The 223,781-nt window shown below is 42.9% G+C and overlaps 4 protein-coding genes and 1 pseudogene across 29 annotated transcripts; 3 read left to right on the top strand and 2 right to left on the bottom strand.

The window, feature by feature from the left end:
- The first annotated feature begins 34,609 nt into the window (after nt 1-34,609).
- On the top strand, nt 34,610-104,648 carry USP28 (ubiquitin specific peptidase 28). 25 transcript variants are annotated; one of them, XM_060399292.1, is made up of 27 exons: nt 34,610-34,694; nt 52,570-52,624; nt 55,282-55,359; nt 56,283-56,412; nt 68,705-68,810; nt 69,712-69,871; nt 74,795-74,881; nt 75,579-75,716; nt 76,620-76,693; nt 77,614-77,690; nt 78,845-78,993; nt 80,730-80,857; nt 83,620-83,715; nt 87,992-88,171; nt 90,501-90,721; nt 91,551-91,621; nt 93,060-93,288; nt 95,269-95,460; nt 96,237-96,376; nt 96,536-96,721; nt 97,686-97,781; nt 98,473-98,651; nt 98,748-98,826; nt 99,957-100,036; nt 100,572-100,695; nt 102,125-102,320; nt 103,424-104,648. In XM_060399292.1, exons 2-27 carry the CDS (start codon nt 52,613-52,615, stop codon nt 103,597-103,599), a joined length of 3,384 nt encoding a protein of 1,127 aa, XP_060255275.1. In that variant the 5' UTR covers nt 34,610-34,694; nt 52,570-52,612; the 3' UTR covers nt 103,600-104,648. The 25 variants fall into 25 exon arrangements, with proteins under 25 accessions (XP_060255275.1, XP_060255274.1, XP_060255279.1 ...); XM_060399291.1 differs by having other exon boundaries at nt 77,611-77,690; XM_060399301.1 differs by having other exon boundaries at nt 34,644-34,694; nt 77,611-77,690; nt 96,536-96,649.
- Nucleotides 104,649-111,188: 6,540 nt separating this feature from the next.
- CLDN25 (claudin 25) lies at nt 111,189-112,034 on the bottom strand. The gene has a single exon (XM_027979119.3). It carries the CDS (start codon nt 112,032-112,034, stop codon nt 111,342-111,344), a length of 693 nt encoding a protein of 230 aa, XP_027834920.1. The 3' UTR covers nt 111,189-111,341.
- Nucleotides 112,035-120,563: 8,529 nt separating this feature from the next.
- Nucleotides 120,564-156,539, top strand: ZW10 (zw10 kinetochore protein). Of its 2 annotated transcripts, none has more exons than XM_004016034.6 (16): nt 120,564-120,736; nt 123,636-123,770; nt 128,357-128,458; nt 128,661-128,738; nt 128,893-129,052; nt 130,484-130,636; nt 131,060-131,251; nt 139,445-139,608; nt 140,498-140,680; nt 144,625-144,863; nt 147,540-147,611; nt 150,309-150,478; nt 151,321-151,451; nt 152,087-152,218; nt 152,982-153,184; nt 155,988-156,539. In XM_004016034.6, the coding sequence occupies exons 1-16, from the start codon at nt 120,632-120,634 to the stop codon at nt 156,106-156,108; spliced, it is 2,340 nt and encodes a 779-aa protein (XP_004016083.3). In that variant the 5' UTR covers nt 120,564-120,631; the 3' UTR covers nt 156,109-156,539. The 2 variants fall into 2 exon arrangements, with proteins under 2 accessions (XP_004016083.3, XP_011950856.3); XM_012095466.4 differs by having other exon boundaries at nt 120,607-120,800.
- Nucleotides 156,540-173,960: 17,421 nt separating this feature from the next.
- Nucleotides 173,961-184,793, bottom strand: LOC101109998 (lysosomal-associated transmembrane protein 4A-like; annotated as a pseudogene).
- Nucleotides 184,794-184,921: 128 nt separating this feature from the next.
- On the top strand, nt 184,922-201,187 carry TMPRSS5 (transmembrane serine protease 5). Its single transcript, XM_042232817.2, is given in 12 exon segments — nt 184,922-185,046; nt 185,714-185,811; nt 186,308-186,427; nt 187,779-187,917; nt 188,264-188,377; nt 189,630-189,705; nt 189,923-190,011; nt 191,888-192,084; nt 193,895-193,993; nt 194,420-194,477; nt 194,479-194,548; nt 194,820-201,187. Coding segments are annotated over 12 exon segments (1,464 nt in total). The 3' UTR covers nt 195,099-201,187.
- Nucleotides 201,188-223,781: the final 22,594 nt, after the last annotated feature.

Here is a 223,781-nt window from a genome sequence, read left to right as displayed (position 1 = left end):
TAATATATCTAAGAATTTGTGAACTCATTTATTATAGAAGCACTCACAATAGAAATAACTAAGGAGAAACAATGGCTTTAGCTTGACATGGCAGTGAAAACGATATGAAAAGACTGTTCATTAGGAAGGGAGCCTGGCTGGCATACCTCACCTATCAGCGGTGGCTTTGAATGGGGGTGGGGGGGAGTAGGGGTGGGGGGGTAGACAGGGGTGAACTCCCAGGCATTTCCTGCTCTTTTCTTGGGCAGACAAATGTCAATCGTCCAAGGGAAGTTCTATGAAAGTTCTGACTGACTGCCCTGCCTGCTCAGTTGTGTCTGACTCCTTGCGACCCCATGGACTGTAGCCTGCAGGCTCCTCTGTCCTTGGGATTTCCCATGCAAGAATACTGGAGTGGGTTGCCATTGCCTCCTCCAGGGGATCTTCCTGACCCAGGGACGGAAGCCCAGTCTTTGCGGCTCCTGCATTGGCAGGCAGATTCTTTACCACTGCGTCAGCTGGGAAGCCCCCCTTAATTAAATGTTTACGTGTGTGTGTGTGTGTGTGTGTATGCTCAGTCCCATATGACTCTTTGTGACCCATGGACTGTAGCCCACCAGACTCCTCTATTCATGGGATTTCCCAGGCAAGAAGACAGGAGTAGGTTGCCATTTCCTACTCCCAGGGGTCTTCTCGACCAGGGATCGAACCCACGTTTCTAGTGTCTCCTGCATTGGCAGGTGGATTCTTTGCCACCAGCGCCACTTTGGTAAGCCTATAAAAGTTCCAGGTATTGGCATTTGGAAGCAATAGCACACAGAAGTTGAGAGAAGGGAGCACAGAAACAGTGAAGAGAAATCTGAGATCTGGGAAGGCTGCTGGAGGTTTCCACTGCAGAGTCCGTGAAGATTTGTGGGAGGCACTAATTTTATTATTTCTCCAGAAGACTATTACATTCCAAAGAAACTGATAATCAACTTTTCCAGAACCTAAGCCTGGTAGGCTACAGTCTATGGGGTCACAAAGAGTCAGACACAACTTAGCAATTAAAAAACAACAACAAATCATATTGAAATATAAAAAGTTACCTTCAAATTAATACTGGAGGTGGTTTAGTTGCTAAGTTGTGTCCAACTCTTGCGACCCCATGGACTGTAGCCCACCAGGCTCCTCTGTTCATGGGATTCTCCAGGCAAGAATAGTGCAGTGGGTTGCCATTTCCTTCTCCAGGGAATCTTCCTGACCAAGGAATTGAACCCAGGTCTCCTGCATTGCAGGCAGATTCTTTAACTGAGCTACTAGCCCCTGCCAAAGAAAGTTCTTCTTGCCCCAAAATACTCAATGATGATTTTGCCATTAATTTTAGCAGTTGTTGTTGTTCAGTCGCTCAGTTGTGTCTGACTCTTTGTGACCCCATGGACTGCAGCATGCCAGACTTATGTGCCCTTCACTATCTCCCAGAACTTGCTCAAACTCATGTCCATTGAGTCAGTGATGCCATCCAACCATCTCGTCCTCTGCCGTCCCCTTCTCCTCCTGCCCTCAGTCTTTCCCAGTATCAGGGTCTTTTCCATTGAGTTGGCACTTTGCATCAGGTGGCCAAAGTATTGGAGCTTCAGCTTCAGCATCAGTCCTTCCAATGAATATTCAGGATTGATTTCCTTTAGGATTGACTGGTTTGATCTCCTTGCAGTTCAAGGGACTCTCAAGAGTCTTCTCCAACACCATAGTTCACAAGCATCAGTTCTTCGGCGTTCATCTTTCTTTATGGTCCAATTCTGACATCCATACATGACTAGTGGAAAGACCATGGCTTTGACTAGATGGACCTTTGTTGGCAGAGTAACAACATCTCTGCTTTTTAATATGCTGTCTAGGTTTGTCATAGCTTCTCTTCCAAGGAGCAAGTGTCTTTTAATTTCATGGCTGCAGTCACTGCCCACTGTGATTGATTTTAGAGCCCAAGAAAATAAAGTCTCTGACTGTTTCCATTATTTCCCCATCTATATGCCATGAAGTGATGGGACTGGATGCCATGATCTTAGTTTTTTGAATGTTGAGTTTTAAGCCAGCTTTTTCAGTCTCCTCTTTCACTTTCATCAAGAGGCTCTTTAGCTTCTCTTTGCTTTCTGCCATAAGGGTGGTGTCATCTGCATATCTGATGAAATTTTAGCAGAGGTACATGATTTCTAACTTGATCACATCATTTAAGAATAAGACATGAAATCCAAAATCTGAAGTCTAAACCATAAATGGCATGAAGCCTAAACAATCCTGGAAGCATGTCGGGAATTACTGGAGTATTTAAAAACTTAAAAAACATAAAATTACATGGGCCCCACCTTCACAGATTCTGATATTATGGTAAAAGGTGGAACCAAGCACTGGCATGTTTTTGAAACTCCACAGGTGACATGTGCAATCAGGTCTGAAAATCACACGTTTAAATCAAAGCAAATAGATTCACTTACAGATGGGCGGAATGAATTACCCTTTATTCAATATTATTGAATTCTACTCTGATTCTTGTAAACAGAAACTGTCGAGATGTTTGCCCTGTCTCACTTCCCTTCGAGGATGGCCTTCTTCTCCAGTTCCAACGGCCATGCGTGGACTGTTCTCCCACCCACTCTGATCCGAGCCAATAGGACAAGAGATGGTCCAAGTGGACCACTAGACTCTCTCCCAGAACTTGGGCAATAAGTTACCAGCCAATTGGTTAGTGGTGCTGGGACTGGAAAAGGTCATGGACCCAGGGCTGGGTTAGCGGGGGTGGGGGGTGGATGTCCATTTCCACGGAGAAGCAAGGGATGATGACCAACTGACACTGATAAGAAAACAGAGCTGTAGAGAGGTCAAGGGTGAGAAGCCAGCGTGCAGCAAGTAGAGGAATGACCTTGATTGCCAACATGTCTCCAAGAACTGGCTTCAGTGCCCTCCCTGCTCCTTTTCAGTGGGAGCTGTTTTGTGCTGGTTTCTCTTGCTTGCAACTAAAAAGTGAAAATGAAGTCGCTCAGTCGTATCCGACAGATTTTCCAGGCAAGAATACTGGAGTGGGTTGCCATTTCCTTCTCCAGGGGATCTTCCTGAGCCAGGGATCGAACCCAGGTCTCCCACATTGTAGGCAGACGCTTTACCATCCGAGCCACCAGGGAAGTCAAAAGCCTTTGTTAAAACTATGGTAGGGACTTCCTTGGCAGTCCAGTAGCTAAGACTCCGCACTCGCACTGCAGGGGGCTGAGGTTTGATCCTTGGTTGGGAACTAGATCCCACATGCCGCAACTAAAGGTCTGGCACAGAAAATAGAAAAAAAAACAAAAACAAAAACAAACCCATGTTAGTTTGGCAAGGTGCTAAGTTTATGCCCCAAATATCTTTCAGTTAGGTAAAGGATGTGAGCTGATGGTGCATATACATTTCTGAGCCTGTGTGAAATTATTCTTCACCACCATGATTATCTGCCTCACTGAACTAGAGGCCCCTTAAGGGAAAGAGTCCGTGCCTTCATCAGCCAGCCAGCACCGGGCATAGTCAAATGGTACAGTGGATATTCAATAAATGACTGTTGGATTCAACTCTGAGGCTTGTCAAATAATATATGTATAGTCTGCAAGGGCTATCATAACACAATAGCACAGACTGGGTAAGGGCAGCGCTTAAACAATAGAAATTTATTTTCTCAGAGTTCTAGAGGTTGGAAGTCCAAGGTCAAGGTGTCAGTAGCATTGGTTTCCTCCGAGTCCTCGCTCCGTGGCTTGCGGGGAGCTACATTCTCACTGTGTCTTCACATTGCTGCCCCTTGGCCTTTTCCTTCTGCATCCTGATCTTCTCTTTTTATAAGGATTCCAGTCGTATTGGACTAACAGCCACCCTAATGACCCTATTTTAACTTAATTACCTCTTGAAAGGCCCTGGCTCCACATATCCTCCATGTAGAAGCATTCTGAGGTACTGGGGGTTAGGGCCTCTACATGCAAATTTGGTGGGGATGGGGGATGTACACAAGTCAGCTCAGAACAATGTCTGCTCCTTCATTTATGTACCCAACTTGCTTTTATTGATTGTAATGAAACAAGCCTAGTATGATCCTTCAAACTAGAATTCTTGGGTGCTCCATCACTGCTAAATATGCCAGCCTTCATATCCTTAGTCTGTAACTCTAAAAGGCTCTTAGTTAGAGATTGAATTTGCTCCAGATTATATAATTAGCCCTCAGAGGAAATCGAAAGCTGCAAACTTCAGAAAAATTGGTAAGTTCCTAGCAAAAAATCTTTTTTAGTATGGATTCAGGTTGGGTTTTTTTGTTTGTTTTATAAACAATTTTTTAAAGATTTTTTTTATGTAGACCACTTTTAAAGTCTTTATTGAATTTGTTGCAGTATTGCTTCTGTTTTTTACGTTTTGTTTTTTTTTTTTTTTTTTTGGTCGCAAGGCATGTGGAATCTTAGCTTCCCAACCAGGGATCCAACCCATTCTCCCTGCATTGGAGCTAAGCATAATATTCTACAGGTCCCTCCATGTTGTTGCAGATGGCAAATTTTCCCTCTTTTTTTGTGGCTGAGTAGTATTCAATGGCACCCCACTCCAGTACTCTTGCCTGGAAAATCCCATGGACGGAGGAGCCTGGTGGGCTGCAGTCCATGGGATCGCTAAGAGTCGGATATGACTGAGCGACTTCACTTTCACTTTTCACTTTTATGCATTGGAGAAGGAAATGGCAACCCACTCCAGTGTTCTTGCCTGGAGAATCCCAGGGCTGCCGTCTATGGGGTCACACAGAGTCGGACATGACTGAAGTGACTTAGCAGCAGCAGCAGTATTCCATTCTACGTGTCTTTATCTATTCATATGTTGAGGGGCATTTACGTGGTTTCCATATCTTGGCTATTGTAATAATGCTGTTATGAACACAGGGATGCATGTATCTTTTTGAATTAGTTTTCTTTCTTTTGGGTATACACCCAGGAGTGAAACTGCTGGATCATATGGTAGTTCTATTTTTAGGTTTTAGAGGAACGACCATACTGTTTTTCAAAAGACTGCATCAATTTATATTCCCACCAATGGTTTATGAGAGCTCCCTTTTCTCCACATCCTCACCAACATTTGTTATTTGTGGTCTTTTTGATAATAGTCATTCTGACAGATGTGAAGTGATATCTCATTGTAATTTTGATTTGCATTTACCTGGTAACTGGTAACACTGAGCAATTTTTCTTTTGCTTGTTGGCCATATGTATGACTTCTTTGGAAAAATACCTATTCAGGTCTTCTATTTTCTGATTATGTTCTTAGTTTTTTATTATTGAATTATATAAGCTATTTATATATTTTGGATATTTACCCCTTATCAGACATATCATTTGAAAATATTTCTCCCATTCAGTAGGTTGTCTTTTAATTTTGCTGATGATATCCTTTGCTGTGCAACAGCTTTTAAGTTTAATTAAGTCTTATTTTATTTTTGCTTTTTTCTCCCTTTGCCTGAGGAGCCAGATCCAAAAAAAATTGTTATGAATTTTGATTTGCATTTGCATTGAAATTTGCTATGAAATTTGATTTGCATTATCCTATCAAAAATGTTTGCCTATGTTTTCTTCTAGGAGTTTCTTCTAGACTCATGTCCATTGAGAGGATGATGCCATCCAAGCATCTCATCCTCTGTTGCCCCCTTCCCTTTGTGCCTTCAGTCTTTCCCAGCATATCATGAATATCCCCGGAGAAGGCAATGGCAGCCCACTCCAGTACTCTTGCCTGGAGAATCCCATGGACGGAGGAGCCTGGTAGGCTGCAGTCCATGGGGTCGCTAAGAGTCAGACACGACTGAGCAACTTCACTTTCACTTTTCACTTTCATGCATTGGAGAAGGAAATGGCAACCCACTCCAGTGTTCTTGCCTGGAGAATCCCAGGGACAGGGGAGCCTGGTGGGCTGCCGTCTATGGGGTCGCACAGAGTCGGACATGACTGAAGCGACTTAGCAGCAGCAACCAATATCCCAATCAAGCACATTTCCAGAATTTTTCTTCATGTTCTCTTTCTACTCTGTTTAACACATCTTTGCCTTCTGAATTTTATATAATTAGAATGATATACAGTGTATTATTTCATGCCAATCTTCTTTTTCACAATTAAATGTTTTTGAAATTCAATTACATTGTTTTTGTTTTTGAAATTCAAATATATTGTTTTATATTTATAAATGTTGTTATATATAACAATAATTCTTTGATTTTTATTGCTGAGCAATATTTTATTACCTGGATATTACACAATTTGTTTATCTAATCTCCTATTGATAAACATTTCAGTTATTTCCAATTTGAGACTATTATGAATAAAGATACTATGGACATTCTTATTCAAGTTTTTCATGGATGCCCACTTTTTTTTTCTCCTAGGTAAAAACCTGGGAATGGATTGCTAGTTATTTAGAATATGTGTATGTTTAAAACAGAAGAAACTCTCAGTTTTCCAATGTGATTTTACCACCTTTTACTTCCACCAGTAATGTATATGAGTTTGAGCTTCATATCTTTTCCAAAACTTAATAAAGTCTTTTAAATTTTAGTCATTCTAGTGAGTGGGTAGCAATATCACATTGTAGTTTTAATTTGTATTTCCCTGGTGACTAGTGATATATTGGTCATTCATATATCTTACTTTGTAAAGTATGCGTTCAAGTATCTTGCCCATTTTAAAATTGAGCTGTCTTTTTCTTAATAATCTGTAGGCATTCCTTATATATCAGGCTATAAATAATTTTATAAGATACATGTATTGTAAATATGTTCTCCAACTTTGTAGCTTAATAGTTTTTTGAGGAACAGAAAATTTTCATTTTGACGAAGCCAATAGATAAATTTCTTCTTTTATGTTAAATGTACTTTCAGTTCAGTTCAGTCGCTCAGTCGTGTCTGACTTTTTGTGACCCCATGAATCGCAGCACGCCAGGCCTCCCTGTCCATCACCAACTCCCGGAGTTTACCCAGACTCATGTCCATCGAGTCGGTGATGCCATCCAGCCATCCATCCTCTGTCGTCCCCTTCTCCTCCTGTCCCCAATTCCTCCTAGCATCAGGGTCTTTTCCAATGAGTCAACTCTTCGCATGAGGTGGCCAATGTATTGGAGTTTCAGCTTCAGCATCAGTCCTTCCAATGAATATTCAGGACTGATCTCCTTTAGAATGGACTGGTTGGATCTCCTTGCAGTCCAAGGGACTCTCAAGAGTCTTCTCCAACACCACAGTTCAAAAGCATCAATTCTTCGGTGCTCAGCTTTCTTCACAGTCCAACTCTCACATCCATACATGACCACTGGAAAAACCATAGCCTTGACTAGACAGACCTTAGTCGGAAAAGTAATGTCTGCTTTTGAATATACTATCTAGGTTGGTCATAACTTTTCTTCCAAGGAGTAAGCGTCTTTTAATTTCATGGCTGCAATCACCATCTGCAGTGATTTTGGAGCCCCCCCCCCAAATAAAGTCTGACACTGTTTCCACTGTTTCCCCATCTATTTGCCATGAAGTGACGGGACCAGATGCCATGATCTTCATTTCCTGAATGTTGAGCTTTAAGCCAACTTTTTCACTCTCCTCTTGCACTTTCTTCAAGAGGCTTTTTAGTTTCTCTTCACTTTCTGCCATAAGGGTGGTGTCATCTCTTTATCTGAGGTTATTGATATTTCTCCTGGCAATCTTGATTCCAGCTTGTGCTTCTTCCAGCCCAGCGTTTCTCATGATGTACTCTGCATATAAGTTAAATAAGCAGGGTGACAATATACAGGCTTGACATACTCCTTTTCCTATTTGGAATCAGTCTGTTGTTCCATGTCCATGTTGCTTCCTGACCTGTGTATAGGTTTCTCAAGAGGCAGGTCAGGTGGTCTGGTATTCCCATCTCTTTCAGAATTTTCCACAGTTTATTGTGATCCACATGGTGAAAGGCTTTGGCATAATCAATAAAGCAGAAACAGATGTTTCTCTGGAACTCTCTTTCTTTTTCAATGATCCAGTGGATGTTTGCAATTTGATCTCCAGTTCCTCTGCCTTTTCTAAAACCAGCTTGAATATTGGAAGTTCACGGTTCATGTATTGCTGAAGCCTGGCTTGGAGAATTTTGAGCATTACTTTACTAGCATGTGAGATGCGTGCAATTGTGCGGTAGTTTGAGCATTCTTTATGTTCTGTCAAACAAATAGTTGCCTGTGTCTAGGTAGAAAAGATACTCTCTTATGTCGTCTTGTCTGTAGAAGCACTGAAATTTTAGTTTTACATCAAAAATAATTTTATGTATTTATTTTTGGCTGTGCTGAGTCTTCACTGCTGTGCAAGCCTCTCACGGCAATGGCTTCTCATGTTGTGGAGCACAGACTTCAGTAGTTATGCACATGGGCTCAGCAGTTGCAGTTTCCCAGCTCTAGAGCATAGATTTAACAGTTGTGGCGCACAGGCTAAGTTACTCCACAGCATGTGGGACCTTCCTGGACCAAGGATCAAACCCGTGTCTCCTGCATTGGCAAGCAGATTCTTTACCACTGAGCCACCACAGTGGTTTTACATTTAGATCTTTGACCAATATGGAATTGGTTGTTGTATATAATACTATAATATTTGTATATAATATTCATTGTTTTTATACAAATATCCATTTTTAATCATCATTTATTGAAAATGCTTTTTCAGTGAATTGGATCAGCGCTTTTCTGAAAATCAACTGACTGTGTAAATTTATTTCTGGACTCTCTTGTGCTGTTGCATTTTATATTTGTCTATCCCAAGGTTTCTCAATTTCACAAGCTTTCTCAATTTCAGCACTGTCAACGTCTTGAGCCAAATAATTCTTTCTTGTGGAGAGGTTTCTTGTCCTCTGCATTATGCTTGCGTGCTATGTCACTTCTGCTGTGTCTAACTCTCTGCGACCCCATGGACCTGCCAGATTTCTCTGTCCATGGAATTTTCCGGGCAAGAATACTGGAGTGGGTTGCCATTTCCTACTCCAGAGGATTTTCCCAACCCAGGGATCAAACCCACATCTCTTGTATCTCTTGCATTGGCAGGCAGATTTTTTACCCCTGCACCACCCACCTGACTCCCTCTCTAACCACTCCTCCACAGTGCCAGGTCTCAAGAAGCCACAGCTCAGAGAGCCTGGCTCTCACTATGAGGGCCAACGTTTTATAAAGTAATCCACCCCACACAACAGGGACTTGTAGTTTTTGCCCAACTTACGTGCCAGTGTTTTCCTACTCCTTGCCCACCCATTCAGCTCTCTGCATAGACTTGCACTATCCCATATGGCAGCCCCTAACTAACATGGCTATTTAAATTTAAATTCACTAAGATGAAATAAGGGATTTGATTTAGGTGATACCTGAATGGTCTAGTGGTTTTCCCTGCTTTCTTCAATTTCAGTCTGAATTTGGCAATAAGGAGTTCATGATCTGATCCACAGTCAGTTCCCAGTCTTGTTTTTGCTGACTGTATAGAGCTTCTCCATCTTTGGCTGCAAAGAATATAATCCATCTGATTTTGGTGTCAACCATCTGGTGATGTCCATGTGTAGAGTCTTCTCTTGTGTTGTTGGAAGAGGGTGTTTGCTATGACCAGAGCGTTCTCGTGGCAAAACTCTATTAGCCTTTGCCCTGCTTCATTCAGTATTCCAAGGCCAAATTTGCCTGTTACTCCAGGTGTTTCTTGACTTCCTACTTTTGCATTCCAGTCCCCTATAATGAAAAGGACATCTTTTTTGAATGTTAGTTCTAAAAGGTCTTGTAGGTCTTCATAGAACCGTTCAACTTCACCTTCTTCTGTGTTACTGGTTGGGGGATAGGCTTGGATTACTGTGATATTGAATGGTTTGCCTTGGAAACGAACAGAGATCATTCTGTCATTTTGAGATTGCATCCAAGTACTGCATTTCGGACTCTTTTGTTGACCATGATGGCTACTCCATTTCTTCTAAGGGATTCCTGCCCACAGTAGGAGATATAATGGTCATCTGAGTTAAATTCACCCATTCCAGTCCATTTTAGCCTCTGATTCCTAGAATGTCGACATTCACTCTTGCCATCTCCTGTTTGAGCACTTCCAATTTGCCTTGATTCATGGACCTGACATTCCAGGTTCCTATGCAATATTGCTCTTTATAGCATCAGACCTTGCTTCTATCACCAGTCCCATCCACCACTAGGTATTGTTTTTACTTTGGCTCCATCCCTTCATTCTTTCTGGAGTTATTTCTCCACTGATCTCCAGTAGCATACTGGGCACCTACTGACCTGGGGAGTTCCTCTTTCAGTGTTCTTTCTTTTTGCCTTTTCATACTGTTCATGGGGTTCTCAAGGCAAGAATACTGAAGTAGTTTGCCATTCCCTTCTCCAGTGGACCACATTCTGTCAGACCTCTCCACCATGACCTGTCCATCTTGGGTGGCCCCACGTGGCATGGCTTAGTTTCATTGAGTTAGACAAGGCTGTGGTCTGAGTGATCAGATTGGCTAGTTTTCTGTGATTATGGTTTCAGTGTGTCTACCCTCTGATGCCCTCTCGCAACACCTACCGTCTTACTTGGGTTTCTCTTACCTTGGGCGTGGGGTATCTCTTCACAGCTGCTCCAGCAAAGTGCAGCCACTGATCCTTACCTTGGACGAGAGGTATCTTCTCACGGCAGCCCCTCCTGACCTTGAACGTGGAGTAGCTCCTCTCAGCCCTCCTGCACCCCTGCAGCCACTGCTCCTTGGACGTGGGATTGCTCCTCTCGGCCGCTGCCCCTGACCTTGGATGTGGGGTAGCTCCTCTCAGCTGCCACCCCTGACCTCAGACGTGGGGTAGCTCCTCTTGGCCACTCCTGCGCCATCGCAGCCTGGCGCTCTCGGTCGCTGCCCCTGACCTTGGGTGAGGGGTAGCTCCTCTTGGCCACACTTCTGCATGGTCTGTCACAGCCAGCGCGCTTCTGCAGGGTGCCAAGGGAATATTTCATGCAAAAATGGGCTCAATAAAGGACAGAAATGGTATGGACCTAACAGAAGCAGAACATATTAACAAGAGGTGGCAAGAATACACAGAACTGTACAAAAAAGACCATCACGACCCAGATAATCATGATGGTATGATCACTCACCTAGAGCCAGACATCCTGGAATGTGAAGTCAAGTGGGCCTTAGAAAGCATCACTACGAACAAAGCTAGTGGAAGTGATGGAATTCCAGCTGAGCTATTTCAAATCCTGAAAGATGATGCTGTGAAAGTGCTGCACTCAATATGCCAGCAAATTTTGAAAACTCATCAGTGGCCACAGGACTGGAAAGGTCAGTTTTCATTCCAATCCCAAAGAAAGGCAATGCCAAAGAATGCTCAAACTAGCGCACAATTGCACTCATCTCACATGCTAGTAAAGTAATGCTCAAAATTCGCCAAGCCAGGCTTCAGCAATACCTGAACCATGAACTTCCAGATGTTCAAGCTGGTTTTAGAAAAAGCAGAGGAACCAGAGATCAAATTGCCAACATCCGCTGGATCATGGAAAAAGCAAGAGAGTTCCAGAAAAACATCTATTTTTGCTTTATTGATTATGCCAAAGCCTTTGACTGTGTGCATCACAATAAACTGTGGAAAATTCTGAAAGAGATGGGAATACCAAACGACCTGACCTGCCTCTTGAGAAACCTATATGCAGGTCAGGAAGCAACAGTTAGAACTGGACATGAAACAACAGACTGGTTCCAAATAGGAAAAGGACTATGCCAAGGCTGTATATTGTCACCCTGCTTATTTAACTTATATGCAGAGTACATCATGAGAAACGCTGGGCTGGAGGAAGCACAAGCTGGAATCAAGATTGCCAGGAGAAATATCAACAACCTCAGATATGCAGATGACACCACCCTTATGGCAGAAAGTGAAGAGGAACTAAAAAGCCTCTTGATGAAAGTGCAAGAAGACAGAGGAAAAAGTTGGCTTAAAGCTCAACATTCAGAAAACAAAAATCATGGCATCTGGTCCCATCACTTCATGGCAAATAGATGGGGAAACAGTGTCAGACTTTATTCTGGGGGGCTCCAAAATCACTGCAGATGGTGACTGCAGCCATGAAATTAAAAGACACTTGCTCCTTGGAAGGAAAGTTATGACCAACCTAGATAGCATATTGAAAGGCAGAGACATTACTTTGCCAACAAAGGTCCGTCTGGTCAAGGCTATGTTTTTTCCAGTCGTCATGTATGGATGTGAGAGTTGGACTGTGAAGAAAGCTGAGCACTGAAGAATTGATGCTTTTGAACTGTGGTGTTGGAGAAGGCTCTTGAGAGTCCCTTGGACTGCAAGGAGATCCAACCAGTTCAATCTAAAGGAGCCCAGTCCTGGGTGTTCAATGGAAGGACTGATGCTAAAGCTGAAACTGCAGTACTTTGGCCACCTCATGCGAAGAGTTGACTCATTGGAAAAGACTCTGATGCTGGGAGGGATTGGGGGCAGGAGGAGAAGGGGATGACAGAGGATGAGATGGCTGGATGGTATCACCGACTCGATGGACATGAGTTTGAGTAAACTCTGGGAGTTGGTGATGGACAGGGAGGCCTGGCGTGCTGCGATTCATGGGGTCACAAAGAGTCAGACACGACTGAGTGACTGAACTGAACTGAACTGAAGATGAAATAAAATTTAAAAGTCAGGTCCCTGTACTAGTCACACTTCAAGTGTGACAGGTAGCTACTGTGTGTGTGCATGTGCACAGTTGTGGCCAACTCTTTGCAACCCCATGGACTACAGCTAGCCAGGCTCCTCTGTCCGAGTGGGATTTTCCAGGCAAGAATACTAAAGTGGTTTGCCATGCCTTCCTCCAGGGGATCTTCCAAACCCATGGATCAAACCTGTATCTTTTGCATCTCCTGCATTGGCAGGCGGGTTCTTTACCACTAACACCATCTGGGAAGCCCCTTATGCATTATATAATAGGATATTTAGCAGTGTCTCTGACATCTCTGCTCATTAGATGACAAATACCCATTCCCTAATTGTGACAAATAAAAATGTCTCCACGTATTGTCAAATGTCTCCTGGGGGACAAAATTGTCCCTGGGGAGAGTCACTGGCATATCCTTTTGCCAACACCACATGACTTGAAATTATATAGTATAAGGTCTCCAATTTGTTCTTTTTCAAGATTGTATTAGTTATTCTATTGCCTCCACATTTCTATATAGGCATAACTCAGAGATGTGTGGCTTCAGTTCCAGACCACTGCAACAAAGTGGCCATCATAATAAAGAAAGTCACATGAATTTTTTGGTTTTGCAGGGCACATGCAAGCTATGTCTTCCCTATACTATAGACCGTTACGTGTGCAGTAGCATTATTTCTAAAAAGAAGTATACATATTAATTTTAAAATTCTTAATTGCTAAAAAAAATTGGTAACCATCATATCAATTTTCAGTTAGTAGTATTCTTTTTGCAATAGTAACATCAGAGATCACATAACAAAAATAATAATAATGAAAAGCTTTGGATTATTGTGAGAATTACCCAAATGTGACACAGGGACATGAAGGGAGCCAATGCTGTTGGGAAAATGGCATCAATAGATTTGCTGGATGCAGGGTTGCCAAGGCTTCCCTAGTGGCTCAGAGGTTAAAGCATCTGCCTCCAGTGCGGGAGACCCAGGTTCAATCCCTGGGTCAGGAAGATCCCCTGAAGAAGGAAATGGTAACCCACTCCAGTATTCTTGCCTGGAGAATCCCATGGACGTAGAAGCCTGGTAGGCTATAGTCCATGGGGTCGCAAAGAGTCGGACACGATTGAGCGACTTCACCCTTTGACTTCGCCAACTTATATAAAACCACAGTATTTGCAAAGCACAATAAAGGTAAGTGCAACAAAATAAGGTATGCTTGTGTAAGTTTTAGAATCAGCTTATCAATTTCTACCAAAAACTACCTGCAGAGATTTTGATGAAATTATGTTGAATCCATAGATGAATTTGGAAAGAATTAATATAACAATTACTCAATCTTCCTATCTGTCTTAGCTTAGGCTGACTTTATTATTTCACGATATAATAAAAATATTATGGGCTTGTTGACTTAAACAGAGGTTTAGTTCTCATAACTCTAGAGGCTGCAAAATCCAAAATAAAAATGATTTATACCTGGCACTCACTTCCTGGATTGCATATAACCACTATCTCACATCATTATATAGCCCTTATTATAGACCGTGTGGTTTAAACAACAGAAATTCATTTTCTTATATTTTTGTAATCTGTAAGTCCAGTATCAAGGTATGCCTAGTTTGTTTCTCCTAAGGCCTCACTCCTTGGTTTGTAGATTGCCTCCTTCTTACTCTGTTTTCACATGACCTTTTCTCTGTACACACATGCCATTGGTATCTCTTCCTCTTCTTAGGAGGATACCAGTCATAGGATTAGGGCTACAGTCTTATGACCTCATTTATCTTATTTCCTTCAATGCCCTATCTTCAAATTCAGTCACATTACAGATTAGAGCCTCAATGTGTAAATTTGAGAGGAACACAATTCATGAGGGTTATCAAATTTCCAAAGTATGCTTCCTTTTTTTTTTTTTCAAAAAAAAATTAATCAATTGATTTTAATTGGAGGCTAATTACTTTACAAAATTGTGTTGGTTTTTGCCATACATTGACATGAATCAGCCACAGGTATACACGTATTACCCCATCCGGAACCCCCCTCTTACCTCCCTCCCCATCCCTACCCTCTGGGTTGTCCCAGAGCACCGGCTTTGAGCGCCCTGCTTCATGTATCAAACTTGCACTGGTTATCTATTTACCTATGGTGATATACATGTTTCAATGCTAATCTCTCATAACGTCCCACCCTCGTCTTCTCCCACATAGTCCAAAAGTCTGTTCTTTACATCTGTGCCTCTCTTGCTGTCTTGCATATAGGGTTGTCATTACCATCTTTCTAAATTCCATATATATGCATTAACCCACTGTATTGGTGTTTCTCTCTCTGACTTATTTCTCTCTGTGTAATAGGCTCCAGTTTCATCCACCTCATTAGAACTGACTCAAACATGTTATTTTTTATAGCTGAGTAATATTCCATTGTGTATATGTACCACAACTTCCGTATCCATTCGTCTGCCAATGTACATCTAGGTTGCTTCCATGTCTTAGCCATTGTAAACAGTGCTGCAGTGAACATTGGGGTACATCTGTCTCTTTCAGTTCTGGTTTCCTTGGTGTGTATGCCCAGCAGTGGAATTGCTGGGTCATATGGCAGTTCAAAATTGATGCTTTTGAACCATGGTGTTAGAGAAGACTCTTGAGAGTTCCTTGGACTGCAAGGAGATCAAACCAGTCGATCATAAAGGAAATCAGTCCTGAATATTCATTGGAAGGAGTGATGCTGAAGCTGAAACTCCAATACTTTGGCCACCTGATGTGGAGAACTGACTCATTGGGAAAGACCCTGATGCTGGGAAAGATTGAGGACAGGAGAAGAGGGTGTCAGAGGATGAGATGGTTGGATGACATTACCAACTCAATGGACATGAGTTTGAGCAAGCTTTGGGAGTTGCTGATGGACAGGGAAGCCTGGTGTGCTGCAATCCATGGGATCACAAAGAGTCAGACACGACTGAGCAATGGAACTGAACTGAACTGATGGCAGTTCTAGATCCAGTTTTTTAAGGAATCTCCACACTTTTCTCCATTGTGGCTATACTCGTTTGCATTCCCACCAACAGTGTAAGAGGATTCCCTTTTCCCCACAACCTCTCCAGCATTTATTGTTTGTAGACTTTTGATGGCAGCCATTCTAACCAGCCTGAGATAGTACCTCATTGTGGTTTTGATTTGCATTTCTCTGATAATGAGTGATGTTGAGAGTCTTTTCAAGTGTTTGTTAGCCATCTGTATGTCTTCTTTGGAGAAATGTTTGTTTGGTTTTTTGGCCCATTTTTTGATTTGGTCATTTATTTTTCTGGTATTGAGCTGCATGAGCTACTTGTATAAACTGGAGAGTAATTCATTGGAGCTGCTTGGAGATTAATTCTTTGTCAGTTGTTTCATTTGCTATTATTTTCTCACATTCTCATGACTGCCTTTTCACCTTGCTTATAGTTTCCTTCATTGTGCAAAAGCTTAAGTTTAATTACATCCCATTTATTTATTTTTGTCTTTATTTCCATTACCCTAGGAGGTGGGTCAGAGAGGATCTTGCTGTGATTTTTGTCAAAGAGTGTTCTGCCTATATTTTCCTCTAAGAGTTTCTTGTCTTACATTTAGATCTTTAATCCATTTTGAGTTTATTTTTGTGTATGGTATTAGAAAGTGTTCTAGTTTCATTCTTTTACAGGTGGTTGACCAGTTTTCTCCATTGTATATTTTTGCCTCTTTGTCAAAGATAAAGTGTCTTTAGGTTTGTGGATTTATCTCTGGACTTTCTATTGTGTTCCATTGATCTATATTTCTGTCTTTGTGCCAGTACCATACTGTCTTGATGAGTGTAGCTTTGTAGTATAGTCTGTAGTCAGGTGGGTTGATTCCCCCAGTTCCATTCTTTTTTCTCAAGATTGCTTTGGCTATTCGAAGTTTTTTGTGTTTCCATACAAACTGTGAAGTTAGTAGTTCTAGTTCTGTGAAAAATACCATTGGTAGCTTGATAGGGATTGCACTGAATCTATAGATTGCTTTGGGCGGTATATTTATTTTCACTGTATTGATTCTTCCAATTCACAAACATGGTATATTTCTCCATATAACTGTATCATCTTTGATTTCTTTCATCAGTGTTTTATAGTTTTCTATATATAGGTCTTTTGTTTCTTTAGGTAAATTTATTCCTAAGTATTTTATTCTTTCCATTGCAATGGTGAGTTGGATTGTTTCCTTAATTTCTCTGTTTTCTCATTGCTAGTGTATAGGAATGTAAGGGATTTCTGTGTGTCAATTTTATATCCTGCAACTTTACTATATCATTGATTAGCTCTAGTTATTTTCTGGTGGTGTCTTTGGGGTTTTACTTCTAGATGAAGATCATGTCATCTGAAAACAGTGAGAGTTTTACTTCTTCTTTTCCAATCTGAATTCCTTTTATTTTTTTCTTCTCTGATTTCTGTGGCTAGGACTTCCAAAACTATATTTAATAGTAGTAGTGAGCATGGGCACCCTTGTCTTGTTCCTGATTTTAGTGGAAATGCTTTCAATTTTTCACCATCGAGGATAATGTTTGCTGTGGGTTTGTCATTAATGGCTTTTATTATGTTGAGGTACGTTCCTTCTATGCCTGGTTTCAATGAGCCAGAGTTTTGGCTTTGCTATTTTCTTTGTCTGTTTTCTATTTCATTGTCTTATCCTCTTTTCTTTATTATTTCCTTCCTTACACTTACTTTGAGTTTATTTTGCTCTTCTGTTTTGACTGTCTCACAGTCTTTTAGTGGAACATTGGGTCATTGATTTAAGACCTTTTTCCTTTTTCTAACACAAGCATTTCATTTCATATGATTTCATAAAATCATACATTTCCTCTTGGCACAGTAAACATGGCATCGTACAAATTTTGATATACTGTGGGTTTACTATTTTTAAATATTTTCTAATTTCTCTTGTGATTTATTTATTGAGCCATGTATCATTTAAAATGAGTTGTTGATTTAAAATTTTTGGATGTTTTCTAAATTTTTTACTGCTTTTGATTTCTAGTTCTGTTTTGGTCAAAGAACACATCTTATATGATTATAATAATCTCACTTTGAGAGTTTTTTTAATGCATAGCCTATGATTTATTGTTGTGAAAACACCTCTAGAAAGGAATGTGTGTTCTCTGGTTGGATGTAGCATTCTATGAACATCAATTAGATCAAGGTGGGTGACAGCATGTTCAGATTATATTTTTGCTGATTTTTTGGGAGGAGTCTCCTGTTCTACCTCTTCCTACAAGATGTTAAAATCTCCTACCACTATTGTAGAATTGTATGTTCCTCCACCATTTTGTTCTTTCCATTTTTGTTTCATGTATTTCTGAAGCTCTGTTATTAGGCACACACCCATTTATGATTATTATATGTTTCCCTGATAACTCAGATGGTAAAGAATCTGCCTGTAATGCAGGAAACCTGGGTTCAGTCCCTGAGTTGGGAAGATCCTCTGGAGAAGGGAACGGCTACCCAACCTGGTATTCTTGCCTGGAGAATTCCATGGACAGAGGAGGCTGGCAGGTTACAGTCCAGGGGTGGCAAAGAGTCAGATACGACTGAGCAACTCACACTTTCATAGCTTCCTGATTAGTTGATGCTTTCACCAGTATAAAATGACCCTCTGTGTTATAAGATCTATTTTGTCCTATATTAATACCCACTCTAGCCTTCCTATGGTTATGTTGCAGGATGTCTTTCATCATTTTGGGCAGCTATAATAGAATACCATAGCCTAGGTGGCTTATAAACAACAGAAACCTATTTCTCAGTTTTAAAGGATCAATGTCCAGATCAGGGTGCCAACATGGTCAAGCTCTGGTGAAGGCCCTCTTCTGGATGGCAGACTGCTTGTATACTTATATAGTTGAAAGACGACGAGAAAGCACTCTACAGCCTCTTTTATAAGGGCACTAATTTCATTCATGGAAAATAGATGGGGAAACAGTGGAAACAGTGTCAGACTTTATCTTTTTTGGCTCCAAAATCACTGCAGATGGTGAGTGCAGCCATGAAATTAAAGATGCTTACTCCTTCGAAGAAATGTTATCACCAACCTAGATAGTATATTCAAAAGCAGAGACATTACTTTGCCAACAAAGGTCTGTCTAGCCAAGGCTATGGTTTTCCTGTGGTCATGTATGGATGTGAGAGTTGGACTGTGAAGAAGGCTGAGCGCCGAAGAATGGATGCTTTTGAACTGTGGTGTTGGAGAAGACTCTTGAGAGTCCCTTGGACTGCAGGGAGATCCAACCAGTCCATTCTGAAGGAGATCAGCCCTGGGATTTCTTTGGAAGGACTGATGCTGAAGCTGAAACTCCAGTACTTTGGCCACCTCATGCGTAGAGTTGACTCATTGGAAAAGACTCTGATGCTGGGAGGGATTGGGGACAGGAGGAGAACGGGATGACAGAGGATAAGATGGCTGGATGGCATCACTGACTTGATGGACGTGAGTCTGAGCAAACTCCGGGAGTTGGTGTTGGACAGGGAGGCCTGGCATGCTGCGATTCATGGGGTCGCAAAGAATCGGACACGAATGAGCGACTGAACTAAAGTGAATTTCATTCATGACAGTGCTACTCTCATGACTTAATTACTTTTCTAGAGGTCGCATTTCCAAATACCATTACACTGGGGGTTAAAATTTCAGAATATGAGTTTTAAAGGAGGCAAAAACATTTAGTCCATTGCACATGGTATATTGGTATATCTCTTCTTTTTCCATCCATTTACATATGTTTTTATAGTTAAAGTACATCTCTTGTGTAAAGCTTAGTTGGGTCTTGCTTTTAATTACATTTTGTTAATTTATGTCTTTGATTGTTATGTTTGCTCCATTAATATTTTAAGTAATTATTGATATGGTTGGATTTAGGTCTCCCATTTTATGATTTGCTTTCTACATTTGTTTCATTTATTGTTCCTCCTTTTCTGCCTTCTTTTTCAGGTTTTACTTTTAAAACTCCTGTTTAAGATTACCTGTTGACTTTTTGAGCTACCAGGAAAGCATAAGAATGTTCAAACCTTCAGACAATTGCACTCATCTCCCATGCTAGTAAGGTCATGCTTCAGTTCAGTTCAGTTGCTCAGTCGTGTCTGACTCTTTGCGACCCCATGAATCGCAGCATGCCAGGCCTCCCTGTCCATCACCAACTCTCGGAGTTCACCCAAACTCATGTCCATCGAGTTGGTGATGCCATCCAGCCATCTCATCCTCTGTCATCCCCTTCTCCTCCTGCCCCCAATCCCTCCCAGCATTACACTTTTCCAATGAGTCAACTCTTCGCATGTGGTGGCCAAAGTATTGGAGTTTCAGCTTTGGCATCAGTCCTTTCAAAGAACACCCAGGACTGATCTGCTTTAGAATGGACTGGTTGGATCTCCCTGCAGTCCAAGGGACTCTCAAGAGTCTTCTCCAACACCACAGTTCAAAAGCATCAATTCTTCGGCGCTCAGCTTTCTTCACAATCCAACTCTCACATCCATACATGACCACTGGAAAAACCATAGCCTTGACCAGACGGACCTTTGTTGGCAAAGTAATGTCTCCGCTTTTCAATATGCTATCTAGGTTGGTCATTACTTTCCTTCCAAGGAGCAAGCGTCTTTTAATTTCATGGCTGCAATCACCATCTGCAGTGATTTTCGAGCCCCTCAAAAGAAAGTCAGCCACTGTTTCCACTGTTTCCCCATCTGTTTGCCATGAAGTGATGGGACCAGATGCCATGATCTTCGTTTTCTGAATGTTGAGCTTTAAGCCAACTTTTTCACTCTCTTCCTGCACTTTCATCAAGAGGTTTTTTAGTTCCTCTTCACTTTCTGCCATAAGGGTGGTGTCATCTGCATATCTGAGGTTATTGATATTTCTTGCGGCAATCTTGATTCCAGCTTGTGCTTCTTCCAGCCCAGCGTTTCTCATGATGTACTCTGCATAGAAGTTAAAGAAGCAGGTTGACAGTATACAGCCTTGACGTACTCCTTTTGCTATTTGGAACCAGTCTGTTGTCCATGTCCAGTTCTAACTGTTGCTTCCTGACCTGCACATAGCTTTCTCAAGAGGCAGGTCAGGTGGTCTGGTATTCCCATCTTATTCAGAATTTTCCACAGTTTATTGTGATCCACACAGTCAAAGGCTTTGGCATAGTCAATAAAGCAGAAATAGATGTTTTTCTGGAACTCTCTTGCTTTTTCAATGATCCTAACCTTTACACATATAAACATTGTTAAGCAGGATTACCGGGGCTGGGTAACTGACAAGGGTGAGTGAGGTAAGGTTCAGCTCCTAGTATTGTTGTAAGTTTGTTTTCCCCAAAACTATGTAACTTACATGCCTTTGCAAGGAGTTAGCTGAGTGGCAGAAGCAGAAGGAGCATGAGGTTATTTCTAGTGGGGTGCAAGTTTTTAAATATTCCTCCCCACCACTGCTGCTAAGTTGCTTCAGTCATGTCCGACTCTGTGCAATCCATAGACGGCAGCCCATCTGGCTCCCTCATCCCTGGGATTCTCCAGGCAAGAACATTGGAGTGGGTTGCCACTTCCTTCTCCAACTACTTCATGGCAAATAGAAGGGGAAAAAGTGGAAGCAGTGACAGAATTCCTCTTCTTGGGTTCTGAAATCACTGTGTATGGTGACTGCAGCCATAAAATCAGAAGATGATTGCTTCTTGTCAGGAAAGCTGTGACAAACCTAGACAGTGTGTTGAAAAGCAGAGATATCACTCTGCCGACAAAGGTCCATATAGTCAAGGCTATGGTCTTCCCAGTGGTCACGTACGGTTGTGAGAGCTGGACCATAAACATGGCAGAGCACCAAAGAATTGATGCCTTTGAAATGTGGTGCTGGAGAAGACTCCTAAAAGTCCCTTGGACAACAAGGAGATCAAACCAGTCCATCTTAAAGGAAATCTTCCTTGAATACTCATTGGAAGGACTGATGCTGAAGCTGAAGCTCCGGTCTCCTGATTCGAACAGCCAATTCATTGGAAAAGTCCCTGATGCTGGGAAAGACTGAGGGCAGAAGAGGGAGTCAGAGGATGAGATGGCTGGATGGTATCAGCAATGCAGTGGACATGATCTTGGGCAAACTCTGGGAGATGGTGAGGCCTGGCATGCTGCAGTCCATGGGGTCACAGAGTGGGACATGACTGAGCAACTGAATAACAATTGACATTTTAGCTATGCCTTTTACTTAATTTTCTTAGTGATTGCACTAGGGATTAAAATATCCATTCTTAACTTTCCACAGTCCACTTTTAGAGTTAGGACTGTTTCTTCCCATGAAATGTAGTAACTTTGTAATCACTTAGTTCAATTTATTAGCTCCTGTTATTGTCATATGTATTCTATCTACATGTATTATATACGCTATAAAGTGAAGTGAAGTTGCTCAGTCGTGTCCGACTCTTTGCGACCCCATGGACTGTAGCCCACCAGGCTCCTCTGTCCATGGGATTCTCCAGGCAAGAATACTGGAGTGGGTTGCCATTTCCTTCTCCAGGGGATCTTCCCGACCCAGGGATCGAATCCAGGTCTCCCGCATTGCAGGCAGACACTTTAACCTCTGAGCCACCAGGGAAGCCCCTATATACACTATAATAAAATATTATACTTTTTCCTTTACATAAATATGTAGCATGTTATACAGCCAATTCAATTACTCTTTTATTTTTAATACTGAATGTTTTAAATTCTAAATTTTTCATTTTGGTCTTGTTTATATTTTGTTATCTGTTGGGGTTTTCTAGTTTTTAATTTTTTACGTTTGTTTTCCTTTACTTCATTGAACATTTATCTGATAATTCTAATATCTTGATCTGAACTGACTTTCTTTTGATAATGGGTCACATTTTCCTGGTTCTTTATATATCGAGTACTTTTTTATTGTATGCTGCACATTGTCATTTTGTTCAGACTGCTGCTGCTGCGGCTAAGTTGCTTCAGTTGCGTCTGACTCTGTGCGACCCCAGAGACCGCAGCCCACCAGGCTCTCCCATCCCTGGGATTCTCCAGGCAAGAACACTGGAGTGGGTTGCCATTTCCTTCTCCAATGCATGAAAGTGAAAAGTCAAAGTGAAGTCGCTCAGTCATGTCTGACTCTTAGCGACCCCATGGACTGCAGCCTACCAGGCTCCTCCGTCCATGGGATTTTCCAGGCAAGAGTACTGGAGTGGGTTGCCATTGCCTTGGAAGAAAAGATGTGTATGTATGTGTGTTAACGTTTTTGTTTCAGCAGTGAAATTAATTTGGTTATATTCAAACTTTAAACTATTTCTTCTAGGGTGGGTAACAGCTCAAAGCTCAGCTGATTTTTTTTTTTTTTTTGTCCTTTTTGAGGTGCTTTGTGTCTATGGTAGAAGAGTCAGCCAGAGACTTGGGCAGAGTCTACACAAGAACCCAAGAATACTCTACTCTACTTTTCTCCTTCTCAAAATTCCCTGTCTCACTTTTGAGTGGCTGTATTTAAATATCCCAAGCTCTAGTTTATGGTTCATCAGTCCAGAAATCTGATTGGTTTTCTATAGTGCTTCAACCACTCTGTCCTGCTGAAATTACAGCCTGTTGTTAGGATAATGCTACCTAATGGGGCACACACCCTTTCTCAGAACTTTCTTTCACATTTTGATTCCCTTTTAAGACCTATATTTAATGCTCAGGTCCTTCAAGTGGTTGTTGTTTGTCCAGAGTTTATAGTTTTTATCTGTTGGAGGGTAGGTTTCTTAAGATTTTATTCCTCTGTGTCAAAAGCAGTACTCTTGATTGCTACACTTTTATTTACATTTATTTTAAAAGTCAAGGACTTCCCTAGTAGTTCAGTGGTTAAGAATCCATCTGCCAATGCAAGAGGCACAGGTTGGCTCTCTGGTCCAGGAAGATCCCATATGCCATAGGGCAATTAAGTTGTGCGGCACAACTCCAGAGACTGTGTTCCTAAAGCCTAGAGTCTGTGCTCCCTAACAACAGAAGCGACCACAATGAGAAGCTGATGCACTGCAACTGCAGAGTGGCCCCAGCTCACTGCAACTAGAGAAAGCCTGCAGGCAGCAATGAAGGTCCAGTGCAGCCAAAAAAAAAAAAAAAAAAAAAGTCAACACTGTATCAGTAATACAGAAGTATCACTTGCAGTGAACTGAATATAATAATAAAATAATGATTCATTATTATTAATTTTTCAAATCTGAAAGTAAAAATAGATAAGAACTATAATAATAAATAAAAATTTAAAATATAAATTCTTTGGTGAGAAAAATAAAACTACTTTTAATGTCATTTGTAAAAGAGACAATAGCTCTAGTAGGTTAGTTAAAGATAAAGATATCTTATCCTTGAATGGTTCATTTTTTTAGATTTTACCAATAGAGATTCCCAACTAATATGTGAATGAGAATGGAAAAGCAAAAGATGTACCATAGTTTTTCTAGCATGACTAAATACAGCTAACCAAGAAAGGAAACACAAATGTCACTCTAACACACTTCTGCTTCAAGAAATCCCTAGAATCTGCAGACTTACTCAGTAATGTCTGCAGGCTAATGGAGTAGGGGCTCTTGACCCTATCTAGTTTGAACAATGCATATTTAGCATTTATAAAAATAAAAACTTTTTCAAGTGTCAGTTCATGTCACAGTATTTTCATGTTCATCAGATGAGCTCAGAACCAGCTCATTCAGAAACAAATCACAGGGTTGGTTTGCCCTCTGCCCATTCTCCTTGACTTGCCATCAAAATAATAATTTAGCATAAAATAAGTTACTAGGATCATTGCTCATCTTTTCATGAAGTTGAGGGAACAAAAATTGAGAATCCTCTTCTTCAAATAACAAGACTGACAATTTTATCTTTAATTTTGCCTGCATGGGTGGGCTCTCTACTTCTGGCACATTAGCCTAGTTACCCCCTGGCATGTGGGATCTTAGTTCTCCAACGAGGAACTGAACTTGCTTCTCCTGCAATGGAAGGCAGATTCTTAACCTGAGGACCACTGAAGTCCCAACATGACTAACAATTTTAAGTGGAAATACTTTCCCAAAGCTTTTTACTCCTTGGTACAAGAGCTCCTTGATTTGCAGAGACCATCTCTCTAATCTGGTGGCTCCAGGAAGATAATATGTGAACTCCCTGAAGCCTCTGACACCCATTCTATAGTGCTGCAGTTACTCACAAAAATGGCTGGGTTTCAATCTATTCAGCACCCTGTTCCTTTGGTTTTAAGCTGCTTGCTAGGGGTTACTCTCGGAGAAGGCAATGGCACCCCACTCCAGTACTCTTGCCTGGAAAATCCCATGGACGGAGGAGCCTGGTAGGCTGCAGTCCATGGGGTCGCTAAGAGTCGGACAAGACTGACGACTTCACTTTGACTTTTCACTTTCATGCATTGGAGAAGGAAATGGCAACCCACTCCGGTGTTTCTGCCTGGAGAATCCTAGGGACAGGGGAGCCTGGTGGGCTGCGGTCTCTGGGGTCGCACAGAGTAGGACACGACTGAAGCGACTTAGCAGCAGCAGCAGCAGCAGCAGCAGCAGCAGAGATTACTCTGGAGAAGTGTTAAAGACAATAAGTACAACAAATAATTGTTTCAGAGCTTCCAGTGTTCTCACCTTTGCCTCCTCAGGTCTGAAATTCTAAACTTTCCTCTCCAATGGGAGCTGAAACGCGTTAGTTGCTCACTTGTGTCGGACTCTTTGCGACCCTATGAACTGTAGCCCTCCAGCCTCCTCAGTCCATGGGATTCTCCAGGCAAGAATACTGGAATGGGTTGTTATGCCCTCCTCCAGGGGATTTTCCTGACCCAGGGATCAAACCCAGGTCTTCTGCATTGCAGGCAGATTCCTTACTGTCTGAGCCACCAGTGAACCCCTGGGGCTGAAAGCCCCATTTAATTTCTGCCCTTAGCTTTTACCCCTGAGGCAGAGATCATTTATTTATCCACCCTCCCCCCAACTCCAATTCTCCATCTCTTCAGTGCTGGCCTTGAGGCCATCTAAGCCTTGCCAATAAAGGTTAGCTTACAAAAGTGAAAGACTTACAGCCCCTTAAGGGCATGAGACTCCAGGCAGGGAATTCATTCACTCTAGGCTACCCTCTATTCCTTCCAGCTGTGAATGATACCTGCTCAGAAATACTTCGGGAAATACTATGGTTAAGATTCTCTAGGATCACTGCTTAAATTCAGGTTAAAATGCTCCATAAGTAGACAGAATACATAATTTAACACCCAAACCTATACATTTGAGAAAGGTAGAGCTACTAACAATCATGCTTGGAAAATAGGGTTAAACTAGAATTGCACCAGCAATCTGGGACCTGTGGTTACCCCAACAGTAACTGGTCTTCTGCGAGCCAAGATCCCCATTGTCTTTCTCAACTCAAATAGCACCTCCTCAGAGAAGTCGTTGAAGGCTTTTTGTTCTCTTATTTGTTCATCTTTTGCAGCTAGGGTTTCTCTAAACCAGAATCCTCTTCTATCTCACCTCAGGCTATAGAGAGAGAGACAGATTGCTTAGCTTAGAATCCTGTCTCTACCCTTATTAGTAGAGTCTTTGGCAAATAAACATTTCTGTGGTGGTTTACTCACTTGTGAAGCAGGTATTAAAAAAAAACAATCGAACTTACTTGGGAGGATGAAATGAGTAACACATGCAAAGCACTCAGAACATCACCTAGTCCATAGTGCTCGGCAAAGTTAGCTATCATTTCCTCTGAAAACGGCCCCCACTTCAAGAGTCAAGTATCTGATCATTTAAAAAATACAAGTAAAATTGTATATGTCAATTCTGCCTCATCCATTCTTTCCAATCTGATATTTTGAGGAGGAATATATTTTACTTTAATAGTGATCCTGAGTGAAAAAAAAATTAAGTTGCCTGGAGCCCAAATTTATGTCACAGTACTTGCTGCATTATAGAAGTTTCTATTTGCTTTTCTTCGGTGGTAGCTTTCTGGTTTTTATCTCGTCATGTTTTTGTTTTTGTAGCAAGGCCCCAACTCTGACACATGTGGACAAAGTAGGTCCTGCCTGCCATTTCAGTAAACAAAGTATGTAGCAGCCATAAAGCCACCTGTTGTGCCCTGAGGGGAATTTGGGGCAGAGAAAAGATTCTGACCCTCGACAGCACATACGTTGTTGTTCAGTCGCTAAGTGGTGTCCAACTTGTGCCCCATGGGCCGTAGCACACCAGGCTCCTCACTCCTCCACTATTTCCAGAGTTTGCTCAAATTCATGTCCACTGAGTGAGTCGGTGATACTATCTAACCATCTCAATCTCTGCCGCACCCTTCTCTTTCTGCCTTCAATCTTTCCTAGCATCATTTCCTGGGGTCTTTTCCAATGAGTCGGCTCTTCGCATCAGGTGGCCAAAGTATTGGTGCTTCAGCTCTAGCACCAGTCCTTCCAAAGAATATTCAAGGCTGATTTCCTTTAGGATTGACTGGTTTGATCTCCTTATAGTCCAAGGGACTCTAAAAGATTCTTCTACTCTAAAAGAGTCTTCTACAGCACCACAATTGGAAAGCATCAGTTTTTTGGTGCTCAATCGTCATGGTCCAACTCTCACATCTGTACATGACTACTGGAAAAACCACAGCTTTGACTATATGGAAATTTGTCAGCAAAGGGATGTCTCTGCTTTTATAATACAGTCTAGGCTTGTCATAGCTTTCCTTCCAAGGAGCAAGTGTCTTAATTTCATGGCTGTAGTCATTATCCACAATGATTTTGGAGCCCAAGAAAATAAAATGTCACTGCTTCCACTTTTTCCTCTTCTATTTGCCATGAAGTGATGGGACTGGGTGCCATGATCTTAATTTTTTGAATGTTGACTTTCAAGCCAGCTTTTTCACTTTCCTCTTTCACCCTCATCAAGAGGCAATTTAGTACTTCACTTTCTGCCATTAGAGCGGTATCATCTGCATATTTGAGGTTGTTGATAAGATGTATATCAAAGGAATAATTTCAGTAAGCCCAGACTCTTACATCTTTCCTACATAGAAAAATACTAAAATCATCTTGAGATGTCTTTTTTTGTGATTAGCAGTAATCTTTTAATGCTTGACTACTTTTTCCTTTTCACAAAAACTCCTATATATCCTTTTCCCTTAGGTCCTTGGAACAATTCCTCAGAACATGGCTGTATCCTAGGCTATAGCCCTCATTAAAGCTACAGAATTAAACACAATTCTCAACTGCACCTGTGTGTTTTGTTTTCAGTCAACCCACAGAAGTCTTTTGCAAAGAGCTGGGAGCTAAAAGGGAAAATATTTTACAATGCAGACTTGCTAAAATCTATAATCTGGATTTCTGGCACATCCTACATAAAATGGAATGGTAATTTTTGTGTATCTTGAAGATAGTCAACTTCCAATTTCTACTTATTAGGAAAGACTGCCTTATCAATCACATAATAGTTTTATTTTCTATAAATTTGAGACTTTTGTCAGTTTTGTGAGGACCACAGAAATGCTATTAGAGAATGAGGATGGTATGCTTTTGAGCTTTATTTTTTGATTAGTGTACTTCTGATCTTTTGTTCTTATAGAACACATATAAAATGATTTAATGAATACTCATGTATCTACCACCTGACTTATGAAAATAGAACATCATCAGTATCTTTGAAGGCGCTTATATGACTCTTCCCCATCCCATCTCTTCCGTCACAGCTTCTATTCTGAATTTTGGGTTTATAGTGTTCTTGCTTTTATTTGTAGTTTAATCGTTTATCTCCATAGACAAAATATTAATATTTTAAAAATTTGTATAAATGGAGTCATATTGTATGCCATCATCTGTGCTTTGCTTTTCATCCCACAAGACTATGATCCTGAGCTTCATGCTTGTTATTGCATGGCTATCATTCATTCCTTTTTGATGTTGTATGATGTTCCGCTGAATGTCTATACAAGATTTGAGCAATTTATATACTTATATACTGTTGATTTATTTAGGTTATTTCCTGTTTTGTCTGCTGTTCAAAGTGTTATGAATATTTTTGTACATACTTTGGTAAAAATGTTCAAGAATCTTTCTAGGATACTTACTTAGGGGAGGAATTGTTGGCCATGAGCTATGCATGACTTTAAAGTTTAGTTATTATTTAATTGCTAAGTTGTGTCCAACTCTCTGCCACCCCATGGACTGTAGCTTGCCAGGCTCCTCTGTCCATGGGATTTCCCAGGCAAGAATACTGGAGTGGGATGACGTTTTCTTCCCCAAGGGATCTTTCTGACCCAGAAATCAAACCTGTGACTCCTGCATTGGCAGATGGATTCTTTACCGCTGAGCCACTAGCGAAGTCCAATTTTAGTAGCTAATGTCAAAGTGTTTTCCAAAGTGGTTGTGCTATTTTACACTATCGAACAGTGTAAAGTGTTCTTCCATTGCTCTGCATTCTCACCAACACTTGTTAATGTGGACTTAAAGTATTTTGTCAGTTGAATCCATGAAATGGTGTATTTATGGTTTTAATTCATGTGCTCCTGATTACCAGTGAGTTTAGCACCTTTAAAAATTTATTTTTGGTCACGCCCTGCACGGCATGCAGAATCTTACTTACTCAACCAGAGATGGAATTTGCACCTCCTGCAGTAGAAGCAACCCACTCCAGTGTTCTTGCCTGGAGAATCTCAGGGACGGAGGAGCCTGGTGGGCTGCCGTCTATGGGGTCGCACAGAGTCAGACACGACTGAAGCGACTTAGCAGCAGCAGCAGTAGAAGCACCCACCAGGGAAGTCCTCAGCTTTTTTTTGTATGCTTGTATTTCCTTTTCTGCGAAATGCCTTGCTTAGGCCTTTAGCATTTTTTTTCTATTGCATTGTCTTTTAATTTGTAAGAGTATTTCACTTACTTATCTTTAATTAAAATATAGTTGATTTACAATATTATATAAGTTTCATGTTTACAGCATAGTAATTCAATATTTTAATAGACTTCACTCTATTTAAAGTTATTACAACAAAGGACTAATCTCCAAAATATACAAGCAGCTCATCCAATCAAAAGGTGGGCAGAAGACCTGAACAGACATTTCTCCAAAGACATACAAATGGCTAACAAATACATGGAAAGATGCTCAATATCACTCATTATTAGAGAAACGCAAATCTAAACTATAGTGGTATTGACACAGCCATTATAGAGAACACTATGGAGATTCCTTAAGAAACCAGGAGAAAACTACCAGATGATCCAACAATCCCACTAGGCATATACCCTGCTGCTGCTGCTGCTGCTGCTGCTGCTAAGTCGCTTCAGTTGTGTCCTACTCTGTGTGACCTCAGAGACCGCAGCCCACGAGGCTCCCCAATCCCTGGGATTCTCCAGCCAAGGACACTGGAGTGGGTTGCCATTTCCTTCTCCAATGCATGAAAGTGAAAAGTGAAAGTGAAGATGCTCAGTCGTATCCGACTCTTAGCGACCCCATGGACTGCAGCCCACCAGGCTCCTCCATCCATGGGATTTTCCAGGCAAGACTACTGGAGTGGGGTGCCATTGCCTTCTCCGAGGAAACCATAAATGAAAAAGACGTATGTACCCCAATGTTCACTGCAGCACTATTTACAATAGCTAGGACATGGAAGCAACCTAGATGTCCATCAACAGATGAATGAATAAAGAAGTTGTGATGCTTATATACAATGGAATATCACTTAGCCATAAAAACGAACATGTTTGAGTCAGTTCTAATAAGGTAGATGAACCTATTATACAGTGTGAATTAATTCAGAGAAACAAATGTCTATAAAGGCATATATATGGAATCTAGAAAGATGATACTGATGAACCTATTTGCAGGGCAGCAAGGGAGACGCAGACATAGAGAACAGACTTGTGGACACTGGGGGAATGAGCAGGGAAGGATGAATTGACAGAGTAACAGTGAAACAAATACATTACCACATGCAAAATAGCCATGGGAATTTCCATATGATGCAGGGATCTCATACCTGGTGTTCTGTGACAACCTAGAGGGATGGGATGGGATGGGATGAGAGGTGGAAAGGAGGTTCGAGATGGAGGAGACATATGCACACCTATGACTGATTCATGTTGATGTATGGCAGAAACACAATATTGTAATTATCCTCCAATTAAAAATATAATTAAAAAACTGTAAAAAGTCATTACAAAATAATGGCTATATTTCCCTGTTGTATAATATATCCTTGTTGCTTATTTATTTTATACACAGTGTTCTTTATCTCTTAATCCCCTACCCCTATCTTGCCCCTCTTTTCTTCCCTCTCTCCACTGACAACACTAGATTTGTTATCTATATCTGAATATTTGTTTTGTCATATTCATTCATTTATTTTTTAGATTTCACAGTATGTAGAATATTTGTCTTTGTCTGACATATCATTTTTCATGTAGTTTAAATATGTGATTCTCAAATGGAGGAGAAATTGCCCCTTAGGAAACATTTGGCAATGCCTGGAGACATTTTTAATGGTCGCACAACTTGACAGGGAAAGCATGTAACAGGTTGAGATCAGAGATGATGCTAAATCATCCTATAAAGCACAGCCTCCACAGTAAAGAATTATCGGGCCCAGTATGTTAATCATGTCAAATGAATACTAGAGATTTGTCCTAGACACCAATATGTTATCAACTGTATGTGCTGTAAATATTTTTCCCAGTTTTTTGGTATCTTCATTTTTCCTGTGGTACTTTTTGATGATAGGAAATTCTTAATTTTAATATATTTAAGCTATCAATCTTTTCTTTTATGGACTATGCTTTTGTCTCTGATTTAAGAAAGTTCCCCATGCCTTAAGGATAGAGATTTTCCAATGAAGTGTTTCATAAGTTTAAATTTTGCTTTTTTATATTTAAGCCTTTGATTATATTTGTTTATAACCTAAGAGTCCAAAACTAACTTTTATATGAAGAAATGAGGACTATTTATTTAAAATCCAGCTTATCCCCACTGGGTTACAATGCTGTCAAAACTGAAGTTTGCAAAAATGGGCTTATTTCTAGTTGTCTACTTTTACCTTTTTATCTGGAGGCTAAAGTTGTTTTTATTATCTTATAAAAGAAAAACTGAATCCCAAGAGTTTAAGGTTTTCATAAATTTCATGAAAATAGATTTTAGAAGCTTTTTTCAAGTGTTTCTCTGTCTTTTCTAGAGATATAAAAGAAGGGAATTTGATGTTATTTTGAATACCAAGATGAAATACTTCTCAAATCATTATAAAATGAACTTATTAATTTCACTGACAGTTGTTTCACTTCTCCACAAACTACACTGCCTACAGTATACATTTCACAAAGGTTGGAAACCCATTTACTGACTGGCAAAATGAGAGCCTTTCCTCAAATATTTTTTAACATCTATATTTAACCTTATACATCATCCAACTCTTTTATCTAGGGGTTGTAACAGAAATACCCATATTCTTTCCTCAATAGTAAGAAAGACCATTTCCTAACTGCTGAGAAGCTGGCTCTTAAGGACATTCCCAACCAGATCATTCCTGGAAAGGAATCCATAGTTCAAAACACATTCACACCTGTCAATCAGCCTCAGCCATCAGCTTTCAAATCCAGTTGCTCTGAAGAAAGAAAGTGAAATCACTCAGTCGTTTCTGACTCTTTGCGACCCCGTGGACTGTAGCCCACCAGGCTCCTCTGTCCATGGGATTCTGAAGCCAGTGGCAAAACTATTTACAGGGTGAAGCAGAGACGGAATATATGTAAACATCTTTGTTTCCTTTTCTTTTTCTAACATTTCCCCTCCATTCTCATTTAGCCCACACAAGCTCCAAACTAGTATTCAATAACACTGAAGTGGGATCATTTTATTAAAAGAAACTATATACTTTGGAATTGAGGTAAATCAGAAGCAGAAGTATAAATCCACTGATTCAGAAAATAATTCAGAATTGGGACAAAAACTTTTCCAGGAAAAGAACTTTTTTTTTTCAATTTTTTCCTTTGGGAAAATACTCTGGAAATGATTCCCTTTTTAAACGTATTTGCTATTGCTTGTTATTATTTTTTTTTCCTGAATATTCTTGAAATGATTATCAACTAATGATGCAATTAATCTGGAGCTTCAAGTATGGGTTTAAGGGAAAATGAGAAGGGGTTTTCTGTAGTAACAGTACTTTCCATGATACCTACTTTTGATATCTGATCACCATAAAGATTGACAACTCATGGCAAAGCAATGATGTACAGTGGTCATTAAATACTCTGGTTGGACAGGGTGTCTCTAGCTGATTAGCATGTCTGGGATAAGGTGGTAGTTAAACCCAAGGGGGCTAAGAGGATTTACCACATATACAGCTCTCAGATTCTATCAAATTTATTACATCTGGAGCACTGTTTAGAACCATATAGCAGAAAGACATTTACTCAAAACTCAAGAGACCTCTATTTACCAAATGGCTGTACATACATCTTTCAGATATAGGAGTATAGATCTCTGGCAGTCTTTTAAGGAAATTTTCATAAACAAGATTTGTAAGTTTCCAGCTCATTTAAACACATTAAATAAGCAATTTCCTAAAAATTGCAAAGGCACATAGGAGCTGCTCCAGGAGCAATGTAGAAGTACGCAATGCTGCAAATAAACTGGACTGAGAAATCAGTCCTCCTTCCCTCCTCTCCAAGTTGAGGCCAGGAACACAGGATTACACAAGAGGGAAAAAAAAAAAAAGACAAAGCCACAAGCATAAAAAGTCCTACAACCATCAGACATAAACACACACTCGTTTTATGTGGAAGATTACGATTACGCTGCAAGTTTTTACCTGCCAGGCAAGGGGACCCCCTGAATCTCCAGGTGAAGGAAGTAGCAGCAGTCCTTCCTTCCTGGCCCAGGCTCCTGAGAATAATCAGGTCTCCCATGGGAGACGCACCTGATCTGTACCTGTTTCCTTTTGCCTCAAACTGCTCACATGCAGACTAGGAAGGCCTACAGGTGAAACATCACAATCACATGGACAACAATGCCAGGAGCACAGGAAAGGCCACCATCCACATAAAATTCACACTGAAGGTGCTGCCCAAGGGCTTAGACCAGGGCAACGATACCAGCTGTACGCCCTAAAAGAGATCCTTCCCTACCCGGCCTCCACACAGATTTGGAACAGCCAAGTGGCACATGTGAACGTTAAGTAGGGTTTAGCAGTTACCATTTCCACCAAATTGTTGAAAATAAATTGAGGGCACCTTAGCTCTTTATATGCCATCATATGTATCCGGCTCAAGCTTAACAAAATACTATGAAATTTTAGTTTGAACGTCAGAAAATCTAATATGCGACAATGTGGCGATTCTTGCTCCCCACGCCCAGGTCGGTGTCAGGGTACCTCCCCAATCATCAGTGAACACAAGTTCTGGTCCGTTCGGTTAACTTTAGACGTCTGCCCACTCCATCGAGTCTCAGTCTTCCCTTTTCTTGAGGATGAAAGACTGTTCGCGTCACTGGACTTGGAAACGACTCCACCGTGAGGTGGGACACCCTCTATTACCCGTTCCCTAAGACAGGTTCCCAAAATAGGGAGTAACTTTAACTCGTCTGTAAGGAGTCTTGAGCCGGCGGTGAGTCCGAAAAATGGGGAGGTTTTAAGGGCCGACGTCGGAGAAACAGACTTGGGAAAACAGGGTCCCGGCTCGGCAACACCACTTCCGGGCCGCAGACCGCCCGATCGACGTACAAGCTGACCGTTAGGCGCGGGCGGGGCCGGGGTCACGTGGCCTGCGCGGGGTCAGAGCCCGGCGTACGCGGGCGCACGCAGAGCGGCTCGGCCCGCGGCCGCGCGCCTTGCGTGCGCGCGCAGGCCGGGGGCGGAGCGTGTGGGCTGAGCCTCTGGCGCGCGGCGGGGCGGAGGTGGGGCTCGAGCGGGGTGGAGGGCGGAGGCGGGGCCTCCTCCTTCACCTCCTCCTCCTCCTCCTCCTCCTCCTCCTCCAGCGAGGCTGGGCCGGCGGCGGCGGCGGGAGGCGGGTGACCCGCGGAGGGGCGTCTCGGCCATGACTGCGGAGCTGCAGCAGGACGACGCGGCCGGAGCGACCGACCGCCACGGCTCGGTGGGCCTCGCGAAGGCGAGCGCGAACCGGGGGGCGGGCTCCGGGTCCCACGGGGTAGGGGTGCGGGGCCCAGGCGGGTGCCGCGCGGGGCGCGGGCGGGCGGACGGGCGGGCCTGCGGAGATGGGGCGCGGGGCTGCGGAGGGCGCCCGGGCCCGGCGGGGGCGAGGGCAGCGCTCCGGCTGGGGTGAGCACCGGGGCTCCGGGAGGAAGCTGAAGTCTCTGTAAGGCTCGCTCACAGAGATTGAGGACACTTCTTGGCGTCCGGAGATGGGCTGAAGTTCGAGGGAGATAGCTAATTTGGGATATCAAAAATAAAGGGCTGGACGTGGGCTGCTGTCTGCATCAGGGATCTCTAAAGAGAGCGCTCCTGGCCCCCGACCAGGGGTGAGAAACTTCGAAAAGGGGCAGCTTTGCTGGATTTTTTTTTTTTAATCCGTTTTAGGGCAGTGCTGTTTTAAGAGTCTAAAGCAGACCGAAGTTATCTTAAGTTAAAGCGAGGATTTTATCTACACCGTGTGAAAGACCAAGGGTCCTTGTTACCACTTCCTACCTTCTACATTTCCCTCCCCGCCTCCCCATATTTTGAAGCAGAAAGCAGCCTCCCCAGTTACTGCGTTCATCACTGTAGATTTTTAGAAAGGGGGGAGGAACACCGTGATGAATAGAAGGTATGCTGATAATGCTTTCCTAGTCCCAGTATCTAAGAAGATTGAAATCAATACAGGGATTTCTGGGCTAAAAAGGTGAGAGGAAAAGAACACTGGTTTGAGAGAAAAAAGGCTAATGTCTGTGCAAAAAAAAAAAACCTTGGGAAGTGGGCAATTTGAGAATGTCTTCTAATGTTACTTTGGAATGTTCTAACTTAACACTACCCGGTCACCCCTCAAGTGGTGCACTTTTTCAAGACAGAATGGGGAACCTGTACCAAGTATTTAAATGCGAGTTTGGAAGTGAGGAATTTCATAAACTATTTACAGTACAGAGCTGTCAGATACCTCCATGTGAGAAACCTTTTACGCCCCCCTTTTCCCCCCTCTTCGGACACTCAAGGGACCAATAGAGTATAAAGTGACCGCACTTCCTTTTTAAATTCCTGCAGTAAAAGATACCTCTAGGTCCTGGGCTCCAAAATGAAAGTAGGCAAATGGTGTTTCATGTGCTGATTTATAATAGAAATATTGTTAGGTGTTTACAAATGACCCTTGGAATGTGAGTCAGGATTTTCTCTCCTTTCACAGCTGAGTTCTGTTTGTTTAAAGGACAGTGACTTAAAAGCAGGTGGGAAAATCTTAGTTTTGAGATCGTCCTGTTGATTTAGGGAAGAGACTATTTTAAGGGAGGGCAAGTCATATTTAAATTTGTTGGTTGAGACCATGTGCCTTTTGGTCAGCAGCAACTGCGTTTGCCTCTGCTGCAGTTTGAGAGATGACCACTGTCTCAGCCTTCTCGGTTTAAGTGTTCATGTGTGAGGTGTTTGATGAACACTTGTATATAAGTCATAGCTATTTTTGGAAACCTTTGGAACTCCAGTGGCTGTGGCTGGCTGGAGGACCTGATTCCTGGCAACCTGCAGAGTGATGACATTTACTGTTCTTCCCAGCGATTCGCCCCATACAGACAAATGATAAGCTTGGAATGCTTGATAATGTTTGCCCTTTTGGTTTTTTCTAATGTAAAATTCCTGAAGTTCGCAGGCTAGAATGAAGGATCCTTATATGAGAAGTACCTTTCCCATCTCAGAGGAAAGACTGGTATTTTCTTCTTCATCTTGAGTTTCATGTTAGAATGAACTCTATTTTAAATTCTCTGAAGCAATTCTTCATTGCCCTGAAAGGATCTGGAATTATTCTAATTGAGGGGAGCTCTCTTCCCCTGACACTCAGCAGCTATTTAAAACTTAGAGTGATTCCTTTCCCTTATTGGTCAGCGTACATGGTACAGGCAGAATCTGTTATAGCTCCAAAGAACTTGAGTGGGACAAAAACGCAGTACTCTTGAAATCTGTTCTCAGTCTGCACATTTAAATCGCAGCTTCCCAGGTGCTGCTAGTGGTAAAGAATCCACCTGCTAATGCAGGAGACATGAGAGATGCAGGTTCAATCCCTGGGTTGGGAAAATTCCCTGGAGGAGGGCATGGCAGCCCACTCCAGTATTCTTGCCTAGAGAATCTCGTGGACAGAGGAGCCTGGCGGGCTACAGTCCATGGGATCGCAAAGAGTTGGATGAGACTGAAGCGACTTAGCATGCACCATTTAAATCAGTTCTTGACTTAGATGAAAACCAGCAGCAGTGTTTACTGTTATTGTAGTGCTCTTGGAGGGAGAGCATTGAGCAGTCCTGAAAGAGATCTTAGTTCTCTGCTTAGGAATTTAACCTGGGTGACATCTATTTCTGCTTTATTGACTATGCCAAATCCTTTCACTGTGTGGATCACAATAAACTGGAAAATTCTGTAAGAGATGGGAATACCAAACCACCTGACCTGCCTCTTGAGAAACCTGTATGCAGGTCAGGAAGCAACAGTTAGAACTGGACATGGAACAACAGACTGGTTCCATTAAAGGAGTACGTCAAGGCTGTGTATTGTCACCCTGCTTATTTAACTTATATGCAGAGTACATCATGAGAAATGCTGGGCTGGAAGAAGCACAAGCTGGAATCAAGATTGCCGGGAGAAATATCAATAACCTCAGATATGCAGATGACACCACTCTTATGGCTGAAAGTGAAGAGGAACTAAAAAGCCTCTTGATGAAAGTGCAGGAAGAGAGTGAAAAAGTTGGCTTAAAGCTCAACATTCAGAAAACGAAGATCATGGCATCCGGTTCCATCACTTCATGGGAAATAGATGGGGAAACAGTGGAAACAGTGTCAGACTTTATTTTGGGGGGCTCCAAAATCGCTGCAGATGGTGAATGCAGCCATGAAATTAAAAGATGCTTACTCCTTGGAAGGAAAGTTATGACCAACCTAGATAGCATGTTGAAAAGCAGAGACATTACTTTGCCAACAAAGGTCTGTCTAGTGAAGGCTATGGTTTTTCCAGTGGTGATGTATGGATGTGAGAGTTGGACTGTGAAGAAAGCTGAGCACCGAAGAATTGATGATTTTGGACTGTGGTGTTGGAGAAGACTCTTGAGAGTCCCTTGGACTGCAAGGAGATCCAACCAGTCCATTCTGAAGGAGATCAGCCCTGGGATTTCTTTGGAAGGAATGATGCTGAAGCTGAAACTCCAGTACTTTGGCCACCTGATGCGAAGAGTTGACTCATTGGAAAAGACTGTGATGCTGGGAGGGATTGGGGGCAGGAGGAGAAGGGGACAACAGGGGATGAGATGGCTGGATGGCATCACTGACTCGATGGTGAGTCTGAGTGAACTCCGGGAGGTGGTGATGGACAGGGAGGCGTGGTGTGCTGTGATTCATGGGGTCGCAAAGAGTCGGACACGACTGAGTGACTAAACTGAACTGAACCTGGATGAAAACCAAGAGTCCTAGCCACTGGACCACCAAGGGCTAGAGGCAAAGTGGCCCTGGCTGTTGCCCCTGTTTGAAGCAAGAATATTTCAAGGAGGCAAACAGTATAAAAACAGATACAAAGTTTATTATTAGAGACACAGCACAATATATGGGAGAGCACACAGGAAAAGAGTTTGTTTATCCAGCTCAGAATCCGGGCTGAGATACACACTGGGATAACGCTGGGATAGCGTGTGGGCATCCTCTCTAATGAGGAGCGGTGCCGTAAGTCAGAAGTCAGGCAGTGACGCACACCTGGAGAGGAGCACAGGTGTTCAGAGACACACCCAGGGAGATGTGCGGCCACCCTGGATGAGGAGGAGCAGTGAGGAGATGATGTAAATCATTTATGTAGGTCTGTCCTTCCAGGTCTTTGTTTACCTCTGACGGATTATCTTGTTTCTGTCTTCATGCCTGACTGGCCCATGGATCCTCCCCAAGATACGTGTGCAGCTTTATGCCGAGACGGTTCCCACTGTAGAGGCCTGTGGGTGCATGTCCACACTTACTATGGAGTGGGGTCCCCTCCCTTTTCAACCCCCAAAAGCATTCCTTTGCATGTGCAGACAGGGAAGTCTTCCTTGACCTCAGGAGTCGGCACCTTATCTCTTTGCTTCAGCAGCGCACAGCTTTTACCACTAGCTTTGTCCTGGTTGAGAACAAAGGCTTAGTTTTACTCCACTTGACAACCACCAGGTGTCAGGCCCAGAGACCCAGGACAAGCAATTTGAAGGCAGATTGGCTCTTACAAACCTGTCAACCTTGGCAGCTATACTAAGGCTCATCACAAATCCTGCTAACGGAAGCCCTATGAAAACCTGTTTCTGAGAAAATTTAGTGCCTTCTTTTGATTTTAGTGCCTTCTTTTGATTTATTGGTTTTACACTCTTTTATCTTGTCTCATTACTTGTAATTTTTGGAACATCAGTGAGTGAGTGCTTGGTTGGCATCCACAGCTCTCATGCCTCCAGCTACAAACTGTTCCTAGTCATACAGTACTTTTAGTAGATTTATAAAACACATTGACAAGTAACACCTCACCAGGCAAGATCTTGCCATATGTTTTCTTTCATCAAGGAAATTTAAAGTAATAGCCAAGTAAAACATATTTTTCAATGAGAATAATGATGCTGATAATACTAGTAGATAACCTTGATTGATCATGTACTATATGCCAGACTGTGCTCACAACTTAACATATTATCTCAGTACTTATGACAGCTTCAGGAAGTTTTCTTATTTCTTGTTAAGTAATTTGCACGTTACTTACCTAGTAAAGGGTACAGCCAGGGTTGAACCCAGGGACTTCTGACTCCCGAGAGCTCAAGAAATCTCTGATCCTACTTCTAAGTTGATGGACCCATAGTCTTGCATCAGAACCTATTACTCTGTAGAACTGTCTTCCTGATGTTTTAAATTTTCAATCCTCACTGCACTCTTTCTCAATAGATTATCTTCCTTCCTACTTGAATGAGCTGATACCTAAAGAGCTCTCTGTCTTACGCTTGGGGTCCTCCCCCCTTCAGAATCTTTTTCTCTTAGTGGAAGACGTACTCTTCCCTTCTCCCCTCTTTTAGAGATGAATCTAAATCACTGGTGTCTAGAAACCTTTTTGATTGTGACTCCTAGGGAAGAAGACTCCTGTCATCTAGTGGGTGGAAGCCAAGAATGCTGCTAAATATCCTGCAGTGTACAGAGAGCTTCCCCTTCCACAAAACAAAAAGTTGTCTGGCCCAAAATGTCAATGGAGCTTAAGAAACCTGGTTTAGACGATGTTTCCTCTCATTCGCCTAAGTTTTCTTTCATCTTCTTTATGCCAGCCTAATTCCCAGGTACCTTTACTGCCTTCTGGTCCCTTGAGACTCAGGATGTGGTTCATGGACCAGTAGCATCCATATCACCTAAGAGTTGGTTAGAAATGTAGAAATGTGGATGTGCTGGAACCAGCTTGTACTTGTACTGCCTCTCCAGGTGACTGTATACATTTCTTCCCAACTCTCTGTTCAGTGACCTCATGTTAGTAGCTTGAAATCTCAGTCGAAATATTTCTACTAAGGCAATTAGTAGGCTGGACAAATCAACATACCACTGTCTGGGCCTCCACCCTCGACCTGCAGAATCAGAATCGCCTTTGACAAGATCCCTGGGTGATAAACTTTGTGAAAGTGATCTACTTTCTGCTCCAAAGGATTCCCATTTTCCCTTCAGCTGTGCATACTTCTCCTCAGTCCTCAAACAAAATAGCAACAATAGCAAAATCGTCTCTGCCTTGTTCTTTAATTTTGTTTACTGTCTTTCATTTTGTTTACTTTCTTGTAAGTCTACCTGTTTCTTCTCTAAAACAATTTTCCAGTTACAATGTAATTCCAGCTCATTGTGGAACATTTGAAAAATACAGACCCAGGCAAAGTTTAGCTCTTGGCTGGTAAGAGGCCCCCCTCCCCAGGCCGAAGTGAGTTGGTTCCCAGATTTTACTTGAGGTGCAGCAGCAACTTTGCAAAAGCCCAGTTAGGAGGTGACTCTGCGGATCACTTAGGCTCCAGGAAGATGAGGGCTGATTGCCCACAGGCCTACAGAGAGGCTGACCAGGCAACAGAAGATTAGACTGTAGGGCAGTGAGTGGTTTTATGTGATCAGCATCTCTGAGGGCACCCAACGAGAGCCTTGCCAGCAGTAGGCTTTTAGTATTTGTAGCAAGTGAAATGGATCTGTTGGAGGTGACCAGTGACTAATCACCTTCTGGTCAGGTCAGTGACCTTTCAGTACTAGTTCTTTCTGCATCCTTGCTTGTTCAAATTCTTTCTCAAGTCCCATTTTCGTGTTTTGATTTGTGATGATTTTTCATGGCCACTTTTTGGTTGATACTTATTTTGGCTTTTGATTTTGTTGCTAGTTATTATCAACTGTTCTGCTCTTTACAAAAAAATTGCAGCGTGTTTTCTTGAATCATTCACCGTGGTCTCATCACAGATGTACTGCCGTAAGCCCTCACTTCTGAACTGATGACATCATTTTACAACTTTCTTATGAAAACTAGCCCTGGAAAAGATGTTTGAATTTATGTACTACAGCTTTCTTTCTTTTTTTTTTTTTTTGCGTGGAGGGATGGAGTCATGCTGCACAACTTTATAGGATCTTAGTTCCCAACCAAGGATTGAATCTGTGCCCTTAACAGTGAAAGTGCCAAGTCCTCACCATTGGACCACCAAGGAATTCTACACTGCACCTTTGCCCTAGAGTGCGAGGGCTTCGGTAGTTGTGGCACTGAGGCTTAGCTACTCTGTGGCATGTGGGATCTTGCTGAGCCAGGGATCAGACCTCTGTCCCCTGCCTTGGCAGGTGATTCTTCTCCACTGTGTCACCAGGGAAATCCCCTACTACAGCTTTCTTGGTCTTGCAAATATAGTAACTGGTTTAGGGAGTTGATTTACTCGTGATCACAGGCTGTGGCAGAACCCTGGCCTCAGACTTTGGTTCCGTGTCCTGTTAGTGTGCCCAGTGTTGCTGCGACTGTACCTCTTGAGCCCTCTCCCCTGGGACCTTTGGGCCCTGTGCTGTATGTGTGTTTGTTTGTGTGTATGTCTTTGGCTGCACCGGGTCTTAGCCGCATGCAGGGTCTTTAGTTATGACATGCAAACTCTTAGTTGCAGCATTTGGGATCTAGTTCTCTGACCAAGGGTGGAACCTGGGCCACTTGCGTTGGGAAGCTCAGAGTCCCAGCCATTGCACCACCGAGGAAGGCCCTGAGGCCTTTATTTTTCTGGCTTTTCTACATTTCTTCTCTGCTAGGGATGAACCTTTGCTTTCTTTGTTGTCACTGCCCTTTTATTAACTGCTTCCAGATCTGCATGTTTGATCCCAAATTGCAGATGACTTTAACTCCTCTTTTTCCAAATGCTTTTTGAGCATTTCTACTTGAGATAAACATTTGTTGCCTCACTCCTTTTCCCAAAATTACTATACCAGCCCTGCAGATACATACTTGTAATCATAGCATCTGCCATATGCCAGTTTTTGGTACATTTTTAATCTTTATAAAAACCCTACGAGGTATGAATTATTATTAATGTCTTACTACTGTGGGAAACCTCAGCCTCAGATATTAATACAGCTTCAGTTCAGTTCAGTTCAGTCGTGTCCGACTCTCTGCGACCCCATGAATCTCAGCACGCCAGGCCTCCCTGTCCATCACCAACTCCCAGAGTTTACCCAGACTCATGTCCATCGAGTCCATGATGCCATCCAGCCATCTCATCTTCTGTCGTCCCCTTCTCCTCCTGCCCCCAATCCCTCCCAGCATCAGAGTCTTTTCCAGTGAGTCAGCTCTTCGCGTCAGGTGGCCAAAGTACTAGAGTTTCAGCTTTAGCATCATTCCTTCCAAAGAAATCCCAGGGCTGATCTCCTTTAGAATGGACTGGTTGGATCTCCTTGCAGTCCAAGGGACTCTCAAGAGTCTTCTCCAACACCACAGTTCAAAAGCATCAATTCTTTGGCGCTCAGCTTTCTTTATAGTCCAACTCTCACATCCATACATGACCATAGGAAAAACCATAGCCTTGACTAGACGGACCTTAGTTGGCAAAGTAACGTCTCTGCTTTTGAGTATACTATCTAGGTTGGTCATAACTTTCCTTCCAAGGAGTAAGCATCTTTTAATTTCATGGCTGCAATCACCATCTGCAGTGATTTTGGAGCCCCCCAAAATAAAGTCTGACACTGTTTCCACTGTTTCCCCATCTATTTGCCATGAAGTGATGGGACCAGATACCATGATCTTCGTTTTCTGAATGTTGAGCTTTAAGCCAACTTTTTCACTCTCCACTTTCACTTTCATCAAGAGGCTTTTTAGTTCCTCTTCACTTTCTGCCATCAGGGTGGTGTCATCTGCATATCTGAGGTTATTGATATTTCTCCCAGCAATCTTGATTCCAGCTTGTGTTTCTTCCAGTCCAGTGTTTCTCATGATGTACTTTGCATATAAGTTAAATAAGCAGGGTGACAATATACAGCCTTGGCGTACTCCTTTTCCTATTTGGAACCAGTCTGTTGTTCCATGTCCAGTTCTAACTGCTGCTTCTTGACCTGCATACAGATTTACAAGGTCCTAATAAATTTTTAAACCAACGTCTGTCTCGCATTTGAAAAAATGACTTACTCAAGAATAAATTCTAAGTAGCACAGTTGAGGGGCTTCCCAGGTGGCTCAAATGGTAAAGAATCCACCTGCGAATGCAGGCGATGAAGGCAGAAGAAGCAGGGTTCCTGCCCTGGGTTGGGAAGATCCCCTGAAGAAGGTAATGTCTACCCACCCCAGTATTCTTGCCAGAAAAGTCCCGCAGACAGAGGAGCCTGGCAGGACTATAGGCTACAGTCCATAGGGTGGCAGAGAGTCAGATGTCTTAGCAACTGAGCACCTTCACAGCATAGCACAGTTGAGACTTCATGCCATTCTGACTTTGCCTGCTGCAGTACATGCCTTTCTAGAACCAAACTTTTTGACTACCTTGACAATTTATGGAGCACTTTAACATATATTTCTCATTGAGCCCATATAGCAACCCTATGAAATAAAATTTAGTGTGAAGCAGAATTTGCAAAGTGGCCCAACTAGTAAGTAGTAAAACTAAAACCCTGGCAAAGGCAATTATTCTTCTAGGATATCAGTATTTTAACTACAATCTGTAGATGAATTTTGTTAGATGGACAGGTCGCAGTATTTACATTTTAAAAATAATCGTTTCATTTTAATAACAATTCCTGTATGCATTACTTCATTTCATAGTCACACCTGTGCTGTCAAAGCTTATGGTATACTCTCTTTTCCAGCTGCAGAAATTGATGCTCAAGAAAGTTGAAATTTGCCCAGAGGCTAATGTGTGGTGCAGTCGGGGCTACCTGGTGCTATTTCCACCATCTAAGGCTTTCTAATAAAAACAGAGGTCAAAATGCCAGACATTCATAGCCAGATAAAGATCTGTGTGAGTAGATGCTAGCAGCTGCTACATGATGGTTAGTAGGTTAAATTTAAGATATCCTAAGAAAATATTTCCTTTTTCCAATATTCCTGCCCAATTTCCTGGTGTCTTTTTTTCTTTTTTGTTGTGTGTATGCGTGTACATATGCAAAGCTCAATTTTTATTCAGTTGAGGTGAAATTCATATAATATAAATTACCTATTTTAAAGTATACATTTAGTATATTCACAACATTGCACAACCGCCACTTCAGTCTGGGTCCAAAATATTTTTATCACCCCAAAAGAAAACCAAATTCTACTAAGCAGTCCCTCCCCATTTCCCCTCCACTCTCCCCGCTGGCCACACTGATCTGCTTTCTGTCTCTGCGTTTTACCTGTTCTGGATAGTTCATGTAAACGGAATCGTATAATATGTGACCTTTTGTGTTTTGTGTCTTTCACTTAGTTTATTGAAGTTTATCCAAGTTATAGCATGTATCAGTACTTTATTCCTTTCAATAATGGCTGATATTCAGCTCTAGAACCAAACATGGAACAATGGACTGGTTCCAAATTGGGAAAGGAGTACAGCAAAGCTGTATATTGTTACCCTGCTTATTTAACTTATATGAAGAGTACATCATGTGAAATGCTGGGCTGGATGAAGCACAAACTGGAATCAAGAGTGCCAGAAGTAATATCAGTAACCTCAGATATATCTGCAGATGACACCACCCTAATGGAAGAAAGGGAAGAGGAACTAAAGAGCCTTTTGATGAAGGTGAAAGAGGAGAGTAAAAAAGCTGGCTTAAAACTCAACATTCTAAAAACTAAGATCATAGCATCTGGTCCTGTCACTTCATGGCAGATAGAAAGGGAAATGAAAACAGTGACAGACTATTTTCTTGGGTTCCAAAAATCACTGTGGATGGTGACTGCAGCCATGAAATTAAAAGATGCCTACTCCTTGGAAGAAAAGCTATGACAGTTCTAGACAGTGTATTAAAAAAGTGAGAGATCACTTTGCTGACAAAGGTCCATATAGTCAAAGCGGTGGTTTTTCAGTAGTCATGTACAGATGTGAGAGCTGGACCATAAAAAAGACTGAAGGGTCGATGCTTTAACACCGTGGTGCCAGAGAAGACTCGAGAGTCTCTTGGATAGAATTGATGCTTTTGAACTGTGTTGCTGGAGACGATCTTGAGAGTCCCTCAAATAGCATAGAGATCAAACCAGTCAGTCCTAAAGGAAATCAACCCTGAATATTCATTGGAAGGACTGATGCTGAAGCTCTAATACTTTGTCCACCTGATGCAAATAGCTGACTTACTGGAAAAGACTACGATGCTAGGAAAGATTGAAAGCAGGAGAAGGGGTCGGCAGAGAACAAGATGGGATGGATAGCATCACCTACTCAACAGACATGAGTTTGAGTGAATTCCAGGAGATAGTGAAGGACAGGGGAGCCTGGCATGCTGCAGTCCATGGGGTTGCAAAGAACTGGACATGACTGACTGACTGAATAACATATGTCTATTACATCTTGCCTCATGTAAGATGTAATTTTTCCATTGGTGTACATTTGAGTTTTTCCCACCTTTTGTCTTTTGCGAATAGTACTTCTGTGAACATTCATGTCCAAATATTTGAGTGTGTGCTAAGTCACTTCAGTCATGTCTGACTCTCTGCGACTCTGTGGTCTGTAGCCACCAGGCTCCTCTGTCCTTGGGATTCTCCAGCCAGGAATACTGGAGTAGATTGCCATGCTCTCCTGCAGGGCATCTCCCTGACCCAGGGATCAAACCTGTGTCTCCTGCATTGTAGGGGAATTTTTTACCACTGAGCCACATGTAAAGCCCTAAACCTTCTTCCAGTTATTTTGGGTATATACCTAAGTGTAGAATTGCTGGATCATAGGGTAATTTTATATATAACATTTTGAAGAACTGTCAGACTTTTCCACAGCATCTTTACTGTTTAACATTCTCACCAGCAGCGCACGAAGATTCCAGTTTCTCATATCCTCCCCAAACTTGTAATTTTCCATTTTTGCTTTATTTCATTTTATAGGAGTCATCTTTGCCTATGAAGTGATATCTCATTTAGTTTTGATTTGCATTTTCCTAATGGCAGTTGTTGTTAAGCATCTTTTCTTATGCTTATTGATCATTTGTATCTCTTCTCTGGGGAAATGTCTGTTTCAGTCCTTTGCCCGGGTTTATTTGTCTTTGGTTTTTGAATTGTAAGAATTTTAATATAATCTGAAATACTAGACCCTTATCAGATTTATGTTTTGAAAATATTTGCTCCCATCCTGTAGGTTGTCATTTCACTTTTTTGATAATGTCCTTTGTTGCATAAAAGTTTTTAATTTTGATGAAGTGCCACTTACCTATTGTTTTCTTCTGTCACTTGTGCTTTTGGGGATAATATAAAAAGAATCCATTGTCAAATTCAAGATACTGAAGATTTACCTCTCACTTTCTTGTTAGAGTTTTATAATTTTAGTTCTTATACTTTAGATGTTGATCCATTTTGAGTGAATTTTGAGTATTGTGTGAAGTAGGGGTAAAACTTTATTCTTTTGCAAGTGTATGTCTAGTTGTTCTACCACCATTTTTGTTTGTGGAGTGTGTAAATTTAAAGTGTACATCATGTTACTTTGGTAAGTGTTATATTACAATGTGTTTGCTCTTCTGATATTGCATTATTATTATGGTCAGTAAACCTTCCATTAAATCTCTATGGCTGTTTTAGTACTTGTTGCAAATTTTGCTCTTAAATACTGTCAATCTTATACCATCCTGAATACCATTTTTTGAAGAGGCTTTTTTTCCCCCATCAAATAGTCTTGCCATCCTTATCAAAAGTCAGTTGACCAGGACTTACCTGGTTGTCCAGTTGTTAGCAGTCTGCCTGCCAGTGCAGGGGACACATGGCCCATCTGTGGTCCTGGAAGACCCCGTATATCACAGGGCAGCTGAGCCCACGCGCCGCAACTGCCGAGGCCCCGCGCCTAGAGCCCATGCTCCGCAGCAGGAGAAGCCGCTAGAGTGAGAAACCTGCGCACTGCAGGGAAGAGGAGCCCCCGCTTGCCGCAGCGAGAGAAAGCTGTGTGCAGCAGTGAAGACCCAGCACAGCCAACAGTTAGATAGATAGATAATAAAAACTAAAAAAAAATTTAAACATCAGTTGGCCAGAGATTGTGACTCTTTCCTGGACTCCCAATTCCAATTCATTTGCCTATCTGCTTATGCTTATGCCAGTACTATACTGTCGTGATTACTCTAGTTTCACAGTACCTTTTGAAATCTTAGAGTGTGAGTGCTCTTTGTTCAATATTGTTTTGGCTATTCAGGGTCTTGTGAAATTCCATATGGATTCGAGGGTCAGCGGTTTCATTTCTGTAAAAATGATCATTGGAATTGATCTTTATTACGTTGCATTGAATCTGTAGATCACTTTGGGTAGTATTGACATATTAATATTAAGTCTTTGTGTTGGTTCATTTTATGTGTCAGGTTGACTAGACCAGGAGGTGTCTAGACGTTTTGTCAAACATTCTGGTTACGTCTGTGAGGGTGCTTCTGGATGAGATTAGCATTTGAATCGGTAGGGTGAATAAAGCTGATTGCTCTCTCTGATATCTTTGGACCTCATCCTAGCTACAGAAAGCCTAAATGGAAAAGGCTGATAAAGAGGAAACTTTACCTACCTAATTGGGTGCAGGTCTTCTCTTGCCCTCAGACTGAAAGTTATGTCATCAGCTTTCCTGGTTCTCAGGCTTCCAACTCAGGTTAAAATGACCCCATTGGCTGGTTCTCCAGCCAGTGTAGATCTTGGAACTTCTCAGCTTCCAAAATCCCAAGAGCCAATTTGTAATAATAAATTTCTTAATTCACATATACTGGAAACTATGAATACAGGATTTCTTCACACACACACATGTACGCCCTGTTGGTTCTGTTTTTCTGGAGAAACTTAATATGGTCTTCCAGTCCATGAACTTGGGTGTTTTTCCATTTATGAAAGTTTCCTTTATGTTTTTTCTGAGTGTTATATAGTTTTTAGTATACAGATCTTTCACCTTCTTGGTTAAATTTATTCCTTAGTATTTTATTCTTTTGGATACTATTATGAATGGAATTGTTAATTTCCTGTTTAGATTGTACACTGTTACTGTATAGAAACACAGCTGATTTTTTTCTATTGATCCTATGCTCTTCAACTTTGCTGAATTTATTTATTAGGTCTAGTGACTTTTTTGTGGACTTTTTTGGTGTTTTATATATCATATCATCTATAAATAGGGATAGTTTTGCTTTTTCCTTTCCAATGTAGGTGCCTTTTATTTATTTTTCTTTCCTAATTGTTCTGTCTAGAACTTCTAATATAATGTTGAATAATATTGGTGAAAATGGGCTTCTTTGTATTAATACTGATTTTAAGGGGGACTCTTCCAGTCTTGTACTACTGTGTATGATGTTAACTGTGAGTTTTTTCCTAAATACAGGCCCTTCATCACGTTGAGGAAATGCCGTTCTTTTCCTAGTTTCCCAATTATTTATATCATCAAATGTGTTGTATTTTTTCTGCATTGATCAAGATGATCCCCCCCCCCCCCCCCGCCCAACTTCATTCTGTTAGTATGGTGTACTGCTTTTTTCTTTTTATGTCTTTGTCAGTCACATTCTCTTAGGCATCCATTTTCAAATGCTTGACTAAGCTCCATCTCTTCATTCTTTGAGATGTGCAGAGTATACTCTTAGTGCTTAGTCGCTCAGTTGTGTCTAGCCCTGTGACCCCATGGCCTGTAGCTTGCCAGGCCTGTCTGTCCATTGGGTTTGTTCAGCAAGAATACTGGAGTGGGTTGCCATTTCCTCCTCCAGGGGATCTTCCTGACTCAGGGATCGAGCCTGCCTCGCCTGTGTCTCCAGCACTGCAGGTGTATCCTTTACTCACTGAGCCATTGGAAAAACCCATAGACTGTACCCTACCATTCCACTTTTCCTACCAGCTTCCTGCCGCTTTCATCATCTTTGGTTTATTCAGTAGCTCTATAACTCACGGTTAAGCTTTCTTTTCCTAGTTTTAACCACTTTTAAACTAGCTGTTAACGTGTGCTAGATTAATCCCTTTAAAGTGCCTTTTTTGCCCCTCACATTTCTTCCCTGCTGAAGAGCCTGTAATGGTTTTATGTTGTTCATTAGTACCCCACTCCAGTACTCTTGCCTGGAAAATCCCAGGGATGGAGGAGCCTGGTGGGCTGCAGTCCATGGGGTCGCAAAGTGTCGGACACAATTGAGCGACTTCACTTTCACTTTTCACTTTCCTGCACTGGAGAAGGAAATGGTAACCCATTCCAGTGTTTCTGCCTGGAGAATCCCAGGGACGGGGGAGCCTGGTGGGCTGCCGTCTGTGGGGTCGCACAGAGTCAGACATGACTGAAGCAACTTAGCAGCAGCAGCAGCAGCAGATCAAGTCTAAACTCATCCTGACATTTAGAACTGTTCATAATCCCATCCCACGTCACCTCTCTGGTCCCAGTTATTTATAAAAAGATGGAAACTACACACTGAGGCCCATCTAATAATAACATAGAATTTTGTTTCTAAAACTATAAGCATGTAAACTTGGTTTCTATATCTTTTCCTCTATTTTCTTAGTTTCTCATTTAGCAAATAGATTGCTAAATGACATTTTCTTAAACTTTTGAAGATGCATTTCATAAGACCTTGTCATATTAGTTTCCTGGACCTGTTTCTTGTATTTGGTTGAGGCATATATGTATTTAAAGAAATAAAAAAATATTGTCTTAGTGTATTCTAAAATAAGGAAAAACAAGGTGCAGGACTTTGTGTTTAGTATGAAAGAAGACGTTCATGTGCATAGACCATTTCTGAAAGATGTCAGAAGCTATTAATAGTGATTACTCCTGGGACACAGAACTGGATGGAAGGAACAGGGAAATTTCCTTTCGTTTTATATCGTTTTGTGCTGTTAGAATTTTCTACTCAGTGAATGTGGACAAAAGAGATGAAAAAGTTTGAGTAAATAATGATTAGTTCTTTTTCCTTGCTTTTAATATTAGTTCAGACCCCTCTACACCATTTAGGATTGACTAACTTTTAAAAGCTTTTAATGCTTTTTAAAAACATTAAGCCAGTTGATGAACTGAAACAGTGATTTTCATCATGTACCTAATTTTTGCACCATTAAAATAAGTTATCGATTTCAGGGGATTCAGTTTTATCCAAAAAAAATGGCTATTTGTCATTTGTGGAGTCATAAGACACTTTAGATTTCCATATTATGAGTAAATTGTACCAACATAGAGTTATTACTGGAATAAAAACTGAAAAACTAGCAGGGCTTTTGCGGACTTTTTCCGTGGAAGTTGGAAAGGTTAGCAGCAGTCTCAGACTGTGTTAAGACTCTGTTATATAGCCTGGGTTTCTGGAGTTGCTGCTGTGTATTTTCTTTGACTCCTAGAGTTACCCTTTGCTTTCCTTGGATATTTAAGGTTTATTTTAAAATTAGAAAACCAGATCTTTGACTTTGGAGAGAATTTTATTAGGCACACCTTGGTATTTCTTTGGAGTAAAGTAGCATTTATCAATTACTTAGTTTTAAATTTAGAAATGTCCTTGTAAAAATAGACAGTCGAGATCAGTAAATGTGCATCAGAATGGTGAAAATAGCATTCCTGTTAGAAGAAATGGAATCATCTAGAAAGCACCCTTGTCACAGTGCCAAACTGGGTATTTTGAAGATTAGTAATCGCAGTAGTTTGCTCATCAGGAGTTTTAATTTAGTTGCAGTAGGATTAGGCCAGTTGTTTATTATAAAAACTTGATAACTTAATGTTTTTACCATGCAGATAATCCTGTTTATTGTTTATGATGAGGTGAGTTGCCTTCTTTGCTGTAAGAGAACCTGAGTACAGAGAAGCTTTGCACCAAAACCATGGAGTAGCTGAGCTCTTTCTAGAGATTTGTGTGTGCCTGTCTGTCTTTACTGCCTCTGGGCAAGAAAAGAGAGTGCTCTTTGTTTTATGAAAATAATGTGTATTTAGTTAGGAAATGCAAACCTGTTGGCTCTTGCCAGTTATTTGACTTCATTATGACTAGAGCACAGGCTTTGTCTTGTCTCTTGTTGGGTGTGTACTTTATTTGTAGCATCATAGTTACGGTGAAGTTAATATTTAAATCAATTTCGTGTGAAGTTGAGGAGAAACTGTGAGTTAGCGATGCACTGAGAGCCTAATGAGCTTAGCTTGTCTGTTGTTGTAAAATTAACATGTCAGATATACCCACCAGGCTCCTCTGTCCATGGAATTCTACAGGTAAGAATACTGGAGTGGGTTGCCTTTTCCTACTCCAGGGGATCTTCCTGACCCAGGGATCGAACCTGAGTCTCCTGCATTGCAGATGGATTCCTTACTATCTGTACCTGGGAAGCCCTGATCAGGATTTGGGTTGTGGGTACTACTGAGAATTTAGGTTTAGCTAAATATTTATAGGACTGAGTCATGTAATAGCAGTTGTTCATGTGTGCCAATAGCCTAGTTTATTCCTTGTGAAATGTGTTGTTCAGACTATTAATAGTTATTTTTGAGTAATCATTTAATTCAAGATATTTGATGACAAAACTGGTTTTGTAAACCTTAGTTTTCTAATTTGCACAATGAAGATGATCCTTGACTATTTTAGGGTTGTTCCAGGGATTGCATGATGTATGAGGCATCCAGAGTTCCTGACAGAAAGGTGTTCAATAACTGTTAGTTACAATTGTGAACAGCACTGTCCTGTGGATAATTCACATTAGGTACTGTGTTGTGTGATTCTTATCTCGATGGAGGCAGGAATTTCACATTTAAACAGAGATCCACATGGTGAGAAATATCAGGTAAAGATAGTAAGTCCCATTCCTTTACAGGCTTGTTTGTTCCGTCAGCATGGGAGGTTAGAAAGGGCAGAGAATAGTAAGAGGCTGGAGTCCTTGAATAGTATGGGGCTTCCCAGGTGGCCCTAGTGGTCAAGAACCTGCCTGCCAGTGCAGGAGACGTGGGAGATGCATGTTGATCCCTGGGTCAGGAAGATCCCCTGGTGCAGGCAGAGCAACCCACTCCGATATTCTTGCCTGGAGAATCCCCAAGGACAGAGGAGCCTGGCAGGCTACAGTCCATTGGGTCACACAGAGTCAGACTGAAGTGACTTAGCACACACACAGAGCTCTTGAGGGAGATGAGATGGGTATAACACTGTTCTTGGAGCTGCACAGAATGATTTTATGTCTTTGTCACCTCTGCCCAATAGCTTTAAAAATAAAGGGAACCTGAGTTTCCTTTCCTGAGTGTAGTATTCTAGATGTGTTAATGTCTGCTGCTCCCTGTTACAGCGTGGAGACAGAGGAGTGGGACTTTAACCTGTGGCCACATGGAATGGTTCGTAAGGTACTTATCATTAGAATACCATATTCGTTGATGAACACTTATTTGGCATTCTGAGATCTCTGAAATTGAGGTGCTCCTTAATTTACTACCCTCCACGTAGCACATGTGGTGTAGTGACCATGGTCTACACACGTGTGGGCTTGGTCATAGCTGTTCCTGCCACCGTGGCAGCCAAGTTACATGCCCTGCTGGTACTGCATGGTTAGCTTACTTGACGTCAAAAACGACTTTAAAAGGATCACACTATGATTCAGCCGTGAAACAAACGAAAACTATGAAGAAAAGCATAGAAACAGAACCACAGGGTACAGATTTGATTTTATGTGAAGTAAAATATTTGTCTTTGGAGGAATGATCGCAATTTCAGATTTTCATGCAAAACTACAATCAAATGCGTCATGGGACCCCAGAAAGGAAGATACTGTAGGTGTTTTAAGCCTTTTTTGATGTTGCTGAGAAATATGCAAAAGAATTACCTAATGCATGCCAGGCTATGTACCTGGAAGCAGGGTGACTTGTTCTGTTTCTCAACATAAATGAGATATTTTGGAGCCACAAGAAGCTGATGTGACCGATTCATGTGTCTCCTAGGACTGTCGTGAAGGTATTGTGTCATAGTTTAGCAGCAGTTTTTCTCTTTGGTGGCACCATTTTATAACTGATGGCACCTTAGATTCAGTCTCTTCTAGTGTTTACATCTCTAGCTCCTGATGGTAGCTTATTTGGAACTGATTGTTCTACTAAGTAATCAAAACTGTGCTTCTGTAAAGGCACCTAAAATAAAAATAGGAAACTTGCTAAGATCAAGGTCAAATTTTAAGAATAAAATATTTGCATTGTTTTGCATTAAGTAGGCATTTTTGCCTGTTTTCTTCGTCTTCTCAGATACAACATGGCATAGAGGTTAGGGTGCAGACTCTGGAGTCGGGCAGCCTGGGTCCAATCCCAGCTCTAGCCCTTACTAGCAGTAACTTTCTGTAAGGTACTCAACCTCTCTATGCCTCAGTCTCCTGTCAGGCGCAGTGTCTCTCTCACAGGTTTGTTCTGAGAGATAAATGAGTTAATACCTCTGAAGTGTTTTGAACAGCACCGGGCAGGAAGAAGGCAGTGTGTGTGAGCTGTTATTCCATGTGGCATTGTCTTTTGTTGCAACACCGAGTGGTCTGAGGTGAAGGTGTGTTTGTCTATCCCACTCTTCCCTTCTTGGTTCCAGTTCAGGGCTGATACACCACCCATTTCCCCTTCCCAGTTGTTACTCCGTCCTTCTTGGGGTACGTCAATTTGGAAAATTTTAGAGAATTGGGTATGATTGAGCTATATAGATTTGCACACTTTTACACAGTGTCATCAACGGAATCAGGATCCGTTTGGAAACAGACTTTTTGATGCTTTACTTTTCTAAACATCACATGCTGGGTGTTTTCAGTGTTTTCCAAGGTTAGCTCTGGACACTTCTTAGTGCGAAAGTCCTCCTCCCAGTGCCCAGGCAGTGCCTGCCTGAGACAGATGCCCAGCCACTGCTGGGCTCAGCAGGGTAGGACTCCATTTCGAGCCTATGACCACGGCCTGCGACTAGAACAGAAAGACTGTTGATGCTTTTCTGAGGACTGCACAGGGGTGTTTCAGTTTGTTTTTTTCTAGTGTGTGATACTTGAGTGTTGCATTGGGCCCTCAGCTGTTGAAGAACAGAGGATACTGTTTCTCTTACAGCTGGCGGGGAACTAGACTGCCTCTTGGAGACACAGCGCTAACTGAAGGATAGTTAGTGGTCAAACATCAGCTGTTGATTCGGGGCTTCATTCTAGGATAACCTTGAGAATAGTATAAATTAGATTTCTGCTGGCTGGACTAAATTTGAACTGTTCGGTTTTCAGTATTCATCTGAAAGATCACTGTGTCTTCACTTGGGCCAACTGACTGTTTAAGTTGAGCTTACTTGTAAATAGATGTTTTGTGTTAACTTTTGTCTTTGTGCAAAACAGGACCAAGTGCTTAGTGAAGACTTTGAGTCTGAAGGGGGTTATAAACTGATCTTGTAGCACGGAAGGTTTTGCCATGATTCAGATTAATGAAGAGAAAACACTCCATACTTTATTCTCTCTGGAATTTTATTTATAATTCAGAAAATTTCGGCTTTATCTATACTTCTTTTTAATCAATCAGACCTAAAGTTTCAAATGCGACATTGTTGGTGGTGTTTGTTAATTACAAGATCGGAAACTTATTGTCAGTGAAAAATGACACACGCGAATGGCATGTGCAGTGAAGCTCAAAATAGCACGTCTTCATATCCATGCAAATTCCCTGGACTCCTTATAGTGACCTACTTATGCACTGCTCACAGAGAGACACATGAGGCACTTTAAGTGTCCATTAAGGCTAGAATATTACATTTAAATGTTTTATGTATTTGTAATTTTACTCTTTACTTGTATTTCTTCCATAAGTACCAAAAGAATTTTCTATGATTAAGCTTTTAAGAGTCATACATTTGACATTTCACAATGTGTCTGACAGTCAGTACCTTGTTGCTTGGAGCTTGTTGGTTTTTTAAAGTAAGAAATGGAGTTCTCAAGCCTGTTTACCCTAGATGTTTATGTCTCTTCTTTACATGTATCCAGGTTGACACATGTGTTCATTTTGTTTCTGAAATACAGAGCTGCCAAATGCTGTTAAATCAACTGAGAGAAATCACTGGCATTCAGGACCCTTCTTTTCTTCATGAAGCTCTGAAGGTTAGTTTCAAGGCCTCTATGAGTCAACAGGTTTTAGACAGTTGTTCATATCATAGTTGTGTCAGTTCAAGCTATTTTTATGCCAAAATGAAAGTGCATATGTATAGGGACAGATGTTCTAGAGCTCAAATGACCCAGTATCTTCAAACTATAAATTAGAAGAATAGGAAAAAGTTGAGGATGGAAGAGACAGTGCAAGGAACTCTGCAGAGATTTAAGATACATATCAACTAACTGCCCTGTATGGACCTTTTATGGATCCTGATTCAAACTAAAAAATAAATGAGCCAGGGCAGTTTAAACTGGTGATTTGTGTGAGGATAACACTGTGGGTTGTATATTTTTTTAAAGATACATTCTGAAATGTTGAATGATGATGATGTAAATAGATGCTTAGGATTTGCTTCATAATATCTGGGGGAGAGAAGGCAGAAGAGATAAAATGAGATTGACTGTGACTCAGTGACTATCGAAGTCAAGTGATGGGCACTTGGGATTCAGTTATATATTCCCACTTCTATTGTATACGTTAGAATTTTTCCCTAAGGAAAGTTTAAAAAGTTAAAACGAAATAGAAGTGTGGTCACCACTAGAGAATATGGCACCTTTATTGTAGGCGCTGACTTCATTTGGAGTCTGACACATCATGCCTTAGCCATTGTGCAACTGGGAGGAGAGGTATCCAGAGCAACGAGGTTTCATTCTTGTTTGCATGCTGTGGGAAATCGGCGCATGGCACTCCCTTCCTGTACCTGGGAGTGTGATAGCATCACTTCAAGTTTCCTACCGTATATCCTAGAATTATACCTAGATTTAGTATGACACGAGGGTAGTAAGGAGTTATAACCCCCAAACTCACTTGCTGTTTATTTTAAATGCCATGATGTTTGACTTTTGAAATTTGTTTTTTTCCCTCCCCTTAGGCCAGTAATGGTGACATCACCCAGGCAGTCAGCCTTCTCACTGATGAAAGAGTTAAAGAGCCCAGCCAAGAGACTGCTGCAGAACCATCTGAAGAAGAGGGGAGTGCTGCCAGCAAAGAGGAATTAGCAAGTAGGTATATCCTGGCTGGGCCCTTTTCTGAACTAGCAGAAATTAAGAGATGAGTTTCTGTGAGTGTCCTTTCCATCACATCAACCCTTCGGAAATAATGGTAATCATGGCTAATTACTGAGCCATAATGAGGTGCCAGGCACAATTCTCAGCACGTAAATGGTTCCATTCATTCAGCAGTTATTTAATGAGCCCCTGTTAGGTGCCAAGCACTCTTTTAGGCACTGGAGATGAACAAAAGGAACAAGAATTGCTGCCTTGTGAGAGATGAGGCCATGGAGGGAGTGAACGGGAGGCAGATTATGCAGAGGCTTTGTAGCTGCTTGGCTTGTGCTCTGAGCTGGAGGACCAGCCATTGGAGAGTTTGCTGCAGAGGAATGCTGTAAACTGGTTTCCACTTCCTAAGGGTCATTCTGGCTGCTATGTTGAGAACAGAACTGTGGGAGGGAGTAGTGAGCATGGGGCCGATAAGGGAGCCGAGCACCGTTCAAGAAGCTGTTGCTGATGAGGGCAGCGTGGGCCAGGATGCAGTGGTGGAAGGGTGACAGGTGCTTGCTGCACAGGATCTGCTTACAAAGGAGACGAGGGCTGTGACAAAAAAGAGAAGGGTTAAAGAGGACTCCAGGTTTTTTTCCTAAGTAGCTGCAAGGGTGGGGTTGTACTTAACTGACATGGGAATAATTACCGATGGAGCAGATTTGGGTGGAAAATGAGAAGATCGATTTTGGAAATATTAAATTTAAAAGGCCTATTAGACATCAAGGTGGAGTGTCAGAAAGACAGTGGAGATCCAAGTGTGCCGTTCAGGGGAGAGAGCTGGGCTGGACCTGGATAAAACTTGAAATCATAAACTTGTAAATGGTACATAAAAGTTATGGGAAAGGATGAGCTCTCCTAGGGAGCGGATATAGAAAGGAGAAAAGGTTTTATGTCTCAGCAGTAGGTACTTCCAAAGTTGAGATGTCTGGGGAAGATGGAGAGGGCAGTGAAGAGTATGGAGGCGTAGCAGGAAGACCCAGAGAGTGGTACTCTGGAGACCAGAGAGGCTTCTGGGAGGAGGATCTGTCAGCTGGGTCAGGTGGTATTAATCGATATTTGGGCAGTTTCAAGCTATTCTGAGTGCTGCTGCTGTGAATATTCTTATATATGTCTTTTAGTGCACAGTGACTTATTTCAATCCATATTTTTTTTGAGATGCATCCATGTTGGCTATACCTATAGTTATTTCTTTTCATGTGTAATATTTCTTGATCTGAATACACAAGAGAATTGATAAATTTGTTGATTGACTTTGGAGTTGTTTTGAGTTTTTTTGCCATTATGAACAAATCTACTGTGAGCTATTTTGATTCGTGTTTTTTTCACGCACGGAGGCCAGAGTTTCTTTAGTGTTTAAAGACTCGCGATGTAATCGGTGAGTACTGAAACATGCCTGTCTTCATCTCAGTAGGTATGAGGTGTCTGAGATGGTAAGGAATCCGCCTGTAATGCGGAAATCCTGGGTTTGATCCCCGGGTTGGGAGGATCCCCTGGAGGGAAAGGCTACCCACTCCAGTATTCTTGCCTGGAGAATCCCCGTGGACAGAGGGGCCTGGTAGGCTACAGTCTGTGGGGACACAAAGGGTCGGACACAACTGAGCACTGAGCAACTAAGCACACAGCATTAGTGACATCTCCCACCAACAGAGTTTGAGGGTAACTCTTGCTGTTATGATTGTTAGCTTGTAAAATTGTTGCTTGTGTTTTTGATATAAAATGATTGTCTTGTTTTTAACTAGAATTTTAAAAACTTAAATAATGATACTGAATATCTTTTCCTTTTTGACCGTTCATGTTCCTTCATGTGACATGTCTCTTGTATCTTCTGCTGGTTTTTCTGTTTCTTTCTATTGATACTTGATATTCATACTGATAGTGACCTTATTTTCTTGATATGAATCCATTTTTCTGGACTTGGGCATTGCAGATACCTTCTTGTTGATGACCTGTGTTTTTCCTCTGTGGTGATGAGCTAATAAATAGCTTTCATTTATTAATCTTCTGCTGTGGTTTATGCTTTTTGTTTAAGAACTCCTATACCATGACGTCATAGGATATTCTGTTATATTTTCTTCTAAAATTGTAATGTTTTGCTTTTCACATTTAAATAATTTAACTCATCTGAAATGGATTATTTTGGTAAGACATAAGATAGAAATATAGTTAGATCCGTCACTGCCCCCCAGCACCTCCCCTCACTACCCAGGACCTTTTATTGAAAAGGCAGTACTTAATTTCTTTTTCTACTTTCTCATTATTAGTGTATAGGAATGCAAGGGATTTCTGAGTGTTGATTTTATATCCTGCAACTTTACTATATTCATTGATTAACTCTAGTAGTTTTCTGGTGGAGTCTTTAGGGTCCTCTTTGATGACCCAGAGAGATGTTATGGGGAGGGAGGTGGGAGGGGGTTCATGTTTGGGAACGCATGTACACCTGTGGTGGATTCATGTCAATGTATGGCAAAACCAATACAGTATTGTAAAGTAAAATAAAGTAAAAATAAAAAAAAAAAGAAAAGGCAGTACTTACCCACTGATCTGCAGTATTAGCTCTGTTACATTATTTTCGTGTTTTCCATTTACTTCATTATCTGTTTTTAATTCTTAGTGGTATATACCTAGGAGTGGAATTGCTAGATCATATAACAATTTATGCTTAAGTTAAAAAAAAATTCTAGAAAACCTTTTTTTCATGATTGCAACATTATCACACTTAGAAATTAATAACAATTTCTTAGTCTCATTAAATACTATTGTAGGAATTTCCCTGCTTGTCTCATGAACAACATGTTGGTAGTTGGTTTGAGAGTGTAATGACCCACATAAAATAAAACATTAAGCTATGTTTGAAGTCTGGTTCAGGATGGCGGATAATAGAAGGATGTGCACTCATCTCCTCCTGCGAGAGGACCAAATTTGCAACTAGCTTTGCAGGAGGACAACCTGCAAAAATTTGCAGCCAGACAGGATGACACTGGAACCCACCAAAAGAAGATACCCCACATCCAGAGAGAAAGAAGAAGCCAAGGTTAGACAGCAGGAGGCATACAGTCATGAAAAAAATCAAATCCTGAATCTGCTGGGTGGGTGACCCACAGGCTGGAGAGCAATAATGCCAAAGAAGTTCTCTCACTGCTGTGAAGGTTCTGAACCCCATGGCAGGCTTCCCAGCCTCGGGATCCAACAAAGGGGCTGGAAGGCCAGGGAGTCTGGCCCTGAAGGCCAGCGGGATTTGATGATAGGATTTCCAGAGGACTGAGGGGAAGAAAGACTCCAATCTTGGAGGATATAAACAAAGTTTTGTGTGCACCAAGACCAGAGGAGAGGAGCAATGACCCCACCGGAGGCTGAACCAAAACTACCTGCTAGGGTTGGAGGGCCTCCTCTGCAGGCGTGGGTCGGCAGGGGCTCACCACAGAGCTGGGGCCACTGGATGGCCCCCTTTGGTGTAAACCTGCTTGGAGGTTGCCATTAACTCAGCTGTAGAGCCTGTAGACCCCAGGGCTGGGTTGCCTCAGGCCAGACAACTACAAGGGAGTGCAACCCCAGCCATCAGCAGATAATTGGATTAAAGCTTTACTGAGCAAGGCCCTGCCCAACAGAGCAAGACCCAGTTTTTGCCATCAAGTTTTTCACCAGTCTCTCCCATCAAGAAGCTTACATAAGCCTCTTAGCCTCAACCATCAGAGAGGAGACAGAAGAAGCAAGAAAAACCATATTACAGAATATTAATCATGATGAAAAAGCAGAAAGTTATGTCTTAGGTGAAGGGACAAGATAAAATCCCAGAAAACAGCTAAATGAAGCGGAGATAGGCAACCTTCCAGAAAAAGAATTCAGAATAATGATAATGAAGATGATCCAGGATCTCAGAAGAGAGTGGAGACAAAGATGAGAAGATGCAAGAAATGTTTACCAGAGACCTAGAGGAACTAGAGAGCAGACAAATAGAGATGAGCAATACACTAGAAGGAGCCAGCAGCAGCATAACTGAGGCGGAAGCATGGATAAGAGACCTAGAGGAACTAGAGAGCAGACAAATAGAGATGAGCAATACGCTAGAAGGGATCAGCAGCAGCATAACTGAGGCGGAAGCATGGATACGAGACCTGGAGGACAGAGTTGTGGAAATCACTGCCACAGAACAGAATATAGACAAAATAAAGACAAGAAATGAAGACAGCCTAAGAGACCTCTGGGACAATGTTAAACACACCAACGTTCACATTACAGGGGTCCCGAAGGAGAAAAGAGAGAAAGGATCTGAGAAAATACTTAAAGAGATAATAGGTGAAAACTTGCTGAACATGGGAAAGGAAATAGCTAAGCCCAGGAAGCACAGAGTGTCCCAGGAAGGATAAACCCAAGGAGGAACACACCAAGACACATAGTAATCAAACTGACAAAAATTAAAGACAGATAAAATATTACAAGGGAACTCTCTTCAGGCTATCAGCTGATTTCTCAACAGAAGCTCTGCAAGCCAGAAGGGAATGGCATGATATATTTAAGGTGATGAAAGGGAAGAACCTACAACCAAGAATACTCGACTCAGCAAGACTGTCCTTCAGATTTAATGGAGAAATCAAAAGCTTTCCAAACAAGCAAAAGTTAAGAGAATTCAGCACCACCAAACCAGCTTTACAACAAATGCTAAAGGAACTTCTCTAGGCAGGAAACACAAGAGAAGGAAAATACCTATGGAAAATAAACCCCAAACAATTAAGGAAACGGTAATAGGATCATACATATCGATAATTACCTTAAATGTAAACGGATTAAATGCATCAACCAAAAGACTTGCTGGGCAGATGAAAACATGTGCATCTGTGCACTTCCATTTACTGCATCACTCTGCTTGACCCCCCCCAAATTGTATGTAATTATTTTATATTATCCAATTAATCATGTTCCCATTAAGACTTGCAATTGTAATTATCTTTTTTTTTTTTTCCGGCTATTGTTTGTGAAAACAGATAAACATCTTTTACTATTGTGATTATGTAACTATCACTCATTTAATACCATTGTATCATGATTGGCAACAGAAAAATAGTAGAGCTCTATATCACCAAAACTAGGATATAATAGAAAAACCTTTGAAAAAAAAAAGTTTTAAAATCCAGGTGCATACCAGAATTATCTTGAAATTTTTTGAAAAATTCAAATGCTCAGGTATTGCTTATTTTCTCCAGAGCTCCAGATATGTTTCTAATGAGTAGTCGTGTTTAAAAACAACTGGACTATATGATGACCTTTTATCTAGTTTGTTTCACTTTTTCTATTTCATATTCAGTACTCCCATTTCATTTAGTTTATGTTCTCCAGCTTTTCCATCTCTTTTTAAAATTTTCTTTCTCAAGCCTTTATCAGGTGTAGTAGAAAAGCTTTTGTATACATAAATATAAATATGTATTATATATTTTTAAAAACTTATGAATTTTTGCCTAACTAAAAAAAGCATGACATTTTGATTCCACTTGTTTGACTTAGTATGAATAGAATGAATGCTTGATTTCTAATTAAAAAATAGATAATGCATGAAGCAACAAAGGTTTACTGTATGGCACGGGACTATAGTCAATATCTTGTAATAACCTATGATGGAAAATAATTTCAAAAATAATATATGTATATTTGTATAACTGAGTCATCTTGCTGTGCACCTGAAACATTGTAAGTCAACTATACTTCAATGAAAAAATATATGTTAAAAAATATGTTTGAAATGTTTTTAAGATTCCTTTTATCTGTAAATTCCCTATCTCTTTTTTCGTCATGTTTCATACGTTCTGGAATTTGCTGTTTGCTTTTCTGTGGTATACCTTAATGAAGTTTTATGTCCTCTGTCTTTCCTGTTAATTTAGGTGCTTATCTGGCATGACAGTGTCATAGGTAGTATTGTGTATTCTGTTTTGTCATATCAAGAAGCAAATAATGTCTGGTTACCCCCTTTTTGTGTTGTTGAAATTGTTAGGGTGCTCAGGTTGTCAGCTTGATTCATTTATCATAAAGTTCCCCACCTAGTGTTTCTAGCCACCATTGGTGATTATTGCTTAGATTCTTTATTTTATTGGAGATTTCAAAATGATAATATTTTATATATCATTACCTTGTAATTTATTAGTTAGAATCCTTTTTCTCAGTTGTGGTAAAAACACAGTAACAAAATTTACATTTTAACCATTTTTAAGTGTATATTTCAGTAGTGTTAAGTATATTCATATTATTGTATAAAAGAATCTCCAGAACTATCTTGTAAATCTGAGACTTCATTCCCATTAAGCAACCCTTTTCTCTCTGTACCCCACCCCTGGTAACAGCCTTCTGCTTTCTGCTTCTACGAAGTTGACTACTTTAAATACCTCATATAAGTGGAATCATATAGTATTTGTTTTCATGACTAGCTTATCTCATTTAACATAATATCCGCAATGTTCATCGATGCAGTGGCATGTGACAGGATTACCTTTCTTTTCTTTCCAAATTTTTTCCTTATGCTAAATTACACATAACATGAAAGTTGCTATCATAACCATTTTAAAGCATACAATTCACTGGTATTATGTACATTCATGTCATCATGCAGCTATCATCACCATCCGTCTCCAGAACCCTTTCTTTGTCTTATGAGACCGAAACCTGTACCCATTAAACAGTAATTCCCTATTACTCCCTCTCCTAGCAACCTCCATTCTTTCTGTTTTCCATGATTTTGACTACTCTTAAGTACCTTTTAAAAGTGGGATCGTAGCGTATTTGTTGTTTTGTGCCTGGCTTGTTTCACTTAGTATAAGTTCTTTAATGCTCCTTCAGATTGTAGCATGTTAGAATTTCCTTTCTGTTTCAGGTTGAATAATACTCCATTGTATATGTATACCAGATTTTGTTTATCCATTTATCTGCCAGTGGATATTGGGGTTGCTTCCACCTCTTGACTCTTGTGAATAGAGCCATTTGAACTTGGATGTGCAGATGCCTCTGAGACCCTGATGTATACCCAGAAGTGAGATCGCTAGATCATATGGGAGTCTATTTTTAATTTTTTGAGGAGCCTCGGTACTGTTTGCCGTAGCATTTGCACCATTTTATAATCCTACCAGCAATGCAGAAGAGTTCCAGGTTCTCCAGATCCTCACTAATACTTGTTATTTTCTGGTTTTTGGTTGTTTTTTGAGGGCCATTGTAGTGGATGTGAGGCGATTAGCAGCACATTGTGGTTTTACTCTGCACTTTCTCTGATGATTAGTGACACTGAGCATGTTTTCATATGCTTGTTAGCCATCTTATATCATCTTTGGAGAAACGTCTATTCAAGTCTTTTGCCTTTTTAACAGATTAGTTCAGTTTTTATTGTAGAGTTGTAGAAGTTCCGTATATATTCTGGATATTAACTCTTTATCAGATATGTGATTGGCAGATATTTTCTTAGATTCTGTAGATTGTCTTTTCACTCTTTTGATTGTGTCCTTTATGCTTTTAAAGTTTTTACAAAGTTTGATTTAGCTCTGTTTGTTGATTTTTGTTTTTGTCTCTGCTTTTGGTGTCGTATCCAAAAAAATAAATGTCATGAAACTTTCTGTGTTTAACATTTTGAAGAACCGCCAAACTGCATTTCTCTAGCTTTCCCAGCAACTGCGCCATTTTACATTCCCACTAGCACTACGCAAGGTTCTAACTTCTCTACATCTTCACTGACGCTTGCTATTTTTAGCCTTCCAAGTGGGTGTGAAATGTTAATCTCATTGTGGTTTTGATTTGAATTTCCTAATGGCTAAAGAAGAAATGGAGTAGCCATCATGGTCAACAAAAGAGTCTGAAATGCAGTACTTGGATGCAATCTCAAAAACGACAGAATGATCTCTGTTTGTTTCCAAGGCAAACCATTCAATGTCACAGTAATCCAAGTCTATGCCCCAACCGGTAACGCTGAAGAAGCTGAATTTGAATGTTTCTATGAAGACCTGCAAGACCTTTTAGAACTAACACCCAAAAAAGATGTCCTTTTCATTGTAGGGGACTGGAATGCAAAAGTAGGAAGTCAAGAAACACCTAGAGTAAAACAGGCAAATTTGGCCATGGAATATGGAGTGAAGCAGGGCAAAGACTAATAGAGTTTTGCCAAGAAAATGCACTGGTCATAGCAAACACCCTCTTCCAACAACACAAAAGAAGACTCTACACATGGACATCACTAGATGGTCAACACCTAAATCAGATGGATTATATTCTTTGCAGCCAAAGATGGAGAAGCTCTATACAATCAACAAAAACAAGACCAGAAGCCGACTGTGGCTCAGATCATGAACTCCTTATGGCCAAATTCAGACTGAAATTGAAGAAAGTAGGGAAAACCACTAGACCATTCAGGTATCACCTAAATCAAATCCCTTATGATTATACAGTGGAAGTGAGAAATAGATTTAAGGTACTAGATCTGATAGATAGAGTGGCTGATGAACTATGGAATGAGGTTCGTGACATTGTACAGGAGACAGGGATCAAGATCATCCCCATGGAAAAGAAATGCGAAAAAGCAAAATGGCTGTCTGAGGAGGCCTTACAAATAGCTGTGAAAAGAAGAGAGGCCAAAAGCAAAGGAGAAAAGGAAAGATATAAGCATCTGAATGCAGAGTTCCAAAGAATAGCAAGAAGAGATAAGAAAGCCTTCCTCAGCAATCAATGCAAAGAAATAGAGGAAAACAACAGAATGGGAAAGACTAGAGATCTCTTTAAGAAAATTAGAGATACCAAGGGAACATTTCATGCAAGGATGGGCTCAATAAAGGACAGAAATGGTATGGACCTAACAGAAGCAGAAGATAACTAAGAAGAGGTAGCAAGAATACACAGAAGAACTGTACAAAAAAGATCTTCACGACCCAGATAATCACGATGGTGTGATCACTCACCTAGAGCCAGACATCCTGGAATGTGAAGTCAAGTGGGCCTTAGAAAGCATCACTACGAGCAAAGCTAGTGGAGGTGATGGAATTCCAGTTGAGCTGTTTCAAATCCTGAAAGATGATGGTGTGAAAGTGCTGCACTCAATATGCCAGCAAATTTGGAAAACTCAGCAGTGGCCACAGGACTGGAAAAGGTCAGTTTTCATTCCAATCCCAAAGAAAGGCAATGCTAAAAAATGCTCAGACTGCTGCACAATTGCACTCATCTGACATGCTACTAAAGTAATGCTCAAAATTCTCCAAGCCAGGCTTCAGCAATACATGAACCGTGAACTTCCAGATGTTCAAGCTGGTTTTAGAAAAGGCAGAGGAAGCAGAGCAAATTGCCAACACCCACTGGATCATGGAAAAAGCAAGAGAGTTCCAGAAAAACATCTATTTCTGCTTTATTGACTATGCCAAAGCCTTTGACTGTGTGGATCACAATAAACTGTGGAAAATTCTGAAAGTGATGGGAATACCAAACCACCTGACGTGCCTCTTGAGAAACCTATATGCAGGTCAGGAAGCAACAGTTAGAACTGGACATGGAACAACAGACTGGTTCCAAATAGGAAAAGGAGTACGTCAAGGCTGTATATTGTCACCCTGCTTATTTAACTTCTATGCAGAGTATATCATGAGAAACACTGGGCTGGAAGAAGCACAAGCTGGAATCAAGATTGCCAGGAGAAATATCAATAACCTCAGATATGCAGATGACACCACCCTTAATGGCAGAATGAAGAGGAACTAAATAGCCTCTTGATGAAAGTGAAAGAGGAGAGTTGGCTTAAAGCTCAACATTCAGAAAACGAAGATCATGGCATCTGGCATCTGGCATCATGGCATCATGGCATCTGGTCCCATCACTTCATGGGAAATAGATGGGAAACAGTGGAAACAGTGTCAGACTTTATTTTGGGGGGCTCCAAAATCACTGCAGATGGTGATTGTAGCCATGAAATTAAAAGACGCTTAGTCCTTGGAAGAAAAGTTACGACCAATCTAGATAGCATATTGAAAAGCAGAGACATTACTTTGCCAACAAAGGTCTGTCTAGTCAAGGCTATGGTTTTTCCAGTAGTCATGTATGGGTGCAAGAGTTGGACTGTGAAGAAAGCTGAGCACCGAAGAATTGATGCTTTTGAACTGTGGTGCTGGAGAAGGCTCTTGAGATTCCCTTGGACTGCAAGGAGATCCAACCAGTCCATTCTGAAGGAGATCAGCCCTGGGATTTCTTTGGAAGGAATGATGCTAAAGCTGAAACTCCAATACTTTGGCCACCTGATGCGAAGAGTTGACTCATTGGAAAAGACTCTGATGCTGGGAGGGATTGGGGGCAGGAGGAGAAGGGGACGACAGAGGATGAGATGGCTGGATGGCATCACTGACTTGAAGAATGTGAGTCTGAGTGAACTCCGGGAGTTGATGATGGACAGGGAGGCCTGGCGTGCTGTGATTCATGGGGTCACAAAGAGTCGGACACAACTGAGCAACTGAACTGAACTGAATGGCTAATGATGTGAAACCTTTTTTCATGTTCTTATTGGCCATTTGTGTATCTCCTTTGGAGAATTGTCCATTGAAATTCTTTGCCAGTTTTTAAAGTTTTTTTTTAAATTATATATTATTTTATTATATTAAAGTTGGTATTTTTGTTTTTCACTTGCAGGAATTAATATAGTCTGTACATAGTTCCCTTACCAGATACACGATTTGCAAAATTTTTCTCTCATTTTACGGGTTGTCTTTTCACTATCCGTATGATATCCTTTGAAGCCCAAAGATATTTATTTGGTGATGTCAAATTTATCAATTTTTTCTTTAACTCTTGTACTTTTAGTGTCATCTGGAAGACACCATTGTCTAATCCAAGGTCATGAAGAGTTACCTATTTTAAGAGTTTTGTTTTACCTCTTATCTTGAGGGCTTGATGCACTCTTTGAGTTCATTTTTGTAAATGATGTGAGGAAGGAGTTAAAAGTCAGTTTTTGCCTGTGGATATTCAATTGTCCCAGCACCTTTTGTTGAGAAGATATTCTTTCTCTGTTGAATTGCCTTGGTACCTGTGTTGAAAATCAGTTGATTACAACTGTGAGGTTTATTCCTGGACTGTCAGTTCAGTTCCAGTAATTCTGTTCCATTGATCCATACATTTATTCTTAGGCTGGTAGACAAGGTCTTGAGTGTTAGTTTTACGTTCTTTGTGATTTTTTTCTTTATAAATTATTTCATTGCTTATATATAGGAATTCGTTTAACTTTTGTTCATTGATTGCTTATCTAACTGCCTCTTATTATTCATTATGCCCATTTTCCATAGATTATTTTGGGCTTCATTGTATGTGTGAATTACGAGTTTTGTTTCTTTGCATTCTTTATTTTTTAAACTTTTATCTTATTTTCTTATCACACTACCTGGAACTTTGAGAGCCACGGTGAGTAAAAGCCCTCACAAGAGACATCTTCATCTTACTCTTGCTTTTAAAGGAAATTTCACAATTCAGTATAAAGTCTGCTGTGGGTTTTCATGGATAATTCTTTCTCAGTCTAAAAATAGTTTTTCTCTTCCTACTTGGCTTGGAGTTTTTATTCCTTGATAGAGGTTGAATGTTATCAAATACTTTTTCTGTATCTATTGAGATGATCATTTTTTCCTTTTAATTGTTTAGATAATGAATTTTGCTGGTCTCTTTTCTAACATTAGCTTGGTATTTCATTTCTACAATGAATTCAACTTGGCCTTAATATATAATCTTTTGTGGTATGTTAGCAGGATTCTGTTTTGCTTATATTTAGGCTTTTTGCATCTATGATCATGCGTGAGTTTGTCATTTTGCCTTTCTCTTACTGTCCTTGATTGGCTTGGGATGTAACAAGGTGTTATGCTGACTGTAAAATGGGTTGAGGAGTATATTCCCTATTCTCTAGAGTAGTTTGTGTGAGATTGAAAGTACCCATTTTTTGAATGTTTAACTTTTAGCTGCTACTTTACAGCAAGTACAGTATTTAACCTAAGGTATGGGATATGTTTCTGACTCTGAAGTAAGGCTGCAAAAGGGGGTATTTGCTTCATTGCACTTTCGCAGCTTGTTATTACTGTACTGTTAACTAATCTTAAGGCTACAGTGTGGCAGTAAGTTATTACTTTGACTCTGGCATGGAGTAATAAAGTTGTTATTTCACAAATGAGCCATTGTAGTGAGAGCTAATTTTGTGACTGCTTTTACCTTTTTGCCTTCGATATAGACAAAGGCAGTGTTTCCTGCATGTAGACTACTTAAATTTCTGTTTATCTTACAGAAGTGATAGACCTTACTCGCGATAGCAAGGATGATCTTCAGGCTGCCATTGCTTTGAGTCTGCTGGAGTCCCCCAAAGTTCAAGCTGATGGAAGAGATCTTAACAGGTTATTGACTTAATTTATAATCTTTGCTCCACACCTTAGTGTGTAGGTCAAAGACAGTTCTGCCAGGCTTCTTTAATTCCACCTAAATGAAACTTCTTTTATGAGAAAATTTAAATTCATGTTAGCTTACTTACTCTTTGGTTCACTTTTGAAGAAGCTAAATATGATAAGAGTCTTATTGCAGCCTGCTGTCTTTGAGTTGAGTAGAAACTGCAAGGTTTTGTAGTTTTCATTTGATAGGATGGAAACCAAATTAGAGCAAATATCTGAAGAAAATACATATTCTCTTTTTTTTAAGGTGTCTATGAGTTCATATTCTGTTTATAAACCTTGAGCCTTTGTAAACTTTGAGAGTTACGTGAAAATGAAAGTTATCATTAACTCCCCTGTCTCAGAAGTGACTAGAGGGATATATTTTTTGAATTAGTACTGATTTAGTGATTGGTATTGTTCACAAATACCCAGTTCCAAGGGTGGCATGTTAGTTTGTAGGCACGTTGATCTACTCCTATTGCTGAGTTGCTTAGGACCATGATATGTGTGTTAAACAATTTGGAGGCGCTTAGCTTTTGCCGAGTGTCTCTCTTGGCTCTTTCAATGGCAAGTCTGAAATAAGGCACTTTCATTGAACTGTAAAACTTTTAATAGTCTTGAGTCTCAACTCAGTTCCATCAGGGGCCTTACTGGTAATAATCTCTGCTAGGAAGGATTTTAACAACTTCATGTTTAAACCTTACTTTTCATTTATGTTAAAACTAAAGTTATGATATGCCTAGTGATAACCCAGTTAGTAGTGTACCTGACATTTTGAATTTCCTATGAAAGGTTATCTACAGCCTCCTTATAGTATAACAGTTTAACTCTTTTCTTTTTTGATGTGTGGTATGTTGGCACAATATAGGATGCACGAGGTAACCTGTGCAGAAACTAAACGCTCAAAGAGAAAACGCTGTGAAGTCTGGGGAGAAAATCCCAATCCCAATGACTGGAGACGAGTTGATGGTTGGCCAGTTGGGCTGAAAAATGTTGGCAATACATGTTGGTTTAGTGCTGTGATTCAGGTATGAAATTTTTAAGAGACAACTGTGTCTTCTGGAGACAGTTTTGTAATGTGTTAAGCTGAAATATGAGAAACACAGCTTTGAAAAAAATGGAGACAGATGAATAAACGGGAGCGTTTTCCCCACGGTATGATTGTATTTCGGTTACTTTTTTATGTTTCGGACCTAGACCCTCTGGTGTCTAAAGCAGGCAGTACTGAAAACAAAGTCTTCTGTGCTTTTAAATAGGCTGAGTGTGTGGTGTATTCCAGCAGAGCACGAGTTAATTAACAAGGAGAAACCAGTCTTTGAGAGGCTATTGTAAGGGACCAAGCAGGAAGGAAGTGGTCACGGCCTGGAATGGAAAAGTGGCATAAACTGTGGTAGGTGGGAGTAAAAACATTCTCAAGGTGTTCAGGAGATCAGATGTATAGGGCATGGCAGGCAGCCTAGTAGGGATATGTGTAGGAAGGGCTGAGGAAGACCACATTTCTGACTTGAGCTACCAGGTGGGCAGCAGTGCCATTTGACACCAGAGGAGGAATAATTTGCATGTGTGTTAAACGTGGGGTTTGGTTAGTTTTAAAACATGCTTAGTTGTAGGGTCCACATGGAACTACTGGGTAGGCAGTTATCTTTGTGAATCTGTTGTTCAGTAAAAAGATCTGGGCTGCAGATAAAATTCTGGGAATCAGTAGCCTGTAGTTGGTGATCAAGCCCCATGGATGGATGGATGAATTGCCCTGGGGAGCGTGTTGCCTCTTAAGCCTAACGTGGCTGCAGTGCAGCACTTGACCCCATCCTGCAAGCTTCTCCTTCACAGTACTTAACAGCAACCCAACTGCTCAGCCAGAAACTGAACCCTCTGCTTCCACGCTTAAAACCCATGGATTCCTTCAACTTACTCTTTGCCTGGCACTGTTTTCGCACTGGGGAAACAGCAGTAGATAAAACAAGGCCCACACTCCCATGGAGTTTGAAAAGAGTGGGACATACAGGATACAAATTACAGATCAGGTGGTGCTGAGGACTATAAAGACGAATGAGAGTGAGAGGGACTAGAGAGGGAAGGGGTGCTGTTCATTCACGGGGGTTGGGTAAGGCCTTTCTGCCACAGTGAGCATCTGAGCAGAGGCTGGACTTGGGCGAGGCATTGGATGGGCCATGTAGTTACATGAAGAACGTTTCTTATGATCACATAAAGAACGCTACAGATGGAGTGGACGGCATACAAAGACTCGGGGTCAGGAGCTTAGTACGTTGAGAAATAGAGAGAAAGCTGGGTCTGAGCGCCAAGGGGGAGGAGCAGGCAGCAGTGATGACAGCGGTGGTGGGGGGACGGGGAGCCCGGGGGTCATGCCAAGGACTCAGGAGTTAGGGGAGGTGGTAAGTGTCGGAAGGTTTGGGGCAGACAAGTGCTGTGATTCTGCTTCCGCTTTAAGCGGCTCACTGGCTTCTGTTCACTGGGAATTAGGGATGTCAGTCAGTTCTTTCCTTTTGAGAGAGAGGGAGAGATTGACTGAGACTGAGACCCTGCCCTGAGTTGACGTCCCTCCTGTGAGAGCTAATGATGAGGAGACAGCCGAGAAGAGTTTCAGAGGAAGCACGGCTGGCTGGGCCAGGGAGCGTGTGGGGAGGGCTTGGCCTCCAGGAGCAGGAGGGCAGGAGAGTAACGGCAGAGGACAAGGAAGAAGTGACGACTGCTAACTCAACTTGAAATGGTTCCTAAATAGTCATTTTTTCCTCTGAAATAAGCACCACTTTCTGAGACAGCGTGGAAAAGTTGACTGAATCTCTTTAAGAGGGTGAAAGTTTAAAATAGTTGTCAACAGCGGGAAATCAGTTGGCACCAGAGCACAGTAGTAGAATTTCTAAAAATATGAAGCCCTGCTTGAGCTTATAGACTTAAATGTATAGTGATATCAGTGTGCCCTGCTTTATCGAGACTTTTTCTCTTGGCAGTGCTCCATACTGCTTAAGTAGAAAATTAAGTTCATCTAAGTTGGAGGATTTGCTGGGTTACATTAAAGAACGAAAGGGCAGTTTGAGAATTTAATTAAGGGTGGTTAGAGATCATGGGATCAAAGCTGGGGAGAGGGCAGAATGATGACAGGAAGGAGGTAATGACTGGGGAGACAGGGAAGATACTCATTTGCTTGGGTTCCTGATGATGTCAAGACACAGGTGTCCTGTGAGCCAGAGGACAGGTTATGGTTCTGGAGGGGGTTGTTCTGAATTTGTGGTCTGACCTCTGGCAGTTGTTTCAGCTACTGACGTATCCTGGGTGTGGATGAGGGTGTAGAGATGGAGCCGAGGAGTAGGTCACAAGAGGTAAGATGCTCGGAGCTGGAGGTCCCCAGGCTGAACAAAAGCCCCTGTGTTCCCTCCATGAATATAAGCCAGACAGCTGCTGGGTGCCTAGTGCTGTTCTGAGCCCTTGAGGTACAGAAGTGAACCAAACCCAGACTGAGCCTTGCGCTTAGGAAGGTAGGTTCTTGTGAGGCAAGATGGACAAGGAACAGTAAGTAGAAAGCAATACAAACTTAACTAGTTAACTAGATAGCTAAGTTTCTATACTATGTTAAACTATGTTCGGTGTGGTGGAAGAGAGGAGGGTGAGGGAGACTGGAGCTGCCTCGGGAGGGCGGGAGGAGTTTCCCACGTCGACTGCTAGGTCAGGCCAGGACTCTTGAGGGGCTGAGACTGGAACACATGCCTGGTCAGCAGGCAAGGGAGAGAGCCCATAGCTGCTGGGGGCTGGGGCAGGGGTTGGGGGTGTTCCAGGCGACGGGACGTGCCTCGCAGGGCCCCAGCATGGGCATGAGCTTGGTGTGCTCAGAGTCCCGAGTGGCTGGAATGCTCAGAGTGGAGGGGAGGGTCATCGGAGGTGTTGCTGGAGAGGTAACTTGACTTTTGTTCTGAGTGACATGGGGAGTCATCATGCGGGTCCTGAGCAGAGGATTGATGGACTCTGGCTTGAGTTTTCAAAGGCTCCCTCTGGCCCCTGAGGAGAGCAGAATGGAGGGGTGAGGATGTAAGTGTTGAGACGTGTGAAGGGGGCTGCCGCAGTCATCACTGCGAGCTGTGCTGGCCGGGGCCAGGCTGGTGGCCGTGTGCTCAGGACTCTGAGCACACCAAGCTCACGCCCATGCTGGGGCCCTGCGAGGCATGTCCCATGGGAGTGGAGGAGAGTTTGGAACCTTGATTTATTCCCAAGGCAGAGCTGAGAGGGTGTCCCATGGGTTGGATGTTGACCGAAGTCACCTAGGAAGGATGGTGGACTTGGGGTAGTCAGAAGACCTCTCACCACGTGACAGTCCTCAGTGACATGGAGCTCTGTTTCGGTCACACATATTAGAAAGATAGTGAGAAGGACCTGTGTGGAGAGTGAGCTGGTAGAGAGGAGGTTCTAGAGGCAGGGAGACGGTGTGTGCAGGGCAGGGAGTTGGATTAGGTGCTGGGGACGGAGGGAGAGGAGGTGGTTCTGAATAAAATAGTGCCCCAGAGTCAGAGTGCAATGGCCTTCTTGCTGGATGTCAATGTTAGTAAAAGGAAAGGAGTCAAAAGATTATTCTGAAGTTCTAAACTCTGATGGCTGGAGGAGGAGGATGTCATTAGTGCTAGAGAGACTTCAGAAGAAGCAGATGGTGGACAGCCAGTCAGTATTGGATCGGGAAATGTGAGTAACGTTAACTCACACTGTTGTCATTTTTAAGAATCACAGCATCTTTGGGGAACGCCAGACTTTGGTGAAGCTGCAGAGGTGCAGTGAAGGGACTTGGGAATGTAAAACCATTTTTCTCATGGTGGAAGAGAAGTCCTGGAACTTTGCTGTTAGCAGAACAGGGATGAAACTGAGAGGAGTGGAGAAGGGCTAGGTAGACAGGGGAGGTGGGAAGAGAAGAGAGCAGGTGGCAGGTAGAGCTGAGCATCCTAGGCCTGGCTCCAGACAGAACTTTGCTTCCCTAGCCTCACCTGACTAAAGTTGCCAGGCCAGGTGTCCATTCCTCCTGTTGGCTGAATCCCAGTAGAGCTTGTGAGGTTCCCAGTCTAGGTGTACTATTGGCTGAATCCTGTCGAGCTTGTGATGGAGTCTGGGAGGTCGGAGGCCCATTGTCCACCCAGGCTGCTGCTTCAAGAGTTCTGATCTATGGGCTGGAAGGCTTTTTCACTGGAGGAGTATGTTGGGATGAGGAGTTAGGGTCATACAAGAGATTTTTTAAAACATCAACTTTGAAAAGAGAGTTAGTCATAGTTGGAAAAATGTGTAATTTACAAGCAATAAAAAGGAATTCCTCTCCCTAAGTCTGCCAGTCCGAGATATCTACTGTTATAATTCTTAAAATACAGTACTTACGACAAAGAGTAGAGAGTAATGAACACAGCTGTACTCGCCACCCAGTTTTAGAAGGAAATGTTTCAAATCCCTGTACTGTTGAGTCCCTGTTGTGCCCATTCCCCCGTGTGTGCCTGCCTTCCTAGATACACCCACAGGTGTATGTAACCCTAAACAGTGTACCATGTTGTTTTATATAATTAAACCTCATATACACAGCATAGTACTCTTATTCTTCTACACAGACTGTTTCTGAGATGCATCCGAGTTGATATATGTAACTCTGGACCATTCATTTGTACTGTGTAGAAGTCTGTCTTATGAAAACATTGTTTCTACAGCATTAATGACTGTATAATAATTTGCTGTACAGGTGCACTATAGTTTATTTAATCTTTTCCTATTAGCCATTAGGTTGCTTCTAGTTTTTCTCTAAAAAGGATTCACATTCTTCCTGCTAAATTTTTATACATAGCCATTATTTCCTTAGAATAGAAATACCAAGTTAATGGTTATACACATATTTTTAAGATTAAAAAATATTTTTTTTTTTTTGCTGCAGTTATTTTGAAAGAAAGGCTATTAATCCATTTCCTTCTTTATTTCAGTCTCTGTTTCAATTGCCTGAATTCCGAAGACTTGTCCTCAGCTATAGTCTACCACAGAACGTACTTGAAAATTGTCCAAGTCACACGGTAAATTGTTGTTGAGGAGTCTTCACTGTTCAGCCCCTTTCATCCCAAAGGCCTTTAGATTTTGGTTAAAGCTGGTGACTGTGATGTCCTCTGGCTTCGGCAACATTTGTTTCCATTTCCTGATGATCCCTTTTATTTCTTTGTGACAAGAAATAAGGATTTACAAAAATGTGAAGTTAAGCAGGAATAAAATGAGAAAAATAGTTCTAAGAAAGCAACGGGTCACTGTGGTGGCCTCAGCTTCTCTGCCACTGGGCCTCCTTCAGGCTCCTTCAGCCACTTGCGCTGAGCGATGCAGAGTGGATGACGTGACCCGGGAGGCCTGGAGCGTCATAGAAGAGCCTTCAGCTCATTCTTGCCCAAGGGGGTAGCCTCCTGCCCAGATCAACCCTGCCCCGCCAAGATTTCTCCTCAGTGGTGCTGTTCCAGCAGGAGGGCGGGCAGCGGCTTTAGGGAGGGAACACTTCTGCTTTCTGACAGTGTGCGGCCTCTGGCTTCTGTCAGTACACAGGTCTTGAGTTTAGGGCAGTCCCCACCACAGCCCTTATCAGAATGCCTGTAACAACTTGAGACCCGACTCTGATCTAGATCTTCATAAATGTAAATTAGGGAGTGATTGTTAACAACTTTTCTCTTTACACGTCCTAATTTTCCAAATACGAGGTTATAAGAGTACATGTGGCCATCTTTCCTGCAGGAAAAGAGAAATATCGTGTTTATGCAGGAGCTTCAATATTTGTTTGCCCTGATGATGGGGTCAAATCGCAAGTTTGTTGACCCTTCAGCAGCCCTGGACCTCTTAAAGGGAGCGTTCCGATCACCTGAGGAGCAGCAGGTACAGGAAGCCTCTAGTCCTGGAGCTGGCAGTGGTGCCTTGTGACCATCACTGTGATGCTGCTTTGTCTCAGCTGTAGAATAAGCTGTGACCCTGACAGTGCAGGACTTTAGTGCCTGCGTTTGCCCTTTATAACGTTTAAGGAACAGGTGGTAAAAAGAAGGTACGTGCGTGTGTGTGTTGTGTAGAGGAGGCTGGCAGTGCTAAAGGAAAAGAAGTAGTAGAAAGAAGAGAGTGTTCCAGGGACAGTTGAATTAGAAAGGAGGAGTGTGGAAGATACCTCAGTGAATCATGGCAAAGGGTCACCAGGGAAAAGAAAGTCCGTCCTTTTTCTGCACCTTTGTCTTGGAATGGCCCAGATCGAAATCCTAATTTTAAAACTGTCTAAACCCGAGTTCAGTAGCTTTTCTGAGCAATCTTTCTTTTCTAGTCACAAGTCTATTCTTTTCCCTATCTCCTATTAAAATCAAAACTAGCACTGTTCATACAATTACTTTTTTTCCCCCCTCTGTTTGTCTAAAGGTCTGACAGTTCTACAGAATTCTCAAAACATTTCAAAATGTTTCCTTTCTCCCTACAGATCTCCTATTCTAGAGGACTACAGTCTGTTCTTTGAACCTTTCTAAAAGGCCTAGCTGGAAGTGTTTGATAGTTTGTTACAAATAGATGTGGCTGGAAGGGGCAGCGTTCCATTTCCTCCTAGTCAGAGATCCCCTAGCGCACCTTGTGTGCTGTCTGCAGCCTTGGGCTCCAGTGTTCCTTGTATCTTCATGATATTTGGACCTGAACAAGAAATCTTGCACAGTAATAGAGCCTTACTCATTGGTGGGGTGAGGGCAGAGTTTCATTTGCCCACATACAGTGTCGAGTCTAACTCTTCTGCACTTTGTGCCTCTCTTACAGCAAGATGTGAGTGAGTTCACACACAAGCTCCTGGATTGGCTGGAGGACGCCTTCCAGCTAGCTGTTAATGTTAAGTGAGTGTGGCGGATTTGTGCATTCTCCTCATAGCGGTTCACTGAGAATGATGATACAGGAGATTATTCTTCTCAAGTAGAAATGACTGATTTTTACCAAACCCCATGGGGTAACCACTCACATTTGTCATTGTTTATCCCCCTTGCCTTTGGTTTTCCCCCTCTATAGATAATCACATTAACCTGTAACTTTTTACTAAAAGGGCCATAGCTATTAACTTTTAAAAGTCAACACCTGTGCTGTAAAATGTATTGAAAGGTCAAATCAATCCTTGATGTGAGAATGGAGGTGTAATATGAATACATTGAATTTAATTGTTTGAATCACTGACAGAAGTAAAATTCAAGGCAAAGAATATAAATACCTCTTACCAAATATAGATGCAGAGGTATTTATTTCCTAAGCTTTTTTTTTTTAAACTCTAGATGGAAGAAGTATGTATCATAAAACAGCTTTCCAATACATTTAAGAAGGGATTATAGAAATAAACTTTTCTTTCCATTTCCTTGTGCCACCAGGAAAACTTTTTCATTTGAAAACTGCACAAGAGGGCTCATTCTTGCTTTTATACAACTTCTATACCTTATATACTTCTGCCACTGGATATGGATGTTACCTATTGAATGTACACACATACATGTATTTGCATGTATGACTTCCTTATCAGACTTTCAGCTCCTTAAGACCAGCAATCGTGCCTGTTGCCTTTGTGTCTCCAGAATTTAGTACAGTGCTGGGCATATACTTGATCAGTGAATTTTTGAACTAAACTTGTTCAGTGAGTAACTAATCCTTTACTTTAGATCATACCTGGCTCTTAATGAAAATGTTTTACTTTTGCTTTTGAATGATTGTTTGCTTTAGTATATTGCTTACCTCATCCAAATGATACAGAATTGTTTCCTTGTTTTAAAAGTAGCAATCCCAGGAACAAATCTGAAAATCCAATGGTGCAGCTGTTCTATGGTACTTTCCTCACTGAAGGGATTCGTGAAGGTAAATCCTCTGCTCTAAATGTTAATTCTCGACTTGTGACCACATGTGTATTTACTGTGAAGAGGCTTGAGAGTCAGACAAGTGTAGGTCTGAATACTAGTTCTGCCTCTTTGATGTGTGTGACCATGGACAAGCTCCATGATCCTGGATCATGAATCCTCAGTCTCTTCATCTGCAAAATGGGCACAGTGTTTGTTGCAGAGATGTTATATTGAATTGTATAATATTGCCCAGCCCAAACCTGGTATTAATATCAGATGTACACTGATATTTATCAGTTTTCTCTGTTTTTTTCAGATATAATATCTAAACTCTAAGTTCTGTTGAGTCAGACTGCCAAAAAATGTGTATCACTTCTAGTGGCTTACCTAGCTGTGCATTGGACACGTGGCCAGCCATTCCCCATCTAACCCTTGTCGTCTTTTACTGTTCTGATAGGCTCCTTAAAACAATCTAATCCACTATCACTTCCCCAAAACATCATTTCTTACTGTCAAATACAACTAGCCAAGCGTTCAAATACCCTATTTGTTTTATAATTGTTTGTGTATATAAATAAATAATTTTACGTATGTAAAGATACATGCACTTCCCTATGTGTATACTTTTTTACCATTTGTGTTAATCAGGATCAAATGTGGTTCATTTGTGACTGGTTGATATATGTCTTTTCAGTTTTTTCCAGAATCTGCAGACTATCCCATCCTCCCATTCTTTCTTCCTTGAAATACATTTTTTTTTAAAAGAAATGAGGTTATTCTCGTATATTCGCTACAGTCTAAAGTTTTGCTGCTCACTTATCTGTGATATAGTTTAACATATTCCTCTCTGCTCATCATTTCATAAATTGATAGTTGGATCTAGAATTTGGCCAGATTCAGGTAAGGCTTTTTAATTAGTCGAGACTAATCTGTAGATGGCGGGACAGCCTTTGATTAGGAGGCATGTTACCTCTGGTTGTCTTTCTTTTTTGTGAGGTTAGCAGTTGTCAGTGATCTGTGAATGGATCCACTGGTTCATCAAGACCATGTATACTTCTAACCTGTTTTCAGCAAATTGCTGAATTAAGATGATACTGTTTCTGTGGTGCCAGGAAAAAAGCTTTAGAAAGCAGTAGTGATGCCTTTAAAAAAGCAATCTGTCTCTTTGCCTAGGAAAGCCCTTTTGTAACAATGAGACCTTCGGCCAGTATCCCCTTCAGGTAAACGGTTATCGTAACTTAGACGAATGTTTAGAAGGGGCCATGGTGGAGGGTGACATTGAGCTGCTTCCTTCCGATCATTCAGTGAAGTACGGACAAGAGGTGAGTTGGATATTTTTGCTTTTGCCAGTGACAAAGCCAGTTAAATAGGACTGAGCTTTTGGGCAGACTGTTTTCACGTCATGTATTAAATAACTTCTTACACTTAGCAGGATTTGTACTAGCCTGAAGTGTCTTTATGAGTTGATAAGAGTAGTGAGTCAGTATTTGATAATTAAATTCTTGTAATATGAGTTAATCATATAAAGGTTATATGCTGCCTCTGATGTTTTAAGTATGATCAAGTTTCTCTCTTTCTGTTGAAGCCTACCTGTACCTGAGTAGGGAGAACCCACTGCCTCCATATTTTCGGAGGGTAAAAGTACAGTGATTAATTCCTATGGTATGCCATTTAGAATATCTTCCCTATTATAGTATTTACTGTTCTCAGTTGTAAATTCTGTCTTTGCTTTAAATTTTTTTAAATTTGATTGATTTATTTGTTTTTGTGGGTTGTAAAGAAAGGGGGAAGGTGAAGGACGAGTAAGGGTAATTAATATCTCACCATTCCCATTGGGTTAAGAATTAGTGAGTTATATTGTAGCATAATTGCCAGCACCACACAGCTTGAATTACTCTCCTTTCATTATACATTTTGAAACAGAATTGTGCTTTTTATGAGTCCAGTCCAGTAATTACTTAAAAGAGGAAGAAAATCTTTCTTGAATTTAACGGGGAGCCTGACATGAGCCTTGTCAAAGTACATTAGCTGTAGAGCAGTGTTAGAACTGGGAGAGAACTATTGCCTCCCTGGCTTTCCAAGGAGCGTGTTGATTCCTGATTGGGAGGCATAACATCTGTGCCACTGACGCATGCTCTTACAAAAGAGAAAGAGGGTTTATTCGCAACTTGGACCTCTGGAGACTTTTATTCAAGAATCGGACCTCTCTATTAGAAAACATAGAAAATAGTGCCTGTTTAGATTTAGCTCTGAGGAGGTCAGGCAGACTGTCTGGTTCACCTCATGCCGACAAGGCTGTGTGGAGGGAATATAGCTATTTGCACCTTTGGCAAAGGGAACATGTTAAAGTTACTGGTATGAACCTCTGCCACACAGGTGAATTGAACAGAAATGCCTTTCCTGGTTTAGTCTTTCCTCATCTATGATCAGTGACAGTTGATATATATATATATATTTTTATAACTCAGTACTTTCTTTTCTTGAAACTCAAGGTAACTTAATAGGTTGATTTGTTGAAGTCCTTTGTGATATCCATAAATTCTTGGAATTCAGAGATTTTTTTCAGAACCCTCAGAATCATGAGGCTGTTTCAATTTTCATCCTTAGTAATAAAGGGGATTCAAACTGTGTGTGAATAAGTAGTATAGAGGACATGTACACGTATTAGTCTTTTTAGACAATTTCTGATTGGTTCGGCTAGCTATTTTCTGCAGGTTTTAAGCCTCTTAAATGCTGATGATGTAGTGAATGATATGTAGATTTTTGGTACAGATCATATATTTGAGGGTCAGTTATTTCTGACGATGATAGTTGAATTAAAATGTTGTTCACTGGCTTGTCAGTTTGGAGTCTTGAGGAGCGTTTAACCATATTCTGTAAGAGGGCATGATTCTGTATGGGCATTTTAACTATTGGGGATTAAAAAAAAGTTTCAGTATGAGTTTGATTTGAATATAAATTCTATACCAAAAGAGTCTGATGAGGGATAGTTTAAATCTGGCTATTGCTGTTTCCTAAACTTAACTTTTCGCTCCTGTTATTTCTACTCTTGATTTAGCGTTGGTTTACAAAGCTACCTCCAGTGTTGACCTTTGAACTCTCAAGATTTGAGTTCAATCAATCCCTGGGTCAGCCAGAGAAAATCCACAATAAGCTTGAATTTCCTCAGATCATTTATATGGACAGGTGAGTTCTGTGGTTGACTGTCTTCTTGATGTGCTGTGGCAGAAGTCAGCTTGTACTAAGTGTAATGTCCGTAGTACTCTCCTGGAGGTCTTGATAATATGCAAATTTGGATTCAGTGGATCTAGGTGGGGGCCCAAGAGTTTGCATTTCTAAGAAGTTCTCAGGGTGATGCTATTTTCTGATCTCTGGACCACAATTTGAGTAGTTAGGCTTTAGGTGAAAGCTCTGCTCTCTGTGATGATGAACAGTATGTGGAATAGCTGCCGTGTATTTCTTTCTCATCTGAATACTATTTGTATTCCTGAAAAAAATACTAGACAGATTGACATAATTTTAAGTCTGTTTTATCAACATATGGTTTACATACAAAGAAATGTTACCGTACTTAAGTGTCCAGCCAATGAATTTTGATGACTATATGCAGTCAAGTAACCACTACCACAGTCAAGATACAGAATATTTCCATCGCCCATGCCCCTTTATAGTCAGTCCCTTCCCTCTACCCTCAGGCAGCCACTGACGTATTCTCTGGCCCTCTAGTTTTGCCATTTATGAAGTGTTACAATTAGGGACATTAATATTCATCATGCACCCTGTTGTGGTCTTTCCCTTAGAATAGTGTTTTTGGAATTTATATGGGTTGTTGCATGTATCAGTGATTTCTTTCTTAATATTGAGCAGTATTACATTGTATGATGTACCGCAATATTTTTTCCATTAACTAATTTAGGGACATTTCAGATGTATCCAGTTTTAGGCTATTATGAATATGAATTTTCATATAAAAGTTTTGGTGTGGCTTTTAGTGCTTCTGGGTAAGACACCTGGGAGTGAGATTCCTGGTTATTGTATGAAAAGTATTTTTTTAACTATATAAGAAATTTCTAAACTGTTCTCTAAAGTGGCTATATAATTTTGTGTTCCTATCAGCAGTGTATGAAAGCTACATTTGCTAAGTTCTCACCAGTATTTGGAATTATCAGTCTTTTAAATTTTAGCCATTCTGTTGGGTTTATTGGGGCTTTTCTTGGTGGCTCAGATGGTAAAGAATCCACCTGCAATGCGAGAGACCTGGATTCAATCCCTGGATTGGGAAGATCCCCTGGAGAAGGGAATGGCTAGCACCCACTCCAGTATTCTGGCCTGGAGAACTCTTATGCACAGAGGAGCCTGGTGGGCTAGCCCATGGGGTGGCACAGAGTCAGACATGACTGAGCGACTTTCATTTTCACTGTTCATTGGGTTTATAGGAATACCTTTATTTTTCTTTTGACTTGTATTTCCATGATAATGACACTGAGCATCTTTTTGTGTGCTTAATTAATGGTCATTTATATATTTTCTTAGGGGAGGTATCTTTTGCCCACTTTTTAGTTTGGTTGATTGTGTTCATACTGAGTTGTAAGAGTTCTTTATATATTTTAGATACGAATCTAAATCTATCTTTGTTTGTCTCTTCCGTTTCTTTACTAGTGTTTTTAGAAGAGCAGGAGTTTTTAGTTTTGATGAAGTCTGATATATCAGTTGCCCTTTCATAGTTTGTGCTTTTTGTATTCTAATTAAGAAATCTTCCAACCCAGGGTCACAAAGTTCTTTGAATTTTTTCCTAGAAATTTTGTGACCTTTACTCTTACATTCGTGTCTATGACCATTTAGAGTTTATTTTCATATATGGTATGAGGTAAGGGGATATTTTTGCAGGAGGTGGTAAGGCGGCATGTGGTTATCCAGTTATTTCAGCATCATTTGTTTAAACAGCTCCCTTTTCTCCACTGAATTACCTTGATACTTTTTTAAAAAATTAGTTGGACTTACATTTGTGGGTCTTTTTCTAGAGGTTTTATTCTGTCTGTGGTGTAATCTTATGCCGGTGCACACTCTCTTAACTACTGTGATTTTATTATAAATCTTGACATCAGATAGTATGAATCTCCTACTGTGTTACTTTTTTTTTCTTTTTAATATTTTGGCTATTCTTAGTTCATTTCTATTTAAGTATTAAAATCATCTTGTCAAAACCCCTGGTAGCTACTGGGATTCTAATTGGGACTGTGTTGAATGTATAGACCAATTTGGGGAAATTGACATTTTAGCAATTTTTAGTCCTCTAGTCCATGAGCATGGTATAGCTTCATTTATTCAACTCTTTGTTAATTTCTCTCAGCAGGGATTTATAATTTTTTTTGTGTACAGTTGTTGCACATATCTGGTTGTTTATTCCTAAATAATTATTGCCTTTGATGTTATATGGCTTTGGGAAAAAAATTTACTTTTCATTTGTCCTTTACAGATATATAGAAATGCAATAGATTTTTTTCCTCTTTCTTTTTTAATTGACTTTGTGTCTTTTGGCATTACTAATAAATTCAGTTATTAGTTCTGATACATTTTTGTAGATTCCTTGAGATTTCCTATGTACATGATCCTGTTATCTGCAAATGAAGGCAGTTTCACTTCCTCTTCTATCTATATGAATTTTATTTCTTTTTTTTACCTTATTGCACTGACTGTGCCTCCAGTAAAAACATTGAATAGAAGAGGCAAGAGTGGTTCTTCTTGGATTGTTCCTGATCTTAGGGGGGAAGACGTTTTTTAGTTTTTCATCATTAAATATGATGTTGGCTCTGTATTTTCATAGAGCTAACAGAGAACTAACCCTGTGTCTGATTAAGGCAGTTTCCTTGTATCCAAAGTTTGCTGAAACTTTGTGTTATTAATGTTTTTAAATATAAATTGTGTTTGTGGGATTATTATTTGCTTAGGTATATGTATAGGAGCAAAGAACTTGTTCGAAGTAAGCGAGAGTGTATTCGAAAACTCAAAGAAGAAATAAAAATTCTGCAGCGAAAACTGGAAAGGTGAGTTGTAGACATCTTTGTACTTAGAATGGGGTATTAAAATTGGATAATTTGCTTTTATCTAAAAATTAATTGAGTTTAAGTGTTAACTAATATATTTTATAAAATGGATAAGGAAAATGTGAAACAGTCTTTAAGATGGGCAGTGGTGGTCCCAGGACACCTTTGACCCAAGTCACATGGTGAGTTATTGACAGTGTACTGAAGAGAAGCCAAGTTCTGATTTCATAGCTCTTTACTTTTTCTGCTTTCCTTGCCATCATGTTCACAGACACAGAAGAGGTAACTTATCACAAAACTCTAATCCCTCTGTCTTGAGAAAGCAGTCTTTTAAGTGCCTGGTAAAGGTAAAACAAGTCAGCAGTGCTGACTCAAGGAGAGTGCTTGTGTTTTTGACGCATGCGAAGTCCTTTCTCCTGTGGAGAAGTCACTGTTCACGTGTTGTTGCTGACTGCTTTGTGAAGCCGCCCTATGACTTCCTAAGAGGGAATCGGTGTAACTTCTCTCTGGTCAGAGACTATTAATTTAGTCTTTAGGGAGGAGATTCCATACAATGTCAGTGGCTTTTTTTTTTTTTTTTTTTTTGCCTTTATCTACTTCCTATTTTTGCTGCTACCACTATGCTACCTCTGACTGCTTCATTGCTGGCTCAGTAATTTCCCTGAGAGGCAAACCCTGCTATACCAGCCTGAGAAAGACCCTGCACCTATGGGTGCCACTTCCCAGCTCCCTCCCTCTCACTTAGGAAGAATTTACCCAAGAGTTGTTAGGATCCATCGTCTCGTTGTCTTAATATAGACTTTAGCTGAAAATTGAGTCCTCAGATACTCTTGGAAGTGATTTACAGGACTTTATACCTATGGCAATATTTTATTTTAAAAGTTTGAGTGATACTCTATAAGATTGGAAAGTTATAATTGTTTTCATACAACATACCTGGTATATCTGATGTATTTTAACTGAAAAATACTCAATTTGCTAGTAACCAGCTAGGCATTCTGACTTATTTAGATTTTAAATAGCATACAGGAGTATTTTCTGTAGTATGAATATGACTTTCTTTTTAAAATAAAGTGACTTAAATTTTTGGATAATTTTACTTGAGTAATTATTTTTGAAAAATTGCTTCTCTGTGTGTGACATAGTTCTGGGAATCTTTGCAAGGAACTTGTTAATGGATACCATTAGGTAATAGAACTGAGGTGGGAATGGATGGTTTTTAGGATTTGTTTTATCCTTTTTTGAATTTGAGTTTTCTTACCCGGTATATGTATTACTTATATTATTTAAAAAGAAAAGTTCACCATTTCTTCTGTAAAAGTATCTCGATATCATATTAAAGATAAGATTTCTTGTGTACAGTGTAGACGTCTTTTTTGAAACCACTTTCATTCTAATTCTACTAAATTAATACATGGTATGAAGTAGTTGGTCTAAAGGAGTTCATTAGAAGAACAGAAAAATGATGATGTCATAGAAATGAAGATAAGTTTCTCAAAGAAGATTTGTTCCTGAAATTTTGTATAAGTATCATGTTAAAATACAACAAACCTGGGAAGAGTTACATATGTGAAATGATGGCTTAAAACCTTATGACAGATTATCAGTGCTGCAATTCTGCTAGAAAGAGGTTTCCTTTGGTCCAAGGCAGTCATGTATTAATAAATTCTTTCAATAAACAGTGCTTAAGAAGACATTTACCATGTCTGTGGGATAGACAGGGAGTTCAGAGATGGGAGCTGTTCCTTCAGTGTTAAAGGGAATGACATACTGAAAGAAGACCATGGAGGAAATAGATCTTGAAAGATCAGTAAAGTTTAGATAAGTTGATGGCTGAAAGTAAGCCAAAGATACAGATCTAAGGACTAGAAACAATTATTTAAAGTTCCTCTAGCTTTATATATTTAACATCCTTTTCTTTGAAAGCCAGAATTCTTTGTGGCAGGCAAATCCACAGGAGAAATCATTCTGTTTCTCTTTTATTTTATTTATTTTCTTTCTTTATTTTATTTTATTTATTTATTTTTTAATTTTTGTTTTTACTTTATTTTACTTTACAATACTGTAAGAGGATGAAGTGTCTTTGCTACATATCCTCTAACGTGGTTGATTTTGAGTTGCATTATATTTTATTTTTCATTTCATAATGTCCTTTTTGATATAGAAACAGACAATTTTACTTCTCCGTAGTTCTGCGGCTGTTTCTTTCACTTTATTCAGAGAAGAAAAATGTGAAGTGACTCTCTCCTTTTGTAAATGGAATCCCAAAATTATAGTTTACCTGTACCTGTGAGTCAACTTACGTACCATTTAGACTCTCTACTGCAGTGAACTGTAGAATTCACTAAAGTAAATCTCTTTTCTTAGGGTAACATGTGCTAGTAATGGCAGAACATTGGGTATTACTAAAATAATTAGTTATTTTGATTACATATTGAAGACATTTATTATTTACTGATTCCAAAGAAATCTTCAGTAGTTTATGCCTGGCCTTCTCTGTTAAATGAGTACGTGAATCATAGTGTACATAGGACTTAAACTCTGACCTTTGTCAACACCTACTTCCCATTTCCAGCTTTCTCTCTCTCATATTTCCTAATTGCAGATTACTTGATCTAAAATGCAGCAAAGGGAAAAAACCTTGGGTACATTGGATTGGTACAAAAGCGTTTGTGGTTTCAGACCCTGAATTTTAAATCAGTATAACTTGGCTCAAACACATCTTTAGTAATCAAAGTAGGAACCATTACAATCAACACATTTTTGCCAACAAGAAAAAAGTATGTTTATTCCTGTAGCATAAAAATCTGTACCCTGGGATTCGATGAACTCTTGGAAAGCATTTTCTGCATCCTGCTGGTTGTGGAAGCGTTTTCCCTGCAAAATGTTGTTGAGATGCTTGAAGAAGTGGTAGTCAGTTGGCGAGAGGTCAGGTGAATATGGCAGATGAGGCAAAACTTTGTAGCCCAGTTTGTTCAGCCTTTGGAGCATTGTCTATGTGACGTTTGGTTGGGCGTTGTCATGGAGAAGAATTTGGCCCATTCTGTTGACCAGTGCTGGCTGCAGACGTTGCAGTTTTCAGTGCATCTCATCCATTTGCTGAACATACTTCTCAGAGGTAATGGTTTCACTGGGATTCAGAAAGCTATAGTGGATCAGACCGGCAGCAGACCACCAAACAGTGACCGTGACCTTTTTTGGTGCAAGTTTGGAAAGTGCTTTGGAGCTGCTTCTCTGTCCAGCCACTGAGCTCGTTGTCACTGGTTGTCATGTATAATCCACTTTTTGTTGCACATCACAAACCATAAGAAATGGTTTGTTGTTGTACAGAATAAGAGAAGATGACACTTGAGAGTGACAAGTTTTTTGATTTTCAGTCAACTCATGAGGGTACCCAGTTTCTGAGCTTTTTCACCTTTTTAATTTGCTTCAAGTGCCAAACAATCACAGAATGGTCAACACTGAGTTCTTGGGCAACTCATCCTGTAGTTGTAAGAGGATCAGCCTCAGTGATCCCCTCAGTTGGTCATTGTCAGCTTCTGGTGACCGGCCACCATGCTCTTAATCTTTCGTGGTCTAGTTTCCTTTGCCAGACTTCTAGAACCACCACTGTGCATTCGTTAGAAGCTCCCGGGCCAAATGCATTGTTGATGTTGTGAGTTGTCTCAGCTGCGTTATGACCCATTTTGAACTCGAATAAGAAAATAGCTTGAATTTGCTTTCTAACTAACATCATTTCCATAGTCTAAAACACATATAAAATAAACAGCAAGTAATAAGCCATTAGCAAAAAAAAAAAACATAAAGCAAGAAATGTACGTTAAAATGTATAACATAACCACATTTATTTAAGAATATATTCCAACATCAAATGGCAAATTTCAGCAGTGCAAAACTGCAATTACTTTTGCACCAACCTAATAGTTCCAACAGCATTATTTTCAGATTTGAATAATGATGATATATCTCTCTTCCTTTAACAAATAGAGTTTACTTTTATGAGTAGAGCCTAAATGTGATTTGAATTAAGAGAAAGCACCATTGGTGTGACTTTGAATAGGAGCCCACCTGAAATGCTTTCTGTCAAGTGTAAAGATTCAGGTTGTCATCTGTTTTCACTTTCGTAGTTAGAAAACTTCTGCTCTGTAGATTAACGTATTAAATATTGCGTAGCCTTTAGGGATAAGCCTTTCCATTGACTCTCCATATAATAATGCAGCGAGCCTGAAAGAACAAGATGCCTTGGCACTAGAGTACTGTTTTCTCTGCCTTGTAGGTATGTGAAGTATGGCTCGGGCCCAGCCCGGTTCCCGCTTCCGGACATGTTGAAATACGTAATTGAATTTGCTAGTACAAAACCTGCCTCCGAGAGCTCTGCATCTCAAAGTGGTGCCTGCATTACAGAGCCACTTTCTTCAGCACACTCCCTGACTTCTGACCTGACATCCAAGGAAAGGTAACAGAAACAAGTTTTGAAATAGTATATATTGGGGATTTCGGCTTAATCTGAGCTGTGTGCCATGTTTCCACCCAATGAACACTCGCCCCGTGAGAGCTCACAGGTCGTGAGCTCTTTGTCTTATAGGGAAGGGTTTTGCCACTTAAGTGAATTGTTCATAATTCCCACCCATGCATTCGTCTCACCCAAGGGATAGTTGGGATTATTACAGAGACGTCTTGAACTGTCTGGAACAGTGTTCATTCTCTGCCAGGCCCACCTGGCTTGGAGGTCGCTATAAGCTAACTGCCATGAAAGGCCTTTTCCAGAGGAACAGTCAGCCACTGATTTTCTAAAACATGGCATTCACTCGTCTGCTGAAGGAGTCTGCACGTCTAAGTAAACATCAAGCAAAGGGAAACTTATTTACAAGTAGAAAATTAGAATAAGAGAAAGAACTGGCTAGAAATTGAAGAGGACAACCTCCAGCAGCTTATCCAGCAAAGAGACGGAGAGGCCATGGCACACGGGCCTTGATTCTCTTCTGACTCAGCTGTGTGCAACAGCCTTTGTGGTCTGGAGGAGCCGTTGGGGCCAGCTCGGATCAAATGTGATCTGCGTGTCCTGGCTAGCAAAAACACCAGAGCCTATAGAAGAGTTTAGACTTTTTTATGTTTTTAAAAGAAACCCAATCATTCCTTCGCTGCCCTTGCCGCCCCTCCCACACACACGTGTTACTATTCATTCATTCATGTGTGTGCAGAGTGCCTGTTTGGATAGAACATAACAAATGGTAATAGCAGTTATCTCTAGGGGATGGAGCAAGGCACAGGGTGGAGGGAGGGTTCCTTTACTTTTATACTCTACCTGTGTGTGTGTGTTTGGATTTTCGTAGACTGTTTTCATGTCCTTTGTAAAATATAAATGATTTTAATTTTTAAAAGTGGTTTTATCGGTTTTAATAATATGAAATGATACTGACTGATATTAGATTTTAAAGTTGATCTGTGTGTGTGTGTGTGTGTGTGTAGTCTTTTTTGAGATTGAGACGTCTCCTCTTTTGCTTACATTGGCTTTGTTTTCCCGTATGTAGAGGTCCTCAGGGAAAAGAGGTTTGCTCCATTATTTTGTATATGGGAGAGAGGCAGGGAGGAAGGGGAGTGAGAGTTTAAGTCAGAACTGGGAAGTTTATGTTCTTCGGTTTTGGTGTGAAACAGAAACCTAAGTATACTTAGATTCATTTGTATTCCTGCTGATTTGTCTGTGTGCAGTTTTTTTTGGCGTTAGTTAATTAGTAGATAAATTAACAGTTACTTTACATACATTATTCTCAGTTTATAGCAATGATGTAACGTGGCTGGCATCCACCTCTCATAGCTGAGGTGTCAGATTCCTTACCCGAGGCTACTACCGTCTCCTTGGGCGTTGAGCTGAGATGTGGTGGAGCTGGAGTTGTCTGCCTGCAAGTTCTGCACCCTGTGCTTTCCCAGAGTGCCACCTAGTTTGCGTTCCTGCGTGTTGGGTATACAGCTGATGCTGTTTTTCTTCTGTGTATTTTGTTCCTGGATCCACCTGTCCATCTCACTTTGGTCAGTTACATCTTGGGAACACAATAGTTGATCCCTTGACCACTCCACTCCCCATCTCCTCTTTTCCATGTTGCTTCTCATCCTTTCTTCTTGAGAAGAAGGTTCATTGTTACAAGTGGTTAGAGAGCAAGTACCATAGACTTGTAAACTATATGAGGCAGATGTGAGTGTAATCCCTTCCTGTCCTTGACTAGCTGGGTGAACTTGGGAACACTGCTTTATTTCTCTGAATCTTGGGTTTGAAAGTTGGTAAAATAGGATTGGTGATAGTACCTGCCTCATCAGCAAGCTGTGTTAAATGAGATGATGCCTGTAAAAGAAAGGTTTGGCTCAGTAACTTTATAGAGTAAACACTCACAAATTGTAGCTGTGCTTTCCCACAGAGCAGCGTGCTTTACAGAGTGTATTAGTTTAGGCAAAGATGTATTTTGGAAATGGAGGAGAAAATGGCAACCTGCTCCTGTATTCTTGCTGGGGAAACCACATGGACAGAGGAGCCAGGCAGGCTATAGTCCATGCATGTATGCTAAGTTGCTTCAGTCATATCCGGCCAATTATTTGTGACCATATAAACTGTAGCCCGCCAGGCTCCTCTGTCCATGGGATGCTCCAGGCAGGAATACTGGTGTGGGTTGCCATGCCCTCCTCCAGAGCTACAGTCCATGAGGTCCCAAAGAGTCAGACATGATTTAGTGACTGAGCACACACACGTATTTGGAAATTATCATCTGAGCATGTTTTTTTTAATCTTCCTTCAGTACAAGTAAAGAGAGCACGTCTCAGGAAGCTGAAGGAACCTTTTCTTCCTCTGAAGATTCTGTACACAAGTCTAAGATGGCAGAGCAGCCACTTACACCTCCCCGTTCTTCCGTGGAAATGCCCGCACACCCAGCTCCTCGAACAGTCACAGATGAGGAGATAAACTTTGTTAAGACCTGCCTGCAGAGGTGGAGGAACGAGATTGAACAGGATATACAAGGTTGGCTCTTTTTGCTTGTCAGAGGGTTACTCTTTGCCTTTTCTGTTTGTGTGAATACATGGAAATTAGGCACCTTGGAGACACGTCCTGTCATTTCCATGTACTCTGTTGAATTTGAGAAATTGTGACCTCTTTGGTACTTTTTGTTTCCTGTGAGATTAGGTCAGACACTTTGCTTTAGTAATATAACCATGAAAGTTCTTCCCTAGATTTCTTCCTCAAACTTTCTGGGAATTCCTGGTTATCTTGGATACACAATGCCACTCCCCTTAGAGAATTTTCTGCGTCTGCTGGATTTCTTTTCCTGTAGCTTATCTGAACTCTGACTTCAGGTGACCCAAACTTAGAATTACAGTTTCCTGAATTTCCACTTTAAAAATTTTTTCTGCATACAGTATGCTTTATTGACAGTTAAGGAGGCAAAGAATATTTGATTCATGCATGCAGTGTAAAATCATATTATTCAGCATTTTGTTCCTAAAATCCTTTGGCCTTGTCTCGTTTCTTGTCCTCCCCTTCTTTCTCCTTTTATCTAGGAGCAATAAATAAGTAAAGGATACAAATTTAGTTTCCTCCCAAGTTTTTTTTTAGAAATCTTAATGTAGTCATATTAAACTGTAAGTCTTTGTAACCTAAAGCACTAGCTTCTTTAAAACTGCCTGCTTCCTTATGGTTCATAGAGAGAAGCTGAAAGGGTGACAGTCTCAGGTAGAGAGAAGCTGAAAGGGTGGAAACCTCAGGTAGAGAGAAGCTATAGTCTTTGCGGAGCTAAAGCTGCATGTGTGACATGGGGTGAAATCATTATAACTGAGTGTTCTTTTTTTAACAGACTTAAAGAACGGTATTGCAAGCACTACCCAGACTATTGAGCAGATGTACTGTGATCCTCTCCTCCGTCAGGTAGAATGAAAATTGATGGGGAAGTAGTCAAGGCATGTTCTAATGGTGCTAATGGGCAGATACAGACAGAGAAGTTGATGGTTTTCTTTGAAACTGAATGGAAACTTCCCTAAGATATAAGAATTAATTTTGGAAAGAAATATGTATTATTCTGTGTTTTAGGCTAAAAAAGAGCAGTGTATCTTCCTTCTACCACCAATAGGATGTAAAACATATTTGTCCTGAGGCTGCCACATGGTATTTTTTCTATGTATTGGAAAGGTTTGTTGTTAAATAGTAATAAAATTTCTCATAAAATGGTAATTAATCAGTACAGTGGAGGAAACCTGACCAGGGACTGGTTCCCCATCCTTTGCAAAGTACCCTGATCCTTCATGATCCTTTGTTTAGCAGTATGATTTTTTAACCTTTATGTCTCTATTAATTCCAAAAGAGAGGTAGGCAGGGCAGAAATTCGTACTTTCCATATATGTTTTTATTTAGAATAACATTCTGGGCATAGACAGGAAAGAGGCTGCAGTTAGGGGACTGCCCTCCACGGGCTTCTGTGTAAATGCGTAACTGTGGGAGGAGAGCCCTGTTTCTAGGGTCACGGGAAACCATAGTTGTGTTGCATAGCAAGAATGTACCATGTGAGTCTTGGGTGTTGACCGTTTTCTCTTTTCTATTATTTAAAAAATTTACCACCGTAAAAACAAGTCAAGGTACTGATTGAATGTAATTTTACTTTACTGGCTTGCCTTTCTTTCACCAATACTTAACTTAGCACTTAAGCGTTACTCTTACTTTCTCCATATTGCCAGCAGGGGCGGCAGGGCAGGGGAAGATTTTCAGATTTTGAAACAAATAAGTATGTAGTTAAAAGGGTCTTCACCCCAGATAAGTGGATGATTACCTGCAAGAAGAAATATAAAGACCATGTGACTGATTCATAATGAAATATGCTAACTTAGATTTTAGTTAATAGAAAATTTTATTAATTTTAGTTAATAAAACTTAGCCCTAGAACAGCATAACTTCTACAGGTCCCAGGTGTGGTAAGCATCTTCTCAACATGAGTGGTCATGGTGCTTCTATTTTTAGATAGACTGAGTTTGGAACTGGGGGAATAAATAGGTCTCAGTTATCTTTTGTTTTAGATCTATAATCATAGGAGTTTATAGAGTTGAAAGAGGTCTCAGAGGTCATCTAGTTTAGCCGTCTGATTTTAAAGATTCAGGAATGGAGACATAATTGGGAGATTCCAAGGCTGTGTTTTTTTCAGTTCATCTTGAATCAACAAGATGTTTTGTTGATGTGAACCCTACATCAAACACACGTGTAAATGGGCAGTTTTCTTCGGTCTTATGGTTGGGTATGCTTTGGAATTTTAGTCACGTAAACTCCTGTCGGTTGACTTTGCTTTAACCTAACACGGGGAACCCTTTCTGGCTTGCAGGTGCCTTATCGCTTGCATGCAGTCCTTGTTCACGAGGGACAGGCGAACGCGGGGCACTACTGGGCCTATGTCTATAATCAGCCGCGCCAGGTCTGGCTCAAGTACAACGACATCTCTGTTACCGAGTCTTCCTGGGAAGAACTTGAAAGAGATTCCTATGGGGGCCAGAGAAATGTTAGTGCTTACTGCCTGATGTACATTAACGACAAGCTACCCCACTTCAATGCAGGTAAAAACACTGTAAGCAGAGGCCAGGCTTGGGGAGATTGTGTACTTCTCAGGGAAGGGAACAGTCTTGTAGTTAAAAAAAAGAAAAATTAAACTCAGATCTATTAGAAAGTAATGATGTGTTTAAGAAACACAAATAGTATAAAAGAGAAGAAAAAGGAAAAATAAGTTTGCTTTCCTACTTCCTTGAGCCCAACAAGTATCCATTCTTAGGCTCCTAATGTAGTCTTTTAGAAATGTTCTGTGCAGATGCTAGGTTTTATTTATTGATATCTCACCTATACCCCATTTTTTTCCCACCAAGTGGGATATTTTTCCATTCTGTTTGGCATCTTTTTCATTGTTTTTCTTAGCAATCTCTCTTTTTATGAATAGAACCAACTTATTCCTATTAACAACTGTAAAATAATTCCATTGCATTGAGTATATATATAATTTATTAAACCAGCCTCCTGTTGATAGACTTTTAAGTTGCCTCTAGTTTTTCCCTTTTTTAGTGACATTCTTGTGTGCATATTTTTTGCACCTTTTGGAGAATAGCCAGATTTTACAAGTGGATTTGCCTCAGCGGTTTCAGACTTCTCATAATACCGCTACTAATGCCTACAGTAATCATAATTATCATTTATGCTGGTACTTTCCTCCTTACTGCATGCTTCAAGCTTTATTTCTCTAATAACTTATTAACTCTAACACGGAGGAGGCAGGGCAGAAATTCTTATCACCCATATTTTCCAGCTGAGGTTCTGTACTTGTCATATAGCCAATAAATATTCTGGTTCCAGATTCTATGCTGTTTCCCATGTATATTACACTTTCTTTTTTCTTTCACATCCAAGATCATACAGGGCGTCTTCTTTTAATGTTCAAACTGTACTGTGTTGCATAAGTAAGGAAACATATAAGCATTTTGTCTGGGCGGCAAATGATCTTTCTTGTGTGCTTGGTAGGTAGGGGATGGAGAAAATACTCACTTCACAGTAACTGATCGTCCTAAATGCATGTTTGCAGTGTGAGGGCAGGAACAGCTGCTCGTGGGTGTTTCTGTACAAACGATTGTTCTAGCTGTGGGTGGTATATAGGGGCCTTGTTATAATGGGTATGGCTCATCTATAGAAATAGACAAAAAGTGGGAACTGTCATTTAGTGAAAAGACTAGTTAACAGCAACCAGTATGTGGATGTGCTACTCTTCAGTAGGTTTTTATGATTTGTTTCGGTTGTAGGGTTGGAAATGAGATTGAATATGTCATTGACAGCCTTGCCATTTTTCATCATAGCCTTTAGTGAACCCCAGGTATTATTGATCTAACCTTTGTATCCCTTTGCTTTGTGGTAGCACTTGATTATGTGAAACTTTAGGTAGTATAAATGTCTTGGTTTTCATTTTCAACCATCTTGAGATGGATATATTTTGTTATTTAATTCAATTTATTATTATTATTTTTTGACCACTCTATATTGCATGTGAGATCTTATTTCCCTGACCAGGGATCAAACCCATGTCCCCTACAGTGGAAGCTCAGAGTCCCAACCACTGGACCACCAGGGAAGTCCTGGAGATGGATATTCTTATCAGTGATAGGGGCATTGTTTACACTGATAAAACTGTTTATCTTGAATTTTCCATTGAATCTAATGATTTTCTGAATTCCCAAGAAATGTTTGGTTTGTTCTTGCTGCTTTGTCCGTGATTGGCCTCTACTCCAAATCCTCACTTGTTACCACTGATTGATTCATTTAACAAATATTTAATGTCCCTCCCTTCCAATATGCCAGCCACTGTTATTGGGATACTGTGACTATTGGCCTGATACTGTCAGTACTTCGGACAATGGATGGATTGTGTGTGTATTTTTCATTAAAAGTAAGAAAAAAGACAAAGTGTCTTACTTTCTTTTTTTCTGGAAAGGAGCTTTGGTTTCCTTGAGACCTTTTGCTTGGTGGGACTCTATTTTAACTGTGTCTTTGTTCTTCCCTAGAGGCGGCCCCGAATGAATTAGATCAGATGTCAGAAGTGGAAGCCCTGTCTGTTGAACTTAAGCATTACATTCAGGAAGATAACTGGAGGTTTGAGCAGGAAGTGGAGGAATGGGAAGAAGAGCAGTCGTGCAAAATTCCTCAGATGGAATCTTCCACCAGCTCGGCATCACAGGACTTCTCTCCATCACAAGGTGTCTGAGCAGGGCATTTATGCCAGTGACATGGGGAGTTCACGCTGCACTCCAGTAGCCAGCCCCGTGCACGTCCTCTGAGTGAGCTGTGCCATGCTCTGTGCAGTGGGATCAGAGTTGGTGTACAACCTGACAGCCTAGCTTGTGGCTCTAGACAGTCAGTTCTGTTGAGCAGAGGTACCAGCAGAAAGATGAGCAGCTAGCTGCCTGTACTTTCATTCTGTTTAGTGTTTATTTCCCAGGTTGCGGGAGAAACTATGGTAAGATTAATAAGTAGATTTTATGAAAATTGTTCTGTAAAAGTGATCTTCCTAACGGATAGTTGTTTATAGGAAGCCTTTTTGCCGTGAAGAAATACAGCATTGCTGCTGCTGCTGCTAAGTCGCTTCAGTCGTGTCCGACTCTGTGCGACCCCATAGACGGCAGCCTACCAGGCTCCCCTGTCCCTGGGATTCTCCAGACAAGAGCACTGGAGTGGGTTGCCATTTCCTTCTCCAGTGTACGAAAGTGAAAAGTGAAAGTGAAGTTGCTCAGTCGTGTCCGACTCTTAGTGACAACATTGGGAGCACATTAAACTTTACAGAATCATCAGTGACTCCTTGCTAAAGTAGCTGTTTCTTTTAGCCACTAGTTTCTAGGGGAAATTTACATAATTTTTTCAAAAGGTTAGTTAGAAGGTGTGCACATCAAACTTTGTATCCAGTCCTACTTGCCTTGTACAGTGTTCTAGTGGTTTTATTACCAGATGCTGATTCCTACCTGCTATTCTTTCTCAGAATCTTCAGTAGCCTCTTCCCATGGGGCTCGGTGCCTGTCCTCTGAGCACGCTGTGATCGTGAAGGAGCAGACTGCCCAGGCGATAGCAAACACAGCACATGCCTATGAGAACAGTGGCGTAGAAGCTGCACTGAGTGAGGTGAGAGGGGCCTAGAAGCCCAAAATCCGGAGGGGTGGGCTTTCGGCAATAATTGCCACAGTTTTCTCACATTTCTGTTATTCTGTGTCTGCTGCATTTAACCAATCCCTCTTTATTTCTGTTTTTTTCTTACTCTTTCTCTCCATTCTGCCGCCACAGCTTAAAGAAGCTGAACCCAAGAAGCCCATGCCCCCGGAAACAAACCTTGCAGAGCAGTCAGAGCAGCCCCCACAGGCTCGTGACGCAGAATCTGCTGCCCAGCCTAATGCTGAGGTCTCTGAAGTCGAGATTCCCAGTGTGGGAAGGATTCTGGTTAGATCTGATGCAGATGGATATGATGAGGAGGTACAGAGATGAGTCAGGGTCTAGCTGTCTGTCGTCAGTCTTGTGTTTCCTGCTCACGTGACTGAGCATAGCTGTGTAAGGCGTTCGGCAACAGTGTTTTCTCCTAGACACAGGTGGTGGGTGAGAGGGCCTTAGTCACCATCCTACACCACTGCCGGCAGGTCTCTACTCAGACCTGTCCTTACGAGGCCACTGTGGAGTCCAGGTGGCTCAGAAAGGTAGAATTTAGTTCCATGTGTCATATCCTGAACAAAAAATTGCCTTTTAAATCAGGAGTCTTTGGTAACATTAGTCCATTGCATTTCCTCCAAATACGAGAATTTCAGTTGTCTAGTGAGCAGGTCGAATGTGAGTTGACCTGGTTTTGACTCTGAAGCTCCGGGAGAAGCTGCAGATTTCCGGGTTGCTCGCTGTCTGGCTCCTTTGCAGCTGTCACCGCACACTAACAGTCCTGAATCCTGTCCTCAGGTTTCTGGGGGACGGTTTGTTTTTTTTTAATCATTGCAAGGTTTTCACTTTATAAAGTCCTATTTGTGTACCTGCTAGTTTCAGACTGTTTCAGATGTGCTGTTCACCTGAAAGACTGGTGTATTCAGGATGGACACCCAAACCTGAGAACTCAGGTGGAATTCTCTCCTCAGACCTTTCCCCTCTGAGAGCTGCAATTTACCTTGATTATGTAGCAGTGCTATATCGTAGGTATTTTTAGACATACCTCTTTATTCATCTGCTAAATTAGAGAGAGTCTATAGGAAGACCTTGTCATGGGCAAGGTCTTGTGCTCGTGAGAGGGCCAGGGGCCGCTAGTGTTGAGCGGGGTGTGTGAGCCTGCCCCTGCAGTGGCTGCTGGCCGGGGGCACGCCACCCTGCTTCCCTGCGGCAGTCTGCTCACCTTTCTTTCTCAGTCTTCTTCTGAACCTTTCTCCTCTGCTTTCTCTCTGTGTTTTGTGCCCTCTTGTGGTAGGTGATGCTGAGCCCTGCCATGCAAGGGGTCATCCTGGCCATAGCTAAAGCCCGTCAGACCTTTGACCGAGATGGGTCTGAAGCAGGGCTTATTAAGGTATCTCTGTTTTGTCTTGTTTTTTAAATTATAATTTAATTAGAATTAGAATTAAATTCTAATCCTTATACCACAGGGATCATAATCATGGGTCAGTGATTATATCAGATGCTGAAAAAGTGTTTTTCATTGAAGTAAAATGTAAAACTCCCTTCGCTGCCCGACTAACAGCACAGCCATCCCACGGCACTGATGGCTCCTCCTCTCGTGGCATTAACGCAGCCTCAGTGCTCAGGTCACACCCGGCCTGGAGTAACCTCCTTGTTCTTAGGAGGCGCCTGTTAATAAAGCTGTGAATGAGACCTTGCCTTTGTAATTTGGAGGCCATAATATAAGAAAGTAGGCCGTGCTTTTTAGGGTGCTTGAATAAAATTTAAGATTCTTAAATACATTTATTTGGATTTTTAAATTTCAGGTCCTTGATACTCAAAGATATGGCTGAAACAATTAAAACTTTTGTTTTTCTGAGCACTGTATGAGGAAAATAATTTTCTTGTGAGTACAGGATGTCTCTGGTGCCAGAGGAGTTTTGTCCTTTTTGAAAGGCAAAGAGATTATAGGTTCCAGTTGCCTCTCTCATTCCTCTAAGAAGTTGTCTTCTTAGAGTGACGAAAACTTCCTTAGGCAGTGGTTTCTGTGTGTACAAGCCCACCATGCCCCCTTTTCTGACTACCAATTCTGTCTTCAATAGGCATTCCATGAAGAGTACTCCAGGCTCTATCAGCTCGCCAAGGAGACCCCCACCTCTCACAGTGACCCTCGTCTTCAGCACGTGCTTGTCTACTTCTTCCAAAATGAAGCACCCAAAAGGGTAGTAGAGCGGACCCTTCTGGAACAATTTGCCGATAAAAATCTTAGCTATGATGAAAGGTGAGAAGGGAGTACTTTGGGGAACCGCCCTTCCTTCCATCTTGACTAAGTCCTCTGAAGGGGAAACTGTCATTGCTTTCTTAACTTTGTCCACAGATCGATCAGTATTATGAAGGTGGCTCAAGCAAAACTGAAGGAGATTGGTCCAGATGACATGAATATGGAAGAGTACAAGGTGAGGTCTTCGCTTTACATCTACAGAGCAAATACATGAATTTCTAAGGCAACCCTAACAGTTAAAAAACAAAAATGTAAGGAGGCCGAGCTATTGAGACATTTGGGGCTGTCATTTATATGTTCTTCTCGTGCATGCTAAGTCACTTCAGTTGTGTCCAACTCTTCGTGACTGTATGGACTGTAGCCTGCCAAACTCCTCTGTCCATGGGATTCTCCAGGCAAGAATACTGGAGTGGGTTGCCATTTCCTTCTCCAGTATGTTCCTCCTCGTATAGTAAATTATACATGCGCACAAATATATTTATAATCCAATTTGTACGACTTGTAGTAATATTAATAAACTTTATATATAAGCTATAAAGCAAACAATTTTATATTATCGCCAAGTGACTCCCACCCCCTCTCAAAAAAAGCTGAGTCAGAATGAATGATCTCTTCTTAACCCTTTGAATGGCCAGTTTCTTTATGCCATTCTTCTCTTCAGCTGATCAGCACTTCATTTCCCTTAAATACTCACTTTAGCCTTGTCCTAGGCAATGCAATTCGTGACTTCATGGTTTTGGTTTGCTTTAAATAATAGTTTTCTAATATTTCTGTATTCAAATCTAAATGCATTTTATGCATTAAAATGCATGTGTGACTACAAATTTCCAAAAACGAAACACGTCATGTAGGTACGACACTGTTGGGTGCCACCTTGGTGTGCCCTGGCCCCCACCCCCCACCTCCCCCCAGGCAAGCTTAGTGTTGTTCCTGAGATTGGAGCGGCCCTGACCTTCTGTCTTCCCTCATCTGAATGGCTTCCTCAGGACTCAGGAGGCCATTCATTCAGACCAGAGCTGAATGACTTTGGCGTGGGTGTTGGAAGTTAAGATCCGAAATTCTAAAGCTCACGTGAAAGGAATATTTCTGTTCCTCGGCAGCAGGAACAGGACATGGAAAATTAAGGTCAGCGGTAGACTTTTATCATAAATGTCCAGTACTTTATTATCTGAAAGCTTTTGTGTCTCCTGGTTTTGTGCTGGGCCGTATGAGCTCCGTAAGTATTAGTACTGAGTTTGAAGCTTGCTGTGGGGAAAAAGGTAGTAGTTTCGGTCATAATCATGAATGGCTGTCATTCCTTTTCAGAAGTGGCATGAAGATTACAGTTTGTTCCGAAAGGTGTCTGTGTATCTCCTGACAGGCCTGGAACTCTACCAGAAAGGAAAGTAAGTGGAGTCTCATGTTACCGAGCATGCTGGTTGTGGATGCCCACCAGGAACTCTCAGGACCACAGCCCCTTCCACACACACCGTGTCTCTACCTTTCTCAGTGTTCTGCTTCACGTTTGCACTGAACATCACACATGTGTCTTCATCTTCTATATAATGATAGATTTCTTGGTTGAGAGATATAATGGCCAATTTTCTTTGTGATAAATGAAAATGTACTCAGATGGTGAATTTTAGAGTCATCGTGGACCGTAGTGAGCCTCTCGTCCACTTCCTTGTTGTAGAGTTGGGAGAAACAGAAGTCCAGGGAAGTGCCATGATTTGCCTTGAGCTTCCCGGCCAGTTTGCAGAGGAGCTGAGGCTGGCTGTGGTCTTTGGGCCTCAGGCTTTTCCAGCTGCACCATGCTGCCTCCATGCTGAGGACTTTTCCATCCCTGCAGCTGGTTCCATTCTTGTATTAGAGAGCGATGGGGACTAAGCCCTGGGTTTGGGAAAGGAGCACTGAGCTGTTTTTCATCAATAACTTTCTCAGGTACCAAGAGGCACTTTCCTACCTGGTGTACGCCTACCAAAGCAATGCCGCTCTGCTGATGAAGGGGCCCCAGCGGGGTGTGAAGGAGTCGGTGATCGCTTTATACCGAAGAAAATGCCTTCTGGTGTGTACTCTTGATAAAGCCTGACGATTTTTGTGTTTTATTGTATTTATTTACCTCTGTTCCTAGAAGCCAGGAAGAAATATAACATAAAACAACAACAAAAAAAAACCCTCCTGCAGGTTTTAGATTGTTCTAAACCCTCAAGAGTAGTTTTACATTGAAACAGATGAAGTTACTTCAGTGAGTATCATGCTTCTTCCGCCCCTGATAGGACTTAGGTGAGAACCGCATCTCCCCTTTCGGTGCCCTTCATGTGTACCGCATCACAGCTTATGTCACACGCCTCTCTGCTAGATGGTGAGTTCCTTGAGCATAGGTCCTTTTCTTAGTCAGCCTTTTTCTCTGTGCCTGGCACATAGTAAGCATCTAATAAACATGTGTTGTCTACGTTCCCTAACTAATAAGCTAGTAGATGAGAAGCTTTAGTGATGTCTAAAGAGACTCCAGTTTTTAAAAGGTTTGAACCATAAGGATTGGTCCCGCTGTTCTGTTAACATCCTTGTCATAAACCACAGGAGATCTAGTGCGGTCGTTTTGCACTTGGCTGCTGCGTGGGAAGGCGCACCCATAGTCTGCCTGCCTTCCCAGGGGTCCCTCCAGGTGCTTGTCATCAGAAAACTGCAGAGGTGGCTTAACCTCAGGCTAAGCTTGCATTGGGCCTCCCTGCCACCCAGCAGGATCACCCTCCACCAAGGAGTCAGGCCTGCATTTCTGCCACTACCTCTTGTTAAGGCCAAATGGAAGAGATTAAGTTGTGACATGTATGTATCTCAAAAGCTTTATTTTCTGATTATACTTGGATTCCTGTGTCAGTTATAGATATGGCAGGGCACTTTGAAGCTGAAAAGGGAGCCTTGTAGATTTGATGGACCGCAAATGCTTTTATTTTTTAAATCACCAAATAGAGATTACGTTTTGAAGGTCCTGCTCAGCTGCCATGGGAAGGCAGTAGTAAGGATTTGGCTTCTTTCCATCTCTGGCTCTCAGCTCCCGATTTGTGTCAGAATCGCCTAAGGGGCTTTCACATGTTGGTGGCCCAGGCCTTCCCCAGACGGTTAAACCAGTCTCCTGGTGAGGGGCCTGGGCACCACCTTGTCTTCTACAGGTGATTTTTGATTTTTGGTGAAGACTGAGAACCATCGAATAGGTCTTTTGGTAGAAGCAGGTGTTAAATATGACCTTGACTTATAAGTTGAGGCCACTTGGTAAGAGGCTTTGCTGCATTCCGATCACCTTGGGAACATTTAAAAAAAAAAATCCCAGCGCCTAGGTCAGCCAGATACCAATCAAATTGGCATGAGTGTGTTGGGGCATCTGTGGTTTTTAAGGATCCCCAGGCAATTCCAATGTACAGTGAAGTTTGGGAACTATTTGTTTAAATATTTGTCTTCTTTCTGAGACTTTTTTCCCCACTGTTTTTTATCCATAGGAGCTGAATGCCAAAGCAGCTTCTCTCTTTGAAACAAACGATGAGCACTCTGTAACAGAGGGTATTAATGTGATGAATGAGTTAATCATTCCCTGTATTCACCTTATCATTAATAATGACATCTCCAAGGATGACCTGGATGCCATTGAGGTCATGAGAAACCACTGGTGCTCTTACCTTGGGCAAGATATCGCAGGTGTGTTGCTTGTTGCCATTGCCAATAATTTTTAAGACCCTTGAGAGTTCTAGAAATGACAGTTGGACTAACTCTCTAGCAGTGGTTGTCAAACCTTTTTAAGGGATTGGAATCCCCGAGCATATAAAGGCTTGAAAATTACATCTGTTGTATTGAAACAAGGAACAGGACCCTGAACCCCTGTCCTTAGCCTCCCCTTACCTCCTCTGTGGTTGCTGAATCACCTCCACAGCCAGCCACACAGTGCTATTTGAAAAAAAAACCACTGCTCTCCAGCAGTGTTAGACTGCTGTTACTTTTCTGTCTGCCAAAATCTGAACTTGAACTTTGTAGTTTAAATATTTTAAAAATCTCTTTATGTTGCTTGATTACCAGTCGGTGCCATAATTAAATTTTCCTGTGACTTGAAGTTGCAAGACATAAACATTTTATTAACTGTGATGCCTTCAAGGTTGATAAATTAGTAAATGGGATGTTTGTGCCTGTCCAAAGCATTTTGGAGAGGGAGCCTAAAACTAGATATTTTTAGGCGAGTTTAGTTGCCTTAGAAAGTTGTTATGTATCCTAATATGAAGCCTCTTTGTTGCTCACTGATGTAAAGATATTCTGTTGATTTGTCAAAGTGTTCAAGTTTATGATACTTATTGAAAAAATCTATAATAGTAGCTAAGAATTTCATTTTAATGTTTTCAGTTTTTGTTTAAACTATATGTGACATTATAGCTTTACTTAATGCCATGTACACACTGATATATTTTAATTGAAGGATGAGATCAGTGTTATCTTTATGGCAGTAGTATGTTTACAGCACATTATATTTATGGTACTTTCTCAAATTTTAAAGGATGATTGATTAGAAGACATGTCCATAATGAAGTGAATATATAGTGTTATCCTGCTGCATGTCAGATGACTTAAAACAATGACCTAAAACTTTTCTTAGTCGGCAAATAGGTCTTTGCTCTTGATTTGGTCTAAAGGAATAGTCATTTGTCATTAGCTGGCCAGAGCAATGCTTTGAACTTGGAGGTTGTTGTGGACTTACTAGTTTTAACTCAGAGATTTATTTAGCTGTATACTAACCATCCATTTTCCCTCCACAGAAAATCTGCAGCTGTGCTTAGGGGAGTTTCTACCCAGACTTCTAGATCCTTCCGCAGAAATCATTGTCTTAAAGGAGCCTCCAACTATTCGGCCCAATTCTCCCTATGACCTTTGTAGTCGATTCGCAGCTGTCATGGAGTCAATCCAAGGAGTGTCAGCTGTGACAGTGAAATAAGCCCCCGCGTGTTCAAGACCCAGCCTGGTCTTTGGTTGACCGTCTATTGCACAGAAGTCTGTTGTCACAGTGTTTCCCCTGGGAAAGGGATTAGGTGGGAAAGTGAGACTCAGATCCAGATCCTAACTATGCTGTGTGTGTAAAGAAGGATTGAAAATGAAACTGCACTTTTTAGGTACCGAATCATAGAAGCGATTTCACAAAAAAAGGCAGGAACTGGTGTGTTCTGGCGTTGACTTGTGGCAGAAGCCCTGAAATGTCTCTTGTCTCTACAAGACAGCCTGGGCTTTCCTGAGCCTCAGAGTATCCTTCAGGCATAAGTATTTTTGACAGCAGACTAAAAGGGTGATTCATCAGGACCTGAACTGTATGAACAGCTACTCGTTATTTTTTCAGATACAGATGACATTAAAAAAAAAATTTAACTGCAAGGGAGGAGATGAAAAAATGGGTTGTTGCCTGGCTCTTGACAGGAGATGAAAAAATAGGTTGTTGATGAGCCACCACCCTTTCACGTGTGGGTAGAACATAAGGTCATGTGGCAGTAAGATGCTGAAAAGTCAAGAAGAGCTGCCTCTCCTTTCTTTCTTCTATTTTATTTTATAGTTTTAATTAAACCAGAAAACCTCATACCCAGTCCTGAGTGAAAGAAAGGAGAAAGCATTAAGGACATCAGATGGAATAGCAGCGTTGTGAAACTTAACTAAAGATCACATTTTCATAGTTGTTAACCATTTGAAGGTAAAATTTTCTAGCATCTGAAAATGGCTAAGGCTGCTGCTGGTCCAGAAGAACATTTTGACACCCCACCCCCTTTTTTCCTTTTAAAAAATAGGGGATGTGGGCTTGTAAAAAGAAAAAGAATATATATATATGTGTATATGTAGAGAGAGAAATATCCCATTGACCATTTTTAAAAGGCTCCAGATAGGGTATTGTGTTTTAACCAAATTTTAAAGATTACCAGGGGAATTGTGGGAGGGTCAAAGACTTGCTACAACTATGCAGATTTTATAAATGTGCAATAAAAGTATTTGTTTTATCTTTGGTATGCAGTATGGCCTTTGTTTTCATATGTTCTATTTTGGAAATGGATGGACTCAGTAAGCATTTCTCATGTTTCAGTTTTTCTTCTTAAAAAGAAAAGGGCAGATTAAAGGGTTAAGAAGCTTGATGGGAATAAGTGTCGACTAAAAATAGTCACAACCTGAAAGCAGAGAGTGGTTTTATTCGGTGGGAATTTTTAGAACTTCAAGCCTGGGAGGCAGCCTCTCAAGTAGCCCTGAGAAACTGCTCCAAGGAGGCGACGGGGAAAGGAGTCAGGTTATATAGAAGTTTGTACCAGAGAGGTAGATAGTCTGAACATGAAAGATTACTGTTAATTAAGGAAAACCAGCTGTCACAAGGAGTTTAGGCTCTTCTCTGTGGGAAGATGCCAGCATCTGGGCTCACTGAACTCATTCTTTTCATATGCATCTCAGCTACCTGGGGGCATCGTTCTCCTTTTTCAGGCCCTCTGGGCTCAGAAATGAACATTTGGAGGGCCTGAATCACAGATGGCTGTGGCCTCCTTTCTAGATATGGCAGGAGATACTCCCATTTCACAAAGGCAGGTCACTTCTTGAGCAACACCTAGTGGTGTCTGATTTCATCTTATTTGCTGGTTGCATTGCATGTACGTGTATTCACATCATAATTTGATTTAGAAGGCAAAAAAGTTATTTTCTTGAAACTGAATATTTTATATTTTGGTCAAATGAATGGTTAAGCCATCTTTTACAGATACTCAGAGGTGCTTTTGTGTTTTATAGCTCACTGCAAAGATTTTTTTCATGGCGAAATGATTAATTTTCTTACTCATTGATTGTGTGTGTGCTAAGTCGCTTCAGTCATGTCTGACTCTGCGACCCCATGGACTGTAGCCCACCAGGCTCCTCTGTCCATGGGATTCTCCAGGCAAGAATACTGGAGTGGGTTGCCATTTCCTCCTCCAGGGGCTCTTCCTGATACAGGGAGCAAACAAACCCACGTCTCTTGGCATTGGCAGGTGGGTCATTTACCATTAGTGCCACCTAGGAAGGCTTTTACTATTTACCATTTGCCTTTTGCTTTTAAATCCCTGTCATTCCTGAGTGCTGTGCGTAGTTACGTAACAACCCTGGGATGATAATGAGGACTGTTGGCGTGCCCAAGGTCACAGGTGTGCTAGGTAGTGGAGCCAGGACGCTTGTTCTTGGTGCATCTCACTTCATAACCTGTGCTATTAACAACTACTCGACTGCCCTTGGAAGTCTTGTAAGACATTTTGTGTTGTGCCTTTTCACATTAGTTATTTCCTGATCAGCTTTTGAAAATCTACAGTTGGTGAAGAAAGGAACAGCTGGACGTCTGTAGTGGTGGATCTGCTCAGACCACCCAGCGTGGTGCTGGGGCTGCTTTAGGTACTGCTTGATTTCTTTTAGGATCAGGAAAGTGCCTCAGGCTAAGAAGGGTTTTACTTATTTCAAGGGTTGTGAAAAAGAAGGATAAGCGGAAGGGATGTTGGGGACAAGGTGGGAAAAGAACCAACCTGACTCTTGACCTGGAGTGATTCAAGAGTTTGGGCAGGTTACATGACTTCTCCATGACTTCCCTGGAGACTGGGATTCGCCTAATCCTTTTCTGTTGGGGTTTGTTAGCTCTTTTAAGAACTATTGTTCAGTCACTCAGTCGTGTCCGACTCTGCGACCCCATGGACTACAGCACATCAGGCTTCCCTGTCCTTCACGATTTCCCAGCGTTTGCTCAAACTCATGTCCATTGAGTTGGGGATGCCATCCAACCATCTCATCCTCTGTCATCTCCTCCTGCCTTCAATCTTTCCCCGCATCAGGGTCTTTTCCAATGAGTCTGCTCTTCGCATCAGGTGGCCAAAGTATTGGAGCTTCAGCATCAGCCCTTCCAATGAATATTCAGGGTTGATTTCCTTTAGGATGGACTGGTTTGATCTCCCTGCGGTCCAAGGACTCTCTAGAGTCTTCTCCAGTGCCACAGTTTGAAAACACCAATTCCCGATTGGGTTGGACAATTAGAGCCCATATGCCACAACCGAGACCCACTACAGCAAATAATATTATAAAAAATAACCTCTTGGTTCTTTCTTATGGCAGGAATCCAATTACTAGCTCTTGTGTAGGGTGTTTTACGGTTCTTCAGAGAACCCTGTGCAAAACCTCCGCATCATTCCCTGGTGCAGCTCTGGGACTTTCTGACTGACCCCTCCCAATCTCAGCTCCTGCTCTCGCCAGCCCCACCTTCCAGCAGTGCTCTGGACAGTGCCACCCAGACTGCCTGCCCCGGCACCCATTCAGGTTACAGAAAACCTAGCCATCCATGCACCAGAAAAGGCAGGGGCACTGGTGCTGCCGCCTCGCCCATGCAAGCCAGCCCCCGGCCGCTGGCTGCTCCAGTGGAGGTCAGGCACCCTCCTCTGTACCTCTGTCACCAGGAGCTTCTCCCGCTCAGCAGGGTGGGATGGGTGCGTTTCAGATACCGTCGTTGCTGCTGGGAGCAGCTGCATCTGTGAATGGTTCTCCTGTAGTCCATCTCCCTGCCGCCCCCCTCTCAAGGAAGGGTGGATACATCACAGTGCTCCCGACTGTTGCGAATTCCCTTCCAGGAATCCTCCCTGATGAGTCTGGGTACTTCTTTTAGGCGGACTGTGTGAAGGCTGACCACCAGTTTACTTCCTAGCAGCAGAGTGCTGAGCCCCTGTGTTTAGAGTGAGTACTAGTACTAAGTCAATTCACTCGTATGCAGCTCTTTGCAGGCCTTAAGGACTAGCCCACCCAGCTCCTCTGTCCAGAACACAGGGCTTCCTGAAGAACCCAAGGCATATGTCACCCATTGGATTTAGCTTTGAGGTACTATTCAAAATTCTGGGCAACTATAAATATGGACGAGGTAGCAAGAACACCTGGCTTTAAAAATAAATCCATCAATTAGTTAAGTGGGATGTGTTTCCAGTTTCTTTCAGTTCTGTATCAGAGGCCAGTGACTGCAAACATTTTCCGACCTCTGAGTTTTGTATTACCCTAACCCTGGCTGCTAAGACATACCTCCAGTCCAGAAGCCCATGAAACTATTTCTGATTTTTCTCCCATTCCAAAATGTGTCTCACCCTTGTGACTTTCCCCTTAGAGTTAGTCCCAGAGGCTCAGAAGGGTAACAGATGAATATTTTAAGAGGAACTTCCTGGAATGCCTTCTTTGCAAGTGGTGAAATGTTCAGATTCAAAGGAAGGCCAGTGGAGAAAATAGCACGAAACTCATCAAATTCTAACGGCATCAGGTTTGGCAAGTCCCTGAGTTATTTTCTTACAATGCCTTGCACATAATAAAAGCTTTTGGTTTGAAACCTTAATTGATTGATGTCCCTTTTTGTTTCTCATACATATGACAACACACTTCTCCATGTGTAACCACAACAAAGAAATGTTTTTAATGCTAATTTGCCACAAATGTATGAGAAAAGACTGAGCTGAAGCTAAGATTTAATGAGTTCTATTTTTATTTCTCATTATTTTCCCTACAAAGTAGGTAGATAAGCACGGTGGCAGTTTTAGGTGAAAAGCATCTTCTTCCTCAGATTCTTTCTCGAAAAGTAGATTCTGTCCAGAATGCAGATCACGTCCTTCAGGGGATGACATGCTATTGACTGGGAATCAATCAACAGGGCCTGCTCCACTCCCGAATGTTTTTTTTAATGCCTTTGTGTCCTTTTTAAAGGAGAGTTAGAAAAACAGACTCTTTTTTTTTCTTAACAGATGTTTAGTTTGTGCCCTTTCTTTGCAGAGGAAGTCATAATCACATGCTGATGGAAAACATCGGCAGCACCTGCACCCTAGGGATTAGGGTGAGGGCTGCAAGCCACCAGCAGGAGCAGGTGAGCTATCTGACAACAAAGACCCTGTTTAGACCCCAACAAATGCACGGAGAACGAGATTTTTCTTATAGGTCTTTTTTTCTTCTGCTGCTGGGGTTCTAGTTTCTCCTTTGTTCTGGTGGATTGTCGGCAGCCCACCCCCGTGAAGCAACCACTTGGCGTGATGAAAGAATGCCACAGCATCCAAACCTTGGATTCAAGTCTCTGCCAGCTAATTACTCACTGTGGGCATGTTGCCTAAATTCTTCATTTCCTCATTAGGAAAACAAATAATATATGTGCTCCCCAGCTCAAAAAAATGAAAAACAGTCAAAATAACAGTAAATAAAGCACAAGATATGTGAAAGTGCATTGTCATTCTTAAACCCCACCCAGCTGTGTGGCAGGGATATGGCACAGGGACAAGGTGTTAGGAAAGGGGTGTGCTCCTGCTGCAGGTCAGCTGAGCTCCTATTCCTGGCCCCATGCTTGGCTTCCTGTGGTTCTAAGAACACAGATAACGTTCTTCAGGAGAGAGATGGAGAGAGAAGAAAGTGTAAGGCAAGGTCTGGTTCCTTCCTGCTTCACCAGCCTTCCCTCAAACTTTCTTCTCTCTCCATCTAGAACTGCTGTCCACCCTTTAGCTTTTAGCCAGTTACCATTTCCTTAGGGTACCCACTCATCGAACCTGACTAGGTTAAATTCCTCCTATTGCATGATCTTATAGAACTATGTGGTGGTGGTGTTTAATCACTTGGTTGTGTCCGACTCTCTTGTAACACCGCAGACTGTGGCTCGCCGGGCTCCTCTGTCCGTGGGATTTCCCAGGCAAGAATACTGGAGTGGGTTGCCATTTCCTTCCCTAGGGGATCTTCCCCACCCAGGGATCAAACCCATGTCTCTTGCATTGGCAGGTGGATTCTTCATCACCAAGCTACCAGGGAAGCCCATGAAACCATGTACCTTCACAAGTTTGTAAAGTCTGTCTCAATTAACAATTTGCACCGATGTGACTCCCTGTCAATATTTGTCTCCCCTAATTGCCTAGAGGAGGGGCAGGGACAAGTTTTGTCTTACTCCTGGTTGCTAGCACAATGCCTGGCGTGTGGTAGGTGGACAACAATATTTGTTCAAAGAGATGGATGAATGATGACATGGGTCCTCCTTGTAGATCCTATGGGATCCAAGGAGAACTCTTGGATATTTGAGCTTCACTCCTGATTGAAACTTGGCCTTGAGATCTTTGAAATGTAATCGAGAAAGGGTAGTTGATAAAATGAACATCAAAACCAGAGAAGGCCAGAATGCAAAGTTGATGCAATCCCCTTTTATATTCAAAAATTCATTTACCTAAGGCTTTTGGATCTGTGTATGTGAAGTGAACATATACAAAAGGATTTATGTAAAAAGGAGAAGAACTTTCTGGAGAAACCGATCCCTACAGGATGCTATTCTGGGTGAGAAAGTAAGTGAGTCAGGTACTGCAGACAAAGTTGCACTGGGGCAGCTCATTTCCTCAGAAAAAATAAAGGGAACTGCCATGGGCTACGCTGGCAAATGGTTTATTCTTGTGTTGGTGTGTGCATATTCTTGCTTGAGCAATGGCTACCTCAAGATGCCAGGGCTCTTCAATCAAGAAGGAGAAGCATCTGAACACAAGCAATACAGCCTCAGGGCAAAGTGCACCACCAGCGTGTGGAGGGTCTCCTCTGCCCTGCGAGCAAAGGTGCCTTTGAACTTGGAGAAGCAATCTATCTGAGGACATTGGAACCATCACCCTTCGTTGTACTCCTGCGGGAAGTGTCGATGGGGGTCAGTGGTGACTCTCAGCCGATTAGGGGAGTGGGAGGCAGATGGTAGTGAAAGGAAGAGGGTGGGTTTGCTGGCTAATTTCAGCTGATGAGTGGGTTTACGAGCAAGCAGAAGGCTTCCTCTTGAGGACCTGCAGAAATTTTTAGGGAAGATTTGGGGTGGATGGTCAGGAAAGGGGGACAAGCAAAGGAACTGGGGTCATTGTTGTGAAAGGGACTTTATCAGCAGCTACAGCCTAGGTAGGTCATCTGACATTTGGATGAAAATGTAAGGGATTTATGATGTGAGTCTGCATATGGTAAAAGATAGTTCCAGGAAGCTGACAATTCTTTCCAGGTATATGCCCATGTTGGGCAGTCCTTGGGCACAGCCACGCCAGGGATCTTCCTAGTGTCAGTGCTGAAAGTGCCCTGTTCTGGGCAAACCAGGATTGTTGGTCACCCTATCACTCACACAATTTCTTACCTTCATGTTTTGGAGACAGAGCAGACCACATACAGCCTCCTAACAGAGCAGAAATAAGAATATGTCTTCCCTTTGGAATATTAAGAATCTATGGATATATTGTGATGCTCCCTTTCAAATCATGCACCTGAAGCTGAAAATGAAAGCAAGGAGGGTTCCTATCCTAAGATGTTATTCTAGGCCAATATTTCATTTTCAGTTGCCAAGGTATATTCTTAAACTTTTCTATCTACATGTAGAGTAGACTAGTTTTTCTAGGATGGATGCAATTTTGTAATGTTTTCCTTGGTAATAGAAGAATCAAGCATATAATTCATAAGTTTAAAAGCATTTTATGTAAATAAAATCTAAATCAGATAAATATGCTTTTAGAAGCTGTGCTTTGATTTTTCATTCTGAAATTAGGATCATCATATCACTAAGACAGTCAAATTCCTGAGCAAACAGGACAGTGACCACCACCCCTAAAATGAGGCAAACAAATATAGAGTGAAGAGGTTAAGGAAGAAAAAGGATTCTACTGACATTCCTCTGTCCCAGAGATTCCTTGGCAGAAGCTTGTCCTAGATGAGCAGGGTCCTAGATCTTGGCATTAGGTAGAACGAGCCGTCAGATACCTCTGCTGGAGCACAGGATGGTGGGGCTGTTGTAGGAACAGCCATGTGGGGAGAAGTCACATCTTCTTTTCCCAGGCAGGCTGAGAAGACGAGGAGTAACCCACCAAGGGCCAGGAAAACACCAGCAGCCCAACCCAGGTAGAGGGCATCTCCGAACTCCCACCGAGGCACAATCTCAGGGATGCTGTCATCCCAGAAGTCTTGGATTGTGGCGTAGGCCACCCAGGAGACGGGAAGGAGGGTAGTGGCAGCAGCTGATGCCTCCAAAGTCCCTCCCAGGAGGCAAAGCCTCCTTTTAAGCACCCGTCTGATCCTATGAAACTGGAAGCATTCAGCTCCAAAGCCAGAGAGTAGAAGCCCCACGAGTCCAAGCCCATGGGAGGCCACCATGAGGATGCGGGATGCCTGGAGCTCCCGGGGCAGAGACAGGAAGGACTCAAAGGCTTTGCACACAGTGGCGACTTCCTCCTGATCCACGCAGACCTCCCAAAGCCCCATGGTCCAGGTCTCCATTTCGTTCAGCTCCAGACTGAGAGTCTTCCACTGGGGAAGGACAGTGGTGACGCATAAGCAGACGCAGCCAAGGAGAGAAAGGAGCAGTCCCCCTAGCTGGATTTTCCCCTGGAAACTCCAGGACATGGTTGCTCCCACCAGAGAATAAAGGCAGAAAGCAAAGGAGAGGCGGCTTAGTGACTGCGTCAGGCAGGACTTTTGGGAAATTGAGCAGAAGGTCTTTCACGCTTGGAGAGGGTTCCTGTTTCAGTTTTCTAGGCAGCTGGTGCCAGGAACTTGGCAATGTTTGGGTTTAGGGGGTGTGCCCAAGATTGGATGTGGGGGTGGACTCTGGGGGAGGGGCCCATGAGAGGCAAAATAGTCAGATAGTAAACCATCAATACATATTTGATGAGTACATTCAAAAAATTACTCCCCAGGTCCAAGAAGACAAGAATGATGTTCTGGGAATACACACTTGCGTAATCTTTCTGGAGGGTAACATGACGTTATGTTTTATACTTTTTGTTGTTGTTTTTGGTTAGTTGCTAAGTTGTGCCCAACTTTGTGACCCCATGGATTGTAGCCCATCAGGCTCCTCTATCCATGGGATTTTCCAGGCATGTATACTGGAGTGAGTTGTCATTTCCTTCTCCAGGGGATCTTCCTGACCCAGGGATGGAACCCATGTCTCCTGCATCTCCTGCACTGGCAGGCAGATTCTTTACCTCTGAGTCACCAGGGAAGCCTTTTACACTTTAAAATATATACACGGGTGCATGCATGCTCAGTCACGTCAACCATGTCTGACTCTGTGGGACGTTATGGACTGTCACCTGTCAGGCTCCTCTGTCCATGAGATTCTCCAGGAAAGAATACTGGAGTGGGTTGCCATGCCCTTCTCCAGGAAATATATGCATACTTTGTCCCAACACCCTACCTCCGAGAATTTACCTTAATTTATTGTGAATATATACAAAGATGTATGAAAATACCCTTTGAACTAGTGTTGATCATTGTGTATTATGATATACAGTTCAGGCAGCTGTTTTAAATTGATGTAGAAGAAATTTTAATGACGTGAAAAATGTTTTTGATATGTTAAGTGACAAAAACACTGACCAAACAATATATACGTTCACTTTCAGATTCACTTTCACAAAAAAGTGCATACATCTGTATCTATATGTATTAATATGTATGTGTGTTTGTACATATATATGTATGTGTGTGTATTTATATATACATATATATGTGTGTGTGTATATATATATATATATATAAAATATACCACAACGTGTTAACCATGGTTATTTTTAGTGGAAAGAGCATGCCTGGGAGGGATTGGGGGCAGGAAGAGAAGGGGACGACAGAGGATGAGATGGCTGGATGGCATCACGGACTCGATGGACGTGAGTCTGAGTGAGCTCCGGGAGTTGGTGATGGACAGGGAGGCCTGGCGTGCTGCGATTCATGGCGTCGCAGAGTCGGACACGACTGAGTGACTGAACTGAACTGATGTACTGAGTTGGCCAAAAAACTCGTTCGGGGCTTTCCATAACGTATAATGGAAAAGCCCAAATGAACTTTTCGGCCAGCCCAACATTTTATACATTTTACAGATTTAAGCATTTAGTGATTTCGTAGGCAGAAAGAAAAAAAAAATCTATCCAAGGAGTTTATTCAGACCCAGAATATAGCAGGAGGTAAGCGCTTCCACCTCCGACAGCTATAAATAGATGGTAGTCACACCAGCTTTCATTCCTATTTGTTGCTGCTGACAAGAGGCAGGTTCCGACAGGAAAGGAAATAATTCACATTTACTGAGTGTGGCTGAAAACCAGACTTTTGGCCAGATTCTTTATCCTTATTTAATGTTCACACCCGCGCTGTGAGATACACGTTAGGTAGCTTGCCAAGGTCCCCCAGCTGGTAAGCAAGAGATCCAAGTCCCGAGCCCGCGGCTGGAGCTCTGATGTTTCCCGTTTGTCTCCCGCCAGCGCAGAGATGCTTCCTGCCCTGAGCCTCCGCACTGGTGACACAGCATGCCGCTGTGGGCTCATCTTTATGGCAAAATATGAAAGAAAACTGGGCTTTATTATATTGAAGACATAAATGTTGACCAACGTATTCCCCTATTTACATTTTAATCTGAGTGCCCTGTAGTACACTAGGAAGTGAAAAGGGGGCCTGGGATAGCATCTGAAAAAACAGTACCTTGACTTAACCTCAATGACACCTCAATGCTTAAGCAGCCTGATTAACTTATCAGTCTTGTAGGGGTGGACAGAGATGAGCAGAATCTTCTGGAATGTCTCCTTTTCTTTCATGTTTTATTATGGCAAATTTCAAACATACATAAAAATAGAGCAGATGGCATAAAGAAATCTCGTGTACTCTGACTCAGCTTCAGAAATTATTCACTGATAGCAATCTTGTTTCATCCATACCTGCAGCCACCGCTCCCCGTCCCTCCTTTAATCCTGCCTTGAAATAAATGGGATGCTCTTTTAAATTGTAGTCTCCTGCTGCTGCTTTTCTAGCAACCACATGTTCTAATCAAAGCGATGGCAAAATATTATGCTTCCCTGGAAACACTGTCTGCTTGTTCTATATCCATCCAGATTTGTGTTTGACACTTTGTTTGCTGAATCCAGGCATGCCACATGTGTGTGAGACATGTTAGGTCAGGAGGCATTCTTTCAGACACTGTTCCTTACTTCTTTGGCTTTTCTTCAGAGCCCTTTCTTGTGCAAATCTGTGAGTTAGGAGATACACAAACCAGGATAAGTATGAATTATAAAAGAGGTCAGGTAAGGGAAAACAGAACCCATTCATTTGTTAATTTCTTTTAAAAAAAATTAAAATAAATATTTGGCTGACCCAGGTCTTAGCTGTGGGATGTGTGATCTAGCTCCCTGACCAGGGATCAAACTCTGGCCCCTGCATTGGGGGCATGGAGTCTTAGCCACTGGACCACCAGGGAAGCCCCCTAATTTCTTTAAAATTTTTTTAAAATGTATTTTTTATTGAAGTATAGTTGATTTACAATGTTGTGTTAGTTTCTGGTACACAGCAAAGTGATTCAGTTATATAAATATATATATATATACACACACATATAAATTCTTTTTCAGATTTTTGTTTATTATAAGATAGTAAATATAGTTCTCTGTACTATACAGTAGGACCTTGTTATTTATCTGTTTTGTATGTAGTAATGTGTATCTGCTAAACCCAAACTTCTAATTTATCCCTCTCCCCCTTTCCCCTTTGGTAACCTAGGTTTGTTTTCTGTCTATTTCTATTTTGTCAATAAATTCATTCATACCATTTTGTTTTAGATTTCACATATAAGTGATATTATATATTTGTCTTTCTCTGATTTATTTTGCTTAGTATGATAATCTCTAGGTCCATTCGTATTGCTGCAAATGTCATTATTTCATTCCTTTTTATGGCTGAGTAATATCCCATTGTATATATAGCACATCTCTTTTAATCCATTCATCTGTCAATAGACGTTTAGGTTGCTTCCATGTCTTGGTTATTGTAAATAGTGCTGCTGTCAACATTGAGGTGCATGTATATTTTTAAATTAGTTTTCTCCAGATATATGCCTTGGGGCTTCCCTGGTGGCTTAGAGGGTAAAGCATTTGCCTGCAATTTGGGAGACCCGGGTTCAATCCAAGACCCGGGTTCAATCCCTGGGTCGGGAAGATCCCCTGGAGAAGGAAATGGCAACCCACTCCAGTACTCTTGCCTGAAGAATCCCATGGATGGAGGAGCCTGGTAGGTTACAGTCCATGGGGTTGCAAAGAGTCAGATATGACTGAGCAATTTCACTCACTCACTCACTCATGCCTAGGAGAGGGATTGGTAGATCATATGGTAACTCTATTTTTAGTTTTTGAAGAAATTTCCATACTGTTTTCCATAGTGGCTGCATCAATTTACATTTCCATCAAGAGGACAGAAGGGTTCCCTTTTCTCCACACCCTCTCCAGGATTTCTTATTTGTGGCCTTTTTGATGATGGCCATTTTAAGTGGTATGAGGTCAAACCTCATTGCACTACTTTTGATTTGCATTTCTCTAATAATTAGTAATTTTGAGCATCTTTTGACCTACTTTTTGGCCATCTGTATGCCTTCTTTGGAGAAATGTCTATGTCTTCTGCCAATTTTTTGATAGGGTTGTGTGATTTTTTTGGTTATTGAGTTGTATGAGTTGTCTGTGTATTTTTAAAATTAGCCCCTGTTGGTTGCATCATTTGCAAATATTTTCTCTCAGTTTGTAGGTTGTCTTTTCGTTTTGTTTATGGTTTACTTTGCTGTGCAAAAACTTATAAGTTTGATTAGGTCCCATTTGCATGTTTTGCTTTTGTTTCTATTGCTTTGGGAGACTGACCTAAAAAGACATTGTTATGATTTACGTCAGAGAATGTTTTGCCTATGCTTCATCTAGAAATTTCATGGCATCACGTTCTACACTTAAGTCTTTAAGCTATTATGAGTTTATTTTTGTGTATGGTATGATGGAGTGTTCGAACTGCATTGATTTACATGGCAGTCCAGCTTTCACAACATTACTTACTGAAGAGATACACCACCCCCCTGCCCCCTGCCACATTGTATATTTTCGCCTTCTTTGTCGAAGATTTATTGATGGTAGGTGTGTGGGTTTATTTATGGGCTCTCTATTTTGTTCCATTAATCCATATGTCTGTTTTTGTGCCAGTACCTTGCTGTTTGACTACTGTAGCTCTGTTATACTGTCTGAGGTCTGGGAGGGTTATGCCTCCAGTTTTTCTCTTTTTCATCAGTATCGCTTTGGCAATTCTGGGTCTTTTATTGTTTCATATAAACTTGAGCATTATTTGTTCTAGTTCTGTGAAAAAATTTCATGGGTAATTGGAAAGAAATCTCATTAAGTCTATAGATTGCTTTGTGTAGTATGGCCATTTTAACAATATTAATTCTTCTAATCTGAGAGCTGTTAATTTCTTTTTCTTAACTCAAGTGTTCATTTGTACTTGGGTACATTGTGGGTAGCAATCCCATTCCATTCCCTATGGTCTTTCCTGTTCTTCCTGTCTGACTCTTCCTTGTCCTTTGCTGGAAATTTGAAGGACAGTCTTTAGCTTATCCAGTGCTCAGGGAGAGGCGGAACTTCTACAGTTCAGTTTCTTAGAAGAAGATTCCAGAACTTCAACCTAATAACTCTTTCCATTCTCAGTTCAGATTCCTTCTTACTGTGAAACCTCCCTGATTCAATCTGAGACTGGGTACTCCTCCAATATTTCTTCTGCCCTTTGTATCTTCCTTAGAGGTAGATTAAGCTACCAGGGCTGTTACTTGTACAGATCCCTTCCAAGGGCTGCACTTGGTTTTGTATTTTTTATTTTACATTCTTTTCCTTAAAGACTCTTCCCCCTCCTGACAATTGTGTAAGAGTTAGTTAGGTCCAACAACATCTGGATCAACCTCTTAACTACCTCCAAGATAGTAATGACCATATTTTCCTGAGATTATTTATTCACATATTTAGGATTCCCAGCCTAGCAGTGTCTGTCATATAGTAGTTGCTCAATAAATATTGTTACAAGTTTTCAGGAATTTCACTGGCAGGTCCTTCTTTCCTCACTGGGCATTTGTTAGTATAAATATTTAGATTTCAAGGAGAGGCTGACAGGTCCACCAAACAAAAGTTGGTTAATTTTCTAGAGAGAGGCACTTCTCAAGATATTATGGCTTCCTGTCTCAACCCCAAATTCATTTCCTTTCTTATGTCACAGGAAGATTGCCCTGCCTCACTAGTATAAGCAGATTGTCCCATGGACACTTAAAAATGACAAGGACCTTCAGGTCAGCATCTACTTGGGGTCTACCCTCTCAATGTACCTTTAAAAATTTTTTTGAAAGCATTATAATCAGTGCAATATATGTTTATTGTAGAAAATATAAAAATCAGGGGAAAGAAGAGAATAAACACCATCAATTCATCACTAAAAGTTGATTTGGTATACATACTTTATATATGTATTTGTATCTTTATTATTTTTAATACTGTAAGTTTATAAACATGAGCAGAAATGAGAATATCAGGAATCCTTGCAGTTGGTCACAAACTGGAGTAGGCGTGTCACACATATTCACACGGTAGCACTTTGCAGTTACAAGTGGGAGACGCTGCTCTCATCAGCTTTGTATGCGGCAGCCAAGTGCTGGCAATTTTAATTAGGTCATTTCATACTTGACGCTCATACTTGTTCTGAGAACACCTCGCAAATTAATTACTCTTCTACACCTTTCCCAATAAGGACCTTATTTTTGTCTGAACCAAGTTTACATGTATGTTCATTTTTTCTTTAGAGCTTTATAGCTTATAAAGCTTTATAATTAACCCTGTGTCCAGATCCATGGGTCAAAAGATTCCCTGGAGAAAGAAATGGCAACCCACTCCAGCATTCTTACCTGGAGAATCCCCATAGACAGAGGAGCCAGACGGATTACAGTCCACAGGGTGACAAAGAGTTGGATATGACTGACGTGACAGCATGCAGGCATGTACGCACATAGTATATTGTGAACATCTTTTAGTATGTAACACACTTGAAAAGTGAAACAAATTTTTTAAAGTTTTGATAAAATTGATTTGTAACCTCTGACAGACAGTACTAAGTATCATGTTCCACTCCATTCAGTACTAATGTTATTTATACTTCAGTTCAGTTCAGTCACTCAGTCATGTCCAACTCTTTGCGACCTCATGAACTGCAGCACACCAGACCTCCCTGTCCATCACCAGTTCCCGGAGTATACCCAAACTCATGTCCACTGAGTCAGTGATGCCATCCAACCATCTCATCCTCTGTCGTCCCCTTCTCCTGCTGCCCTCAATCTTTCCCAGCATCAGGGTCTTTTCAAATGAGTCAGCTCTTCGCATCAGGTGGCCAAAGTACTGGAGTTTCAGCTTCAGCATCAGTCTTTCCAATGAACACCGAGGACCAATCTCCTTTAGGATGGACTGGTTGGATCTCCTTGCAGTCTCCTTGGGACTCTCAAGAGTCTTCTCCAACACCTCAGTTCAAAAGCACCAATTCTTCTGCCCTCAGCTTTCTTTATAGTCCAACTCTCACATCCATACATGACTAATGGAAAAACCATAGCCTTGACGAGACAAACCTTTGTTGACAAAGCAATGTCTCTGCTTTTTAATATGCTGTCTAGGTTGGTCATAACTTCCCTTTCAAGGAGTAAGCATCTTTTAATTTCATGGCTGCAATCACCATCTGCAGTGATTTTGGAACCCAGAAAAATAAAGTCAGCCACTGTTTCCACTGTGTCCCCATCTATTTGCCATGAAGTGATGGGACCAGATGCCATGATCTTCGTTTTCTAAATGTTGAGTTTTAAGCTAACTTTTTCATTCACCACTTTCATCAAGAGGTTTTTTAGCTCCTCTTCACTTTCTGCCACAAGGGTGGTGTCATCTGCATATCTGAGGTTATTGATATTTCTCCTAGCAATCTTGATTCCAGCTTGTGCTTCTTCTAGCCCGGCGTTTCTCATGATGTACTCTGCATAGAAGTTAAATAAGCAGGGTGACAATATACAGCCTTGACGTACTCCTTTTCCTATTTGGAACCAGTCTGTTGTTCCATGTCCAGTTCTAACTGTTGCTTCCTGACCTGCATACAGGTTTCTCAAGAGGCAGGTCAGGTGGTCTGGTATTCCCATCTCTTTCAGAATTTTCCACAGTTTATTGTGATGCACACAGTCAAAGGCTTTGGCATAGTCAAGAAAGCAAAAATAGATGTTTTTCTGGAACTCTCTTGCTTTCTCGATGATCCAGCGGATGTTGGCAATTTGATCTCTGGTTCGTCTGCCTTTTCTACTTAGGTAATATAAATAATATAAATATATATTTAATAAATGTTACACATACGTATGGTGCTTCCTAGGTGGCGCTAGTGGTGACGAACCCGCTTGCCAGTGCAGGAGAGACAGGAGATTCAGGTTCCATTCCTGGGTCAGGAAGAGCCCCTGGAGGGCATGGCAACCGATTTCGGTATTCTTGTCTGGAGAATTCCATGGACAGAGGAGCCTGGTGGGGTACGGCCCATAGGGTCACTAAGAGTCCGACAGGGCTGAAGCGATTTAGCACGCACACACACACTCATAAATAAATAAATAAACATACATACATATAAACTATGCAATATGAAAGGAGTGCGATTATGGGCATACTTTTATTTATGAGGTGATGCCACGTCCTTGCACAACTGCAGAGAGTACCATTCACAGAAATTCTGATGGTCACTGCAGTCCATGAGAATGAATACTTAACGAAAAAAGATCAAGATGGGCTCCTTGGGTCTTCAGGCTACGTATATTTCACAGGAAAGCGTTTTGCAATCGAGAAAGGTTCACTTGGGACTGGTTATTAAATAAAACCATCTCACTTCTAGTGAAAAACCGGCGGGAAAAGACCAACGATTTCAAAAGGAGCTAGTAAACGCGTCTACGCACAGTTTGCCAACTACGGGACACCGTGGAAAGTCACCGTCAGGATAGCCGCGGTGCCTGCTGGGAGCTGTAGTGCAGCCATCGCTTTTCGTGAGGGGATCTGGGCCCCGCGAGACTCCGTTTCCCGGCAGGCCGCGCGCCAAGGCAGCCGGCGGGACTGGAGCTGCCGCGCTGGCTGTGAGTGACCCTGTCAGTTTTGGTTCTTGTGGTGGCGATGGCTTCGTTCGTGACGGAAGTCCTGGCACACTCCGGGAGGCTGGAGAAGGAGGATTTGGGCACTCGGATCAGTCGCCTGACCCAGCGGGTGGAAGAAATCAAGGTGAAGCCGGAGCAGCTGGCGGCTGACTGTAAAGGGACGGAGGGAGGAGCCAGAGTGGGTGCAAGTATGTGGGGGTGAGAAAGGGGCTTAGAGGGGAGCCCAGCCTGGGACTGGGACTGCGGAGCCGAGGAGGCTGGGACGGTGGGAAGAGGCGGTGGCTGGGGCAGTATTGGGAGTGGGGTTAGGCTGGGGAGGTATGGGATAGGGGGACGAGGGGAAGGCGGTGGAGACCAGCAGAGCAGGGAATCTGGGACTGGAAGCCCGAGGCGTCTAGGGCGCGGGGGATAGCAGCTGGATAGAAACGAGGGCAGCGTCACCCCACCCCTCTTCGGTGTGTAGTTTCCTCCTCTGTATGATTCGTGGATGAATGTGATAGCTTTGGGAGGGTTGTACCGTTCTCCTCCCTGAATTTTTGTCATTAAAAACGTATCAGGACTTCATTAAACTCAACTCTCTTCACCCCCAGGCCTTTGAGACTATGCCGAGTGTTATAAAACACGTGAATAGCACTTCTTTGGATCTTGCTGTCTTGCAATTGATACAAAAACAAAAGGCACCTAACCACACGCAGTTTCACTTTGTACTACTGTCATTGCCTTACGTTTGTTACTTGCCACATCCTTGTTGCTTTCTTCAGTTCAGTTCAGTTCAGTTGCTCAGTTGTGTCCAACTCTTTGTGACCCCATGAATCGCAGCACGCCAGGCCTCCCTGTCCATCACCATCTCCCGGAGTTCACTCAGACTCACATCCATTGAGTCTGTGATGCCATCCAGCCATCTCATTCTGAGTCGTCCCCTTCTCCTCCTGCCCCCAATCTCTCCCAGCATCAGAGTCTTTTCCAATGAGTCAACTCTTCGCATCAGGTGGCCAAAGTACTGGAGTTTCAGCTTTAGCATCATTCCTTCCAAAGAAATCCCAAGGTTGATCTCCTTCAGAATGGATTGGTTGGATCTCCTTGCAGTCCAAGGGACCCTCAAGAGTCTTCTCCAACACCACAGTTCAAAAGCATCAATTCTTCGGCGCTCAGCCTTCTTCACAGTCCAACTCTCACATCCATACATGACCACAGGAAAAACCATAGCCTTGACTAGACGGACCTTAGTTGGCAAAGTAACGTCTCTGCTTTTGAATATGCTGTCTAGGTTGGTCATAACTTTTCTTCCAAAGAGTAAGCATCTTTTAATTTCACGGCTGCAATCACCATCTGCAGTGATTTTGGAGCCCAAAAAAATAAAGTCTAACAGTGTCTCTACTGTTTCCCCATCTATTTCCCATGAAGTGATGGGACCGATGCCATGATCTTCGTTTTCTGAATGTTGAGCTTTAAGCCAACTTTTTAAACACCTTAAAAAGATGTGTACCCTGTGGATTTAAGAGAGCAAGTTTGGCACTGAACCATAAAGGCACAAAAATGGTTTTATTTTACTAAAATGATTTCCTAAGTGTTAAGTATTCGTGTCACTGGCATCTCCTGGAATATGGCTTTAGGATTTTTCATTGCTTTTTTATACAATGGAAGGAGGACCGACTGTTAAGCTACAGGCTCCTCCCTGTTCTGGAACTAGCTTGCCTTTCTCCAGTTTATTTTCCATCCAGACAGATGAGAATTACTTTCTATTCTCCAAGCAGACCCACTTTTCCCCTAGTTCCCAGATTTTATTTATGTTGCCATCTCTCCATATTTTACCTGTTAGTATTTCTACTCATTCTTCAAGTTCCATCTCAAATGTAGTTTCGTGTATGAAAAATATCCCCATTTACCCCCAGGCAGAGGTGCTTTGTTTCTCAGTTGTGCTTCTGGAGTGCCTGAACTCTTGTTATATTGTATTTCTGTATTCTGATTACGTAGGTGTATACTATCTTTCCTACCTAAAAGGAATTTATTTGGGACAAGCATAATTTCCTTGGTTCAGTGGTGAAGAATCTGCCTGCAGTTCAGGAGACACAGGAAACGTGGGTTCGATGCCTGGATTGTGAAGCTCCCCGGGAGGATGAAATGGCAACTCACTCCAGTATTCTTGCCAGAAAAATCCCATGGACAGAAGAGCCTGGTGGTTTACGTTCTGTGGGGTTCAAAAGAGTCAGACATGACTGAGCAACTGAGCATGCACATAAGCATCGTTTATTCTTGTCTCCCAAACATTGACTAATTCAGTGAAAAATAGTCAATAATTTATTAAATTATTTTGCATTAAAGGAAATAATGGAACTCAGATCAACTTAGGGTTTTAAGATTGTGTGTGCTCAGTCACTCTATTGTGTCCAACTCCATAGCCCCGTGGACTGTAGCCTGCTAGGCTCCTTTGTCTGGGGAATTCTCCAGGTGAGAATACTAGAGCAGGCTGCTATTTCCTACTCTAGGGGATCTTCCCAAGCCAGGGATCAAACCTGTGTCTCTTGTGTCTCCTGCATTGGCAGGAGGATCCTTTACCACTAGTGCCACCTGGGAAGCCTGAATTATTTAAGATTAGGTCTTGTAATTTTATAAGCAAGAAAATAGAAATTCATAAATCAATTGAGGTATACAGATTATGGTCTTAATTTATTCATTTACTTTTTTTCCTATTAGATATATGATTAAAATGAGTGACTATAGTCTGAACTGATTTGATTCAAAATGAGAATTTCTGACTCTGCCTTTCTCTTTTTCAGTGTTTGTACAATTCTTGGGCACTGTTGGGATTTGTTGATCATTGTCTTCTTGTACCCTTGTGTTATGGGACTCTTAACGGTAGGAGAAATGTTTTTTTCAGAGAAACCCATTGGCTTGGAGGGAAAGTGAATGGGTATGAGTAACTGGCAAAAAGGCCCTGACTTGGAAGATACCTAACAGAAGACGAGCTATATATTTTAAGAGTTCCCTACTCATCTCATTGTAACTTTTTTCTTGTATAATAGGGCGAGGTGTGCAGTATGATCAGCAAGAAGTACAGCGAATTCCTGCCTAGCATGCAGAGCGCACAGGACCTGGTTACCCAAGTGGATAAGCTATCTGATGACATTGGCTTGCTGAAATCTAGGATAGAGAGTGAGGTAAGAATAGTTTGTTACGTGGGATAGGTTTGTAGGGAGAAAGTTCAGTTTCCTGATTCCAAAGACAACTCAGTTTACAACTTTTTAAAAAATCTTCATTTTTTTAAAAAAAGAAAAGTTATTTATTTATTTGTCTGCACCAGGTCTTAATTATGGCATGTGGGATCTAGTTCCCTGACCAAGGATTGAATCCTGGCCCCCTGCTTTGGCCCTCTTAGCCACTGCAGGGAAGTCCACCAGGGAAGCCACCACCAGAAAGGCCTTAATACAACTTTTAAAGACCTCACTTTCCTTATTGGTGAATCGAAGTTGAATTAGATGACCTTAAGGTAACTTCCAGTTTTAAAATACAAATGTTTTCCAAAACTATATATAATTTCTTTTTTATGGTAAAAAATTTTAAGCTATACTAATAATTTCTTGCATTTTAGTTCACTTTATAAATTAAAAAAAAAATAGTCTCAAGATTTGAATGTCTTCATAATAAAAACAGATGAAGCATATATGTGAGTCATTTGGCCTTGTCACTTATCATCTCCTACTTTAAAGTGCTTTTATCTCTTAACGGCACGCATTCTCTTATATCTGCAGCTGGCCTCAGCATATTAAAGCTTCAGCACAATCTTGGTCTTTTGGCTTTCTTGTGGAAAATTGACTTGGATTGCCAGTCACAACCACTCTACTTCCTGTCATAAGGCCACTTTCCTTGGACATGCAGGGAATCTCTGCCCATCTTGTACTGTGCCACTTTATACTTTATGGGGCTAGTGCTTACTGTACTTCTTATGGAAAGTCTGGCAGTTTTTAAGAATGTTCACCATGTTTGCCAGAGTACTTTCATCACAAAGGAGTAAGCCAGTGTTGAAACAGGAATATTACTTCATAATTTAAAAATTACACTTTTCATATACATTCTCTCCCCAGGATTTTTCCCTTACAGTTTTCTTTTAGGAAAAATAAGCAGTTGAAAAAAATCAAGGTGATATTAGAGGTTTAAATTGAGTAGGTGTCTTGTCCATCTATTTCTAAATTTTCACTCAGGGTTCATTGATATCCAAAATTAAGATATTGAGATATTCTCAAGGTCCTAAAGGAAAGACATCAGGTCTCTTCTCTGTGTGACAGTTCCTAAAGAAGGAAAGGGAACAGATGTGTTTTTAAAAGTTCTGTATAAAACTTGAATCGCAAGTGGGGAAACCACTAGCTATTTGGAAAATCTATTTAACAATGAGTTTACCTGTCATTCTGGTTAGAGGTTTTAATAGAAATAAATCCATTACTCTGCAACTCTGGCACCATTCAAATAATATATTCAAAGGGTATTGTCAGACAAATAAGTCAGTAGTGCAATCATAGACTGTGTTATTAGAAATGAAGTATCTGGAACAAGAGAGTAATGGACTATGTACGTTTTCCTGGCCAATTATGACTGGCCAAAATTTAGTCAGTTCTGATTGTTGTATTTTTAAAGATGACTGGTCTTGACGAGAGGGTCCAGACCTGACCACCATACCATCTGAAGAACAGTGAAGAAACTGAGGGTATTTAGCTGTGAGAAACACTTTCAATATTTGGAGTCTTATCATTTGAGAAAAAGATTGAAATTTATGACTAGAGAGGGGGAATTCGATTCAATAGGTGGACTAAAGGGTTTATTCAGTCATTTGGTATATTTACTGAGCATCTGTAACGTGCCAGATACTATGGTAGTTGGTGAACTAGATAGTTTTTTATTTCAAAATGTGAATCTCATGCGTGCTATAGAGGAATAAAATAATGTGATACACACTAAATAGGAATAATTCAGTTAAAGAGAGGAGATGTTGCTAAAGGTGTCTTCCTGTACGAATTGGGGTCCAAACCAAAGTCTGAAGTGATAGGTAATTAAGCAAAAGAAGAAGGAGAAATGTTTAGGTAGGCATGGGGGACAGCATGGTGCAAACACGGAGGTAGTGGAGAGATACCACTTTTGGAAAGCTGCCCGTATTCCATATGACAGATGTTTATAGAGTGTGGTGGGAGGGGCCAGGAGATGAGATTTAAAAGGTAAGCCAGAACCATGTGTATCAGTTTAAGCAGTAAGGATTTTCTTGATTGCCCTATAGAAGCCATAGAGGAGTTTAAGTAGGGGAGTGACATCAGATTTGATTTTTAGGAATCCCATTCTGCTTGCAGTTTGAAGAAAAGACTTGAGGGAAAAGAGACTGGGAAATGAGAAGGCAGTTGAAACATCAGGAGGCAGTTAAAGTAATCAGGCAAGACAGGCTGCGACCTTCACCATAGTCAGTGGCAGTGGGCATAGAGAAAAGTGGATGAATCCTGGGGACTTTCAAAAGATATAGGCTCTTTGGGAGTTGCTGATGTGACGAGTTAAAGATGGAGGAGTCACCGGTAACTGGAACTAGGTTATTGATGTGCCATCCATTGAAATAGAGAATCTTGAGGAGGAGTAGGTTTTGGTTGAGTTTAAATATGGGCTGCCTATATGAGATCCAAATGGAGCTGCACAGTTGGCTTGTATGAAGATGGAGGCTAGACTATTGTGAAGAAAGATGGGGCAGGGCCAGAAACTTGAAATGCAAAGGCTCAAACAAGATACATATTTTTTAATCATGGTCTCCAGGCTAGCAGGCTGATTCTACAACCCAGGGCCTGGCTGTTCTAGTGCATTCTGAGTCAAGAACTGTGGTGGATAGTCTGTTCCCTACAGTAGTAGCCAGTGGATGAACGTTTTTGCACAGCACCCAGAGCCCCAGTTTCTACAGGGCAGTGTGCAGTGGGCTGCATGATAGAAGAAAACTCCTCAGCTTAGAGAGCGTAAACGAATTCTAATGGGTAGTAAGCATGCTGGACTTCTGTCATGAAGGAAAATACTATTTCTGTTTTTCAAATGTTTGTTTACTACACAAACATTTTTCAAAAGATAGTTCAGAACAAAAGACAGTGCATTGCTTCGCTTGCAAGATGGTGCTGAAATGTGAGAAAATCCTAAAAAATTGTCTTCCAACAGTCTGTAGAGCAGTGGAACTGGCAGCTTTTGGTGGTTTGGTGGGCACGGAGGATCTCAGACCCCATCTCAGGCCTACTGAATTTGAAGCTGCATTTTAATAAGATTCACCAAGCAATATGTATATATGCATGTTATAGTTTAAGAAGCACTGTGTTAGAATTTTGTTGTTGTTTATGTGGTTGCAGTTGGTCTCTCCCCATGTCCAGTGATATCTGGAGGTTCAGAGAAAATAGAGGGTATAGAGAAGACGCATCTGTTTTCTTAAGACCCAGATTTGGAAATGGTAGACATCACTTCAGCTTATATTCCACTGGTGGGATCTTAGTCACATGGTCACACCTGACTGAGAGGGACAGTGAAAACAGATAGTGTAGTTGGGTAGCCACATGCTGTTCCTATGAGAGCGTGGACTTCAGAGGATAGTTTGCACATCACCCCCTCCATATACATACTTGGATTTTAGGGAAATGATGTGGACTTGAGAGAGCTGCACTTAGAAATTGAAACTATGAGAATGGAGAGAGTATATAGAGGAGGGTTTTTCAATCTAGGCACTGTTGAATGCCTAGATTGGGGCTGGATATTATTCTTTGTTGTGGGGGGCGATCCTGTACATTGTAAGATGTTTAGATGTTGAGTATCCCTGGCCTCTACTCACTAGATGCCAGTAGAGCTCGCTCACTTGTGACAAGCCAAAATGTCTCTAGACATTGCCAAATGTCCCTGGATGGGGGTGAGCAAAAAATGTTTAATTTTTTGAGAACCACTGGTTCAGAGTAATGAGAGGGCCAGGGAGAAAGGAATATCAGTATGTGTGAAGTGATCAGAGGGAAAATGAAGGTCCTAAAAGAAAATAAAAAGAAATGGCCAAAGAACTAGGAGAAAAATGAGTAGAAATTGGTGTCATAGAGCTAGGGGAAGGAGAATAACAGTGTACTCATGAATGGTTAAGTACTAGTGATACATGCTTTAGACATAGCAACAGGGTTTGATTGATATTTTTTTCTTAAAGATGGGGGAACTTTTAACATATTTAAATCTGATAGGAGGAGCCATCCTCTAGTAGATATTGAATCACTATGTAATTCATGAATGAAGAATGAATTAGTAAGAGGTAAAAGATAGAGAAAAGAGGAAGTAATTGATAGTGCAAAGTCCCTGAAAAGGTGGGACAGAATAGGAGGTGGATCCTCACTTAACCTAAGAAAGTCTTCCTATTGGTTAGAACTGTTCAACTCTAGAGTGAATTGTCGCTTGGCCATGGGGATACCCTTCTAGTAATCCAGGTGGGTGAGTTCTCTGATGTGAGGTAACTGCTTAAACTAAGACTCGTTGCTGACAAGAGTATATTATGTTGATGACAATGGGTGTTTCTGAATAAGACAAGGATTTGGGCCATTTGGACCACTTCAGGTCTCTTCCTACTACATTCTGTGATTTTTATTCCATTCTTAACCAGCATTTAAATTTAATCATGAGTTATATTCAGCTAATAAGGCTTATTGATTATAATAAGTGTTTTATTTCTTAGGTATAGCATAGCTAAAAAGTACTTGTCTTTGATATTGTGAATTAGGTCCGCCGGGATCTCCATGTATCAACTGCTGAATTTACAGACTTAAAGCAACAGTTGGAAAGAGACTCAGTAGTCCTCTGTTTGCTTAGACAGCTACAAGAGGTCAGTAAATTCAAACCAAACTTTAGTGCTTTGGTGGTGAGAAAGTGTTTTTTTTTTTTTTTTTCCAATTGGTCTTATCGTTTAATGAGTATCCCTTGACTATGTGCTATTTTTTTCATATTTTAAAAACAAACAAGCAGACAGACTTGAAACAATAAGATGTATCAGATAAAATACCTAATAACTATACTTATCTTTTCAGTTTTCTACTGCTCTTGAGGAATATAATTGTGCATTAGCAGGAAAGAAGTATGTTTCTGCTGCTCAGCATCTAGAAGAGGTATTAAAGACTTTCTCTAAAGCATGAACAAGTAATGCTACTCTTGTTTTAAGTAAAATTTTGTGTCACGTGTATTCCTTATTGTTATACAAATATGTTCAAACTGCCTAGAGTACAGATGAAATGTTTACCAGTGATTCCATTTCACTGCCAGGCCCAGAAATGCTTGAAGTTATTGAAATCCAGAAAATGCTTTGACTTAAAAATATTGAAATCTCTCAGCATGGAGCTTACAATACAGAAACAGAACATACTTTATCACCTTGGAGAAGAGTGGCAGAGGCTAATTGTATGGAAGTTCCCACCATCGAAAGGTGATGCTGACCTCAGTGAACTGCTTTGCTTGATCTGCCTGAACCAGTTTGGCTTCAGAGTGTATTCCAAATATTTTATATTGGGAGAGAAGACGGCTTCATTTATTAATCTCCCAGTTCTATATTGAGTTCTCATTTAAGCAGAATGCTGTTAGAACCAAAATGCCTGTTACTTCCTTCACACTTCTCTCTAGGAAGGAGCAGAGAAGGGGGGGGATGGTTGGGAGGGGTCTGTGAGGTGAGGGTGTGCTAGAGGAGGTGGAAGCACTTTAAGCCCCCAGTTCCACTCCACTGTAGAGTGTGTCATTCCCAGAGCCCTCATCCCAACAGTTTATCTTTTCTAAAAAGCTTAAAGGAGCTGTTCGACCTTTCTCTCTCTTGCTAAGGAAAACAGGGGATCAATGGGATAGGAGTTTGATCCGATTTTTTCAGTCCTTGGGGAAAATCGGTGACAGAATCATGAGAAATGGGATAACTCTGGCCCTGGCTTTTATTTATACTACTTGGCTCTCAGCCCCTCTGCCCACCTCTGGGTGTGAACTCTGTTTTGTATCTTGTTTATACAAAGTAAAATCTCTGAGGGTATATTGAAAGACATGCCATTAAATCCAGTATATTTTCCAACATTTAATCTTGAAATTTAGTCTGTTTCAGAGGAAACCTCAGAGTCTCCCCTTTCTTCCTTCCCCTTATCCGCTTTGGCCTTCAAATACAGTATATATGTATGTATGTACATAGACACTCTGCCCCCTCACACACACCCCATGTGTGTTCAAGGAAATCATCCAGAAGTTTTAGATTCTATTTCCAAGCAGATTATAAAATTAAGAGAAGATGGCAGTTCTTTGTTGTAACACACCCTTCTTGTTAAACTTGTTTGGCAGGCTGTTCTCTTTCCTTCATAAGAGGGAACATAGAAGAGGAGGCCTTAACTGAAACTAGGATCTCACTTTTTATTCTTTGCCTTCATTCAGTCATTCAATATATTTTTTGTTGTTGAGGTATAGTTGATTTACAGTGGTATGTTAATTTCCTCTGGACAGCAAAGTGATGCAGTTATACATACACACACACACATTTTAAAATTTTCTTTTCTGTTATGATTTATCATAGGATATTACATATAGTTCCCTGTGCTGTACAGTAGGACCTTGTTGTTTATCTGTTCTCAACACATATTTAATATGCAGTTATTGTAGGTACATCATCTTTTGCACTCAGTGTGATTCTTTGAGCATACCAAAAGAAGTAATTTCTTGTTTTAAAGTGATGCCAAGGATTTGTATGCAGTAATTCGTACTTGCTTGCATTGGAAGTGTTTTGTACTAAAACCACGTTTTTAGGACTCTTGGTAGACAGTGGGCTCTCAGGAATAGAAATGGGAACATCTTGTATTGCTAAGACAGCTGATATTTTTTCCCTTCTCCATAGATATCAGCAACTTGGAATCTTGCCTGCAAACAGAGCTTCATTTATGCACCGAACAATCTCAGAAAGAAGAGAAGAACCCCGTGCCACCAATCAGTTCTGTCCTCTTGGCATTTTCTCTTCTTGGAGAGCTACATACCAAGCTTAAGTCATTTGGTAAGACATCCTACTTTGTTTCATTTACATGACATTTTCAGAAAGTCCAATGTTAAAGGAATGACAGGAAAAATTAACAAATATTCTCTGAATGATATTGATGATGGATCATAAGGTTTGGCTTTATGATTCATTAAGTAGAATTGTTATAAATATTACCCTCTTCATTAAGGGCTTAGCTCCTTTCTTTTTTTCTTTTCTGTCTCTTTTTTTCTCAAACTAGCTGCTGGTGTTTTTTATTTTTTAATAATTTAAATAAAAATCTGTAAACAATCTGGGAACCTTCAGTGGAAAAACTTGCAGTGCATATGGCTGTTGTGGAATGTCCTGGTATATGTTTTTTTGTTGTTAGGCTCAAAGATCTTTTTTTTTTCTCAAGTGTCTTCAGTGATTTTTTTTTATGAGTGTCCATATAACTTTCAGGTCAAATGCTGCTGAAGTATATCCTTAAGCCTCTGGCATCTTGCCCATCGCTTCTTGCCGTGATAGAAAGCCAACCTAACATCACTATCATTCGTTTTGAATCTGTGATGACTGACTTGGAACATCCATCACCATCTGAAGTTTTTGCCAAGATCAGACTGGTACTGGAAGTGGTCCAGAAACAACTTCTAGGTATGTATTCCCAAGGCCATGCTTTCATATTTTGGAAAAGTTGATGTGGTTTTTGAAAGTAAATATTATTTTAAAAAGTGGATAAAAATGCCGCCATTCTGAGTGAATGGAGGATGGAGGTGAGTAAATTATGTCTTGGGAAAAAAGTAGTTACCTTTCTATTTCTTGCTCTATTTTGTTTTCCTTCTCTGCCTAGTGTTGACAGGTAAGGTCATCAGTGGTACCCCATATTCTTTGTTTGTAATATATAGTTGGATTTTAGGATGCATTTCTCTCATAGGACTTCTAGGGACATCATATTTTGGGACTTTTGATTAGTTATAGGAAAAGCAGAAATGAACTAAGTGCTGTTTTACATATTTCAGTGGGAAAATCCCCATCAACCTAGTTGATATAAACAAACTGAGTTTAACATGAATTCATTCCAACTCAGCCTACTGGTTAGATCTTTATATATTCACCCTTGAAACAACCAGTTTCTGTGTTGCTTGAATCATTTTTTGGCTGTCACACTATTAAAAGTAAAATTTCTGTTTTTTTATTATAATAGTGTCATTTTAGTCTATTGACTTACCTTCTTTTTGGTTTTCTCAGTTGTCATATTGAATAGTCAAATTAAGCACTCTTGCTGTGGAAAAAATAAAAGAAATGCTACTATTGTTTGTAAGCCTTCCTGGCAGTCACATAATTTATTTATATATAAATATTTTATTATTTTTTATTAAAGTATAGTTAATTTACAGTTTTGTGCCAATCTCTACTGTACAGCAAAGTGACTCAGTTGTATACATATAGACATTATTTATTTATATATAAATAATTTATATGTAAAGCAAGGAATTCTTTCTAGTTTTGATAGCAGAGAATAAAAAATTTTAAGACTTGCATGAACTGCAAAAATCAAAGGTAGTTTTCTTCTTGTTCCTTTACTTAGGGAGATAATGTACTCTTGTTTTTATTAGATATAACAAAAGATTGTAAACAAAGAGTCCAAGGATTGGAAAGAACTAGAAAGGTAATCAATCCAGATATCTCTGATGCTTGACTCTCCTCTTAACACTCCCATCAACTGGTCACAACAAGCCTGAGCACCTTTTGAGAGTCTATCCTACCTCTGCATAGCTCTGAGTACTGTCAAGTTTTTATTTGTTTGTTTTTCAAAATTGTGTCTCTTCTGTATTAAATACTCTTGCCAAAATGCCCTTTTTGGAAATTGAATCTTTAAGGTAGTTGTTTAAAAAATATATTCAAAATATATTGCGCTGTAATATCTGCTTTACTGATGCTGTTTCTACTATGTGGAGCTGTATAGAAGTCTAATTCTTTGAAATTGGTCTTTGAAATTCTTTCCAGTCTCTCTTATTATGTCCCCTACATCTTACCACCATCTTTACTTTTTTTTTTAATGAAATAATGTTAGATCTTATCTTCAGTGATCTTCTATGGATATATTCCATTTCTTCCATAGTCCTTTTTATTACAGTATGGTGTTCAAAACAGAACAAAGTATTGTAGGGATAGTCTGAACCAATTCAGATTCGTCCGGGAGGATTATTCACTCCTTCAGTCTCAGTTTCAGGTTTCTGTTAGTATAGCCAAAGGCTGTTACTACACAGTTAACTTACTGAGCTTGATGTAAAGGAAATCCCACATCATACTCAGTGCCAATGGCTGCTTTCCTGTCTTACACTTGGCTTTTGGCAGTTAACATTAATCTTTGTTAGATTTTACTTGAGAAAAGTTTGCGTGAGTTAACTATCCTTTCTACTTCATGTTGAATGCCAATTTGATAATCATGTTTTCCTGTAGCTTAAGTCAGTGATGGTACTGGTAACTTAAGATAGGGCTGGATTGGAGGGTGCTCTAGGAGCACACTCGAATGTCTTTTCAGGTTGACATTGGTCCTTTAAGTTCTCAATCCACTGTGTTTGGAAGTTTTCTTTGTACCTAGGATATTCAGAGCAGAAGACAACTAACTCCCTGTTGCTAGGTTCTCTTCTCATCTCTAATATCTTTCAGTTAATATTCCCTTCCTTCATACTTATTTTCTCTTCTTTGCATCAGCCATAACACCTAAAACAATGTTAACAAATATTAATGCCAGTGTGCATTCCTGACTTAAAACTGATTTTAATGGAAATAAATGGGGCTTTTTTTTTTAATGGTTTCTTCTTCCCCTAAATATAACCTAAGGATCATACTTTGTAGCCTTAGTTCTTTTTGGAGTCCTTCCACTTTCTTTGCATCTTAGTTATTCTGAAACTTCATAAAGGTTTTTACCTTCTCTCTTCTGTTTGTCTTTGGTTATATGCCCCTTTCATCTTTTAAATATGTGTTTTTTACTTCCAAGTTTTTTTTATTACTAAGCATCATTGTACCAACAGCAAAAAAATTTTTAAAAAGAGGATAAAAAAATTCTTTTGGAAATAATTTGGCAAAATATATAAAAAGTCTTAAAATATTTGTATCTTTAAACCAAGATTTCAACTTCTAGGAATCTGCCCAGAAGAAATAATCTTAAATATATGGGATCATTTTTAAAAAGCCCCATTTATTTCCATTAAAATCAGTTTTAAGTCAGGAATGCACACTGGCGTTAATATTTGTTAACATTGTTTTAGCTGTTATGGCTGATGCAAAGAAGAGAAAATGAGTATGAATATTAAAGAGAAGAATTTACTTATAAATAATGTAATTGTATACCTAAAAAACCAAAAGACTACTAAAACTTTTATAATTAGTAAAAAATTTACTAAGTTGTCTAGGTACAGTATAAATCTTTGAAAATCAGATTTCTTCTCTCTAGCAACAATCAGTTATAAAATATAAAGATATCTTATTTACAATGGCAACATAATCTATTAAACTCTCAAAGATAAATTTAATAGGAAGAATATATGTAAAGGAAAGCATAAAACTTACTGAGGGCATAAAGGGAAGGGAGGCTATCATGGATTAGAAGACAATCTCGAAAAATTGTCAACTCATTCCAAAATAACATATAAACTTAATACATTTCCAATCAGTTGCTTGTTATATATTTTTTGAATTGGGCAAATGAATTACTCTAGAGCTTACATCAAAAAATATGAGACTTGCCAGTAAAGATTTGAAAAACAGGAGTTGGAGAATTTTATAATTAAAACTATGTTTTTGACATAAGCTCAGTGGAATGAAAAAGAGTCCAGAAGTAGACCCAGGAATAAAAGAGAATTTACCATTTGGCCAGTCACGTTTTAGTTTAGTGGGGTAGACAGTTTATTAAATAATAGTGCTAGCAAAACTGGCTATGTGGAATGAGACAAAGTTAGATTCCTGCTTCGTGCTTCAGAGATACATTCCAGATGGATTAAAGCTTTATATGCAAAAAGTAGAACAATAAAAGTGTTGGAAGAAAATTCACAAGAATACTTAAATATTATCGGGAAGCTCCAAATACATAAAGGAAATGATTGACAAATTTGATTGCGTATAAATGTCAAATTCTGTATGGTAAACAGTACCATAAACAAAGATTATATTATACTGGGAGAAAATATCTGCAGTGCGTTTGACAGACAAGGAGTTGATTTTTAGATTTTTTCCAAAGAAAGAGAGAACATAGTAACAGAAAAAGGGTAACAAATATGAATAGGCAATTTATGGAAGAAAAGGTTCAAATTATTAATAAACATAAAAATATGTGTGGCTCAATCTCCCTAATAGTGGAATGGAAATCACACCATCAGAGTAGAAATTTCCACCCTTAAGGTTGACAAAATTCAGAGATCTGTGTAAGACACTTTTGGTAAGAAAATGGAAAGGTAGGCTCCTCCATTGCTTTTGTGAGTGTTTCTTAGTGAGTAATCTGAAGCACTATAGTTATGCTACGAATTCATCCCTTTGACCCAGGTAGCCCACTCTTTAATTCCTTACAGATGTCATATCAACAGTATATATGTTTGCATGTGTAAGTACTGTATATACTTGCATACTGGAATGGGTATCATCTGAAGAATGGTTGTATTACTTACAGTTGAGCCATAGTATGGAGTTCAGTTCAGTTCAGTTCAGTCACTCAGTCGTGTCCAACTCTTTGCAACCCCATGAATTGCGGCATGCCCGGCCTCCCTGTCCATCACCAACTCCCAGAGTTCACTCAGACTCACGTCCATCGAGTCAGTGATGCCATCCAGCCATCTCATCCTCTGTCGTCCCCTTCTCCTCCTGCCCCCAATCCCTCCCAGCATCAGAGTCTTTTCCAATGAGTCAATTCTTCGCATGAGGTGGCCAAAGTACTGGAGTTTCAGCTTTAGCATCATTCCTTCCAAAGAAATCCCAGGGCTGATCTCCTTCAGAATGGACTGGTTGGATCTCCTTGCAGTCCAAGGGACTCTCAAGAGTCTTCTCTAACACCACAGTTCAAACGCATCAATTCTTCAGCGCTCAGCCTTCTTTACAGTCCAACTCTCACATCCATACATGACCACAGGAAAAACCATAGCCTTGACTAGATGGACCTTAGTCGGCAAAGTAACATCTCTGCTTTTGAATATGCTATCTAGGTTGGTCATAACTTTTCTTCCAAGGAGTAAGCGTCTTTTAATTTCATGACTGCAGTACTGTGCAGCTATTAAAAAGAAGTGAAGTAGAGCTAGATATCTCAGAGATGGCCACGATCTATTTTTAAGGGATAAAAAGTTAAGTGTAAAATCTATGGCATGAACCCATTTAATAAAAATGGAAGTGTGGCCCCTTATTTGAGTATTATATTAGTTTACTAGGGCTTCCATAACAAAATACCACAGGCTGTGTGACTTAAAAAGCGGAAATTTATTTTCTCACAGTTTAGGAGGCCGGAAGTCCAAGATCAAAGTGTTAGTAGATTTGGTTTCTCCTGAGCCCTCACTCCTTGCTTAGCAGACAGTCTTCTCACTGTCCTCACATGGCCTTTCCTCTCTGTATGCTCATCCCTGATGTCTTTCCTTTTCTTAGAGGAATACTAGCCATAGTGGATTAAGGGTAGGGCTCCATCCTTATGACCTATTTAAAGGTGAGTCCTATCTCCAGATGCAGTTACATTAGGGCTTCGACATATGAATTGTGGGGGACACAGTTTGATCTCTGTCAAGTGTGTGTTATAAATGTAAGGGAGGAAGAATACAAACCAGACTTTTAACATTGGTTTCTTGGGCACAGAGAGACAGAGAAACGTGTGGATATGGAGACGGAAAATTACCCTTTTTCTTTAGAAACGTTAGTGGTGTTGATTTTCTAGAAAGTATAAGTTACTAAAATTTACCAGGTAGAGACTCTGAACATACAAATAGTTGTAGAAGAAATTTGAAAGACTGTAAAGATTTCATATTTAAAAGGTCACCTGATTTGGGAGAATGGCATTCTAACATGTATACTATCATGTGAATTGAATCGCCAGTTCATGTTTGGGGAATGCATGTAAGAATTAAAGATTTTAAAATTTAAAAAAATAAAAAAAATAAAAAAATAAAAAAATAAAAAAATAAAAAATAAAAAAAAAATAATAAAAGGTCACCATTAGGCACATAAAGTTTATGGCTAAATTCTAGGTACCCTTCAAATTACACATAATCCTTTTTGATAATCAAGCTCTTTTGGTCAATAGAAAAGGATAGATAAGTATCCTGATTAATTTTTTAAAAACAAGCATAAATTTGATATCAAAATGTACACGCAGAGAAAATATAGAATGATTTTATCAAGTCATTTTATCACTAGCTAAATTTACAAGCTCAGTTCAGTTCAGCTGAGTTGCTCAGTTGTGTCTGACTCTGCGACCCCATGGACTGCAGCATGCCAGGCTCCCCTGTCCATCACTAACTCACGGAGCATAGTCAAACTCATGTCCATCACGTCAGTGATGCCATCCAACCATCTCATCCTCTGTCATCCCCTTCTCCTGCCTTCAGTCTTTCCCGGCATCAGGGTCTTTTCCATGAGCTCAGATCCCATTAAAATCGCATTTTTGGTTGGACATTTAATTGTGATTTCAGGTGACTAATTTTGTCAATTCTCTTTTGAGAGGAAGCTTGACAAATTCCTAATATATTTGCTGAAAATGTCTCCTAATATTGTCTGCTTTATCATCTTAAAATTTTTTGCATAGCAAAATTTTGCCTTGTTCTGTTTTAGCAAGTTGCACTGCCATTTGTTGTAGAATTCGTGGTATATTTTCTTCCAGTCTCTTTTTTTCCTTTACTGTTTCTACCAGTTCCTCCAACTTTTGCATCTTCACTTGATTCTGCATCAATAGTATATTTTAGTTTTAAATTTGAAGGTTTGTTTACAGTTATTTTCTTAAACAAGAAAAATATATCATAATGAAAATAATAAACACTTCAATTTAACTCCTTTTTTCAGTTTATATAGTTATTACTGTGACCTGTGCTGTATGCACAGAATATTCAGGTACACACATTATAGTGTTACATTGATGCATAGGAAAACAAAGTCGTTGGAATGGAATGAATCTGTTTACTCTGACTACATCGAAAATGTGTTTATATGAAATACCAGAAGTAATATACGTGCCTGAAATGAGCACTACGGTACACATACGTGGTGGTATGGTTAAAGTGAGATGTGGTCTTATCAAAGCAACAAAATTGTGTTTAACAGAAAAGTATTTTACTTTACTTCCTTTGTTTTTTTTTTTTTAGTTTAAAATTTTTATTCAAAAAATGTATAGAAATCCCGTATACCCTTCACCCAGTTTTCCCCAATGTTAGCATCTTGTGTAACCATAGTATAGGATCAAAACCAGGAAATGGACTGTGGTACGATTCACAGAGCTTATTCAGATTTCTCCAGTTTTCCTTGCGCTCATTTGTGTGTGTGAATAGTTCTATGCAATTTTATGACCTGTGTAGATTCATGTACCTACCACTACAATCAAGATACAAAACTAGCCTATCACCACAAGGCTCCCTTGCTGCTGCTGCTGCTGCTAAGTTGCTTCAGTCATGTCCGACTCTGTGCAACCCCATAGACGGCAGCCCACCAGGCTCCCCCATCTCTGGGATTCTCCAGGCAAGAACACTGGAGTGGGTTGCCATTTCCTTCTCCAATGCATGAAAGTGAAAAGTGAAAGTGAAGTTGCTCAGTCATCTCCGACTCTTTGCGACGCCATGAACTGCAGCCTACCAGGCTCCTCTGCCCATGGGATTTTCCCGGCAAGAGTACTGGAGTGGGGTGCCATTGCCTTCTCCCTTATGCTACCCATTATAACCACACACCTTTGCTTCCAGTTTTTGAAATTACTTAAAATTTTAAAAAATTGAGTTCATCAGTCACACTAGCCCCATGTCATGTGCTCAGTAGCAAAATGTGGCTGATTGCCATCATATCAAACAGTGCAAGCCTAGACTTCTGATATTATGAGATAGCTCAAGGGTTTGAGGTAGTATGGTCACTTTTTTTTAAGGTTCTCTTATACTGTTTAGTTAGTTAATAATGAAAGTTGCACAGTCATGTCCAGTTCTTTGCGACCCTATGGCCTATATGGTCCCTGGAATTCTCCAGGCCAGAATACTGGAGTGGGTAGCCTTTCCCTTCTCCAGGGGGTCTTCCCAACCCAGGTCTTCCTCATTGCAGGTGAATTCTTTACCAGCTGAGCCACAGGGGAAGCAGTTAATTAATTAACTTCCTCAAAATGTGTTAGAAAAAGCCACCATAAAATATACCATGGAAGATAGATTGAAGTATTCTGTTTGACAGACTACATATTACATGATAATATAAGGTATTTATTGATATTTTGCTTAGAATAAACACTCTGATCCTTTGCAGAGATGAAAAACTATGTTTATTTATTATTGGAGAAATGGGATTTTATCCTAAACTAGTTTCAACTTGGTGTGCAGAACTTCTGAGTGCTTGTCATATAATCAGATTGGTGGGTTAGCAGTGGATGATTATAATGTAGATAGCTTACTACCTCATTGTTACAGAGAGCAGGCAGGCAGTCTTATACTGCAGATGACTCATCTGAGCAGTGAAAATACAATAATAATTGTGGGTCATGATTTTCCCACATAGTTGAAGTAAGGTAGAATTACTTGTGCTGTTTTCTTTCCTGTCATCTTAAAATTGAAGAGTTCTAGAAAAGTAGGGAATTTGAGAATATATCTGGTGTGTGAATAGCTTCTTGTTTAAAACTTTTTCTTTTGATTTCAGATTTACCTCTTGATGCTGACCTAGAAAATTTAAAGACATCTAAGATTACACTGGCTGAGATGCTCGGTGACATGATCTGGGAGGACCTATCTGAGTGCCTTATTAAAGATTGTTTGGTTTATTCTATCCCGACAAATAGCAGCAAGTTAGAGCAGTATGAAGAGGTAAGAGCAGAGGTGTCACTGAAGGTTTGGGGAAACCACAGGGTCTTGTCAGTGCCCTTTGTTTATCTTAGAGATCATTTGTTCTTTAAGAAAATTATTCATAAGGTGTGGATGCAAATTCCCTATAACTTCATTTCTCTTCTGGCTTGCTGCCTTTTGATTGGAAAGTATGCTTTCTTATTCAGTGTTAATATGTTTGCATTAGGTACTTTTGAAAAACAATTGTTTTTATATTTGTATCAGCTCTAGTAGGTACTAGGCAATACTTTACTTTTTGGCTTCTTTCTAGTGTTTCCTCAAACACTGAAATAAGTACAGAAGTTCCCCCTTATGTTTGGGATATGTTCTAAAACCCTCAGTGAAGACGTGAACCTGTGGTTAGTATTGAGCTGTAGATGTATGTGCAGTGTTTTCTCTATACTAATGGGCAGGTAGTGTATATAACACGGATATGCTGTGTACAAAAGGATGATTCATATCCTGTGGGTAAAACACAGCAGGATAGGGCGATATTTCATCATGCTACTCAGAACAGTGCACAATTTAAAACTTAGGAATTGTTTGTTTCTGGAATTTTTCATTTAGTATTTTCAGACCATAGCTGACTGTGGGTAACTGAAACTGAGGATAAGGGAGGGGGATGACTGTATATTTACTAAAAAATTTGTTGCACTTCGACTAAGCAGAGTCAGAAACTCCTAATGAAGATGCTCTTCCTGATGAGTTAAAATGTATAATATTTTCTACCTAGTAATGGATGGTCTGTTCTAAAACTTAACCATCTGCTCATTATTCTTTTCTGTGCATTGGATTTGAAATTTTAATATTGAAAAGGAATATATGTATATAATTCTTTACTTTCTTTCTTTTTCTTGCATTTCTTTCTTAGATCATACAATCCACTGAAGAATTTGAAAATGCCTTAAAGGAGATGAGGTTTTTAAAAGGAGATACTACTGATTTGCTGAAATATGCCCGTAATATCAATTCTCATTTTGCTAACAAGAAGTGTCAGGATGTGATTGTGGCGGCTAGAAACCTAATGACCTCTGAAATTCACAACACTGTGAAGGTATGGGGGGGATGGTTATAGTTTATTACACTGAGTTAGGAAGCAGCTTATTTTTGAGATGATTGTGGTAGAATGGAAGAGCACATGACATTTGCTGAGGTCATTGAGGTGAGTTATTAATTTTCTTAAACATTAGCTTTCTCATTTTGAAAGGGGTCCTAAGATCTACCTCTTTCATAGGGTATTGTGGGATCCAGGCAAGATAACACACATAAAAGCATTGTATAAATTGAAAAAGTGTACATGAATTTAATGGATTACTATTGTTGAAATCATAGAGTATATCAACCTATAGTTTTCTTGACTTTATCACTTGAATTTTTAATATGCAATTTTGTGACAGGTACTATTATATCCAGAGATTATATCCTGTTGTGAAAATGTTGACTTCATTGCTTAGGCTAATAGAGGTGAAGTTAATAAAAGGAAACCAAAAGATACGATCTTTGTATGGTATAAACAATTATCTGTAAAATCCATGGACAAATTATAATTTGCATTGAGAGTAATTTACTCCTTTGACCTTAGATAATTCTGTATGTTTTTCTGTTTTTTTAAAAATATCTTGCATATATAAAATAATATTTAGCAAATATAAGTGTTATTTAGATTAAAAGAAGACATACACTAAACTAATCCCTTAGAAAATTCCTCAGCCGCTTTTCTGTGACCACTGAGAGGACCATGCTCTTCTCCCCTCTGTGCTGTCTGCACGGCCCTTTCTCCTGGGGTTACCCTGTTGTAGTGCCCGCTTCAGTAAAATATTTAATTAGCCATTTGAGCCCCACAGATATTAACACGTTTTGGTGTAATCTGGGGATGTGGGGGGAACTGAAAAGCACTCACTACTGGGAACTGGGCTGCAGGGTTTCTACATGAAAGTGAGTTATGTTACTCTCATGCACAAAGCCCGGTGGCTTCATGTCTCATTCAGAGAAAGACCCAGTCGGCTTACCGTGGCCTGCAAGGCCCTGGGTGATGTGTCCCCTGTTGCCGCTCTGACTGCATCTCCTACAGCATTCTTCTTCAGTCACTCTTCATTTGCCAGGACAGCTTGGCTACAGAACTGAAACCTCTTTCCCTCTCTGCTTGGAATATTGCTATAGACTTGCTCCCTTTCTTGATCACTATTTTACTTTTTTAAAAAAATTCATTATTTTTAAAAATATTTCCTTGGCTGCACTGCTCAGCATGTGGGATCTTAGTTCCCCAGCCAGGAATCAAACACACGCCCCACCCTTGCATTGGAAGCACAGAGTCTTAACCACTGGACCACCAGGGAAGTTACCTGACCACTGTTAAAACTGTAACCTCCCCCTATTTCTTTTTTCAAAAAATTATGTATGTACTTGTTTTTATTTTTGGCTGTGCTCGGTCTTGTTTGCTGTGTGGGCTCTTCTCTGGTTGCAGTGAGTGGGGACTGGTCTCTCGTTAGAGTGTGCGGGCTTCTCATTGCAGCGGCTTCTGTTGTTTCAGAACTAAGGCTCTAGGCCTGCAGGCTGCAGTAGTTGTGGCTCCCAGGCTCTGGAGTCCAGACTCAATACTTGCGGTGCATAGTCTTAGTTGCTCTGCAGCAGGTGGGATCTTTGTGGATCAGGGATCGAACCCGTGTCTCCAGCATTGGCAGGCGGATTCTTTACCACTGAGAGTCACTCAGTTGTATCTTACTCTTTGTGACCCCATAAACTATAGCTCCTGGGCTCCTCTGTCCATGGAATTCTTCAGACAAGCATATTGGATTGGGTAGCCGTTCCCTTCTCCAAGTGATCTTCCTGACCAAGGGATTGAACCAGGGTCTCCTGCATTGTGGGCAGAGTCTTTACCATCTGAGCGATCAGGGAAGCCTTCCCCTATTTCTTAAACTCTTTTCTTGCTTTGATTTTCTTCCCTGGTAGCTCAGTTGGTAAAGAATTTGCCTGCAGTGCAGGAGACTCAGGTTTGATTCTGGATTGGGAAGATTCTCTAGAGAAGGGATAGGCTACCCACTTCAGTATTCTTGGGCTTCTCCTGTGGCATAGCTGGTAACGAATCCATCTGTAATGCGGGAGACCTGGGGTTCAATCCCTAAGTGGGGAAGATCCCCTGGAGAAGGGAAAGGCTACCCACTCTAGTATTCTGGCCTGGAGAATTCCATGAACTATATAGTCTGAGGGGTCCCAAAGAGTCGGTCGGACACGATTGAGTGACTTTCATTTCATGTTATTGTCAATAAGTATTTTGTTTGAATTATTGCTTTTCCCTGCTAGAAAATACGCTCTGTGTGGGGAGGGTTGGTTTCTTTTTTCCAGTTTGCTTTGTTCTTTACTGTTTTGTTTACCTCTAGCATTTGTTTACCTTTGTTGTACCTCTAGCATAAAGAATATACCTGGTGCCTACTACTGTGTACTTAGTGCTCAGTAAATATTTAGTGAGTGAATTAATATATATCCCAATAGCTCTGTCATATCTCCTTGTTATAAATAAGATTGTTACTAGATTGCTTTGTGACTCTGGGCTAAATCTTTTAGCCTTGTTGGACCTCAGTTTCCTTTTATGTAACGTGACAGAATTGAACTAGATAATCTCTGAACTCCCTATTCAACTAGTTCTGACATTCTGTAAGACTGTGTTTTCTTCCCAAATATCCAAATCCTAATGATGGCACTTCCTCTAGATGAGAGTTTCTCAGCAATGCCACCGTTGACATTTGGGACCAGATAATTCTTTGCTCTGGGGCCTGTCCTGAAGGATGTTCAGTATCATCTCTAGCCTCTACCCACTCGATGCCAGTGGCACGTCCCCTGGTTGTGATACTTGTATTCTTATTGAAACATTATAACAGCCCTATAAAATAGATGTTATACAAATTTTATATACAGATGGCAAGTCTGATGACTTTAATGTTTTTTTAAGACTTGAAAAACACTTAAACTTTTTCAGAAATTTTCCATAGAGGTCCAGTATGTGCTGAGCAGAGCAGCTCTTCTTGAGGTAGGAATCTGCTGCTTCTTCCACCTGCTTAATCCCCGCCCCCCCCCCCCAACTTTTTTTTTGGCTCCTGAAGCATCTTTGAGAAGCAGGATTTGAAAACCATTAGTTTAGTGCAATTTTTTCATATTGCAATGAAAAAGTTGAGGTCAAGAGAGGTTAAATGACTTCGTTTAAAGTTAGGGTAGAAAATATCACTGATGTTCCCAGACTAGAGGCCTAGTATTCTTCCCTTTGTGTGTGTGTGCTCACTCGCTTTAGTCTTGTCCAACTCTTTGCGACCCTGTGGCGCCTTCTTTGTCCATGGGATTCTCCAGGCAAGAATACTGGAATGGGTTCCCATGCCCCCCTCCAGGGGTCTTCGCAGCCCAGGAATCAAACCAGTGTCTCCTGCATTGCAGGCCATATTCTTTACTGCTGAGCCACCAGGGAAGCCCCTTTCTTCTCTTTAGTTTTCACCAAATCTGGGAATTCTCATTCAGTGTAAATGGAGGGAACGTTTTTGGATTTTGTTTGGAATTTTGTTTTTAAGAGCAGCGTAAGCTAGCTTGAATGTGTTGTTTCTTTGGCTAAGCTGAGACATGTTTCTGATGGGAAATAATTTAATGACAGTGGAACACAAAGTCATACTGGTGTGCATTAATCCAATAGTCTAATCTGAGAAAGAGGATTTTTTGAAGGTCCTTTCCTTTACGTAAAATCCTGGGTCAGTTTCATGGCTTTGTTGTTTCCACCAAGAGTAAGAAATGCACAGAATGAAAAGAATGGCTCAGTAAAGGGCCTTGCTTATTCCTTATGACATCCTTTCACCCAAGATTGAGCAGTCATTAAAGTACTGCCAAATTCACTCATATCTTGAAATTATTCTGTAGATCCACAGCTTAATTGTGATGGAAGCGGTCAGTATCTTACTGCTCACCATCTGCATGCATCTGGATTATCCTGAGGACAATGCATTTTCTGTGTTTGACTCTTAGATTACTCCTGCTTCTAAGATAAGTGTACCAGACTTACTTCATCCTAATGAGGACGACAAGCTACAAGTACAGAAAGTGTCCACAGCTCAGTACAATGAAGCGGCGAATTTAGAGCCTGAGAATACGTTGGACCAACATTCCTTTTCTTTGCCCACATGTCGCATCAGTGAATCTGTGAAGAAATTAATGGAACTTGCCTATCAGACTTTACTGGAGGCAACAACCAGCAGTGATCAATGGTATGAGTTCTGAGTTATCTGAAAATGGCAATGACTTGGTTAAATGTGTATCTAAACTAGACAGTTATTAAGAAAATTAACTGGAATTCTTGGGTTTTCTTATCCTATTAGTTAATATTTTTTCCCTAAAGAATCAGTATAGCACACAGATATGTATTGGTAATTAACTTTTACTTATAACAACATATAGTCTTACAGCAAAGTATGAGAAATAAAATCATATATGTGGATGGACAAATGGATTTGACATTAAAAATTGTTAATGCCTTTTTAACAAAAGGCTCTTTAATTTTTTACTTTCAACTTTTTATTTGACTTGAGTGGTATTACATGAGAAAGCTCTTGTGAAGAGCATAGAATGCTCCCTGGGAAATAATTAATACTCAGATGTTAATTAGCATTGGTGGTGGTGGTCATAGTGATAGTTGTACCATCTGCTTCAGCATGCTCTGGCTCTTCAGCCTAACATTCATTTTACCTTTCGAAATCTAGTTCCTAATTAATTTATATTTTAAATACTAATTTTAAGCAGTAATAGTCTGTTGGGCAGCCAAAGGTAGAAGGAAAAGAATGAAATGCACCCCCTTTCCAGAAGATTTCTTCTAATCAACATTATATTCAAGATACCTAAACTCGATCCCACATACTTCCATATTTGAATCTCTTTTTGTTTAGCAGGCTCCTTCCCCTACTCCTGAACCAGACTGAGGAGACGACGGTAGGCTATAGCCCAGGTTGATCATAGAGTGGGTTTTCCACAGCCTCTTTAGTTTGAATCTGTATATCATAGTTTTTTATTTCACATTCTCATAGGAAAACCGTTTCAGTTAGGGCTTGACTTAATCAAATTGCATCTTCCAAGGGACTTCTGAAGTTTTAATCCCCATGTATAAACAAACCCCTTTATTCTGTTCCAGAAAGAACATGCATACTAAAATACTTCTGTGACTTCAGTGAATCATTATATTCACAAGTCTGTCTGGTTTTAAATATAAGGAGGAAGAAAAATGTAATATATGTGGAGGGAATTATATATATACTCTTTTGGCATAATAAGAGCTTCCCTTTGACTCAGCTGGGAAAGAATCCACCTGCAATGCGGGAGACCTGGGTTTGATCCCTGGTTGGGAAGATCCCCTGGAGAAGGGAAAGGCTACCCACTCCAGTATTCTGGCCTGGAGAATTCCATGAACTGAATGGTCCATGGGGTCACGAGAATTGGGCACTGAGTGACTTTCCCTTTCACTTGGCAGAATAAATATAGGAGTGAATGGGGTTTCCTAGGTGGCCCAGTGGTAAAGAATCCACTTACCAATGCATAAGACACAGGAGATGTAGGTTTAATCCCTGGGTCTAGAAGATCCCCTGGAGGAGGAAATGGCAACCCACTCCAGTATTTTTGCCTGGAAAATTCGGTGGACAGAGGAGCCTGGCAGACTACAGTCCATGGTGTCACAAAGAGTTGGACATGACTGAGTGACTGAGTATGTATGCGGGCATTTTTACATGGCATTCACCTGAAATATACCCAAGCAGAAGTTAGGGATGCAAGGCAATTTTTCATAAGATAAGACCAAACTATAGATATATGTGTGTATGTGTGTGTATTTTTAAATTTGCTTATGTGGCTGCACCAGGTCTTACTTGTTGGGTCTTTCATTGCAGCATGCGAACTCTTAGTTTTGGACTATGGGATCTGGTTCTCTGACCAGGGATCTTACCCACGTCCCCTGCATTGGGAGTGCAGAGGCTTAGCCACTGAACCACCAGGGAAGTCCCACCAACAACAGTTTTGTATACTGAATGTCTACGGACATCCTTCTCATCAAAAAATTAGTTTTAATAGGACAAACAAAAACACAACTACACCAACCCACTTTCCTGTTATCAAACTTCAAACAGCAACAATGCAATGAAAATAAAATCAAATAATTTAGTCAGGTATCATAGTCATCAAGGTTTAACAGTGTTTTGGTGTATAGTGAACCATAACTAATCTTTAATAATCATTGGTGGAATTCCTGTGACTTACTCAGGGTACATAGTTTTAGTTAGTCTTATGTAGAAGTAAGCTCCATGAGCCTTTTATTTGCTCTGAGAGCTTTTTAATAATAATTTTCAGATGTTCTAAGACCAGACTTAAAGGGCAAGAAATCTTGAGGTTGGATTCTCTCCTAGAAATGTTGATTCATGTCCTTGCGTTGGGGTGAGAAGGAGAAAAGGTGGAGGCTGAAGGCAGACTGGCCCTGACAACACCAGTGAGTGCCTTTATTGATGCCTTGCCCTTTGCAGAGTGCGCCAGTGAGCAGGTGACATTTGCTGAGGCTTAGCTCCATTCGTTACTGAAGGGATACTCGGAGTCCTGGCAGAACACAAATTGATAAATGGAAAAGAGGCTTTGGGTTGAACGTCACTGCTCTTAACGCTGTGAATGGGCCCAGGTTTTCAGACCTGCAGTTCAGTTGGTAACTCCTAGCTGAGAATTCATTCCATCCAGAGGAATGGTGTTCTCAGCAGTGACCGAGGCAGCTGTAGTCTTAGCTGCAGACTTAGCTTAGTCTCTCCAGCTGTAGTCTTAGTGGGGGACTCTCATTTAAGGTGCACTGACTTTGAATTTTTTTTCTCATTGCCTTTATATCCTTATGCGTTTCTCTTTAAACTGTGTTTTCTTTTTAGTGCTGTTCAACTTTTCTACTCAGTGAGGAATATCTTCCATTTGTTCCATGATGTTGTACCAACATATCACAAGTAAGTGCCACTGTGTCTGACTTCTGTATAATATTGTGGGCTTGAAATGTTTTGAGTCAGGTTAAAACAGTAACTTTATATTCCCACCTAAGATAATTGGCTGCTAAAATTCACAATACAGTGCAATAAACCATTTAGAATACATGTTTAAAGAACATCAGTCATTTACTAATAAATTAATAAGGGTACCATGCTGCTGCTGCTGCTGCTGCTAAGTCACTTCAGTCGTGTCCAACTCTGCACGACCCCATAGACAGCAGCCCACCAGGCTCCTCTGTCCCTGGGATTCTCCAGGCAAGAACACTGGAGTGGGTTGTCATTTCATCTGTAGTATAGTAGGTGAGACAGATTTGAAAACTCAAGAGAACTTTTACCCTATTAGTGATGGTAGGTATTTTCAAAACTGTCTCACTTTACTTGGTTGCAAAACAAAAAGGTCATCCATTGCTCCGTATTGCTATCTAGTAAACATCCCACATTTTTTCCTTGGCATTCATAGCTTTGCAGACTTAATAACTGGTGGCATTAGTGGTAAAGAACCTGCCTGCCAATTCAGGATACTTAAGAGATGCTGGTTTGATCCCTGGGTTGGGAAGATCCCCTGGAGGAGGGCATGGCAACTCACTCCAGTATTCTTGCCTGGAGAATCCTGTGGACAGAGGAGCCTGGTGGGCTATGGTCCATAGGGTTGCAGAGAGTTGGACATAACTGAAGTTGCTCCGTCTTCCTCCGCCTTTTCTCCTTCTCACCCCACCGCAAGGACATGGATCAACATTTCTAGGAGAGACTGCATGTGACTTAGCACACACATACAGCTGCTCTTCTTAGTGATCTTAGGCTGTATTTACCTCACATCTTGGGTTTTTAAAGTTTCTTTTCATATTAATCTGATAAGTTAATATTTAAGCCTCCAGGAGTTCTCTCTATCATCCAAATAAAGTGTTTTGGATGGCTTTATAAATATTTTAAGTAATATGTCAGCAAAGCTATTCCTTTAAGTCAAGAACTCTGGTTTCAAAGAAAAGGTCAGTTTAATGTTTATAGATTTTTGAACAATTGAGATGTTTTTAAGTAGGCCCAATTATTTTGTTCTAAAAGACCACTTATTTATTGTAAACTTACTATTTTTATTTGTATTCTCTTTGCTGTGGCTTAAAACTTTTAGTTCACTTTCTTCTTAGTTAGGTAAAGGAAAAGAGAAAACACCTTCAGGTCGGTTGATAGCCATGTCCTTGGGGATTCAAAGACAGTTGGCTTAGAGCTTTTTGTGCTTAGAAACATTTTTCACACTGGGGTGGAGTTAGATTTGTTGTTTTCCCCGTTTGTATGATCTGAGAACTTTCTGCTAGACCAGTGGTTTACAAACTTTAGTGTGTTTCAGAATCACCAGGAAACTTTGGTAAAATACAGATTACCAGATTTCACGCCCCAGATATCTGATTCAGTAGGGCTGCAGTAACGTTGTTTGGTCCTTATGTCCAACTCTTTGAGACCCCGAGGGCTGCAGCACGCCAGGCTTCTGGTCCTTCACTGTCTCCAAGAGTTTGTTCAAATTCATATCCATCGAGTCAGTGGTGCTGTCCAACCGTCTCATCCTCTGCCACACCCTTCTCCTCCTGCCCTCAATCTTTCCTAGCATCAGGGTCTTTTCCAGTGAATTGGCTCTGCACATCAGGTGGCCAAAGTATTGGAACTCAGCTTCAGCAGCAGGGTTGGAATAAAGCCTAGACTTTTTAGCAGATTTCCAGGTGATGCTGCTATTTTCTTGCTAGGGAACCATACTTTGAGAACCACTGTTCTATTAGCGTTCTCAGCTTTGGCAGTGTTTTAGACTCTTTCATGGACCTTTGAGAATATATATATTTGCTTAGGCCCTCATTGTAGAGATTTTGATGTATAGGTGTGATTTAAGACTCAGATATCTCTGTTTTCTAAAGCCCTGTGATGATTCTGACGTGTAGCCCAAAGTGGGGACAACTATCTTAGGTTGTTAGTTTCCAACTTTGTATATTCTAGCCTGACATGGAATGGAAGTTTTAATTGAAAACCAGGAAGTTTTAATTGAATGACTGCAAGTGGATATGTAGCAGAGGTTTAAGACAAGCTGTCTTCCCAAGCTAGGCAGATAGACTATGTGCAGATGAATGAAAACTGATTTTTAATCTTTTATGAAGATTTAAAATCACCTGGGGGATTTAAAAATATATAAATGCCCTGATTTCACTCAGATTGTATTCTGTTTGGAGAGTGAAATCTAAGCATCTATATATTTAAACTTTCTCAGATGTCTCTAATCTGCAGCCATCTTTGAAAACTAGTGAATTGGAAAATAGTTAAGTGCTTCATTGTATAAATGAAATAGGAGTTTGGAGAAAGAGGAAGCAAATCTATATTTCAAAAGACTTAGCAGTGTTCAATTTTAAGGGAATTATGTATAGCTATTCTAGGCTGCTCGTACAAAGAGGCGACACAGGTAAACATCCATTCCCTTGCTCTTTCTTTCTTGTTAATCACTGGGCTAGTTTTATTGAAGAAGGTCTCACGCAGGCAGAACAAACTCACTGTGTGGGAGTGGGAGCGATGAGTTTACGTCTTGTTACGTATAACATTTATACAGCAGACAATGATTAATACCTAGAAGAGTCAACTTCAATAACACGTGATTTCTTTCTTTTCCTTCGCTTCCTCCTGACCTAGGGAGAACCTTCAAAAACTGCCACAGTTGGCTGCCATTCACCACAACAACTGTATGTATATTGCTCACCACTTGCTAACCCTTGGGCATCAGTTCAGATTGCGTCTTGCCCCCATTCTGTGCGACGGCACTACTACTTTTGTGGACCTTGTACCTGGCTTCCGGAGACTTGGTAATGATGCCTGAAATGTAGGAAAGCATTTTGATAATGCAGCTTATCAGACTGGTATCTTTGTAATTCACAAATGAGACCTGTTTGAAACTAGATGGTGGTCCCTGAGCTATATTGGAAGAGAAGGGGCATTTAATTTGCAGGTGTTCCCAGTTATTTAGCTTTATGAAGTGAATGAAATCTTCTGAAAGCATTACTTTTTCATGACATGATTCTGTGGTACATTAGAGTTCCAAACTGCATTGCTGGTGTGTGGTGAATTCACCAAATTAGAGTTATGTCAGTAGAGTGACATGTCCTGAGAGGTGTAGCGTGACAGTCCTGTTAGCACTGTTCATAAGAGTCACTGATGTCAGTGCTTATTTGTTTGTAAAACCTCACACCAGCTCCCTTCTATTCTACCTCCCTTAGCTTTACTCCTGATGATTAAAAATCAAAAGAAATATGGGATATCAGTATGTTTACTGTAATGATAGCCTAGGAAAAGCAGAGAATCTGTATCATTTACTTAGCTTTTCAATTCCTGACTTTCCCCTGAGGTAGTGTAGATACATCAGAAAAATAAGCAGTGGCTTCTGCTGTATATGTAGTCTTTCTTATCTGATTCTGGATAGACTGTTGAAAAAAGCTCACTGTTCTGAGGATGGGCCTAGAGGGACTGGCTGATGTATTAGAAGTGGTATTTTTATTAATCATAACCTTAGGGCTACCTTATGTTAACTAACAAGCAATTGTTTTCAAATAGGCAAAAACAGATACCAGGTTCCATCTTGTCTCCCCTCTTCCACCCTGTGTGTAATTGAACAATGCTCAGAATTCTTTATTCTCTTTTCATGTCGCAGGGACAGAGTGTTTTCTGGCCCAGATGCGGGCACAGAAAGTAGAACTCCTGGAAAGATTGTCAAGTGCTAGAAACTTTTCAAACATGGACGATGAGGACAGTTATTCTGCAGCAAGTAAAGCAGTGCGGCAGGTGGGGAGCTGTTGTTACCTCTGCAGTTCATGCTCGCTCTTTAGATGCTTCCTACTTGTTTTCAAGCAGCAAAGTGTATGTGGCAGGTAGCTCAGTTGATTCCCCACAACTCCCTGTGGAAATGTGGCCACCTTTTCTAGTCACGTTGATGGCCTTTCCTTTTTCCTTTCCCCTGCCCCACCAAGTCAATAGGAAGCTGTCTTCCCATCAGGCCAGTAGCGCTCCTAGTTATCTAATAAGTCTGCCATCGCAAGTATTGGGTTGGCCAAAAAGTTCGTTTGCCTTTTCCCATAAGATGTTGCAAAAAACCCAAATGAGCTTTTTGACCAACCCAGTGTTTTAACCCATAAACTTTGAGACGTTTGGAATACTAGCTTTCATCTTAATAAAAAATGCTTCTCTCTCTTAAGTGACTAACCTTTTTACTCCAGTTTTCCTGTCCACAGGGTAAGTATTTTTCATCAAGCAAGGATATCACTAGGGTGAAATATTCGAGAACCATGTGTTCTGAATGGCCTTACATCACTTATGTAGCACCTCTTCTTCCACACACACAGAAATGGTAAATGTAAATCGAGGAAAATGTGAGTCGTAACAACCTCTGTTCCATGTAAAGATCTGTGTTTTTCTGACAGGTACTGCACCAGCTAAAGAGACTGGGAGTTGTGTGGCAGGATGTCCTGCCGGTGAACATATATTGCAAGGCTATGGGGACTTTACTCAACACAGCGGTCTCTGAGATCATTGGCGGGATCACTGCCCTGGAGGTAAGGGCCCCTAGCCGCCTCTCCAGACTTGAGCTGCAGTTGTTCTTGCGGGTGATGCTGATGCCTCATTTTTAGTCAGCACAGATGGTAGAAGAAATTGCTCGTGTTTCATGTCTAAGTCATTATACTGTTATTTTCTTACTTTTGTCTTAATTCTGTTTCGCTGGAGTCTTGCTAATCTTTGTCCTTCCTATCTAAGAAAGTAGGATTATGCGGCTGACGCCACCTGGCATCTGTGTAAATGATGAGTGAGGAGCCTGGAAATAGGGCAGTGCTCCCAAAATACAGAGTGTGAAGTTGTATACTTAATAAGTGAGTGGATCGAATACTCTAATTTAGTAAGATAGAATGCAGCCTTGTGCAGGCACCACTTTACCAGCACTCTGTTGACCTTGGGACTATATGTGTGATCCTGCAGGAGAGTTGCCTGGACTCTGCGAGCTGATTCCTCTAAAGTAGAGATTGGCTAAACCCCTGTAATAAGATTCCCTGCTTTGCAGCACGCTGCACCACTTTCTACTGGAGAAACGGATTCTTTCATGCCAGCAAATGAAATTATCAACAATCTGTTGAAACCTATTGCGTGTCATTCTAGTTTGGGGAGTATTGTCAGAACTGATGAGATCAGTAAGATCTGCTAAATTGGTTGGAAAACATCTTACTGCCACTGACCCCCTGAATAGCTTGCACCGAAGATCTGCTTTTTTCTTACCACTAAACTGGTCCAATTCTGTTCTGTCGTGTTCCCTTTGTGCAAAATCAGGACATCTCTACCGAAGACGGTGACAGATTGTATTCCTTGTGCAAAACAGTGGTGGATGAAGGACCTCAAGTATTTGCACCTCTGTCTGAAGAAAACAAGAATAAGAAATACCAAGAAGAGGTTCCAGTCTACGTGTCAAAATGGATGCCTTTCAAAGAACTGATGATGATGCTACAAGCCAGTTTGCAAGAAATTGGGGATCGGTGGGTAAAACCCTTCTGTAGGATTTATTTATGTCTTCACAACTGTAAGAGAATATTAGTGCCATCAAAGGCAGTGCTTTTCTCTGTTTCTTAATGTTTCTCAGGAAAGTTTCATATCGAGTAGCAGTAACTGGGGCCTTTGCATGGCCTGTCGTAGTGTGGATCTCATGACCACTGTTCATATTTGATAATGTAAGGACTTCTTGCTTCTGTTATTTTTTGTCTTGAGCATGTTGTTTTGTCATGCTCTACAGATAGTGATCTTGCACTTACAAGAAGTGCAATCTTCTGACACCTAGATGGAAATTCTTGCCCATTTTAACCAACAGTGGATGCATTTTAAGATCGATTTTGATATGTTAATGGAGAAGTGACTTTTACCTGTAAGAATATTCAGCATCAAACCATTGTTTGATTGAGCAGGAGTTGTTCTACAGGGATTCAGTACCACACACATAGAAAGGATTTATCTTTTCTTAAATACAATGGATGTTGTTTTCTCTCAGCACCATCAGTTGACATTGCTATGCTCTGTAATTGTGTTCTTTGTTGTATCCTGTTGAGTGTGTAAAGGTCATTGATACTGTGCAAAACAGGATCGATATTGGCTAGTTGCATATCCATGGATGCTTTAATTATTGTCTTGGTATATGATTAACAAGCACACATAACCTTGCATAGAGAACGCACTGAATAGGCGTTAAGGTCCGTATCCATCTCTATAGCTACTTGTCTAGCTGATTCAGGTTGGTTTATTACAGATGCCCAAGTATATTAGACTAGCTATCCTCGATGTGTGTGAGTTGTTCCCAGCACATACTATTCATTCTTAAACAAGGTAAATGCGATTTTTGCTTGAAAAAAACAAAATCACCTCAGAAGACCTCTAACTGCACTTAGTACAAACTTCAATTGATTCATCTGTTGTTTACAAGTCGTTGGTGGGTTATGTCTTCAGATAAGACTCCAGAGGGCAGCAGATGAGAAATTTTGTTTCTGCTGTTAAAAGGGCCCTCTTGCAGCCCTAGAATGATCATTAATTCTTTGTTATAAGAAGAGTTATAATACTGTTCTGAGAACAGTTATAATACTGATATATCTCAGCTTCTTTTCTTCTGCCTAGGAAGATGTTTCTCCTCCCAGAGATTTCAGTAGATATAAGGATAAAAACTAATTGAGAAATTTTTTTTTACCAAAGTAACTATCTCTAGTTGTGTAGTTTAAACATTTAAAAATAAAAAAATATATACCTATGAAGGAGTACAGTATATATAACATATTCACAGGTCTAAAGAAAAAAAGAGTAAAATAAATGTTTGTATACCTATTACCCAACTTAAGAAAAATATTATCATTACCTTTGAAGACCCTTATGTGCTATTCCCAAAATGGTTCCCCCACCCCCAGAGGTAACTGTCTTGAATTTTGTGTTATCTCCTTGCTTTTCTTCATATTTTTACCACATTCGTATATATCCCTAAATATAAATTTTAGACTTGCCTGTTTTTGAACTTCCTATTAATGGAATCTTCTATAACTTGCTTCCTTTGATTAGAAAATTCATTCATGAAAGTGTGTGTAGCTACAGTTCATATGCACTGCTGTCATATTCTGATAATAGTCATAGTTCTTTTAAAAAATTATAATTAACATATTATATTGCTTTCCTGTTTAAAACATAGTGATTTGATATTTCTATGCATTATGAAGTGATCACCACAGTAATAGCAGTTACCATCCATCACCAAAGTTGTTACAATATTGATTGTTTTCCTTATGGGTATGTTATATCCCTGTGACTTATTTATCTTATAGTTGCATATTTCATAGTTTATTTCTTCTGTTGTTTCACATTTTCACCAGTATTTGGTATTATAAGACTTGAAATTTTTTCCTAGGCTAGTTGCTATGAAATGGTAGCTCATTGTCCTTTCAATTTGTATTTCCCTAAATTCGAATGACATTGAGCATCTTTTTAGTGATCATTTTTTTTCTATTGTAAAATGCCTATTCATTTTTTTAATATTGAAAAATCTGTGCTTTTTTGTGGAAAAAAAGCATTTTAATGCATAATATTATTAAGTTACAGGTATACAATATGGTGATTCTGTTTTTAAAGGTTATACTCCCTTTATAGTTATTATTGGCTATATTCACTGTGTTGTACAATATATCCTTATAATTTATTTTATTAGTTTGTACCTCTTAGTCCCCTACCTCTAAATTCCCTCTCCCCACTGGTAACAATTAGTTTTTGTTCTTTCTGTCTGTGAGCTGTTCATATTTTTTACCCTTTATTCTACTGATTTTTTTGTGATTTTAAACATATTATTTTTTGCCTGTTCTTTGTCAGTTAAAATGTGCTGCCTGTGGTTCACTTTTTAAAGTAGTTACAAATCCCATTTCTCTGTATAACCCTGTGAGCATGTGGTCATAATTGTCAAGTTTAAATGGGCTTAGTGAGTGTAGAATAAGGGAGAAGAGTTTTTATCTTTCTAACTTGGTCTCTTCATCTGTCTATGCTGATACCAAAATGCAGCCAAGAAGCAGAAGATGTTAAAGATACTGAGTGGCAGGCTCATAAAGAAGGGGGAAAATGCCAGAATTTGTTTTATTTCCATTTTAACACATTATTAAATCAGTGTCATTTATATAACAAATCACCGGGCACAGGCAGTAGTTTCTGCAAAAATCCCCTGGTCAATAATGAGTTAAACAAATACATGTTTGGAATCAAGTAAGCAATTTAAAAACTTTGCTTATACATAGTAGGAAATAGAAATTGTATTTTTTTATTTTGCAGGTGGGCAGATGGAAAAGGGCCCTTGGCAACTGCATTCTCTTCCAGTGAAGTAAAAGCTTTAATTCGTGCCTTATTCCAGAACACAGAAAGAAGAGCAGCCACCCTTGCTAAGATTAAATAGCTCCATCTTCCTGAGAAGGCCCTGTCTTGACCAGGTGGATTCCTCTTGGCGTAATCACTCTTTTAAAGACTTCTTGGAATCACTGATATATTGTGGAAGTTTGATTTCACCCAAGAACGCCTTACCTCCTGGCCTGTATGTTCAGATATCAAATGAAGTACCCCAAGTTGTTGACTTTTCAGCCACCCTCCCATGATAAGAAACTCTAGGGTGACGTTATTTCATGTTGCTCCCAGGGTCTGGGGACTGTATCTATTGAAAATATAAGCCCTGGCCTTGGATCAAGGAATCCAGGAGATTCCAAGAGTCAGGATAAAGAATATGTGAGGGATGGGAGATTTATTTTGGAGGGCAAGGGAACTATATTTGGTCTCGTGGGAATTAAAGAGACTGCTTTTAATTTTTCTTTCCAATAAATAATGATTTTCAGAGCTATGGGTGAGTGTCTTTAATAATATGGGAGCTTAACAAAGGAGTCCATCAAGTTCTCCTGTCTTTTGTGCCATTCTTTTTATTGACATTTATGATCCTCACAGAGGACTCACTGACTTATCTTCCTTCTTCATGATACTCTCTGATAATTTCTCAACATTCTTAGGACCCCTAAGACTTTCGTTTAGTATAAATTTGGGGCACTTTTTGCTGTTTCAACTAAATGCTTTTTTTTTTTTTTCTGACCTTGCACACGGCTCATAGGATCTTAGTTCCCTGACCAGGGATTGAACCCAGGCTGTAGGCACTGAAAGTGCAGAGTCCTAACCTGTGGACTGCCAGGGAATTCCCAGACTAAATTCTATTTTTTTTAATTGGATTTTCTTTTCTTCTTTTTTTTTTTTGGTCTTCTCAAATTCCACTGTTTCTGTACCTATCAGATGGCAAAGGTTTTAAATTGCCAGTGTGCCTTCGGTATGTACGTGCTGTGAGGCGCAAACTCTGGGTTCTACAGCCTAATCCTTCGTTTGGTGAACATGGTTAATCCTACAGCTCAAATTTCTGTGTTTGTAACTCTATAGCCATTGGAGGTTTATATTAGATTGAAGTTATTCTCTGTAGAACTCTGGATTGTATCTCTTCATGCAGAACTATGATTTCCTCTTGTGAAAAGAAGAAGAGTGTCACGTGTGTGCGCCTTGGAGAAAGTTTTGTCTGGAGGAAGATTTCAATGCAGTGGCCTGATTCCTCAGGCTTCAGCCCCTCAGTCCCCGCATGCATAGAATAAACTGCCTTCAATTATTCCCGCTTCCCCTTGTTCTTAGTTCAGGCTCAGCCACTAGACATTCTGGTTGCTGAGTTTTCCTTTTACCTATTTAGACGTCATAGAAGAATGAATTAGAAAGAAGGCTGGTGTTTTTTCATCAGAGAACTTAGCTGCGGTTAATGACAACCTGTTTATTTATACTCAGCATACCCTATTATGACAACGCACAGAAAAAAGATGCCTGAACCAACTTTAGTTTTTTTGAGAACAAAGAAATTGTCCCTTGAGAGAGGGGAAGGGGACCGTTTTCACAGATGAAGAAAATAACTGTTTTTGAAAATCCACACAATTTGAGGTAGCATTCTTATTTTTTTCAGCGATGGAGAGAATGGGGAACTAAGGACAGAACTGAAATACATGAATTACAGGACTGTTAACACACAATAGCAGATTTCTTTTGTTCATAGAAGCTATTCCTGTTGCTTGACAGGTGTAGCAATTGAGGGGTGGGATCTCTCATAACTCAATAGCGTGCTCCTCATCCCTTCTCTCCCCACCATTAGCACAAAAAACTGCATCACAGTTCTTCTGAGGCTGGATAGACTCCATCCCTCAGCATTTGTTCCTCTGATGAATACTCTGTATATTATAGCACACAGAGCGGGCAGACTCCAATTGCCACGGCAATGAACAACTGGTGTTTAAGTGAATATTTGTTCTGGTCAGAGATGAGCCATCTGACTGAGCACCATGGGAGTAGGGTCTTGCAGCTCTCACTGAGACCTTGAGGTAAGTATTCTGATCGGGGACCTAGGATGGACTGGGAGGGGAACTGTCTTCCTCTAGAAAGAGTGTGGATTATGGGAGTAAGGGGATTTTTTTTTTTTTTTTTTTTTTGATGTGGACCACTTTCAAAGTCTGTCTTGAACTTGTTACAGTGTTGAACTAACCCTATCCCTAACCCTAATTGATTTTGGAGTTTTTTATGTTTTTATGTTTTGGGTTTTTTTTTTTTTTGGCCAGGAGGCATGTGGGATCTTACTTCCCCTACCAGGAATCAAACCTGCAACGCCCCCGCATTGAAAGGGAAAGTCTTAACCACTGGACTGCCAGGGAAGTCCCGAGGGTAAAGGAACTTTAAGAGGCTTGACTCTTGTGTAGGTCAACGAGAAGCTTCTTCCCAGATTACACCCAGAACTATACCAATGACAGGGAAATGAAATTCCAGAAAGGGTCTCCAAGGTTTTAGTAAAACAGAAAGCTTTTGTTAAAAAGGCCACCCCCCGAGGTATCTCGATAGTGGTTCTGTTGCAGTGTGGATTCTGAATCGTTGGTGACCCATGCATGGTCACTTTCGCACTGGATTCTCTCTGAAATGGGGATCCTCCAGATGGCACTCTCTGCTCAGGCCTAGGAGCAGCACAAGGCAGCTAGGCCTGGTCCATGGGAACCGAGGCCGAGGGGCTTGTCCATTCCACCCTGGCCTTACTTTCTGGCCTTGGTCAGCGCAGCAGGGTGGCCCAGACTCTGTATGCATCTGTATTATGAATGGCGACACACCACTGAACAATCACTTGTGAATAGATCAGACAGTATTTTCTTTGATTAATAACATTGTTAAAAAAAAGACGTGGGCTTCCCTAGTGGCTCAGTGGTAAAGAATCTGCCTGTAATGCAGGAGACACAGGTTTGATCTGTGGGTCTGGAAGATCCCCTGGAGGAGGAAATGGCAACCCACTCCAGTATTCTTGCCTAGAAAAATCCCATGGACAGAGGAGCCTGGTGGGCTGCAGTCCAGGGGATTGCAAAGAGTCAGACATGACTGAGGGAGCATTCTATTGTTTATTTGATTTCCTATGATTAAGTCTATCTTCTGAAAGTTCTGAGAGGTACACACACATCCTCTGGGGATGTTTTTCTTATAAGAAAACTGGCCCAAAGGAGTAATTTGCCCAAGTTTTATATGGCACAGCTAGCTTGTGCCATATAAAAATGAAGGCATGTACAGGAGTGACTTCTTAGCAAAGGGAGGTAGCTATAAATTCAGGAAGGAATAAGGCTATTGAAAATTGCTTCACACACAAAATGTCATGGCACAAAGCAGTCTTTTTAAATTGGGTTTTGGTTTTGCTATAACTTCCTCCTAAAAATAGACATTTTGCTAAAGCCTAAAATTTCCTGAAAGTTACAAAGCCCCAATTTTGAGAAGTTTTTCAATTATATGGTTTAGACAGACATTCCTCTCCTTGTCATGAGGAGCTTGGTTGAGAAGTTTGTGATGTCACATAATGTAACTGGAGCTAGCCTTAGATGTCTCGAAACCATGTTATGAAATCTCTGCCTTGAGTTTGGGGAGGAGGGCAACGATGCTGATGAGCTATGTATAAGTTCTGCACTCCTCCTCAGGAATCAGAGTGCCCCAGATTTCTTGTGTAGTGTGAGAGAGCGGGGTGGGAGTGGATAGGTCTTAGCTACACCTGCTATTGAAGAAGACACTAGTACCAGGGCTGAAGATACCTACTCCCTCCCTTGCCTCAGCTTTACAAGTGGTCCTAAAACTCCCTACATTGATTCTACTTACATTTACTGGGTGCAGGCATTATTCAAGTCACTGAACAATGCCCCCCTCAGAAAAACCCCACAAAAATTCCCTGTTTCTCTGGTGGTTCAAATTCTGGTGCTAAAGAGATAGATTTATTTATAGTGATGCTTCCTAAGGCATCACTATGAACAACGCTAGTGGAGGGGATGGAATTCCAGCTGAGCTAGTTCAAATCCTAAAAGATGATGCTATGAAAGCACTGCATTCAATATGCCAGAAAATTTGGAAAACTCTGTGCCGGGAGCCAGTGTGAGGAATCCCGCCAGTGACAAGGTCATGAGGAAGGAAGCTGGCATACGCAAGGCGTGCTCAGACTTCAGGGGCCCCTCTGGAAATTCCTAAGCATGTACCCCAACAAAAATCTGCCGGTTTTTGTGCTCTGCTTTCCACTCTTCTGACATTCTCTGGAAAAAGTCAATTCAGGGCTTTAGTCTTCTGCATTTGAAAGAGTGTTTCAATCCAAAAACCCCTCTGATGGCTTTCTAGCCTGCCTGCAGTACTCGTACAGCTGCGCATGTGATTGTTTGAGGCCTCCTGACTGCAGGAGGCACAGGAAGCTTAAAACATCCTAGGAATGTAGGGGCTTCCGAAGAGTCAAAATCTTTAGAATAGGACTGATTAAAGGTTTCATTTGTTGAGCCAATACTTGCTGCCAAATTTTCATATCCTTTATTTTTAGATATAGTTGGTATATAGAAAAACAAGTAGTAGACCTGGTATTAGCAACATTAGATCTTTGAGTTAGGTACCTTCTTTGTTATAACCCACTGCACCTTTGTTCTATAGAGATGTAACTTCAGTGCTTTAAGGAGATGCAGATTAAAGAAAAACACTTCAGGGGAAACAAAATTAACATTCATTAAGGAAGAGAGCCAAAAAGTTAACAAGCCTCTTGGCTAGAAGATAATGTAAATCACCTGAGACCTTTTGTATACAAAATGATATACAGAGTCTGGGTTGCGAATGCTACATAATTTTGTGTTACCCATTGATCTCCATGTTTTATCAAAAGTATAAAAGGCCTTCTGAACAATAAAGGAGGGGACCAGTTTCTCAGACTAGTCTCTCGGCCTGGTTTCTTGGGAATCTGGCTCCCCCCCCCGTGTCTCTCGCCCAACGTAGATGGTGCATATTCCTTGTCTGGAATTTTATTGGTCTTCCGCGTAACCCAAGCTATTCAGCCCTCTTCCTCCACTTAATCTTCCTACTACACTATAGTTTCTTAATCTAATCTTATATCAATCAATAAACAAGTCTTTCCACGCCAACGCCGTCCACCCTTCGAATTCCCCGGATCCACCCTGGCAACTCAGCAGTGGACACAGGACTGGAAAAGATCAGTTTTCATTCCAATCTATAAGAAAGGTAATGCTAAATAATGTTCAAACTACTGCGCAATTGCACTCATCTCACATGCCAGCAAAGTTATGCTCAAAATTCTCCAAGCCAGGCTTTAACAGTACATGAACCAAGAACTTCCAGATGCTCAAGCTGGGTTTAGAAAAGGCAGAGGAACCAGAGATCAAATTGCCAACATCCATTGGATCATAGAAAAAGCAAAAGAATTCCAGAAAAACATCGACTTCTGCTTTATTGATTACAGCAAAGCCTTTGACTATGTGGATCACAACAAACTGTGGAAAATTCTTAAAAAGATGGGAATACCAGACCACCTTACCTGCCTCCTGAGAAATCTGTATGCAGGTCAAGAAACAACAGTTAGAACTGGACATGGAACAATGGACTGGTTCCAAATTGGGGAAGGAATAGGTCAAGGCTGTATATTGTCATCCTGCTTATTTAACTTATATGCAGAGTACATCATGTGAAATGCTGGACTGTATGAAGCACAAGCTGGAATCAAGATTGGGAGAAATATCAATAACTTCTGATACGCAGATGACACCACCCATATGGCAGAAAGTAAAGAGAAACTAAAGAGCCTCTTGAAGGTGAAAAGCTACCTTAAAACTCAACGTTCAAAAAACTAAGATCATGGCATCTGGTCCCATCACTTCATGGCAAATAGATGGGGAAACAATGGAAACAGTGACAGACTTTATTTTCTTGGGCTCCAAAATCACTGCAGATGGGGACTGCAACCATGAAATTAAAAGACGCTTGCTCCTTGGAAGAAAAGCTGTGACCAACTTAGACAGCATATTAAAAAGCAGAGATATTACTTTACCAACAAAGGTTCATCTAGTCAAAGATATTGTTTTTCCAGTAGTCTCGTATGGATTGAGAGTTGGACCATAAAGAAAGCTTAGCACCAGAGAATTGATGCTTTTAAACTGTGGTGTTGGAGAAGTCCCTTGGCCTGCAAGATCAAACCAGTCCATCCTAAAGGAAATTAGTCCTGATTATTCATTGGAAGGACTGATGCTGAAGCTGAACCTCCAATACTTTGTCCGCCTGATGGGAAGAACTGACTCCTTAGAAAAGACCCTGATGTGGGGGAAGATTGAAGGAATGAGAAGGGACAACAGAGGACGAGATGGTTGGATGGCATCACCAACTCAATGGACATGAGTTTGAGTAAGCTCCGGGAGTCGGTGATGGATAGGGAAGCCTGGCGTGCTGCAGTCCATAGGGTCCCCTGGCGTGCTGTAGTCCATAGGGTCCCAAGGAGTCGGACACGACTGAGCGACTGAACTGAACTGAAAGAGAAAATAAACACATGAAATAAGTAAATTAGGTAATATGTTTGAAGATTTTAAATGTGTGGAAGAAATAAACATGGGGTGATAAATCCAAATTCCTTTGTCCTTCCAGGGCTGGAGGAAAGGGGGGAGAGCTGACATTCTGAATGGGATGGTTAGGGGAGGTGGGCAAGCTATGTGGATGTCTGAGTGCAGACAACTCTGAGCAGAGAGACCAGCCCTTGCAAAGTCCTAAGGTGTGAGGAGTGTGTCTGGTGAAGAAACAGCGGAGAGTGAGGGAGAGAGGGGAAGGAAAGGTGCTTAGAGAAGTAATGGGGGTGTGGGGGGGCGGTGGGGAAGATTGTGCATGAAAAGGATTTAGGCTTTTTTTTTTTTTAAACAGAGTCAAATCAGAAACTTTTAGTAGCTTCCAAAAAAGAGAAAATATATATAAATGTAGAGAAAATAGGCTGGTGAACCCCTAGGTAGCTTCCATCCGTCTTTGGCAATTGTCATCTTGCAGTCAATCTTGTTTCATCTGTGTCCCTGCATCCCTCATCCCCACCACTGCCACCCCATTGCTCTTGAAGACACACACTGAATTGCTGAAGCAAATGCCAGACAGCACTGTCATTTTAAACCCAGGGCTCACTCTTGTGAGAAGTCTGAATGCTGTTTCTTGTGAAGCTTTCTCTTTTTCCGTCTCTCCGCCCCTGTCGTTTCTCTGCTCTGCTCACAGGAAGTGTCTTCTAGCTGGCAGCCTCTCCCTTTTATCCCAGCTTCAGTTCCTCGCTCAGGTTGAGCCTGTGTCCACCCTGCTCCTTTTCCCTGAGCACTGGCTATTAAATAACAAACGCCTCAAATGCCACTGATGGCTGACTCGCCACCACTTGCCCCTTGTGTCCTCCTCCTCTCTGCCTCGCCACTTGCTCCAGTTAACCCAGTTTCATGGTTTCTGCGTGTTCCAAGGTTGCCCAGAAAAGAGTCTTCCTGCTGATCATCTCATCAGAGAGGATATCTCCTGATGAAAGCGATCCCTTAGAACCAGGGTCTCCTGGCTTCCTCTCACAGACAATCCCAGTAGACTCGGTGTCCCAGCTCCAGCTCTCGGGTGTTGGCTGGACTCTGGGACTGGCTTGGTTTCAGGCAGAGTGGCTCCCTTCCCTCCGGCCTGTCTGGGTGGAGTGGCGTCAGGAGTGGAGCAGCTGCTGGCTGGCTTCTGTCTCCCATTCCCATTCTCTGACTTCAGAAATGCTGCCTGAAAGAGTATTCATTGTTTTCATGTGCATGAAGGGCTCCATTTATGCCTGATGCAGCATGATAAAAATTATGCACAGCTTTAAATATCTCAGATTAACCTTGTTATACATTTCATTTAATTTCCATGCTAAGCTCTGTTCCTAAAGGCATAGTCTAAATAGTTTGCCATATCTGTATCTACCTTATTATTACTTAAAACTAAAAAATTAGGGCTTCTTGCTCACCTTCTCTTTAGTCATCTTTTCTTTTGTAAAATTGACTTTAATCGCAGTAGGTCTTTTGCCCCCTTTTTGAAAACTGGGTCACTTTCTCATTTCAAGGACGATGTAACCTGGATTTGGGATTACATCTGAAGTTTCTTTTAAGTCCCATAATTCACCTGTGTCTGCAGCGGTGAAAAACCCAGGTTTTCTTTTTCTGTCTTTTCACCTAACTTAGGCTTCATTTCCTCCCAAGTGCATTTGTTCTAGCCTTTCCAGGTTGAAGATAGTTCTCCTTGATAGGAACTGGGCAGCAAAATGGTGTTTGCGTGTTCAATCCTCTTTGTGTCACTTTTTTAACATCACATGATCACGTGTGCATGCCTGCACGCTCAGTCCTTTCAGTCGTGTCTGACGCTTTGCGATCCCAGGGACTGTACCTTTCCAGGCTCCACTGTGCATGGAATTTCCCAGGCAAGACTACTGTATCCAGTTGCCATGCCGTCCTCCAGGGGATCTTCCCGACTCAGGAATCAAATCCTAGTCCCCTGCATCTCCTGCATTGCAGGGGGAGTCTTTACTGGTGAGCTGTGGGGGAAGCCCCATTATCAAGTATAGCAGAACCCTTTTTTCCTTTTCTTTCAGTGACCATCCTCTTTTGCTGCTCCCCATCCACTGTCAAATTCATTGAAATAACGTTTTTCGTAAACTTCAGCATATTCTTGGTTTTGATCTTACTGACTCTATCTTTTCATGTCCAGGCCATTCTTCTACTTTTGCTTATAAAGGGCCTGCTTTTGTTGCTGTTTTATTTAACTCATCACTGGGTTTTCATTTGTAGACTCCTGTTTTTTATTGTATTGTCATATTCATTATACAGTCAGATTTTCGGTTTTGAAATACTTTCTCCTCTTTCTTTTTTAAAAAAATTTTGGCCACACCTCAAGGCATGAGGGATCTTAGTTCCTCAACCAGGAACAGAACCCATGCCCTATGGTGGAAGCATGGAGTCTTAACCCCTGGACCACCAGCGAAGTCCTTCCCCTCCTCTGTCACTCAGAGTATAAAGTATTTTTAATTTTACTTATTAAGCTATAATTGATCTATAATGTATTAATTTCAAGTGTACAGCTTCAGATTCTTTTCCATTATGATATATTATAAGATATTGAATATAGTTCCCTGTGCTATAAAGTAAATCCCTGTTATTTATCTATTTTATATACAGTGGTGTGTGTCTACTAATCCCATACTACTAATTTAATCCCTCCCCTTCCCTTTTCTTCTTTGGTAATAGTAAATTTGTTTTCTATGCCTGTGAGTTTGTTTCTATTTTGCAAGTAAGTTAACTTTTTTATAAGTTGCATTAAAAAAATTCTACATATAAATATTATGTCTTTTTTAAAAAGTCTATAGCCTTGAGATTATTTCTGGCACCTTTCTGTGCTCTTTTTTTCTTTTTTGGCTTCGCCATGTGGTTTGTGAGATCTTAGTTCCCTGATGAAGGATTGAACCTGTGCTCTGCAGTGGAAGTTTGTAGTCCTAAGCACTGGACTGTCAGGGAATTCCTTTTCTGTGCTCTTTGAAATATGCTTTCCTAAAACCAGGAACTGTGCCTTGACCAAATCATCTCTTCCTTGCCTATTGTGAAATATGCAATTGTTCTCTAACTGATGTTTTGAATAAAAAGGTCCCCTCTTTGCTTCTTTGGCTTTCTGAAAAGCAAGCATTAGCAAAGCAATTTAAAAAACACATTAGACATCCTGGTTTTTAGTAGAATGGAACCTCTAGCAGACTTATGGAAAGCAGAAATTCCCTATGTCTCTGTGTCAACTTCTTGTTTATTTAAAAAAAAAAAATCAGCCACTTTTTCCATCTGGCTGGGTGGTACTGCAGTGGATGCTTGTGGAGTATTATTTCTAATTTTCTGTTTCTCTTTGCCCCAAGTATCTAGTTGTTTATCATTCACTTTTTCAACCTATGAGAACTTAACTTGGGGTTCTTGGGAAAGTACAATCTTAACTCTCTGGTGTTTGTTTTTGGCTAATTTCTGCCAACAAATCAGTAAGGAACAAAGAGTAGTTCAGTCAGAGGAGAAGTAGACCTATATGATAACTAATTTTTTTTTTTACAAAGTCATGGTCTCATTAAGAAAGTAATATTATTTTTCCACGAAGGAAAGACAGTAAAAATGTTTTTTGCTTTACACTGAATTATATTTCCCCTTGGAGTTTGCTTCAGAGTAGAAGAAAAAACTCCTGAAAAGCCTGAATCCTAGTTCTCTGTTTTTTGTTTGTTTCTTTGTTTTGTTTTCTGGGGAAGAGTAGTAGAAGCTTTGGATGAGTAGGTGGGAATGAAAAAGGAAGAACAAGAAGAAAGAGCTTTGACCTTTTGGAGGATCATTGCAGCGGCCAGCTGGTCTACCCAGACTCGGGTGGGAGGAAGGGTAGAAGAGGCAGGGTTGGGGGTGGGTGGGTAAAGTGCCAGCCTGGGCTGTGGAGTCACACTGACCTGGGTTTCATATCTGCATCTACATTTACTTAGTTCTGTGACCTTGGACACGTTTTTTATTCTAAGCCTCAGAATCTTCATTTGTAAAATGAAGTTAACCACTGAGGTCATGGGTTTGCTGAGAAGACTCAATGAGAAGATTTATGTAAAATGCACGGCACAGGGCCTGCCACAGAGTGACGACCACACAGACGTTAGCTTCAGCACTTCAACCTCAATGAACTCAACTTTAGAGTTTAGTTATGTAGGAGTTTCTCCAACTGAACTGGAACTCTTTGTGGTCGAGAATGGTATCTAACGCTCTTCTTGGACAGAGTATACTTAATAGATAATCATGGACTGATTTGAGGTCAGCCCCACACAATGTGTGACAGCTTGGCTCAAATAAAAAGCAGGGCACATTTGTGGCATGACCTGGAGTGTCCTTGTATGTAGTCCTTGTGACCTCTCATGTGGGAAGGGTTTGACATTGTTTTCCTTGACTGTGTGCAGATATTTATACTTATGTGTGTGTGTGTGTGTGTGTGTGTGTATATATATGTATAGGTACATATGTATATGTTTATGCAGATGCATACAAACCTATTTGTTTAGAATTCATGCCACCTGGAGGTGCAAGTTATCGATAACTTCAGCTCTTGTTATCAGGGCTCTTCAGTGCTAACTGAAGGCCTGACATTGTCCCTGAAACACTGACAAATTCTATAAGGCTACTGAAACACGGACGACCAAACCATCCCAGTGCACTTGGAATTTAGCATGTTTGGTTTATATTCTAATTCTTTGGAAGTTGTTCTCTAGCTTTGATAGGCTAACTTTTGATCTTTATTGTTTTGTTGTTATTATTTTATTTTTGGTTGCACTGGGTCTTCGTTGCTGTGCAAGGGCTTTCTCTAGCTTCAAGGAGCAGGGGCTACTCTTCCTTGCAGTCCTCGAGCTTCTCACCGCAGTGGGTTTTCTTGTTTTGGAGCACAGACTCGAGGCGTACAGGCTTAAGTAGCTTTAGATCGTGGGCTCAGCAGTTGGGGCTCTCCAGCTCTGGAGCATGGGCTCAGCTGTTGTGGCACGCAGGCTTAGCTGCTCTGAGGCATGTGGAATCTTTGTGGACCAAGGATTGAATCCGTGTCCCCTGTATTGGCAGGAAGATTTGAATCCACTGTGCCACCAGGGAAACCCCGATAAGATAACTTTTAAGTAGAATGGAAAGTTAACCAAAATAGTCAATCTCCCAACAAACCTGGACAAACAGAGCTTTACTATATGACCTTATTGTTAGAGGAAGTGGTTTCCCATTTGGTTTTGTTATGATAATTATTTTGGGGTGGAGGTTGAAGGGTTTAAGTGACAAGTTTTTTTGTTTTTTTTTTTTAAAAGCAGGCAACAAAAAAGACAAATCAAAGTGCATTTCTTTTTCTCGAAGTCTATTTGGCTGTCTCCAGGAGTGAGCTCCAGAGTGACACGGTGAGAGGCAGGTCCTGGAGACTGCTAAATGAACTCTCCCCTCTGGCCCAAGTCTGGCAAGACAAATGAAGGAGGAGAACTTCTGAGCATTAAGCTGTAATCTCAGGACTTGCCTGGTGACCTCATGGTTAAGAGTCTGTGGGTTTGATCCCTGGTTGGGGAACTAAGATCCCATATGCTATGGGGTAAATAAACTCATTTGCTGCAACTACTGAGCCTCCATGTTCTGGAGCCCTATGTACCACAGCAAAGACCCAATTTGCTGTGGGAAAAAAAAAAAAAAAAAGAAAAGCTGAAGTCTCCAGTCTGACAGAGGGAGAGAGAGCAAATTCGTGATAAATTCAGTGGGGCCAAAAGAATGGAGAAGGGATACAATCGTCATAATGTTCACAGAACCCCATGGAAGGTGTGGTAACCTCAGACTCTCTTGCATTTTATAGTTATTTTAGGAAAATGAGTCATGTCCATTACATTGGTGTTGTTAAATGGTCACAATTTACATTGATGACTGTGCCTAGTTGCTGAGGGGTCATGTGTGACCTGGATCAACAGAAGCCAAAGACTATGTTTTCACGTTTAATCCTAAGAACACTCTTTTGAGAAAGAAGGATATTACTATCCCAGTTTTACAGATGAGGAATCAAGGCACAGAGAGATGAAGTGTCTTGCCCAAGGTCACACAGTGGATAATACAAAGTCAGGGTTCCATCCCAGGTTGGTTTGACTCCAGAGCTGGTGCTCTTTTCACTGTTTTCATGAAAATACCTTCTCACCCAGGGGTCTTTCTGGCTCTAGTGTGTCCCCAGATGTGTTAATTGGTGAGGTCTACTGTAACAAAGCACCAGAAGTTGGGTGACTAAAGTAACAGAAATGTATCATCTCACAGTTCTGAAGGCTAGAAATCTAAAATTAAGGTGTTGGCAGAATTGGTACCTTCTGAAGGAACTGTTACAGGTCTCTCTCCTGTCCGTCTTCTCTCTGTGTCTCTTCATATCATCTTCCCTCTGTTCAAATTCCCCCTCTTTTAAGGACACCGGTCAGTCATATTGGATCAGGGCCCATCCTAATGACCTCGTTTTAACTTAGTAACCTCTATAAAGACACTATCTCCAAATAAGGTCACTGTCTGAGTCACTAGAGTTAGGATCTCAACACGTGAATTTCGTGGAGGGAGGGCAATTCAACCCGTGTGTGTGTGAGTCACTAGGTCGTGTCCGACACTGTGACCCCATGAACTGTAGCCCACCAGGCTTCCTGTCCATGGAATTCTCCAGGCAAGAATACTGGGGTGGATTGCCATTCCCTTCTCCAGAGGGTCTTCCTGACCCAGGGATTGAACCCTGGTCTCCTGTATCGCAGGCAGATTCTTTACCACGTGAGCTATAGGGAAGTCCTAATTCAACCCGTAACATCAGATAAATCACCTACAGGTCATTCTCTAGCAGCTGCCCTTCCGATGATTTGTTTGCAGCGAGGGGACTTTTCCCATCACTCCTTTTCCGTGACCATTCTATTTAATCTGTTAACCAGTGAACATGGTCATCTTCTAAGTGGGCCTGCTCACTGGAGTGAGCTTTAGGTCAATAAAGCATTCAGAGGGCTCTAATTTAATTAACCAAGTTACTGGGACAGCTGCTGCATAACTCTGGTTTACGGACTACCAGAGCTCACTGCTGATCCCAGGCATTCCTGATGCAGCCTCAAGCCCTGGGGAGCTTTGCTCCTGTTTTGGCAGAAAAAGAGAGGGAAGCTGAACTGCCACCTAGAATTTCCTACCCTCAATGTGTCTTTCAAAAGTGTATGGGAGGGAGGAGAGGGTGAGATGTATAGAAAGAGTAACATGGAAACTTACATTACCATATGTAAAATAGATAGCCAACAGGAATTTGTTGTGTGGCTCAGGAAACTCAAACAGGGGCTCTGTATCAACCTAGAGGGGTGCAATGGAGAGGGATATGGGCGGGAGCTTCAAGAGGGGATATATGTATACCTATGGCTGATTCATTTTGAGGTTTGACAGAAAACAGCAAAATTCTGTAAAGCAATTATCCTTCAATAAAAAATAAATTAATTTAAAAAATTCCATAGGCAAAAAAAAAAAAGTATATGGGAACCACCTTAAAAGTCAACGCCCTGCATTTTCATCTACCTCTTTTCTCATCTTGCCACAAATCAAGTCAGTGCTCTCCCATAATTTTAAGATTCCCTGGTGGCTCAGTGATAGAGAGTCTGCCTGCCAGTGCAGGAGACCCAGGTTTGATTCCTGCTCTGGGGAGATCCCACACGCTGCGGAGCATCTAAACGCGTGTGCCAACTACTAGCCTGTGCTCTAGAGCCTGGGATCTGCAACTGCTGAGCCCATGTGCCGCAGCTAGTGAAGTCAGCACTCTCTAGAGCCTGTGCTGCGCCGCAAGAGAAGCCCCTGCAATGAGAAGTCCGCACACTGTAGCTGCAGAGTAGCCCCCACTGGCGGCAACTCGAGAAAAGGCCCATGCAGCGACGAAGACCCGGCACAGCCATTAAAAAAGAAAAAAGGTTTCCAAACATCTCCCTCCGCTGGACTTGTCAGCTTCTCGTGTCCCACCGGTCCAAGCTGGCTTAGTTCCTCAAGCCTCTTCCTATCTCCCCCACCTAAACACTAGCTCAAGATCTCTCTTCCTCCAAGGGCACCAACGTTGTCCGTCTTTCTCTGACCTTCTCAGGTCTGTTGGGAGGCAGCCCTGGAGAAGGGGAGAGAGCTCTGGATTTAAAGTCAGAAGATTCAGATGCGTGTTTTGGCCTTGTCACTAGACTCACCAGCATGAACCTGGGCATAGCGTTTCGCCCCTCTGTGCTCGGTGTGATCATTAATCAAATGGAGATAGAAGTCTCTTGCCTCCTGTCCCTCCCAGGGTGGTCATGAAAACAGTAAACTTCAAAGGAGCTCTCCCCACACAGGATGATGTGAACATGAAGAGAAATCGGATTTTGCTTATGTTGTATGTAGCATGCAACATATTACTGGGGCCATTTTGTTGCCTCTGTTTTGTGTGTGTGTCTGCGTTGGACCATGAATTCCAAGACAGCAGAGAACTTTGTGCAGTGGCCCAACCTCACCATCTGCAATCAGCCACTGATGTGCTTTGGATAACTGATGAAAGCCAGTCTTGGAGAACAAAGAAGAGACCAGTGAGTGACAAAAAAAAGAGAAATTTAGTTGCTCAGTCGTATCTGGCTGTTTGCGACCCCATGGACTGTATGTAGCCTGCCAGGCTTCTTTATCCATGGAATTTTCTAGGCAAGAATACTGGAGTGGGTTGCCATTTCCTTCTCCAGGGGATCCTCCTGACCCAGAGATTGAACCCAGGTCTCCAGCATTGCAGACAGATTCTTTACTGTTTGCGCTACGAGGGAAGCCCAGTGAATGCCAAAATGGATATCAAAACAATTTGTACATGGAGAGACTGACTGACTTTCTCTGAGTGACAAAGCTTTTACAGTCACATCAGTCGTTTAACATTGATTTAAGGTGTTTGCTATTGCTGACCTGGAGCAGATGTTTAGGAAGATACTTCTAATCAAACACATGATTGATGTATTTTGCTACTCCGTTGTGGCTTGATTAAGGCAGCTGCGAAATGCCCTTTGTGTCCAATAGTGACACCACTGACTCCCATGTGGGGAATTCCTACAGTTCATATTGCACCAAGCATTCCCTACGGTTACGTCTTTAGATATAAATCTGAACGGCTCCCAAAGCAAATGGCTTTTAAGCACAGTGAAAAAGAGGTCTTTGATTAACAAAATGAGCAGTCTGGGGAGGTCACTTTTATTTATAGTATGTAAATCACAGACTTGATAGTTTATTTTTGAGCTTAAGAAATCTTCCAGAAACAATGGCTGCTTCTTTGCAGGCTTAGAAACCGTTTCCTAGAATACGGGTCAGGTCATTTCTTTGAAGATTTGAACAAGCCTGGCTTGGTTTCCCTTTCCTCCTGGGAATGCAGGCTCCCACCTGGGAAGAGGGAGCTGCTTCCCCGTCCCTCCCACCACTCTATTTTTTTAATTTATTGATTTATTTGTAATTGGAGGGTAATTGCCTTACAATGTTGTGCTGGTTTCTGTCATACATTCTGCTTTCCATGGCTGGCTCAGTGGCTGATGAGGGACAGCGCAGGGCAGGGACGGGATGGGACTAGGACGTGCTGGCTACTGGGCAAGGTGCTAGGAATGACTATGTATTAATACAAAGAAAAGGCATTACTAATTTTGGATTTGGGGGCTGAGAGGAGATGTTTTGTGATGGGTTAGCAGTCGAGCTATAGCTTGAAGCACCAGAGAAGTTTTCCAATCGTGAAAACCTGAGGGAAGTGCAGCCTCAGTAGAGGCATGGGGGTGGGAGTGGGGGTCTGCTTGAGGAATATTCTAGGGCGTTGACTGAAGATGGAATAAAGTGTCCAAGGAAGGAAGGACCCAGTGAAATCCGAGGCCAGAAAAATTCGTTTGAGATTGGATTGTGAGGGGCATTGAATAATTAGCTTGAAGAACATGCGTTTGACCCTGCAGACTTTGGGGAGTAGGTGCAAGCTTCTGTAAGTAACAGAGGGGCCTGGTCGGACCTTTGTTGAAGATGGAACCCCGGCAGGCATGTGGAGCGCAGGTTATGAGGGGAAAGAAGGGAGGCACAATACGGGATCTAGAAAGATGGTACTGATGAGCCTATTTGCAGGGCAGCAATGGAGATGCAGACTCAGGGAAGACAGAGTCTGTGGACGCAGTGGGGGAAGGAGAGCGTGGTACGCACTGAGAGAGTCGCACCGAGACACACACACACTACCATATGCAAAATTAGATGGCCAGTGGAAATTTGCTGTATGATGCAGGGAACTCAAAGCTGGTGCTCTGAGACACCCTAGAGGGGTGGGATAGGGTGGGATGGGTGGGAGGTTCAAGAGGGAGGGGACTTCTGTATACCTGCGGATGATTCATGTTGATATATGGCAGAAACCAACACAACATTGTAAAGCAATTATCTTCCAATTAAAACTAAATTTAGAAAAAAAAGAAGGGAGGCAGAGGGGTTGCTTAGAAGCCAAGGGGTGATAGGAGTCTACCAGGAGGGTGGACGTTTCCTGACCGGGCAGCATGGTGGGGAGGAAGTAAGACTGACGGCTGCAGGTGCTGGTTGAGTGACTGGCGGCTGGAAAACTCTTTACTGGGCACTTAGCATGTGCCACGCTGTGTGCCGCTGAGAGGACAGAGTCTCTGCTGTTGAGGACCTACCTATCACCTCGCTTGTCTCCCCTGTGCACGGTACCTGGGCTGCTGGAGGGAGCTCTCCAGGACGGGGACTCTCTGGGGTATTGGGAAGACAGAGGGACATTTGACTTGGGTCTTAAAGGATGGTGGCAAGTTGATCACATCCCTGGGCTATTTTAAAATACATATATATTTAAGAGATTTATTAAAGCATCTTCTCTCGAAAATGGAAGCACATACACATTAGAAACATGTAACCATCATCTTCCACAGTCAAATTAAAATGTGATCTATTTTTCCTGTTTTCATAGCTGAAAACTTCAGATCTTACACCGAACTCATTCACCCTGAATATTTAATTCATTCTTCCTGAAAGTATCCAGGACAACAAATAACCAAAAAGCAAACTATTATGAAAAAAAAGTGCATAGAAAAGAAGAGGTGTAAAGAATACCCCCTTTCTACCAACCCCCATCAAAGGCAAACAATGGCATTTTGCTCTTGCTTAACCTAGATAATCTTCAAAAATGACTGAAATGTAATATTCTTAACAACAACAACAACAGAATCTGATATTTAATACGTATTCAAATAGCTTATCAGTGTTTGAAAATGAATACTTGAACAAAGGAAAATGTACTTTGTATCAAACATGTATGAAGAGCCCTGTTTTGCAGCATTCTGTAAAATAAACAGGACAAAAAGCTGGTACAGGGTTTATTGACAAAAGCAGAATTTCTTCAGGCGGGTATATAAGGAGGCTTGGTTCTTTCCCAGGCATCTTCACTGCCATTTTATGGTTAGCAAAACCTACTGGGGAGGTACTTCAAAGGCTGGATACACAGCAATCTATGGCATGTTGCTGTTGATGTATTCATAACAGTCCCTAACACAGTTGATCAGATAAGCTTTAAAGTGATGAACAAGGCAAAGAACAGAAGAACAATGAACAGGAGGCAGCTGGAGTCCAATGCCAGGAGGTTATCTTTATAGGAAAATAAGGTAATTGATCCAGAGAGTCTTTGATTCTTGGCAAATAAGTGAGAGAACTGATAGCAACCAGGCAGCTGAGAAAAAAGTAAAAAAGCCAGCAGCAGAAAAGCGGAATCAACCAACCCAACTGATAAGAAATTCCTCCGCATACCAGCATTAAACTGATTGTAAACATAAGAACAGAGACAGCAAAAAAGAACACAGGCATTATCAGCCATTCTCTGGGACGAACAGTAATTGCCAGTGACTTCACACTGAATGTTGACAGCTGGCATTGAGTTTGGGTGTGTTACCTCCATGGTCAGCAGCATTGCCATCAAAGGTTGAGCACCATGTATCCTGTCCCCAGGATGATCGTCAGGTGCGGACATCGCAATAGTCGCAGCATCAGGTACTATAGGACTGGTCACTGAGGCTCCGCTCCAAAGTCATGGACACCACTGGGAATCCAGAGGGCCTCTTTCTTGGCCAGGCCCCTCACAAACGCCTTCCGCCCCGCCGTTGGTTATTGATAGCTCTGTCACTGTGTACAAGCCAAACGACGAGTCTTCCTGGGCTGCATTTGAAAAATGATTGCCGTGGCTCTAAAGATAAGGCCCAGTCTTTATCTTGACTCTAAAGGCTCTGCCTAGGACTTCACTGGTGGTCTAATGGGAATCCACTTGCCAATGCAGAGGACACGGTTCAGACTCCGTCTTATGTCTGTGAGAAGCTCTCTTTTGCACCTGGTACTTCCCAGAGCACTTCCTCACAGATGTAACTGAGCACCTTCTGCGGTCCTTTGGTTCGTGTGTGTTTCTTCCCATTATCTTTGGAGCAGGGATTGAGTGTGATTTTTGCTCAGCATTGTATCTTTGGTGCTTGCACAGTGCTTGGCACATAGTACATTCTCAGCAAATATATATTGGCTGACTGGTGGACTAAAATAATTAGTAAAAGGGGGGATGGTCTTTCAGGAATAGAGGCCAGCAGGAACACAGGTGCTGTGGTTTAGTGTAGGAAGGACTGGAGACTGGCTTATGCGAAAGGGGTTAAGCAAAGAAAAAATTAGGCTAGAAAAGTATGTGGGATATACTTGGAATAAACCATCTGTGCCCTGCTAAGAACACCCTGGATTCACATTAGGTGCTCCCATTACATCTTGTTCCTCCCTGTCAGAGATGGCACTCTAATTGTTGGCTTGACCCAACTAGACTGTAAACTCCTTGAGGGCAGGGGCTCTGCCTGACTCGTTCGTTAATGTAACTCCAGAATCTAGAATGGTATATCTGGTACTTGGTAGGAAGCAACAAAAACTTGCTGAGTGAATGAGTGAGGAAATGAATGAATGCTTTTTATCATGGGAGCTTGAGAGCCATGGTAGGTTTTTAACCTGTTTAGATTTGCTCTGGGAAATGCTGCTTTGGCAGCATGGTAGGAAAAAGAAGGGTGCATTTTCATTTATTTTATCCTTTCATGTTGATACTTGAGCATCTAGATTTCCTGAAAAGGAAGGAGTAAAGGTACAGACTGATTAGAATGGGATAGATGAGAAGCAGGAGACAAACTGGGTGGGTGTTAGAGTCACTCTGGGGAAGATGCTGGTGGATGGTCGGGGGTTAGCTGGGGGTAGTTGGAAGAAGGCATAAACTTGAGAGATGACCTATTTGAATGACTGCTGGAAGGTAAGGAGTTGGGAGCAGGCAAAGATGATCCCAAGATATTCACGATTTCCATTTGCCAAAGAAAAGTCAAATTTCTTGCTGCAGAGGAAAGGGGCTACTGAGGGGAGAAGACTAGTGAGGGGGCTAGTGAGTAGAAGTCACTCCCCTCTCCAGTATTCTTGCCTGGAGAATTGCAAGAACAGAGGAACCTGGTGGGCTGCAGTCCATAGCGTCGCACAGAGTTGGACATGACTGAAGAGGCTTAGCACACACGCATGCCAGGCCCTGCAGGACCCTTCTGAGGGGCTGCCCTCCCCTCTTGGAAATGCTTGGGCACCCCCTATTCTAGACTTCAGGCAAAATAACAAGACAGAAGGGAGTGCTCCGAGACAGCATGCTGATGAAAGTAAGCAGCTCATTACCATATGAGACCACATAGATTTCTTTTCCTTCTAAATACACGTTCATCTATTTCTTTGTGTTCAAAGCAAGCAATATGGCAACAGACACTTGCGGTTTCCTTCACTATTTATTGATACACAATAATGGTCTGGAATAAGTTAGCTGGATCTAGCATTTTCCCAATTTTCGCTCATTAAAGCATCCTTCTTATTAGACTTAGGAGTCATTCATTTAACTTCTTCATCGAGATAAACACTCTCCAGAGGGTTGGATGGAAGGGGATGGGCTTGGGGCTCATTAGACTGTGGGATGGCAGTAGAGGGTCTGGTGGCTTGAACTAACCTCGGTGGGATGATCCAAACAGAACTTGAAGGAGGCGGGGCTATTTGAGGGGATGTGGGGATACTGTGGGTGTAGGTGGACCATGCCACAGATGGAGACTCCGTGAGGTTGATGGACTCATTGCTGATAGATGAAGCTAAAGAGGGGGGATAGATGGGACTAAGGGGGATATACAGAGTGTTCCAGAATCTCAAGCCGGCATGACACCAGACATGTTTTCCTCCTGGAGCACCAACCTTTCCCCCTCCAGAGGATAAAGTGAGAGCAATTATGGAGGCCGTCTAAGCAAGTTGGAAATCCACAGGGGAGGCAGTCAGAGAAGATCATGGGCAGGCTTAAATCCACAAAGGCTGAAGCTGTCATTCACTGGCAGATGCGAAGGGGAGATAATGATCAAGCTGGAACTACATAGGCACTGGCTGGAGTGGCAGTCACAGATAGGATTTCTTTTCTTGGAGCCTGCCCATGCAGTGAATATGTGGCTTGTGGGGCATGTTTGGGAGTGGGGAAGACCCTGGGCCAGATGTCAGGAGACCTGGGCTTGGATGGCCTCCAATGTGCTATGACTTACTCGCTTTTCAGAGCATCAGCTTTCTCCCTTGATAAGAGAGATGGTAGATACAGCGGTCTCTTTCAAAAAACTTTATACATATGAGAATTCCATATAACTTGAACTTGGATATTTGCATTTGCATTTGGGAGAAAGATCACAGTGTTTTCTCTCTGGAGGTATCAGGTCCCAGCTGAAGGGTGGTTGCAAAAGGCCCTTGTTTTTTTTTTTTTCTTTTTTTCAAGAGTAGAATCTGATGGAGGAGAGAAAGCAAGAAAGCAAGGCTCAAGAGGAGGCTAATCTGGAGAGGTGGTCCAGCGGAGTCAGGGAATATCAGTGCGGGGAGGCCAGGGAGCAGGGCCAGGACTAGGGTGAGACTACATGTGAATCTTTGGGGTGAAATTACAGTGGGGTTATGCTTCAGTGGGTTTCGGATTAAGCACACTAGGGCACCTGATTTAAGACAGCATCATTCAGGTTATTCAGGTGCCGACACTCGATTTGCTGGTGAGTACCTTCTTAAATTCTGAACCCTGCACTCCCACTACCTCACTCTAGAGGCAGGCATCCTGTCCAAACCAGCGGAATGGCCAGAGTGACCCAGAATGGCTCATCTTGGATGGAGGGAGTTTCAGAGAGAGAGAGACGAGAGACTTCTTGGACAGCCAGCCTGAGAGAATGGCCAGGAAGAGGCCCTATCCTCCGCCCATTTTTAAGCTGGTTTTTTTTTTTTTTTTTTTTTTTTGCCATTGAGTTGTACGAGTTCTTTGTACATTTTATCATATATCAAATATATGATTTGCAAAATTTTCTCCCATTCTCCATGTTGCCTTTTTACTTTACTGATGGTTTTATTTTGTCGTGCAGTCTTTTATGTAGTCCCAGTTTTTCATTTTTGCTTTTGTGGCCTTTAGTTTTGGTGTCAAATACAAGAAATCATTGCTAAGACCAATGTCAAGGAGCTCATCCCCTGTTTCTTCTTGGAACAGATCTTAAATATAAATCTATAATCAATTTAGAGTTGATTTTCATGTATGGTGTAACAGAGGCATCTGGTTTCATTTTTCACACATGGCTATTCAGTTTTCCCAACTCTATTTATTGAAAAGACTATGTTGTGTTGTTGTTTAGTTGCTAAGTCATGTCTGAATTTTTGCAACCCCTTGGACTGTAGCTCGCCAGACTCCTCTGTCCATGGGATTTCATGGGCAAGAATACTGGAGTGGGTTGCCATTTCCTTTTCCAGGGGATCTTCCTGACCCAGGGATGAAACCTGGGTCTCCTGCATTGCAGGGCAGACTCTTTGCCCACTGAGCCACCAGGAAAGCCCAAAGAGGTTATCCTTCCCCATTGTATATTCTTGCCTCCTTTGTCACAAATGAATTGACAATGGTTTTCCTTCTGGGCTGTCTATTCTGTTCCAGTGATCTGTGTGTCTGTTTTTATGCCAATGCGATACTGTTTTGATTACTATAACTTTGTAAAATAGTTTGAAATCAGGGTGTGCGATGCTTCCATCTTTATTCCTCTTTCTGAAGGTTGTTTTGACTATTTGAGAGTCATTGTGGTTCCATACAACTTTTAGGATTGCTTGTTCTATTTCTGTGAAAAATGCCATTGAAAATTTGATAGGGATTTCGTTGACTCTGGATTGATTTGGGTAGTATGAAGATTTTAACAATATTAATTCTTCCAATCCATGAGCACAAATTTTGTGTCTTTTACAATTTTTTTAATCAATGTCTTATGGCTTTCCTGTGTACAAATATTTCACCTCCTTGGTTAAATTTATTCCTAGGCATTTTATTCTTTTTGATGCAACTATAAATGTGATAATTTTTCTAACTTGTCTTTCTGATAGTTAATTATTAGTATATGGAAACACAATAGATTTTTGTTTAATGATTTTTTATACTCAGACTTTACTAAATTCATTTGTTTCCAGGTAAGTCTTTACTGGGGCTCTTTCTGCAGCAGCAGGGAGCAGGAACAAATAACAGGTTCCGAAACTTGCTTGCTCCCTGAGGGGCAGTGTTTCTTATATGGGGTGAGGGTAGGGGTATGTCCAGGGGTCAAGTTGGAGGGGTGGCTTAGGTGTTTTGCTTACCCCTTAGGGTTGTGGTGTGTGCAGGGAGCAGCTCTTCAGAAGTGGCAGTTGGGTTTTTGGTTTCTTTGTATTTTTTGTCTAGAATTTGCCCTAACTGCACACCCATGCCATTATCTTTTGCTTTAATAGTCTTCAGGATTTTCTAGATATAATATCATGTTATATGCAAATAAGGAGAGTTTTGCTTCTTCCTTTTCAATTTGGATGCCTTTTATTATTTTTTTCTTGCCTAATATGATTTGACATCCAATATTATGTTGAATAAAAGTGGCAATAGTGGGCATCCTTGTGTTACTGATCTTGGAAGAAAGATTTTAGGTTTGCACCACTGAGTATGCTGTTAGCTGTGGTCTCTCATTTTTCTCTAATAATCTCTTCCCATGTTGATATAGTTCAGTTCAGTCGCTGAGTCATGTCTGACTCTCTGCAACCCCATGGACTGCAGCACGCCTGGCTTCCCTGTCCATCACCATCTCCCCGAGCTTGCTCAAACTCATGTCCATTGAGTCAGTGATGCCATCCAACCATCTCGTCTGCTGTCCTCCCCTTCTCCTCCTGTCTTCAATCTTTCCCAGCATCAGGGTCTTTTCAAATGAATCAGTTCTTCGCATCAGGTGGCCAAAGTATTGGAGCTTCAGCTTCAGCATCAGTCCTTCCAATGAATATTCAGGACTGATTTCCTTTAGGATTGACTGCTTTGATCTCCTTGCAGTCCAAGGGACTCTCAAGAGTCTTCTCCAACACTACAGTTTAAATGCATCAATTCCTTGGCGCTCAGCCTTCCTTATGTAGTCACATCCATATGTGACTACTGGAAAAATCAAAGCTTTGACTAGACGGACCTTCGTTGGCAAAGTAATGTCTCTGCTTTCTAATATGTTGTTTAAGTTGGTCATAGCTTTTGCCTTTGATTATTTTCCAGAGTTCTAAAAAAGTGGATTCTGACAAATTTTTGGCCAGTTTTCTCATTGTTATGGAGGAGACAATTTTTGAGAGCCTTTACTCTGCCATTTCACTGGTATCCCTTGGACTATACTTGAAATGCTTTTCTATGTGATTGCCTTCTCATTTCTCAGAAATTCAGCTCAAATATCTCCTCCATTGTGAAGATATCTCTGGGTCCTCTGGGTAAGGAGTAAGCTATCCCATCATTCTCCTGAACCTCTGTGTTCATGCCTCCGTTATTTCACTTTTCACAAAAACAGTTCTTTATATCTGTTCCCATCTCTCTTCCCAGACTGCAAGCTCCTAACTGTGACTTATCGTTCCCCAGGCCCAGGTTAGTTCCTGACATACAGGAAGTATTCACGTATGTAGGCTGAAGAGTATTGTCTGGAGACCTCAGTGCCTGGCCAAAGGCTTCTCAGCTCCAGCCGTCGTGTTCTCCTGCTTCTGTGACTGGCTCATAGCTGACCTCTGTCTCTTCACTGCATTGTGTGTGGAGATTTCTGTGTGATGATGAGAATGATGATACCGTAATAGCAGCTAATATTCACACAGAGTCTATGTTAGACAGGAGATACAAAGCTACAAGAATTTTAAAAATATATTTGAAAGATCAAGTATTGATGTATTCTGGTTGCACTGGGTCTCCCTTGCTGCGCCTGGGCTTTCTCTAGTTGCAGTGCCTGTGGCGCACAGGCTTCCCGTTTTGGGGAGGCTTCTCAGGTTGTGGAGCACAGGCTCTGGCTGCAAGGGCTTCAGTAGTTGTGGCGGGTGGGTTGGTTATTCCACGGCATGTGGGATCTTCCCTGTCCAGGGACTGAACCCATGTCCCCTGCATTGGCAGACCGGATTCTTATCCACTGTACCACCAAGGAAGTCTGCTAAAAGTTTTATCTTCAATAGCTGAGTTTGATACCCAGTAACTCATTTAATTCCAGCATCAGCTCTATGAGGCAGGTACTATGATCATAACTTTACAGGTGAGGCTGGGTAAGGGAAGGAGCAGAAGTGGGGTTGGATGAAGGCTGACTGTAAAACCCATCTTCTTAACTGTCCCATCTGAGGAATCTTTGAGAGGCATTGGAGGAGGAGGAGCCACACTAGCCTTTCCTTTCCCTGGGACCTCTTCTGCCTCCTTGGCTAAACAGATGTGGCTCCCAGGTGTGTTTAGCCCATCCTCGTGCTTTGAAGCAACATGGCACTGAAGTCTCCTCTAGCAGCTGGTTCCCAGGGCAGTGAGGCGGAGGGGGCCCATTTCCCTGGCATTGGGGTGACAAGCGCAGCCCGGAGAAGAGAGGTGACAGGTTCCTTGTCATCATCCCAACTGCAGCACGGAGACAGCCCCAGACTGCTGGGAAAGCCAACCCACACAGAGGTAAGATCTCATCTGCAGGGCTCAGAAACATTTCAACAAATGCTGATGTCAGTCTCCTGAATACAGCCCTGTCAGCAGGAAGGGGGAGGGTATTATGCCAGCATGCATGGGGCACACTTTTTGGCACAAGGGACCCGGTTGCTAAGCAACAGGAGCTGGCTTCCCCTCCTCCTTGTAACCTTTTTCTCTGTTTCTAAGCTTCCAGTTAGCAAATGGGAGGGGCTGGGGCTGCCCAGCCCAGCCTAGCCCTTGGCCCCCCTTTCCTGCAACAAGGGGTCTATTCATGGTTTCTGAGCAGAGTTCATTGTCTCTCTTGTGTGTGTATGAGTGTGTGTGTGTGTGTGTGTGTGTGTGTGTGTAGGTGTGTGTGTGTGTGTAGGGCAATGAAGGGAGGAGCCATGTGTGAAGTAGGGAGACCTCAGCCCCAGCCAAGCTAGCCAGGCTATTTAATCAATGCTGATCCAAGAACAGAGCCAGAACATTGCCTAGCAGACCCCCAGGCTTTCATCAGTGCCACTGACCCACATGGTAAGGCTACACCCTGTTCTGGCCTCTCTCTCTTTCAACCCCACCCTTGACTCCACCCTTGGGCTTCTTTGTTGTTGTTCAGTGCCTAAGTCGAGTCTGATTTCTTGCAACCCCATGGACTGCAGCATGCCAGGCCTCCCTGTCCCTCACCATCTCCCAGAGTTTGCCCAATTTCATGTCCGTTGAATCAGTGATGCCATCCGACCATCTCATCCTCTGCCACCCTCTTTTCCTTTCGCCTCTGGTGCAAAGGCTGGATCCTAGAGGGGCCCCGTGTGGCCAGCCTTCTGGTTTCATTTTCCCTGGGGGCTGACATCGATTTCCCTCTCTCATCCCCCACATGGCGAAGCCAGGTGCTTTGCCCATAGATGACTCTTGCTGCTGCTGCTGCTAAGTAGCTTCAGTCGTGTCCGACTCTGTGTGACCCCATAGGCGGCAGCCCACTAGGCTCCCCCGTTCCTGGGATTCTCCAGGCAAGAACACTGGAGTGGACTGCCATTTCCTGCTCCAGTGCATGAATGTCCGACTCTGTGCGACCCCATAGACGGCGGCCCACCAGGCTCCCCCGTCCCTGGGATTCTCCAGGCAAGAACACTGGAGTGGGCTGCCATTTCCTGCTCCAATGCATGCAAGTCACATCAGCCAGTAAAGGAAACACCGGTAGAGGCAGCAAAATGGACACGACGCGGGGTGCGCCCGCGAGCACTGGGCCTATGGGCAGTACCCGGGAGGCCTCCAGCTGCGCGGCACGGGGCGCCACCCGCGCAAAGAGCGCAGAAAGCAGCCTCAGGAGCCTGACGGCGGGCCTAGCAAACGCCCCCGGCTGCCCAGCAGCGGCGGGGTCTCTGGGCGCCTTCGGAGCCGGTGCCGAACTGGAAGCCGCCTCAGACGGCTCAGACGGCCTGGTTTCGCAGAAGCCGCTCCCTCTTCCCAGGGGTCAACCGCAAGTCGCCTCGAGTCTAACGGCGGCTCTGAGGAGGACTGCCCCCGCCTCGCCGCCTAGCGCGCCACTCAGAGGCCAGAGGCAGGGGGAAGAGGGGACTCTTAGTAAATCATCATAACTCAAAAGGAGGACCTGTGTCATTAAAGACCATTTTTGCAGGCTACCACAGGAGCCTGGACAGGTGAGTATTGAGTTGGGGTAGCGTCCCCGGTGAGGCCAGTTTGTTCAGAGTCTGAATGTCAAGCCAGGCTCCCTTGATCTGAGACAGGAAAAAAGGCTGAGCGTGCCCTGAGATTCTCTCCAGACCAAGTCTGTTGACATGGGAAAGTGGTCTGCAGGGGAGATGGGCATCACTTCAACTTTAGGGACTCTTTCAACTTGAGTGGAGTATAATTTCATTGAAGAAATGATCCATAGTGTTTACATATTTCTAATGAATACACTGGGCTTCCCTGGTGGCTCTGACGGTAAAGAATCTGCCTGCAATGCAGGAGACCTGGGTTTGATCCCTGGGTCGGGAAGATCCCCTGGAGAAGGAAATGGCAACCCACTCCAGTATTCTTGCCTGGAGAATTCCGTGGACAGAGGAGCCTGACGGGCTACAGTCCATGGTGTCACAAGACTCAGACATCACTGAGCAACTAACACACTATTAATATATTATTATACTTAATATTGGTGGCTTACTTTATCAAACCCTTTCAGCCACATAATCTGTTTAGTTTCTTCCTTCCTCCTTCCCTTCCTCTTTCTTCTCTGCCTTCCTTTCTTCTTTCTTTCCTTCCTTCTAGTCAATGTGCATTAACCGAATTCCCACTTTGTGCTAGGACTTGAGCCAGACCCGGGGATCCTAGACCAGAGAGAAAGGGGAGCGAGAAAGACAAGTAAAGGAGCATAATATACGGTCACAATAGGTGCTCTGTGGGCTGAAGAAAGCTTCCTGAAAAGATGGCGCTTGAAGGGTCCTAGGGGTCAGTGTGTGGAAGAGGAGAGCAGTCGCCGTGCCTTCATGGAGTGAGTGTGTGAAGGTGTGAGGATGGGCATGTGTGTTAACATGACCCCGAGTCCTGCTGTGGAGGAGTTAGTGCTGGCAGGTGAGGATGGAGAGCTGAGGAGGGCGAGATCACAGAAGATGCTACGAGTCATGCCAGGGTGCTCCTGAAGGCTACAGAGACCTACTGGGTGCTATGACGATGAGGTTAGCTTGCTCATGTTTGCATTTTAGAAAGATCACTCCGGCTTGGAGAAGGAATGGAGACAAGGCTAGAGAGGGGAGGCTACTCAACAGGAAGCTGGATTTATCACTCTTATTTCATAAATGAGACAATTAAAATTTGGAGGGCTGATAAGTTATCACGTTTTTGCCAAGATCTTACTCTCTATTACTCTTCTTCATGGGTCATGAACTTCAGACAAATGTCTGACCTACCCTCCTCTAAGCTTTCTTACTCCCATTCCTTTGCCTCCTCAGTACCCTTTTTCTGAAACACCCAATGCCCATATATGTCATTTCAAACCCTATTCATCTATGAGGGCCTGTCTCAAAGGCTGCCTCTTCCAGGGAGCCTTTCTTGATGTTCCCAATAAGAAGAAAGCTGTCCTTTTGAATCCCAGTGGTAGCTGAACGGAACTTCCCTTTTGTCGCTGAACACAACTTACTTTCAAGGACTCACATGCAGATTCTCTGGGTTGGTGGTGGTGGAGGTCCACATTCATTTATCTTGAACTCCTTACAGCACCCCCATCGTGGCCTGTCCACTTGGGCTAAATGCTATTTACTGGGTGAGTGACTGCATTGTTCACTGAGGAGGGGCTCTTCTTCCTCTGAGATGGGAGGGAATGATGAAGGTGGGATCTTAGGATCTGATGAGGGATGTTGAGGGACTCAGTGGATGCCCTCCATGCTGGTGAGGGGGCGGTGAAAAGTGTAGGCTTCGGAATCAGCCCAGTCAAGGCTCGGGTGTCTGCTGTGACACTTACTGGGTGGGTGAGAGTAAGGTGAGTATGGCAAGGGGTTCCAGGAGACCTGGGAGGCCCGGGGGGCCTCTATGGGGACACACACCGAGTCCCCAGGGTGGAAAAAGACTTGCAAGTGGCAGCGAGGGTGTGGCTGGAGTTAGAGAGTGAGGACTTGTGCTGGGTGGAGATTTTCTTCTTGGTGAGTGACAGCTGTTTCTGCAGAGCCCGACGCTGGACGGCCAAGCCCCCACAGAGGCTCAGGAGGCAGAGGAGAGGCCAGAATCTGCAGAGCCAGGAGACTCGCTACGGGAGCCTGAGACCCAGCAGCAATCCAGGAGGCCAGACTGGGCCACCAGGGAATGACAGGGTGGGGCAGTGAAGGGACGATCTTCCCACATCCCCCAGCTTCCTTCTCCCCAGATCGTCCTAGGTCAGCCTTAAATGACTGATGGCCAGAGGCTTTCTCACTATCCATCCTAGACTGCTTTCTCTCTGTTTCCCATTTTGGGGGCTTGAGTGGGCTCTGAGGCTCCTGTGATCAGAGCTCTTACCCTCCCACCCATCCCATGATAATGGGTCAGGGGGAGGTGGGCAGGTGCAGTGGGGCAAACTCCTGCCGCCGCTTGGTGGCTGTCTGGCTGTTTGGGGTGCAGTGGGCTGGTGGGCAGGGGCAGGACCCTCAGACACTCCTCTGCCCTCCCCACAGTCTCTGGGGCAGGCGCTGGTGTGTTGGGCGGCGCTGCTGGGCAGTACTGGGAGCCCTGGGGCTGCTGGCTGGTGCAGGCTTTGGCTCCTGGCTTCTAGGTCAGTACTGGGACCTTCAGTGGCTAGGGGAGGGACAAGAACAGATTCTGGGGGTGCTGGGAGAGAGGAACAGGAAGTGAGTGGGTGTCTAGGGCAGGTGGGATGACTGCCTTTTCCATCTTCTCTGACAGCAAGTGAAGACGGGATGCAGGTCCAGCCGGAGGGCCTCGGGCTCTATGCAGAGGAATGTTTTCATCCTATAGTGAGAAATGTGCTTGAGCAGGTGATCCAGGGAGGCCCTGGTCAAGCTTCACCTGGAAATCTTTCCCGTTGTGAGAGAGAGACAAACATACAGAGACGAGACAGAAGGTGTAATGCCTCTCTGCGTGTTGGGAGGGACCTGCCTAAAGCAGGGTGGTAGTGAGAAGTCCCCAGAGGCTGCCTTCCCTCCCTCTGCAGCAGGTGTCTTGTTCTGCGCCTGGGCCTCCTCCTGGGGGAATCCCTTCCTTTCCCAGCCTCTTCTCTGTGACCCTCTCCTTGTCTTTGTCTTCTGAAGTGCTGTATCTGTGGCCAGCTGCCTCTCAGCCCACTCCTGGAGCCCTGCAGGATGAGATGACTTTGAACTGCTCCGAGGCCAGCAGTGAGGAAGCCTTACTCCCCTCGATTCCCAGAACAGGTGAGCCACACCCCCAAGGTGGGGAGACTGCCCTCCCCACCCCCCAGGCCCAGGGCCCCTGCACAGTGCTGGGATCCTTCCAGTTTGCCGTCATCCACCTGCATCTCCTGTGCTGTGAGGGTGAGGCCCTGGTCCAGCCTCCAGAAGCTGATCTCTGATTCAGGGCTTTCAGCACTTCCTGGGGACTGTTTTGATCCCTAGTGGGGGCACGGCTAAAAACCCAGGCTTCCAGGAGAGGTGGCAACTTGCCATCTGGACAGAGGGAGCCTGCCATGCAGGGCAAGAGGAGCCAGGTGTGTGTTGGAGGCCAGTGCGTGGTGGACATGGGTCTTGACCCAGTGGCAAAGAAGGTGTAGAGGGCTGGAAACTTCACACCACACTATCTCCCCATCCCCAACCCCCCATTTTCTCCCTTCCCCTCCAGGTAAGGGTGGAGGGTCAGAAGATACCGTGCTGCCAAAGCTGGGGTTAGAAACAGTTACAGAAATTATTTAGGATAGGCTTGCCTGCCTTTGCTAGCTGTGTGTGCCTCTGGATACATTACTTCTTTGAGCTTCCATGTCCTTCTCCATGAAGTGGAGATAAAAATATTTACTGCGCGAAGCTGTAAGCATAATAAGAGCATGAAGTACAGGAGCTTACCTCAGGGCCCAGAAAAAGCAGATGCTCAATAAGTGGGCACCATCACCAGTACTGTCACAAGATTTGAAATTGGATGCTGCTGCTGCTGCTGCCGCCAAGTCGCTTCAGTCGTGTCCGACTCTGTGTGACCACAGAGATGGCAGCCCACCAGGCTCCCCTGTCCCTGGGATTCTCCAGGCAAGAACACTGGAGTGGGTTGCCATTTCCTTCTCCAATGCATGAAAGTGAAAAGTGAAAGTGAAGTCACTCAGTCGTGTCTGACTCTTAGTGACCCCATGGACTGTAGCCTATCAGGCTCCTCCGTTCATGGGATTTCCCAGGCAAGAATAGTGGAGTGGGGTGCCACTGCCTTCTCCAGAAATCGGATGACCTGGCTCCATCACTTGCAGATCCTGTGACCTAGGGCAGGTTGCTTGACCTTCGTGCCTTACTACCTGCTGCAGAATGGGGAGGATGGGCATTCTCACGCCATTGGGCGGCTGTGACCCTTGGTGATGGAGCACGTGTGAAAGTGTTTGGTTAAACACAAACCTGAAGGGCAGCACAGAGAGGGGTTCTTTTGTTCTCAGCATTGGCTGGCTCCCGGGGAACAGGGAGCCCGACATTGGGTACCCAGGCGATCATGAAGGTCTCTTCAGGGCCCATGGTGAGGGGTCCAGCTCCTCCATCCCACTGCAGATGGGAAATGGCTTTCATGCCGGGGTCTCAGTATCTTTCAGAATAAACACTTCTGAGGACTTCTTGCTGGAAGTACGGCTGAGGGCCCGGCCAGGCTGGCTGCTGGTCTGCCAGGAAAGCTGGAGCTCTGCCCTGGGGGCGCGGGTCTGCGGGAGCCTCGGACTTCGTAGGTAACTGGGGCTGGGCCTGGGGCCTGGGGAAGGTGGAGGGTGGGTGGGTCGGGGAGAGGCCTTGAAGATCCTGCCTGCTACCATCAGAGTACTCAGGAAATGACAAGAGGTCATTTTGGTTGTCTCCTGGTCTCTGGGCATGATGGTGCCCAAGCCTGTTTCTCTCCTTTGGGCATCCTTGCTTTTCAACAAAATATAAATCCCAGCAGAAGTCATTCATTGTTAGTCTTGCTCAGTCACTAGCCTGGTGCAGTATCTCCTGTACATTCTGTTATACTAACCTGCCGTCTCTTGTATTGCCATTTACAGCCAATTTCCACCCATTTTATTCCCCTTTCCTATCAAGACTCACTCACCACAAGGCAGTGAACCTTTCTGACATCAGGCTCAACAGTTCCAAGGAGTTTGCTCAGCTGTCTCCTAGACTGGAAGGCTTCCTGGAGGAGGTGTGGCAGCCTAGGTAGGGCTTCTCTGGAAGGGGTGGGCTTGGGGGTGAGACTGAGTGGTGCTCCTCACTTCCATGAACAACCCAACAAAAATCTTCCTATCATGAGAGCCTAGTGGTAAGGACACCGGAGGCATAAGATAGGACGACAGAGAGGAATATTTCATTTCATACAAGTTCTGCCCTTATACATAATTTATTTGCCCCTCACAAAAATGGCAGGATTGGGTGTTACTGTCAGAGGATTTGAAATGGTACTCTTATTCCCATTTCACAGATGGGGAAACTGAGACTCAGTGAGGTAAAGGGCCTTGTGTAAGGTCACAGAACTGATAATCGGCCACACCATGTCTTGAAATCAGGCTCTTGCCTCCAAACTAGTCCCTCTTACCCCTGCCACACTTTATTTGGATGATTCTGGTATCTCAGGAGAGAGATAGTGGACTGCTTGGAACCCAGAGACTCTGCAGAGAAGAGAGAGTCCTGGAACGGACCTTCCCCCGATCCTGGGGGTGGGCGTCCTCAAGCTTTCCAGCAGTCCTCTCAACCCTGCTCTGAAGCCTTCTCACCTCTGCAGCCACTGCTCCCATCTGAACCTTAGCCCCTCTGACCCAGCTCCTGCCCCCTGATGCTCCATCAGGGGAACGCAGTGCTCCTGCCTTAGATATCTGAACAGGCAAAGGGAAACAGCTGTGGACAGACTCGGCCAGGAGAGCCGGAGGGCTGTGGGTTTGGGAAACCAGTAGCAACTGAGGATCCAGATGTTGGATGCTGGGGGCAAGAGATGAGCGAAGAGAAGAGAGCTTTGGTCCAGAAGGAGTGGAGGTTTATGCTAAGAAAGAGGAGGGCAGAGGAGGGTGGGAGTACACAGCACTGGGCAGAGGGCTTGGACTAAGTGGAGTCGGCTTGGGCTGGAACAGGAGGTGAAGGACCATGTCCATTCACTCACTCGCCTGTCCGCGCTGAGCATACCTGGGGCTTCAGTGGGAACAACTGAATTTTTACATCCATCAATGCTCCATTTGTAATTCTGGGCTCTGCCCACATCGACCCCCTGAATGGTCAGGCAGAGCATGCTTACTTCCTGGGAGACCTGCTACGAGGAGGGGTCTGAAGGCTTGGGTGGGGGCGGGAAGCAGATAGCTGTGGCCACTGAGCGGCCCTGTCTGCTGTCCCCCAACAACACTCCCTCCTCCAGGCCCAGAGGGGTGTTGGGCTGGGCTGGGTCCCTGTCCAGCTCCTTGCTGGTGCTGCCTCTGGTTTGCAGGGACCGCTGTGCTTCTGGTCAGATCGTCTCTCTCAAGTGCTCTGGTGAGTCCCCTCCAGGGTCTGGGAAGGAGGCGGTGGGAGAAGGAGGTCTCCCTCATGCCCCTGGGGTGGAAGAGCCCCGGTGGGAGGCTCACCTGGGTCAGGGGGGATGTCTTGCCCACCCACACACTGGGCCCTTCCTGCAGACACAGCTTTGCTGAAACAGAGCGTCGCCCCATGGACGCCTCTGTTCTGTCCCCCACCAGCTGCTGATCTGGGCAGGTGACCTCCTTGCCTTACTCCCCGGCCTAGCCTCTGACACACCCTCCCTTCTTCCGGAGCATACCAAAGGGGGAGCAGCAGCTTCCAGAATCTAAGGAGGGCAAGGAACTAGGGGCCAAGTAGGAGACAGTGTGTGGAGTTCCTTTCTCCCATCTTCCCAGTCATCTAGCCATCTTCACGTGTCATCTTCAGTTCAGTTCAGTCGCTTAGTCGTGTCCGACTCTGCGACCCCATGAATCGCAGCACGCCAGGCCTCCCTGTCCATCACCATCTCCCGGAGTTCACTCAGACTCACTTCCATCGAGTCAATGATGCCATCTAGCCATCTCATCCTTTGTCGTCCCCTTCTCCTCCTGCCCCCAATCCCTCCCAGCATCAGAGTCTTTTCCAATGAGTCAACTCTTCGCATCAGGTGGCCAAAGTACTGGAGTTTCAGCTTTAGCATCATTCCTTCCAAAGAAATCCCAGGGCTGATCTCCTTCAGAATGGACTGGTTGGATCTCCTTGCAGTCCAAGGGACTCCAACACCACAGTTCAAAAGCATCAGTTCTTCGGTGCTCAGCCTTCTTCACAGTCCAATTCTCACATCCATACATGACTACTGGAAAAACCATAGCCTTGACTAGATGGACCTTAGTCGGCATAGTAATGTCTCTGCTTTTGAATATACTATCTAGGTTGGTTATAACTTTTCTTCCAAGGAGTAAGCGTCTTTTAATTTCATGGCTGCAATCACCATCTGCAGTGATTTTGGAGCCCCAAAAAATAAAGTCTGACACTGTTTCTACTGTTTCCCCATCTATTTCCCATGAAGTGATGGAACCGGATGCCATGATCTTCGTTTTCTGAATGTTGAGCTTTAAGCCAACTTTTTTACTCTCCTCTTTCACTTTCATCAAGAGGCTTTTTAGCTCCTCTTCACTTTCTGCCATAAGGGTGGTGTCATCTGCATATCTGAGGTTATTGATATTTCTCCCGGCAATCTTGATTCCAGCTTGTGCTTCTTCCAGCCCAGTGTTTCTCATGATGTACTTTGCATATAAGTTAAATAAGCAGGGTGACAATATACAGCCTTGACGTACTCCTTTTCCTATTTGGACCCAGTCTGTTGTTCCATGTCCAGTTCTAACTGTTGCTTCCTGACCTGCATACAGATTTCTCAAGAGGCAGGTTAGGTGGTCTGGTATTCCCATCTCTTTCAGAATTTTCCACAGTTTCTTGTGATCCACACAGTCAAAGGCTTTGGCATGGTCAATAAAGCAGAAATAGATGTTTTTCTGGAACTCTCTTGCTTTTTCCACGATCCAGCGGATGTTGGCAATTTGATCTCTGGTTCCTCTGCCTTTTCTAAAACCAGCTGGAACATCAGGAATTTCATGGTTCACGTATTGCTGAAGCCTGGCTTGGAGAATTTTGAGCCTTACTTTACTAGCATGTGAGATGAGTGCAATTGTGCGGTAGTTTGAGCATTCTTTGGCATTGCCTTTCTTTGGAATTCGAATGAAAACTGACCTTTTCCAGTCCTGTGGCCACTGCTGAGTTTTCCAAACTTGCTGGCATATTGAGTGCAGCACTTTCACAGCATCATCTTTCAGGATTTGAAACAGCTCAACTGGAATTCCATCACCTCCACTAGCTTTGTTCATAGTGATGCTTTCTAAGGCTCACTTGACTTCACATTCCAGGATGTCTGGCTCTAGATTAGTGATCACTTCCTTATCTGTTGCAAAACCTGGAGGGCGTTATGCTGGAGGGAGGCAGTAGTGGCCGATGACCATGGCGTCTCACTTCTCAATCCATCAGGGCCTGAGCATTTATTAAGCACCTACTGCATGTCCAGTGTCTTACCAAATGCTGGGGCAGATTTGAAAAGGCTTGGGTCCTGGGAACTTGCAGCCCAGTGATGGGGCCCCACTAACAGCCTCTCTGGTGGCTTCTTCCACCTGCCACCTCACCCATGTTAGCATCTCTGCCTCTCCTTCCCCCGGGGCTCAGCGCGGCCTCCGTGTGCAGTTTCAGGCTGTCCTGCCTGTCCAGCTGGCGGGTCCATGCGGGGCTGGTCAGCCACAGAACGGTCAGGCCACACCAGGGGGCTGTGGTGGAGCGGATCATCACCCGCCCTCTGTACAGCGCCCAGAACCACGACTATGACGTGGCCCTCCTGCAGCTCCACGCCCCACTGCACTTCTCAGGTGAGGCTGCGCTGAGGGTGGAGGGTGGGAGCCGCGAGGGTTCCTAAGACCCCCCGTGCTGTGAACCTCACAATGGTCACTTCATTTGGGGACTGTCATGGACTCTGGCGTCACGGGGACCTTGGGTTGCACCAGCTCTTCCATGTGCTCTTTTGGGGACAAAGGGTCTGGCCCTTATCATAGCTGGGTGGCAGGTGGGATTTGCCTCGAGGTCCCCAGAAGAGCTTCCCAGTGACTCCATCTCCAGCAGGCTGTTCCACCCAGTTCCCAGGCTAGTGCCAGGTTCCAGCTGGGTTAGGATGGATGACAGATAACTATATAGTTACTGGGCTTCTTACGTGGCCCTAGTAGTAAAGAACCCGCCTGCCAGTGCAGGAGATGTGAGAGACACAGGTTTGATCCCTGGGTCAGGAAGATCCCTGGGAGGAGGGAATGGCTACCCACTCCAGTATTCCTGCCTGGAGAATCCCATGGACAGAGGAGCCTGGCAGGCTACAGTCCATAGGGTTGCAGAGTCAGACATGACTGAAGCAACTTAGCACACAGCACGTTAATAGGATAACAGTTAATAAGTAGCACTATGTTATGGTTAATAAGACTTACTTTACCAAATATCCTTTCACCCAACCCCCCATCCTTGTAACAACCCTTTCACCTCCCCATCCTCATGACAAGCCTGACGGGGAGCTGAGGCAGGTGTGTCCAGATGAGGGAAGTGACTCTCTCCCAGTTCAGGAGGCAAACAGGTCCCTGCAGGGCGCCTCCTCCACAGTGTCTGCCCTCGAAGGCCAGGTCTGTCTTCCGCATGCATGCGCCAGGCACGCACGCACACCTGTGCATGCCCTCACACACTCATGCAGGGCTCACATACCCACAGGCACACCTACTCCTGTGCATGCTTACTCTCACACCACACGCACGCACACACACACACACACACACACTCATACACACTCAGCACTCCTCCCTTCCACTGGTTCCTGTTGGGAATCCCCAGCAACACATGCTGCTCTACACTGTTTAGAGTCTACCGTACATGAGTGCTCTCTGCACTGTTGTTCAACAGCTAACGCTTCTAAATTGACTTAAATATACTTAAAGGGAAATTTGAGGTTTCCACCAGACTGGAGACCTTATGACTTAGAGTGAATATAACAACCACAAAAATGTATAGACTGGAAGCAAAACAGTGCTCAAGTCCCAGCTTGGCACTGTGCTCTGCAGAACTGCTGACTCAGGCTGCTCTCTCTGTGCTTAGAAGGGGAGGATGGAAGTCCAGAGAGGCACAGAGCGGCCCAGACAGTCTCTCTCTCCTCATTGCAGAGGGGCTGAAAGAGAAACGAAGAGGAAATACTTTCTCCCAGTGAAGTGGTGTTTATCTAATGGCAGGTCTATACACTCTGTAAAATCAGGTTCGGGCTCACCCATAGAATGGGTCCCATAGGTTTGGAACCATGTCCCAAGAGGATCTAGACACCCTGGGGAAAACCAAACAGGGTCCTCATTAGGAGAGGTTAGGTACAAGAGCCCAGCATGAGTTTCCATCCCTCATTGGTCCCAGGTGGGAGGTATCATGTGTACCCCGTCCAGCCTAGGACGCCAGGTACACAGCAGTTTCCACACTGTCCTCTGCGTGAATGGTGACCCTCAGGTGGTACAGAGCCTGGCCCACACAGCCATGCAGGAAGCTGGAACTAGGACTGTTTGAAGAAAGGGGTGAGGAGGACCGGCCGGCCTTGGTCCTTGCGCCCAGGCTTGGGGGCAGAGGGGCGGAGCCTGAGTGGGGCCCAGGACCACTGCCTCTCCGCACACACCGTGGGCGCCGTGTGCCTGCTGGCCAAAGAGCGGGATTTTCTGAGGGGCTCGGAGTGCTGGGTGTCTGGCTGGGGCCACACTGACCCCAGCCACAGTGAGTCAGCTCCCAGGGCCCTCGGTGCACAGGATGGGGGGTGGGGGTTGGGAGGCGAGGCATCTGTCCCCAGAAGTGAGGCACCGCGGCCTCCTCCTCCCTGGCCACAGGACACCACGAGTCCCCTTCTCCTCTGGCATCACCCTCGGCCAGATGGGGGGCCCCAGGGTCCTTCCAGGAGAACAAACTGGTATTTCCCCCGAAACCAGGCCCTTTCTTCTCCCTCCCTGCCTCCCAGGAGTGCCAGGGCCTCAGCATCAGGGTGTATGTGTGATGCATACCCCTCCCTCCAAGTCTGATGGACCCTCCTGGCCAGAGTCCTGGGCTTCCATGTCCCTGGGGTCCCTAACTCCCTCTAGCGCCTCCGCCTCCCCCGCCTCCGTCTGTGACCCTCCCATCTCCTATCTCCCTCCCTGCAGCCCACAGCTCCGTGCTCCAGGACTCTGGTCCCTCTTCTCAGCACCCAGCTCTGCAACAGCTCTTGTGTACAGCGGGGCCCTGACGCCCCACATGCTGTGTGCTGACTACCTCGACGGGAGGGCGGATGCCTGCTAGGTGTGGCCGAGGGCCTGGTGCGGGGCGGGGGCTTCGGGCTGGGTGCCTGGCCGATGTCTTCTCTGGTAGCAGAGGAGGAGCCCAGGCAAGTGGGCAGCGCAGTGAGGGTCAAGGAGGGGTGAGGCGAGACCGGCTTCATCCTGGAAGCAGGACGGCTTGGAGTGCAAGGTGAGCGCCCAGCCTGGGGTGGGGGCGGGGAGCACGCTGGTGCCCCTCCACCAGGAGGGACTTAACTGCCCGCTTCTCTGTGTCCGGTGGCTGGATCCCTCAGGGGGTCAGTGGGGGTCCCCTGGTGTGCCTGGATGAGGGCATGTGGCGCCTGGTGGGGGTGGTCAGCTGGGGACATGGCTGCGCAGAACCCAGCCACTCCGGAGTCTACACCAAGGTTCCCAAGTTCCTGGACTCGATTCAGGACGCCGCGGCGCAGGTGAGTCGCGGCAAGTGGAGAAGACCGGTTTGTGAAAGACCCAACCCTCGAAACCGTGACCCTCTGCTGGGGGCGGGGGAAGGTTTCAGACTGCAAGGAGGAAGTGATGGCTATGACAGCTGAATCCATTCTATCAGTTTAAGCATTCACTCGGGAAGAATCGACCCGAATTTGTAGCCCAGATTCCTAAGCTTGGTAAACTTCAGTGTCCTGGTTATAACCATCCAGTCTATCTTATATGCTGTGATATGTGACGATTACATGAAGTAAGGCCTGCCCAGCTCCAGGCTTGGAGTGTGTGACCCAAGTGTTACGATGCATTTGTTTATGACCATTACTCTTCCCTGGTCCCGCCTGCCCTCCCTGTACCAGGGAGAGAGCTCAGCATCTAGCAGTCTGGTTTCAGCAACTAATTCATTCTATGTGGTCCTGAGCCAACCTCTCCACTTCATCCTTACAGTGGGAGAGGCAAGTGAGAGAACAAGAGCATGTGATTTGTATAAAGTCCTTTACGAATGCAGGGCGTGCATCTTTCTGCAAAGTTGGGCTCAGGGCAGGTAGTGGATAATACACTTTGTAGAGTTTATAGGTCACCTATGTATCCATCTTCTCATTCAAACCTTATAAAAACCCTAGAGAAATGGATATGCTAGTCCTGTTTGATAGAAGTGGAAATGAAGGGGCTGAGTGGTTAAGTGATGTTTAAAAAAATTGTTCTTGGAGTATAGTTATTTACAGAAGTGTGTTGGTTTTGAGTGTACAGCAAAGTGAATCTGTTATACAGACATATATATTCACTCTTTTTAAGATTCTTTTGGACATATACACACAGCTATATATATAAAATAAGTGGTCTGTTAAAATGCTAGTTGCTTGGCTCATGGAGGGAGGAGCCACGCTGTGGATCAGCTCCTTTCTCTTTCAGCCCAGGACTCCCTTCCCCACTCCTATTGATTAGTTTTCTCCCTCTCACTACACACCAGCATGTTTCCTGGGCTCTCTGGCAGGTCCACTAGATGGAGGAGAAGCAGCCCCAGATGCAGAAGGCATGGATGGATCTCTTTTCAGTGCACAGGAGACAGTCACCACCCACTGGCCAGCCTCTAGGCCACTGTGCCTGTCTCCGTGGGCCCTGATTTCCAGTCTCTCTATCTCAGTGGAGCGCCTCAAGGATGGGAGAGAAGCTGGGACTGGGCTGGGAAGATGGGGTAGCAGAGGGCTGGGGCAGGGGGAGCAGCTGGAGAGGAAGAGGCTGTCAGTGGCAGCGAGGAGCCTGCCCTTCTACCCCATCCCCTCTGCGGTCCTGTGTGCATCTTTGGGAGGACGCCCAAGCCTGCCCTGGGCCTGCCTTCTTCACACTCTCAGGCCGGGGAAGTGCCTCCCCAGAGACCCAGACTGGGAAGCTCCTGGGCAAATGGGGTCAAGACTGGGTCAGCCCAGGTTCAGCCCACGGAGCCAGGATCCTCCCAACTCCCTGTAGATCTCACCTGCTTCCTGCTCTCACTTGGCTCTGGCTGGCTCTGCTGCGCTAAGGCAGGAGACCACTGTCAGAATACTCCGCTCGGCATTGGAAGAGTGGGGAGGTTTTAAAATGACAGTTCTGTGAACTGGTCCAGGACTTCCGGTATTAAAGCGAAGTACGGTCTCCGTCTCCTCCTCCCATTCCCCCTTCTCTCTCTCACACGCCCACGGGAAGGTGGTAGTAGAATAATTTCCTCCCATGCATGTTTCTTAAAGCTCTGGAGCTCATCTCTCTAGTGCTTATTTATGTACTTCTTTACATTTGGTAGGACTTCCCTAGTAGCTTCGAAGGTAAAGAATCTGGCTCCAATGCAGGAGACCCAGGTTCGGTCCTCGGGTTGGGAAGATCCCCTGGAGAAGAGAATGGTAATCCACTCCAGTATTCTTGCCTGGAAAATTCCATGAACAGAGGAGCCTGGAGGGCTACAGTCCATGGTGTCACAAAGAGTTGGACATGACTGAGCGACTATATTTGTTCAATCTACATGTCATGATTGGCAACAAACAATGTTACAGATATCCAAGTGCTCTGATCCTGCATGTCTGAGGGCCCCTGAGTCAGTGGCTCCCTCAGGGAGGGTCTGGTGGCCCACAAGACCTATCTCTCTTCAGCTCTTGTTTCAGGACTGGGTTTTCTGGCTTAGGGGGATGTCTTTCTGAGTTTCTGCCCAGTTAGCATTTTCCTGGTTAAGCTTCTCCCTGACTCTCTCCTCTCTAGCAATTAAAATGCAGTTGGCATCTTGTTTCTAAAAACTGCAATGAATTTTTTATGGTGCTTACCCAAGGAAATGCAATTAGCATTTAGCAATAACACAGCTTTTTTTCATGAGTTTGTTAGCATTTTTTGAGGGGTAGTACAAATGAAGATTCATTTCTGGAGGGTCTGCTTCCTTTGCAGGAAGTGCTTAGAAAGTAAGGGCCGCAATTTACTGTGGTATTATCACCTGGGGAAGTGGTTGCTGGGAGTCTGCTGCCAAATTGCAGAAGCAACGTGGGCGGGGCCCCAGCAGGTAGAAGGTAGCCTCACCCTGTGTTCTGAGAGCCCTAACCTCCAGCCCCCATCCTGAGATCAGCGTTTACTCCTCTGCTCTAAGTCTCCACTTCAAGAGGCAATTCCAGAGCAGCCTATCTCCCTGGGCAGGCAAGAGTTACCAGCAAATCCATCAGCAATGGTCTCTTTTGTGTTTCTGTCGTCCCCTATATTTGCTTATTTAGAAGGTTTTTATTTACCATAGTCATTATGATCTGTTAATAATCAGTAACATTTGGATACTACTTTACAGTTTAGCAATCCTGCTCATGTGGTATCTCATTTAAATCTCATACCATCTATGTGGTGGAGATATTATTTTGCCCGTTTCACAGGTGAGAATATTAGTTCAGAAAGATTTAAGTGACTTCCCAGTACCAACCAGCTAATAAGGGCCAAAGCCAGGATGGGAACCTTGAGTCTTTTTATGCCAAATCCATTTCACTGTTTTGCACACAGATGAATGAGATGGTCCAATATTGCACAGAAGTGTAGAATAGAGGGCTGGTTTAGTCACCTGTCCATAGTAATGCATAGCTATCTCTACTTTTTATACACGAGGAAATCAAAACCAGGGAAGCTGAGTGGCTCCTGCTAGAGTCCCTTCCTGAGCAATGTTCTTACAGTCAGTTCTGCATGATCTGAATCAAAATGTTACAAATGAGTATCTTCCACAGGAGGACAATAAAGAGAATGCTGGTTAGAGAATTTGCTAATAGCAATTCCCTCTTTGCCTATAGATGGCCCTGGTAGATTTCACCAGGCTACCAGTCAGATCTGCGGACTCAGAGGCTCTCATCTGCCCTTCCGGCACTGGCACCTGGCAATCCAGCCCTTAAAAATGAGAAGTGAATGTCTTGGGCTGGCTGCTAGAGAGCAGGGCTGGAGATGGGAGTGAGGGAGGGTGGGAAGATTCAGGACTGGAAGGGTTTTAATGAGGACCAGCTGGGGTGCCCAGCTGTGTTGCACTCTGCAGGGAATTCAGAGGTAGAGAAGTGGCTGCCTTATTGGAGCAATGAGACATTTGCAATAAATTATTAGTGGCCAGCCATGAAGCTGAGTGGCAGTAATTGCTAAGGGAGCTCCATGAGCCTGTTGTTGACTAAGTCAGGGCAGTTCTGTGTGCAGGAAACCTGTCTTTCTCCCCAGGGATTCAGCTTCCCAACTACCTGGGGAGAGCTTACAGCTTCCTGAGGCTTCCCAGGAAGGGGGGCTCCTAGCTGCCAGGGCAGAGCTCTGCTCTTGTCTACTCCTTCTCTGTGCTTTGGGGGTCTGGAGGGTACTGGGGGGTGCAGGCTCTCTTCTTGTTAGACTTTCTGTAGAGTCCTGCTTCTCCTAGGAAGACTTGCCATGAACAAGGGGGCAGCCCTGTCATTCCTTGGGAACATTTCTCAGGCTGCATTTTATATTTGGACTTGTTGGGTTCACCCACAATAGGAGGAAACTGGAAGTGTTATAAATGCTAAAAGCTGGTGTATTGGCTGTCAGGAGATGCTTTTCCCGAGTCTCTTCCTTGTTTCCTCTTGTCTCCCTTCTCTGCCTTCTCCTGACCATACACTTAGGCCCCTCCTGGCTGCTCAAAAGAGAACCCACCCACACCTGCTCCCACTCTTTCACCTCCCTTGGCATCCTGGGTCTGGATCCCTCTCCACCTCCCTCCTTAGACACACCAGAATGTGTCTTTGGGTTTGAGTCACCCCAGGGCCCTGCTTCCTGCTAAACTCACTGAAGCCCAGTGTGGTTGATGGCCCTTTAAGCTGTGTCTTAAATACCTCCACCCCTAGGAAGGCTCCTTATAGTAGGTGGGGAGCCGCTTCCTACTGAGAGGTGAGGCTGGCGTTTCTTACACCTTCCAAGGCCAGGAAATGGAGATGTGGAACCACAGTAGGCTTCCAGTGCCCTGGAAGCCCCAGGGCTGAGCAGTGTAGGGAAATCTGCTGAGGGTCTTCTCCTGGGGTTGGTACTGGGATGGACCACCCTTGGGATTCAAACAGAATGGAGAGAGGAGTTGTGACTCCAGAAGGGGCCATCTTCCACCAATGTGATTGGAAGGCCAGGGCTTCCACAGGACTAGGCTTATCTTCTGAGCATCTTCTCTTCTGAGGAAGCTCTGGTATCTGATGGCAGACAGTCCTGTCTGCATCTCTAACCCCTTGAGAATGTGCTGTTCTGAGCTCGTGACTCAGCCTCCCTGGGGTTTGGTCTCCCATCTGTCAAATAAGGAGTCTGGGCAAGGGGGTCTCCGTGGGATCTGCCTTGTCAGGCTGGCTATAACACACACCTCTGTTGCCTCTGGAGACATCTGTCTGTCCACAGCGTCCTCTGGAGACATCCATCTGTCCACAGCGTCCACTTGGGACCCCCATGGAGAAGGGCCCTCTGCCTGGGACAGATCTAAAGGAACAGGCTTGCTCTGGCTTCTGAGGCTCACGCCAGGGCTGTGCTCCGACTGCCTCCTGGGTCCCTGGGAGGCTGAGGCCCCAGGCGGAAGATTTTAAAGCCATCTTTCCCCTTGTCCCATGTGCCCTGGTGAAGGGCTCAAGGGTACGTTTTCTCAGGGGCTCCCCAGCTTACTCCCCGACACGCCAGGCTCTGGGTGGGGTTCCATGGTGCCAGCTCCCTAGAGACAGTGAGGGAATTTCCTCCCTGCCCTGAAGACTGTGGACACTTTCCTTCAGCCTGCTTTTCCTTGGCATCTCCTGAGCTGCCCACAGGATGACCTGCTCTCCAGCCTTTCCTCCTCCATGTGGCTCAGTAGTGAAGAAAGTTCTCGGCCTGCAGAACCATGACCAGGAAGCCTGGGTCCGAGCGATCCTGTCTCCAGTGCCGTGTGCCAGGCACAACGAGGGCAGAGTCTTTCCCACGGCCCCTCAGTTAGGGGACCCCATCTTCCCAGATTGCCCAGGACTGTCCCAGTTGTAACACTCTGTGTCTCCAGAAATCTGCAGTTTCTGGGCAAAGCAGGACAGTCACGCCAAGTCCGTCACCTCTTCTCTGTATAAAAGGCAAGATCTAGTGCCCTTCAGCCTCCTCCCATCCCTCTTTGGTCTGTTTGAGCTTAAAAGAAGCCAGGGAGGAGAAGGCTCCTTGGAATTCTTGAGATCTGGACTCTATTACAAAGATGGTCACATCAGCCGATGCTGCGCTGGCCCAGAGGCTATTGGCCAGAGAGTCCCTCCTTCTGTGGGGTCTGTAGCTCAATTGAGTGCCCCTCCTTTCTCTCAGTGGTCTCTCAGCTGGCACCCAGGGCAGCCACACCTCATCTGGCTTAGTGTTTGGAATAAATAGCCTGGCCCCTCCAGGCCCAGAAGCCCTGCAGTCTGGGGGAGGAGGGAAAGGTGAGGCAGAAGCAGGACTGCTCCCAGAAGCCAGGGATGCTGATGGCTGGGTTTCCCTTGGTCTCCCTGATGTCTGGTCCGCAGAGCTTGGGCCAGAGCTCTGCCTGTGACACGATCTGGCTGTCAAGAGAGGGGGCTGACACCCCCGTCTGAGATGGTGGCTCTCTGCACCTGGCCTGTGGCTGCCGGAGGGGCCTGGGGAGGAGCGGAGAAGACACTGCCAGACTGCGGGAGCCCGCGGGGATTTGGCGGGGTTTGTTTTTCCTCCACGCTGTCTGCAGAGGTGAGGGCATGAATAAAAGAATGAGGAAGATTTACTGTTCCCACCACTTGGCAGTAGCCCTGTATTTGTACAGGGGATCCGAGGCGGGAGCGGGTGGGGGTGAGGCTGGCACTCAGAGACAGCCAGAGCCTTGTCAGGCTTTCTGCCAGCACCCTGGGGTGAAGAGGAAGGTGAGGCTGGGAGGGGCCTCCTTGGACCAACTCTCCAACCAGCAGGGGCCAGAGAGTCCCCTCCGCCTACTCTGTAGCCTTCCCCCTGCAGGAACCCAGGGCAAACAGCTTGCATCCTTGAGTCTCTCAGTCCGGGTGCATGTGCTGGACCTGACGGGGCTCTGCAAGTGGGGACCCTGAAAGAGAGGGCTGGGCTCGTCTGTCACACCTTGTGTCTGGGAATGGACTTTCCTCATGGCCTTGCCTGGCCTGGCCCTGGGATCCAGAACATTCAGCTGAAAGTGGCTGTGGACAGGGTCCACTCTCACCTGTGTGTGTGTGTGTGTGTGTGTGTGTGAGTGTGTGTGTGAGTGTGAGTCATGTCTGACTCTTTGTGACCCCATGGACTGTAGCCCACCAGGCTCCTCTGTCCATGCGATTTATATTCTCTGGGCAAGAATACTGGAGAGGGTAGCCATCCCCTTTCCCAGGGATCTTCCCAATCCAGGGAGTGAACCTGGATCTCCTGCCTGGCAAGCGGATTCTTTACCATCTCAGCCACCAGGGAAGGCCTTTGCATGCATGTCCATGGCTATACAAGAGTGTCTTGATGACACTGTCCTTTCCTGGGGCCATCAAAAGATGGGTCACTTTTTGAAGCAAGTCGCTTTTAATGGGCCACTCTGGCGTTGGGAGGGAGCAGAGAGAGGAGAGTCTGAGTGACTGGGGGTGGCCCCTGGGAGGCGGTATGTCTGGAGGTCTGTGTGCCTCTGTTTCTTTCTCTGAGTGTGTGCACGTGTGCATCTATGAATGTATCTGGGTGTGTCTGGGTGTATTTTCGTCTGGGTGTCTATGTATTTGTGTGTCTCTATGTGTGCGTGTGTTCTGTGGGAAACGTGGGGGGACTTGAGAGGAGAAGTGGGAAGGGGAGAAATGTGAGGAGCCTGGGGAAGCCTCGGCTGGATAAACCCCCTAACCCTGAAGAGGCAGATCTGATTCTGGGCAGTTTCCTGATGAAGGGCCCCCACCTCTTTTATTGCCCCCTCCATGGTCAATGTCAGGGTCAATGTCAGAGAGGACTTCTCTGGTCCAGTCTCCATGGGAGTTGAAATTCATGCCTGTCCATTAATCGAGGCAGAAAAAAGATACCAGAAGGGGATGGCCTCCCTGTGCACCCCCACTCCTCGGAAGTACTGAAGCGGGGCACCCCGGCCACATTTCAGGGAACCCCACTTTCATCAGCCCGGCCCCCACGGTGGTCCCTGGGCTCCTCCTACCTGGTGGAAAAATACCCAGGGTGATTCTTCAGGATTCCCATTCATGAGGTCTCTCAGAAATTAATTGAGATAAACGTGGAGAAAAAGACTAGTGTACAAATAGCTTCTGCTCCAGAACTCTCTTACAGAATTCAATAAAAACTGAGGAGAGTCAAAGCTAATTAGGAAAAATAGATGTATAGGGTCAAGGAAAGGCAGTGGGAGACGAACGGGGATATGGATCTGCATGTGCTTTGGAGAGATCTGAATTAAACCAGCCCTGGACTGAATTGTGTCATTTCCCTGTTCCCAGTGTGTTGAAGCCCTAAGCCTCTGTGTGACTGTATTTGGAAAAGGGCCTTTAGGGGGAAGTTATGACCAACCTAGACAGCATATTCAAAAGCAGAGAGATTATTTTGCCAAGTAAGGTCCATCTAGTCAAGGCTATGGTTTTTCCAGTAGTCATGTATGGATGTGAGAGTTGGATTGTGAAGAAGGCTGAGCGCCGAAGAATTGATGCTTTTGAACTGTGGTGTTGGAAAAGACTCTTGAGAGTCCCTTGGACTGCAAGGAAATCAGCCCTGGGATTTCTTTGGAAGGAATGATGCTAAAGCTGAAACTCCAGTACTTTGGCCACCTCATGTGAGGAGTTGACTCATTGGAAAAGATTCTGATGCTGGGAGGGATTGGGGGCAGGAGAAGAAGGGGACGACCGAGGATGAGATGGCTGGATAGCATCACTGACTCAATGGACATGAGTCTGAGTGAACTCTGGGAGTTGGTGATGGGCAGGGAGGCCTGATGTGCTGTGATTCATGGGGTCGCAAAGAGTCGGACGCGACTGAACTGAACTGAAGGGTGGGGCCCTGATCCCATAGGATTGGTGTCCTTGGAAGAAGAGGAAGAGACACTGGAGCTCTCTCTGCTTTTCTTATCCACATGGAGCAGAGGTCATGTGAGGATGCGGCGAGGAGGTGGCCATCCACCTTCCAGGAGGGGAGTTCCCACCAGAAACCCACCCAGATGCTGGCGTCTTGATCTTGGACTTCCAGGCTCCAGGACTGTGAGAAATAGATTTGTTCTTTGAGCCACCCAGTCTTGGTTTTCTGTTATGGCACCCCAGCAGACTCATGGGGAGCCTGGGTGGCTCAGCGGTAAAGAATCTGTCTGCCAATGCAGGAGACATGAGTTTGATCTCTGGGTCAGGAAGACCCCCTGGAGAAGGGGATGGCAACTCACTCCAGTATTCTTGCCTGGAGACTCCCAGGGATGGAGGAGCCTGATGGGCTGTGGTCCATGGCGTTGCAAAGAGTTGGACACGACTGAGCAGGAGTACAGGCAGACTAGTAGAAAACCAAATCACCACGGGACACACTCACAGACCAGTTTAATCAACACCAGAGCAGCCCAGGGCGCTCCAGCCTGCCGTGCAGCCTGTGGCCCTGGCATTCCTCTTACCGTGTGTGGGAAGCATTAGAGGAGGCTGGGCGGGAGGGGAGAAGCATGCTGGCCCCGGAGCCCTGAAGTCTGGGTCCTAATCTGTGGCTTGTTAACCAAGCCCAGCTGTCACTGGTCCTTGCTGAGTTTCTATTTTCTCCTCTAAGTAACGGGACTAATAATATATGTCCTGTGAAACTCACAGGGCAAATGGGAATACCAGTAAAATAATGAGAATGCTCTGGAAATTGTGAAGAGCTAGGCAAATGTGAAAGGTTACTGTTCCCAACCTGTAGTGACAAACCTGCCAGAAGTCACATCTATTCAGTCAAACCCCATTTATTGAAGGTCATCTTGGTACTATGTCCCCTCTAAGCCTAGAGTACCCAGAACTGAATAAAGAAGCACGACCTTCAAGGGGTTTGTGATCTAGTTGGAGACACTCACTAAAAACAGGTCATAATTATTACCTGCTAAACAACACAAATATGGAATATTTGGAAAGAATTTGCTATAACTACCTTACAACCTTTATAGATAGATGCTTATTGCCAAGAAAGAAATGATACGGTAAATGTAGAAATTTTCCTACTATCTTAGCATGTAAGCTTTCAAGAAAACCAGTGGAGGCTAATAGTGTTTTGATTGTAACCACAGACATGTGGTTTCCATGCCAACGTATTTGTGAGAATGAAAAGCTCAAGACGAAATACTGCCTCAGAAATCACAGTGTGGCTAGCTCGCCTTGGTTGAGTCATATTCTCAATAGAAAAGGTGAGCTCTCTCCCTGTCCCCCTCACCCCCAATGCCTGTGCCTGGCCGTAGTGTGTGTGTGCTCCCAATGTACACATGAACACAATGGTGGGTAAAGGGGAGGGGAATGTCTGGGTGGGGGGGTCAGATCAGACTCTTGGAATCCTGAATGCTAACCCTGGCCCATCACTTTATGTCCCTGAGTCTCAGTTTCCTTGTCTGTATGATAGGAGTAATACTGCCTTAAAAGATTTATTGTCTTATACCTGAAATGATATCAAAGGTATTATTATCTTGAAAGAGTGAGTAGCATTGTAGTCACACAGGTAGCAGTCCAGAACACAGCTCAGCATGGAAGGGCTTTCCCATGCCTGTAGGAGCCAGGCCAGCCGGGCTCTGGAGGCTGCCTGCAGTTTGACGCCTGCCTTTAGTTCTGTGCCTGGCTTGTCTCAGCATCTCCCCTGCTGGCTTCTGACCATGCCTTCCTCTCTCTCTTCTCTCCTCTTCCCTTTCCTCTTCCCTCCCTGTCTTCCTTTCCTTCGCTGTTACTGAATACCTGTTGTGTGCTGGATGTAATAAAGATAAATATCTCACTATTCCAATAGAGCCTTTGACTGTGTGGATCACAATAAACTGTGGAAAATTCTGAAAGAAATGGGAATACCAGAGCACCTGACGTGCCTCTTGAGAAACCTATATGCAGGTCAGGAAGCAACAGTTAGGACTGGACATGGAACAACAGACTGGTTCCAAATAGGAAAAGGAGTACATCAAGGCTATATATGGTCACCCTGCTTATTTAACTTATATGCAGAGTACATCATGAGAAACGCTGGACTGGAAGAAACACAAGCTGGAATCAAGATTGCCAGGAGAAATATCAATAACCTCAGATATGCAGATGACACCACCCTTATGGCAGAAAGTGAAGAGGAACTAAAAAGCCTCTTGATGAAAGTGAAAGAGGAGAGTGAAAAAGTTGGCTTAAAGCTCAACATTCAGAAAACGAAGATCATGGCATCTGGTCCCATCACTATATGGGAAATAGATGGGGAAACGGTGGAAACAGTGTCAGACTTTATTTGTTTGGGCTCCAGAATCACTGCAGATGGTGACTGCAGCCATGAAATTAAAAGATGCTTACTCCTTGGAAGGAAAGTTATGACCAACTTAGATAGCATATTCAAAAGCCAGAGGTATTACTTTGCCAACAAAGGTCTGTCTAGTCAGGCTATGGTTTTTCCAGTGGTCATGTATGGATGTGAGAGTTGGACTGTGAAGAAGGCTGAGCGCCGAAGAATTGATGCGTTTGAACTGTGGTGTTGGAGAAGACTCTTGAGAGTCCCTTGGACTGCAAGGAGATCCAACCAGTCCATTCTGAAGGAGATCAGCCCTGGGATTTCTTTGGAAGGAATGATGCTAAAGCTGAAACTCCAGTACTTTGGCCACCTGATGCGAAGAGTTGACTCATTGGAAAAGACTCTGATGCTGGGAGGGATTGGGGGCAGGAGGAGAAGGGGACGACAGAGGATGAGATGGCTGGATGGCATCACTGACTCGATGGACGTGAGTCTGAGTGAACTCCAGGAGTTGGTGATGGACAGGGAGGCCTGGCATGCTGCGATTCATGGGGTCGCAAAGAGTCGGACATGACTGAGCAATTGAACTGAACTGAACTAATTCCAGTAGAAGCTCAAGGTCATGTGTGCACTTGGAGATGTGCACCAGTCCTCTCAGGACAGGGTCAGGAATAAGGAGCCTGGATTGAGCATGGCGTTGGGTACGGGATTCCGCTTGAGTTGGACCTGGACTGAAGAGATGTTAGCCGAACTGGGGCAGGATGGAGGGGATGTGACTGGGAAGGGAAGAGAGAATGGGGCATCTTGGGACAAGGGAAGTGCGTGAAATACCTGATATTTCTGGGCAATGCCAAGTGGTTCTGTGCAAGTGGTCCTACAGTGATGGAGCGGGAGCAGGTCTGATGCCAGTGAACACTATGTGGGGAAGAGCCAAGGAGTCCTCACTTCGTTCTGTGGGAGATGGGGAGGAGCCTGAAAGTGTTAAAGCTGGGGCGACTTGTAGTCAAATCTCGTGAGAACCTGTGAATGCGTGATGGAGAGGCTGCTCTGGAAGAGGCATGCAGGGGGCTCTGAGGGTGCACTGGCACCCCATTATAACCAACTGAGTTGGACTCCAAACTTCTTCTAAAGATAAAATCTTTATTTGGGACCCTTAAATATATGAGGCAAAAGCAGTGTTTTGTTAGTATGCATTTATATCCCAAATTGGTGTTACCTACTTAGTATAAAATCAGTGTGACTGATAACATCATTTTGATGAGCATAGGAATTTTTAGTCAGGGACCATGGCATCAGATTGCAGAGTAATATCAGTTTCCAGACTCATTTTACTCCCAGGGCTTGGTTCAGTTGCAAAGCACCAGGAAGTCCTGACTTACACATTTGGGTGCCTGCTTAGTCGTTCAGTTGTGTATGACTCTTTGCAACCTTTTGGACTATAGCCCACCAGGCTCCCCTGTCCATGGGATTCGTCAGGCAAGAATACTGGAGTGGTTTGCCATTTCCTTCTCCAGACTTACACATTTAAGTAGTGGATAATAGCAATGGGTTTTTCACAACTTGACTTTTAGTCTCAGTAGACTCTTTAATTAAAAGGGGAAAACTTCGCTCAGAGACTTGCATAAAAATGTGTTAATTTTGTATTCTAAGTTAATAGGCTGATGGTCTCCATGTGCCTAAAATGGTATTAAACATACTTTAATTACGATTTAATTAGTTAAAATATCTTCACTTAGGCTACTATAACAAAATACTATAGACTAGGTGGCTTAAATGACATAAATTAATTTTCTCACACTTCTGGATGGAAAGTCCCAAGATTGAGGCCTTAGAAGGGTTTGGTTTCCAGTGAGACCTCTCATCCTGGCTTGCAAATGGCCATCTTCTCACTGTGTCCTCACATGATGGAGAGAGAGAGAAAGCTCTAGTTTCTCTTCTTCTGAGGACACCAAGGGACTTCCCTGGTAGTAAGAAGGCTAAGGCTCCATGATTCCAATGCAGGGGGCCTGGGTTTGATCCCTGGTCAAGGAACTAGATCCCATAGGCTGCAACTAAGAGTTTGCATGCCTCTTGCTGAAGGCAAAAGGAGAAGGTGGCACCAGAGGATGAGATGATGAGATAGCATCACTGACTCAATGGACATGAATTTGAAAAAACTCCAGGAGACAATGGAGGACAAAGGCGCCTGGTGTGCTGCAGTCCATGGGGTCGCAAAGAGTCATATAAGACTTAGCCACTTAACAGCAAGGACACCAATTCCATCATGAGGCCCTATCCTTGTCACCTTGTCTAAACCTAAGCACCTTCCAAAGGCCATCACATTGGGGATTAGGCCTTCAACATGTAAGTTTTGAGGGAACACAAACATTTAGTCCATAACAGTCTTACAGCACCAAGAAATCTTGATTTTCACAGTTTAGTAGTTGTGAGTAGAAATAGGTTTTCCACGGCTTGACTTTTAGTCTCAGGACAGTCTCTAATTAAGAAGGGAAAACTTAACTCAAAGCCCTGTGTAGCAGGGAGAAATTTTGGCATCCTAAGTAAATGGGCTGGTGTTCTCCATGTACCCCAATGTGATGGGCATATCACATTCTCATTTTGCTTTATATGGTTTTAATATATTTTAAATGAAATTTAGGGCTTCCCAGATGGCTCAGTGGGTAAAGAATCCGCCTGCAATGCAGGAGACACAGGTTTGATCCCTGAGTTGAGGACATTCCCTGGAGGAGAGCATGGCAACCCACTCCAGTATTCTTGCCTGGAGAATCTCATGGACAGAGGAGCCTGGTGGGCTATGGTCCATGGGGTCGAAAAGAGTCAGATATGACTGAAGTGACTGAGCAGGCATGCATGCAAATGAAATTTAAATTGGTTATTTAAGAAATCTTGAGCCACATATGGAAACTGAAGAGACATGAGATCATTCCTCCCTTGAGAGTGAAGGGTGTTGCTTGACTTGTGTGTGTTGGTTATTCCCTGGGGGATACAAAGTGACCCTCACCGTAGCCAAAGTTGAACACTTAGGGTTGTGCTAACACCCAGTTCTTCAGTGTGGGCATAGAGAGACTTCTGCCAAACTGGCAGGAGTATGTGTGTGTGTGTGTGTGTGCACGTGTGCAGGGGTAGCTACACGGGGTCTCTCTTTCCCATGGACAGCACGTATCATTTGTGTAACTTTGGTCTCTGATCTGTGGGCTTTGGGAGAGCCCAGCAAACTGTCAGGCTATTGGGAGACCTTGTATCCATCCCGTGTACACACCTGGAGATTCCTTGGACTACAAAAAGCCCACCAACAGGTGACTGGCAGCAACTCCAGTTACTGAGTACCTACTGTGTGCTGGGCACAGGTTGATGCACTTTGTATGCACTGACATTTAAAATCTTTGCAACAACCCTGTGAGACAACTGCTATTATTATCACCATTTTATAGATGAGAATATTGAGGCAGTAGGAGGTTAAGCATCTCCTTACCCAAAATCACACAGCTAGTAAGTGATGGGGCTGGGATTTGAATCACCATGCCCCTTAATGTCTCTTGAAGATAAGAATTCACATGAGACCTCTGAGGTCAACTATCTTATCATTGGGAATCAATATAGCATTTCTTAATTTTCCCTACTAATACCCTCAGTGTTAGTCATAGAAAGTGTGTTCCTCTGATGATTTGCAACACGCAGTACAACTGGAGAGGAGGATTCAACATATGTGTGAACTTTTTTTAAAGGTATAGATATTATTTTTTATTATGGAATAAGATTTTTTGGGGGGCTGTGCTGAGTCTTCCACGCTGCGCAGGCTTTTCTTTAGTTGTGGCGAGTGGGGGCCACCCTATAGTTGCAGGGCGCAGGCTTCTCGTTGCAGAGGCTTCTTTTGTTGTGGAGTGCGGGCTCTAGGCACTCAGGTTCAGGAGCTGTGGTTCCCTGGCTCTAAAGCACAGGCTCAATAGTTGTGGCGCACAGGCTTAGTTGCTCCCTGGCATGTGGGATCTTCCCAGATCAGGGATCGAACCTGTGTCTCCTGCATTAGCAGGCATTTTCTCTATCAACGAGCCACCAGGGAAGCCCTGAACTTTTTCGCAGTGTGCTTTTTTGGAACTGGGCTTGAGCCCTCCCTGGTCTGGATTCACGAGGCTATCAGAAAGTATTATGGATCATGAAGTCAGTAAACTGTCCTAGTGAGTCTGTGACCCAGGAAGTCTCCGTTTAACTTTTAATTGCATAATCCAAGATACAAAAGGGTGGGACAGACTCGGTGCGGAGAACTGGTGGGATCCTGAGGCTGTGGGTGCAATGTGGTCCTGGCTCCTGGATCCTCTGCACTGCTTTTTTTTTCTTCTGGTCTTGGTCCTTCCAAGTAATGAGAAACAGCCCATTAAGGTTCCACCAAAGATAGGGGGTTGAAACGCTCTAGAGGAGCCTGGAATGAAAGCAAATCGACAAAGCAACTAAATTGATAGGAAACGGCAGAATGTATGTGTGTGTGTTGGGGGGTGGGGGCAGCCATTGCAAGCTCAGTCTATTTCGGGAAGATCCCACAAGGCCAGGCTGGATTTTCTCGAGAATGAAAGCTAAGCTGAACAGACTGAATAAATGAAGACACCAAGTAAACACAGAGCTGCACGGATCAGCAGGACCAGCGCCTTCTGGAATCAGGTCACAGTCCAGGTGGCAGCTGACCTGTTTGCCAAGGTCTCAGAGTGGACACCACACCTTGAAGTTGGAAAGAGTTTATTTCAGGGTTAACAAAAGGAATCTCCTGCTGGGAGCAATTTTATGAAGCTTGTTATCTCCGGTGTTCATGCCAGAGGAGGAGAATAGCATCAAGGAAGGGCTTAATGAGTTCTTGGGGAGTGGAGGGGGAAAGGGCTGTTAAGGGGGGTCAGGAAGGTGCGGGGAAGCTGACTAAGTTCCTGGGTTTGTCGCTGTGAAGGTCAGCAGCCCCTCTGCCCCCTGGTGCCCCTGCGCACCCAAGTGGATGCAAGTCACGATGCCCAGTGACCCTTGAGGGCTTCTGCAGTTTCCCGTGTGAGGTACCCACTCCGGGGCTTAGTCTGAGCATTGTATGCAGAGGTTGAGCACCCCTGATTCAGAGCCCAGAAAACTCAAGGGGGTGGTTCCCTAAGTCACACTGAGCTCAGGCTTCTCTACAAGCAAGGAACTGGTTCCAACCTAACCACAGCTCTGTGAATTGAGTGTGTGGCCCTCTTTCCCAGTGGCCAGACCATCGCCCTTGGCCCAGAAGAGCAAGGAGGGAACCAGAGCTTTGGGAACACCTCCTTTGTAACAAGCACTTGAACCGTGCATGTTAACTACATTGGTTCACTGAATCCTTACAAAAACCCTGCCAGGGGACCATCTGTTCTTTTCTGTCTAAATGGGGAAATAGGCTCAGAGAGGCCAAGCGACACATCCAAGATCACACAGCTGGTGAGGTGTAGGGACAGGGTTCAAGTACACATTTTGTGTGTGTGTGTGGGGGGTCCCAAACCCCCAAATGCAATGTGTTCTTTGCATTACCCCTGCCTCCTGAGCAGAAGGCCAGAAGCTCACCTCTTTCCTGAAGCCTGGGAGCAGGTGGCATGGTACCTCCCAGCAGGGCCTGGGCCAGAATGGTCCCCTCAGGACTCAGATGCTCTCAGTCCTTGCTCTGACCTTGGACAAGTCTTTTGACTGTTCTGGGCCTCAGTTTCCCGCATGGCACTCCCTGTTCCCTTGTAGGACCATGCACGTAAGATGAGAACAGATGTACAGAAGCCCTTTGTCACTGTCAGGGACAGGTTTGCACATGGATCTTTAGGATGACAATTCTATCAGCATTAAACTGCCCAGTGCGGTCCCTCCTCTCTTCTGGAACTTACACCCCTGGGGATCTTGGGGAGAATGTTGGTGATGCGTAGACAGACATTCTGGTCTTGAACAATGAATATCTCACTATTCAACCAAGAAGAAAGTCATTGACAGTTTCTTTCAGAGTCTGCTCTGATCGTTGTGGGAAAGAGTGGGGGGAAAATCCATCTAAGAGGCAAAACTTTTGTGCCAGCACAAGAAAAGAAGTAATTTTTCGACTGAAGGCCTGGGCTTCAGCCCGCCAAGCTCCAGGGAACAATGGAAGGCGCTCTGGCTCAAGAGGAGGGCAGGCCGTGGGTCAGTTCTCTGCAGAAGCTCCAGCCAGAATCTCAGGCGTTGGATGGAGGAGGGAGGTGGTGTTGGTAAATGCAGGAGGAGATGAAGGGTCCATGTGGACCTTGGGAGGCCCTGTGGGCTCTGCTCAGCGGGCTTAGCTCCCTGCTGTTGTGAAGGAGCCCTCCCAGGTCCCTTGCTGTCCCATTTATTTCCTAGTGGTGAGGTCCCTGAGGAACTTAAGGTCCCTGAGTTGCGAGCATGTGTGCCCTGTTGTGTCTGCCTCTTTGTGACTCCATGGACTGCTGTCTGCCAGGCTCCTGTGTCCATGGAATTTCCCAGACAAGTTTACTGGAGTGGGTTGCCATTCCTTCTCCAGGGGATCTTCCTGACCCGGGGATTGAACCTGCTTCTCCCGTGTCTCCTGCACAGTCTTTACCACCTGAAATGGAAATTGTCCACTGAAATTGCCCCTCTCTTAAAACACTGTCTCTAAAGAGACTTCATCCCTTCCCAGACCACTCCCTTTCTTGCCACTTGTCCTTCAGCTTATTCTTTGCAGACTGTCCAGAACAGACACAATCTGATCAACACCTCCCACTCCCAGTTTTGATCCTTCAGAGACATAAAGGCTTTTATTGTGCTGTTCTTCTTTATTTTCTATGAGCAGCCACTGAACTACTGCTCTGTGCCAGGCACCCAGGATGCGGATAATTAAATTGGCACTTGTATTAATCATACCTTTTCATTTTCTGGTGTTTTAACCTTTGGGCCTCGCTGACTCTGGAGGGGGTCACTTGGGACACTATAGATGAGATATATATATAGGAGAAGGAAATGGCAATCCACTTCAGTGTTCTTGCCTGGAGAATCCCAGGGATAGGGGAGCCTGGTGGGCTGCTGTCTATGGGGTCGCACAGAGTCAGACACGACTGAAGCGACTTAGCAGCAGCAGCAGCAGCAGTGGCTCAGAAGTAACGAATCTGCCTGCAATGCAGGAGACACAGGAAACTTGGGTTTGATCTCTGGGTCAGGAAGATCCCCTGGAGAAGAGCATGGCAGTTCCCTGCAGTATTCTTGCCTGGAGAGTCCCATCGACAGAGGAACGTGGCAGGCTACAGTCCGTGTAGTCTCAAACAGTTGGAAATGACTGAAGCAGCTGAGCACACATGAAGTATATTACTCATTCTGTACAATATGTCCTTGGAGCTTATAGTTGTACCTTATCATTACACCTTAGTTTATAACGTTATAGTTATACCTTAGACCTATAGTTTGTGCCTCTGACTCCACTATCCCTATATTGCCCCTCCCCCTTCACTTTCCCCATTGGTCACCACTAGTTTGTTCTCTGTGTGTGTGCTGCTTTTTGGTTATATACACTAGTTTGTTGTATTTTTTAGATTCCACATACAAGTGATATCGTATAGTGTTTGTCTTTCTCTGTCTGACTTCAACTAGCATGATGCCCTCCAAGTCCAGGTTGGTGCAAATGGGAAAAATTTCATTCTTTTTATGGCTGAAGAGTATTCCATTGTATATATGTACCACGTCTTCTTTGGCCTTCCCAGGTGGCACTAAAGGTAAAGAACTCAACTGCCAATGCAGGAGATGTAAGAGACTCAAGTTTGACCCCTGAGTAGGGAAGATCCCTGGGAGGAGGGTAAGGCAACACACTTCAGTATTCTTGCCTGGACAATCCCATGGACAGAGGAGGCTGGCAGGCTATAGTCCGTAGGGTTACAGAGAGTTGGACTGAAGCGACAGCACAGACATGCACACCACATCTTTATCCGTTCATCTGTTGAAGGACACTTAAATTGCTTCTATGGATTGGCGGTTGTAAATAATAATGATGCTATGAACATTAGGGTGCACGTATCTTTTCAAATTAGTGTTTTTGGTTTTTTTCAGAGAGATATATTTTGGAGATAGAATATTCTAGGCTTGGTGAAAGAATTGATGAGGGGGAAGGATGTAGAAGGATGGGTGGCAATGTATATAAACCCTGAGATATGCTGGGTTTCTAACTTGAGCACCTGGAGAATGGGAACATCATTGTTAAGTTGGGCAGACTACGGGAAGAGGAGATTGGAAGGGAAATTGACGCATTCTGATTTGGACTTCCTAGGGGTGAGGTGTTTTCATTATAGGAAACAGCCTTGGTGGGGCAGCTGGAAATCAGACTCTGGGAGCTCATGTAGGTAAGGCTGAAATATTTCTGGTGTGGGGTTGGCACTCCCTGAGTAGACCTTAGTGGTCTGTACTCTTTGTGGGACTATGGGGCTGCTTCCTTGCGTGCATTAAGAGTTTCTCCAAAAGTTTTTTTGTATCATCCAGCGACTCCAGAGATTCTATGGGGAAGGCCGCGGAGGGCTTGGCAGTAGGGAGTGGGCTCAACTCCTTCCCCTGAGGCTGACTACACCCCTTCGGAGGTTCTGGGCTCCTTCGGAGGAAGGACTCAGAGGGGAGAAGGGAGCTTGGAGAGACCCATTTCATCTAACCATAACAATGCTAAAATCAAATGACTCAGCATCCTAGACTCTGCTTAGAAGTGAGATAGATCCCATTCCACCCCCCAAATCTCCTGTTTTTCATATCAGATACCGTGTTTTTCAGAAATCCCAACCAAAGCCTGGGTATTACTGCTCAAACACCCCGAGCCAAAATGCAAGGAAACACAAATAAGTCTAAAGCTTTGGCAGAACAGCTGAGACCATTAGAGCAGGAGAGAGAGAGCTGGCAAAACATCAAAGCAAAGCCAGTTTTCTTCTGCAACTCAAGGATTGTTCCAAAGGCAGTAATCAAGTATCTGGAGAAGCAGAGAATTTGTCCTGGGCTGGGGTTGTGATGAGAGGTTCCTGCTGATACACGTGCTCTTGTTTAATCCTTTTCCAATGTTTCTGACGCTGGGTGAGGTGGTGTCTAGCTTAGGCTAGTGGTCAAAACTCCCAAGCCCAAACCAGCCCCAAAGAGAGGGCGGTGATGTAGGGGTGGAGTGGGGGATGGGGTGAGTTTGGAGTGTGGCTTCTGAGGTGGCTCAGCAGTAAAGACTCTGCCTGCTAATGCAGGAAACTCAGGGGATGTGGGCTTGATCCCTGGGTTGGGAAGATTCCCTGGAGAAGGACAGAGGAGCCTGGTGGACTACAGTCAATGGGGTCTCAAAGAACTAGTCATGAGTTAGTGACTAAGCAACAGTGGAGGGATCTTAGCTGAAGCAGATATGCTGGTCTATGTGCACTTAGATGTCCTTAATGGAAACCTTTGGTGTGTAAATGGGTCTTATTTATCTCCATATACTCAGCCTAATGCTGGCTGGTGCAGGCAGCTAGTGCTTGGTAAATATTTGAGGCATTATGCTGTGAACTGCTTTATGGGAATAAAGTGGAGGCGGTGAAACACTCCAGCCTGGGAGGAGAGTCTCCGTGGAGCCAGCAGCGGAGGAGGCTGGAATCTCCCCAGAGGGAGATTGTGGAAGGTGAGGCTTGTTGTGGAAGGTGAGGCTATTAGAGGGATTAAAGGGAGAGAGGAGGACAGACAGAATGAAGGGATAAGGGTTGACAAAGGAGAGCAAAGGAAGAGATGAAAGATAGCTGATGGAGATCAAAATGCAGGGACAGATGGAGGTCCTGGCAGGACTTCTGCAGGCCAGAGGAAGGAGACATAGCAGTTCCCAGGCCGAGGAGCTCCTTTGCCTAGGCTCCATCCAAGTCCTTGGATGGAGGCCTCAGAAACTAGAGCAGAGACTGTATGCTAAGTGGGCAACTTTGCCAGCAAGACCACTGAGCAAACCGTGGTTCTAATGCCCTTTCTCAGAAAATATCCCCAAATATCATTGTCATGTCATTTATCAACTCAGTGGCTCCCCAATGCTTGCAGCTCTAAGTCTCACCTTTATTCCTCATCTCCTATCCATTTACTCATTAATTAACTCAAAAATACTTATTGAGTGCCTCCTTTATGCCAGGTACACACTGGGCACAAGGGTTAAAATAGTGCAATCATTCTCGAAGCGTAGTTCCTGGACCAGCCTCATCAGCATCATCTGGTGTATTAGTTATCTGTGGCTGCCTAACAAGTCACTCAAGACTTAGTGGCCTAAAACAACAATAGCAATTTGCTGTCCCTCATAGCTTCCGTAGGTTCTGACTTAGGGTTTATTGTGAAGTAGCAGTCAAAATATTGGCTGAGGCTGCAGTCATCTGAAGGCTTGACCAGAACCAGAGGATTAGCTCCCACAGTGACTCATTCGCATGGCTGGTAAGTTGGTGTTGATTTTTCCTTGGAGGCTTCAGTTCTAAACCCTGTGACCCTCTCCACAAGGCTACCTGAGTGTCCTCAGAACATGGTGGCTGGCGTCCCCTGGGCAATCCAAGCCAGTGAGCGGCAAGCTGCAATGTTTTCTATAACCTCATCTTTTTATTTTTATTTTTTAAGTTAGTTAATTTGATGAGATGGTTGGATAGCATCACCAACTCAAAGGACATGAGTTTGAGCAGGCTCTGGGAGTTGGTGATGGACAGCGAAGCCTGGCATGCTGTAGTCCATAGGGTCACAAACGTCGGACACGACTGAGAGACTGAACTGAACTGAATTTATTTTAACTGGAGGATAATTACTTTACAATCCTGTGATGGCCTCTGCCGTACATCAACATGAATTGGCCATAGGCATACATGTGTCCCCCCTTCTGAACACCCCTCCCACCACCCTCCCCACCCCATCCTTCCTGCTGTCACAGAGCACTGCCTTTGGGTTCCCTGCATCATGCATCAAACTCCCACTGGATATCTATATTACATACAGTAATGTATATCTTTGGATAAGAAAGTTGTGGTACATATGCACAATGGAATATTACTCAGATATAAAAAGGAACACATTTGAGTCAGTTCTAATGAGGTGGATGAACCTAGAGTGTATTATACAAAGTAAAGTAAGTTAGAAAGAGAAAAGCAAATATCATATATTAATGCATATGTACAGAATCTGGAAAGATAGTACCCGTGATCCTTTGTGCGGGGCAGCAAAGGAGACGCAGACAGGAAGAGAGGGTGGGATGATTGTAACCTCATCGTAGAAGTCACACACCACTGCTTCCATAAGACGCTCTTGCGTCGCACAAGTCAGCTCTATTCAACGTGGGAGGAAACCCCATGCAGGTTTCCCAGGAAGCAAGAATCTCAAGGGTCATTTGTGAGACGGGAAACTTGTTAGAAATGCAAATTCTCAGGGCTTCCCTGTGGTCCAGTGGCTAAGCCTCTGAGGTCCCAATGCAGCAGGCCCGAGTTCGATCCTTGATTGGGGAACTACACGCCGTAACAGTTTGGATGGTGCAACTAAGACCCGGTGCAGCCAAATAAATCAGAAATAAATATTAAATAAAAAAGAATGCAAATTCTCAGGCCTAACCTAAGACCTATGGAATCAGACACTCCTGGAAGAGGGACCTATAACTGGTGGTTTTTTTTTTTAAGATTTTTTTTGATGAAGACTATTTTCTTTAAAGTCTTTATTGAATTTGTTACAACATTGCTTCTGCTTTTATGTTTTGTTTTGTTTTTGCCCTGAGGCATGTGGGATCCTAGCTCCTCAACTAGAGACTGAACATTCCCCTGCATTGGAAGGTGAAATCTTAGCCACTGGATCACCAGCTGCTGCTGCTGCTGCTAAGTCGCTTCAGTCGTGTTCAACTCTGTGCGACCCCATAGACGGCAGCCCACCAGGCTCCGCCGTCCCTGGGATTCTCCAGGCAAGAGCACTGGAGTGGGTTGCCATTGCCTTCTCCACTGGATCACCAGAGAAGTCCTCAAATGGTGTTTTAATAAGCACTCCCAATGATTCTAAAGCACAGTAAAATCCAGGAAACACTGCGATGGTGGATGAAACAGTCTCCGTTTTCGAGTTGCTCATCGCCCAGCTTAAATTATTAAGTAATCATGAAACAGTCCCATAGCAAGCGCAGAGAGAGGTCTGGGGACGTTTCCTGGCCCTGCATTTAAGGTCTGCCTTAGCCTGAGCTCCTCTGACCCTCCCTCTTGCTCCTTATCTTTCCCTTCCTACTTGGGCCCTCTGCTGTTGTTGCAGAAACCAATACTCAAGAAACCAAGCACCACACTCAGAGAGTTGGAGAACCAGGTTTATTACACTGGCGGGCTCAGAGGAGTTAACACTCCGAGCTCTGAGCCCTGAACAAAGGGATTGCAGAGTTTTTATAGACAGACTGTAGTGGGCAACACTAGCTGTTAATAGGCTGGTTTAAACTAAGGCGTTTCATGCTCGCAGGAACTGCAGTCAAGACGGGGAGGGGGATGCCTAGCCTGGACAGGTATGATTAAGCAGGCTTGCAGGGGCTGGGTGACTGCAAAGAGCAGGACAAGGGCGCGTGAGATAAACTCCAGTACCTAGTATTGCAAGTCCCCACTTTCTGAGACTATGTGGCTACGTGATCTAGACTTTGCAAGGGGCTAGCTGAGTTACAGAGGCAGAAGGAGGAGGTTATGTAAAATTTTAACTTTTTCTCTTCACTGTAATCGGCCCTCTTTCTTGTTCTGGCCCCAACATTGTGCTTATTCCCTCTTCCGCAAGGGTGTGACGGCCTCTGGCATGGTGTCTGACACATAGTAGTCGTTTTATAAATGTGACCGTGCTTCCATTCCTTTGTTCTGGATTTCACATGTCAGCTAAAATTGGCACTTGCCAAGGGCTTTTGCCATCTGCCTCTAGAGACTGAACCCTGTGCTACTATAGCTCCTGACCTTCAATACCCCCTGAGGGGGATTCAGGGTGGAGAGTGAGGCACTCTGTGTTCCAGGGAAACTGGTGGAACCAGTCTTTAGACAGTGAGATATTTTTAGGAACTGATTTCATGATTCCAATCCTTACATCTCCTCATATCTAGAAAAGCTCTAAGCTCCTTCTAGAAAAGCACTGACTTCCTTCATAGTGATGTCACCTCCTTGTGATTAGCACGAGACTTTTGTAAAACCAGTGCTTGATTGCACTGAACTCCCCTTCACCAGAATCTTATGTACTGGCCTGCCCGCACTGCCTCTTTGGAGCAGTCTCAGAGCTATCCTAGGTGCTGCCTCCTGGGCTGCAGTCCTCATTTTGCCCCAAATAAAACTTTACTCGCAGCTCTCTTGTTGTACACCTTTTTTACCTGTCACACACTTGGAGGATCCATGTCCTGTGCCTTCCACCCAATCAAATTCTAACCTTTTTCTCAAAGCCTGATGCTGGGTTCCATTTTCACGAAGCATTTCAGACATCTCTAGTTTCTCCCTTCCCTGTATCTCTGAGCACTTAGAGTCTGACTCATACAGTCTAAACCTTGATTCCACTGATGCATTTTGTCCAGTATTTTTCTTTCTCACAAATTCTCCATTTGTGACCATCTTTGCAGCCCTAATCACTGTTTGAAATTGCTTTATTATTCTGCTTTCTTGCTGCTTCCTATCATCACCACCTAGGCCTCAGCCCTTGCCTCCACCAATAGGCTTAAATCACTGCCTCTCCCACCCAGGGTCCCTGGGAGAGAAGAGCCTCCAAGGTCAAATACCTCTAGATTGGTTTGTCTTTGTTAATGTGCTCCTACTACACGCAAGGCCCCAAGGCAGAACCTGGACTATTGGAGAGAGTTCCCTCATAGCTGGGCTGGTAAAGAATCTGTCTGCAATGCAGGAGACCCCGGCTTGATTCCTGGGTCCAGAAGACCCACTGGAGAAAGGATAGGCTACCCATTCTAGTATTTCTTGAACTTCCCTGGTGGCTCAGCTGGTTAAGAATCCGCCTGCATTGTGGGAGACCTGGGTTCAATGCCTGGGTTGGGAAGATCCCCTGCAGAAGGGAATGGCTACCTATTCTGGTATTGTAGCCTGGAGAATTCCATGGATTGTATAGTCCATGGGGTGGCAAAGAGCCAGAAACGACTGAGCGACTTTCACTTTCCCATTTCACGTGACTGTGGCGCGTTCGTATCCTGAGGCAGACACCTCCTGTGGCTGAAAGAGCCCAGGGTAAAAGGCCTGCGGATTCCTGGCTCTTCCGCTGCATAATCCTGGGCAAGCCCTCCTCATTCATTCTGACTTCAGTTTTCTCATCTTTGACACGATGCCCACAGCCACCCACATCCAAAGGCTCATAAATACCTAAGGAAAGAATGGATATGAAAGAATGAAACTACCAAAGAAATGAGTGTTAATACTGAAAAGAGTTATCAGTGGTTTATTACCTACATATACAATGTTTACTACACGTTAGGACCTGCGTCAGGTCCTGGATGAAGCATGGTGAAAGATCTCCCTTAATTATCACTTGAGACTTTGGAACAGTTATCAGGGAGAACAAGGCAGAGCTAGATAGCTCTTATAAATTAATTATTTGTGGTGTAATTAGAATTCAGCTATTTTAGAAACTGAAGTATAGTTGACTTATAGGCTTCCCTGGTGGCTCAGCTGGTAAAGAAACCCCTGCAATGCGGGAGACCTGGGTTCGATCCCTGGGTTGGGAAGATCCCCTGGAGAAGAAAAAGGCTACCCACTCCTACATTCTGGCCTGGAGAATCCCATGGACTGTATAATCCACGGGGTTGCAAAGAGTCGGACATGACTGAGCGACTTTCTCTTTCATTTGACCTACAATATTGTATTTATTTCAGGTGTACAGCATAGTGATTCAGATACCTACATATATTTATATAAAATACATTTTTCTGAGTTTTTCCTTTATAGCTATTACAAAATATTGAGTATAGTTCCCTGTGCTATACAGAAGATCCTTGCTGTTTATCTACTTTATATATAGTAGTGTGTATATGTTAATCCCAATCTTCTAATTTATTCTTCCCTGTCTGCCCCCTTTTCCCCTTTGGTAACCAGAAGTTTGTTTTCTAGGTCTGTAGGTCTGTTTCCGTTTTGTAAATAACTTCATTTGTATCTTTTTTTAATTCCACATATGAGTGATAGCATATGATACTTTCCTTTCTCTGTCTGCACTTCGTGCACGTGTGCGTGTGTGCTCAGGTACGTCAGTCGTGTTTGACTCTGCAACCCAACCAGTAGTCCAGCTATTATGGACTGTGACCGCCAAGCCCCTGTGTCCATGGGATTCGCCAGGTGAGAATACTGGAGTGGGTTGCCATGCCCTCCTCCAGGGGATCCTCCCGACCCAGGGATCAAACCTGCGTCTCCTGCTTCTCCTGTACTGCAGGCAGATTCTTTCCCACTGAGCCGCTGGGGAAGCCCCTGCCTTACTTCACTTTGCATGGTGGTCTCTCGGTTCATCCCTGTTGCTGCAAATGGCGTTATTCCATTCTGTTCTATGGCTGAGCAATGCTCCTCTGTATGTATATACCGCATCTTCTTTGCTCACTCACCTGAAGTGAACACGTAGGCCGCTTCCGTGTCTTGGCTATTGTAAATAGTGCTGCGGTGAACACTGGGGTACATGTATCTTTTCGAATCACCGTTTTCTCCTGACACACGTCCAGGAGTGGGATTGCAGGATAGCACTTCGAACAAGTGGGCAGACACTGTGTGTGCGGGCAGGAGGGAGGAATAGGAGGACTAGGACCCTGACAGGCTGGCAGAGACCAGTTGAAATGGTACCAGTTCACAGGCAGCTCCCTAAGACCGTCACCTTCCTTTCTTCCTGCCCCCAACGCCCCAGTGCAGCCCTCAGTTTTGCTATAGGACGTGGCTGCCTGTGTCTTCCCAGTGGGCTGGGCCAAGGAGCAGAGAGGAGGTGGGTCTCTGTGGATTCCTCTGAGCTGGGCTTCATCTGCAAGAGGCCCCTTTGGAGAGCCTTGCCCATTAGGCCATGATCCCTCCCTCAGGACTATCCATCAGGCCCCTACCTTTTAAAAACTATAACAGCTGAACTGTAACTCATGTAATTATTTCTCAGATTGTTTTCAATATCAAAAGCAGGTGTCAGTTCTAATTGCCTCGAGGACTGATTCCTCTGTACAACCGACTCAACTGCAGACATAAACATGCTTACCCTCACCGCAGGGGTGGGTGTGGGATAAAAAACGTGCCCCCGTGGTTGCCTTCTAATAAGGAGCCATGTTTGGGCCTCTCTCACTAACGTGATGCTCTTGGGGCCCCTCTGCCCTGCTTGGGATGGAAGGCAGTCATCTGCTTGCCTCTGATGAATTCATGTTCAGAGAAGATGACAGTCAGGTGTAGTGGGAAGATCATTAAAGTGGAGTCAGGAGAATGCTCTTGGTCCCAGCCCTGTCACTAACTAGCTAGTGGCCTTGGTCCAGTCACAGAGCCTCCTTGTACCTGAGTTCTCTTCTGTTGGCTGGGTGGGAAGGATGGGGGTGACCCCTAAAGGCCCTTGCAGCTTTCATAGTCTGGGATTGTAGGAGGAGCCTCCAAGCTTGTTTCATGCCCTCTGATTTTATAACTTCTGTCTGCCTCTCCGCAGTACCTTTCTCCTCCTCACAAGCTGGTATTTCTGTGCGCATCGGCATCCCACCAAAAGGGACTCAGTATTATACACAGATCAGGGATGAGTGTTGCAATATGAATATCCTACCCAGCAGCCCACATGTAATGTGGTATGTCCTCCCTTAAAGAGAATGAAAAGGGAACACCATAGATATGAGCTCTGGAGACTGATTGTAAATTTTGTGACTAGTCTAAATTTGTGACTTTGTCACTTTCAAGCTTAAATTGTCACCTCTCCAAGCCCCAAACCCCAGTATAAGGTAATAGTCTCCAATATCAGTTATTGCTGAAATAGTTTATCCTTGGTCATTAAGGAACTTACCTCAATTTTTCAAAAAGCTGCTGACCTCCTATCATGTGCAAAATCACGGATGCTGTAGGCAATGAAAAGGACAGAATGGTCTCTTTTGGGGGGACATGTAGTATATGCTATTCATTGATTATCTAAGAGGATAATTGTACGTTTTGAACATCTTAAGGTCTCAGCATGCTGATCTCGTAATAACAGCAGTGACTAACTTTTTTTTAGTTAATGCAGAAATATTCGCTAGCCACCATGCTAAGTACTATGTAGTTATTTTCCCATGTAATCTTTGTAACAGTCCCATTCTAGGGATGTGGAAACTGAGGCCCAGAGACTTCAAGTAACTAGTCAAAGTCGTATAACCAGTAATGACAGCATAGGGGCTCCAATCAGGTGGCCTGCCTCTAAAACCCATGAAATTTATTGTATGAATGGTCTGCTTGGTGTGAAGTTAACAATCTACAAATATCGCTTGGAAGATTAATCAGAGAAGAGGGGGACCTTGGAAGAACAAATAAGTGGAAAGCTTTGCAGTGCAGCCCGAGCGGCTTGGGGTGTTCCATGCCGCCCCTTCCACCTCAGTGAATGGGGCCCAGGCCCTGCCACGAATGAATGGCCTCTGGGTCTTTTTTAGTTCTCACCCGCTCTGGCACCATATTTATGTTTTTTTTTGAGGGCAGCCTGTGCTCTGGGTCCCTCAGATGACTCCTTTTCACACTGTCTTCACTCCCACCTCTGCCCAGGCCTCCTTTCAGCGGGGCTGTTATGTAATGTAGTCCTGGCCTGAGATCCCGAGATATCCTGGGCTGTGCTCTCAGGGTTCTTCGCTTATCTCCTTCCCAGATGCCCAGGATGGAGACCGGCCAGAGGAGCCGGGAGACGGCCTGGTTTATTGCCCTCAGCGCCCGCCCTCTCCACATTCAGAGACTGCTGAGCTGAGAGACGCCCAGAGGCTGGGAGGCACCGGCCGGTGACAGCCCTTCCACTGGGCCTCCACGTTTGTGGTGCCAGTCCCTGGAGATTCAGGGAGCCGGGAATGCCCCTGAGGGCTGGCCACGGAGTCTGACCTCACCACGAGC

Source organism: Ovis aries, chromosome 15 (assembly GCF_016772045.2).
Source record: "Ovis aries strain OAR_USU_Benz2616 breed Rambouillet chromosome 15, ARS-UI_Ramb_v3.0, whole genome shotgun sequence".
In the NCBI taxonomy this organism is placed as follows: Eukaryota; Metazoa; Chordata; class Mammalia; order Artiodactyla; family Bovidae; genus Ovis; species Ovis aries.
This window is presented reverse-complemented; position numbering and strand designations above follow the sequence as displayed.

What these genes read in the sequence shown, in the direction of transcription:
- USP28 (XM_042232936.2), top strand. Translation starts at nt 34,638, where the DNA reads ATGACTGCGGAGCTGCAGCAGGACGACGCGGCCGGAGCGACCGACCGC. An exon ending in CAGATCATTTATATGGACAG is followed by an intron (nt 80,858 to 83,619) that starts GTGAGTTCTGTG and finishes TTATTTGCTTAG; the next exon opens with GTATATGTATAGGAGCAAAG. An exon ending in TGAATATGGAAGAGTACAAG is followed by an intron (nt 98,827 to 99,956) that starts GTGAGGTCTTCG and finishes ATTCCTTTTCAG; the next exon opens with AAGTGGCATGAAGATTACAG.
- CLDN25 (XM_027979119.3), bottom strand. Translation starts at nt 112,034, where the DNA reads ATGTCCTGGAGTTTCCAGGGGAAAATCCAGCTAGGGGGACTGCTCCTT.
- ZW10 (XM_004016034.6), top strand. Translation starts at nt 120,632, where the DNA reads ATGGCTTCGTTCGTGACGGAAGTCCTGGCACACTCCGGGAGGCTGGAG. An exon ending in AGCGGGTGGAAGAAATCAAG is followed by an intron (nt 120,737 to 123,635) that starts GTGAAGCCGGAG and finishes CTTGTATAATAG; the next exon opens with GGCGAGGTGTGCAGTATGAT. An exon ending in CAAGTAAAGCAGTGCGGCAG is followed by an intron (nt 151,452 to 152,086) that starts GTGGGGAGCTGT and finishes TTTTTCTGACAG; the next exon opens with GTACTGCACCAGCTAAAGAG.